At 38.5% G+C, this 286,213-nt stretch overlaps 5 protein-coding genes and 1 long non-coding RNA gene across 28 annotated transcripts; 3 read left to right on the top strand and 3 right to left on the bottom strand.

Moving 5' to 3' along the window:
• The first annotated feature begins 870 nt into the window (after window positions 1–870).
• BRIX1 (biogenesis of ribosomes BRX1) lies at window positions 871–4,672 on the top strand. The gene is made up of 9 exons (XM_030005646.2): window positions 871–1,020; window positions 1,411–1,454; window positions 2,077–2,147; window positions 2,531–2,580; window positions 2,677–2,750; window positions 2,847–2,897; window positions 3,188–3,289; window positions 3,847–3,975; window positions 4,292–4,672. Exons 1-9 carry the CDS (start codon window positions 981–983, stop codon window positions 4,559–4,561), a joined length of 831 nt encoding a protein of 276 aa, XP_029861506.1. The 5' UTR covers window positions 871–980; the 3' UTR covers window positions 4,562–4,672.
• A 4,623-nt stretch (window positions 4,673–9,295) lies between these two features.
• Window positions 9,296–21,493, top strand: DNAJC21 (DnaJ heat shock protein family (Hsp40) member C21). 5 transcript variants are annotated; one of them, XM_030004765.1, is made up of 12 exons: window positions 9,296–9,489; window positions 9,850–9,943; window positions 10,981–11,104; window positions 12,055–12,177; window positions 14,109–14,413; window positions 15,738–15,880; window positions 16,250–16,337; window positions 16,581–16,739; window positions 17,394–17,454; window positions 19,384–19,574; window positions 19,983–20,049; window positions 20,749–21,493. In XM_030004765.1, exons 1-12 carry the CDS (start codon window positions 9,393–9,395, stop codon window positions 20,908–20,910), a joined length of 1,614 nt encoding a protein of 537 aa, XP_029860625.1. In that variant the 5' UTR covers window positions 9,296–9,392; the 3' UTR covers window positions 20,911–21,493. The 5 variants fall into 5 exon arrangements, with proteins under 5 accessions (XP_029860625.1, XP_029860623.1, XP_029860626.1 ...); XM_030004763.1 differs by having other exon boundaries at window positions 16,241–16,337; XM_030004766.2 differs by having other exon boundaries at window positions 15,738–15,889; window positions 17,394–17,436.
• Window positions 20,681–36,222, bottom strand: AGXT2 (alanine--glyoxylate aminotransferase 2). The gene is made up of 14 exons (XM_030004767.1): window positions 36,124–36,222; window positions 34,605–34,690; window positions 33,998–34,182; window positions 33,561–33,684; window positions 32,345–32,439; window positions 31,115–31,208; window positions 29,925–30,018; window positions 28,772–28,872; window positions 27,597–27,689; window positions 26,661–26,793; window positions 25,904–25,992; window positions 24,233–24,382; window positions 23,773–23,871; window positions 20,681–22,311 (listed from the first exon to the last, which is right to left on the bottom strand). Exons 1-14 carry the CDS (start codon window positions 36,176–36,178, stop codon window positions 22,201–22,203), a joined length of 1,509 nt encoding a protein of 502 aa, XP_029860627.1. The 5' UTR covers window positions 36,179–36,222; the 3' UTR covers window positions 20,681–22,200.
• A 9,837-nt stretch (window positions 36,223–46,059) lies between these two features.
• Window positions 46,060–170,957, bottom strand: PRLR (prolactin receptor). Of its 13 annotated transcripts, none has more exons than XM_030004294.1 (16): window positions 170,803–170,957; window positions 152,205–152,289; window positions 108,289–108,379; window positions 69,726–69,794; window positions 64,215–64,328; window positions 63,069–63,201; window positions 60,716–60,885; window positions 59,766–59,932; window positions 58,029–58,170; window positions 55,234–55,366; window positions 53,825–53,994; window positions 52,375–52,544; window positions 51,246–51,390; window positions 50,325–50,424; window positions 49,318–49,387; window positions 46,060–48,090 (listed from the first exon to the last, which is right to left on the bottom strand). In XM_030004294.1, the coding sequence occupies exons 5-16, from the start codon at window positions 64,282–64,284 to the stop codon at window positions 47,065–47,067; spliced, it is 2,496 nt and encodes an 831-aa protein (XP_029860154.1). In that variant the 5' UTR covers window positions 64,285–64,328; window positions 69,726–69,794; window positions 108,289–108,379; window positions 152,205–152,289; window positions 170,803–170,957; the 3' UTR covers window positions 46,060–47,064. The 13 variants fall into 13 exon arrangements, with proteins under 13 accessions (XP_029860154.1, XP_029860164.1, XP_029860158.1 ...); XM_030004304.1 differs by lacking the exon at window positions 108,289–108,379 and adding an exon at window positions 68,962–69,038; XM_030004298.1 differs by lacking the exon at window positions 152,205–152,289.
• Window positions 170,958–198,613: 27,656 nt separating this feature from the next.
• Window positions 198,614–201,835, bottom strand: LOC115336772. The gene is made up of 3 exons (XR_003921907.2): window positions 201,397–201,835; window positions 199,791–199,876; window positions 198,614–199,690 (listed from the first exon to the last, which is right to left on the bottom strand). It is a non-coding gene; the product is annotated as an uncharacterized LOC115336772 (long non-coding RNA).
• Window positions 201,836–202,132: 297 nt separating this feature from the next.
• SPEF2 (sperm flagellar 2) lies at window positions 202,133–284,681 on the top strand. Of its 7 annotated transcripts, XM_030004683.1 has the most exons (35): window positions 202,133–202,271; window positions 203,058–203,160; window positions 211,624–211,876; window positions 213,580–213,750; window positions 215,352–215,492; window positions 216,542–216,621; window positions 217,511–217,727; window positions 223,037–223,225; window positions 224,407–224,594; window positions 226,329–226,497; window positions 230,002–230,221; window positions 230,689–230,819; window positions 231,038–231,116; window positions 233,806–233,879; window positions 234,700–234,803; window positions 235,669–235,916; window positions 237,674–237,782; window positions 238,589–238,746; window positions 240,987–241,129; window positions 242,639–242,766; window positions 242,872–243,010; window positions 245,462–245,599; window positions 248,083–248,243; window positions 249,092–249,275; window positions 250,069–250,234; window positions 253,209–253,331; window positions 256,132–256,270; window positions 258,158–258,387; window positions 265,811–267,003; window positions 267,106–267,323; window positions 267,410–267,618; window positions 267,706–267,829; window positions 267,930–268,131; window positions 274,860–274,966; window positions 276,839–276,950. In XM_030004683.1, the coding sequence occupies exons 1-34, from the start codon at window positions 202,214–202,216 to the stop codon at window positions 274,902–274,904; spliced, it is 6,234 nt and encodes a 2,077-aa protein (XP_029860543.1). In that variant the 5' UTR covers window positions 202,133–202,213; the 3' UTR covers window positions 274,905–274,966; window positions 276,839–276,950. The 7 variants fall into 7 exon arrangements, with proteins under 7 accessions (XP_029860543.1, XP_029860545.1, XP_029860548.1 ...); XM_030004685.1 differs by lacking the exons at window positions 224,407–224,594; window positions 226,329–226,497; window positions 274,860–274,966; window positions 276,839–276,950 and having other exon boundaries at window positions 267,930–269,642; XM_030004688.1 differs by lacking the exons at window positions 265,811–267,003; window positions 267,106–267,323; window positions 267,410–267,618; ... (2 more) ...; window positions 274,860–274,966; window positions 276,839–276,950 and adding exons at window positions 260,776–262,309; window positions 272,767–272,777.
• Window positions 284,682–286,213: the final 1,532 nt, after the last annotated feature.

The raw sequence follows: 286,213 nt of genomic DNA, 5'->3' as shown, positions 1-286,213 counted from the left end.
GCAGTGCCGTGCCGTGCCGGGCCGGGCCGGGCCGTTGCTTGCCGTGCCATGCCGTGCCGGGTGTCCCGGGCCGGCCTTGAGCCATCGCAGCGCGGTGGTGCCGGGCAGCGCCGTTCCTGGGGACCGGCTTCTGCTGCCTTTATTGCTCGCAGGGCCGGGATGCCGGGACTCGGGGTGTCTGGGGGGGGGAACCCCGCTGCTAAGGGGGGGTCGAGAGGCGTATTCGTCTTTTTTTTTTTTTTTTTTTTCCAATAATCCCAGCACCAGTAAAAGTAACGTGGGAGGGCACGTTGTTTCTATGAAAACACGCGAAGAGTGCTTTTCTGGTCCGTATAAATAAGATGTATGACCTTAATCGCAAAAGTATTTTGGAAGAGTTGGATAATTCTGTTACATACAAAGGATATACGGAAATGATACCTGTTTCATTGAGGAGTCATCCTGAGAAGGCTTCAATAATTGCCTTGTAGTTTGCTGAAAAGAAAAACAAAAGTAGCACGTTGAAGTCTGAGATCTTGTCACGTGCTCGTGTGTAGGAAAAGCCAAAATGTGCTCCCAGACCGTGGCTCGGCTCGATTTGCGGGGAAGCAGGGGTGCTTTTTGCAAATAAGTAATGCCTACGGCTTTTTTAATGTTTACGTGCTTTGTACTGGTGAAAGGCTTTACGTAGGAACATACTGAAGCAGGATGGATGGCAGTTCTTCCTGTAAAAACTTACGCCCCCCTGTTCTGCAGGGAAGTCATCACTCCTGCTGAAAGAGTGAATCTGTGCACATAGGCAGATAATGTTAATAACAAATGTTCTTACTGCGTTTTTCTGTAATTACAGATCAAACTTTCGTTGTTGCTGTGTTGCAGTAGTTTCAAGGCTAGAAACTTCCTGCTTAACTTTTGTGTCTTTTTCCTAGGGCAAATGGAAAAACAAGGAGCGAGTGCTTATTTTCTCTTCTCGTGGAATTAATTTCAGAACAAGGCACCTAATGCAAGACTTAAGGACATTGATGCCTCACTCTAAAGCAGGTAGGGCTAGCCATCGTCCCTAACATATTTTCAGAATAGTTTTAAATGAAGAAATTCTAACAACCTGTTCCTTTTAAAAATGTGGTACCTAACTATTTTGATGAAACTTTTATCTTAAACACCAAATCTCTTTTGAGCCAACAAATACCGCAACTGTCATTGTGTCTTAATACTTTCTGGGAAATTATTCCTATGGCCTCAGTCCTGTAAGTGCACAGATGCTTTTGTTGCTATGTTTATTTATTGCCTAACATGACTGAAACATCTTGGTAGTTATTCTTAATCTTTCATTTATAACCAGTAAAATTTTTGCAAAAGGACTGACTGTTAAAAGAACTTCTTGTGTTAAATTGGTTTTCCAGCCTTCTAAATGTTGTTCTTGTCTTCCAGATACTAAAATGGACCGTAAAGACCAGTTATTTGTAATTAATGAGGTAATCCAGGATTTAACTAGCGTTTCTTTATTTTCTCTGGAAATGCAATGTGCAAGAGCAAAAGGCAGCCAAGTTCAAAGGATCTCATACTAGTTACAGGAGTTGTATAACTTCATAGATGAAAATTATTGATATTCAAAAAGTGCTCCTGTTTAAACAGGAAGTTGGCTTTTGATTAATAAAGCCAAAATTAAACCTTTAATTAAACATAGAGTTTTGTCATGAAGAAATAAAACAGAATGTGCCTTTCTATATAGGTGAAAGGTGTATTACAGTTTATACTTGAAGAAAGCAGGGAACAAATATGCAGCCAGGCCAAACAGTATAGTAGGGAATTGGTGGTTCTGAAACTAGAACCTAATGTCACAGCTCCTGCTCTAATGTTTATGTCCTGGAGCGCTTATCAGATTGCTTTTAGCTTTAGTGAAGTTTTTACTCCTGGTAATAAAATACGTAAGATTTTTCAACAAAACAAGTGCTTAAACTTAAGCTTGGGGATCATTAGGTCTAATTTATTAAGATGAGACCTTTGCTTTTGAACTTCTGTTTTGGAGGGGGGTGGAAAGTTTTTGAAAATTACTTCAGAGTTTTGTAAACAGCTAATTTGATGTGTCTTGTGTAGGTGTGTGAAATGAAAAACTGCAATAAGTGCATCTTTTTCGAAGCCAAAAAGAAACAGGATCTCTATATGTGGTAAGGAGTTGTTATGTTGTCTTACATTTCTATATATAGCTGGGGATGCTTCCATTCTATCTAAAGTTTCTTAGTGTCATAGTGGAGATGCATGAAGTATTGTTGCTTAGTTAAATCTGTACTAATCTTGCACTTCTGCACGTGATGCAAGTTTACAATGCACGACCAGTTTTTTGTAGACTGTTTACAGAAGCTTTTTACAAAATTGTTCAGAAAGCAAGTATTTATAAGTATGTTGAAGGAACGCAATAATGCTATAAAAGCAACTGAAATGACTTCAATACAAAAATAACTGGTTGGAGTGTACTGTTGAAATCCAGCATACCTTCTCGCTGCTGTTAACATTTTTCTTTTCTATCTTGCCTGCTACCTGTCCTCTGCAGGCTTTCGAATACACCACAGGGACCATCAGCTAAATTCTTAGTGCAGAACGGTAAGTTGGTTGACATTACTGTGTTTGGACTCTTGCTTTCTTGTCTGTACAGTTTTCTCTACGTACTAAAACGATCTTTTTAAAAAATTACTGTAGTTCACACACTGGCTGAATTGAAGATGACAGGAAACTGCCTGAGGGGCTCACGGCCCCTTTTGTCTTTTGATCCAGTAAGTATAGGTTTTATTTCATTGAGTATGCTTTTGTTTTCTTTGTGTGACTATTGCATTTAGTTTTGTATGTAAAATTATATTTTTTCTTTGTAGACATTTGACAAGGAGCCACACTATGCCCTCCTAAAAGAATTGTTTATTCAGGTCAGTCTGTAATTCTGCTGTCCAGTGTTTCTTCCTCAGTGGAAATGTTTTTTGGCAACATATTTAAAAATCTCAAGTGTTTTCTTAAGTAGTAGTTTTACACTTTCGAACTTGCAAAAAATCTTCAAAGGATTAGGGTCATGTGCTTAAAATCATTGGGACGCTTGTTCTTGAGTTTTGAAATGTAACCTGGGATCAGGATCTTAGTAAATTAAAATGAATTAAAAATGAGCCGTTTATGTTTGGCCTTTTAAATTACAGATATTTAGAAATACTGCCTTTTATTACAGATATTTAGTACACCACAGTATCACCCCAAAAGTCAGCCTTTTGTGGATCATGTTTTCACCTTCACCATTACGGACGAGAGGATCTGGTTTCGGAATTACCAGGTTAGTGGTCTCTTTTAGCTCATCAAGAGGAGCTCAGTGGAGTAATGTCATATCAAATCCATTAATTACAATAAAATGAGAAGAATCATTATTATCAGGATATGCCAACACCTAGTGCTTGCACAAGGTAATTCCAGTGTCCTAAAATGACTTACCTTCTCCCATGTATCTGGAAAGAGCTGGTTTAAGTTCTGTGTACTTCAGCTTGTGGTCTGTTGTGATTCTGTTGATGGTCGTCTTGGTAACAGGAAGTACTAGCCAAAGCCTAAGCTTTGCTTGCCTTTTAACCTTACTTGCTGCTTTGACCCAAAGTGTGCTGCAGCTTACTTTCTAAAGGAGGAATTCACAAATACCTAGTACTCCCAGAGTGCTTGCTTGAACCTAAAAGTACTGATTTATATACAGAATTGTGTTTATACAAGTCTAGCTTATTGGCTTCAGTGGCATTGTATCTCAGATTTAAGTTCAGTTGTACAGCACTGTATGCAAGGTGCCTACAAGGTCATACACTTTGATTCGATCCATGAGAAATGACTCAAGTATTCTTTTTATTGCAGATAATAGAAGAAGATGCATCTCTAGTAGAAATTGGGCCTCGCTTTGTCCTGAACCTCATAAAAATCTTCCAAGGTAGCTTTGGAGGACCAACTCTGTATGAAAATCCCCATTACCAGTCCCCAAATATGGTAAGCAGCTTTGTCTTTGTCTTCCCTTTCATTTAGCAACTAATTTGAAAACTGATTTTGCAGTCTGTGCAGGAGAATCATGCATGCCTTTCCCTGGGACCCTTTGTAGAAAAAAGTGCCCCAACTTATCACAATTTCAGAACAGAGTAATTTTGTAAAAATGGAACGAATGTAAAATTCATGTCACTGAAAATATGGCATTACACTGAGGATTTTGACAATTAGGCAGAGAAATTACCACCTGTTTCTTTAATACCTGATTTCTTCCATCTTGCTTATTTGAAATCTGATGTAATTTATATTCTAATTTTTGTAGCATCGACGGCTGATAAGATTGTCAGTGGCAGCTAAGTTTAGAGAGAAACAGCAAGTGAAGGAAGTACAAAAGATTAAGAAAAAAGGGAGCAAGGTGCTTATTGAAGAAGACCCCACCGAAGTGGTCTTTGAAACTCCAGCTGAAGAAAAGCCAGTGGAAATACAGCTTGTGAAACCAGAGTCAAAACCAATTGTTAAAGATAAAAAGAAGCCACGCAAAATTCAGAGGAAGAAGCAAAAAAAGCTTTTCAGAACTGAAGCATCAGCATAAATGTTACAAGTGATGAAACTAGCTATATTGACATAATATTGTAAATACTTCTTTTTACAGAAAAAACTAACTGGACTTCAGTTTTAAGTAAACAAAGTATCAATTTCTTTATTAGGATTGAGTTTGCACTCTTTTGTTGTCTTCCTCTCTTTGAGAGGATTCTTGGTTTTGAAAAACATGGGAACAGGGAAGGGGGAATAAGACACTCCAAATACCTCTGCTTTTGAGAATTGGCCTCTTACGCTTGAATACCTCTGGGAAACAACTCACTGTAACATGTACAAGGAATAAAAATAACTGGGTAGTCGTTGGTGCTCATCATGAACTGGAATTTAAAAGTCAGCTTTCCTAGTCTGACAGCAGTAGAAAGTAGTTTTAAAAGTTTTAACTTGGTAGGAATTCTGTCTTGGGGAGTGGTGTTAATTTTTTTCTCCTCATAATCCCTAGGGAATGAAAAGGGTTATAGCCTTTTAATTGCTTTTTTTTATCAATAGTAAAAAAGCTGCTACTTCTGCCTGTAGTAGCTCCTGTATCTAATCAGGTTCTTACAACCTGAAACATAGCTATGGGGGAGAAACAGGCTAACTTAGGATTCTAGCCCTTAATGCTGAGTTCATTGCAAGTTCCCTAAAGGCAAGAGGTACACGCTACCTGTGACTGGTGTGAGAGACTGAAAGAGTTAATGTCTCAAACATTGGGCCAGGGCAAGTTCTTCCTAACTACGAAGGGCAGGTGACAAGCCCATCAGCAGCTGGACAGGGAGGCTGTGCAGGAGGGTGCGCAGTTCCCTGTTCCAACGCGCTGAGCAGGGCAGCTCACTGTGCATGGCCAAAGATTGAACAAGGGTCATGTCTGCAGGGAAAGGGAAGTTACTCCCCAAACGACCCCCAAGCCCACCGACCCATTTCCCAAAGGTTCAGAAAACACAAACCACGCATGACACCTAATCAGCCTAATGAGTTTGAGTGCCTGCCTGAAGGAGGGGTAAGGAGATGATAAAAGGACACAAACTGAAGCCCCATGCGTGCCCGCCCCCCCCCCCCCCCCCCCCCGAACGGGACCCCTCGGCTGGAAACAACGCTGGACCCAGGACTGGTGAAATCTTTCTCTTTTCTTTTCCTCTCTCTCTCTTCTCTCTTTCCCTTTTCCATAATCCCTACACCTCATCCCTTTAGACATAAAACCGCTGACCAAGCCTGGGACTAGGACTGGATCCAGCTGCTCCTGGGGCCTTCTCTGAGAAGGAGTGTAGAAAGCAGGGGGGTCTGCTCTGAACCTTGTGACTCAACGGGAGGGATCTCCTTCTTCCCTGAATCGATGTATATGGTTACCGCAGGTTACACAGGTCACTGAGGTCACTCCATGCCAATTCCCTGCCACCTGCTGTTAACGCCTTCCAAGTTCAGTTTGCTTCTGCCGTGAATACAATGTTTAACTGATCATTTGGTGTCGTTTCACCTTAATCTAGCTGGAGGGAATTCCGAACTCACCACATCCCCTCGCTGGTCTGTCCAGCCTGGGTAGTGACAATTGGGTGTCAAAAGCGTACCCCTATAGTAGCCTGAAATGGAACTGCCCATGATTCACTGTTACAGCGACAGTGCTTAAAAACACAGAATTCTACGCGCTTATACGCTTACATGTGCAAGAAACTTTTTTTTTTTTTTTTTTTTTACAAAATTGCTGTCCTCTTGGTTCAATTATATGTGTTGTTGAGGTCTTGTTTTTCAAAGCAGAGTGAGTTCATATAGATTTTTCCATATAAAATTGGCAAATAAGCTTCCAATATTGCTTAAAAGTCTTTACAACGAAAAGCCTGTGTTTTGCTCATGGATAATGTCTGTACTTTAAATGCAGCAGTGTTCATTGCACACAGATGAGCAGCAGAAAGTCCAGAGTCTGGTTCACTGTAGTTCTTGCCCGCTGTCTGACAGTTGACATTGCCTCAGAGCTGCAGCATGAGGTCAGCTTTAATTTGGGGCTGTATTTTCATGAAACTTTTAGGAAATTATTGTCTGCAAGTCTGCCCTTTTGCCGGATGCAGTTAAATGAGTCACTATGTTCTTAAGTTACTAGCTGGGGAAAGGAGTGTACAACTATTCTCTCACAGAAAGTGAGAGGCATCAGCCTCCAACCACACCAAACAATTTAAACCATAATTTGCTGTGAGTTTCTCTATAGTGCTCAGCAAAACTCTGATTCCAAGAAACTTTTCTTGACTGATCTTAGCAAATAGTTTAAGACCTCTCTGGAACTCTTTCTTCATTACCTTTCTTAATCTGCTTTGCAGTTCCAGACCTCATGACCTGGTTCTTCCACCGATTCTATTCCTGTCTCCCTGTCCACTCCCTGAGCTTCCCTGTGTTTCAAGGTCTTGCTCGTGCCCTGTTCCTACTTGGTTCCTCTGTTCATTTCAGCTCTGGCATATTGGTGCTCAACAGCCACAGTGGCTTTGAGGTGCACCTGTCCCACCGTGGCCATGGGCCACGATGCTGTCAGAGATATACCTGCTCCACCGTGGTCTTACCCATGGCCGCAGTCCCTCCGGGGGTGTACCTGCTCTGTCGTGGGCCTAGCCACCACCACACGTTTTGAGTTACTCCCGCATGACCACACGCAGAGCCACCGATGCTTCAGGGTGGACCTGCCGCAGCATGGACTTGTCCACAGCCACAGATGCTTCGAGGTGTACCTTCTCCAGCATGGACTTATCCTTGGGCCACAGTCCCTTCAGAGGTATACCTGCTGTGGCACAGACATAACCACGGCCACAGATGCTTCGAGATGTACCTGCTCTGGCGTGGACTCATCCACAGCCACAGATGCTTCAGGGTGTCCTGCTCCCATGTGGACTCATCCACAGGTCACAGTCCCTTCGACTTGAGTTCACACTGGAGTTCCAGCCTGTCCAGTACAGCAGCACAGGAACAGCTGGCCATCTGCCACCCTAGGTGCATCACCATTGCTGTCACCGAAATGTTCCCAGGCACAGTAAAGATGACAAGCAGCACAGCGGTACGGCAGTACAGCAAGCAGCGAAGGCAAAAAGCAGCCACTAACGAGCACTAGACTCTAATATACAGTAAGGCAAGCAAGCCCCATGGCAAGCACAGAGGCCTGCCAATTAATAGCTAAACAGCAGTAACGGCTATAAATTCCACCTGGCATGTCCCAGTCAAATCTGTTGTTATCTCGAACACTTCGAGCCCCATGCTGGGCACCAAAAAGGACTGTTGTGGTTTAAACCTGGCCAGCAACTAAGCACCACGCAGCTGCTCGCTCACTGCCCCCACATTGGGATGGGGGAGAGGATCAGAAGGGTAAAAACAAGAAAACTCGTGGGCTGAGATAAAGACAGTTTAATAGGTAAAGCAAAAGCCGAGCACGCAAGCAAAGTAAAACATGGAATTCGTCCACTGCTTATCTTGGGCAGGCAGGCATTCAGCCATCTCCAGGAAAGCAGGGCTCCATCACATGTAACAGTGACTTGGAAAGACAAACGCCATCCCTCCGATCATCCCCCCAGCTTTGTATGCTGAATATGTTGTCCTATGGTCTGGAATACCCGTCTGGTCAGTCGGCATCAGCTGTCCCAGCTGTGTCGCCTCCCAACTTCTTGTGCCCCCCCAGCCTGCTCGCTGGTGGGGAGGGGTGAGGAGCAGAAAAGGCCTTGACTCAGTGTAAGCACGGCTCAGCCATAACAAAAACATCCCTGTGTTATCAACACTGTTCTCAGCAAGAATCCAAAACAGCGCCATACCGGGTACTACAAAGAAAATTAACTCTGTCCCAGCCAAAACAAGCACATGGAGCTGCATTCCACGTCCTCGTGTCCTGTTGCTGGTCACCAGAGAGAGGAGATCAGCACCTCCCGCTCCGCTGCCCACCACCCCCCCAACCCGCGGGGAACGCGCAGGCAGCCGTGAGGGCACCCCTCAGCCTTCTCTTCTCCAAGCCGAGCAAGACAAGCGACCTCGGCCGCTTGAGTCTTGCCCTCGAGGCCTTTCACCACCTTGGCTGCCCTCCTCTGGGCACACTCGAACAGTCTGATGTCCTCCTTACACTGAGGCGCCCAAAACGGCACACAGGGCTCGAGGTGGGGCCGCACCAGTGCGGTGTAGAGTGGGACAATCACCTCCCTCGAACAGCCAGCTGTGCTGGGCTTGGTGCACCCCGGGACACGGCGGGCCCTTGTGGGGGCCGGGGCACGCTGTTGAGTCAACCCAACTTGCCATCAACCCGAACCCCCGGGCCTCATCGTCTAATCCAAAGCTCAGTTCACGCAGCGCCAACCGATAACACATCTCGCCTAGAGGAAAAGGTGCCTTGGGCCAGACCTGAGCTCTCTGAAGAGCACGGGGGTCAAACCCCCCCCCCCAAAAGTTAAGACTGATAACCTGAGAGGCGGGAGCTGTACCTCCCCGCTGCCGAGCTTTCACAGAAATTCTAGCTCGAGGCATTTGGGTTATCTGACATCGGGTGACGGTAAGACCAAAACCCGGCGGTAGGGTCGGGGGCAGCAGCCTGCCCCGTGCTTCCCCTGCAGCTCCGCTCGGGCACGGCCTGAAGGGGTGCCTGGGGAGGGGGCGCTCCGCCATCCTCCGCCGCGGCCCTGCCCCCCCCCCCCCGCCGCGGCCTGCACCCGGCGGGGCCCGCCCCGCCCAGCCGCCCGCCCAGCTCCTCCCGGCGGGAGGCGGTCTCGGCGGCGGCCCGGTCTCCGGATGGCTGTGCCGCCGCCGACCCCGCCTCCGCCGGTCCCGCCTCCGCCCGCTACCTTCATAGCGCCGGCCGGCCGGCCGGCCGGCACTTCTCCCCACGCGGAACCGTCGCCATGAGGTGTTACTACGAGGTGCTGGGGGTGAAACGCGACGCCGCCGAGGAGGAACTGAAGCGGGCGTACCGTCGGCTGGCGCTGCGCTGGCACCCAGGTAGGATCGCGACGCTCGGTCTCCGCGGGCCAGGCCCGGCCGCAGGCCGGAGGAGGGGGGCCCGGCCTGCCTCCGCCTCGCTTGGCCCCCTGGGCTGCGGGGGAAGAAGCCGCTTCTCCCCGCGGGCGGCTGCGGGCGGTGCTCCGCCGGTGCCGCTCGGGCTGAGCCGCTCCGGGTCCGTCGCGGGCGGGTGGGCGGGTGCGGCCGCGGGGAGCGGGCAGCGGGGCCGGAGGCAGCGCCCGGTCAGCGCCGCGGCAGCGCCGGGCGCTTGCTGTGCCTCGCTGGGGTCTCGGAGGGCGGCGTGGGGGGTGCTGCCGTCGTGCCTCGGGTCGCTCACGGTTCCACCAACTCGCCCTCCAGATAAAAACCCGGAGAACGCGGAGGAGGCGGCGGAGCAGTTCAAGTTAATCCAGGCAGCCTACGACGTTCTCAGTGACCCGCAGGAAAGAGCCTGGTGAGTGGTCTTTACCTGCTGGCGGCCTGGAGCAGACTTTATTAGTGCTGCCTCAGCCAGGACTTAGAATTGGCTTCTGGCTGGGCCTCGCCGCCAGTCGGCACGGGCCTCTGCGGCGGGAGCGGCCGCTCCGCTTCGGGCTTGGAGGGGCTTGGGAGCCGTGCGGCCGCCCCGGGGAGGCACGGCCGGGCGCCCGCGGCTCCCGCGCCGTGTCCCGGGGGTGGTGGTGGGCTGGGCGCGGAGTTGTGGGGCTCGGGGGACACGCCGGTGTCGGCCTCTGTGCCTTCCTTCCCCCCCGCCCCGGAGCGGGAGGCGGCGCGGCCGTTCGCGTGGGTATTCCCTCCGGCCGCGGCGCTCCTGGCCCCGCGGGGAAGGGCCGGGAGCACACGGGGCGCCTGCGGGGCTTCCGTGCGCTGCTGGTTGTTGCGGGGGGCGAGCCGTAAGGACGGGCACAGTGCCTGTAAGGTAGCGTCTGTAACAGTCCGGATTCGAAAGGCACGCGTCTCCCAAACTGCTACGTTAAGTGTTCTGCGTAGCTTGTTTTTCAAATGGGCCGAAGCATCTACCGGGTTATGCAGCCGAAACTACCTGCACTAAGTTTGTCCTCCTTGAGAGGGACAGACCGTTTTTCAGTTCTTACGTGCTTCTCCGGGGGGAGTGGGGGGGGGGGGGAGGGGGGGGCTTCGGATCATTTCGGATCCGAAACGATCATCCGATTTTTGGATGATTGAAATAATGTCCTACCCGTTTCTGAAAGCTTATTGAAGCGCATTGCTGAAATGTGTTTGCTGGCTGCCCCTTAAGAAATTGCTGCTATAGATATTGCAGATAAAGTAATAGGGAGTAAACTGAAGGTCTGGCGGGAAGATTTACTGATCCTGTCTTTTTTTTCCCTCTCTGAAGACTTTGTCTGTGAGACACAAATTCCAGACACTAGGCTAAGGTATACACTGAGGTGATACGTGTACTGTGGTAGCTTACCAGCACTGGGGAATGTTCTGTGTCTCTACATCACTGATACCGTGAATTTTTGCTAGGTATGATAGTCACAGGGAGGCTCTGCTGAAAGGAGGACTTGATGGAGACTGTAAAGATGATACGTTAGATCTGCTGCAGTACTTCACTGTTAGCTGTTACTCGGGATATGGAGATGATGAAAAGGTAATGAACGAACTCATCTTTAATGAATCCATTTAAATTTCGTGAAAAGTGTTGGCATTCTTTTCGTGTTGAAAAGCTATGTGTGGAATTGTTGGGCATAGGTAGTAATAATGCTTACCCAAATCTTTTTCAGACAAAACTTATGCTGGATGCTTAGGGAAGCTTCCACTCCTGCTTATTTATTGTCCAACAATTACTTAGTCATGATTTCCAACTATACGATACAGCTACAGAGCCTGTGTATATTACTTATTTACGTTATATAGTGAAGCATTCCAGTGCTTTGCAATGCCATCTGTTTATTCAGAAATACCTTTAACAAGCCAGAACGCTTCAAACTGAAAAAAAAAAAAAAAAAAAAAAACCCAAAAAAACCAAACAATAAAAAACAAGCAATATAACAACAGTCCTTCAGGAAACTGTACTTCCTATAATTGAATTCCCTGTTGGATTTTAAGATACTCATCATAACTTAAAAAGCTCCAGGTGATTAGAAAAACCTCTTCCAGAGAAAATCCGTATTTGTCTTTGTGTTACTATACTAGGAGTCAATTAGTAACATCTTAATTTAAAAAGAGATAGGGTACTCAATAGTGAATTTTGTATTTGGAACTTTCTTAAATCTTGATCCTGTGTAACCCAAAACTTATCAACATCTCCAGCATGCTGAAACTTTTTTTTTGGTTTAGATCTGAATACAGGTGCTTGATGTGTGAGAGGGACAGATTACACGAAGGAGATTGAAATAAAAGGAGTGTGAGAGAATGGGAACTTTGTTAAACTGAAGGGTCTTGCTGTTGAGAGCAAGTGCTTACAAGGCCTTTACCCTGGTTTTGAGATGGTGTTGCAGAATTGTAATATTTCTCTAAAATACACTACTGTAGCTGAACATTTGTACATCTATTATTGAGCCATGCAAAATAAGTCAGGTTGTTTTGTTTTTATTTCAGGGATTCTTCACAGTCTTTCGACAAGTTTTTGAGAAGATTGCAAAAGAAGAGATGGAATATATGACCCAGGAAGGTACTGCAGAATTCCCTATGTTTGGACATTCCCAAAGTGACTACGATACGGTAAGACCAAGTGTAAATCTGAACTGAAAGTAACACAGTTAAGTCATTACTTTGTCCCACACTGAAATCAAAGGAAAGGCTCCTGCTGATCTCTGAGGTGAATGCAAAACCACATCTGCTGTCTTTTCTGCTACTGTAGAATATTACTATAAAGGAAGCGCTTGTGTTCTGATTCATAATATTTAAGTGAATTAAAATTGGTATTTCCTGTTGTACTATATTATTAGCCAGGCTTTTAGGGTAAGTTGTCAGACAAACGCTTCACAGTGCTAACCATCAATTATGCCAATGAAACTTAAGTGTAGTGCAAGACCTGTAAAACAAAAGAACAAATATTTTCTTTGCTTCCTGATGAGAACAGTTTACCAGTGTTTTAATGCAACTCACATTACAGAAAGGGACATTGAGGTTTGGGGTTTTTTTTAAATAACATGTAGTGTCCTGCCTCATTTAGGAAAACTGTATAGCACTTACTGCCTAACACAGCCTTTAGAAAATGGGAGGTGTGGTGGTTGACCTGCAACATGATACTCTTGTCATCTACAATTATTCTGTAGTAAGATTTAATTTCCAAAACATTGCATGCTTTCCTTTGGGAAGCAAGAAAAGAAAATGTGTGGGGGACACTTGGATTCTTGCCAACTATTTGTTGTATTCTATCAGACTTAGAATTTTTTTTTTAAGGTTACCAGTATTCTTGTGTTGAAATAAATAGTAAAGTAATAGCAGTTTCCCCATTGAATAACTGCACAGTATCAGTGTACTCAAATGTTGCTCCCAGTCTGCTACTTCTCCCTGTGACTTTTAGTAAATTGTACTGTATGACTAATTATTTATGAAATTTAAATTGATACATACCTTAAAAATGAGTAACTTCAATGCTACAAAACTTGGCTGGAGCTGGAAACAAAGTTACAAATCAAACTAAGAAGTGTCAGAATGGGTGTTTGAATGTCAGGTAAAATTACAGGATGGCTTAACAGATGGAAATCTTTCCCAGGGAGAGAATATGTAGTGTCTCTGAAACTGCCAACATCTGTCTTTTAATGGAGTTATCTTGAAACATCTTTTGGAAACTGCTTGGTCTCAGACCATGGGATAGCCATGATTATAGACACAAAATAGCTTTTATGTTGTCAATTAGTAACTGCAAAAATGGCTGGGATTCTAGCACCAGCATGCTTTGACATCTGCCCTGTTCACACTGCTCTGGAAGCAGAATGCTTGTTTTGTGTTTGGTTTTTTTTTTAATTTTTTTTTTTTTTTTTAGAGGGATTCATAGGGGTATTTTATGGGAAATAGCCTCAGTTAAATGGGAAAGTAATTATCCCTGTTATCTTATATTCAGACAAAGAGATTACACTGTCAGGATTCCAGCACTGCGGTAGGAGTGTCATGGGAAAAGGGAAAAGAGTTTTAGAAGGGAGCTACGAAAACTCTACAGAGGCTTCAAAATCTGTGATGTGAGTGGTCTGTGGCTCAGTCTGCTGAGTTAATTCACAAGAAGCTTGAGAGGCAGCTTGACCAATGCCAGGCAGGCAGGGAATACGTTTTTAAGTCTGTGACTTCACAAGACTTCAGGGGAAGAGACTTGTGGATCAATTAGGTGCAGAAACAAAAGTGATGAGCTCCAAGTATAAGTAGTAGGCAAAACAAAGTTCACCTGGGAGTTCAGCAAGAGCTGCTGTACAGTCTTCTGGAGAATGTCAGAGATGTGCTTGGATTTCAGGTAGCTGCTGAGGAGAAGAAAGTCTTAGCTCATACAGCTGATGAAGGGTTTCTGTAAACCTTTATGTGATTTATTTATACTCTGAGGGAAAACTGTGGCCTGTATAGAAGACACAAAACTGCTACAAAAGTCCTGTATTATTTGGTATGGTTTTTGTCCCCTCACAAACAAATGACTTGTTTAAATTTTGTTTTTCTTACAGGTAGTCCACCCTTTCTATGCATATTGGCAGAGTTTCTGTACTCAGAAAAACTTTGCTTGGAAAGAAGAATATGACACACGACAAGCTTCAAACCGCTGGGAGAAACGAGCTATGGAAAAAGAGAACAAGAAAGTGAGAGATAAAGCAAGGAAAGAGAGGAATGAAGTGGTCCGTCAGCTAGTAGCCTTTGTTCGTAAAAGGGATAAAAGACTACAGGCTCACAGAAAACTTGTAGAACAACAAAATGCAGAAAAAACTAAGAAAGCAGAGGAATTTCGGAGGCAGCAGAAGCTCAGACAAGCCAAGTATGTAAATGTGGAACAAATACTTTAAACTTGGAGAAACTATCCATGAGTTAGATTCTAATAGTAGCTCCACTTGCTTTTTTTAAACATCCTTGAAAGTTTTATGTATTAGTTTTGGTCTCAAGCCTGAGCTTTTTAAAACTTGAGTGTCTCTGCATTGTACTGACATGTAGCGATTTAAGATAACCAGGGAATAGTTATCTGTGTGCTGCAGGTAACTGGCTGTAGTAGCACAGAATCCAGTGTGCTTTTACTTACCTGGGGAGGTAAGATTTAATAGTTATCATTGTTCCTTTAAAGAAAAAAGAATTTGTGTTTTGGAATGAGGGGGAACAGGGCTAGGACAACATGTTCTTAGATCAGCTTCATCTGCCTTGGAACTGTACCCACTAAAAAGAAAGTGGGAAAAATGAAAATAGTTTTGCTTTTCCTTTTAACTCTTCAGAAAGGACACTTTCATTGGACTAAATGCATTTTTTGGATGCTTTTATTTTTCCCAAAATTAAGTAGAAGGAAGAGCCTCTCTCCCAAGTGTAAGCACAATTTATTCTTCTAATTAGAAGAGTTTTTTGCCTGCAAATGGGAGGAAGGAGCTTAAATTCTTGTAAGAGTGCACTTGCAAAATAATTGTGTATTGATTAAAATAATATAATAATAATTAAAATATATATGGAATAGATTATATACAATTTATTTATTTTTATTTATATATATATGTGTGTGTGTGTGTATATATACACATTTATATATGTTTTTTCCAAAAGGGATAATGAAGCCGAGTTATGCATTTACTGACAAATGGCTTGGTAATTCTGAGTCCAGGATCCAGCTAGAGCAAAATTTGTCTGTATTGTGGTGCACTGATTGATAACCCGGGCCACACTTAGATTTGGAAAACTGAGCTGGTACATTCCCATAGCGCAGAGTCAAGGAATGATGTGCTTGTGGCTTTAGTGGTCCTGTTCTGTTCGTGGGTTTGGATCTTGCAGCAGGTAAAAGCAGCTGTACTGCTTTGAGGATTGAGCTACTTTACTGCTGCCAGCTTGACATTGGCCATGCTGCATAGCATTTCCTGCCTGAAATTCAAGGAGGACCTACCTATGTTAACGCCTCTTTACTTGCAGCGTAGATGTGCCTGTTGACATCACAAATTAACTGCTCAGATTTCCAGGCCCTACAGACAATTGTTTGCTCCATCATAATATGTTCAGGACTTTTCTCCTAAAATACCAGAGAAGACCAAGTTATCCTTTAAATAATACTGCTTCTGTAATTCCTATTTCATGGATGCAGTGTAGAAGTTATTGTATTATTCTACTTAAAGGCTTACTGAACAGTACAAGGAACAGAGCTGGATGACTCTGTCGGATATGGAGAAAGAGTTGCAAGAGATTGAGGCACAATATGAAAAGGAATTTGAAGATGGACCAGATGCTGAAGATAAACTACAACAACAGGAGACAAAAGGCATCAAAGGTATGGGGTGTGGGAGGGTGATCTATATTGAGTCGTTATAGCCCGAGTATTGGCTCACTGCACTTAAAGCCACGGATTCACAGTTCTGACGGTGGTGCAACTCCGTGCCTCCAGCTGAGGTGTGCCAGCCAGGCTAGAGTCTGGCCCTCTTTGGGGTTTTCCAGTGAGCATGAGAAGACATCAAGCTACAGCTGTTGGTTTAGGCTAATGTATGATTTGGCGAGACGATCTTGATGACTGCGTGTCAATAATACTAAGGAAGTTGAATGTCAATGTGACTATTTTCTGGGGCTTTAAGAGCAGCTTACTGAAAAATCACTTATCTGACTTTGTCTCTCTGATCCCTACTGATCTCTTCAGACAAACAGAAGGATGAGACTGAAGAAGCTGAGTTTGGTGGTGATCTGTACTGCCCTGCTTGTGAGAAATTTTTGAAAACTGAGAAAGCGTAAGTGCTTGTGGTTGGGGATTTGGGGGTTGGGGGTGTTGGGTTTTAACTTTTTAAAAAATGCATTTTAAAGATGTTTTAACTCCACATAATGGTCAGTGTTGTCTTTGCAGTAGAGACATTGTCAGGGCAGAATTTTCCATACTTAGTAGTGATGGAAAATGGGCCTGTTATTAATTTATCTGTAAGTATAACAATGTTTGCTCAGAGCTACCTGCAGTAATGATCTGCTGTTCTTCACAGCATGAAGAATCACGAAAAATCAAAGAAGCATCGAGAGATGGTAGCACTGTTACGACAGCAACTGGAAGAAGAAGAAGGGAAATTTCCTGTGTCTTTGGATGAGGCAAATGAAATAAATACCAAAGAGAAGAAAGAAGGAGAACACATGCCCAAGCAGAAGTACTTTAAATTGGCTTTAATTTTATCGTGACTAATGATTTAGCAAGTCTTGGAGGCCCTCAGAGGGAGCTTCTGGTGATTTATAGTTGTGTTGGAACTCGCAGTTTTATGCCATTTAAAATATTGCTTAGCATCAAAGTCCTAGTAAAATGCATACATTAGTGTGACTGGATTCAAATGTTGTAGGATAATAGTCTCATATTTTCTCTGCTTCTTAAAGTTACATGTTAAGGAAAAGTGATTGTTACTTTTCAAACAGGGGAACTTGCACAGGGCCAGTGTTTATTCATTCAGTACTTTTTTGGTACTTTTTGTCAGTTGGATGCTGGCACGCATAGAAAATGAGTGTGCTTAAAAATCAGAACTGATGAAGTAAATTGCACAACTTCATTTTTTGAATGGCCAAAGCATAATACCAACTCTCACTAGTATCTTCAAGTTCAGTCTAAGCAGAATAAATGTTTTACTAAATGCAATGAGTAGTTTAGGAGAACTGTTGTTTTCATTTCAGGCATGAGTAGTTTTCTGTTTGTGGCTACCGTCTCCCTATTACGTTAAGAGGATAAGCAAGAATATAACTTGGTACCTTTTTAGAAATTGTACTCATTCGTCTTTTCCTCGAAAAGAGGTAATTCTAAATTCTTATCTTTACAGACTCTCGAAGAAGCAGAGGAAGAAACAGAAAACAAGGATGATGGCATGTAGTCATACCATGGTATTCTGGGAACTTTACAATCCAGTTTTGTTATCTCCTAATTTAACTTTTTTTTTTTGTCCTGAAAAATAAGAGAGACTTGGAAATTCTACAGAACTTGAAGACTGTTTTCAGATAGTTTTAGTTCTTCTTTGACTGCAAAATAATTTTTATACACTTATTATGATCATATTTTATGATAATAGTCTCATAGACCTCACTTTGTTCTGTTTGTGCAGATCCTAATAAATGTGGTGCTGGTTCTAAAGAGGCTACAGTCTGAAGTGTAAGGAAGACAGATGGAAACAGGCAGATAGGCAGAGTGCAAGGAATTGATCAGAAAGACCACCAATGGCCTTAGTACATTAGCAGCTCAATTGTTTGGTCGTTTTCTGCTTTGGTTGCTAGAGTTGATATAACGTATTGTTCGTTAATCTCTAGCTTAGGGAAAAAAAAACCCTAACACATTATTGGCATCCTAATGACACTGTAGTTGTTGGAAACACATCCATTCCACCTTTCGCTTGAATTGTAAACATGAGTAACACCAACCTGTTGTACTCTAGGCTCTGAGTCTGTGCATGATATGACAGATCTGTGCTTACAGCAGCAGGTAAAATTCAAGAACTGCAAGCTGTTTCAGGTTTGAGTGGCAGCAGTGCCACAGTGAGCAAACTTTTCTGCCTGTCTTCCTCAACCTTGATCCTTTTCAAGTCTTACTTCTTCTCTACTTACTACCTCAATCCTAGCCTTTTCCCAGTGAGCTTTCAGTACCAGGTCCTGCCTCTTCCACCCTTTCCCAAGATGGTCTTCTGTCTTCTCCCAACCTAACCCCTCTAGTCTCCTATTGTATGTTCACCTTCTCTGCCCTCTCCCACACCATCATTATCTCTTATCCTCAAGAAACTTCCCTGAGACTTGCAAGAAACTGAATTTTTCTTGCTTCACTTTGGCTGGTATTGCATACTCCAAGTCAGTATTGGCTTGACCTTGTTGTTTCCATGCAGGCCATCAGGCTCCTGTTCAACTCTTGCCTTCTCAGTTTGAAATCAGAAGGTCTTGGTCTCACTGTACAGATTGCATATAGGCACTGCGTCTCTCTTCTATCAGCTTGTTCACGAGCTCTTCTGCTGCCCAGACAGTAGGTGCCACTCTTGCGTAGCATGAGCTGGAATCTTCCACAGACAGATTTTTCTGGGAACATAACCTCCATCCTCTACCAAGCTTTACAAAGTGCAGGGAATTGCTATGATTTTTGTTTTCTTCTCCTGAAAGTAGATAGATTAGCCAAGTTTTTTCAGGTAGCTGAGACTCTGCAAAAGATACTAAAGGTGATAGAGTTGCATTAATGCAGTGTTAGGTCAAATTTGTTACCCTGCTTTTGGGAGCTGAGCTGTATTGCTTCAGACATGATCAGGGGTTGATCTTTTGACAGAGTGCATGTGTTGAGTCTACTCTTGTCTTCTGGTACGTGGAAAAGGCTGCCAGTGTTTCTGTTAGGGAGGGAAAATACAGTGTGTTTATCTAGCTTCATTCAGCTCAGTTACTTTGACTTGTCTCCTAATGCAGGTGTCTGGCACAGAAAACTTTAGTCTAAATAACATTTTGCAAAGTTACAAGGAAGGCCACTGTTTTATAATGTGAAATGGTAGCCAGAAGAGAATGAGCCCTGCGTATAATTAAAAGCTACCTTCATTCTCCTCTTCTGTAGTTTTAGAGGCTGTTTTATTGGTGTTTCTTCCTTTTATCACAGGTGGCCTCATCTTTCAAAACAGGAGAACTACGGTTTTGCCTGTTACAATTTCACTGAAAACAAACAGTAAAATTAAGGTGGTCCATGGCTTTCTGTTCTCCCTGCCCACCCGTGTCTGAGATAAATAAGTATAATACTATAAACATAATCACTAATGAACTTAAAGTAGTTAACTTGCATGTCTTCTGTTTGGACAGACTGACAAGGACTGTTCTGATAAAAGTGCTGATGCAGGAACAGTTGAACAAGAGGAGGTGCCCGGAGTGGACAAGCAGAGTGGCTCAGCAGAGGAGGTGGTAAATGATGGCCAAAGATGTGCTGTGTCAGGGGACACAAGCACGACAGAGGATGTCAGCCAAGTGAAGGAAGCAGAAAGTGAAGTGACAAGGTGTGCTGACTTGCAATATTGCACTGTGTCATTCTGTGTCATGTTTGATACTGTCAGGCAAGTCTAGATTTACTAGCCAATGTGAACTGGGGGCTACTCCACTAAATCAGAGTTGAGTAAATAGGATACTAAGCAAGGACTGTTAGGATCTACTTTGGAATTGGTCTTTGACTGCAGATCCCCGCCACATCACTTACCAGTAGCTGATTCACCATCTAGCTGAATCTTGATCTCAACAATTGATCATATAAATTAAACTGCTTTATTTTTTTGCTAGAAGCTCTTGCATTGTGTTGTTTGAAGGAAGAACAGGGGAAAGCAGTGGAGACACTGATGACTGAAAACCATCAGATGCTCTTAAATGTTGAATGTTGAATGCACTGATCTTGGTTTCTCTTTGTTTATCAGCAGTACTAAGCCTAAAGGGAAAAAAGCCAAGGATGCAAAAAAGTCTGCTTCAGAGCACCCAACAACAGTATGTCAAAGTACTTACACTATTTAAAAGCTGGTGGTCATAATACTACAAACAAGGTTGGTTGTTTGGTCACTTCCAGTCCACAAATTCTGTTTCAGTTTTTTTCTTATTTTCTAATAATACAGGTATTTCTATCCCTATGATTTTATTAGAAGCTGGGAGACTGGAACAGCAGCTTTTGTCCTCGCAGAGAAGAGCAACTTAAGAGAGTTGCTAAAGCTCTGTGTCCAAGGCAGTTCAAACCAAACAAATTAAACAACTGAAGACAGAGCTGTTGTCATCAGGCAGGTGACAGGCAGTACCATTTGCATCTTTCCCAATATTGATGCTTCCCAGAAAGAGCAAAATCTTGTAGTAACTACAGCTAAGACATAATAAATTCACTAAAGCTCAGAGCCTAAAGTGCTGTGTGTATAGTCAGGTGAAATCAAAAGTATTCTTTATCTTGAATTAGATTTGCAAGGCTTCTATTCTTGTTCTTGGTTTTACTTAGTACTCTTTGAAATTTCAAGAAGCTATACTTGTGATTTTTTTTTTTTTAATATATATATTTGTTCCTCAGTAATGGAATATCTGTGATAGAAACAAACAGCTTATTCACATTTCACTAAGAGAAACTGCACACAACAAATTGGTGTATTACATTTATTGCACATTACATATGATTGTGAAGCATTTTGGTTTTTTTCCTCATTGCAGAATGAAGTTCCCATCCAGTGTACAACCTGCAAATGTACATTTCCATCCCGAAATAAACTGTTTGAACACCTCAAAACCATGCGACATGCAAAACCAGCCCAAGCACCACCTGTAACTGGAGCTGTAAACACCAGAAACAAAAAAGAGAAACGTAAACACTAAGAGAGCTTTTTTAGAGTAACAGTCTTTAGAATAGTATGTGAAAACTCTCCCAAAACTGGAAGGTGCACATTGCCTGTGTTCAGAGTTAAAACAGAGAAGGGAAGTCCTAATTTTGGAAAAAAGGAAGATGTAGCAAAAGGAGTATTATCTTGTGAAGGAATGTGTGCTTTCTTTTGATCAGCTTTTAATAACTGGATTTGACCTATTAGCCATAGTTTGTATCTTTACTATATCACTAATGAGTGTGCTTTGCAATCCTAAAAGCAGCAGGAGGAGAAGAAAAGCATATTTTGGAAAGGAAGATGACTAGATTAGAGCCCCATGATAAAAAATAATTACTGTCATTAGAAACTTTTCAACTTTATGCAAACTTTTCTTTTTCATGCCCTAATTACAGTGTGTCATTTTAGTAGGTGTAGACAGTTTTACCTCTATTTGAAACCTCCAGTTATGTTCTGATCAGAGTGGCTCTCACCCAGAGATTTATTATGCTTATGTAAGTGAAATCTCACAGACTGAAGTCTGCAGTGTTGCTTTTTGACTTTAAATTCTTTTATTGAAATAAAAACAAATACTTCTATCATTTGTGTGTTTTACAAATGCTTGTATGTATTTGGTATAAATAGCAAGGTTTTGGTGGGGGTGCTGGGGGCAGCAGCAGTGGTGACCGCTGTGGAAGGCAGTCGGGGACTACCCTGCACTGGTCCCAGCCACCTCTGTAACACCACACACCAATGCTCAGCCATTGGGGAGCATGTGGTGCTTCTGTCAAAACATATTTAAGATGTGGCAGTAAATGCCATCATACAAAGCAACATGGCCAGGGCAGCAGGAGGCATGCCACTGCAGTGCTGGTACCACCCCCAAGGGCACTATGGATGCTACAACACCCAGTGTACTTCCCCAAAACAACTTTATTATTTTCCTCTCCCTCTTTCTAAAAATTACCAATTTTTATATGACTTTCATAGATGAAAGATGAATATACGTCTGCCTCTTCATCTGATACCCAGTTAATCCAATCAGGGTTTTTTATGCTAATGCTAGAATAGCTGTGTGTAGAATATACATAGAATACACACCACCACTGTAGAACTGAACTGTATGTTTACAAAACAGGTTACAGTGTATTCTTTATTAAACACTGGATCTGTCAGACCACTCTTATGATACTGAACAAGTACTTCTTCTTCCGACTATGATTTTCTTATCCAATGTAGAGTAGTACCAGGTCTGGGTGGCAAGTATTGGGGGTTCTGTGTGCGTCTCATGTAAGGGAACAAATCAAGTCTATTTTGCAGCTGCTTTCTCCATGTGTCTCTGTAAAGCAGTATGAAATACTTCCACAGCAAAGTCGACATCCTTTTTACTAATGCACATAGGAGGTTTAATTCTAAATGTCTGAGGAGGAAAAAAAAAAAAAAAAATCGTTAAACTTGTATGGAAAGAATACAGTTTCTAGCAGCCCATCTAGGTCAGCACTCACCTGCTCAAAAAAATCTAACAAAAAGTGTGAAAAATAATATTATAGCAGAACAGCAGAGCAGGGACTGAGGCTTCTGATAAATGCACTCTGAAGTGGGGCAATTTTGGACTTGACTGTATCCAACCCACCACTCCACTCTTGTGACAAAGCAACTGCCTTCAAAAGAGACCTGACCAGAGTAGGTCAGGTTTGCAGCTCTCTTATTCCAGACAGAACTAGTATAAAACTTTCAATGGGTTTGTACTAAGAACAGACATAGATGTATCTTCCTTTCTGGCAGCTCTGCCACAGGGAAAATTAGTATCTATTAAGAGTGGCAGCCTCTTGCATTGTGTCAGCTGATTTGCTGTTATATTATAGGCTTTTTTCAAGGGTTCTAAGAGAATGCGTTATGAAAGAATCACCAAATACTTACTTTCAGTTAGGGTACTATAGCTTGAATGCGTGTTGATCAGGAAGGGGTATATGCACAGTTTAACTTGTCAAGTTTCAGTTTAAATTTTTCTGTCATCATATCAAAGGACTTCATGCAGCGAGAGTGGAGTAACGGTCTTTCCCACCTGCAGCTCCATGTGAAGCTAACACTCACAGATAAACAGCACTCTCGTGAGACAGAATCAGATTTTAACTACACTCTGAGGTGCAGCCTGTTACCTGGGTTTCTGGTCTGTGACTTGTGAAATAACTGATGAGGTGACAGATGCTATGCCCCATTTATTTTAGCCATCCTGTGTTTATCGCGTACAGAAGATGCTTCCACTATGTCAGAGGGCTTCACCGACCTGACCAGCCCTGAGGCAACTCTCTGCTATTAACTCACATGTGGTAAGAAGCTGGTGATGCAGAGCCCTGGGTACAGCATGGTGCATCTTCAATTGCTGTGGGCTGATGCCCATTCACATGCAATTCTCACTTTTGTGCTGCATTGCTAAACATGCTGTTAACAACTCTCTGTTTTTTTTTTATTACCATACAGGTAGAATGTTACCAGCTCTCCGGACTGAAAGAACTAGCAAAACCAAACTTGTTCTGTACCAATAGGTCAGGCGATAACCTGAACATTAGCAAAGACTTAGCAGGCCTGAATATTGCTGATTTCTTGTAAGTTACATAGACTATAGTACATTGCTTTTCTAGGGGAAGTTGTCCCTCTAAAGGAAAACTCCAAGCTTACAGGTAGCTCAGCATACTTGAAAAGAATCAGATAGCTCCTGCCCAATTTATAAAATAAGCAAAATTAAACAGAGAGAGCTCCTAAGAGTATATGTTTTCTAGTTTGTTTATTTACTAAACTAAAGTTAATTTAGCTTGAGGGAAACGGGATGTAGTTCATGAGGACAGAAAATAAGCTTTATGTATAACCAGAGGTTCAGTACCTGACTGTAGAGTCCTCCTCTGCCAATTAGAACCCCCATGTCTTTACAGTCCTCCCAGATCTGATTGATTTCTTCAGCTGGAAGAGGGTGGCAACTATCCTAAGGAAAGCAAACATTAAACTTCACTTAGATACTCCAAATTAGTCTTATGAAAAAAAAAATATATTCCAGTCTGTCCAATAAAGCCCACCCCCATCTCTGGCTGAAAACATTAGCTGTGTAATTTATCTGCTTTCCAAGACGAGTTTATGCAATTAAGGTACACAAGTCACTGCTTACTCAAAGCTTGTGAAATATCTGAAAAGCTGGAACGTTCTGGCTCGTTTTTGGCCCGAGCAATGTTTTCTCACTTCACTAGCTTTTTTTAAATAGGAAATCATCCTATTATTTCAACTGAAATAAGATGTGATAAAATTTTCAGTGGCACTGTAAATTGAAAGGAATAAAGTAAATCACTAACCTTATCTGTCACCATTTCTACTCCAATCATAAGTCCCTTGCCACGGACATCTCCAACAACCTCGAATTTATCCCGTAGTTTAGCCAACTCCAGTAGCATATATGTTCCCACATCCTCACTGTTTTTTTGTAGACCATCTTCTTCAATAGCCTGGTTAAAATGATGTACTGTGACAGTATTGCAGGCAAAGCTTCCAATACAGTCAGTTAATCCCCATTTAGCTTGATGACACACTATGTTTATCTCACTTCCTTGCAGACTATGTTCCTTCACTACTACAGTTCTTACATTTTTGTTCTTTTACAACCCTCTAGTGGCATCAGAGTACAACTGAACATAATATTTTGATGTTGCTGTGGCGTTTTTCACATTTTACTTATTATTCCATAAACATAATCCAGTAATTCATGCTCACATGTAGTCAGAACTGAAAAATATCTGACCAGCAGCATTATTTTCAAAATCTAACCAGAAATATTTTAATTCTTTGTCAGTATCATGGGAAGAATGTAATTTGACAAGGCATACCTATGTGTACTAGGCAGCTTTTTAGGGAACAACTTGAGTGTTTTAGATTGATCAATACCATGCTTTTTAAACACAATCTTTTTTTTGTTCCTTACTCCACTCTCCTTAATCAAAGTTCTGAAATGCAGTCAGCTATCAGCACTGACATGCACAACCCATTTTATGAACTTAATATGTGCATTAAAAAAATTCATATGAAAAAACAAAAAAATACAATTAAAGAAGTTGAAGTGGCTGTTTCTCCTTTTTTCTTTTTTTTTTTTTCCCCTTTTCTTTCAACTCCATTTTATTCTTTCAGACTCTGACAATCTCCTTGGATTTATTTCAGATCCAGGCTCCAAGTTACTTCAGAGCCAAAAAACCCCAAAACATGGGTTCGGACTTTCTTATTTGTAAACTGTTTTTTCAAAATCTTTTTATTGATATGATCAACCATCTTATAAAATAGCTTAACCCCCTCCCCCTCCAAACATTCAGGAAAGTAACATGAACAGAAACAGTGTCTGCTGTAATGCAGTGAGATTTAAGGACAAATGGTTTGCACATGATCAAGACAAATTAAATAGCGACCTACTGCCCACTGACTGATTTTCTGCTGGATAGTAAGTGAAATATATTGCAAATTTTTCGATTGTCTTTTTCATGAGGCATTTTTTTTTTCAAAAGGAATTCTGACCTTCCATATTTTTAACTATCTGGTTGTTGAGGCTTTTTAGGCATAAGGGAAAAGCTGTGGAGTTAAAAAAAATTTGTTAAGCATTTGTGAGAGAATAAATTTGGTTTAGCTAAGGATTTGCATAGTCCTATGAAAGGGGCTTTTGAGAAAGTGCTGTCCTACATTTTTATTAACAAAGTAAAGAATGTAAGGAAGACACAGAAAGATGATTCTGAAAACATAATCACAAGACTCCTATTCTTGCTAGAGGAATGAAAATTTTGCAATGGAATGAAACACGAATTTTTCCTACATATACGGCACATTGGCCATGTATGCATAATACATGCATATGTTTGTGCATTTTATACAGTTATTTAAAAAATAGCCCACCTGTAACTTTATAGTAAGAATAAATGTAAACATTTTTCATCTTTTGCTACAAGAAAAACTGTGGAATATATAAATATATATAATGTTCTCCCTACATCAAGAACTGCAGCTCCAACTACGCAGGCCAAAGGGCTTCCTCCAAATGTATTAAAGTGAAGGTTTTGAGCCAAGGAACTTGCAATCTCTAAGAGAAAAAGAACAACACTGATTACTCTTACAGTTGCCTTATGTTTGGTAACGGTACTTACCTGCTTTAACTTAACTGTTAAGTTTGCTGTGCTTCAACCCTGATTCTACTGGAGACAACGCAATAGGAAGATTTTATTTTTTCTGCAAGCAGTCTGTGCAAAATATGACTATCCCCCAAAACTATAGTGTCTAGCAGATGCTAAAAACAGGCTTTTTAAAAAAGAAGTCACATTTCTAACATGCTATCAGTTGTCCCCTTGAACTGACACCTACAGATTTTCTTCACTAGATTCAGCCAGTCATTTGTATGAATCAAGTAGCTGGCTAGCATGCTGCCTTACATACTTGCAGTACCTTGGTTAGTAGAACAGTGAATTCAGTTAGGATTTCCAGGATCTATTACCAGCTATACCAATACTTGCAAGGTCATCCCCACTTCAGTTACACAACTAACCCCATTCAAATAAAGCTTTGCATTGGTATAGCACAGCGCTTGGTAAAATGAGTAATGAGAATCCAATTCATTTCTCAAAAGATAGATTGAGAAAAAGATTATTAATAAAGCTCAGCTATTTGAACACACATCTCTCCAGTAAGTAATTATTGTATAGTTTATTTTGTAATTGCTCTATTTTAAATCTTAGCAAAACAGAACACTTATACCTTTTGTTGTAACAACAGCTGCCATTGGAAAGCCATTACCAATTCCTTTTGCCAAAGTAACAATGTCAGGGACTACATCATGTGTTTGAAATCCCCAGAAATGGCTGCCTGCCCGTCCAAATCCTGTCTGTACCTTTCAAAAGAAAAATTCAGAGAAATCCCCATCACTTTCTCACATTTTACAATATGGTTTCTTTTTCTTGTCTTTCTGTTGTTACTGATTTGCATTAAACTGCAACTATATCTGGAGTCGAGTTGTATTAGGATCCTTATTCAGATGGCTTTGCACAGAATTCTGTTTATTGTAATTGGGTTTTTCTTTCACATATGAAAGAGATACCATGTCACCACATCTTGGCATGGTGAGATGCACAAATAAGCTGCAGCTTCCATTTCATAATTGAGAGGAAATGTAGTTGCTTATCACATTTCAAAAGCAACCCCATGATTGCTGATTTCTACTACTGTAATGCTTGAGGTATGTATCACCACCACTTTGAAGTGTTTGCTACTGTTTCAAAACAGCTTTAGCTAAGCAAATTCTATTTATAAAATGTATTTGCAGAGGTACAGCAATCAACTCCCTTCAACAACACTCATAAGAGGAAGTGTTATTGTGACAAACTTCACATCACAGCTGGCATTTATTAGCTGCCTATTTGTGTAAATTTACTGCTCCCAAAAGGTAGGGATTGAAGTCTGCTACTAACATTACCTATGTCTAAAATTGGAATACCACATAGCAGAATAAAGGCAGTAAAAACTGGGAGGCTCCTATGCTTGGAGAGATGTGCTGTGTTAAGCTTAAGCTATGAAGTGTATAGCATTGTATTTAGATTATTTCCAGGCTTCCAGTTTGCCTTCACTTGGATTCTTTTAAGATGACTTTCAGAGGTACCCCAAACTCTAGAGCTCTTATGTCCAAAAAGAACTCACTTCATCTGAAATACAAATGCCCCCTCTTTCCCGTACTAGCTGATAAGCTTCCTTTAAGAAACTTCTTGGGTACTGAACAGCGCCGTTAACACCCTGTCAAGACAAAAAAGACAACGTCTTCGCACAAAGAAACAGGAATTCCACTGTGTGACTATCCTACAATAAGAAAAAAATACCAGCAGCCCTCAGGTAATAGCAAGACTGTTGTCTCAAGTTTCTGGCTTCAGCAGTGAAACTGCTTCAAAAAGTGCCTGCTCAGGTCATTCATTCCCATTCCACAGGGCAGTTTGCTGTTCCATTTGTGAGGCCACACTGTAAACTGGATTGCTGTAAGACAGAGTCGATTAAAGATAAACTGCCAAAACAAGTTTCTTGAAAACCTACACACTGAGAAACCCAGAAACTGTGTTTGATGACAAAGTTAACCAGAGAATTCACATCCCTTCTTTGGTTAATTTGTTTAAAACATTGTTTCCTCGACTTCTGTTCACCTTGCCAGTTTTTCTTTGGATCAGAAATTCCACTCTACACCTGGACTGCAACGGCTTCTCAGACTCAAGTATGTGAAGGCATAGAAGACAGCAAAAACAGAGAACAGCTCCTATCTTCTCTGTGGACACAATTCTCACATTTTTTTCTTGCCTTTCCTGTTCCAGAATATATTCTCCATTCTTCCTATTCAAGAACCACACATACAGCAGTTCTGAAACTAGGGTGAAGCACCAAGAGAATGAATCCTGTGGCCACCACTTGCTGGAAATCTGCTAAAAATATAGTGGACAACATGGCTGGGAAGAGGTGGAAGGGGAATTGAGTTAAAGTTTACAGAAATAGTAAAGAGAAAAGCAGTACGAAATTTGGAAGAAGGTATTAGAAACTAAACAATAGCATGCATCATACTTGCTATTTAAATGCAGAAAAAATGTGTATGTTCAATCATGGTTCTCTGTTTAATTTAACTTCATGAGCAAAATTCTAGCTCCACTGAAATCAGTGACAGAAGCTGAAATTTTAACACAGTGCATCCATTCTTTCAAGTATTTAAGGTGTTCAAGGCATTAAAAAAATAATAAGAATCTAAAGAAGTCTATGTTTAGGATGTAGCTAAAGAATATCAGATCTGAGTTTTTCACACTATTTGTGCCATCACAATTGAGAAATGGCAAACTACCTACTTGAATTGGTTCAGCGATAAATCCAGCTATCGTCTTTGGCACTGAGGTATTCAGAGTGTCTTTGAACTGTTCAATGTACTGGTCATTTGCATGACATACACCTGTTTACAGGGGAAATAGATTGAAGGGAATTTACTTAAAATGACACAAAACTAGCTTCAAAATATGAAATTACACATGTAAGCAACAAGTATTATCTGACTGGATGGTAAATGTCACCTCTCAGATACACAATAAAAGGCTAAACATTAAAGGAGAGAGTCCCTTATTTTCTCTTAAACCATATATACTCTAAGGAATGCCAGTTCCAAAACAGCAGGGCAAGGCTGCCAGACAATAAGGTGTTACACATTATACAAGTCAGTAAGGTGTAGGTTAGAGAAAGTGTTTGTGAATCACCTGCATCAGCAGAAGGAATAAGCACACACTTTCTCAGGGGTTAATAAACATCACCATAAGACATAAGGAATCGTTGGGTTAGTGCAGGTATGAGGATTCTGGAGAATACAGCTGTGTATCAGTCTACACTGAAATAAAGAACAGAGCAATTAGTATAGCTAATGCTTGCATTCACTAGGGAGGGCAAAGCTAAAAAGAAAACATTCTGTTACGTATGCACGTGAATTAAAATACTAAAGAGTGCCTGTTGAAACAGTGGAAAAAAATTACTATAATAGTTGTTAACAGGAGAGCAGTAGAGGAGCTTCCACACTGTGCTGTATATGGAATGTTTTGCCCCATATTAGACTTTTTGCCTATCACTGGCCTCAGGTTGTCCTTACTATTCATATTATTCCAAAAGAAAAGCTTGAGAGCTGTCAAAACTTCAGAAACAGCAGAAAACACCAATGAACATTTCCATTCTTCCAGATGTGCTAAACTGAGTTCCACAGCTCCCAGAGTTGGATCATGACAAATGCTGGAAACAAAGGCTGGGATTTTAAGAGGAAATCTGAGAATATGAGGTGTCACTTGCCCAAAATTTTTCTCAGTGGAAAGCAGGTGCCTGAGGTTGTCTGCAATATTTTCTTTGGTTGCCCTTGCAAATCCTAACCAGAGGTCTACCTTTCTTGAGGACGCAAATACAACTTATTTCCACAGCCCTCTAGTATTCTCTAATCTAAAAGCCAAATACTTTTTGTCATTGACCAACCTTCAGAACAGCTGCATTTTCGAACAGTTTGTACTGGAGAATCTCTACAATGGCTGCCTCCCCATGGACCACGAAAAACATCCGGTAACATTGTCTGTCAAGCATAAGAGAAATAGCTACAGATTTGATGACACCTTTCTAAGAGATGCTTTGATCATACTGAGTGATCACTAATGACAAAAACTAAAGAAAGGCTGTTAGAGTCAAAGGGCATACCTCATTCAAGCAACTTGTCTGAACAACACTTGTGGAATAACACCAAACTTCCCCCTCAAGAAATGGTAAAACAGAGACAGTTTTGGAACTAACAAGTTTAAACTATTCCAGCAATAATCACTCAGTTGATTATTTCCTTTGTTTTGTTCTTTAAGTTAATCAGCAGTTTTGGTTATCTAAGATTAATAGCAACATTTTCAGAGCTGCTGGTAGTACTTCAATAATCCAAAGTATGATAAAATTCTGCAAAACACAGGGAGGTAGGCAGATCTAGTAGAGTAATTACAGGCTGGAAATTGGGAACTCCAGCCTTCTAATCCTGACTGCTGATGAAACACCACATGACTTCAGGCAACTCATTTATTGACCCAGGTTGGGAGGCTGCTATAAAGGAGCCTTCCTACAGCCAGTGCTGTGGGTGAGCTATCACCAGTACAGATCGGAGTAGCCAATGCCAGCTTCTAGTAGATAGAAAGTCATTCCCATCTGCTCAAGGGCAGGGAGATAACGTATTGCCATTTATCTCCAATGGATCTCCTTAACAGGTATGTCTCCTGTCTTGCTGAAATGAGGGACATCATAGGGTTTTTTCTTCATTCCAGGGGAGGATCTACTTCAGACCAGCTGAAAGCAGCTTTGCACAGGTATGCCAAAACAAACTTGGGAAAAGGGGTTCTGAGCTTTATTATTTTGCACCTTACACAGACTTACATGCAGGCACTAAGCATGACTAAAGAGCTGTAAATCATGCCCACTCGTGTTATGGCTGTCCCGATTCCAAAGTAGCATAAGTAACTACACAGAGAAGGAAAGGGGACTCTGGCTCGTGTGCTTACACAGGAGGAACAGGTACACTGCAGTTTAGTTAGTGACTGTAACACACTTAGAGGATAGAAAATGTGCTAACTGTTTAAATATTCAAATAAAAATGTTAGTTACCCAGATTATTTAAAAAAAATAAATAAAAATCTCACTGTTGAACAGCCAAAGCCATTGGCGACACCATGCTTATAAAGACCAATAGATGTCAATCCCAGCGTGTAAGGGCTGCCTCCATGGTATGCTCCTCTGTGCAAACAAAGCAAGCACATGAACACTGCTCATTTCCAAGAAGAGACTGTAGCAAAATCAGCTCTGAGAAGGCATGCTTCTGAGCTACAAATTATTGGGGAAAGTGTGCACTGTTAAACTCAAAACAAGAAGATTCCTGCTGCCATTTTTTGCTCTGGTTTTGGAAGATCCATGACTGCCCATCTGCATTTGTTTCCTAAATTTCAAATGTTAAAAATTGTGAGGTGATGTTTGCAAGGAGAAGAGAACAATGATTGGAACCAACAGCAATTCAGACAATGCCTCACAAAGTTCTGCTGTAGCACCTGAGCCCTACATAGCAAACATCTCTCTTCTTTAAATCTTGGGAACTGCTGCTCTCTCCAACAGATGCTGCCAATCATTAAACTACATGGTAGTTTGCTGCCAGTTTTATACACAAATCAGAAGTTCATTAATGAGAACATACGAGCAAGGTGGGTACCCAATGTTCTGCTGAACAGAATAACAGAAAAATACAGCTCTTCATAACAAGGCCTTTTATTCTAATATTTGAAGCCGCTTGGGAAGCACAGTAAAAAGGACTGCTTACACTGGTGCTTACATAGCACTCACCCCTGCACCACCTTGTTGCTAAGCCAGAAGAGCTGTTTGTGTACCTGTGCAGTGAACTATGGTTCAGGGATCTGGCAGAAAAATAAGGCAGCAAAACAAACAAAACAAAAAAAATCCTTCTGCCAGGTTAGCTTTCAGCCAGAGCAGTTCCCTGCTGCAGTTCACTGCACTGCTATTCCACCTTTGTATCCCCACAAACGAGGGCACTGCAGGGGTAGAATGAAGGAAGAAAGCAGCAGTTGCTGAAGCCTGCTCTGGCCCTGAACAACGGTCCACCAAAGCACACACTGAACACAGAGACTAGACCCTTTTCTAAGTAACAAAAGCAAAAATTGCAGGTTGTGTTTTGTATGCAAACTACTCTGAATATACTGTATCAAATCTTCAAATAAAATAATTTCTCTTTGTCAAATAAAATAATTTCATAGCATTCTCCTCAGCAGATCTGGGATTAAAGAGTTCTCTATCATTTCTTGGTTTAGGCATATAGAGACTGATCACATACACAAATGAGTTTTGTAAAGATCTATCGCCATTACCTGAAAGAGATGATGTCGAAGTTACGAGTATATAGCCTCGCCATGAACATAGCCAAATCATTGGCTTCTGACCCGCTGTTGGTTAGATAAACCACCTAAAGGATAATGCTTAGGATCAGTACAGCGCCCAACCACCACCTTCTTGTTCAGCATCAGACCATGTAACTTAGTAACATTATGAGCTATAACCTATCACTACCACAAGGTGACTTCACCGCAGTAAACTTAGTGTTGCCTACACACTATAGATGAGAACTAAGACCAAGCTGACATACTCAGGGAGAGTACAGAAAAATCTTTAAGAGCTGGGATCTTCGGGTTTTCCTAAGATGGAACAGTGATTCAAAGAAAAATGAAAGTGTCCAGGTCAAACTGAGTATGACTGACTGAATAGAAATAACCTTCACGCAGCTAAAAAGGGCAGTACAATGTCCTTGCATGTTAGTTACTAGGAGTGACACACACAGGCACAACTGTGGAACGGAAGGGGTAAGCAGAGTACGCTTATTGGGAGCAAATGAGGATTAAGGGGATATCCTGAATACTAGTTCTGAGATTTGAAAACAGCTCAAATTCTAGTGTCACTGGTTTTAAAGTTAATTTTCAAAAGTGATTGAGATTCTCCACTTCTTAAACTATGCAGATGGTTTACATTTTTTTTTTAACTCTCCTTCCATTTTAAAGATTGCGACAGCTTCACATTCTTCTGCTAGCCCAATTTCATTTTATCACCAGTTTATTCTACCTGAAAACAAACCCAGTGTTTTTCTTACTGTTTCTGGGCATATGAAACATGACATTTATGTGGTTTATTTAAATGTCAGTAAAGCTCACTACACAAAGTACTGTCAAATACTTTTCACTGTGAATTTTCATGAGATCAAGCAAATTAAGGCTGGCTACTGATAAGAATAGTTAACATCTTCTTAGCTCCTTCAATAATTTTTAAGCTGGCAATGCGCCTTCACAGTGACAACTGGAGGATGAGAACAAACAGAACAGGACCTTGGGATATTATGCTTGTCTACATCTGAGTCTAAAGACAAGGCCTTCAGGGTCATCATACTCTCCTTATCTGACAGCCTGTAGTCCCCATACAGGTCTTCTCTCCAAAGATATCATTTATGGCTCTCATTTATGTAATATTTTATATTAAACATTTCTTAAAAACAGACACCCCCTTCACCTGCCCCTGCTCCTGTCAGAAGCAAAGTACCTTAAGTGGATCTGGAAGAAGAGAAGTTAGCTTTTCAGCATACTCCTGGATTGATGGGTGCATGTAGATATTACTGGTATGCCACAGGCGAGCAAGCTGTTTCTGGGTAGCCGTAGTTACCTTTCTGCATGTAGCACAAGAAGAGACAACGGGCTTCAATTCTACACACATGTGCACTCATACATGCACACACCTACCCATTATTAATTCTGAAAATGCAGACACTGCACCATTTGCCAGATGAATGAACAAGTAGACAAAATTAACGAATTCTTCAAAGTGTAGTGGAAATTGACCTTAATGTAAGTGATACATGACAATTCAGTGAATCATACTCTAGTTTTAGGCTCACAGTGCCACAGATTAATGAAAAGCAAAGCCAACATAGGTATCTCTTCCTGTATTTTATAGCATAAATCAAATAGTAACATACTTACGGGTGACAGTGACCAACACTGACAGTGACAATTCCAGCAAAGAGATCAAGGTATCTTCGTCCTTCATAATCAAACAACCACTGCATATGTCCTTGATGCAGCAACAATGGCTTCTTGTAATACATTCGCAGTGACGGAGAAATATTTTGTTCACGAATCTTCTGCATACGTTCATACGGATAGGACTGAGTGGAATAAAAAAAGTCATTATCCATTTATGCTTTCTAAAGATCCAGACCAATGCACCTGTAGTGGATCACATAGATTACATAGCTGTCTACAGCGGTTGTTCACAGAACTAAGATTTTAACAAATTCTGGCACATAAAGGGTTCTACAAACCTCTGAAACAGCTTTTGAAATAAGGCTGCTATTCTGCACTTACCTCCTCCTTGAAGTTTTTCAAATCAACAATGTAGCCATAAGATACAGAACTGTCACACAGATACATCTGTAGATTATATCCTGCTTGTAACAGAATTGGGTTTTGCCCAAAAAGCAAATTTTATAATCATATTTAAAGCACTGACTATTTATAGCAGATGAGCCTATTGCTCAAATCCAGTAATGCAGCCATTCTTAAATTCAGCGTAGTATGTATGACTTACTTTGTATTTTTCAGGTACAAAATCGCAAGGAGGCATTTTTGGTTGTGTGGAGACAAAGCTTTTCCATTTCTGCTGCCTAAAGGCAACTACAAAACAGTAAGAGAATTATCAAACTCTTATCAAGGTGCACATCAGAAAGAGTTTCTCAATAAGCTTGTTCAAAGAACACACAAGCTACGGTCAAAGCAAGTTTGGGTTTTTTGGTTTTGTTTTGGTTTTTTTTTTGCCTGAGAAATTTTCTGGGGGGAAAAATATAATTAAGTAACATCTTTGTAAAGGCAAAATATAGATTAAAAAAGAAAAAAGTGCTTCTCTCTTATCTGCTAAAACGCGGTTTTCAGTTTCACATGGACTTTTGACAGAAAAGGACTTAACGCCCACCCCAATCCCCTCGCCCCCAGCAGTTTCTGATACAAATTCTTGTCTGGAAGCAGCAAGAGCAGGAATCCTCTACAAGAGTGCGAGCCAGGAGCCCGGGGTGACCGCAGCACAGGTCCAGGGTCCACCCAGAGAGTCCACTCAGGAGCAGCAGCAGATGGGGCCAGAGACAGGGCTGGAGACGAGGCTACAACCTAGGTCCAAGGTCCATCCAGGAGATGGGGCCAGAGGCTGGACTGGTGTCAAGGCTATACTCACGGCACAGCTGAGGCAGGGTCTGAAGGCTCAGGGCTGGGCTGAAACAGGGCTCCTGGGCAGCAGGCACAGGCAAGGGCCCTGGATGAGGCTGCCCAGGGCAGACAGGGACTGCTCAGGGCCCTGACAACTCTCAGTGCCATCTTCTGACCTCTCTCCAAAATCCTAAAAACATCACTGCCCTACCTTTCATTTAAGTGCAAGTGTAATTAAGCAGGTATCAGGAAAAGCTATCATTTAAATACATTCTCTTTCTGCATCCCTAACATCTTATGCTGAGAACTATGCATTCATTTTTAAATGTCTAAGGTTTTAAAGAATTTCTAAAACACATTAAAATGTACATGACTGAAGAGTAAAGTTTCCTGTGTATTACATACACCACCACTTCCCTTACAACCACTTACAGCACTAATGAATTAATCACCTGCAAGAGTCCAGTCTCAAAAACATGAATTAAAAGCCGTAAGTTAGACAAGTTCTGCCTTCGGGCCTCTTCCAAGGGGATCTACAGCTACATCGAAAGTGCTGCTTCCCCCCCCCCCCCCCCCCCCCCCGTGTACAAACATGGAGCTGCGATCAAAAATCCCCATGAGAGCGGGCTTTCAGGGAGGTACGCCGACCCCCCGCCAGGCCTGCCCCGTCCCCGTCCCACCCGGCCAGCCCAGGCCTGCGGGGCCTTTGGGCTCCGTCCACAGCCGCTGCTCCGGCAGACCCCGGCGGAGCGAGCCCCCACCGCGCGAAGAGCCACCTCAGCCCTTGACGCCCCCGCGGAGGGACCGCCCGGCCAACGGCGCCTGCCCCGTCCCGCCGGGAACGCGGACTGCCGCTCCGCCCGGCTCCGGCACGGCCGAGCCAACCTCCCCCTACCGCGCCGGTCCCTTACCGCTGCCGAGCCGGCGGCCACGACCCCACAGCAGCGGCCCGACTCCCCTCGCCATGTCGGCCGGTACCAGAGCAGCGCCGGGCCGGGGACGCGCGGCCCCGCCCCTCGCCCCGCCCGCGCGGGGCCCCTCAGCACCTGCCGGCGGGAGCGGCCTCGCGGGCCGCGGACGTTGGCTCCGGCGGCGGCGGTTGCCGGTTGTCGCTGTCGTGGGGCCGGCAGCTTCATTTTCATAGAATCATAGCATCATTTAGGTTGGAAAAGATCTTCAGGATCATCGAGTCCAACCATCAACCATGCCCACTAAACCATGTTCTGGAGTACCTTGTCTAGGCACTTTTTGAACACCTCCAGGGATGGTGACTCAACCACTTCCCTGGGCAGCCTGTTCCAATGCCTGACAACCCCTTCAGTAAAGAAATTGTTCCTAATATCCAATCTAAACCTCCCCTGGCACAACTTGAGGCCATTTCCTCTTGTCTTATTGAGACAAGGGGAGTCAAAAGAATCTCAGTAGACATAATAAAGGGGGATGAAAGATGATGTTTAGCGCTTACATCGTTGAAATTAGCTGAGGTAGAGACAGTCCTTGATAAGAGCTGGTCCCAAGAACCAGCCAATGAGGCAGAGACAGTTCCTGCTAAGAAGCAGGAGCTGGCCCCAAGAGCCAGCTAAGACTGGTCTTGCGGCTTGGGTGAATACCAAGAAACCACTGAGCCTGCGCAGGAAAAGAGGTTACTAGCGGTGACGAAGAGGAGTCATCTATCTTCATCTCTGCGACCACCAGACGACCACCATAAAGAGGCATTGCGCAAGTGCAGTTGAGAGGAGACTATGGAAATGACCTCTCGGAGCTAATTTTAATATGAAGCGGGGATAGGTCATGCATATGTATAGGTGTATTGTGAATATGTAACACTTGACTGTATAAACTTGAAGCGAACTGCAAAGTCCGGCGTGCACGACTTTGGTGGGACTACCCCCCGTGCTGCCCAGCGCTGAATGAACATACCTACTTTACAATCTCACTGATTGTGGACTCTGTTTTCTGCGCATCACTATTACTAGTTACTTGATAGAAGAGACCAGCACTCACTGCACTACAGCCTCCTTTCAGGCAGTTGTAGGGAGCGATAAGGTCTCCCCTCAGCCTCCTTTTCTCCAGACTAAACAGCCCCAGCTCCCTCAGCTGCTCCTCACAAGACCTGTGCTCCAGGCCCCTCACCAGCTTGGTTGCCCTTCTCTGGACACGCTCCAGCACCTCCATGTCTTTCCCGTAGTGAGGGGCCCAAAACTGAACACAGTACTCGAGGTGCGGCCTCACCAGTGCCGAGTACAGGGGAACAACCACCTCCCTGCTCCTGCTGGCCACACTATTTCTGATACGGGCCAGGATGCCGTTGGCCTTCTTGGCCACCTGGGCACACTGCTGGCTCATATTCATATTGGCGTAATCCAGTCCTATCCCATCCTGAGTCGCAAAACTTGAATGTGCGCTAATTAAAAAGGTGGTTGTGAGGGAGCGCGTTTTATCCTTACAGAGCAGCGGTAGTTTGTGTGAGCGCCGGCCCCCCTCACACAGCAGTGCTCGAGGGGACTCCCGAGGCTGGTCATGGCAGACTACCTGGGGCCGAAGCAACGGCGAGTGTGAGGCAGATCGGTAACACAAAGTCACACCAGGAAAAAAAAAGAAAGAAGGGGGTGTTATCTTGAAGGGCAGCTGGGTGGATAAGGACAAACTGAAAGATGTTGCAAGAGGGATACCTGATGACCTGTTTCTTCTTTTTTTTTCCCCCCACTTCCTCAGCAAAGAGTACTAGCACAACCTCCTACGGGGATGGGAAAAGCGGGAAGCTCTCTGTTGTTGGCTTCCTCCATTACCTTACAGTTCCCCGTAATACTAAAAGAAGTAAGATTTGTGATGACGTTCCCTACAGTGGTAATTGGCATACACTGTAACTAGGCACAATTGCCAGTGGAAGATACTTGACAATGATTTTGCTGACCCTATAGCCGTTCCTAAGGCAGAAGGCTGACTACATCACCTACCCTGAGAGGCAGCCCCAGTTTTGCAGGAAAACTGCCTGATCTTGCTCAATGGGTTAGAGATTTGTACTTTCTACTACTCAGGGCAGTGCTTAGATACCTTAGGACTCCAAAATGCTCAACCTTTCTCAATCAAACTTTACCCTTGCTAACTTGAAATCCCTGAATTTCAGTGATAAAGACAATTTTCATCAACACAAAGAGCCATAAAGAAGCATGAAAGTTGTGACCTGGTGCATGAGCCATCGGTGTTACGTGGTTCAATTGCTTGGTGCATGCAAAGTGGTTTAAACACATCTATCACAGGGCCTTCCACTTGCAGAACAGTGGAAGCCTGTCCTACAGACTGTGCTGGATGTCTGGCTTTTCCTTTCTTTATATATATTATATACTGGAATTGTTATATTTTATGAAGAAAGCTAGAATTTGTGAATTTTATTCAAGAACTTTTATTAAATTGAAATGCAAACACCATTGCAAAGAGATTTTACAATGACAAAAGATTGAAAAGTCCATCAGAAAGCTACAGACTTCAGAACAATATTGATCTTACAAGTGAAATCGCTAACAGATTTTATTAAAGCCAGTATTTTCAATATTAAGAACTTAAAAAATACATTTTAAAGCATTTTCCTTCAGATACACTTAGAAACAATGAAGAATTCCTGAGCAACTATTTTTATACCAGTATTCTCCAACCAATGTACATACTGCATATGAAATCTACTTCCTATAATTTCTTGAGTTTTAGAAATTTACAAAACATTTGGATCTGGTTCATAGAATAATTGTGCTTCAAATCACTCTGTTGCTACAGTAGTGACACTATGATAACTTGGACGTTCCAGATTGCATACAAATTCTGAAATTGTAATGGAAAAAATGCCTAGCTTGTATTGCAAGACTAGCAATGAAAGGGTTTACGCAAATGGAAATAGGTTTGCTTTAAATATTGGATCATCTCTTTCTCTGCTGGGAAGCATACTGTTTATTCTGCATATTATTCAGAACATGCAATTTAATTTATAAATATGTTTCTTTGAGAGACCTGCTGGCACAATTAAAGGCAAGGAAGTTCCAGAAACTTTTACCTGCACTTAACAGCATGGCAGAAATTTGAACAAATACCATTAGTTAATGACTGCTGACATGTTTTTTCTGGGCGATATTTTTTTGGACCAGCACCCTCAGTATTGCTATATTTTATACAATGACTAAAAAAAATATATGAAACACAATATAAAGATTTCAGAAGCCCAGATAGTGCTGAGTATCTCTGAGCAACATAATGGATATATGGAACTGATGGTTGTGTTAATCCAAATGATGAATGGTATTTGTAGTCAGAATAAAAAAATTACTTTCCAAGATGAAAAATAAACAACACTAGAGCAGCCTAGGAGCTCTTTCTGAGTATAGCTGAGCAGTAGTTTCCTCTTTCTTTTAGAATGAAGGACACAGGGATGAGAATTAAAAGTAGTCTACAGCATTATGAATATTAAAAAATATTATTTGACATCATTATATTTCTGCATGTATTCCGCATGTAGAAAGATCTGCCTCTTTCTAGACATGTATAATTTTCTGTCCTACTGAAGGGGTATTTTCTACAAGTTACTTCTACAAAGATTTCCAGCATCCTGTAAAAAATCTACTCAGTGCTACATGTCTGTGAAACTGACCATTGCAGTCTTTATAGGAACCGAAGTGAAATCTTTCTGGTTTTACTGATGTCAAAATGAGGTGAAGTTACTCAGCAGTGCACAAAAACAGACCAAAAAGCAGCATTGTCCAAAAAAAAAAGTTAAATAAAGACAAGGTCCAAGAGAAGCAGCATCACAAAGTAGAACAGGACATTAAACCTTCCAAAAATAAAAGAGGAAGATGTAAAAAAAGACTTCCTTACATCTAACTGCTCTATGCACCAACATCTTGAGCATAAGCGCAGATTTTAGCATATCAGCACTGCAAGAGGCCACACAACTACTTCAGGTATTTTGCTTACTTACTTTTGACAGATATAATAGTTTATCTTAAAAACTTAGCTTAAATGTGAGGGATGTATTTTAAGCCTGACTTGGTAATTTCCCAAATTTTTCACAAAGACAGGGACTTTCTGATTAAGGAAAATGTTAACAGATACGTTGCCACAGGTACAAACTAAACAATGCCCAGAAATGCCAAGAGACCATTTAGTAGTATCCACAAAGTCCTTTTTCTCTTGGAGCTTCTAGGTCATTACATTATCTTTAATAAATAAAAAATAGAAGAATGCTTAAGAATGATAGACATATGTGCGAGACAATGTAAATGTGTAAATGCACCTCATCTGTAGATCTGTCTGAAAAGTTGAAGGTTGCTTTTAAAAACAGTGTGGTACACTTAATTTCCCTTGATTTTTTTCCTTGGGAATATAGGAAATGCAACAGCAGATCAGATGAGGGGTCTAGCTCTTCAAGTATTCTGTTTGCCCAGGACCAGTATCAGGTACGTGGAAGAAAATCCTGTAACTGAAGGTGAATGACCACTTCTCATGCATAGGACTTCTTTTTCCTCTTGTATAAAATAGCTGATACACAGCAGTCGATTTCAGTGTTTTGCCAACTATTTAGCATTTAATAAGGCGTTACTACTTTAGTAGACTATTTCAGTTGTACATATTCCCACTTTTGATATAAAAGTATTTTCTTCTCTTCCTTTTTTTCTCACAAACTCATTTATTACTCCTCTCAGTTCTGCTAGTTCTAATTTTTCCCTATCTACTCTTACATTTGATTCTTTTGCTTCCATTTGCTGTTCTCCATCCCTCTCTTCTCAGCTGTAGTCAAAATGCATGTTTACCCCCTCTGATTTCTCTAATTATCTACCTATGTACCATCCTTTAGTGACTGTACTCCTCTTCCATTATGACATGTGCAGCAACCGTGTCCCTCTTCCCACCATTAAACTCTCTTTCTATCCCCATATATTATGTATTTCTGTATTCCATTTATCTTTCATCTCCTGCTTAACATACACAGGAAAGATGAAGAAATTCCCTTATTTGTTTGAAAATGGTTTTCAAGGCCGGGCCACAAGAGGGTTAATGTAATTCAGTCCATATTTCCACACCCACAGGAACTGGAGTCTGGATTTAGTATGAAGGTTTCAGATAGTTGAGAGCAGTGCCAGTCTCCATTTTCACTCATTTAGGGACAGAGTTTGAAGATTTACTTCTCAGGAAATTAGCTGAAAACAGGTCTTTCTAAATAGCAAGTATTGCTAAATGCTTAGTTCCTTTGCTGAGATCCAGAATTAGAGCATCTCTGACAACTCAGCTCATTCAGTCCTAGCGAGCTGGGCACACAGGCAGTGCCAAAAAACTTTTCAGCCCAGGAAAGGGACTGATGCTTGGCTGCCATACTTGGTCGGTATGGCTTTCTCTACAAAATGGAAAATTCTCTGGCATTTTCTCATATTAAAAACATTTCATTTTGCTACACATTTCAAATATCCCATCCTAGTACTACCAGAGCAACACAAGTGATGATTCCATGACAAGCTGTTAGTTAACAAAAGTAATTTGAACATTACCAATAAGATTTTTTTAATCTTGATAGAATGATTCACAATTCGACACACAAAGTAAAATGCTTTCATCTGCCTTTTTAAAGGGAGCAAAAAAAATAATCTGAGGTAGCAGTTCTTTGAGAATATGATGCTTGATCTTATGACACTTTTTCATTTAGTTTGTCTTTATGGCTTTGTAAAAGATGTCTAATATCTGTCAGCTGGCTTAGATGACTTTGGTTTCCTTGCACAACACCTTCAAATTGTTTACAGTTAGTGAAAAATTATGAAATACATTTACAGGCTTCATGATGTGAACCCCACATATACAATGCTTCAGAGATCACAAAAAAATTCCACCTCTTCATTTTGAACACCTGCTGTTACTACAATACTTAAATGACATTTAAAGCAACTGTATATTTTCCAGCCATTTAAACATAGTCACATAAACAGATATACCACAGAACTCACTGCTTTAACATAAATCAATTATTATTACATATTTGTTTTACAGTTTGTTCCATAAACACATATATCCTCTTACTAGTATTATGTAAGGTCAGTTTACTGCATTTTTATTAAATAATCTTTGTAGTTACATAGTATCATCAAGACCATTCTTCAAGCCTGCATTTTATGTGACAGTGAGTTTCGGGAGCACATGTCCCACTTCAATAAATCATATTTCTTTAAAAGTCAGGAATATTACACTGAAATACTAAAACTGTACATCAAATATGTCTTTGCTAATGAAAAAAGTCTAATTAGAAAACTTAAGATAATGGGTTGTATTTGTCAATACTGAAGAAAAACTGTTAATCAAATTAATCTGAGTCCAAAGGAAAGGTATTTTATTAAAATACATACTTTTTATTCTATGAATTTTATAAAATTAATTACTTCTGAGGAGCCTTTATGCTTCCTTTTAGGGCTTTTATGCTACTAAAAAGTAATTCACACTTCAAGTGACACATGCATAAAGTTGATACGAAAACATTCAAACTTTTCAAATAATTATTCCAAGTGAGAAATTTGACTAATGGTGCAAGAGCTAGATGGCTAATCCCTGTTCCTGGGGTAAATTCTGTTACGTACTTCATCCCTCTGTATATCAAAGGAAGTGTTAAGAGCCTGTTATTCCCCACTGGCATGTCATAATTTTACAACAATCAACTACGTAAAACTGCTGCAAAATCTCATCTATTTCCTAATAAATAGCTACTCCTTAAAGCGCTGCAAGCAAAAATGTTGTTGCAAACAGAAAGAATGAAGTATTTGAACATCCAAAGGCCCACACACTTAGCTGAAGGTTATTCTGATTTTACAGAACACTAGTTTATTCTCTTCTTAATGTACTTCCAGATGTTAAAGGCCACTTTCAGAAGGTGTTGCTGCCACCTTGAGAGTAACAAGGTGTTTTGGAAAATAAAAGCAAATCTAAGGGAAAAATAATCAACCTGCACCTTCGTTCAGCTTAAAGAATGAAACATATTTATGAAAATTGTGTTCAAGTTGTGTTTAGCTAGCAATTCCCTCAAAAAGCTTAGCTACCTCAGAGCAACAAGCAAATGCACCTTTTCCACTCTGGCTGAATTTCCCTTTTCACAGAAAGCCATGATGACCTGCATATTGAGACATTCATCAGCAAAGGTGGGAGAGAATCTACACCTCACGATGTAATCTAGGCTACAGCTATTTTGCAGCTTCAGTACCAATTTATGGTAAAGCATAGAAACTCCTCCACTCAGTTCTCTTTCTGTGTGGATTTCTGGAGGTACACCCATAGATACCTACAGTTAGGCAGGATGAACCATACACTTAAAATCTGCTAAAAGTTGTGTCTGTTTGCCTCAGGTCCAAAGTGACTGACATGACAGCAACAGCCTGCTGCTGACACTTTATCCCACACTTTCTTAGGTTTACAACGTCTGTGTAGTCACCTGGGTTTTACCCTATGAAATCCACTCCATAAGGAAAATCTTTAGGCTGTGGCTTGCTAAGATTCTATAGCCTCTATGCATCACCAGATGCATCATGGAAGGCCTGTAGCAGCATGTCTTTATGCATGGCATTTGGAATAGAAAACAACGGCTTGGCTCAGGTATGACTATCTGTGTAAAGAAAGAGAATGTGTCTGATCCGGATCAGCTCTGTCAGATTCAGTCAGAAAACTGAAGTGTAAATGAAGCAGAAATTCTGTCAGAAAGAGTGTATTATCAGCTTACATACATGCACACACACAAGTTGCTGCCCTGCAAAACGTTCCAGTTTTGACTGATAAGTTGATAGTTTCTTTGCAGTACTTTTAGCATCTCTAGAAAATTTGTAAGGTATACTACAAACGCTACAGTAAAATTGTGCTCTTAACTATAACTAAACAAAATTTTATGTTTGGCTGCTCTCTGGAGTAGCCACTTCATGTCTTCAAGCGTTAAATTCAAGGGGATCGAGTGCACCCTCAGCAAGTTCGCAGACGACACCAAGTTGGGAGGCAGGGTCAATCTGCTCGAGGGTAGGAAGGCTCTACAGAGGGATCCGGACAGGCTGGACCAATGGGCCGAGGCCAACTGTATGAGGTTCAACAAGGCCAAGTGCCGGGTCCTGCCCTTGGGTCACAACCACCCCATGCAGCGCTACAGGCTTGGGGAAGAGTGGCTGGAAAGCTGCCCGGCAGAGAAAGACCTGGGGGTGCTGGTCGACAGCCAGCTGAATATGAGCCAGCAGTGTGCCCAGGTGGCCAAGAAGGCCAACGGCATCCTGGCCCGTATCAGAAATAGTGTGGCCGGCAGGAGCAGGGAGGTGGTTGTTCCCCTGTACTCGGCACTGGTGAGGCTGCACCTTGAGTACTGTGTTCAGTTTTGGGCCCCTCGCTACGGGAAAGACATGGAGGTGCTGGAGCGTGTCCAGAGAAGGGCAACCAAGCTGGTGAGGGGCCTGGAGCACAAGTCTTGTGAGAAGCGGCTGAGGGAGCTGGGGCTGTTCAGTCTAGAAAAGAGAAGGCTGAGGGGAGACCTTATCGCTCTCTACAACTGCCTGAAAGGAGGTTGTAGTGAGGTGGGTGTTGGTCTCTTCTGTCAAGTGGCTGGAGATAGGACAAGAGGAAACGGCCTCAAGGTGAGGCAAGGGAGATTTAGGTTAGATATTAGGAAGAATTTCTTTACTGAGAGGGTTGTTAAACATTGGAATGGGCTACCCAGGGAAGTGGTTGAGTCACCATCCCTGGAGGTACTAAAAAAGCGAGTGGACAGGGTACTTAAGGACATGGTTTAGTGGGCATGGTTAATGGTTGGACTCGATGATCTTGAAGGTCTTTTCCAACCTAAATGATTCTATGATTCTATGATTCTAAATTTAAGTAGCTGAATTAAGAATCTAAGATACCTCCCTACACATTCAGCAGAGCATCCAGACTGCTCTCATCAGCCTCTGGAAGTGGACAATACATTGCCTGTATAGGGGACACAGGCTCTAAATTTAATGCTTAAAGTAAACGTTACAGTATACACTAACACATATGTTTACAGACACACAGATGGTTAGTTAAATCCTAAAGTCCTGCCAGTGGAAGGGCTAGACAGCTCGACTGATCTGTACTTGAGCAGTTCCATGGCATGAAGGTAAAAGGTAAGAATCTGATTTCCCAAACTGGATGTGGCTTTGTGGGATCTTCAAAATCTGAAAGCCTCTTTTGTCTGGCTCTGCAGTAGGTTACCTGATACTGCAGGAAGGCTGGCTCAGTGCGTAAAATCATGAAAAACTGGAGAAATATAAAGCTGTTCAGGAAGGACAAAAACAGAACAGAGCTCATCTATAGTAAATACACTTTCCTTCACATGTCCAGTACAATTTTCCTTACATTATGTTTCCGATTTCCCCTGAAGCTAGTGATACTAGCTGAATACTTGGCCCAGTTTTAATAAGTCATCACTTGGTCATACTTTCCTGGAGTAAATTAAACTTTTGTTTCAAAAACGAAGGACCACAGTAAATTCAGAGCCATTCCAGTATTATTTTGATTCTGCCTTTGGTTACATGGGGTATGACGAATCCTCACTGTTCCCACTGCTGTTCCGGAGACACTGGTCCAGCCCAACTACATGGACTCCTTTCCTCATTCCCACCGGTATTTCAGCAGAGCTCTGACTCAGACTTTATGCCTCATATCTTTGACTTTGGAGGCTGGATTCCAAAATTAAGGTTGATAACTTCATATGAAAAAATCTGACTTCAAACTTTCCTTCCAGGCTCAGAGAAAAGTGCAATGTCTGTGGATGCAGGAGAACACCATTCCATTCGTGATTGGCATCAGAGTACAAATTCAGTGGGAAAGAAGCTTTGCTCTCGAAACCTAGATTCTATTTTAGTTTTATAATTACAGGTGATAAAAACCATGTGAAATAAATAATTTAAAATTCAAATAGTAATACATCTGCAATATATTAGAAATATAGTTTAAAAATTAATTCATATTCTTAATTAGTATAAAGTTTAATTTTATGCTTTGTATAGAAATGGTAGCTTTACTTGCTACCGCTGTCTCAGCAGAAGGAAACAGAAAAGTTCCTAAGTAGCTAAATAGGATTGGGAAATTTAAAAATATTTTATTTTGCTTTTTTTGTGGTAATAGAAAAATAGCCTTTAAAAATAAGTTGTTAAATATATGGGCTTGTATTAAAGTAGAATTATGTATTATATACAGTAAGGGAGTACATCAAATATTGTTCTACTATTTTTTGTCATGTTTTGTTTGATTGGACTAGGATAGGAATGGGATGCAAAGTCTTCTGTCACATTGAAGTGAAGAAAAAATATATTTAGAAGAATTTGTTATTTTATTGTAATTTGTTGAATCTATTCTCTTTTATATATGATTTGTCATATAAGAGCTCATTTTTTCTTAAGGATTGAGAAAAAATATAAAGACTTAATCTAGTGTCAGAATGCATTCAGAAGAAAATACATTGTAGATCAGAATGCTGTTGTGCAATGATTTATCTGATTGAGGAACTTCTGAGATCACTGTGCTGTACTGACTGACCTGTAACAATTTTCAACTTTGTTGAATCTGCAGTATTCCCTCAGGTTTAATCAACTAATAGATTTGCAGAGCTGAATAACTAGTTTACAATATATTTTTCATGGCAGATAATATCCATTTCCTCATTTCCCTGTGTCAGAAATGTGTTAGTATCCAAGGTTTACTTTCATGATTATTACCTCAACCCACAGTTTAGTTTATTCTCTGTATAATACACACAGAAGGCTAGGCTTTTTTAAGGAACTATTTGCTATGTGGTTTTGCTTTACTGTACATAACTACTAAGTATGTACTGTACTAACTATTAGTTATTTAAAGGAGGGCATAAAAGAAGATGGGTCCATGTACTCTGATCCATTGTTCTCTCTTTTGCACTTGCTTGGAAGTGTCAGACAGTAGCTCATATTTTTCTCAGCTTGACTTTGCTGAAGGTTCTGAGACGTTTCCATTGCAGGTTCTTGAGACACAGATGTGTGCTGAATGCGTGAATCTGGCATTAATACTAGAATATTATGGTCCACAACTGTTGAGACCTTGGTATATTCTTTGCTGGTTCCTGGAACAGTGTATTTTTCGGTCTTTCTACTATTTTCTTTATGTTTCAGTAATACTGCTGGCTCCGCATCTTGTCTGACTTTGTGAACTTCTACATAATCCATTAGTTTAGGATTCAAAAATGGTGGCTTGTCATTAGGTCTGTTTTGTTTGACCTGCACTGTGGTTTGGTCAGTTTTGGAATACAAATTCTCCATCCCTCTTTGCTTTTCCATGTCATCGTGGCAAGTTTCAATGATAGGATATTGTGATTGATGCTTTTCTTCATTTCCCACCAAAACTCGTGCAACGTGGACATTTGTGGTACTCAGTGTTATCTTATGTGCATCTACAGGATTGTGGTAGGCAAACATAGGAGGCTGATTATCAGGTAACTGAGCTGTAGGCCATGTGGACAATTTTGTACTCTCATCATTAAAAAGGACTATTTTCTGTTCTGAGGCTATACACTGAGTTTCCCAGCTCCTTTTTCCTCCTTTATCTTCTTGAACATCTCTTACATTTTGTGTTTGAAGTGTTGATGGAAGGGCGCGGGACTCCCTGCACTTCTCTGAAAGGAGAGAAGGGCTATCACAGCTCCCTCGGCCTGAGTCACTGTCTGTTTCCTTGGGTATAATTTTTGCATTTTTACTGGGATGACCGTTGTCATGGCTTGGCATGAGTTGCTGATCCTCACTGTCCTCTACCTCCAGATACTCTATCAGTAGTTCCTCACAGTCTGACGTTGGAGGGAAACCATGGCAACCAAGAGCACTCAATAATTCTTCAGATTTTCCTGTCTAAGGGCATAATAAGTAAGATATTTTATTCACTGTTAACCTTAGGGTTTATCTGACTAGAACAATTGTGAACAATCTACATATTTAATATACAAATACTTTAATAGTTGTATCACTAGACCTAAACTGGATTTCTACTGCTGCAGAAAATAGTAGAAGAGAAGGAAATTTCTTGAGTTCCCTCAGTGGGGAGAGACAATCCCAGAATTCATGTGTCTAAAATGGGGGGACTAGGGAGATTTTGGCAGGTACAGGTCTCATGGGTTTAACAGGAAGGAAATGGAGGAGAATGATAGAGCAGTCATGTCCTGTCTCAGCATGGCAAGAGACTGTGGAGAGCAACTTCTGTAAGAACTACCAGGAAGATGACACAGGCATTGGCTCTTGTGGTGTCCCAAGGAACAGCTGCGGTCCCAAACCCTGTTCTCAAATGCCCACCTACTACTACTGCAAGGCAAGACTGTCGGTCCTAGTTTTGGCTGGGATAGAGTTAATTTTCTTTCTAGCAGCTGGTATAGTGTTATGTCTTGGATTTAGTATGAGAAGAACGTTGATAACACACTGATGTTTTCGGTTGTTGCTAAGTAGTGTTTATGCTAAGTGAAGGATTTTTCAGCTTCTCAAGCCCAGCCAGCAAGAAGGCCGGAGAGGCACAAGAAGTTGGGAGGGGACACAGCCAGAGCAGCTGACCCAAACTGGCCAAAGCGATATTCCATACCATGTGACGTCATGCCCAGTATATAAACTGGGGGGAGTTTGCCGAGGAGGGGGGCAGATCGCTGCTCAGGAACTAACTGGGCATCAGTCAGCAAGTGGTGAGCAATTGCATTGTGCATCACTTATTTTGTATATTCCAATTCTTTTATTATTATTGTCATTTCATTATTGTTATTACTATCATTATTAGTTTCTCCCTTTCTGTTCTATTAAACCGTTCTTATCTCAATCCACGGGTTTTACATTTTTCCTTCTGATTCTCTCCCCCATCCCACTGGGTGGGGGGAAGTGAGTGAGCGGCTGCTTGGTGCTTAGTTGCTAGCTGGGGTTAAACCACAACAGTCTCACACATACCCTCCACAGGATCAACCTGAAAGTGTCGCTTATTTTTAACATTGATTAAATTAATTGAAGGTGGTTTATACTTTATTACTGTAATTGTGTTTGCTAGTACATAATTTGGAAAAGTAACTAATGGTGAATTCTTTTGTTGTTATCAGGGGTACTCACCTCTAACAGATGTGTATCTATGCCTTTTATCTTCGGTCCCGGAACTGGCGGTAGGATAAAGGCTATCATTCTAAAAAAACAACGAAACACACAAGGTGTAAGTATGGGCCCTATCTCTCTATTTGTTCTCCCATTTCCTCGGACTGTGACTGACATTTTAAACACTTTTTTCATATCTGATACCTCCCTGTTGGACCTCTGTTTCCTGTCTACCTCTCAAGCCAGGTAATTTATAAATCCAGTCACAGTTTGTAAGTTACCCTCAGATGTATTTATAGGAAAAAGAACAGTTATTCAACTGGAAAAGTAACACTGCTAATGCCCTTTTATTGTCCTTTGTCCCTTAACCTCCAGTTCTCCAATATCACTGTAACTTCATCACTGGCTAAGAAACAGCTATGTGGGGCACAGTTCAGGAGGACTAGTGGTCCTGTATATATATACTTGACTGTCAGCTGACCAGGATTTACGGTCAATGACTTCTGATGGCTTTTCCATCAACAGTTTCTATCTCTTTCTTCTACTCAGCCAGTACTTTTTGCAAGATTTGTACAAAAGTGATAAGCTTTGTGACACCTTTCTCTTTCAGATTTGATTGAAATTAGCCAGTGTTCTAATAAATTATTTGGGGCATTGACAGACAGGTGGGCAGAAAGACAAGCTCATAATATAACCTTGTTTCCTTTAGGAAATTAGGGTAAAACCAAAAGTCATGTCTTCTACATGAGCAGGGATACTCCAAATTATGTGTGCTGAATACTTACATGGCTAACCAAGATGGTCAGATCTAATAGAGACATGTCTTTACCAACTGAGAATTTAGCTTGGTATCCCTAAAGAACAGAAATACCTCTCTATCAGCTGTGAATTTAAAGTCAAATACCTGTAATTTAGAGTTTATAAGAGAACACATAACCCATAGGAAATTGAATCAAATGTTAGAAGTCTATTTTTGAAAAGTTTGGTGAGATTTTCAACTCCATGTAATTGTGAAATTGGTGACTTACCTGTACCCTTTCAAAACCATTGTCCAGCTCATGATTAAACATATAAGAGATGACAAGACACCAACGACGATCCACACAACCATATCTTTTACTCTAAAGTCTAGGAAACAAACAGAATTATTTAAGAACACACATCTAGCGTATGCATAGTCGACATGCAAAAAAAGTCTCAGATTACTTTTTTTTAAAAATTGGTCTAACTTGCCATATTTGGTATTGAATCTAGAGGCCTTTATTAGCATAGATAGATCTCAACAATCATTGTAATATCTTATAATAAATATACTTCTTATTAATGGCACTGTGCAGGAAATACTCTCTTGAATGATACAAAAAATGTATGAAGAGGGAAATTTTGTCACAGCCAGTTATAGCAATTGTGTTCAAATTCAATTATGCCAATACTGTAGTCATTTTATTATGAAATACATATCACACAATTAATTAAATGGTGGGTTAAATTATCTAGGATTATATATTTTTAAGGATTTCTATTGTAACATGACACTTTTTACATTGAGGTGTTTATTTCAAATTCATTCCAGATAAAGAGTAATGAAGAGCTGTTAATGTCTGGAGGCAGTTGCTCTTTGTCGTCTACGTATCAGTTTTAATGCAGTTACTGGTATTCTTTTAATTAAAAACTACCATCATGAGAACAAATGAGGCAATAAACAGAAAGAATGTGGTTTAAATAAGTAAAGAAATTGATTCACCTTAACTCCAAAAAGTAATGAAGGGGAAAGCTAACTGGGTATGGTGCAGGGATGCTGAGAATTGTGTTACCTTAGAAATGATGTTCTTACCTGTCCTAAGGAAACTATGGGATGTCACTCTGCATGGATGCTACAAACAGCTAACAAAAGTATTACATGAACTTCCATGTAATAAGAATTACCAAAGGGATGCCTGGCCACTCACCAGTAGGGATCTGAATATACTCTTCTGAGCTCCATTCACTCCATGATCCATGGTGGTCAGGTTTGCAGTGAATCTGTACAATATACTTCTTTCCGGGATTTAAACTAAACATTTTATATTGTGTTTGCTGTCCCACAAAAATAGTCTGGAAATTAAATAAAAACCATAAAATGCATATAAAATTAAGACATTTTTCTATGAAAATCACAGCTAGGTTTCAGTCTTGAATAACCAAGTTGGGAATATAGAACGAATCTGGATAGCTTCCTAATAATTGTTATGCGGGCATGGAAAAATGGTACATTTAGTTTATTTCTATAGTTCAGCTTTCTAACATAATTCAGTGGGAATGAGATCTGGCTCTAGTATATTGTTCAAATTACTACAAAAACATATCACGAGCATATGGCAAATAGGGGTGAACTGTGGTAATGGTGGGAACTGCAATGGTGAGAGGAGAAGGAGGCAAAAAACAGAGATGAGGGAAGAAAATGCTGAGAGAAAAGGAGTGTGGAGTTGGTGGAACTGCACAGGGTAGTAAAAAGTGGATCTTGCAAGGGCCAGGGGGCTGGGAAGTGCAGTGGCAGGGGGAAGGAAGGAGGAGATACAGAGATGGCTGGGAAGTATTGCAGCAGACAAGAAGGGGATGCAGCCTAATACCAATAGCTGGAGTCTTTAATTTGCTGCCCAGTTGTTTGAATTGCAGATCCTGGCTATAGACAATTATTATTATGTGGCCATGACAACTATCACCTAATGACTATTTGTACAAATTTAAATGATTTTACATAATGTCACTGAGCTTTCTGTTACCAAAGAAGTGCTTTTGGTTAAGAACAAATTATCACAAAAGAAACCTGACTAAAAGAGAACAAACAACTTTACTGTAAAGCCAATATGATTAATATATAATGGCCACAATTAAAAATAAGTTCTCTATCACCTGCTATCACACAACAGCATCTGAGATACCAGGATTCTCAGTAGGAAATCATAGATCACACAAGCACTTTTGAAAAACGATGAACTATTCAGTGTGCCTGGTTCATTACATTCAGGCATGCGACCTAGCTGACAAAATCTAATTGATCAGGAAACATCATCTAGCAAAAACTTGCAACATCCTTACCTCCCATTCCTCTCCTTCTTCAGGCTTCAGCCGCAACTCATATTCAAGGGTAAGCCATCCAGATCTGACATCAGCCAGAGGGGGTGGAAACCATGTCAAGACCAGATACGGTTTTCTATTTATTGACTTTTTTAATTCCAGAGTTACATTCACAGGGGGATCTGGCTGTACTGTTAAAATAAAAGAACTGACAATAAGAGTCTAAAGGATTTTTTCCTTGCATCTTAGGAAGAAATATAAAACGGTGTGAGTCACAAGTTGCCACCTCCATTGTGTCTAGTAATTCAGAACTGGTGCTGGAATACAGGTATCAAGAGCTTCCTGATAAAGTAAGCATGGATTTATGAATTTGAAGAAAAAAACTGAAGAACAGTAAATATGTTAAGTTCACATTGAGATTTGCCTTAATAATTTATCACCGGAAATAATTTTTTCTTACATTACCATTTATTGTTGCTTTTCCCCACAACTGTGTTTCAAAGTTAACATCTTTAATGCTGTGTTATGAAAGTTGTGTTTTACCATAATCTTATCAAAGTTGGCATATATGGTTAGGAGTTCTGAAAACACAGATGTAGTTGATGAAACTTGCCCACCTGCCCCCCCCCCGCATCTCTTACCTTGAGAAAACACAACAGCATAATCCCTACATGCATTCGTAAGGATATTTAAAAATAAAACAAACCAGTAATATTAAAAACCTGTCTATATCTCAAAAATAAACAAAAATGGAACACGGGTTTCTGCTACAGTCAGGCTTGCAGCTTCCTCAGTTCAGAGGGAGAGCTTCTGCATATCGTGCATGTATTTTACCACTGTCTGATGCACAGTTTCATCAAGTAAGTAGTCAGGGCGTGGAGGTAAAATATAAAGCCTGGTCTCCAGCAGCCCTTTTCCAGCTGCAAGACTCCTGGCAGCCAGATCCTTGATAACAAAATGGTTATTGGTGGTAACGTTCTGTTGCCTTAGAAGAAAACCTAAATCCTTGTCCACAGTCACTCTGTGGAAAAAGTCTGAGAAAAGAGATTATCAGTACACTGCTATAAAAAAACCCTAATTCGGCTTCTCTTGGGTCTGGAAACTACTTTTAGGTAATCAAATTTAAGTATTATTAGTTACAAGATCAATTTGATTTCAGTTGCTGGTAGAGTGGAAAAAGATTTTAGCTGGATGATGTTTCTTAGGGCTTGACTGAAAGAAATATGGAAAACCAATAAATGGTCTGAATGCAATTTTAAAGCTTTTAGCATTTTTAGGTTTCCTTTGAAAATAAAATGGTAAAGGGATGAATATTGATTTATTATTACACCAGATAAGATCTTATTTGTTCTTGAAATTTTTTAACTTGGATATAATACTTTATATGAGAAGAGCTGGAATTAGAATTTTTGTGTCAAAACCCATAATTCTGAATTATTTGGTTTCACAGAAAATACTTGTCCTCTCTTACCTATGTAAGTCACATCCACATAATGAGGATCAGAGATGTTACTTCCCATTTCGTTAGTTGCCCTCACAGTAATATTGTATATGGTCCAGAAAGAGGTGTGCTTTTTATCGAAGTAGCAAGAATTGGGGCCCGCATTTCTGTAATCCGGACACTCGTAAACTTGTTCTTCTCTGAAATGAAAGAATCATAGTGATTAGTTTACACAGACTAAAACACCTGACTTTGATTACTAGTAGGTCAGCATTATTTAGTGCTGGATCAGATTTTTCATGCCTGGCAATGTGAAGAAAATCAGAAAACTGCTTTCAGACTAAAGAGTAATTGGACAATTCCAGAGATTGTAGTAAGCATTTTCCCCCCAAAATAAAGACTATAAAGGCTGAAGAATTTAGGCTGTTGTAGATGCAGCAGCAGACTAATAGATTGCAGCTCTTACTTTTCTGAATGCCATTGTCCACTCCATAGGCCCTACAGGTTCCAGAGAGCCAGTAGAAGTGATTGCTGAAGTCTTCCAACCCATCTATTAAAAACTGAGTATTTCCAATGTTCATTTCACACTTACACAGGTTCTGCATATTACATTAATATCCTTTCAGAATCTATTTTGGTCTTTCATTACCTGTTCCTTAAAAAAATCTACTTTGTACCTGTCCTCCAAATCCATTCCCAAGCTTCCCAAAGGGAGCAGGGATAGATAGGAGAGAAAGTTGAGTATGTAGTACTTGTTTCCAGGCTCCTCTGTGACGCACAATAACAAAAGAGAAAGTTGTGGTTGTGGACCTCATACTCTGCCCTGGCTGGCTGGACCAGTATCTGTCTTTTTCCACTAAGACCTGGCTCTCAGCTGACAAATACAGAGTTCAGCATCCAGTTAGGTCAGTGCAAGGCTGAGCAGTGCTGGGTGAATGAAAAATAGTTCACAGGACCCAAACGAAATATTGACTACTCCTTTAAAATGAATGTTTAGCACTTGATCTAAGTTCCAGGACCAAGATTACTGCAGAAGCCAGGAGGCATTCACAGCCTATGAATACTTGTGCAAAATAAGCATTATCATAAGATGAAAATTTTACTATCTGGTAATTTTGGAAAGCTTTATTTCTGGAGCTGCGTGGCTGAAGAGCTACAGGGCTGTGTGTTTGTATTGCATATGCAATTCCTGAGCCATGGCAATTTTCAAGGTAGTCTATCTTTCAAGGCAGAAGAATTCACAGAAATTTGAAAAACCTGACATTATAAAGAGATCCTATTTCAACCTTAAATATGTTGTTGCTAGTGCTGCTCCAGAATATTTCACTTGGACAAAATGACGTGCTATGGAAAATGACATCTCCTAAATGCAAAACTGATCAGCATTGATTTTCCAGGTCCTTCCAATAAAACACTGAATAATATACACAGCTTATTACCCTTCTTTGCTGTAAAGCAAAGTGTAGTTAGTAGAAAGTCCTCCATCTGAACCTGGTTTCCACCAACAAGTAAATGTTTCCTTTTCTGGAGAACGGCATTTTATTATTGTAGGCTTTTCAGGAGGTGACTTTCCTGTAAGGGATAAAGAAATGAACTAATTAGTAAGCTTACAGCATTAGGTCAACCCTGAACTCATAAAACAATGTCAAGCAGAGCACAGAAAAATACTTTTTTTTCTACATGGAAAGAAAAAGTTTTGCTTCATATTAGCACAGGAAAGGAAGGATGGTTTGGTGGTTAGGGCAGCAGCCTGCTACTTTGACCTGGATTCAAAATACTTTCCCACTGCAGCTATGCTGAGGAACTATGTTTTAGTTCCCTGGCTGTGGCTCTTCTCTGCCCCCAAATCTAACAAGCTGTGCTCAAGTACTGTCATAGCAGGTTCTATAAAATGGTTTAAAATACACTCTGCTATCCAATCTATTGTCTACATAAACAATTTCTTCTTTAAAAAATGTGTTTTAAGATGCTTCTGATTGTTTAAAAAAATGCTGTCATTCGTTTTGGCTTTTACAGGAAAAAAAATGAAGAATGTGTTTGCCCATTTATTTATGTCCTTGCCAGTAATTCTCTTCTGAAGCACCTATGCTGAGCTGACTCCAAAGATACAAAGAAGCAGCTCTCACATTTCCTTGTAAAGTGACGTTATGCTCCGTACTCAGGCTACTTGCCTGATTGCTGCCAAGCAATTTATACTTATTTGGATTCCTGATGAAGATTTTATAGTGTCAAGCAAAGCACTTAGAGTAGGGCAGAGCAAAATGCTTAAATTTTGAATAGGATGATGCTAGTCAAAACCCTGATGTGATTGGAACTTCTGCAGTTATGCATTTGTGGCAAAATATGGTCCTATTACATCAATAATATATATTTTTTACTATTTAGAGTAGGGACATTGATTTTCCAAATTTCTAATTGCCTAAGGCAGATCTGAAAATGGAACATTTTAAAAATATTTTTCTATTAACAGTACTTCAGCAATCTCCATGTCAACTAATGAATAATACAATTAGTGACAGAAGATATGAGACAACCTGGCGAAAGTGTCTGACAACAAGATATGATGTCATTCATATTTAATGTGTCCACTCAAACCCAACAAAACACAGATAACTATTTCCATGTGGTGGTAGCTGCAAGTGTTATGCTCTGTTAGACATGGCAGTGCTTTCAGTCCAGTTACTAATGAACAATGAATGATTCTTACACAAGTACCATTACTATGCAATATATATATATCAATCATATATATATATATATCATATCTATAGCTACAGATGAAATCAACATAATTTTTAAATAGAGGGACAGGAACAATAAATTATTTAGGCACACCTGTATCAGAAGTGACTTCCTAGTAAATCTCAGCCTGTTTGTCATAGCCAGTTTCAGCAGATGATCCTGAGTGGATCAACAAGACTAAATACGCAATTACATACCAAGTGTGGTAAGATGCATGTGGTGGCTTGAGCCTGGCTGGATGCCAGGTGCCCACCAGAGCCATTCTATCACTCCCCCCCCCCTCAGCTGGACAGGGGAGAGAAAATATAACAAAGTGCTCGTGCATCGAGATAAGGACAGGGAGATCACTCACCAATTACCGTCACGGGCAAACCAGACTCAACTTGGGGAAAATTAATTTACTGCCAATCAACCAGAGTAGGGTAATGAGAAATAAAATCAAATCTCAAAACACCTTCTCTCCTCCCCTCCCTTCTTCCCGGGCACAACTTCACTCCCAGATTCTCTACCTACCACCCACAGCGGTGCAGGGGGATGGGGAATGGGGTTTACAGTCAGTTCATCACACGTTATTTCTGCCACTTCATCCTCCTCAGGGGCAGGACTCATCACACTCTTCCCCTGCTCCGGCGTGGGGTCTCTCCCACGGGAGACAGTTCTCCATGAACTTCTCCAGCGTGGGTCCTTCCCACAGGCTGCAGTTCTTCATGAACTGCTCCAGCGTGGGTCCCTTCCACGGCGTGCAGTCCTTCAGGAGCACACTGCTCCAGCGTGGGTCCCCCTGCGGGGTCACAAGTCCTGCCAGAAAACCTGCTCCAGTGTTGGCTCCTCTCCCCACGGATCCACAGGTCCTGCCAGGAGCCTGCTCCAGCGTGGGCTTCCCACGGGCTCACAGCCTCCTTCGGGCACCCACTTGCTCCGGCGTGGGGTCCTCCACGGGCTGCAGGTGGATATCTGCTCCACCGTGGACCTCCATGGGCTGCAGGAGGACAGACTCACCATGGTCTTCCCCACGGGCTGCAGGGAAATCTCTGCTCTGGCACCTGGAGCACGTCCTCCCCCTCCTTCTTCAATCACCTTGGTGTCTGCAGGGTTGTTTCTCTTACACGTTCTCACTCCTCTCTCTGGCTGCCGTTTCTGTGTGCCCTGCAACTTTTTTTCCTTCTTAAATCTGTTATCACAGAGGCGCTACCATTATCGCTGATGGGCTTGTCCTTGGCTGGCAGTGGGTCCATCTTGGAGCCGGCTGGCATTGGCTCTGTTGGACACAGGGGAAGCTTCCAGCAGCTTCTCACAGAAGCCGCCCCTGTAGCCCCCCTGCTACCAAACCCTTGCCACGCAAACCCAATACAATGCACTAAGCTGTTTCTCCAGCACTATGAAGTATCTGTGTGAGGAACTGGGTTTTCAGGGCTGCTATTTAGACACCTTTCACAACACTGAACTGGCTAGAATTTAAAAGCAATTAACAGAACAGCAATCATCCACTCACCATCGGGGATCTGAATGCGCCTTTTGGAGCTCCACTCACTCCATTCTCCAAGGTCTAACATACAACGGACTTGGACAACATACTTCACCCCAGCTTGTAACCTATTCACTTTGTACCTTGTCTGAACTCCAACAGGTATTGTCTGGAAAAGAAAATGGACGGGAAAAGTTATAAAGAATTGGGCCACTTTAACAAATAAACCATAAAGGAGTAGGTTTGTGTCACTGACTTCTGAAAGGCAAGGGTTTCAGTTGGGTATTTTATAAGATGTGAATTACAAAGAGGAAAAGGTAGTGACTTAACAGAAAAACTCACTTCAGTGACACTGAGATTCTGATACATGTTCTCAAGAACATATTTAAGTATAGACTTCCTATAAGTTAGTACTCCATCAGATCCACAATGCAAGGAACACTACAGGTAGTCCAACTCACAGATAAACCCTCTGTGTAATGCTTCTTAGTGGCTAGTTTTAGTGCTTAGTATTAAGTGCCTTCCTCAGGCCCTTTGAATCTCTCTTCAGAAGTCTTTCAAGACCCACAGCTTTCTCCTTCATTAAGGCATCAACAATTTAGGTAGCATTAAGGCCATCTGACTATGACTTTAAGAATGATATTTTATCCTGGTATCTCAGCTGTAGGAGTACTGTGGCCCACTCCTAGCAAAATGGCAACAGCTGGGAACATCAATGGAAATAGTGTGTGTGAGTAGGACACCCGAAATTTTCTGAGAAGGGGGTTGCCCCCAAGTGATCATGTTGAAGAGGATGGTGGTAATGACTTTCAGCCCAATTAAATAGTAACTAGGGAATAACTGAGAGACTTCGGAAACAAAAAGCTTCAGCTTGAAAAGCAGTATTGAAGAAGTATGAAAATTTGTAATAGTAGGGAAAGATGGGAAATTTCAGCAGTCCTGAAGTTTAGTTTGATGCTATCACAAGCTGCTCTGCCAGCAGTCTGGGCCAGACAGAGCAGCCTCTCTCTCTGATGCCATGAGTAGCTGCACTCCAGACAGCGTGGGCTGCAGCAGGTAGGAACCCACACTTAGGTGTATGCATGTGACCGTGTGGGTCGTTTCTCACTGATGTGTGTCTTAGTAGACTGTAAGAAGGGACAGGGGTTCACATTAAGTTAAAGCATCCATGTCCCCTGCAGAAGCAGGCGTAAATAGGGGAGTTTGTACTCCCAGGAGGGTGGGGTGTGCTTGTAACCTACCCTTCCTGGGCAAGGGGAATTTCTGTATATAGCATATTTCTGGGACTAATTACAGAAGTGTGTTTATGAATTTGCAGGTGCCTATTAACGTTTTTAAGTGCTCAGTATTGTGATTTATCTGTGGTACTGCTGATACTGACCTTGACTGCATAGTTAACGGATAGCTTGTTAATTATATCTTAATGAATCAATAAACTGCTTTGATCCTGATTTGGGTTAAACTACATGATCTGAGCAGTTTTTTACTGTGACACTTGGGAACAGACACAGTGACAAAACTTAAATTAAATGTTGTGTCAGTGGACTAAATACGTTTTTTTAGTATATGACATTAGGATAATTATACAAATACCTTGAATTTCACTGTCTCTACAAACCACTACAGTATTTTTCTTTCTTTAATCAGATTTGGTTACATTAATTTTTCTATCCTTACAGAAACTAAAACTTTTAAAATATCAGTTAAATTCAGACAAGACTCACTGAAAAGTGCATTTATACAAGAAATATATTTTTCCATTACCTCCCACTCTTCCTTTTCCTCAGGTTTTAGTCGTAGCTCATAGTGATATACATGTGAATTAGAGCTGACATCAGCTAATGGAGGTGGAGACCATTTTGCCCAAAGGTGCATTATGCTAGCAGATGTTTTTGTTTCTAGAGAGAGGTTCATAGGAGCATCTGGCTGAACTGTATAAATGAAAAGTTTGCCATTAATGACTTAATTTTCTCTCAGAAAAGGCACCTCCTTTACAGTTTTGTATTTCACCACATTAATTTCAGATCATTCAGCACTTCTGTAAGGGAATAGTACAATAGCCTTTTTTTCCTTTCTCCCTAATAATGTTTAACTGGCTACTGATTTACCACAGTATCAGCAAATCTTAGACTTTACTCTGAATTTGTCAGGCTAAGGAAATACAAATCATAATTGCATTAGGCCACTCTTACAAAATTAAAATGTCAGATATTTCATAGCTTTTTTCATAAAAAGTACATTTAACATTACAATGTGTAGATTATGTATATGCAGAAAGCAGAATGGAGTTAGGAATACGAAATACTACAAAAAGCCCACAGAGTGCTTAGGCAGTTATTTTTACCCTCCCAAGACTGCAATGCCAGCAGCCAGAAAGATGTTTACATTTGGAAAATTTAGGTAGCTTAACCTAATCTGAAAGTTTTATCATCTGCAGTGCTAGGAACCTACAAAACTGTCATTGAGTCTAATTGAAATACTGGAGATAACTAGAAACTGGAGCCAATTTTTCAGCCAAAGTTAAAATGACAATAAAATATGTAGTTTCTTAATTTATAAGTAAAATGCATATTTTAGATCATCTGTAGATAAACGCTCCTCCATAGCAAGTTTCACATCATGAGGAGAAAAGTCTTCTACCACTACTTGTTCTGGGATCAAAAACCACATACATCTCCAACTAGTTTTTTTCCATTTCATTCTTCCCTTTTTACCTATGGAGGTCACATCCACATACTGAGGATCTGAGCTGTTACATCCAATCTCATTCCTTGCCATTACAGTGATATTATATGTTGTCCAGGGATTAGTGTGGTTTTTATCAAAGTAGCAGGAATTGGGACCTGATGTTCGGTAGTCTGGACATTCATAGATTTTTTCTTCACTGAAATAAAATGATTTAAAAAGTTAAAAGTTTAGGAAATGAAGCAAAGCAGATCATATTCTAGTAATGGCCTAGGTTCAGCAAAGAAATTTGAAATGTTTAACTTTAAACCTATATATAATCCCACCTCTGGGAAACATTTCAGTGAGTGTCAAATGCTACTACCATAAATGCTTCATTGCTATTTTTACTGCAGTTGTTCAGGATGAATGCTTTTATCCCCTTTTTTTATACATAGGAATGTCAACAAAAGAATGGAAAGACAAATTTCCAGAGACAGCATAAGGCAATTTTAAAAAATGTTTAAAAGCAAGTTAAAAGGCAAATTAAACACATTCACTTTGACTAAAGAAGAAAAGTTGCTAAATAGTTTCTTTACATATTTCCCCTGGGAAGTAACCTGATGGGCCCTATGGCAGAGGAGTGTTTTATTGACTATTTTGTTTTCAGAAAGACATTAATTTACCTGCTTTTTAACATGATCATCATCATCGCAACTGTCTCAACAAAAAATATTTGATTAATTCACGATTTCTTACCTATTACCTTTATATAAGTCTTCATTTTTTTAGGACAGGGATTGTTTTGTACTTAATTAAAGCTGAACTGGGTGATGTACTCAGAGTACAGACTACTACCCCAGATGTAAAGTACAGCACAAACCCTAAGCACCAGCTGAGAGGGTTCAAGGTTGCGCTTTAGTCCCACTGTTGGGCTCTATGCACTGCTAATAACAAGGTCTTTTAGTTGCCAGGCAGTTTTGTTCCAGTTCACAAAGAAAAGGTGGGAGTAAGGAAGGGGACTGTACTTGAGAGATAATGAGCTAGGAAAGGCAACTCTGGCCCAGATCTGGAGTGCTTGGCAGTGCCTGGTGTTCAGCAGATTTAATGAAACAGATAAGCACTCCTATCCATCCCCACGCAGGACTGTTCTAGGCTGTGATAGGTATGACTTAAAATGCTCATTAAAATTTCTGTTTTGACTGAGATTGGAACATCTGGACCTTCATAAAACAAAAGCTCTGAGGTCATTGTTGAGAGTGGTAACTTCAGTAAAGGCTGCATCTTTCCTGATCAATTAATACCAAATAATTTGGAGTTTGTTTAACTGAAGCCGGGAGGTCTGAGGCTTGACCTTATCTATTCTGAACCTCACTGGATTTATTCAAAGAAATTTAATCTCTGAGCCTCCCTGTTTACTTGGTCCAGTTCTGAGACCTCTTGTTTTCAGGAAGAAAGGACAGCTATACAAAAAAGCACAGGTTAAGCAAAGTTGCTAAACATATACAGATTGTATTCTTAAACAGGATGAGGGAGTCACAGACTCTACCAGACCAGTAACGTTTGAGATGCAGTACCCACATCTGATTTTACTCCATTTTGGGAACCACAAGGTTGGCTACAGATCCAGAAGGGGAAAGCGAAGACTCTCTAGAGACTTTCTCCGGACGGGGGGTTGCCGTGCACGGTAATGGACAAGCTCCTCGGCAGGGCCCCGAGGGCACCACCAGCCCTCGCTGCCCCTGCCCAGCCTCCCCGGGGCCTCCCCGTGCGCCGCCCGGGTCCCAGGCCCCCATTTCAGCCCACCGCAGCAGGGCTGGTCTCCAGCTCCCCACAGCCCTGCCCTTGCCAGCCGTGGGCCCCCCCCCAAGCCAGCCCCGTCCCATGGGCTGACGCCCTGGCCCGGCCCGGCCGCAGCCGGTCCCCGTCCCCGTCCCCGGGGAGGTGCCTGGCGCCCAGGGCTGGGTAGCCCCCAGCCTGCCCGGATCCCTGGCTGGGGCGGTGGGATGGGCCCTGGATGGAGGCCTTGCCCTGCCGCCCCAGAGGAGCCCCACGGCCCCCCCCGTCGTGCCTTGATGCTCCCCTCCTCAGAGAAGCACGCCATTCAGCTAAAAGCTGTGCGCCTCCTGATAAGATGGACAAAGTACACCTTTCCCAGCACGTCTTTCGACCAGTGGGATTTTAGGTCCGAGGAGTTTCGGTAGAGACAGGCTGAAGGTTTGGGACTGGTAGTGGTCATGTTTTCTTCCAACACGGGAAAGCCGTTAGTCTCATGTAGCCAACCCTTGTTGGCTATCTAACATGGATTCATAAAAACACCTTTATAAATTAATGTTATCATTCCCTCATTCTGCCCTAATCATCACTTGATCGCTTACAAAATACCTATGCACCGTTTGTTACCTGTCCTTGCTGTACAACAGGGTGTAATTGGTAGGAAGTCCTCCATCTGAGCCAGGCTTCCACCAGCAAGAAAAGGTTTCCTTTTCTAGAGAACGACATCTTATTATCTTAGGTCTTCCAGGGTATGACTGACCTAGGGAAGTACAGAAGTACAGCTAGTTATATTGGAGTTGGACAATGTTTTTTGTTGTTATTGTTGAACGATAAATTCAGCAAGGAATGTTTTTTCGAGGACAATAAAATTATTTGAAACTATGGACTCAATTTGGCAAATAAATCTGCCTGGAGAAAGCATCAAAACTTTCTGAAACATAAATATATTTTACCTCAAACTTCTAAAATAGCTACTCAAATTACTTTAGTTCTCTTTTTCAAATGAAAATTTCATTGTTACCTAAACTTAAAAAGTGTACAGTTATCTCCAAATTAAATTAAAAAGCTTGGAAGTAGATGTATGACCTTCTGTTTTTTCCTAAAATATCCAAAATTTTTATCTTAAGTTCATCTTAAAATTAAATTTCACTTTCAACTTTGCAACAGAACCAAAATTCCACTATCTGCACATATTTGGGGTAACTTAGGTAACTTACAGGTAAGACAAGTAATAAAAAGAAGGAATCCATGGGCTGTATGGAGTATTTTGTGTATTGGCAACCTGAATGTATTAATTAAGTACTTGAATATTTGCTAATAATCCCAATATATTTAAGAATATTTTCTGTTAAGACTACTTGTCCTTAACTTCTATCAAGAACATAGGACATAAGTTTACATACATTTTGTCATGAAAAGCATATGGCTTTTCAACCTAAGCTTACCTTTATTTTATGAAAGTTCCATATCATTATCTCTAATAGTGTTACCATTCATATGATGCTAATTCTCAAGAAGGTGACAAGCATGGAGTGAGTGTAGGGATGGAGTGAGTGCCTTTCATCATCACCACCACATAATCATTAAATTAATACTATAAAAAGAAGAGAGGACTCAAGCCATTTTCAAAATCTCCATACAAAACTTTAGAATAAAGTAATTTAAATATGTACAGGCTCCAGCGGTGGTCAGGATAGATCAGGTAAAGCCTCAGACTTCTCTAAAGAAAGTGTTTCAAGGAAAAACAAGTGTTCGAGAAAGTGTTGTACTTACCAGTCAGACCCACTGCGGTCAGAGCAAGTAGCAAAATAATTCGAGCTGATGATGTCAATTTCTGCTTCATGATGTCGGCTTGTCTTCAGGAGGAAATATCAGATCAAGGGCTCACTGAAAAATACACCATCATGCAATAGTCAATAACAATGCTTAACATGTAATATGTATCACTTGGCTTGATCAAAGTACTTTTTGAATTGCAGCTAACTGATTCTTGTTATTTCTCAAAAAGGTGCAGCAACACCTACTGTTCCACTTCAGAAGTAGAACACCTGAATCACAGAGTAGTAAGTAGGTCTTCCTGAAGGTCTTTGAACGGTTAGCAGTGCTGGGATTACAACTCCGTAGCATTAACAAATCTTGCATATTTATTTCGCATCTTGGGACACTGGGTGCTTTTCTTATAGCTCTAACTTTTAGACTTATTAATTTACCTGAGAAATCAGCCTTCTAGTAACAAAAAATACACTTTTATCTCTGTTGATATAAATAAGAGCTCAACATATTTGAACTTTGAAAGTCCTGAAAACAGCAGGCAAATAGAAAATATCCAAAATTTATTTAGAAGTTTATGATTTTTGAGCCAACCTCATGACTTCTGAACATTTGGGACTGGTAATGTCAGGATCACCTGAGCTGAAGAATGCTACTCTTTCTGTGCGTTCAACTCATTATTTTTACTGCGTCTGATTTTGCAGTAAAGTGGAAATGCCAAGATCAGAGAAAATAAACCAAGCAAAAAGTAGCGTAACTTCACAGTTAATTTATTAGGTGAAAAAGCAAGATGGGATGCAATTATCCCTCTTTTTTCAGCCTGCAAAGGCCAGAGGCAGTGTTGCAGAAGTCGGCTGAATTACAGAGGTGCAAGTGGGAAGCCACCAGCTGTGAAGGCCCGGTCCCTGTAGTGGGCTGACACCACTAGATGTCCTCAGAATTCAGGTTACAGCTCAGGGTGATCAGGAGTCCCTCTTGCTGCTAAATGTGTTTGCTTAGCCTGAAGAAAAGACAGAATGACTTAAATTAAACCTCCTGCTTCTCCCACCAATATGCTTCCTGCTTGGAGATGGTGACTGGAGTCGGCTATTAGATTCTCGGTAGCAAACCTCATTCTTTGAAACTAAAGAAGAACATTTTACTGTCTAAATAGGAAGCTCCTTACCTCAGCTTTCCACTCCTACCAAGCACATCTGACAGGTATTTGTATGCTTGAAACCCACTCAGTGTAGCACAGTGTGGGAACAAGCTGCCTCTTTGCTATGGAAAAATTCTTCGTGGTTTATCGGATGACTCAATTTTCATTATGCAATTCATTTTCTGTATCAAGAAACTATAATCCCTCAGCATACAAATGTTTTTCAAGCGCAAGGGCAAATGAAGTATCAGTTAATTTAACTGAATCTAAAACATGTTTACTGTGGACAATGAGGAGAACAACAACAGTTGGCTATGTTTCCATATGCAACTTCTGAATATCCAGGCATGTTTCACGCATGTAACTGAGCTACAGGCTGCAGAATTGCATCTGGGTTAGTTTTAAACTCACTTACAGCAATCTGTGCATATACAGTCAGTGGAGAGCAAACCATTTAAATAAAATTCCAGGTCTGTGTAAGCACATGCAAATTTTATGACTGTAAACAAACAGCAAGCACAAATGTTAGTGTTTAGCTTCAGAAATGAGCTGAAAACTTGGTGTTACATCATGTGGAGCACACCCCATTGAGCTCATGCAAGAACAAGGCACATTTTCTCAAGTGAAGGTGAAATAACGATCCATAAACAGTAACTATTTCATGTACATATGATACCACTTAAAATATTTTATTATTTCTAAAAATAGTTAGAACATTTGCAAAATACAGCTCTTTCAAACTGAGACTCATACTCTGCTTCCCTATAGGGAAGTGGTACCATGATTATTTTTTTTACTTTTACAGACATATCTTTTCTGTGTGAAGAACTGACAGATAAGAGAAACTGCCTGCAGTGAGTAAAAGAATGGAATTTGTCAATATGACAAAAGAGAGAGGCATCATTAAGAAAGAGCTGTATTAGAGCCCTCTGCAAGGAAAATGGGATAATTTTGGAAACCGCAGACCTAAAGAACCAAATTAATAGAAATAGGATGAAATTAATGCATTTGAAAACAAGTATTTTTCATTGGGACCATTTGTTTTTTAAAAATGAGATGATCATGAAGCACTTCTGTAATGTGGCTGTGAAGAAGAACAGGAGAGATACTGGGGAGGAATACGGACCTCTTAGTGTCACAGACTGAACTTTATGTACAGTTCTGGTCATCCGTACTTGGGAAAAAACCCTCCAGGTTAACCCATTTAGAACAGATTTAGAACACAGCTACAAAGATGAGCAGGGGACACAGAGGCTGTCTCATGATGACAACATAAAGAATTGGCTTTTTACTCCACAAAAGGATGGTTGTCTTCTATAAACATAGCAGGAGATTAGTATTAGAAGAGGGCAAAAAAGAATGGGTAAACTCTAGCAAATGCTGGAACAGGAATAGATGGCCATAATTAGCTCAAAAAATTAGAGAAAAATGTTACCATCACAACAGTGAGTTTCTGGAATAGTCTTCCAAACACAAAAATTCCATTTAGTTTTCACAGGTAGTCTGATGTATTATGAAATACATATAACATCATTGTTTGTGATAGCTGAGGACTGGACTTGGTGATCCAATATATGCTTTCCAGGCCAGTGTTTCAATTCAAGTTGAATACCTTGAATTATTACCAGTTAGAAAACTGTGCAGAAGTATGAGATGACTGGATGTCCTATTTTACATTCAGGATTTAATGCTTTCAAAATATTTTCTATTAAAGAATTGTCAGAACCTCTATTTATTTTAAGGTCATGCTTAAAAGCATCTTAGAAAGCTTCATTCTGATATTTGTATTGCTTTCTGAAGCAATGTAAGCAGCAGCAGAGCAGTGGTCAGGAGGCTCCAGGCATATTAACCTTATTCCATTTGTTCCAGTGCCTATGTTTCCATGGTTGCCTCGTGCCTGGTATTTGTGGTTCAAATAATGTTTATAAGGCTTCTGGAGAGATGTCTTGTTTTTTAAAAATACTTGCTTTAATAGAAAAAACAATGCACACTTTGTCATAGCTATATCAAAAGTGTGTCTCCCCTATCTAAGATTTGAAAAGGTTTTCATAAAAGAGTAACGAGCATTATTGAAGATGCTGTGAGGGAATGCCTTACTTTTAGGACTGAATGCATTCTTCTACAAGCGACACAGTGGATGTTGATTTGCCAGAATGTCATGCAAAATCAAGGGCTGAGTAACTGGTAATTAAAAGATCATACACCTTCTTTTTGAATGTTTTGATTTAATTCCAACTAAGTTGTTACATTCTGACATTATATTTGAATTTCCCCTTTCAACACAGCTGTTACATAGTATTCAACAGCTGCACATTGCACCCCAGAAAACAGTGTGCCTTGATGGAAATGGAAACCATTACTGGGGTTTTAGAATGCACAGAATTGCTAGATATTCCTGTAAAATAACCCTACTCTGCAATTAATAATATTATGAAATTGTAGGTTTGAAAACTGTGCTTGCAATGCTACTAGATGAAGCTGAAAGTTAAATACCAATACTGAAATCAGATGCTGTGGAGCAGGGTTGAGAGAAAAATGCCCTTGTCCTAATTGAGTTCTAGTTCTTGCATTCTTTTTTCTCTCTTTCTTGGCTATGCTGATGGATAAATTTCTTGAGATTGACAGAGAACTCTTCACTCAGTTCTGTACAGATGGAAAAATTTTCTATCTATCTGCAGTGTTTTCAGGCTTGCAGGTAGGGTAACAACTGTAGAGCACCTGCTGGCAATGACATTATGTGCATCACAAGCTTTACTTCTGCTGCTAAAGAAATCTAAAGCTGAAAGTATTTTACCAATCTGTACTGAACAAGATTCACATTCCCACTAGTTATGATGATAAACAATGTTTGTCTTTCAGGCCTGGGGGAAGGCAGTTTAAGGAGTCTCAAAACACTGCAGTTCATTACCATTTGAAAGGCTGAACTACAGCTGTATGAAACCAAGTACAAATAAAGAAGAGACTAAAGGAAGAATGTGGCAGTCTGTTAGACCATCCAGAATTCTACTGGCCATACATTCAACTATACTGTGGACATTGCATGAGCCTGCCTTCCCACACTGAGTTCTCAAATGCCAGCACTGATATATGTCCCTAGCCAAGACCTGGGCATCGCTATCACTGGATGTGTTTCTGAATGACAGTGATGGTTGGGATTATACTATGAATTAAAAACTGTGGATGTGCAGTGTGACCAGAGCTCTGCTTTCCCTCTCTGAATGAGCCCTAATTGGAAGTCTCCAAATTCTGAATCCCTAAGGCACCCAGTACAGCCTTCATGGAGATGTATAGGCTCCAGAGAAGACAGGGAGTTCAGACATGTCTCTGATCTGAATTTCTTGCGACTGATTCCAGATGGCTACTTTTAGCACATAGGTTTTGTGGAGCGCTTTGTGAGGATGCATAGTTCCTGCTGTTGGCTGTGTAAGGGAACCTAGGCATCCAGTTAATTTCTTGGGACCAAGCACTTCATATTTCTGTGTTGCATAAACTGGAATCACCTACAAGTTCTTTTAGATTTCACCTGAAAAGCCTATATAAAGGTTTCTAATATATTTTTCCTAAATTTCTCTCTTAAACAAACTTTCTCCTAATGACACTTTGTAGTCCTTCCTTGGATTAGCAGTCAACGTGATGATGAACGGAACAACTTCTCTCACCCATGGAGATGTGCTCCTCAGTCTGGAAGACTTAAGTCATTTTCTGAAAAGAAAAATAATGAAATCCCAGATTCTTGAAAGTAGGACACTTCTCCATCAAAATACTTATGCACTTAACTCCTATTGTTTTTACAGAACTGAACCTGAAACTCTTTTTAAAACTTTCAACATCTCAACTGACAAGAAAAGCCAAGACAACAAGAAGAAAGCACCATTATCCCTACTTTACAGATGGGGAACCAAGACAGAGAATGATCAAGTACTTTGCTCAGACTTATACTAGGAACATGACAAAAGCTAAAACCTGATCTTTTCCTACTAGTTCTTTTTTTTTTTCTTTTCTGAATACCACCTCTACTGCCTTTGTTTTTCCAATGAAACATGATTTAGCTAACAATAGCAATCTTCTTCTACCAGTCTCACGGCTCCTGAATATTCTATTTCTTCCCTGGTGGTTTGTACATTTAGCCATAATTTCAGGATTATTATTTTTTACAGCAGTCTTTTACAGACAAGAAAAGCATAAGCTGTAAAGAGTAAAATTTTAGAGTTTGAAAGTTAGAATTTACATTAGAACTTGAAAATTGCTCTTGAAATATGATGGAAGTTCATCTCTACCAGCTACCAAGGCCAACTCCACAGTCATTATCTTGCTATAATAATTTAATTATTATTTATACATAGCATAGTCATGAAATATGAAGTCCACTTTCCTACCTAAAGGATTCATGTGTGCGAGGAAGATTTTTGTTCCTCTCTTTCATGAATGTCAGATCACTTGATAATCTGTGAAAGAAGAGAATTCCAGGATTAGTATATTACTGGAAGTATCACTACTTTATTTCTAAAACATAAAGAGCAAAAAAAATCACCCTTTGTATTAGCTGACTCAGATAATGACACTCTAAGTCAATACATTTAAACACAGAACAATAGCAGCTATGGTAAAATACCGTGTTACTGCACACTCTTTCCTTTATCTGTTTCAATAAAATTTTGTAGCAATTTAGGATGCAGTTTAGATTTACCAGTAGACTGTGCTAGGCTATGCGATTACAGGCTAATCACCATCTACACAAAGGCCGGGATAGGATCAGATAAAAATTGAAGGGGTCGGGAGGAACCCTAGCAGCCTGATCAGTGAAAATGGGGTACAGGGAATCGGCTACGCCTATGACTATCAAAGCACAGTCAGATCATTGTCCCTTGTGTGGAATCAACCAGGAGGAGCCAACTAAACAAATCCCCTTCCCCATATGCCTCACAGACTGAAGGAGGTATAGCACTTGTTAAGGGATGCAGGCGGGAAAGAATTTGGGGAGGAAAGGAAAGGATCAAAGTGGAGTGGGAAGAAACAAGCATGGGAAAATAAGGTGAAAAGGGGAATAAAGGAGTCACTTAAGTGTAAACTGGTGGCTTGTCTGACTGAGATGTCTGCCTCATCACCCTAGTATACCCTATATTCTCATTAAGTCCTATTTCTAACTCTTCTGTCTGGATGTGCTCTGTTCTGAGTGGGTACGTTTGGATGCTAGTGAACCTGCAGCTGGCTTAGCCAGTGAGGAATGGGATTGCAAGCCTCCAGGCTCATATGCAACCCCCCCGCAACTGGGGAGACCAGAGGATCTGGGGCTAGCTATTGGGTTGACTGAGCACCTAAGACACGAATAAAGCAGTCCATTTTTTTTGTGCAATACACACATATACGTGTAAATGTATATGTTACATCTTTGTTGATATGTGTGGCCTCCGTGTGCGTTTATTTTGTCCGTGTGCCCACCCATTGGGAGCAGCTGCTCAGCTTCAGTACTGGCAGAACCTGAGGATATGGACCTATAGCAGTCTCATATCTATGGGGCTACCTGATTCAGCTGCCTCTAATAGACTGAAATGAAATGTTTTACCAAAAAAAGCCACTATGTTTACCTAACTGTTCTTTGTCATCCCATCTGAACACACTATGCTGTCAAGAAATAATTTAGATGAGCTTCAATAGACCACTTATCAGCCAGAGCAAGAAAAACTATTTATACATTAAAATACTAACTTTGAAATGACTAACTTCATCATACTTTTTCTTATAAAATCTTCTCTCTTTAAACAATTTGAAACAAAGTAGAATATATTTACCACTAACATTAAGAATGGTCTGTATTGCCTGGAGACCAGGTGGGAAGCCGCATTACTCAGATACCAGACACCCTTTTGTTTGGCTCCATTTCAGTAAAGCTAATGAGAACAATAAAAATACCATGAAATTATTTGGCATCTAGACATTATGCCATTACAAAGGATCAGATTTAATTGAGGGTGATAACCAGTTTCTTTTTTATGTGCATATATAAAATGGCATAGATAACATACAACTGAATATGGCAGAAATAATGTTTGCAGTGAAGTTACTCAACCATGACATAAGGTGAAATGTAGTTTAAAGATGGAGCTCCGTAAGCGCTCCCTGTTTTAGAGGCCAGAAATCTGGCTGTCAGTGTGCATGCTGGGAACACAGTTTAACTCAAGATTGGCTAAATAGAAGAATTCTCCCCAAATACAAGCTGCCTTGTAGCTCTAGATCACAGAGACATGTAAAAAATTCTGGAATTGTACCACACTCAAAAGGAAGCCTAATTCTAAGAGAAAATGTATGAATACCATCACTAAATAAAATAAACTGTCCTCTGCTGCTTCTGATTTCTACTACTTGGTACTACATCAAAACATAGAGTTCTATCCTACTGGCAAATTTCATTCTGCTTTCATGACTGCTTTCATCAGGAGTGATATAATGAACTGGTGATGCATGCCTTCATAATATGACTGACATAAAACGTGTTTTTTACAAAAGCTACAATAGTGTCATAAGCACTAGCTTGTTCATATCAGTGATCAGAAAGGATCATGATAGAATTGACCTTACCTCCTGCATTAACGAGGACAATGATTCTCACCCAAGTATTCCTACATCAAATAATCATTATTCAAATCATATTTATTATGATAACCCTGAGAACAAAGACAGAATCCACTGTCTTGGGTACTGTACAAAGAAGAGTTTCTGCTCTTAAGAACTGAAAATGTAAATAACCAATAATACAGAGTGGAAGAAAAGGATATAACAAGCAGGTCAAAACTTGAATATTTTTGGTTTGAAACTAAAGATTATTTTCAATGCAAAATATTTTCAAAATATCCCATAAAGTGGAAACTGCCTATGGAGAATCAGTTTTAGAAAATTCACTTCAGAATGTCACAAATTCTTTTTCAACCAAAGCCAATATATGCAAATTTTCAAAATTCCAAAATTAACAAATATCACCAAGTATCAACATAAAGCATTTTGTTTTGATTTTTTTCAGTAGAACATTTTCTGAAATCTAAGCAAATAATAGCAATTTTATTCTAACTTTTTTTTTCTAATGAAAACACGTGATGAAAAATTTCTATTAATCTTTAATTATACACAGACTTTCAATGAGCAATGCAATGGCATGAAATGTCTTGCTACTTTTGACATTTCTGGGGAAAGATGCTGGTGTAGAGGTGAAAGTTTATTGTGGAGAGACTAAAATGACTAAAACTTTACAGGAAGCAAAGGAACAGGACTTTGAAAGTAGCATAGGGAACATGGTAATGGAGGAAAGTGTGAAAAGTTTATGGATTAAATATGAGGGAAAGAGACGATGAGGAAGGACACAGAAGGGGGAAACAAATAATCTCTTGGCACTGGGCAGTAAAGGGTCAGATGAAGTTGCAATTTTGAATGTGTTCCATTATCCCCTTTGAGTTTCAAAGCTCCATCCATTGGATGCCATCCCCAAATAGCTTTTCTCGGTGAACACAGGCAATGGGGTTGGGTGGAGGAGAAGCATCTTCTGGATCCTAGTGCCTGCAAGCATCAGAAGGGTAATGATGAAGAAAGCTGCGACCTTAGCTCTAGGACAGTTTCTTTATTCCCTCTCACTAAGACAGGCCATTTTGGCTGAGTCTGTGTCTGGAGTCTCTCTTCAAAGCTTTATGACTGTGGTAAGACTAACAAAGAACCTGGCTGCAGGGGAATAAATGTTCAATCACAAATATGCTCAGTAATTAGCAATATCAGTGGGAGCAGAGAAAACTGTTGGACAAATAATTGTTTTCTGTTTCAGTGTTCTCTTTTTCAGGAAGTCCTCAGTATGAGATCGTAAAAGTAGTTGTTTCTTTGTCTTTTTCTGAGTACATGTTGTACCTTTACACTTGAATTGCTTAAGTGACTGTGGAGTTCCTCTGTAAAAGAACACAATTACCAAAAATTACTACTCCAATTAAACTGATATAAACACTCAATGTCCAATTATTTCTGAACATGAACATTTCTCAAACAGATTCCCCGAGCTTCAAACTTGTTGATAAAAACAAGATAAAAAAGCTTTGTGTTTGCATGCTAAAGGCTATTATTAATGCCACATGTACAGATCAAGTGGCACACTGGTTAGCTAAAGGAGTGAAACAATGTTATCCTGGTAATCTAAAACTGAGGGAAAAGTCTTTTCTTACAATTACTTGAGAGAAACTGCTGACAATATTAAATATATTTAACTTTCAACCTTCACTGTCCTGAGCTTAAAATAATTAATCTTTTGGGACTTCTAACCTAAAGCATTATACTCTCTTTAATACAGTAGTATGTGGATATGCAGAGAAGTACCTTTATCATGCCTAGCTCTAATCTTGGCGGCATTTTGTAGATCTCCTCTGGTACCTGACTCCTGAGTAGACTAGTGTTTAACACCTTTTATAAACAGATTTTCTGCTGGTATTTACATAGATGGCATTAATCTCTAACATCAGTAAAAACCACACAGCTTCCTTATGAGGAGTGTCTCATTACAGAAAGTCAAATGTTCAAACTACTCTGAACTTTCTACATGCCAAACCAGTAACAGTATCAATACTGCTGTATCACAACCCTGTTAAGTTCCACAAAGATGCTCATTTTCCAGGAAAAATGTCTTTATTTAATTAGTTTTGCAGTGGGAGAATATTGAAGCTCCTAAAAGCTGCAATATGCATTCTGAAGGAACTGAAATCACCCTCTGATCAGGAGTATGAATTTCCCTTCTAATTTCTTCATGATTAATATATAAACTGAATGAAGTACACCACTAACCTGATCTACCCCCCATCTTCATCCCAGGCTGCTATTCTTTGGAAATTCTCATTCATGGTGAATTGTGTTTTGGATATTTTCTTTGTTTTGCAGTCTAAGGAAAGGACCCTGAAGCTGCAGACTGTGAGACTTTTATGCACTTGTTTACAGAATAAAGACTTACACTGCAATCTCTGGAGGTTAAAGATAGATTTATTAATGTATTCATTCATTAACCCATTCATTCATTAACTCACTTGCTCTGTTCCTCTGTTCCTGTTACTGCACGGACAGTATTATGTCTCCTATTGATGAATGCATTTCTATAGGTGATATTTGAATCTCTGACAGATTAAATAAAATGTGCCAAGAAACTACTTGAAGAAACTCATTTTGCAAAGAGAGAGAAATCTTCATTGCACAGCAAAGGCAAACAAATGGCTTCACAAATAAAGATTAACTAAATATGTGATATTAGATTTCGGACTATGGATAGTGTTTAGTTTTAACAAACTAAGGACATAAGAATGCCTCTCCCTTACCTCTGCTGTAACACCACCTATGTCCAATTAGATTTAACATGAGTATTTCAGGTCGTCCTACTCTTCTGTGGAGTTTGCCTACTTCTTGGTTAAATAATGAAGAAATAGCTACTAAACAGAATTTGGAGAAGAAAAGATTTCAAGGAATAAAAAATATATTCCGTACTAGAGCAAAATCTATTTTAACAGTTTTCTTCAGTATGTTCCTGTTACTTGGTGATCCATCTGGCTACATCTGTTTTTTCAGTAAATGCTCTTGATTCACTGTTTATTGTATAGCTTCAGTAGCTGTGAAATTTCTTCCTTCTTTGCACTTAGTCTCAGGTTGGACCTATGGTGTGTATGATAATTATCAAGTTTTATAAGCCTTACTATACTGGGTAATGACTTCACCTTGGAATACTGGAGTCAACAATGGAGTCCTCTGCCTTTGAAATGGCAGGCTTCAAGATTATAAAACCACCACGCAGTTTAGGGGCCAAAGGGGAAGGTATGAAGGTGGGGTGTTGTAGTGGTCAATGCAGAACTTGCAAGCAAAACCATCTGATTTTCACCTAAAAGACAACTCTGACCAAAATTCAAAAGTTTCAGTTACTGCAGGTAGACAAAGATGACTTTTTATGCCTAAGCATCTGAAATGTCAGGTCTGTATATTTTAATTGGACAAAGGCTATGTCACACAAATGTCAAAAAAGAAAACGTGAAGGTAATAAATCTGAAATATCAATGACATTTCTTTTAGAAGTATTTGATATTTACAAGGAATCAAAGAAAAGGCATAAGCATCAGGAACCTTCATGCTTGCCTTCTGTATGGTGGAGTTAATGGTAAATTGCAGCAAATTAGTAAATTTTACTAACAGCTGAAATAATTTTAATCATGGTAATTTAGATCACCAGAAATCAACTATCAGCCGCTATAATTAACATAAACCCATTTTGGTTTATATCCCATTACAATCAACTTTAATTAGTAATTTTTTGCAGGCACCCAGTTACCCAATCATATTTCAAATGGTAAAAACATTCATTTTGCATTTAATCCACAATATTTCTTCCACAACCCCTGAAATAAAAACCTTATGCTGACATTTATGAAATGGCAGGAGGAAAAAATGCCGTAACTGTGGGTTTTACTTTAGGTAATAACAACACAGGCTTTTAAATCCTTGCTTACATAAAGCCTGACATTTTCACTCGATATAAAAGTCATTTTTATTAAAACTTGGATCCACACCTTCAGTCATTATTGTTACCTGCATCTTTTCAAGTTGCCTTTTCAATGACGCCTTTTATGGTAATATGCCTGCATCTTCTTGGCTGCATGCCCTAGGTAGCAGCATATTTTATACAATTTAAATGGAAAAATCACTGAAGAATAACACAACCATGTTTTAAATTACTCTTTTAATTTAATCCCTGGGTTGCTCCACTGACAGTATGTTGAATATATGATCTGACACTGTTTAACAGATACTGGCACCAGACTTTCAAATCCAATTCAGATTGATTAACTGGGGATGGTAGGAACTTTGAGCCAGAACAGAGAGATCTCTGACTCCCTTAAGGTCTTCTTCCACTTGAAATTTTTGCATCCTTCAGAGTGCATGAGAAAAGGATGGTTACACCCCTGACAAGGCTGCCAATAGAACAGTCTTGGGGGGCTATCACCAGCACAAGGAACAAAGCAGCTGTGAAGCAGCTCAAGCACACAGAAACTATGAGGGCTCCTTTCCTTCCTCCTCCCTGGAGTTTTGTCCCAGGTGCAGCTCAGAGTGTAGGGGACTCAGCTTGCAAAGTTGCTATCTGGATGAAGAACAGATTTTCAGGGTTGCCTCGAGGTGGTCTTTCAAGGCAGCACGAATAGCATTAGGACCTTAAGGGGACAAATTAGTTGCAGATGATATGGATGGGTAATTGAGGCATTTCAAAATCTTTAGATGTAAACATACATCTTAGAAATAAGTACACCAAGTGAGTCATAGAAGTCCATTCAGTTATAAATACTGGTTTTCTGCTTTTTTTGCTCAGATTTCTTCAAACTGATTTTTACCTCACTTTAAGAGCCCTAGCTACATTTAAACGTTTGCTGTCTTACTTTTCATTTACACAGCTACCTTCTATGAAGTATGCTGTCTGTTACCAAAATTACTAGCTGTTCAATAATACAGATAAATTCTTCTTCATAGCTAAATGCTGCTGAATAACATACATTAAGGACACACTCAGTTCAACAGCCATGTCTGCAATGTTCCTAAACTGTTTCAGATGCCTACTGTCAATGAAGAAGCATGCCAATGCAAACCTCATTTCTTAGTCCTGGACTACAGTGTGAACTCCTCAGGACAGGCATCCAGAATCACACAGATTGAGAGTCACAGGTGTACAGATCTGAACACACAACCACAAACCTCATGTTATGGATATGTTACTGCCCTTCGACAGAAGCTGTAAGTGCAGTCAGAATGCTGTGTTATCCTACACAGACAAGAGACAGGCAATGCCTCAGTTTTTGGAAGGTTAAGTAAACAAAGCAACATTTAGCCACTTCTCACAGCCCGTTTTGACTTTGATATGAAAACTATATCAAGAGGACAGTTTTTTTAACAGAGATTTCTGGTACATTCCTCCTCCAGTGGTGCAAAAGAACAGTGGTTCTGCAAGTTGTTGGTGCACACTGCATTTCAAAATCTACTCCACTATCTAAGTTTCCAACTCTAATTTAACTGCTTAAACAAAATTCATTATTTGAAAGGTGAAAATGGTACTTGAAAATACTGATGTATGCATAGAAACGTATGAAAGGAAAAGGTGACGGGCTCTTTTTCATGGCCCAAAAACTCTGATTTGAGCAAGAGTGCTTACTTTTTATATAATCTTAAACCAGTGGCATACTAAATGGATGTGAATTATTGAAAATTTTATCAAGTGATTCCTGATTTGACACAATTTTTGCTCAAATTTTTCAGGAAGCAAGCATTTTCCTACAGGAATCTGAAGGCTTAGTAGCAGCTTTTCAAGGTCAGTTTTGCTATGGAATTAAATTCACTAGTATACACTCCGATATGAAACCAATTTTATTTCACTGAATTCATGCATTTTTGCCACTCAGTGAATCAAATACTTATATACAATCAATCTATTACTAGAAACTAAAAAGGATAGGAAATAGTTTGTGCTTTTGGTACCATGACAGGGCAAATACTGCATGGGCTAAGTGCATCAACTGGGTATGTAAACAATCAGCAGGAAGCACTGCTAGCACCAATAATATCATTATCTTAAAAAACAGTGCAGAAATGCAGGGGGCAACTGTTAAAATCAGAGGCATTTCTGCTGGCTGTCTACAAATTACATGGGTAGGCTTTAAACCTAGGCTCTCAGTTTAGAGACTTGCTGCTGCTGTGTAAGACCTGATGCTATTTTTACTTTCCTCAGTGAAAGCATAGGTTCTGGAGCACAAATCTGTGGATAAGAGGAGGAAAAAATAAAATCAAGGGCAGAGAATCATGGAGGACACCAAACCTCCCAGGTACCATACAAGAAGTGGGGAAGACAGAAGTGAGTATCAGAAAGCAGGTATATGTTCTGCTGACGAAGAGGGAGAAATGGAACTCAGCTCCAGAATTCTGCTCCCATCCCTGCCAATAGGTTGGTCTCTGATATTTTGGACATCTCTTGCCCACCTGCAAAATGGGCAGACACTAAATCTCACTGAGATGTGTATCTTTTTAACTACACTTACAATTTCCATGTTGATTGAAATTAATGTTTCCAAGATACTTTAAGGACTTTAGACTGAAGGGATTATTCATAAGCAGAATTATTGCTAGTAGCGATTTAGTTGTAAAGAAATTAAAAAAAAAAATCCAAGTGGCAGGAATTTTGGTAAACATTTCAAAGAATCATAGGATGGATGAGGTTGGAAGACCTTTGGAGATTGTCTAGTCCCACCCCACTGCTCAAAGCAGGGTCAACTAGAGCAGGCTGCCAGGGTCATGTCCAGCTGGATTTTGAATATCTCCAAGGATAGCAATTCCACAACCTCTCTGGGCAACCCTTCCCACTGTTTGATTGCCCTCAGAGTAGATAAGGTTTTTCTTATGTTTAAGTGGATTTTCCTGTACTTCAGTTTGTGCTCATTGCTTTTTGTCCTTTCCCTGGATGCCACTGAGAAAAGCCTGGCTCCATCTTCTTTACTTTCCCCATCAGGTATTTACAGCCATTGATGAGCCTTCCCTGAGCCTTCTCTTCTCCTGGCTGAACAGTCCCACCTTTCTCAGCCTCTCCTCATGGGAGAGATGCTTCAGTCCCTTAATTATCTCAGCGGTCCTTTGCTGGAGTCACTCCGGAATGCCCATGTCTTTTTTCTACTAGGGAACTCCAAACTGGACACAGCACTCCAGGTGCTTTAAGCTTAAGACTGTCTAACCCTTCAGGACAACACTCAAAAAACAAAGCTAAAATATATAACTAATTCCATTCATTGAGAAAGGGAGAGATTATGAAGCCAGATCTGAGAAGAACTTTGCGTTACAGCTCCACTATGCTCATTTTCCACTGGTGAATATGTATAAGAACTGGCACTGAGGTTCAGGAAATTCTGGTTCTAATCCTGAATCTCTTTTTATTTTCTTTTATATGATATTTTTCCATTAGTCAAAATCTGATTCCTTTTTTAGAGGAACTGTGTTCATAACAAAAGCAGCAGCCAATGACCGAATTCCTTTACAAACCACTTTATTTTTGACTTTACAGCCAAACCATTAAATAAGTCATATAAATTCTCAACCTGGGAACAAACTGTCATTCTTCAGAAAGTTCATCTGTTTGTGTTTGGCTAACTGCATGGAAAATAAAAGCTTTGTCATTTCTTGATATTTTTTTCTCTCCTTCCCTTAGCATGTAGGTTGGTAACCCCTAACAAGAATTATATGCCTGGCATTTCTATCTGAGTGACATTTTCAGTATTTGCACTGAAATTACATCCCAGAATATTTTAATGATTATCATTTTACAAAAAGCTCAGAGGGACAGCACGCTTCTCATTACTGACGAACACGAGTCTTTGTTCTTTTTAGCATCTACAAAATGTGCAGGTCTGTGTTTTTCCAGGAGCTTTACTTATACAACTATGTTCGACATTAAAACCCAGCAAAGCCTCCTACTTATATGATGAAAGTAGTACTAGGTTATGAAGTCTGGGTGGAGTACCTGACTGTGGTGGGTTGACCCTGGCTGGCTGCCAGGTACCCACCAAAGGCATTCTATCAATCCCCTCCTCAGCTGGACAGGGGAGAGAAAATATAACAAAAGGCTCATAGATCAAGATAAGGACAGGGAGATCACTCAGCAGTTACTGTCACAGGGAAAACCAACTTAGCTTGGGGAAGTTAATTTAGGCTCAACTTAACTCCCAATTTCTCTGTGTTCTCCCCGCTGAGCGGTGCAGGGGGATGGGGAATGGGGGTTGTGGCCACTTCATCATGCATTGTCTCTGATGCTCCCTCCTCCTCACACTCTTCCCCTGCTCCAGCGTGGGGTCCCTCCCACGGGAGACAGTCCTCCATGAACTTCTCCAACCTGGGTCCTTCCCACAGGCTGCAGTTCTTCATTAACTACTCCAGCATGGGTCCTTCCCACGGGCTGCAGTCCTTCAGGCACAGACTGCTCCAGCGTGAGTCCCCTGCGGGGTCACAAGTCCTGCCAGAAAACCTGCTCCAGTGTGGGCTCTTCTCTCCACGGGGCCACAGGTCTTACCAAGAGATTGCTTCCAGCATGGGCTTCACAGCCTCCTTCAGGTGCATCCCCCTGCTCCAGTGTGGGGTCCTCCACAGGCTGCAGGTGGATTTCCGCTCCACCGTGGGCTGCAGGAGGACAGCCTGCCTCACCATGGTCTTCCCCCCGGGCTGCAGGGGAATCTCTGCTCCTGCACCTGGAGCATCTCCTCCCCTCCTTCTTCACTGACCTGGGGGCCTGCAGAGTTGTTTCTCTCGCATATTCTCCCTCCTCTCTCTGGCTGAAGTTGCTGTTGTGCAGGTTTCCCCCCCCCTTCTTAAATATGTTCTCCCAGAGGTGCTACCATTATCGCTGACTGGCTCGGCCTTGGCCAGCGGCGGGTCTGTCTTGGAGCTGGCTGGCATTGGCTCCATGGGACACAGGGGAAACTTCTAACAGCTTCTCACAGAAGCCACCCCTGTAGGCCCCCCTGCTACCAAAACCTTGCCATGCACACCCAGTACACCTACTAAGGACATTGTGAATTGAGGACATGGGCTCTGTACCAGCTATGACTATGGCAGCACAGAGGAAGAGAATACTCATCCCAGTTTTTGTAATGATTTATGTACTATCCTTCTTCTCAAGCCAGGACATGAGGTTTGAATCACAGACGGCTGGTATGAAACAAAATTATTTTCAAATAGTTCCATTCTACATGGTGGTATTGACCTATGCTGATGGTTCCAGGTTGTCATGAGTGGCTTAGAGACATTGCTCATCCCTTATACTCTCTGTTGCATCAAATATTTCTTGGCCACTGCTAACACTTTGTGCCCTTGAATATAGTAAGTCTGTAATTTTGTGAGAACAAAAGCTCTTTCAGGAAGAGTTTTGCAATACTGAGTCAACAGGAGTTAAGTTCTAAAACGTGGCAATAACACATGATTAAAGCTGAGACCAGCCTGGAAAAAAAACAAGTTTTTCCACGAACAGTGGAACTAATAAAGCCTGATTTTCTAAGAATTTGTTTCACCTTGCCACTGTAATACCAGCTTCCTCCTTCCTGACATCCTCTATGATTCTTCGTTGGCCAAGAGATTGAAAGGCTATGGCTGTGCTGGAGATCAACTTATGCCGATGGGGTGGCTTCTACACGAGTTGGCTTGAATGGCCAGCATGCATATGCTGATGGTCTAATGGGCTTTTGCCAAATGGAACACAATGTTAACTACATTCTGCAGAATTTTCCTTCCATATGAGGAGAAACACTAATTAGGGTCTCTCTTTTCCATTCCAATTTGGCTATTTTCAGAAAAATTGTATGTTTCTATTATCTTTGGGAATTCTACCCTCTTTTGATTATGATTTATACTGGGCAACAGGATAAAATAATATTGGAAAGAATGGAGCTTATAGATTGTGAGATCAGTTAGCCTCACTTCCTTAGTAAACCAAAAGCAGTTTCACATATCAAAATCTCCAATTATTATTTTGTAATTTTAGAGCAATTTTGATTTTATTTTTCTGGTAAGTCTGTAACAGTGTTTCTGTTCACTCTGAGCATGCAGTTTTCTTTTATGGGTTGCCACCTGAGCAAACAGGGCATAGGCTTTTAAAAAACATGTGGACTACAAATTAATGCCTCACTTGGATTAAAATAGACTTGTTTGGTCATTTGCCTAGAAACCAGGAGGCATAAGTTAAATTATCATCTCATCCTAGGGAAATTTGTTCCCAAATCTCTTATTTCTTATGGCATAGAGTAATCTGGGCTAGAATTGTTCTCCACCCCTCTTGTTTCCATTCTGGCTATGAATGCAAGAGTTACAGGGACAGAAAAAAGATAACCAGGACAGAATGTGACTATAGCTTAGTGTTTAGGGTACTTTGTTGGGAAAGAATGAGGTCTGCTTGCTCCTTGCCCAAATTTTCTGTTTATTGTACCGTGGCTGCTTAATGTAAAATACATGGAAGAGACCTGGTGAGCAGGAAACACAATATTTTAGAATAGCAATGCAAAGGAATGTGCAAGACAGCCTGGATCTGAATTCAGATGTGAAAAGTGATTTGCTGCTTAACTGGCAGGGTGGGTCAGTCTTCTACGGTAGTTAAGAAAGAACGTGAGAAACAAAGGATTTGGGTGACTGATCAGGAACTGTCCTCAAGCCCTGCCTAGCTTAGTCTGCTGGTGAGAAATTCACAAAGAAATGTCAGAGAGACAGGCCAATATTTTTGTTTGGACAAAAGGCAAAAGGAAAGGTTTGGAGATGTTGATTCATGGGTAATCACCACAGAGAAGATAGATGGAGTTGTTGATTCAGATGAGATTCAGAATAAGATGTGGAGGGAGAATGAAAGAGGATCAAGAGCAGACTACTGCAAAGAAAGAAGAGAGAAGACATGCTATAGTAGTCAGGAGAATTACGGAAGACAGAGATAAAAGGAAAACTTCTGTCTCCTGTTGTGTCTCAGTGTGGACACATGTGCGTGCAGAAGGGAGGGGAGGCTGAGGAAGAAGAGAAGACAGTTGTAGGGGAAAAGGGACAAAGCAACTTCTATTTTGCTATTTTTTTAGAGATAAATCAGCTACTCAGCAATTTAATTGATATATCACAAGCTGCGTACTAAATAGTGAAAGTTTACATAGGAGAGCTTGTGGAGTCACCATCCTTGGAGGCTAAAATTAGCCAATTATCTGTGCTTGTCGAATCAGACATGCAGAAGCATATATTTGTTTAACTTTCCATTCAAAAGAAATGTTCTAAAACCAGTCTTAAAGAAAAAATCATTGGTATTTGCCTGAACAGAAGTAAGAAAGCCAAAAAAGCTTGTTGACCTTAACTCTAGATGCACAGCAGCTGTTTAAGTTAGGAAAGTGGAAAACCAAATACAACATGTTTAGTTAGAACTCCATGAAATGCTGTGAACATTTGGAGCTACCTAGTATGTAGTAAACAAACCCACAAGATTTATGGTTAGGAAGCATGGTATCCACATATTCTCCTACATGTGTTAATTATACTGAGTAGATGTGGGAGGTAAACCTTATTGCGAAGACTTAACTAAAAAGACAAGTTAAGTACAAGCTACTGAAGTTTTACTTCTTATTGGGGGCACTGCTAGTGAAGAATTTGAAAAGCAGAGGTAACTGTGTGGGACACGCACAGAGGAATCATTAAATTCAGGAAATGCTGCACACAGAAAGAGACAATGTGTCTGTATGGAAACAGATTGTAAGAAATGCGCTAAAAATGGAAAACAAAAGCAGTAGAAAGACCCAGCAGGGTCACCTAAATTTCATGGGACCTATTAGGGTTAACTAGAACTGGAGGTTCAACAAATAATTCAGGTTGGAAGGAAGCTTGGGAGATCTCTAATCCATCCTCTGCTGAAAGCAGTCACCTATGAGACCAGACCAGGTTGCTCTGGGCTTATCCATTCATAGCCTGAAATCTCCAAGGATGGATACTGCACAACCTCTCTGGGGCAACATGTTCCACTGCTTGACTGTCCTTAGGGTGAACGAATACTACCCTATATTCAGTTAGAACCTCTCTTGTTTCAATATATGCCTGTCATCTTCTGTCCTCTTACCATGCACTGCAGCAAGAGCCTGCCCATACCTTCTCAATACCTTCTCTGCAGGTACTGGAAGACTGCCATCGGGAAAATGCAGGCCCATATTTTCCTTTCTGTTTATAGCTCTGCTGTCTTATTGTCACTCTCTGGTTGTAATCCAAAATTTTTACTCTCTTGGAGCACTTATCTGAATTTTAGGCTCATCTGCTGCTGCAGTAACTGCATATTCATTCTATGATGTCTGTGGCACTTTCTCCCTCTTAGAAGCAAATGAAAAGAGAGTAAAAAAAACCCCTGTAGTTCCTGCAGTCACATTGGATAAGTACCAACAATCAAGAAAAAAGAAAAATGCACTTGTCCTCCATAAAGAAGAGTATGTCAGCAGCAACTTAATATGAACATGTATATTTCTACAAAAGGAAACAAAATTCAAATAGATCATGAAAATGAACCCTAGTGAGCTACTGCTGTTTCCTCATGGCAGTCTCAACTTGAAACAATAATTTTGATTAATTTTTCTGGAATGAGTTTTATAAAATAAATCTCATCAACTCCCATAGCACTGTCAACTGTGACAGTGAACAGACCTAAAAACCTACTGAAATATTAAAAATAGCTATGTGTGAGATAATTACCAAGTTGTATTTTGACACTTAACTATTAGCCCTGTTACACTGTGCATTTTGATCATTCCTCTCTTCATATCTTGTGCGTATGGATGCAGTTAGAAACCTGCTTTGCTGCAAATAAACTAGGTGGTCTCAGGAGGGAGGTAGGGTAAACAGTACCACAACAGTTCAACAAAGAATTTGAACCAGCTTGTGGGCTCTCATACTCTCAGGAGAAATGGCTGATAATGAAACAGTCTTGAAATTAGGGATACCATTATAGGCTCAGAAAAGGACTTTACATTTTGGCTGGTATAATATTATCAGCCTTTCCTAGTCAGTTTGGGGTGAACACTCCAAAAATTACACGAGTAAGTGGGTACAAAAAAATGCCAACTCATTGCTAACACAAAACCTATTCAAACTTTGTGTGTGAAAGAAACAGTTCAAAAACATTTCATACTTATGGAAAAAGTACTTCTTGAAATTGGCAAGATTAGAAAGAGCTTAGCTTGATGCAGCTGCCTACTGTTTCAGATGAAAAAGATTAGTATAGGTGGGAATTCATTTTCCATTGTCATTTTCATAAGACCTGCATGTTCCCGGGTCTAGTCCATTCCTTTTAACACCACTGTCCCCTTCCCTGCAGACAGAGATACTCTGCAGGTTTTCATTTAAACCTACAGCTGCAGAATAAGAGACAATTTACTGGGTAGCATTAGCATTTCACTAAACTGACCTCCACTGGAAGAACGGAGCCTATTCGAGAAAGATTGTTTACCTGCTAAATAAGATCACTAGACAACAAATGTTTAGGTTTAAAACTGTTGAAATGAATGCAGTTATGTCAATAACTAATTATCAGTTCATTGTTCTTAGTCCCTAAGGCTCAAGATACCTACCTGTGGCCCTGGGAGAATATACACTATTCTCTTTACTGTGGCAAGAGACTGAAGCTACTCCTCAAGGAAGGATACAATAAAATTTTTTTGTGTAGAGAAAAGGCAGCATCCTGCCTTTACTCAGCAACAGAAAATACAATAAGGTTTTGAGATTCTTATATGCTTTCCCACTTGTATTTTTTTTTTTTTTTGGTTTGTGCTTATGTGGTATAAGCCTTACAAGTTTTGCTGATGTTGATAGATTCTTTTACTTGCAAGGGGAGTGCAATGCCCTTTTTCTCATGTAACATGTGTATATAAGTAGCTTGTCAATACTTGAGAAAAACTAAAAAAGTTGCATTCTGCCTCAGAACATATTCTAGATCACAGGAAGTGTAACATTTTTATTTTAAATAAACCCATGCTGTTTATGTGGAAACAGTCTGGTAAGGGGCTTAGAAAGATTCTAATATGATAATGCAGCAGGGCTCCAGTAGTTCCTTCAGTTATTAAACTGATTTGAAGATAAAAATAATAACCTCTGTCTTTTTGTGTAGAAGCAGCTGAAATGAAAACCCAAATGCAAATTCTTAGTGTTTCCCCATTGTCTTAACAAATAAATCATTAAGATCCCAGAGCTAATTTGAATGAAACAGAAAACTCTCCCAAAGCTAAAATTAGTGAGATTAGAATCTCACTTGAACAAAAAAGTCATCTAAATCTGACTTGAGTCCTTTCTGATTTGTCAGACACTGTTCAATGCAATGGAAAGATAATCCCTGGCACCTTGCACACTCACACAGCATTCCCTATATAACAGTTCAAAATATGCTGTACAAAGTGGGACCTTGGTGCTGGTTGAGTCCTCCCTTCACCTGACTGCTGAGCTGGGTCCCAGTATACTGGACAACTGCGTTCTTCACATCTGCACTGTGACATAGTCCCTGTGTACGGGGTGCTGGTGGGGCTCTGACAAAATGGAGCCTTCCAGCTGTGTGTTCCTGGGAACACTGTTGACCTCCAAGGCATCCCAACAAGTGGAACAGACCCTCTCTTTGGACAGATAGGCATGCAAAACTATTTCAGCTTCGCACAGGGAGTCTAAACACATCTTCTATATTCAGATGGCATGAAAAGAACAGAACTAGAGGAAAATACCAGACCTTTTGTTGTGCTTTCACCCCAACCAGCAACTAAAGCACCACACAGCTGCTCACTCACTCCCCCCCATCCAGTGGGATGGGGGAGAGAATCAGGGAAAAAAAAAGTAAAACTCGTGGGTTGAGATGAGAACAGTTTAATAGGACAGAAAGGAAGAAAATAATAATGATAATAACAATAATAATATTAAAATAATAATAATAATAAAAGAATTGGAATATACAAAATAAGTGATGCACAATGCAATTGCTCACCACTTGCTGACTGATGCCCAGTTAGTTCCTGAGCAGCGATCTGCCCCCCCTCGGCAAACTTCCACCAGTTTATATACTGGGCATGACGTCACATGGTATGGAATATCCCTCTGGCCAGTCTGGGTCAGCTGCTCTGGCTGTGTCCCCTCCCAACTTCTTGTGCTCCTCCAGCCTTCTTGCTGGCTGGGCTTGAGAAGCTGAAAAATCCTTCACTTAGCATAAACACTACTTAGCAACAACCGAAAACATCAGTGTGTTATCAATGTTCTTCTCATACTAAATCCAAGACATAACACTATACCAGCTGCTAGAAAGAAAATTAACTCTATCCCAGCCAAAACTAGGACCGACAGTCTTGCCTTGCAGTAGTAGTAGGTGGGCATTTGAGAACAGGGTTTGGGACCGCAGCTGTTCCTTGGGACACCACAAGAGCCACGAAAAATTAACTCTGTCCCAGCCAAAACCGGGACACCTTTTAATATAATTCACAAGTTATTGTCCCAGGACTGTTTCATCTTAGTTAGCTATGGGGTTCGTCCCACAGTGTAACAGCTCAAAGCTTAAACTTAATGTGAAACATTTCTTTTACTCCTTGTACGTCCTTGGGATTCCTTTCTTGACACATCTACCTGCTCCATTTTTGAATGGCAGTATCTACATATTTGTTCTTTCCATTCTCTGGTTGCATTTGTCTACTCTACATTTTCTGAAAAGACTCTAGAAGAACTTGTAGCATCAGCTGGTGTAATTTTTCAGATGCTCCCCCTTATCCAGGTAAATAAATAACTATTTATATAAATAAGCTGAAACATTGTATATCCCTTATAGTAAACATCTAATTTCAGCTCCACTGAGGTAATTCCAATACAAAAAAAATAGTCAGAACAACTTATAATTTACCCTGCCAAATTTCATACTAGCTTCGTAATTTCTTTCACACTTCATAAACTGTACAGAAATTACTGTTATCTCCATTTTCTGTGAGGGCACAGTGAGTGAAATACATTAAATACAGCTGAAAATAAAATTTGGAAGTTTATTTCACCATCAAAGCTTGTATGGCAAATAATGTATGTTGTTTCCTGCATAAAAAAAGAAAGATGAAGTAAAAACATAACATTTCCCTTAAAAAATATTTGCTTTACTACCTTTTTTCAGTCTATTTTTAAGATGATGTATAGTTAGATGATTTTTAAGGATTAAAATGAACTAATGCAAACTATTTTTGCACTACATAATATTCTTAAACAAGATACTGATAAAAATAATTTTTATAACATTACATTTTTACATGCTATGTTTCAAATTTCAGATTAAGATGCATTCCTATGGCTAATGCCTTACAAGCTAAGAAGGATCAAGCAGAAAATCACAAATGAGGACAGAGTTTGGAAGAACATCTAGAAGAAATAAGTGTTGATAAAAAGTATTCTTGGAAGCCAAGAAGGGGAAGACTGATCCTTCCATAAAAACCTCTGTGAAAGAATAAACCTGAATATCACAAGACTCAAATTATAAATTCAAGCCTTCACTACCTGTCCCAGCCAGATAAGTATTAATTTGTTCCTCAAATGCTTTTTATACTGAGGAAGGAAAGAGGAAAAACAAAGTTTATGTTGACCTAAATACATTTGATAGAAATAGGCGCAGAACAATAACCTTGACACATGATAGCACAAAAGAGGGGGAGAGTGGAGCCACAAGTTAGTGAGGGGTTGAGCAACTGGAGTGAGACTGTGTAGGCCTCAAGGGTAAGGACAAGCTGCTTAAACTGTCTTTAAGGAAATAAAGGGCCTGAGTGGATTGACTCCAGGAGAAGGGGGTGAAGCAGGAAAAGATTAGTTTAAGCAGATTCTATGCACGAGCTGCTTTTCAGTAGCTGGATTTGTCTATAAGTAAAAGGAGTATTTATATTTTGAACAATTACTGTACATATAAAATATAAAATTCCAGGTGTCATATTTGCAGCTAGACATGAGGTATTGCTGAATTTGAACCTTTACCAGTTTTATGCTTTGCTGTAACCACATGCCCTAGAGAAAAGTAAGCACTACTTCAAATGTAAGCTGACTGCTGGCCACACATACTGTTCTGTTAATGATTTACACATCCAGGAGAAGAAGCCCACAGATTTATGTACACCACCACTGTAAAGCACATTTACAATAAATTCTGCAGCCATGAGGTAACAAAGAAAGTGTTTTCTTTTACTGCTGTGACTCTACAAAAGCACCGAAACCCTGCTCAGTCACAAAACATTTGGCTGTCTGCTCTCACCAAACCGAGCTCCTTTAGAGTAAAGCAAGCACCTCTGCTCTGTCACAGGATAATGCAAATCAACAAGGTAAGAATGAGAAGAAGCTACCAGGTTGTCTTGGTTATTCTAATGCCCTATTGGCTAAGAAAGACCACACAGACAAACACAAAGCTGAAAGCAAAACAGCAGATCAAATTATGGAAGCTATGAGGCAAACTAACAGAAGAATAAGTTAGAAAATACTTCTAGAAAGTAGATGTAGATAAAAACATACTTGAAACTCAGAACTGAGACTGGGCATAGCATAAAAATGCCATGAAAAGGTGAATCTCAGTAGCAGAGAGTTCTGTGCAGTAAGTGCAAACCTTCAGCCCTTCCCACAACAGAAGACTGCTGCCTAAAGCACAGGGCTGAAAAATGTTCTGTCAAAAAAGTGCAATGTATTATTACAGGTAATTGTTGGTTTTTTAATTTCAGAAAGATTTCCTGTAAGTTTTATGCTACAATCTGTGACTTGGTCACAAACACATTGATTCATTCAGCTAAATCTATTTTTTTCTCAAAAAATCACTGAAGACCATTTTAATGCAGAGGAATACTGTTTTAATGCAGGAACTCTTTCAGCTCTGAATCTAGACATTTGCCAAACAGGTGAACATGATACCACATAAAATACCTCTAAAAGAACAAGCTTGCAATAATGTATTTCAGTTTTATTATCATGATATACCAACTTTCAACCATTTTCATTTTTTATACAGACAGCTGGCGTACAGAAAAGAAGAGCAAAAAACATGGGCAAGCTGCTAAGAGAAAAAAGACTACTTAAAAATAAAGGAGGCATTATTGAAGTCATTGGATGCCTTATCTTCCTAAAATCCTTGGAAAATCTCTATCAGTATCCTGTTAACCTTGGTTTTATTTAAAGAAGGTTATAAATATGAGATGAACTAGGACCTACTGATACAGAAAATGTAACTGAGCTTCAGTTGAAATAACAACCACTTCTTAAATACCAATGAAACAAAGCTCTTTTTTTGGCCGACAAAGCAAATCTCACACACTCTTGAAGAGGAAGAGACACTAATTAGGTTTGGGCCTGGATAACAAATTTCAGTTTCCACTTGGCCAAAAGTTTTGTCGACTTCAGATCCCAAGAGTTGATTTTATTCCACTGTATTACAGGTAGCGCATGATAGAGGAAGAGCTGCAGGAAAGGCAGGGCAACAGAGACTGAGCAGATGGATACAGATACAAATCAACCTCCTCCTGCAGCTCTTGCGGTTAATGCTGCCCCGAAAGATCTCCAGCGACGGGCTGGTGAGGCAGCTGGGGCTGGCACAGGAAGAGCCCAAGGAGTCTGGTATGTGAGGGAGAAGAATTGTGCTCTGTTGTTGTTACACTTTTGCATATAGGACCCAAGGTTTGATCTGCAAACTTTAAGGATATAATAACAAATTACTTTGGGTCAGGACCACTCCTAAATAAAGAATGTATTTGATAACTGGGAAAAGAGGAGCTACACTGTTTGGTATGAATTAGGCGTGTTTTCAGCATGCTGAATAGAACCAGTCTTTCTAGCTCCACCAAAGGCACACATGCAGAAGTCTAAGCTAAAATACCTAGGGAACTTTCAAAACCAAAATACAAGCACCTGATAGATTTTGCAAATGATGGATTTATATGCTTTGGTTTTGCCTGAGTGCCACACTAGGTACCTAGTAGTAGACATCTGGAAATCTCACAGGAGATAGTACAGAAGATTCTTCTATCTGAAGGTAACATACCCCACCAGACACATCCAGTGCTTTGCACTGTAACTTCTATCAGCTTCTTCCTGGTACCTTCCACAAGCTTGCAATCATCTCCAACTTGCTGGGTCTTATTTTTAATTTTACTAGCATATTAATTATGAAATCTAGAGGAAATTTTTTATTATCTTGCCTAAAGCCAATTAATTGGTCCCTGGTAACTCTCTGACATTCCAAATCATAATTTAAATAGTTATCCTCTTCTATTCTGCTTGATTATACTGATACCTAACAATAAGATTACCAGGAAAAATATGGATCCTATCAAAAATACTTACAATTAAGACCGGTGTGATGCAAGATCAGGATATCTGATCTTAGATGAAGATGAAGATTTGAAGGAGGAAAAGTTTAATTATGATATTGCTTGGCTGAAATGAACACCTTTAAAATGTCTTAGAGTTTGTCTAACATCCTTCCAAGAAAACAATTCTTATTTATTAATAGTACATTTAAACAGTGAATAATATTTATTTCCTAGTTCTGTATTAAGAATACATTCTCCTTCTTGCCCCCTCTCTTTCCAATTAAGCTAAATATTACAACTACTTCTAACAAAAGAAGTGTTGGCTTTGAAGTTCTCTTACACCAGAATAGTGGCTGCACCAAGTGGAGCTCAGACATACTCTAACAGTGACACAGCAAGAAGCCTGTTGCCTGTAAGACTACTTACATAACTTGCAAAACTGTCCACAGCAACTATTGCTGTCAAAATCAGTGTTACTGAGAATAAAAAATGGCAACTCAAGATGAAATTGGAAAAAAATTTACTGGGAATATACACAGTGAACATGTATATTCAATTTCTTCAGACCCAAGATGAAACTCTACTAATTACAGAATTATTCCTTCCATGACATTGCCAGGATCCACTTTTAATGCCAAACACCAAATTCAGTACTAAAATATTCCATGAATCCTGAAAAAGATCTCCAGCTTGAAACAGAAAATAAAACAAATTCCAAAACAAAAGACTTCGGTGTCTTCATTTTCCCCTTTTATAGTGCAAAGCATTGATTTGATTTATATCTCATTTTCAGTTCAATATTTTCAGTGTCTGTGAATGCTACCTCATGATTTTTCCATCGGGAGAAGTAGGACACAGAAATGACACCAGCAGTTGGTAAGCATAGGCAATTAAGTCAACTAAACTTTGTAACTAACGTGTAAAGAATCTCTAATACTGAACTTAGTCTGGTTTTAATCAGTCCCCTAAGACTACTACGTGGGAAAAAAATACTATTCACATACTTTTATCTTTTGTAAATCACTGCACTTTCTCTAACTGGTTAGAAAAAAGCTCATCTGAGTCATTATCTTATCTCTAACAATGACCAGTAATAAAAATACAGCAAGCAGTCCTCTAAGTTAAATACTGTGTTATTTTACCTACTGTACCAACCCCATGTACATTTTAATCACTTCTTTTGCTATGCATTGTCCACATTCAGACCAGTATATACTGGGAAATTTGACTGAATTTAGTGTTAGCTGAAGATACACATAGTACATCTAACTTCCGGCCATCTAGCTTTCTGCTTCTCTGGGCAAAATATAAAAACCCCACAAAACTCAAATTAAGAGCTTTTCCATGAAATGGAATGCATGGAAAGCTTGCATGATTAAAGAAAAACAAAATCAGTGTTTGACAGAAGACCAAGAATATCTCCCCGATCGCACTGCCACTTGTGCCAACTTTAATTGGAATAATTCTAGCATAGTAAGTAGGGATACATTTTCAAACAAGAGGAAAAATGTGATGCATGAAAAGAGAACAATTCCTCAGAAATTAGGAAACAAACCATGTGAAGGCTGCACCCATACCAACACATTCAGGATCATGCTTGAAAGTAAAACTGTAAGTGTTTGCTCATTAGAGTGGAATTCAAAGCAACTTTTTTAAGCTAACCAAGTTCTTTTCTATTTTATGGTCAAATCATCAAACTCTTTCTCAGTCTCATGAACTGTAATTCACAAAAGTTAACGATGGAGGGATTTTTAATGTAAAAGTTACCAAGTGAACAACAGCTTCAATCCTTTTCTTTCAAGAATGGCAACAATTTGAATACTTGCCATGGCTATCTTGCATTTACTTGACAAGCAAACTGAAAAATTCATGTCAGTTCAAATTATCAGTATTTGTTTTTCCAGGTATTGATTTAATGTGAGATTCCAATTTCTTTAATTGTGTTTACAGATACTTTAAATCACAGCACCTTGATACTTGTCATATTGTGGTCTAGGATCAAATTGTATCTCAAATTTAATTCCATTTTTCTCTAAAGGTATAGCTGTCTTCTATGGTAGCCCTGTGGCCCTGTAAACACACTATTGTCATTGCTAGTGATGAGCTGCAGACTGTACTGGCCTGCAAGTCCACAGGACTGAGGTCTGTCAGGCTTACTTTGAACTTTTCTTGGCCTGCCTGCACCTTTTTTGTGGGGCTTGTTTAGGCATAGTAATAATTTTTCTAATTTATTTTACTTCTCTTTTTTACATAGTATAACCATATTTTTTATATGTGGTAGTAATATATAGTTATTCTGATACAGTGAAATATTTAATAATGGCATAATGATACAATGTAGAGGAATACAAGCCTGGTCTGATAGCAGAAGCCTTGAAAATGAGGACACAAGATGCAGTGCAGAGGAGTTCAGGCATAGGTTGATAAGAAAAGGGGGACAAGCTGACACTAGAAATCCATGGGCTACAAAAAACTCACCAATGGCCAGTTAAAGAATGCCTACACTGAGCCGAGCAAAATCAAGGTAATGAAGAACTATATCCAAAATATGTAATACCCACCAAGTACAGTAAACTTGGATGTAATGTAAACTGGCAGACCAATGAATAAATAGCAAGGTGCAGAACATTAGCAAGCATACAAAACCAGCTCGAACTGTATCCTAAAGAAGGGGACGAAGAAACCATGAACACCAATATCATATTCCTCCTAGTGAAGAAGTGCAATAAACGCCAGCATCAACATTTCACTCCTCTCAGTGAAAGACTTGGAGCACTGATGGTTTGCTGCAATGCTCCCCCATCCTTTCCGCTCAAGGCAGACTAGCATTGTTGACCTCAGCAGGCAGAGGCAGCAAAAGGATAAGCACAGAAAAAGAGGTAGATACTAGGAATTGTGTCCCAATAATTTTCACTGTATTTTTGAGACTTTTTCTGAAATTGTATTCTTTATTTTCGTTTTCTGTAACAATTAGAACTGGACTAGTGTCCTGGGTTCAGCTGGGATAGAGTTAATTTTCACAGGAACCTGGGAGGGGGCACAGCCGAGACAGCTGACCTGAACTAGCCAAGGAGCTGTTCCATACCATGTGACATCATGCTCAGTATATACATGGGGAGCAGGCTGGGGGGAGGCTCTCTCTCTCTCAGTGTGGGAAGTGTCAGAGCGTTGGGTTCTGGGTGGTGAGCAGTGGCACTGTGCATCACTCATTTTGCATATTCTTTTATTAGTACTGTTGTTGTTGTTGTAACTTCTCTCCTTGTGTTCTGCCAGTAAACTGTCCTTATCTCAACCCACGAGGTTCCATATTTTTTTTTCTTTCTCCTTTCTGATTCTCCTCCCCATCCCACCGGAGTGGTGCGGGGAGGAGCGAGCAAGCAGCTGCATGGTGCTTTGCTGCCATCAGCGTTTAAACCACGACAGTCCTTTTTGGCACCCAAAGTGGGGCTAGAAGGGTTCGGATAATGACAGGTCTGGCCAGAGCGTGTTAAAACAAATTTGTTATATGCCTTTCTTATATTAGTTAAATAGTTGCTAGTCACAATGTTGGTTCATTTGTTCACATGGTGGCATTGTGTAAATTCTTATATGCACTGTGTATGCCCTGCAGTTATGTTTATCATGTCTGGTAGAGGGATCAGGATTATCATTTTGCTCTACTGGGTAATGTTGATTTATGAAATGATTCCATCACTGGTCATGAGGTTAAGCTGGTATTTGTATGCAGCGTTGATACCATTCCCGTACCTCGGGCGCCTTCTATCAGAATTTATTGGTAATCGCACCCAATCCATGGGGAAGTCAGGGGGGAATACTTCCTCCCATTCGTTCACCTCCCCTTTCTCCTTCCGGCTAACTACAACAGCTTTTGAGAATTTTGAATACCCTTGGGATGCGCAAGCCAGCATGCTGTTAGTGCTGTGTCTCCTGACTGTGTTTCAGGTCTTGTTTAGGGCTACAAAAAAGTTTCGTAATACCACCCAGAGATCTGCCCCAAGGCTGCATAACCATGAGTGGCACAGCATGTGGGAGAATATGGGCGGGTATCTAGATAACCATTGGAGGTGAGAAGTTTGGAGCTTCACTCCTGAACAACTACAGGACCCTAATAAAGTGATAGAATATTTGAAAGGAAAATGCTGTGGCTATTCCAGAGAGGCACAATTTACCACACCATGCTGGGCCCTGGCCAGAATCTACCAAACACTGCTTGATATTATGCAGCACCCTCAGGGGGAAAGGAGGGAAAACAGACCAATAGGCACTACAGCTACCCAAACCCCAGTGACAGGCACTGCAGCTGAACCAGAGAACCAACCCATGCCAGTATCAGTTGCCCCTATACAGAAGAAGAAATACACAAAGAAAACAGTTCTCTTAGTGAGGGATGAAGGTGAACCAGGGTCATCACGAGAACATGAGTAAGAGGCAGAACCCAAAATAATCACCCTATCTCTGTCCCTGAGTGAGCTGCACGACATGCGAAAAGATTTTGGCCACCATCCAAGTGAGCACACTGTTACCTGGCTGCTCCAATGCTGGAATAATGGGGCCTGTAGTTTGGGATTAGAGGGTAGGAAAGGCAAGCAATTGGGATCCCTGTCTAGGGAAGGGGGCATTGACAAGGCAATTGGGAGAAAGACACAAGTCCTCAGCCTCTGGAGGCGAGTTCTGTCAGGTCTGAAGGAAAGATACCCCTTCAAGGATGAAGTTACATGTCACCAAGGCAAGTGGACCACCATGGAGAGAGGTATCCAGTACCCGAGGGAATTAGCCATGCTGGAGGTGATTTATAATGAGCTGGAAAATGAGGAGTCACCCACAGATCCAGATGAAGTCCAATGCACACAACACATGTGGTGGAAGTTTCTACGAAGTGCACCACCAACCTATGCCAACTCATTGGCAGTAATATCCTGGAAAAATGGCTATAGACAAATGGTGGATGAAGTAGCTGTCCAACTCTGGCAATACAAAGTAAGCCTCTCTTCCTCCCTATGGGCCTGTGTCTTGGCTGTAGAGCAACTGTCCCAGGAGTTCCAGCAATTCAAAGTGGCTATGTCCTTCTCCCCACCTGTACAAGCCCACATCACAGCTATTAGGAGTAAGCGTTCCTCTGCTTAAGAGAGAGGAGACAGAAAGTACATACGACGGGGTACCCTGTGGTTTTACCTGCATGACCATGCAGCAGACATGAAAAGTGGGATGGAGAACCTACCCTAACCCTAGATGCAAGGGTATGTGAGTTGTGAGAAAAAGCAGGCAGAAAAGAGGATTCCTCCTGGAAAAATGCCACTCCAGTTTCCAGCAAGCAGCCCTCCCAGCCCCACCAGGTAGAGTAGAAGGGCTGATCTCATTTCTGATCCTCTTGAAGGGACTTCTGATTCACGTTTGTGGAAAGTGAGTAACGAATACTATGGCCAGGATTAGAGAGGCCCTGCCTCCATGCAGCTGGAGGAAAGGGGCAACCGAGTCTACTGGACAGTGTGGATTTGCTGGCCTGGCACATCAGACCCACAGGAACATAAGGCTCTAGTGGACACTGGTGCACAATGTACCCTAATGCCATCAAGCTATAAAGGGGCAGAACCCATCTGCATTTCTGGAGTGACGGGGATCCCAGCAGCTAACTATATTGGAAGCTGAAGTGAGTCTAACAGGGAATGACTGGCTTAAACACCCCATTGTGACTGGCCCAGAGGCCCCGTGCATCCTTGGCATAGACTATCTCAGGACAGGGTATTTCAAAGACCCAAAGAGGTACCGTTGGGCCTTCGGTATAGCTGCATGGGAGACGGAGGAAATTCAACAGCTGTCCACCTTGACCGGCCTTTCGATTGTGGGGTTGCTGAGGGATGAAGAACAACAGGTGCCAGTTGCTACCGCAACAGTGCACTGGTGGCAATATCACACCAACCAAGACTCCCTGATTCCCACCCATAAGCTGATTTGTCAACAGGAAAGCCAAGGAGTGATCAGCATCAGGTTCTGGGTGGTGAGCAGCTGCACTGTGCATCACTCATTTTGCATATTCTTTTAGTAGTACCATTGTTGTTGTTGTAACTTCTCTCCTTGTGTTGTCCCAGTAAACTGTCCTTATCTCAACCCACGAGGTTCCATTTTATCTTTTTCTTTCTCCTTTCTGATTCTTCTCCCCATCCCACCGGAGCAGGGCAGGGCAGAGTGAGTGAGTGGCTGTGTGGTCCTTTGTTGCTGTAAGGGTTTAAACCACGACAACTAGTAAGAATTCTTTGTTTAGATTCTTCTACTATAATAAAAATAAATTCACAGCTTTACATATAAGAAGTATTTGGTGTGCTTACACCAAAATGTGAAACACATTACTCCTTATCTACAACTTATTTAAACATTCAAATTTTATTTTCAATTTCCTGAGTAGTGCTCCTTAATATCTCATGTTATTTCTCATGGGAAGGTTGTTTTCACAGCAGTTTTTCAGATATAATCTCTCTACTTGATTTTCCTAAAATCTGTGTCATCATATTATATATAGAAACAAAAAGACCATGGCAAATACAGCAACATCATATGACCCAGTATCACAGATATAGGACAGAGACATATGGGTCATCATGAAAAACTTCTAGTTCTCAGTTTTTACCTACCTTTGAAGGATGCTTTTTTCCCCATTGCATGCATATAAAAAATGGTATATGTACATGCATGGACAAAGAGGAGGTGAGGGAAAATTGAAAGATTTATGTATGGAGCTTAATATACAGATTCAGTTCTAAACCCAATCAATGTAATTCTTTCTCATGCGCATTCTTCTGCTGGAACTGCTTATATAGTCAATTATCTGTTTTAGCATTTGTTTCTAACAGTCTTCATAATGTGTAAACCATGCTTTAGAAACAAGACAGTTGCTGGCTTGGACTATTGACTAATGCGTAGTTTAGTGTGACGTTGCTACAGCAACCAAAAAGATGGAATAGCATGTCATATATCATTTACACATTACTTGGAACATACAGCTTTCTAAAAGCCATTAACCAAGCAGAGGTGCTGTGATGGAGGAGACGAGGATGTCTTAAAGCATTCTAAAATAGTTTCCATTGTTCTGAAGGTCCAGGGAAGTAAATCAAAGTAATAGGCAGCACAAATAAGAGTTAAGTATTTAAAAATAAAAGAGCCTTCCTTTTTTAACACATGATATCAGCACTTCTCAGGGTCCAGTTGCCAGAATAACATGCTTCTAGATCATGGATGAATGACCTAGACTTTTTACTTCAGACTTCTGAGAAGTGAATGTTTGTGGCCCACATCATGGCATGCAGAAATCTTGTAGACCCCATGTTGTGCATAGCAAACCAACTACTGTCTGGATGAAAGCTTAAGAGGTTTTCAAAATGGGGGCTATGACCTTGCTCCAATGGACGTCCTCAGCAAATACATGTGCTTTCATTAAAAATAGTCTTGGTCCTCCAATACAAGCTAATTACCTCTTCTCCCTCCAGATACACAAACTAATATGAAAATACAACCAGTAAGTGTTTGTGTGGTGGTAGTGGTGGTGATGGACAAATTTAGCAGACAAATTTGGAAAATTCAAACTGGTAAATTTCATGATTTAGTGAAGCTATTTAAGCATTGAGTTTGCAAGTGATTTGGAAAACATGCAGTTTATTACGCATTGTGAAAAAAAGTACCCACTATTGGGTTAAAATTTTAGGTTCACCAACAGGGTGCACATTTTGGATAAGAAAGTGAACAAAACATCTGGGAACGAGTCTGGGGATGTTTTCCAGACCACAGCAGAAAGATTAATGACCTAACTCTGTCAGGCTGAAATGGAAGCTTACAGAGGGACTGGATAAGGTTTTGATTTGAGAAAAAAAGAAGAAGAAAGAGCAGTAAAACAATCTATAGAGTGAATAGGCCTGCTGCTCATTGTCAAAAAGGATATAATTCTTTGCTCATGTACAAACACAAGAGAGTTTCATAATTTGTAAAAAGGGAACATTTTGTACTGCCAGCAAGAGGAGAAACTCTGTAAGCAATGGAGGATGCCCAGTCTTTTTCTACATCTGAAGTACCAGAGGGTTTCTGGCAGTCACATTCAGAAGAGAGACAAGTTTCTGCGCGTTCAAGACACTCCCTGAGAGCACCAAACTGAAACCTCTTGAGTGCACAATACTTACTATACTTTCCACAGCATCCTCCTGCACAGTGGGGAACATGGTGCAATACGTCATTTCAGGGCTGGAGACAAAGGCAACATGAATCCAAGTGGAGCATAGCACCTTCCTTATTTTATTTAAGATGTTTGTACAAGTAGGATCAAGTTTTTGAAAATGCCACATACTACATGGACATCACTGCCTATATGCCATAAAAAATGGACTGGACACGAGGGTAAGAAAAAAGTAAAGAAACTATGACTATCACAAATCTGAGGACAGGGACAACTGGAAGAGGAGTGGGGAGGAAGAACTCTTGGTAGAGGTCCTCACTTTGGGGAAGAACTACAGAGCCTGTAACTGTGCATGAATTCATCACCATAATGTGATGGAGAAGAATAAAATGGGCCTTCAAGATATGCTGCAGATATCTCCTCAGAGGGTAGTGGCAAAACTTCTGTTCACACAGCTGTTTGTATCCTTTTACTATGGTACACCACTGTTCCAACAATATCTTCCCTAGTCATCAACTCATCTAGGTTTACAATTCAGAAACAATGAGATAGAATTACCAGCTAAATCCATCCAGCTGGGATGCCCCCTCCTTCTTCTTGCAAGGAGTATCAATGCTATGGAGCTTATTGGCCTCCATCCAGCCTGTTAGTTGGCCCACATACAAAGAAATACCCTTCCCTCTGGAAGGATCTGACTGACAAAATTTAGCCAACCACAAAAAGGAGCAGAGCTCCAGTGAGTCTGTTTCAGTATCACCTAATACAGAGGACAAAGATCCCAAGACAGTGCAATAGATCATGGCTTTGGAAGGAGTCCCTAAGGATGCCACAAAGGATGGGGCACAGTCCTGAATCAGGACAGAAGCTCAATGCCATAGCTAGTCATGCTCTTACAGCGAAATCTCCATTGCAATGCTTGCTGAATGTGCTTTGAGCTACTATGGAAAACCACATGTGCTAGCAAGTAGACACATGCAAGGCTGTCAGCAATGCTCTGGCCAAATGGAGGAGGCTGATTAGATCAACAAGGACTGGCAGCCTTGCCCCATGCTTTTTCCAGAGAATTATTTCAGATGGAGGCCAGGGACCCTATCATATCATGCCATCATTTCTTGTAAGGCATTCCAGGCTGCAGGCGTAATCTCTTCACTTGAACACTATTATCATATTGCCCGGCAAAGGGAGTCATGGCTTTGGGTGAGTGCATCATGAGCTGAATTAAAGGCAGGCCTGTAATGTCCTACAGAAGATAGGGCAGCACCAATTGTATATGCTAGAAATAGCGGAGGAAGAAGGTACAGGGCAGCAGAACTGGGTTACCCAACATAGAGACTGGAAAAGGGGAAATACAGGTATCATTCTTGGGTCTCTGCTGAGGCTTTTATCGAAGCTGCTTATCTGGTCTTGACAGGAGAACAGCATGTAAGCAGGAAAAGTCTGGGCAGCAAAAAGACTTACAGAAAAAAAAGAGGAAAAACCCTGCTGGCACAAGCTATTGGAGGCAAAATCTCATTCAGGTACAGCCAAACGTCCTGTGTGACCATGAGACTGGGCCTTGGGCAGAGCATTTTCTGATCTCATACACAAATTGAGGTTATTTAACCACGAATGTCAAATCCAAGCAAGTCCTCTTGCTTATCATAAAAAGGCTGAAATAAAACCCAGGAGAAAGCCTTTTTTATTTTACCATAGGGGGTTGACCTTGGTCAGCTGCCAGATGCCCACGCAGCCACTCTTACCCCTCTTCAACAAGACAGGAGGCAAAAATAAGATGAAAAAAACTTGTAGGTTGAGATAAAGACAGGGATATCACCTTCCAATCACCATCTCAGGCAAAACAGATTCAACCAGGGAAAAATTAATTTAATTTATTGCCAATTAAATAGATTTGGATGGCGAGAAGAAGCAAAGACAAAATTAAAACAACACCTTTTCCCCACACTCCTTTTTCCTAGGCTTAACTTCACTTCTTCATTTCCAACTCCTCTACTCCCCACCACCAAAGCGGTCCAGCGGGCACTGGGGAGTGGGGGATTATGGTCAGTACACACTAGTTCATGTCTGCCTCACACTTTTCCCCTGTACTACTCCCCTGCTCCAGCATGGGTCCTTCCCTTGGGCTGCAGTCCCTCAGGAACTGCTCCAGTGTGGGTCCTCTCCACAGGCTGCAGTCCTTCAGGAAACACCAACCTGCTCCAGCGTGGGGTTCTCCACTGGCTGCAGTGTGGGTATCTGCCCCACCATGGTTTCCTCCATAAGCTGCAAAGGAACACCTGGTCCAATGCCTGCCGCAGCTCCTCTTTTCTTCGCCCACCCTGGTGCTCACACTGTTGTTTCTCACACTTTTTTTCTCACTCCTAACATTGCCATGCAACATTTCACCCTTTCTTTAAATATGCTCTCACAGAGGTGCCACCAGCTTCGCTGATGGGCTCAGTTGTGTCCTAGGGTGGGTCCATTGTGAAGCCAGCTGGAACCAGCTGTGCCCAGCATAGGGCAGACCCTGACCTCTTCTCATAGTGGCCACCTCTGCAGCCCCCTGATGCCAACACCTTGACACTTACACCGAGTACGTCCACTAACATTTCTGATGTGAAGGCAGCAAAGTCTGGTCCGGCTGGCTGGCTCAACCTCTTTGCTGTCTGTAGCTATGAAAATATGGGGATGAGGAAGAAGATGAAAGAAGAAGAGTTTGCAAGGGGTGAAGGGAGCAGACTTAGAGTCTCAAGACTAGGTAAAAGAAAAGGCAAGAACAGTCATGGCGCTGTGAAACTTAAGCAAGATCTTTTCCTCATAGACTGCTGGCTTTGTAACCAAAGTCAGTCTCAGGCTTGGCAACAGCTTAGATGTGGGCCTAAAGACAAAAACAAAGGGCCGTTGCTCTTTACTGTCCTTTCATGGACTGTAAAGTATTCAGCTGCCTTCCAATAATTTTATCCAGGATTGTATTAAGTTGATTTTATGGACAATACTAACAGGCCTTAAACCACCTGATAGTACACACAGTACATATCTGATAAGAAGCTGTCATCAGAATAGGGGAACATACCATATGACAGCAGAGCTAAGTATTAGCAGTAAGAATCTAGGTCAGAACATTCATTTCTTGACTGTAAATCTCTGCATGGGAACAAGTTAACATCACAGCCTACAGGGAGACTCTGAAGTCCTAAAATACGTGAATCACAGTGTGTCACAAAGCATATAATAAAGCTGAACATGAATTGTTTAGAGTAGCTTGTAAGTTACCAGAGTATGAGGCAGTGTTGTCAGGACTTCTCCAGAGAACTGCTATAGTTATATATTTCTGAACAAAACCTCTGGCCCAGCTGGTCACGTTGCTTCTGTGGAAAGCAGCAGTGATGTCAGGACAGCAGTGACCAAAGCAATGAACACTTAGTGGATGGCCTTGAGCATGTTTGCTACAGGAACAGTTACAGGAACAGAGCTTGCCAACTATAAGATAGCTCCAAAACTTTAATGAGTACGTTGTGGCTAAATGATGCCTACCCATTTCTGGATCCATAAGGACACCGAGGAACAGCTCTGAAAAGGCAGAATAGCTAATTCTGAATTAATGAAATAAGGCCCAGAAGGGCCTTCCACATCCTGAAATTGGTATCCCATTACTAATAGACCAACAACTGAAGGATGATGTGGTCTATCCGCAGATGCTAGTGTGACCTCAGTGTTGCCATCATTCTACAGTTCTGGTGTGTTCTCTGTGAAATGGACAGGGAACAATTTTTGCATTGCTGAGCGATACTGTCTCAGAGCCACAGAAATATGGAAACTGCCTGCCCTTGCATTCAGCCAGCCTGCATCTCGTCCTTTTTCAGTTTCACATGTATCAGCTTGTTGACAGCACGCTGACACAACAAAATCAAATGTGGACATTGAAGGCAGTAAGTAGGGTACCCTATACAACAGGCTTACCTGCTGAGATTATGAAGCACATCTAGTACAAGGGAGGCTAGTACAGATTTCTAGGACAGCTTTTGCTTTAGCTATTAAACCATCTACATCTCAACTCACAAGTTTTGTCACTTTTACTCTTCTGATTCTCTCCCCCATCCTACCAGGGGGGGAGTGAGCAGCTGCGTGGTGCTTAGCTGCTGGCTGGGGTTAAACCACGACATGCCTAAAGGCCCCCAACCTGTTTGGACAGAGCTGATGAACTCTGGAGGTGCCTAAGCACCTCTAAACAGCTTAGATCCCAAATGATGAAGCAGTTGTCTCAATAACCATTAACCACCAGCATCAGCACTGGCAGGTCAGGCAGCAGAGAGAGGCATACATAAGCCCTGACCTGGGGAGTTTGGAACCAGCATATTTGTTACCAAATACAAGGAGCAGGTTCTAGCCCCGGCGGAATGATGATCTCCTTAGGGAAATTGGTACCTAATTTACTTTCTGGAGTACGCAACCTGGGCACAGCATTTGCAAAGTTGTGCAGTAGTGATTACTAAAGAGATTTTGATAGAGAAGGATTTAATCAACAAATTCAAGTACTGAGCTACTGGCATAGCAAATAGCAAGTGTAATTATCAAGGCATTCCTCCAAAATGAGCATGTATCAAAACTAAGCAAATATATAAAAACTGGTAAACAGTAGTCTGGGTTAACAAAAACAAAACAGTGTTAACAAAACAAGAACAAAACCAGTGTTATCGGTTTAACATAAACAGTGTGCTGAAGTACAGGAGGAGACTTTGATTTCAAGGAAAAGGTAAGTAAGTCTTTCCATGGCTTCAGCTTTTCCTCTTCGGCATTGAGACAGCATCTGCATCCTCTAAATGCAATGGTTTTGGTGAGCCATGAGACTGCTTCTTTACAGCAATGCATTATCTCTGGGATTGCCCCATCCTAAAAAGTCCATTTACACACTTGTTTTCTCTAAATCTCATCATTCCCTGAGAGCCAGGGAAGATCTCAACTGCTGTCAGATACCTCCCCAGGACACTTTTCTTTATTGAAGAAAATTATCACACAAGGGGTCCAAGAGGTCTATGGGAAGTGCATAAACATCAGAAGTGTTTATGTAATTACTACTACCACTCAAGTGCACGTTGCAGATTTCCACAGTGTTGGACACAGTCAGGAATGTTACTGGATGCCTGATAAAAAAATGGGGTAAGAAACTAAGAGTACAATGTGGAAAGCTTATCTCTATTGTACAGAGCTGGGCTACAGAAACACATATAGCACTTCTCCTTCATAGTCCTCTATTTAGTTTGGCAGTTTAACATGCACGTTCCCTAAGCAAAGCTCTCAAAACCTTTAGCAGGGCTTATACACGTGGAAGAGAAGCAATAGTGCATAGAAAGAAAAGCGCAAGTTCAAGGCATTTGCTCCACTTACCAATGTGGTGATCTGTACTAATCTAAGCACGAGGTCAACAAAACAGGGCTTTATAAACTCAGTAACAGTTACCACTAACATGGGCAACAGTGACTCTGAAGAGGTGTCTGAAAGGTGGGATTATAGCCCTTTGTCTTTTCCCTTTCCTCCCGTTTTTTCCAAGGAACTCCCTTCACTTGTACAGGTTGGGAAAGACAGTCAGGAGAGCTGCGGGAACACCGGCCAGACCTGTCCTACCGGTGCTGCCCAACCACCGTAATCGCGGTGCTTGAGGGGATCACGGCCTCGCCAGCTGTCATAAAGCACTTTCTTCCCACCACAGGCAGCACCTTAGCTTCACAAAAGCATAATTAAGCCTTTCATATTCTTCACTGATATGTCAAAATCTCAAGAGTGAGAATATCTAATACCCCTGCACACATGAACCAGCTCTGACCACTGCCTAGACCTGCAATGAAAATATGTGCTGCAGGCAACTGAAATAGTAGCTGAATCAGACAATTCCAGAGCTGACACTAGTGTCATAGTTTAGTCTTCAAAAAATAGTTTTTGAGTTAAGGTAGATCTGTAATATATCAGCGACCTGCCATCCACAGAATTCTCTACAGATCCACCCACACAGAGGCAACAACTGGGAGCAGAGGCTGGAAGAAACCACCTGATTCAGCCAAGCCACCTGCTCTTATGAATAACCATATTGCATAAGCCTGTTAATGAACTAATCAAGATACATTTTAAAAGTAGCTACTTCTTTGGCTCTTGACTTTTCTCATTGGGAGGTGATCCAGCCTTTAATTGCTTTAACGGAAAAGAATAATCTTTGAATCTCCCACTGAAGTTTATTCTCTATTTTACATCTACTTGTTCTTGTGGCTCAGATAGTTCAAAGAGTTTTGCATTTTCTTTTCCTCTCTGTCCTTAGTGTTACAGCCTCCCCTTGGCATTCTTCCTCCACTGTACAACATGTTACAGAGAGACACAATATCCCCTCTCAGACAGCAGACAGTTGGGTGGAGCTTTGATGTCCCTGCCCATGGTAGGGGGGTTGGAACTTGGTGATCTTTAAAGATCTGCCCCTTCCAACCCAAACCTTTCTATGATTCCATGATTTTATTCCTTCTTGGACTTTTTGCTAGGGTAAACAGATTATTTTTGAGGTATCTCATAAGAAAGGCTACTAGAATAGTAGGACTAGAGCCTTTCTTTTCATCTGCTCCAATTTTCATTCATGTTTCTTGAATATGAATGAGTAGAACTTCACAAATTATTTTGATGTGTTCACTAGAACTTTGCATAACATCATCAACACTCTTCTAATTCTGCTGGAAGTAATTCAGCTAAGGCAGACCAAAGCTCCTAGGACTGTACGTGCCAAAGTAATTTGCCTGTGTTTCCAACTAACGAGCTTCTGGCTGAAACAGTAATTTTTGTTACTAGTCCACTCCCAGTCTTTGTATTCCATTCCATTGGATTTGCATTTTGCACTACTGGATTTCATCCTGTTTATGTTACTGTAGTTCTCAAGTTCACCTAGTTCTTCCCGTATAGCACTTTGATACTGAGAGTGCACTTTGCATAACAGGGAAATTTCATTCCTAGGTTTTATGTCCAAGTGATTAAAACAAGTAATGGAGATTCAGATCCAACACTTAGGCTGAGGAATTTCAAAGCTAACCCTCTTCTACACAAGAGCTTTCCTTTCATTGCTAGTGTTATTATCTATTGAGGTACAGCCCTACAAATCCTTTTCTAAATCCCATTTTCAATCCCATAGTTTCCTACGTGTTAACATAAAATATGCTTTACTGAAGTTAGATGAGATTTACTGCACTTCTACATAGACAGGTATCAGATTAGTCTAGCTCAAACTACTTCAACATTTCATTCTACTCTCCCTTTATTTCTGTATTTGTCTTTACCTTAAAAGAACTGTTCTAAAGTTCTGCATATTTTCTAAATTACTCTGACCAGTGCATAGGTGCCTGCATCTTTTTCTCCCAACCTCCCCTTTAATATAGATTATATATACACAACATTCTTGAGTCATTTTGTAATATCCGAGAATGAACGGACTTTATAATTACATGCTCTGCTTTCTTATACCACTTCTACACAGCTACGTGATGGAGATTCCCTATTCCCCAACATTAGCAGATGACTTGGGAACTCAACAAATCATTTGTAAAAAGAAATCTTGTGTGAAACCTTGAAAAAACCAAAAATACCAAATGATATATAACTGTAGAAATCAATGCTGGAGAAAAGTTAAACATCTACTGAAATCTGTATGAATTTATGAAATGAAGAACAATATTGAAACTGGACTCTATGTGTTGCTGTGTGTCAGCAATTTGGGCCACTGTTCTCAGATCCATAGGCAGTATGTTTTTTATTAGCAGCCTGGCTTTCTGTCACTGTGTCTAAAACACCCTTGGTTTTGTGGTTCTCAGATCTTTAAAATTATCATTCTGGTATTGTCTTAAACAGATTGGCTTTAGCCCAGATGTTTGTCAATTCATCATTTCAGCTGCTTCAAAAAGGTTCTGCAATTTTAAAAGCAAATGCTTTTCTTTTTACTGAAATATCTTATTTCTCACATATACAGTTTCAAGTTATAAACTCAGGTTTGTTTCTTCTGTTCAAGGAATAAAATTCTTACAAAACCCACAAAGGTATACATATTCACATCAAAATGAAAATGCCAAGCAAACACACACAGCTCTTTTGAGAACAAATTACTGTAAAAAAAGAACTTTTTTTTTTTCTGGTGATACTAGTTTCTAATGAAATATGAAGTTTTCAGATGGCCTTTCAGGGTTTGCCTGTCCAAATTCATTCTATAAACCTGAGGAAAATACTTGAAAATAAATTACCTACATATATAGATGTAGCACTATGTCTAGATGAAAGAAAAAACCACAAATAGTGAAATAACAGATCTAGTTCAAAGCCACAGGGTTTTTCATTGTATTAAATAAAACTGACTTGCAAATATTCTTTTTAAGTGGACTTGATCCTAAATCTGCTTCTTAACAAACTCTGAAGTGTTTTTACAAGTGTTTTCTCTGAAGTCTTTTCTTTCAACTCTGTGTCTCTCTTCATTAAACACAAAGCCTCGTGGATATTTACTAACATGTAGGTTGTTTATTCCAATACTTAAACTGTGGGGCAGGTACATTATTTAATTTCAAACACTAGGAATTACTTTTCTTGGAGTAATGTTGCATTTAAAACTCAAACTCAAAGATTATATATGTTTTTGGTAATAACATGATACAGAAATATTCTATAACCCTAGGCTAATAGGAATTTTACGTCAGCAGTAGTTTGCCCATGGCTTAAATTTCTAACGGGATACTCGCAGCAGGGCTCTATCCCAGTACCCCAGATACCCGACTTCTTATTACTTAAATCATTCCCAAGTTATTTGCAGACACTGAGTTCAAGGACAAAAGGAACAATCTTAACTTCTAGTACCATTTGCACATCTGAGACTAATACATTTCATCCATTTAGCCAAACAATTTGAGATAATATGTTTCATCCATAAAAAGGGCAGAAGTAACAGTGTGATCTTACCAGGCTCTGTTCTCAAGCAGCCTCCACTGATTTCAGAAACCTTCTTTGTCTCCAAATCTCCTGGCTGAAGTGCAGTGTTGTGGCTTTTCCCCTGTCAATTGACACAAAAAAAATGTTGTGTCACTTTTCAGCTTATGCCTCGCTTCTCCATATGGATGCCTACCATAAAGTCCTTATTTAGACATTATCCCTGATAACTTATCTTGGGGGGGGGGGGGGGGGGGGGGGGGGGGGGGAAATCACGCTCAGAACTGAAGGGGCATCCTTAACTTTTAAGTTTTCAGCTTTTAGCTTCTCTTGATGTGTTCCTATGGCTTTAACCCCAGATGAAAAGGCTTTTAATAATTTTTCTCTTTATAAAATGACCTAAAAATTAAGTCACCTATTCTTTCTGAAAAACCAGATGGAGTCCCTGATTCTCCCCACATGAAGACACCGACTTCAGCTCCCCCACAAATACTGCAGATCTCTGCATCCTTCTATTTCTTCAGCATTCGTAAAATGCAGGAACATACTGAATACATGAGAATGCATTTTGTAATGGTGTACAGAAAGATTGTAAACAAAATTACCCTGTTATGGAGGCAAGCTTGTTGAGATCTCACGTTAGCCTATAGTGTCAAACTAACAGTACCTGAGTTGCTCGCCCTCCGTGAAGCCTCAGTAGTTCTCAGAATCAGTGATAGTCTCGACTCTGTAAAAATTACCTTCATTACTCACTGCTTGCTATCTACCATTTTGCACCTAACTATGCTTTATGCACTATACAAATGACTCTAAGCTACCGTGTGACCCACATTGCCATATATGATTACCTGCTTCTCGTCCTTATTTACCTCCATGACAATTGCTGGCCACCACTTTACTAAGGAGTGATTTCATAATTTCTTTCATCATCAAGAATTAATCAAGCAGAAGCAAATGCAGTATTGTTCCCTCCAGAGATATTCTGGCAACAGCTCTAAAGAAACACTACTACCTTTTGAGATTTAGTGTGTATTTTCATCCATTTTTTAAGCCCTTACTGTTTTAAACAGAACTCTGAAGAGAAAATTAAGATGTTTTTCAAAGAAAATATATTTTCCTGAACATTACATCATTAATGGAACTCAGAACTTCAAGAACCCTTACAAAGAAATCTTGCTTTGGGATTTAAAGTGGTCCCTATAGCTCAAGAAGAGCTTTAGGATTCTTTTCCATTTTGGATTTGCTGTGGTTAACGAAATCAAATTCAGAACCAACTGATGTAATCTACATTTCAGCTATTCTGTGTCAGATCCTGTGACCTATTCTGATCCAGCAAAGCCTGATTCTGCCAAAAAAAAATATTTGGCCTGTCTGTGTTCTTACACTGAACTCAACAGAACTATATCTACACCTAATGCCTTCTGCCGGCTAGATCATGTCCATTTTCTGTGGGAGCTTAGAGGATTAGAGGATATAATTCTCATACAGAAACATCAACGTATATCTGAAACAAAGAAATACGCTCAGTGACATGGACAAGATGAAACTGTACTAGTACTGGGCCCTTTTAAAAAGCTTGTGAAAAACCCTTTGTCTGTTAAAAAATCTGAAATATATCTACACTGAGAAGAAAAGCAGTCTTTTCTTGTGGAAATATTTGGTGGAAAATTGTAAGACCAAATAAAAATCTTCAGGATACAATGATTTCTCATTTTGTTTTTCTAAAGAACTAGCACAAGAAGATCAACCCTCAGAGCTGGCCTTTAGGAGTCACCATGATATACTTTTTTAAGGAAGAATGTAGTTGTTCAAATATACATTCTTCTGATTAAATTTATCCTTGTTGACTTCTGGTCAGTTGTAACAGGGTCAGGCTATTTTTAAGTTTTAGAGATCAGCTGAAGATTACATTAGTTAATAGTTTTCTAGCAGAAAGCATACCTGTAAATCAGTATTATTTTGGTATGCCTCTAGGGGATCTCTGTGTTCAGTTCTAACTGGACTTTTGAACAAACTGCACTTTCTGTGCACCTGTAATCTTCATTGTTTGGTGCTATGCCATGGGTTACTGTATCATGTGCCTTGCCCGTGGAATTCTCCAACTAGCTACACAAAGAAACAGAGTCTTTGCTTGACTATAAAATGAACACAGTCTTGCCTATGTATTTTTAACTTCAGTGGTGTATTTAAGGCAACACAAAAGACAGCTTCAGTGCAAGTCACGTCATTTGATTTCAGTTTATGTTTTTCATGGTAAGATACCTGTAAAACGCACCAGAATGTTTGCATTAATAGATTCTCTAAAGAAAAATGTGACCGACTTCTTGAGGCAAATCTCTTCAGCACAGCTGGGGACCAAGGCAATGGGGAAACAAAAGGTGGAGAGGGGCACGCACAGCATCTGCCCCAGGTGGAACGCTGTGCTTGGCAGGCCAGTGGCTGCAGTGACACGCATGTTGCTGGTCTGCACTGTGTTCGTGTCCCAAGTACTGGGAAATGCTCACACAGCCTTTGGGCTAGGACAGTAGCCAAGAGCGGACTCCTAAGCTACTCCATAGCTTAGCAGGATTGCACTGCCTGATTAACCACCCATTCTGCAGACAAGGGCACCTGGACCTGAGTTTCAGGGCGGATAGAAAATTAGCCTCCCACCAAGGTAAACGTGGGAGGTTCCCCATAGGGAAAGCAGCAGAACCACGGAGACTGGAGGCAGTTTTTAATCTACCATTGCTATATCAAACCTGACTAAACTGTTTTTAGCATGGCATTGATTTACAAATAGGTTTTCTGCTTCAGCTTAACCCTCACTAGTGCCTACACTAGCAGGCTGTGGATTGGATTAGTAAATAAAAGCAAGTAAGTTTAACTAACTCTAATAAAATTATGTAGCTGAAATAAAAAATGAATAAACAGTAAGAAACTCATTAATTCATTGATTTAATCTCTTTAATTTTTCCCATGAGGTAGTTTATATGGGAGTTAATGAGCTGCTAGTCATCAGTCATTGGACACTGACTCCTCAACATTCAAGAGGCTGATTAAACAATAGAGGTGTTTATTTCATTCTGGCAGCACAACAGGATTGAGATTATTAGTTAGGAAAGAGACTGGACATTTTGAACAAGGGAGAGGCAATCATTCTAGTTGTACCAGTCTGAAGTTATTCTCATAAAACTCACTATAACATTAGCTTTTTCCTTATACGGATTAGAACAGAGGAAAGCACCTAAAGCAGGGTATGATACATAAAACAAAATAGGGCATAGGTTTTTAACATGCAGAGTTACTCCAACTGTAAAATAGAAAAGGGGGTCACCATGGCTAATGGACATCTACTATCTTCAAAAGAAATCTCTCTCTCTATATAGAGATTGTTAGAACAGCCTCCACCCTACTTATAAATTATAGATGTCAACCTATGAAAAAAAAAGCTCACATTTTGTAGTAGGGGATGATTTTCTTCTAGTCTTTTTTGGTGATGCTGAGCAGTTAAGCCAGTTTATGTGGTACAGTTCTATCACTTGAACTAATTTCAGCAGTCTTGCCCAATAAACTCCAGATATTCCTACCTTCTCTGTAGCCTCATTTCCAGCACTCACCTGAACCTGTAACGAATCAGTTCAAGGAACTAAAATCAATCACTTTTCTTTTTGTAGAGCTATTTCTTTGTTATCTTAGCTCCTTGAACAAATCAGATGAATATCAGTCAAAGAACAAGGGAGGAGGTGGAAATGGTTTAACCTCTTATGTGTTCACACTTAAACCCAATTTTTAAAGTACCCTTGCTTCAGGCAAACACTAAGAATAATCCCTGTGGAGTTTTGATTCAAGTATGAGGATGTAGCTGAAAGTTAACATCGAGGTGACAATGTAAAAGCCAATGAAAAACTAGCTCTTTACTGACTGCTATCAAAGTATTATTAAAATATGTCTAGCTGTTCTTTGTAGCCATTAAAGCTGGCCCTACATAGTCACTGACCTGCTGAACCTAGTAACCTGTCTGTTAACAGCAGTTAGCTGAAAAGCAAAACACAAGACTGGAAATACAGTAAAGGCATTTTTCAGGTACTCATGAGTATTGCTTATTACCTGCAACAAGTTTCCCTCGTGTCTGTTTGAATGAAGACCGCTCATGCTACAAATCCTAGTACAGCTGTGAAGACATACCAGGACTTTCAGAGTTACTAGGCAAGAGTTGTAAAAAGAGTCCGTCACACAACTGAAGAGGAGCTTCCAAGCCCAGGTGACCTGTGGCTCAGCTACCTGTCTACAGAATCACAGAAAACAGCACCCCACCCCCTCCGTGAGCTGGGAAAAGCTAGTTGTTATCTGTGGGAACCAAGGAGAGATTTTCCTGAGGATTAAAATCAGCTAAATACACAAACAGCAATTTTCTCAAGTATGTTTGTTACAATTAAGTAGCAGTAGGATCCCCATGCAATGGGACAGCATGAGCAAAGTCTGAGAGGTAAAAAATATGGAACATGATGTTGGTCCTTAAGCTGTGGCTACCAGTCTTCCCACAGTCAGCAAAAGAAAGCTTCAAGGTCTGGTGGAAAAATTGGTAATGGGTGTGTGGGGGGGGACAAAGTCCTACAGATCCAGTGAAAATTATCTCCTATTCAAGGCATCTAGTCCATACACTCTAGACCGTATCCACCTGGCTTTGGATGCACAGTACATACAAAATTGTGATTTCTTCTATAAAGAAACTTGAAATTTCATGTTTGTGTCAAGCACCATCCTTTACCAGTGGTCAGAACAAAGGCAGCAGTTTCCCAGCTAATAGGGTTAAAGTCCTCAGCTCAGACACCATTCACACCAGTGTAGGTTACACTAACGTCTCTTCCAAATGCTAGGGGTGTAATTCTACAGCACACTGATGTACATCAGTACAGCTATCTATCTCGCAAATCTTTCCTAAATAAACTTACTGCCCTTCCCATACTGCAGGTTCCTGCTTATTCAGTTGTGTTGATATAGCTGCTTATGGGTCTGTGAGGCAATCATGGAAAGGGTTTGTAGTAAAAAATAACATACATTTTTTCTTAAAGCCTGAGTCATCTCAGTGATTCAGTTCATACTATTGCTAAACAAACAGCTGTATTGTCACGACAGAGTGATAGTGAATTGGAGGACCAGGGGTAGGCAATAACAGCTTAAGGCTGGAATTTCTTTAGCTTTGCTATTACAAGTAATGTATAAAGGAAATACTCTTTAGTTGACACCTATTCAAGGTTAATATTCTTCCTTACTTCACAACAAATGTCAGACCAAACCCCAACAAAGAAAGTGGTGGGTGCCTTAAAGTCACTTATCCTGAAGTCATTATGCTTGTGATCACACTGTATCAAATTTCCAATACTAGGCATTGACATTGAATCAACTCAACTCTATCTCTTGCATTCACAAGAAACAATACTTTTCAGCTGAAAGGGGACAGACAACTCTTCCACTTGAGATCAGTGCCTACGCTCCAGAATAATTGTTTCCTGCACTATTCCTAGTTTCTGGCATGAGCTGGTAACTCAGTTCAGGGGGCTGCTGCTCAGCTGACCCTATACTGCAGGAACAGGAAAAGGAGGAGAAAAGCAGCTTTTCTCTTCCTTCTGGAGCATTCCTGAGTTCTGGTCTGAACTTGCTAATAAATTTTTACTGGAGCAGGCAACAGCAATCAGGTGTTCACCACTCCTTTGTTTCCAGGATCTGCTCAGGAATGGTGTATTTTGTTGCACATCAACCTGCCAGTTTGTATACTGCAAAGGACCATATTTCAAGACTTTGGGGCTGGAGCATTCAGGCTTGGATTTTGGGATACTGGCGAATGCAACTCAAACCTGAGTTCTGACACAGGATTAACAGATGTTAACAGATGTAGAGAAGTGAGATTCTTTGGCAGGGCTGCAGCTTGAAACAGGGCTTTCATTGCTTTTCGATAGATACAGTTTTGAAGGACAAGGAAAACAAAGATGATTACAAGTTTGTCCCATTAAAAAAACCGTATTTTCCCAAATATTCAAGTAGCACAATAGTAGATTATAGCAAATACAGGCTCAAGACTTTCTGTTCCTTGATTCAGATTAAGAACTTGAATGCAAGTCTTCCTTGCTACAGTGAATGCCTCAACTACAGAGCTCCTGGCTTTGGTACAACAGTTGTCTCTGTGTTTTTATTAGTAATTCCATCTTGTTCTGACGATGCCTTACTTTACCTATATGAAGACTTGAATGTGAGGTGCCCTGGAATGCCTTGTCCCTGTTTCTTTGGGCACAATCCAGGCACATTTCTCCCTCAAAGAACTGCCTTCAACAATGCTGTATTGCCTTGACACAATCCTTTTGTACTACCCCTTCCTTCCACAACAATAAGAAAAATGAAAACACTTCTTGCTATGCATTAGCAATCTTTTCCCAGAATAAGGACTTCCAGAAACCTCTCCTGGGGTGCCTCTTAGCTTCCATACTCCAAGGCTTAGACCGCCCTGTTTCTATCAGGCATAAAATCTCCCAGCCATGTCCATTTCTATGTCCCAGGCTTTCTGGACTGCCTTCTTTTGTAGCAATTCCTAAATCCCACTTGAATGCAATTTTAAAAAGCATCTTTTCCTATTTTCTTCTCTGTTCCTCCCAAATGTTCACAACAGTGCTTGTCCTATTCTGTAATACTCCATGATTTTAACGCATCTCCAGGCCCCATCAGTAGCTTACCTCATTTCTAGCAACCTTACACAAGGATATAGCCCTTCTTCAGATTTACAGAGCCCATCACAGTTCATCTTCTACAATACACCAGCAAACCAACGTTCCCTCACTAAATTAGTTAAATTTTCCTCCTTACACCACTCCCTGCCTGTCACAGGATATACCTGCAGAAATTAAGTCAGACACAGCTAATTTAGTGTGTGTCTGTTCTTTAGCTCTCTTTACAACACCCCCTCACGGCCTCCATCAGGAGTACGCATGATTAGATCAGGACTGGCCCTTAAAAAGTCCAGGGACCCTCAGATAATCTCTCAAACCCCAACCAATGCCATTATTACTGAGTTATAGACAAGTCTCAACTGCTGTATCTCAACTCAGCCTGCCTGAACTGTTCCCCTTTGTATAGTTATTAAATATTAATTGAACCAGAGAGCAAAAGGCAAAACATAATCTGGCAGCAAAAACATTTCATCTACAATGCCAGACAGCCAGGATCTGTGCTACAGTTAATACTGTATTATTTATGAAGAGTGGAACTACTGACAAAAGAAATTAAACTATTTCATTTTTCATAAATATTAGATATTAACACTAGTTAACTACTTGGTGACATGAGGTGAAATAATTCTGTAGTAGCTATTCTGACTCCTTTTGAACTGGAAAAAAAAAAGGTGTCACAGTACTTTTATCCTAGTGGGTAAGATAAATCAACTGGGGCATACATTACTACAGTTAAAGGCTCTGCTCAAGTTGAAAGAAAGCAAGAACCTGGAGTGGATTCTGTAGAAACCTGTAAGAATGGATGCCTTAGCCTCTCAACTATTTTAACTAGAATTTCTGTTTAAAAAGTATAATGAGAAACATTTCCCTTCCAAATTAAAAAAAAAAAAAGACATTTTTTCCAATATTCTCATAGAACATTTGTGCCTCAGCAAATAGAACTTCCTAACATTTTACACCAATACTTATTCATATATGTCATGAATTTATATGTTCCATTATGCATCAGGAGGTTGGAAAGGGGGACTGAAAGAAGTTATACTGAAAGAATCTAGATAATACTGTGGAAGGGACAAAGAAACATGCAAGTTTGTTTTAGAAAGAAAACAGTTTAATCTTAAAAGAATTATAAAATCATTTAAAGAAGTTACTATGCAATTTTTAAATTAAAATCTTCTGTAACTGAGCTCAGATTTTGTTTGCAAAAATGGATACTAAAACACACTATTCAATAGCTGCACTATCTCTTCACACTTGTTATAGAGTCAGGTGATGGACTGCTTCAAGGAGCGTGTCTTTCTAAAGACCTGCATCTTATAAAACTCACCCTGCTTTAAACCATAAAGCACCTTTTTACCTCAGCAAGTTCACCCCTCATTTATACTGTTGTTGTGAAATCATATTCAGGTTTCTTGCATCTGAAACAGAAAATTAAGGGTCTGTCTACCTGTCAGTGCCATCCACAGATATTCAAGCTAGTTCTGAGTCAATTAGCCTGAGCATTGAAATTAGTATCACTGCCTTAATGCAACCCTCCACAGGGGCGAATATATTCTGCTTTTTAGCATTGTGTAATGTAGACAATTTGCCTTACAGTTTTAGTTAATGAAAGACTCTTTTCCACATTTTCTTCCAAAAACTGTTGTGTAACTTCACTGTGTGCTGTAAATAGCTTCCCACTTCCATCTGCTGCCTGAAGCGTCTTCTCTAACCTGCTTTGGTTTGTAAAGTGTTTGATTAGTAGTTTTTCAGGATAAAGCATTTGTTAGCCTTGTCGCAGCATATCATCTCTTCTAGACTACAGCTGCCAATAAACACCAGGCAGTGTTATAGCACACATAAATGCTATACTGTTAATACAAATACATTCTTACTAGTTAAACAGAGTCTAAAAGAGTAAAAAAAAAAATAATTTTAACGAAGACATTTCACAACAGATTGGACATCATTCATTTAGGGATTATTCCCCTTTATCAAGGGGCTGAACAATATGGCTGTATTAATCTGCTTTTTATGATTGTATGGCAATTGATGAATAGAGAAAAACAGTAAGAAATCCAAGACCTCCCTGAGTTCAATGGCACGCAGTATTATTAACCATCTGATCTGAGTACCTCTTGCTTAGTGCTCTGGGACAAAACAAACTCTAAAGGCCCCGCAAATATGATACAGATAACAATCATTCTTGACTTAAATTGTGTTTATGACTATATTGAAAAAAACATATTAAAATAGTAAATTAGAGTTTATCATGGCTGATTTCTGTTGCAGATCATATCAAAACATGATTTTTACCTATATCAGTCACTGCCACAGTTTCCAATAAAGTTCAAATTAGCCAAGACAATTTTAATGATGCCAGGTAATTCTGAAATATGGTTGTATTGGGTTTGTGTGGCAAGGTTTTGGTAGCCGGGGGGTTACTACGGGGTTACCGCCTGGTAGTTACAGGGGCGGCTTTTGTGAGAAGCTGCTGGAAGCTTCCCCTGTGTCCCATGGAGCCAATGCCAGCCGGCTCCAAGACGGACCCGCCGCTGGCCAAGGCCGAGCCCATCAGGGACGGTGGTAGTGCCTCTGGGAGAACGGATTTGGAAGGTGAAAAAAACCTGCACGGTTGCAGCCAGAGAGAGGAGTGAGAACATGTGAGAGAAACAACCCTGCAGACCACAAGGTCACTGAAGAAGAAGGAGAAGGAGGTGCTCCAGGTGCCGGAGCAGAGATTCCCCTGCAGCCCGTGGTGAAGACCATGGTGAGGCAGGCTGTCCCCCTGCAGCCCAGGGAGGTCCACGGTGGAGCAGATCTCCACATGCAGCCCGGGAAGGACCCCATGCCAGAGCAGATGGACACGCCTGAAGGAGGCCATGACCCCATGGAAGGGACCCACACTGGAGCAGTTCGTGAAGAACTGCAGCCTGTGGGAAGGACCCAGGTTGGAGAAGTTCATGGAGGACTGTCTCCCGTGGGAGGGACCCCACGCTGGAGCAGGGGAAGAGTGTGAGGAGGAGGGAGCATCAGAGACAATGCATGATGAAGTGGCCACAACCCCCGTTCCCCATCCCCCTGCACCGCTCAGGGGGGAGAAAACAGAGAAACTGGGAGTTAAGTTGAGCCTAAACTAACTTCCCCAAGCTGAGTTGGTTTTCCCTGTGACAGTAACTGCTGAGTGATCTCCCTGTCCTCATCTCGACCCATGAGCCTTTTGTTGTATTTTCTCTCCCCTGTCCAGCTGAGGAGGGGATTGATAGAATGCCTTTGGTGGGCACCTGGCAGCCAGCCAGGGTCAACCCAATGCATGACTGATAGCACAGTGACTCACAGTTTTACAGTTATGTTCCAACACAATGATTAGATACCATTACTACTATACAGTTTCTATAAACGCTACAATCTCTAGCCTTGGGTTGCTTTGCTGTGTGCTGTACAAATACAAAAGATATGGTTCCTGTTTCAACGAATGTGAAACCTATATAATTTAATGCATAAAAGTTTCTCAATAAATCATAGGCTAGAAAAGGTCTCAGGAGGTCATCTAGACCATCTAAGTGCCCCAAGGAGTGATTAACAGCGCCAATCTCATTCCTGAGATTTGCTTAATCTGTTCTTAAAAATTTCCAGTTGGGGGAATTTCACAATCTCCTTAGGCAATGTAGGCTGCTGCTTTATTATCTTTATTATTAAAATGTTCTTAATATCTGATCTGTATCTTCCTTGCTGCAACTTAATCCAAGTACTTCTCTTGCAGTCTAAAAGCAAGAAAACAACAGACTACTCCTGCCTCTCTGCAGAGCTAAGAAACACTACTTTGATCACTTCGTCTTCTCTTATTTAGGTTTATTAGTCTTGATTAATTTTCTCATATGCCACATTCTCCAGACCTCTAAATCTTGTTACTCTCCTGCAGACCCCCTGCCTATCTTTCCTGAAGCACCGTGCCTCAGAACGACAAAATATTTTAGTTGAGGCCTTGAAAATACTCAAGGGAATAAAAGAATCACTTTGCACACCTCAAACCAGACCACTGTTTATAAATCCTGGCATGGTATTTACTTTTTGCACAGCAGGATGACATTAGTGACTCCTGTTCCTCTTGTGTACCATTACAACCCCTATTTATGCAAAAAACCTTACTGAATCCTTGTTACCTCTTTCCTGTATTTGTGCAATTGAGTATCTGTGTTTCAGAGCAGCACCTTGCTCTTGTTTCTACTGAGTAACTTTTCATCAGAAACAATACAGCAACATATCAAAATAACTGCTCTTTCTCTTTTTATCTTTCTCTTCTCTTTCTCTTTCTCTCTTTCTCTTTCTTTCTCTTTTTCTTCCTCTTATCTTCCTCTTCCTCTTCTCCAGTAAACTGGAAGCATCTCTCCTTTCACTGTTGTCTAGTAAATACACTAGGTATAATGTTAGCCATGTCACTAATGAAATACTGATGTTGCCACACGAAGGAGTTAGTCTTGTGAAGCCGCTTTCAGTCTGTCCTTTTGTTTTGACAGTGACCCACTGATACCTGCTTGTAAATGGTTTTCCAACGACCTGCACAACGAGCACAGTAGTTTGATCTAGACTATGCGTTTCTAGCTAATTTATTAAAATTTCATGAAACTGTATTGACAGCCTGACCACAGTGCAGACATATGACATCACTGCTGCCCTTCTGTCCCCGAGACTTGTTGGCCTTCTTTAGAAGGAAACTGGAGTGCTTTGAGAAGATTCTTTTTGGCCGGAACCTATGTTGCTGTTACTTATATCCATGTTCTCTCATATATTCATTTCAGCGTCTTCCAGCAGTTTATGATGAAGTGATCTACACGCAGAGGGTACGGGTGTCTCAGTTTTAACTGCCTAAGAATGGATGATTAACTGAAATGTGCACAATGATCATAAAAGCTACTCTTCACTCTGCTGCCCCTAAGTCACATCTGTTAAATTTAAATTATCTTTGTTACAATTTTCTTCCTTCTTGTGACTAAGCAGATCCAACAGTTAAAAACCTTCACCCAACAGAAGCGCAGAGGTACTAACCGTGAACAGACTACAGAAACTGCAGACTGGCTATTCTGTTGCCTGAAGAAAAGGTTTTGTCTCCCTTTTCCCCTGTCCTCTTTCAGATTCTGGGAAAGGTCGGGACAATTTCACACAAGCCAAGACAGGGCAAGTGCCCCGCGCCTGCTGCAAGTCCAGCCCCTTGTGGTCACATGACCCCTCTGCCCCAGAAGCCCCCCCGTTTTCCGGTCATGTGACTGGCTTATCTCCCCAGCTAGGTCAGGCCTCCCCAGACTACATCGCTGTGCCCATGTGCGGCCACCATTTTGACACCGCTGTAACGCATGTGATATCACCACTTCCTGGGATTGGCTGACAGATGAGGCCACGCCTTGGTCAACCCAGAAGTATAGCGAGAGCAGAATGTCCTCCCTCTGCCCAGCATGCGGCTGCCATTTTGTCACAGCTGCCATTTTGTTAATGGTATAAACCCTGTGATCTCAGTGCACCTTGTGATCATTTGGCAGCTGAAATCCTGCCTTCCCGGTCACCTGGAAGCTTCTCAAGGGCCCCCATATATTCTTGATACATGTGATGTATAGCCTTGTAAATATTTCTAGAAATATATATAGAAAGGAGTATATAAATATGTATAAATGCATACATACACTTTATCTCCCTCTCTCTCTCTCTCAATGAACTTATATTTCCAAAAGTTTACCTATAAAAGTTTATAAAGAGGTACTGAAATTAACAAGGTTTATATATGAATAGGAAAAAATATATAAGAAGAAAATACAGTTATGGGACCACCAGTTAACAAGGCTGCTGAAAAACTAACCAGATCACCATACAGTATTACTTGGGCAGTCTTTGGACTGTGTGCTGTGCTACAAGATACAGGTAACATTGCCTACGAAAATGGAAAACTAGAACAAAAATTCAACTTTACAGGAACATGTGTAGGGGCACTAAGAAAAGTTCCCAGTGGGTTTTCCCCAAAAGACCACATCCATCGGATAAATGATAATTGGGTTGGGATTTCTGAAACAAAACCAAATTGTGCAGCATGACAAGGGCAGGGGATTACACTTACCAATTGGCCTCCTGAACCTCTCCTGAACCTGATGCAGCAGTAACCATGTCTCCTGTTAGGACAGAAGATAAACTCCTGAAGGCAACTTCCAGGTCACCTACACCTTACATAGCAGACTGTGGCTTACAAACTCAGAACGAGGATGCCTCTCAATGTAACATCCAGGTGGCTGAAAGTAGGCGCCAACAAGTAATTCATCAGACTCACTCTTTTCTTCAGCGATTTTGCAGCAGAGATCCAGCACAGTTGTTCAGACCATCACAATCTTTCCCATTCAAGTCCAGGGGGGCAAACTGTGTTACAGCTGAAAGTAATGGCATCTCAATGAACAAGATCTTCTTGATGCTTGTCTGCATTGGGGCCACTTCAAATGAGTCCAGTTTGTGTTTGGTATGTTATTCTGAGCAGCCATGAAGAAAAATCAGACTTGTTAAAATAGATCTCCTTTTCTAGTGGAAGAATGGCCCTTCTTCCTTGGGATTTCTTGTTTCTTTTCCATTGTGCAGTAGGGTTTGTTATTCTTTTACTTTTTGTGGCTGGAATGCAGCCTGGCATTACCCATTCATTTCCTTTTAAGGGTCTGAGGAAGGCCGTCCCTTCAGGGCTGTGACGTGTCTCTCAACAACCCCCAAGACCTCCTGCTTTGCCAATGTTTGCAACTTGGCCACAACATCCTGGGATACACATCCGATCACATCTTTGGCCATGTTTTCAGCCATGCTTTAACGTGTGGCTTAAAAATTTCCAAACTCCTTTAGAAAAATGATAGAGCTTTTGAAAAGAGGCTGTAGAATATACCTTCTATTCCACCTGGGCTCTTTAATAATTCATGTACAAGGAGGGGTCCTTTTAATTCGTTTACTACTCCCTTTACTACTTATTCTTTGCTACGTGATGGTGTCCTTTCTTAAAATACCACAACCTTCCAGGGCAGCAGATGCGATTTCACAATCTCCTTTCCACTGTGAAATAAGATGTGGTTGTTTTCATTTATATTTATTTCAGTGCTGCCTGTATCGATAGGAGGTTGGTTCACTGGCACATAATGCAGTTTGTACTGTGTCACTGTAATGATCTCACTGCTATTACCATTTGCCAGAACACAGCATGATAATGGGACCAATAAATCTCCAACCTGCTGGTGCTCAACAAGTTTTTGTGTAGAGGTAGATCGAGATAAACCTTCCAGGCATGTCAGCTGAAAAGGGAAACTGCCACTGGCAACCACAAGAGAAGCTTCCCAAAAAATCACTAGCTTCCCAGCTGCACGAAAAGTATATGAATTTTCATCTGGTTTAAGCTTTGTTTTCCTAATTGCAGGACTGAAGACCAGGCCTGTGGCTGGTTAACAGACCAGTTAAAGGTCTGTTGTTGGAACTAAGAAGTGTTTATATATTCCAGCAATATGCATATGGATGGATAATGGACTTGCCACAAAGAATAATGCCATGTCTTACCCAGCAGCACTATTAATATTATTCCAGCTGTCTGGGTATTGTATTTCTGCAAAGCCCACCTCCCACTGGCCTGACAGCTCCCAGGGGCTTTGAATAGCTGTTTGGTAAAGTTCAAACTGGTGTTTTGTGGGGAAATTCTGGTGCAAGCATTGTTGGGGAGCATGATGTAAAAACCGCAGTTTGCTATCCTTCTTTTTCTCCCACTCTGGCTCCAACTGCTAAACATCATGGACTTGAGAAGGCTTTTATCCAGCTGTTAAATTTCTAGGGCCAGCAACACCACTTTACAAACAGCTGTTTCTTCCTTCCTTGCCTTTTTACTCCTAGAAGCTTTTCAATTTTGCAGATTCTGTCCTCAACAGTGTTCACTTCTTAAAGTTCATCGGAATAAAACGTCCCCTTGACAGCTTGATGACTGTTGTCTATTAAGCAGTATATGGGTATCTGACCCTTTCTCACAGTTTCAGCTACTGTCTGTGAACATCTGCTCATAACTGTTGTCAAATCTTTCTTTTGTTGTAGACATCCTCACATGATCTTCGTATCTGAGTGGAGGAATATTTACTCTAATTTTACCACAATTTCCAGACATGGTTTTCCAAATCCTTGCAGAGCTTGGAGGTTTCACATCCACAGGTCTGAGTATGACAGTACTGTGGGAGCTGTGGTTACAGCTCTTTATTATAAACACCAGTAACACATTGATGTAGCAAATGGTAACCGCATGCTGTAAAACATCCCCACGTCTTGGTTTCTAGCATCCTGTTAAAGCAATCTGTGACAGAGGCCTCTACTTCATTATTAGTAACAAAGTAGTGAAAATTATTCTACTTTAACAGTTTGTCTAAAGGCTGGTTTAAAAACATGCATTCCCTGCTTGGTCTGTAACTACTGAGGCAGCAAAAAAGCCTCAGCTATTTCAGAACCCCTTCTGCCTTTTAGACACACAGTCCAGGCACTTTTAGATCATACGTTCATCATCATTAAAATAAGCCAAACACTGTTACTGTGTTTAGAATATACCACAAATACCTGCTACTTCTAAAGTGCTCTCACTGTCTTATGTATGTTGTAAGCGTTTTGGTTTACAAGCCATGTGGCCACCTGGTTTCTGTTCAGATCAACAGGACTCCTGGCTGTTTCACAAAGGGGATTTACATCCCCAAGGCTTCCCACTTCTCCAGGAGCATAGTAAATATCTTTCAACAGATACTGCAATCTAGCAACATGCTGCTACTACATACACATAGGAAAACAAACATTAGACAATCAATTTAAGTCATGTTCAATGAAACTTTATTTATTAATTGATCATTGGAGTGATGGTGACCTGTCTCTCACTGTCACTGTTGCTTTTCTTTCAAAGCTGTTTTTCTTTTTTAAGCGTTGTCCTTTTTTTGAATCCTGCATCCTAGGCAGGAACAAAAACAGTTCACAGAATAATTCTGTCTTCTATGTAATCAGCCAGGATTATGTTTTCAAAAAGTGCTATAAAATCCACGTCAACATAAGGATAAGGGAACACATGCAGCCCAATCCCTGTCATGGTATTACAAGTAGTTGTGAGCACACTGAGTTGTAGGCAGAAGTTGCCTCCCACCCACTCCAACAAACTTTTGTTTCCAAAATCCCAGCCCAGTCTTCTTTCCAATACACATTTTAGGAAAACCCTTTGGGGTGTAGGTGTCCCTACACACATGTTCCTATGGAGCTGCTTTTTTGTTCTGGCTTTCTAGTTTAGTAAGCAATGTTACCTCTATTTTCTAGCACAGGTCAAAGTTGAAGGGCTGCCCCAGTAATACTGTATGTCAGATTCACAGGTCTGGTCTGTTCTTTGGATGAGCTGGGGCTGGGTGACAGTCTCTTGGTTAGCTTCACAGGCCTTTGCCCAGTGCATATTCAAATGTTTTCATGGGCCCCCACTCTCTCTGACACACTCCCACACCCTTCAACTGTACATTCCTTTTATTTAATTTTCTTTCTATTTACATTCAATTTTGACTTAATTTCATTATCTCTTATTAAACATTTTTATACACTTTATAAATACAGTCCTTACATATTTATTAAGAAGTGTAACTATGTATGAATATACATTTATATGCTTTGTACACTCTCAAATGTATCTTTATACACACACACATATATATGTGTATGTATATGTATACATACATATGTATGTATTTATGCAAACCCATACATATATACATATGAGGGCCTTTGACATACTTCTGGGGTAAAGAAAAAGGCAGGGTTTCAGCTGTCAGCAATTACAGGGGATTCTGAGATCACATGGGGTATGGCCATGACTATGTCAAAATGGTGAATCTTACGGACAAAGGGAGGACTTCCTGGGCCTGAAGGATCTGATACACTTCTGGGTGAAGTGGGTCATATGGCTGGAAAAGGGGGCAGGGCTTCTTGGGACTATGGTCATCAGACTTTTGAGGGGCAGGTCTTCCAGCAAAAGTCGGGGGAATGGGGCCTGCACCATGTTGTATCAAAGTTCTTCTTTAACTGGTACTAAAGACATTTCCCTTGGTTGTAGCCTTTCTTCACGCTCTCCTTATCTTTCTGAATCACAATAGACATCTATGTTGCTACCACTCAAACAAGGAATGAAGTGAGGTATTTGACATAAAATAATCTAGGAAACAGTAAATAATAATCACTGGAGAGAGGATTTACACATGAGTAGTATTTTAACATATATTAGTAATTATTACAGGCTGGTTTGGTTAATTTGGCATTACTTAGTCTAAGCAAATATATGATGATTAGGGTATAGTGATGATATAAGACACATGAGATAGGGCTTTCCCTGGAGAGAGAAGATTAGAATAAATATCTTGACTGCCAAATAGCCAACAAAGTATTTTTATCTTCCTTATATTAAGACAAAATGGTATGATCATAACAAATTAACTTATATAGATAAAGATACTTTATGTTATTACTTAAAACAAAGGGGCCATACGAGAATCCTACCTTCAGATGCCCAGACCTTGTCACTGAACCTCGTAGTTTAGTAGTTTAGTTAAACCTGGTAGTTTAGTTAAAACTTTCAGCTTAATACGTAATTTCTCTATTAATGTTTTTTAAACTAATCTTTACTCTTAACTTAAAGTATGTACCTTTTATTTTTTGTATTTTTAGATATTTTTGCTATTTTTATTCTTTACTCACACAATCATGATCTACCTACCTTTCATATCACCACAGCACATGACTTTCCCCTATCATAACTGAAGTGTATTGTTTATTTTCTCTTTGCATCATGATTAAGTAAAATCAATCTTTTTAAGGAAAAGCCTCCTCTCTTGGGATTGGCTTCCTTGAACTCTCATGATTTCCCAGCTAATGTTCAGGGGTGAAGAAGTAGCAACAGAAACAATCCAATTTTTGGATCAAGCTGTGAGCAGTTGTAGATTTGGCTACAAGTCATCTTTGCTTTTCCAAAGGCCATCTCTTGTCTCCTCCAAGGAAGAAGGGTCACACCATACAGAAGCATCCAAAATGTGCTATTCATCAAACAGATTATTCTGTCCTAAATTATAAAACTTCCATTTTCATGTCATGCTTGTTCCTGATTGTTCTTGCTCCAGTTAGAGGACTGAAAGTTTTGAGAAATTATCAGTGCTGAGTTTATTGAATGTTTTTATGAACCAGTACATACTTGCTCACAGGGAATGTTATGTATCACATGTTCACCGGAAGTGGAAATGTGACAATTTAAAAGTACTATTAATATGGAATGTTTTCACGCTGAGGGAACAATGAATGTGCTAAGAGATTTGCCATGCTAAAAAACTCTGGTTACCTCAGGTCATCAGGGTGTTGAAAATCAGGAGATAAGAAAATTTCTCAAGATAAGGAAAGCAAATTATAGCAGGTGCAACAATGTGCTGAAAGAGATCTTTTCAGATATCATTAACTGTAAAGCTAGAGGGATCATAATGATAATCTAACCCATTTACAAAGGTGATAGGACTCACCTAAGTGCAATCCTGAACAGCAGAGATCTTTCAGAAAACCGTATTTTTAACATTTATTTCAAATTTTCATTCTTTCACATTTTTAATTCAGCAGCCTAGAGCAGGGCAGGAAGAGACAGCAATAAAAATAAAGCAGAGTGCCCTTGGCTCTTTGAAAGACAAAAATAAAAAATAATCTAGTGGTCTCTTAGAAATGTAAAATAATCCCCTAGCTCCTTTTTGGTGCATTATGCCAGCCTGCCCTAAAAGGAGTCTAACCAGACTCCTCTGCTTGGTTGGTCATATGCTGCTGCAAGGTATGGGGGTATATGCGGTAGAGGAGAGGTCATCAGGCAGAGCCACAGCTGCGCTTGGCAGGTACATGCTGCAGGTAGGGCAATAATGGTTCCTGTGTTCAGGGGTAGTCTGGGTTCAAGCTGCCCCACAGAGCGTGTTGCAGAGTTCATCCAACGGCACCAGAGCACCTGACAGGCACCTCACGCATTCTCCACAGGTACCATATGTGGACATGTGAGCATACATATTCAAGAAGCTTCTAAGCACTATTCTGAAATGCTTATGTGTTGCAGATACTTCTGGAATACTCTGTCCCTCCCAATGCCCATGACATAAGACAAGAAGCCTGGACTATGGTGACGAGTAAGTGCTTTGAGATTTACACTTGTTTGTATCTTTGCAATGATTTTTCAGTTTGTTTTTTTTTTCTTATCTGCCAATTTCACAATTTTCAGTGAAATATGGAAAAATATGCATAATAAAGCAGGTTGCAAAAACCAACCTGCAGTCCTGCAGAAGATTTTCAAAGTTTGAACTACTGCAGATCTCAACTTGAACCGTTCCATGGCAGTGAGTTGTGTTTGTGAATACTATAATTTGAGACAAAATTGATTGTTTTGTCTCTCTTCTCTCCTTTTTCTAATCACTTTAATGTATATCCTAAGAAATGCTCTTACAATAAGTAGTTTGAGTTGAATGTTTGAATTTGATGGAAAAAAGGATATCTATTTTTAAGTGAAAGTAAACTTATCATATGTTTTCCCAGATTTAACCTCCAGATATATCTTTCAGTTGAATCATTGTAGTTACAACTAGAGTCCTTAGTCATACAGTCAAAAACTGATAAAAATTTCCTCACGGTTCAGTGCTTCCTGATTTCTCATTTTAAGAATTCTGATCCAAACTCTTCTGAATCCTCAAACTGAAACATCCTACATAGTTTATTTTGAAATAAAGATTAAACAAAACCTTTGTAAGGTCACCAGCTATCCTGTAACTCAAAATACAAAACTTTTTTACTGCAAGAGAAAATTCCAGAAGAATATAGCACATATAGAAATCATCACTATCAGTACAGAATTCTACCAAACATGGGCTGCTTGTGGGAATATGAAGTTACTTGCTATACACAATGAATTGAATTACTCCTTAAGAAAACTTCTGTTGATTAGCTGTAGAGAACTGTCATGGAATTTGACTTAAGTCCAAAGGACAGTAACAGTTTGCAATTCCTAACCCAAAAATAAGTAGGATGTGATGTCCCAAGTAAGGTGAGATGACTAGATCATTTTGGCGTTTATCAATATTCACACTCGAAAAAGTGGGAGAAAGATTTTGATGGTGGATGCAACAGCTGCAAGTCTCATGAAGTCCTTGCACTTGCGTGATGTCCTGGTTTCAGCTGGGATAGAGTTAACTGTCTTCCTAGTAGCTGGTACAGTGCTATGTTTTGAGTTCAGTATGAGAAGAATGTTGATAACACTGATGTTTTCAGTTGTTGCTAAGTAGTGTTTAGACTAAAGTCAAGGATTTTTCAGCTTCTCATGCCCAGCCAGCGAGAAAGCTGGAGGGGCACAAGAAGTTGGCACAGGACACAGCCAGGGCAGCTGACCCAAAGTGGCCAAATGGGTATCCCATACCATGGGACGTCACATCTAGTATATAAACTGGGGGCAGTGGGGGCAAGGGATCGCTGCTCGGGGATTAACTGGGCGTCAATCAGCGGGTAGTGAGCAATTGCACTGCGCATCATTTGTACATTCCAATCCTTTTATTATTACTGTTGTCATTTTATTAGTGTTATCATTATTAGTTTCTTCTTTTCTGTTCTATTAAACCATTCTTATCTCAACCAACGAGTTTTACTTCTTTTACCAATTTTCTCCCCCATCCCACTGGGTGGGGGGGGAGTGAGTAAGTGGCTGCGTGGTGCTTAGTTGGTGGCTGGGGTTAAACCACAACACGTGATTAGAAGGTATTCCTTCTTAATCGTAACAGACAAACAACAATTTGAAAGGTAGTCACAAGATTCTCAGAATAACAATTGTACTAGTCCAGACATACCAAAATTGATAGTAAATCTTAGAAAAGGAAAAGCAGAGATTTAAATTACACTGAGTGAAATTTTTGGTTAGAACTTTTATCCAGACACGCAGGCTAAAATGAGCTGAAACATTTAAATAAGCTGTATCAACATTAATAAAGTGTTTCAGAAGAGAAAGAAAACCTAGACAATATTCTGAAACACTGAAATCAGTCATCACAGATTTTTATGAAGAAAACTTTTACATTTTTAATATGACAGTTTCACAATTCACTTTATTTCTTAAAAAAAAAAAAAGCTTTAAAATGAAATGGGTTTCTTTCAGGTTAGACAGCATTAGCTGAATGCTTTGTTCAACCTGAAGTTTTGTCTTTTCAGTTTGCCAAAACACAGTTAAGAAAACCTGATAATTTTAATTTCTTCAAAAGCAGTTTTCAGTATTGCCAAGGAACTGAAAAATCAGTTATATAGAAGTCCAATTAGATTGTCTGCAAAGATATTCTTTCCAACAGAATCACCTGTGGCTCTACTGGAAGTTATGATAAAGTTTTAGAGCTAAAGAGTGACTGTAAAAAAAGTCCACTGGATATGAAAGTTTCTCAGCAAGTCAGTTTTTACAAGGATTAAAGGTCATGTTAAATAGAACCATTACCAACCAGTATCTACCAGAACTGTGAGATACTATTCTCTCAGAGCAATGTCATGACCTCTTTAGTAAGGCCAGGCAATAAAAAAGATAGGAAGGAGGAAGGGCGAGAAAGTGAGAAACCTTTCTTCTCTCATTATTTAGCTCATTAAAAAATCTGAATCCTTGATTTCATAATGTTTAATTAAAATGCTCCACAATGATAACTTGGGGTGGGGGGAGGACTGCAGAATAGGTACAGCTACAGCTGACCAATCAGTAAAAGGTATTAAAATAACATGAGCCAGTTCTTTTAAATGGTTAAGACCAGCCTCAAATGAACTAAGTTTAGCCTAGCTGCCCATGCAGCAGGAGTAAGTACAGCGTCATATGACAGGAGATTTCTAACTCAGAGCCAGGCTGAGGGGAAATGTGACAGCAATCAGAGCTAAAGAAGAATGGGGACTAAACCAGGGGGTAAAGGCATCCCCCCAGAAGTGTAGGGACCAGTCAGGAAAAGGTCAATGAGAAGGTCTTCATGAGTGAAGTTATTAGAGCAAAGTTATTAGAGCATTAGATTAGTCCAATTAATTAGTACAACAAAGAATTTACAGTACAGGCAGAGTTGCCCTTTGATCCTACCTTGTGAAGTCGTACAACCTCTCTGAAAGGCAGCTGTACTGGGGGAGTAAATGGGAACCAAAAGTGGTGCTGAAGCTGAAGCCACAGAAAACTAAGGTTTTCAAGGTGGCATAGATCTTTGAAAGAAGGGTACTGCATAGCAAGAGTTTGGGACAAAGCCCTAACAAAATCCTGCCTGAAGGATAAAAAGTGTATTGACATGCATATATGTATACGCAGGTACATAAATATATAGAAAACAAAGTTTGTGAATTTGGGTGTCGGGAAGTACCAGATTATTAGCTTCAAACAAGACAAAACCATGAGGTAGCAGGAATGAAATATTTCTATGGTTTTATGAGTCTGTAATTAACCTGCATCTAATTCTGGTGAAGAACACAAGCCTGGGAGACTAGAAGTTTGGACTGAAATCCTGATGAAGCTTGAAGGAAGTGGCTGAACTCCATTTTCTTCACTGCAGTAAGGAATGTGTAAAAGTCAGACTTCCACAATCTCTAAATGAAGGCCAGAGCTTTCAAAAGCCACCTTTGTTCCTGAGCTCCCTGTTTCTGATAGCAGAGCTTCATTTGCTATGGGTGTTAACTCAGCTGGAGCCAGGAAAGCTCGACACATTTAAAAAGGATCTTTACCTGGGCAACAAAAAAAGATGACAATCCAATGGAAATAGCTTAAAAGCATATAAAGCCCCTCTCAAAAATAAAGATGAAAATTCTTAGACCTGAACTATCCTCCTGAGCTCAGTCCACTGGAAAACATTGCCCTGCCAAAGCATCTTGTCTTTCACAGGAAAATTTAGTCTGGCAGATTTCCAGTTCAATTTTAACAACATGAAAAATGCTAGGATTACCTACCAGTTTTTGCTCCTCATTGCCTTTATACTAACTGCATTTCTCTACATTTTGTTTTCCTTCAAGACCTGCAAGCTCCATGCCAAATGAGGGTCTATGTTAATCCTTGTGTCAGACTTTAACTAGTCTGTACTTCATCACAGAAGACCGATGTGCACTCACCCCACAGACTTTCTATAGATACTCGGTGCCATGAAAAGTGCATGTGGTAAATGGCTGAATTAATTATGCGACATTTAAGCATTACTTTTTGCTTGAACTTGTTCACTGCCTGGGCAATCCATCTGCCTGCCTTGGGGAAGGGAGTGCCTAGTTCAGCTCAATAATAGCAAGCCAACTCTCAAAAGAAGAAAAGACTGATAGCTGCAGCATAGCATTTCTGCAGCAGAAAGCTTAAGCTGGCAATACGGACACCGAATCCATACACTGTCTTGCAGGCTGCTGCGCTCTCTAGAGGGAACTCACAGCAAAGGAAACTGTATTCATTCCCAGACTATTAATGAATTCCCAGGTGACTGCTGGAATAGTGAAAATATTACAGATGATGACAGTACAGTGTTTCAACAGAATGCAGGGAAAATTGGCTAAAAAGATGATCTCAGGATCAAATCACACCGTTTTCTTTACTCCTCGCCAGCTCAGTTACCAGCTTTTCTTTCCTTTCTCTCTGAGATCGGTTTCCCTTCAGCCTTTGACTGCCAGTCTCTGCCAATATCAAAGAATTCTGAAGATAATTACCCACAACAGGATCTGGTAACTAGTGAATGTATATGCAAATGTAGGAGAGGGTAGCACAGGAAGAATAAAATGATAGCTAGGGAACATGAGATAGTGGAAGATTTGATGGCAGTTACGGGAGCTCCAGGAGGTTTATTTCCCCAACCAGCATATTTTCATTAATGAATGACATAAATAAGGTATATTTAGTGAACATAAATCATATAAAGCCGTAATATCATGAGATTAGTACTACCAAGTGCATTAAGAATGCTTTAAAAAAATAAACACAATCCTGAATGTCATTTTACAAAAACATATAGAAGGAGTGGCATATCTGTGCCCAGCTTATTTCAGTATTTTAAAAGAGACCACTGACTGGCAAGTAGAAATGGTTTTTTTTCAGAATGTGAGCCATACAATATTTAGCATACCATATTAAGTTGAACTGATTTTACTTTTTTTGTAAGTTTTTAATTGCTGCTAATAGATCTACAGTCTACTCTGTCCTTTATACAACGACACAGAACCCTTTATAGTCAGAAAAACATACAGTAGGATCAGGTTTAACTGCTGTACTTACTTTTGCCTGGGAACGAAAATTATGTTGACCCATGTCAATGCATGAATGCTTCCTGAACAAGGACGTGAAAATCCAGCATGTGAAAGAGTTTCACATACATTAAAAGAAGAATCCAGAAAGAAAGGGGGGAAAAAAGACCCCAAAGTAGAAAGATAAACAAAGAAAAAGCCTGTGAGGTTTACAGCTCTGACTGCAAAATATTCAGCCTGGCAGCTCTAGGAGAAATACAACTCTGTGTACTTGTACATGCTCTCCCCATTAGAGGAGGAGTCAGTTTTGCAACACTTATGTTCCTTGCTCAAGGCAAAACAGTGATTCTCTTCAGTGCAAGCAATGTTTGGAGTGTGACAGCTTTAAAGGTGAGAGGTGTACTCTGGAGCATAGGAATGCATCAGCAGAAAAAGAATGTTTTTAAGCATCAGCTACGTACTCTACAGGTTGTTGTGGCTCCTTTTAAATGCTTATTGCCTAGGATTAATTTTTTTTTTAAGGGAAAACTAATACCCCTTCAACATAATTGCATCCATAATACTCTTTGTGCACCAGTAGTCCATGTTTTATATTCTAGAACAGCAGAAAAAATAAATTATTTTTACAACAGGATGAAAGGTGTTGGTTTTACATTAAAAAGCTGACTAAACAGAAGAAAAAAAGATCTTTTCTTGTAATTTTGTTAGCTTTTTCCTGTGATTTGAAAAGAGTTTCAGATTATGTGATAGGGCTTTGAATTTTACTGACATACTCATTTATTCTCTAGCCATCCACCTCTACTTAACTGAAAATAATTTTACATATTTTTATTAATGCTTTCACTGAATCACATTTTTAACTTCTCTGTATTCATGCCAATGAACTGAATAGAAAATAAAATGCATGCATGTATAGTGAAAATTCTTTTAAGCAAGAAGATTGAGCAAGAACATTCTTCTTCATAATGAAGCAGGATTTCTGTGGTGTGGATGTTAAGTTGTTATTAGAGTCAAGTCTCTCCAGTCAAGGTCAGAACTGTTCACATTTTTTGACCAAACAGACATTCTGCAGACTATTTCAAACAATCATATGAATCATATGAATCATATGAATCATATGAACAGTTTCTTGGCAAGACAGACAAACATTTTCAAACATACCTTGTGATCTACCCACAGAGATTGTAAAACTTCAGGTGTGTTTCTTCAGGATGGTTTGGGCTACACTAACTGCCAGCTGCTGCTGAGAGGAACAGTTTCACTCTGCACCTCCACCTGTGTTGCTCCATTCCATCCATCGTGTGTGCTGTGTTATCCATCTGACTCCAAGTTAAGATAGTTTAGGGAGCTACACTGGTGGAAGACAATTCTTTTTTTTTTTTTCCTCTTCTTGTAAAATTCTGAACAGGCTCGCTCTGAGGTCAAACAAATGCTGGCAATAGGGGAACGGAATGCATAGCTGGCAGTAAAGACTCCGTTGATTGTATCATAAAACTATGCCCTAAAATTGATCACATGCTTACAGCATTCAGCCAGCTCTGAGTAAATTCCACCAGTGACTCTCTGTATTGAAAGGGATGAAACTGCTCCTGGTAAATAGGAAATGTGTGCTTAAAAAGATGCTATCACCTCAGAAATGAGAAAAGGAACAGAAGGTAGAACCTAACAGGTACTTCACTAGCCAGAAAAGATGTAGCAGGCTGCAGCTGATTGTTTTATTTCTGCATCTGCTTGCCTCTGCTAAACACAGGGAGATCAAAACGGGGAAGGGGGGAAGAGAGAGATAAGATCCTGCCCAGGGAAGAGATTTTCAAAATGAAGGTGAATCAAGAAGTACTGTCCACACCATCGCCATCTTAATTTCTGTAAGAGGAGCGTATGATGTTAAGGTCTGCATGTACATTTTCCCCTAAAAAAAATAGGCTTTATACCCCTGGAATCTGGTTGATAGGAAAAAGAGAACAAAAACTAAATCACTAATGATTTAGTGAAAGATGAGGGATGAGAGTTAAGAACTATCACTGAGATCTGGTAACAAGAATAACTTTATACATTTATACCTGTTCTATCCAGTTTATAGCTAGCTGACATAATGCAACGTTGGTAACTGTGGCAGCCAGCAGTGCAGTGTGAGATAGTTCTTAATTATTTCCCCAGGATTTTGAGTTAGTTTTTTCAGCTTTTAACGAGCACTGTGTGCCTGTGGCTACACTACTAGCAGTATTCAAGCCAGTCAGGCAAGTCTCTGCAAGCACACTCAGCCTCTGGTGGAATACTGCCAAGAAAAGATAACTGTTATCTTAGGAGCACTGGATTAAGGAGAATATTTTAAGGTAGTAGTAAGATCTCATATGCACAGAACACAGGTCACCCACATTCAAGAAAGGTTCTTTCAAATTAGGACAGGAGAAAAGAAAGGTCACCAAGATGAGGTAAAGGCTCTAAAGCCTATCTGTTAAAAAGTGACTGAGAGTACTGGGCTGGTTTAATGTGGCAAAGTAAAGATTGAGGCAGAAAATGGAACAGGCACTTGCATGTCCCTATAAATGTAATTTACATCTATAAATACAAAAGAGAGGAAGCACTGGAAAAGTCCAGTAGCTATTTAGGCTAAGGAACAATGCTGGAGTAAAAACAACAGGTAGAAACAGAACACAAATATAATCAGGCAGTAAACTCAAAGGATAATAACCATCAGAGTATGAAAAATTGGAGCAGATTTTCAATAGGGTAAAAAAAAAGCATAGCTACTTGTAGAATAGAGCTTGGCCAGTCTCTGAAAGGGATTATCAACTTGACTAATCCCATGTCACGTAACTGGTGTATCCACTTTAGAAATCTGGTTTAGGTCAGGATCTTAAGCTGCCCCTATAGTCAGCACAGAAAGATTCCTCTTTGGCTGGTCTAGAAGCATAATAACTTCATTTCTGAAGACTGATTTTAGAAAAGTTTGTAGGCTTGGAATCTGTTACAATAAGCTATTAAATTCCAAACAGCAGTCCTTAACATCAACAGATCATTTATGGAAAGGAAGGTTTAGTAAATTAAGAGAGCAAGGGCCTAACTTTATTTTCAACATAACGACATTTGTATTGGTAAAACCTCATCAACCTCAGTGAAGTTATTCTACATTGGAGCTCCATCAGACTTCTGATATTTAGGCAGAACAGAATTTCACTGCTGTCAAAAAGAGCAAAATAGTGTCAGAGCAGGAAGCACGTAGCATTGGGAGAAAGGCAGGAAAGAAGATAGAAGTTGGAGGAATCAGTAAAAGGAAGCAGTAAGGTTTCAGGAAAGGGCTTTACAGGTGAGAAAAATCCTAAAAGGACCATGTCAGGCAGTGAGATAGAAGGGGCATATGAGGAGACTGCAACCTGTCTTTCCCTTCCCCCTGCTTTCCCATAGCTGTTATCTACCAAAAATCTCCAGCCTTCCTTGGACAGTAATACTTTGTATAGGAGTTGTGTCTGTTTGTCCCTACCCTTCCCACTCTGCTCGCCCGCCCCCCCGCTCCCTCTCCCCCCCCAAACAACCAAAAAATGGAGGAAAGCAAACAGGGCAAGCCTCTGTTTTTTAAATGTAGAGGAAAGAATGTAAGAAATAAAATAGGAATAAGAATGCATAGAACTACAGAGAGAATGATACTTTCTTCTGCTGCCTACTTTCCTTACCATGATCTCCTCGGAAGAAGCAGCAGCCAAAACCCTTTGATGTCTCTTTAGAGACAGACAAAATGTACTTACAGGACATTTGTCATACAAGAGAAGACATGGCAGGTGCCATGGCCACTCACTCACTCTCACGTCACCCATGTGCCACAAAAGTCCTGTCCCTTTCCTCGTCACACAGCAGGTTCACCCCAGAAGTACAGCAAGGAGCCCTAGGACCAGGATGTCCTTAGCCCATGGTGGCTACCATTTTGACAGAGCTGTAGCCCATGCTATCTGAGAATGGCCTGTGGTGGGCTGGCAGCTGAAGCCATGCCTTCTCATTTACCCAGAAGTAGCCGAGGCCAGCAAGTCCAGGACATTCTGCGTACACTCCATGTCATCAAAAATACATGGAGTATTTTCCCATGTATTCCCTCTTTCTGGATTTTTGGTCCTGGACAAAAAGCACTGAAGCTGGTTTATTTTCAAAATCTGTTCTTAACACATACCACATTTCCAGCCATTACATTTGTGAGTCTTTTCCACAGATCCTTTGCACCTCTCAAACAAAACCACAATCACTTTAATAGCCAGGGCCTTGTGCCGTTGTAACCATTCCCCAGACCTCCACAGCAGTCTGCACTTAGGGGACCCTATTCTTGCACTCCTGTTCTTGGGATATGTGAGACTGCCATTTGCCACAGAAATCCCCAGTCTTTTTTACCCTCAGACATGCTGATGATCTTTGTATTAACACGTAGCGGATGGTCACACAATGGAATCTCAGTCGGTGTGGCCTCTGTGTGCATGGACCACCACACTGGCAAGCAGGCACGGCTCCAGGAGCCAGGCAGTCACAGGGAGTCCGGAGATCGCGCGGGTGTGACTGACGGTGGCCAAGCGGCAGCTGACATGAGCGAAGGAAGGGATGACTGCCCGGTCGTGAGGGACCCGACACTTTTCTGGGGTAAGCCTGTGGCAGGCAGGACTTCTGCTAGAAGTGAGGTCACTTCTGATCTTGTGTGGAAGTTGTCCTTTAACCAGTGATGAAGTATTCCATCTACCACACTTGCTCATGCCTGCAGCCAGTGCAACTCATTATCTGTGTTGGTATAAGAGAGAAAACTGGGTTCCTACTAAGTGAGGTACAATGCAAAGACCTAAATAGCTCTAACCGTGCTGAAGAAAACTGAAAATCCTATAAAGCCTGAAAGAATTAAGGAACAAATGAATTAACCAGATACTCTAGTTTTACAGAAGTTGTTTCCACATGTTTATTTTTATTTTGAAATTATAAGCACATTTTTGGTATTTACATAACTATAAGGAATATGCCTGTCATCACTGAGAGCTGTTCTTCAGGAATCATCCTTGTCTCATGATGTCCAATATACATACAAAATCCTTTGATATATTTTTTAATACAGAATGAACATTAAATGTAATATTATCTAATTCAGCCTTGTATCACTTGCCCTATAAACCCCTGTGAATTCATATTCAGCTGTACAAGGCTGGGACAGTCAGCTGAGTTTATCTGTTGATACAGATAAAATAATTCTTTTTTCTTGGATGGGATTATTGTACAACGTGGCAGTCTCCTACTTCATTGAGCCATGTTTGATCAATTGACTACCTCCTAAAGAAATCTGTGAAATGTTCCTATCTCTTTTAATTGTGGACTTGTAACAAACCCATAGCTTTCATGGATGCCTTCACTGAGTATCTCATTCTCTCGCAGTTGGCACATAGTTTAATTATGGTTACTATTAAACCAGAATTGGAACATGGTGGAAGGAATGGTTACCACATCCACTATCTGTATTTCAATTCATTATTTTTCATATTTCTGTGTCACAAACTCTGTCCCTTCAATTTAATCATGCAGAGAAAGGGAAAAACAGTAAACTCTATCTATTGTCTAGAAATATGTTTTCTTCTCGTGGGAACATTCATGAAATAAAGATGATATTCATCCTGACTGAGATTTTTTTGCTTAAATTATAAACAACAACATTCCTGTATCACAACAGCTTGGTTGATGTGAGATGCACAAATACAAAACTGGGTTAACAACATTAGATCTAACTGATGAACAATGATGCCATGAACACAAAGTAGCATTTACACAGTAATATGGTCTCTCTGTACTGGAAATAAGTGACAGACCAGCCAACCCTTTCAGAGTTTAACAGTTTTAATCTCTTTGATCTATAACTGAAGTTACACTGTCACACAATAAGTAGTTTCTTATTGGATATTTTTACTGTTACAAAAAGCCCGCCTACATTTCTAAACCAGAATACATTTCCACAAAACTCCACATCTAATTAGCACAGTACATCCAACAGAATTTCATGTTGTCCGAAAAGACGAATAGAGGAAGAGGTGGTAATAAAAACAGGTTTTCAAAGGACTTGTCTTCTAGTTATTTACAATCTATCTTAAATTGATTCAGTCTCTTAAAATATTCTAAGAAATGGTCCCATCCATTATTTTAGGGCAGATAGATACAGCTTTTTAAAAGACAGTAAACAGAAATAATGCTTAATTTCTAACTTCCATGATTGTCTAAGGAGCAGTAGCTGTAAAAGTGTATTTTAAGTATTGCCCTCCTTATGTTCTTACTTTTTTAGCCTCATCATATGCAGAAGTGTTAGAACTGTGTCTTGAGTTGTTTGCTCCCTAAATCAATCAGAAATTGTTGAAGTAGATGAGGAGATGTATGTGAAATCAATAAAGTATGTAATATGTAGAAGGCAGAACTATGTAATGATGATGAGATTCCTTCTGATTCTGTAATCTGTTCAGTTATGAACTTGGCCTAATGTACTTCTCCATGGTATTCTACTGATGGCCATCAGTGCAAGCCCGATGCCCACGAGCAGTGCCTCCTGAGTGATGTTTAAGTTCAACCCTGACTGTAGTATAATGGCTACTCAAAGATCTTTTCTGAAGTGTGCCTGAATGTATTTGTGTTCCTTGCTCCAGAACAATCTCAGGTCTCTGCTCTAACTTCTGGGCCTGACAGCTGTGCTATCCAATAAAGTTGAAAAATCTTTGCCTTTTTAAATTGAGAGTTTTCCAAGTCATATCATCTATATCATATAATACGATATAATACATCATATTATGAGATGTATTAGAAGAAAACTCTCCCTTAAGAATTATTTCCATTAGGTGTATTAAATCCTTTATGAAATAGAAAATAATGCTCACTTCTGAAAAATATATTGCTATTCAAAATCATGTTACATCATCGTTAAGAGTCATACGGGATCCCAAATAGGAAATTTGGAAATAGTTCTCTCCTATCAAGGCTGTCCAATTTTCCACTTAATTATTTTCAACAAAAATACTTTAATTGTTATTCAGGATTATCTGGGGGGACTGATTCACCTCTTGACCAGAATCATACTTTTTAGTTAGAAGAAATCACACAAGGACCATCAGCATACTAAAAGCATTCTAGCTGATCAGTTTAATACTGACATAATTACTAATAATTAATTTTTACTTAGCTATCCTTTTCTCCATTTTTTCCCCCCCTTTTTCCCCCTTCTTTGTGCACTATCAGTGATAGGCATAATTTCAAGAAAAAACAACTTGTCCATAATGATGATAATTGTCTCTCTCGGTGGTAATTACTAACTTTTCTTCCTAAGAGTCAATCAAGTTTTGTATGTGATAGTTTGTTAACAAGAAACAAATAGTTACAATGCCTAATTCATGTTTTTAACTGATGCTGTTCTATTGTAGTAGTTCAAAACTGGAAGAATGTTTTATTAGTGGGGTATCCTTACTTCGATTTTGAGCTTTTTTTCTGCATATTAATACAAAGAACTGAATTCTGCAAAGAGACAAAGACAGCCACATGGTAGAAAACTAGCAATGATAATGGCTGTGACAATTTCTTACAAACCACACACTGAAAAGAAGGAATTAACACATGGAACTTTACAATTGTATGACCTGAAGAGACAGATTCTAGAGACTGGGAAAACAGTAGCTTCACATAATTTGCTCAAGAAAATAAACCACATGGCAAATAAACAATATAATGTACACTCAAAGCACTCTGACAAGTAGAACTTGGGTATGAAGTATGTTTGTTTTCTTGGTACTTGAGCTTTAATATCCCAGTAAGATTGCCTATCTGCAGGGACAGCAGCTCATTTTTATATTTTATTGTTTTCTTTAATCTAAAATAAGAATTTTTATTGAATGTACATGCCTTTCTCTTTATGCATAACAATAAATTTTTTTTTCAGTAGAACTACATATTTGAAAAAACCTCCATAAATACTTAAAAAATTCTGGGCAAAATCATTAAAAATACAAAGCCTAGTAAGATTATTTATGAATCACTCTCAGTTAGAAGCAAATAGAAAAAATAATGTTAATTTTGTCTGCTTGTGCTGTTTCTCATGGAATTATTCCTAGAAAAGAGTAAGGAACTACCATCACAAAATTACAGAAAACGTAGTACATAGAAAATAAAGTGTAAAGGGAGCAAAAGCAATTTCTTCAAATCAAATTATTGCTGTACTCCCCTAATGCCAAACATGCTCTGCTCAATTTAAGCATCCATTTAAGGTACTGCTTCTCTAATAAATAAAATCTAAAATCAACCTTCTGACCTTAGAAGAGAGGATAAGTCCCTAGTTTCTCATGAGTCAATGGAGAGAGGCGCCTTTGAGAATTGCAAAGATGCAGATAACAGCCCCTTTAGCTAAACCAATCCAGTGTTTAAGCACTCTCTCTCAGTATTTTTTCCTTATGTCCAATCCAAATCTCCCTTGTTGCAACTTCTGACCACAGCCTTCTCCCACTATACACTTTTTAGAAGAGTCAGGCCTCTTAGGTAATTGAAGAATATAACTAGATCCCCCATTAACCTTTTCTTCTTCAGGCTAAACAAACCCTCTTCCGTCAGGATCTCCCTGTGCATTATATGCTCCAATCCACTAACCATCCTAGGGACCCTCTGCTCCAGTTTGTTGACATTTCTCTTGTACTGGGGAACACAGCAGTACAGATGCAGTTATCCTCCCCCTCAAATAGCACAATGTTGCCTGTTTCACAGTAAGAGTGCACAGTTGGCTCATGTTCAACCTGGCATCCATTATAAATCCCAGGTCCTTTTCAACAGGGCTGCTACCCTGCCAGCTCATTCCCAGCCTGTACTGATCCATGAGGTTATTCCATCTTGGATGCAGAAGTCTTCTCTAAGAAGAAAGCCTTCTTTTGGTGCACTCCTTGAGTTTATTAAGTATCGTCTGGGTTGAAACTCTGCCACTTGTCCTCTCAGCCTGACCTCACCCCTAATTTACTACCTTTTGTAAATGTGCTAATGCTGAAGTGTCATCACCCAGTTCACTGATGGGAGTATTTACATTTGACCACTACTAGATGGTCAGAAAGTAAAACCAGCACTGGCAATAGGGGCAAGAACACTACTATGTCTACCAATGCTACCTGAGCTATAGATACTAGATGTTCCTAATGGAAGAAAAAGTCACCTCTGTAGAACAAATGGTCCTAAACATGTTTGGGTATGCACAGCTACATGCCAAGGGAACTTCTGGTGCAGAAGATAAGCACCGACACATTAGGATGATGGAGAGTACATGGCCACACTCCCTGCTGGCATTTAGATGAGCTTCAGGAGCTAGTGTCCTGGTTTAGGCAAGAATCCAGTTGACAGCATTTCATTCAATGGGTATAAGGAGCTAGAAAAATAATTCCCAGGTGCTCAGGAACAGTAAGCGGCAGCATATAAGACCAACCCAGATGAGCTGAAGAAGTTATAGGTGCTCAATACCTGATAGAATATACACACAAACTTTATGGAATTTCTGTGGTAATAGTTCAAAACAGTGTCTCATCATTATGCAGAAACTTTAGGTTTCTAGAATTGTAGATTATTGTTACAGAATCAGATTTTTTTTTTTAAATGATTCTTTTCTTGAGAATGTTTCTTGTTTCTTGTTTTAAAACTCTTTATAGCTTCTCACTTCAGGATGGTAAAGCTAACAGTCTAATAGCATGATCTCCATTTCAATAGGTCTGTTGCACAGAAAAGAGAAGAGATTTTCATCCTATGTATGTCAAAATGGCAGAGGAAAACAAACTATAATTACGTAGGCACACACTCTGGTTTTCAAATATAATTTGGCATCTCAAGTTTCACTTTTCAATGCTTGTCTATGGTAGGTTATGTTGCTTTTCCAGTTCTACATAATCTTTCATTATTGTGCAATCTGAAGCTTTCTTACAAAGATAAGCGAGATTCCTTGTGAAAAGCTTATCTGCTGCAGAAGGTGCTTTAGTTGTACAGAATCAAAATACTGGTTTCTTAGCAAAGCCCTTTGTTATTATTAGTTTGCTGATATGCACAGATAATTAAATGGAGACAAAGATATGAATGTGGTTTTGTGATAGGTTTACTCCTTTGTTACAAACCTCAGCTTTACGTTCATAGTCTTAACAGAATTTTGAAAGACTACAACATATTCTGTTCTCAGCACCCTTTACAACAGATGTGCAGTATTTGACATATGCACACCACTTCATTAGCAGAGAGATGATAATGAAGTTATTGATGTATGAAATTGGCTGCCTTCTCCTCTTATCCTCTTATACAAGAGACAGGAAATGCTTTTGAAATGGAAGATCTAAGGTATAGGCCAAATCACCTTGTGTGAGGAAATCAGGAGCAACCAAGCTTTTGGAGAATACTCAGTCTGTTTCTTGCTTTTAAAAGCAAAAATCCAACCTGTGGAATGGGGTAAAGTTTTCAATTTTACACAATTAAGCACAGAGCACAGTTGATATTCTGAGGTCCCTTTAAACCACTCTTCAGTTCAAAGGTATAAACAAGTGTACTAAAGTCATTTGCAAAAAATACTTTTCTAACCTGTTCTCAAAGACATCTAGTAACAGAGGGTCTACGTTTCCAAGCAATGTTGAAGAGTTTTTCCCATTGTTCTTGAAAAAGCTGGCCTTTTACTATGATTTTAAGGCACCTGATGCAGACAATTACAGCTGCAATTGTTTATCTTAAATTATTGCACGCAATACATAGACAGATAGTCTACATATCAGTACACCTGATTCATAGGCATAGGAAAGTATTTACCTGTCTATGTCAATTTGTAAGTCTGCCTTTACAAGTGTAATATGCAATTGAAGAACATTTTTATCTATACAAAACTGCCCTCATTCATCGTTTGTGGATTAAATATATGAATTAATTCTCTGGAGTCATCTATTTAAAATGCCTCACAGAAATAATGCTTTGGAAAATATCCTTATTATGAGTTCATTTTCCTGCTAATAGACTAGATTGAAGTATCTCTCAAGCGAAGTACCAGGAGGTACTTTGCTTTAGATATTTAAAAAAACAAAGACATACAGATTTTTTACTGGTCCTTCTCTGTTCTGTATATGCTTTTGAAAATACAATATTTTTTTTTTCTAACAGGAATGTAGAATGTCTATGGGAGATTTTGACAAAAGTTGTATTTTCACCCATAAATTCTGCTCATTGTTTTTTCATTTCCCACACAGGTTGGCTAAACTGACTACTTAATATACAGTTTTTCAGTCAATCATTTAGAATAATTTAGAAGGTTCCATGTAGAACCTTTGTTCTTCATGGATTCTGTTTGATACTGTTTATTACAATAAAAATATTTATTTGTGAAACATCAGATCATACTAACCGGAAAATACTTAAAAAACCCAAGAAGAACAATTTTCTCCCTCAGGATGTTAGTCTCACATTTTGACTTTCTTTGACATGTACTAGCTGAGAATTATTTTATGCATCCCATGCAATTTTCAAGAAAAAAGGCCATCTTTTAAAAATAGGATCTATGTTAATAGAAATAATTTGGTGAAATAACATTGCCTTTTTAGACAACGAAGCAGAGAAAATAAAGACTAGCTGTATATCATTCTGCAACTTGATGTGTTGGATTTGACCTCTACATGTATATGCTATTAATTTTCTATTCAGCCTTTGTAGTCTGACCTAGTTTCCACCTTTTATGTGACTCTCTCTTTCTCAGGTCAATCTTCATGTTCTTCAGTCAGTGAAGAACTCATGATTTAGCCAAATTGGTCTTTTATTGAACTGCCTCTTTCTTTTGTTCAAGAGTAATTTGTGTGGGTGCCCTTCACATTGTTCCTTTAAGAACCTGCCAACTTTCCTTAGTTGCAGTTATGAAAGAATGCTTCTGTCTAAATGTGAAAACAAACTAATAGCCTATCTGGTCCTTCAGCTCTCTGCAAGGAGAAAAATTGGTGGGAGCTCTCATTCAACTACTGCTAGCACTTGTCTATAATACTCCCTTGCCATACTTTGACAGTATATTGTGTGGGGTCTGAGATGATCTGCTTGTTTTTGTGTAACTGTTTGTGCACCACATTGGGATTAATTTCAAAGAATGTATGCACACTGATGTATGTTAGTAGCACATTGCTGGTACTACCTATGTCTATGGGAAATTCCTGATTGTGGGGTTCTATTTTATTAAGCTATCCTTGCACATATTTATCTTTTAGATATCCTTGTTTACTTAATAACAAACCTTGTTATTAACAAGATTATTAAAAGTGATCCAATTTTCACCTTCTTGCTCTGACCAGTATTAAGTAGTTTACAACTTCTGCATACCAATACAGCCATCATTGAACAAAAAAACCCCAGACACGCCCTAGGTAGAATTTGAATGAAACAATCTGAATACTGAGTAAACACAGAGAAAAAAAATTAGATCTTGGAAAAAAACAAGGCTAAAGAGTACTGAAATTCAAAAAAATACTAGAAAATGTGGTGCAAAAATAAAGACACACGGTATCTGTGCTCTTCTGTATACTAAGGTAACCAAAAATGTTCAGAATATTGAAAAAAAAAAAAGGTTTGGGACTCAAGTACTGGAGTGGTGTCACGACCCAGACTGGACAGTTCAGGGAATCCCGTTTAATTCGAAATTGCCTCGGGCTAAATTAAGGTGAAAGGACACCAAACGATCAGTTAAAGATTTTATTCATGACAGAAGCAAACTGAACTGGGGAGGCGTGGTAGTAGGTGGCGGGGTTTCTCACAACAGGAATTGGCATAAGACTACTTCTGTAAACCATGTAACCATATACATCAATTCAGGGAAGAAGGAGATCCCTCCCGTTGGGTCATGAGGTTCCGAGCAGACCCCCTTGCTTTCCAGACTCCTCCTCAGAGTAGGGCCCAGGGGCAGCTGGATACTGGAGAGACCATATGGGATCTGAAAGTTGAGTACTGGGGAGGCCAGAAGGTTCAAACCAGCTCATGGAGAAACCATGGAGTCTACTGGAGTTAGCTACCAGTAAGATCATAAGTTTGGACCAGCTTAGTGAAGAGAGCCGTTTGCATGTGTGTGTCAGTGTATGAGGCAACTGGGAGACCAGGGGATCCAGCAGCAACTACTGGCTAGACTAGTTGCCTAAGGCCAGTTACTGGAGGAATCCATAGTACATTTGTCTGTGCATGTCTATTTCCATGCCACTGGAAAACCTGTATGTACTACTGTATATTCAGGAAACAGTATTTATATCTCACACTTTACACTGAGTCGTGCAACTGTACAGTATCTTTCCACAAAACTATTACAGAAAATACCTATAAGGAAAACTAGGTTTTAAGACATGAAACTTTAAAGGTGTAAGAGAAAAGAGTTAACATCTAAGATAAGGTATATAACTGTATGTAACTGAGACTTCTTTCTGAAAAGCTTTAGCAGGGAAATGAAATTACAGAGATGTACTTTTCCTTTCTCTAAAGAGATGAGCTGCCAAAATTCTCATTTTTGTAAAGAAAAACAGTTTTAAGTGATTTCAAAGAAGATGCTGGTAAGTGACTTGGGCAGATGGCCTTTTTTATTTAAAGAACGCAAGTGAAGAAGAGAAACAGCGTAGAACCCAAGAGCAGAAGAGAAACAGTATCATTAAAGCAAAGTAGGTTTCTTTCATACAGTCAGATAGCCAAGCAGAGGGCATGTCTACAATACTAGATGCTGACCATCACATGTCCAGCTAACCTAGAAAGTGGATGGACCACACATGAGCAAAAAGTAGTGTAGTGACATTAGTGTGACATTGAGTTTGAGTTAATAGGCCCACTTCTCTGCATGGCCAATGTTAACTTGAGCTCAGGATGATGCCTGCAGTTTTGATGTTTGCTATCCTTTACCGGCCAGTTCCAGTGATGACTTCCCCTATTCCACCTAAATACCTTTGCTGGTGTCAAGTCTCATTCTACAGTATACTTAAGCAATATTATCTCATGGTGAAATTTCCAATTTCTGACCATTTCTTACCTGATCATTGTGCTCTGATATCTCCTTCTTTGGCAATATGGTTTTTTTACCTCTTTTCTCATACTAAAATCTCTATTCTTATCCCACTGCTTTTTAGGAGTCTTCTGTTCATTGTACTTTGTATGATTCTCCCCTTTCATTAATTTGTAATGATTCAGTTGTTCTAGCATCTCTTTCTACAAGTTCTGTCTCTCGAACATCATCTACAGCTAAATATTTGGCTATAACTTAATAAAAAAGAAAGTTGGAATTAACAAAATTTGCCATTTTAAAACAAAGCAATTTGCTACATAAAGGAGTTACATGTATTTCTGAAATTCTCTAATGAATATAACTGAACAAATTAATCTGCTACTGAAAGTGATTTTAAGAGGACAAATATTGTCTACTTATTAATTAGAATTACAAAAAGTAGCCATTGTACCACAGTACTTTGGGATTAAAAACATAGAAATATTGCAGCATCTGTGAGCAAGGTTTAAAAATATGATGCATCAATTTCTTTTATTACAAAATATTTAATTACAATAATAATATGCCATAAGTATAATACAAGATGTGAATCACACTGTACAACTTGTCACTCAAAATATGAAGGAATAAGATACAGATCTAGTCAATGTATCCAACTATGTAATTTCCTTATCTACTGTCAATATAATGTAGTACAGTCCTGTTTTACTAGGCCTAGTTTCATGCCAATTAAAACTTCAGTATGATTGACCACACTTGATCTGTTATATATCTGCATTGTCGTTACAGGCTATAGCTTGGAAATGGTAAAAATGGCCAATGTCTTCAATACTGTTTGGAGTGTTTTATCTCAAATATCTGAATGAAGATTGTATTTCTGTTAGAAAAATATGCTTTATATTCAGCAAGTATATGTTGTTTTTCTTTCCCCCATCCCCCATACGCATCAGTTACTGTTAGCAGATAAGTGTATTTTATCTTAGACAGATGACCATTTCTTGGTTGGTGTTTTAACAAAGTGAAGATTACTTGTAACAATATTCTAACACTTAAGGTGTATATAAAAATATATTCTTTCTATTTTTTTCAAACATAAAAAATTATTCTCATCCAGAGGAAGGACAGTTGAACTGAACTGCTGCTGAAGAAATTAGGAAGCAGAGATGCATTTCTTTGTAAAGACAGAGAAATCTAGATAGATTGGAGCATTGGGAAATCATCAAGGGAACTAAATTTATCAAGTCCAAATGCCAGATTCTGCACCTATGATGGAGTAACACTGGGCACAAGGATAGACTGGGAGAGGAGTGGCTGGAGACCAGCCCTGCAGAAAGGGATCTGGGGGTGCTGGTCGGCAGCAGGCTCGATGCGAGTCAGCAGTGTGCCCTGGCAGCCCAGAGGGCAAACCCCATCCTGGGGTGCATCAAACACGGTATCACCAGCCGGTCAAAAGAGGTGATTATCCTGCTGTATTCAGCATTGGTGCTGCCTCACCTTGAGTGCTGTGTGCAGTTCTGGGCCCCACAATTTAAGAAGGATGTTAAGGAACTTGAATGCGTCCAGAGGAGGGCAACAAGGCTGGTGAGAGGGCTGGAAGGAATGTCCTGTAAGGACCAGCTAAGGACTTCGGGTTCATCTAGTCTGGAGAAAAGGAGGCTGAGGGGTGACCTCATTGCTCCCTACAGCTTCCTGAGGAGGTGAAGCAGAGAGGGAGGTGCTGAGCTCTTCTCCCTGGCATCCAGTGCCAGGACGCATGGGAATGGTTCAAGCTGCGCCAGGGGAGGTTTAGACTGGACATGAGGAAGCATTTCTTTACCGAGAGGGTGGTCACACACTGGAACAGGCTTCCTAGAAAGGTAGTCAATGTCCCAAACCTATCACTGCTTAAGAGGCATTTCGACAATACCCTTAAGAACAATCTTTAACTTTTGGTAAGCCCTGAAGTGGTCAGGCAGTTGGACTAGATGATCATTGTAGGTCCCTTCCAACTGAACTATTCTATTCTATTCTATTCTATTCTATTCTATTCTATTCTATTCTATTCTATCCTATTCTATTCTATTCTGTTCTATTCTATTCAAAAAATACTAGCAGCTAATTCTCCAGAGTTGCCCACAGCTGGAATTTCAATCCCATTGTTATTGTGTGGCTCAAAGGTATTGATGTTTGCAACATCTTTAGGATAAAAATTTAACCTATACCTTCTCAGAATAGCAATGACAGATACTTGATAACTAGTATATGGAAATGTATAGACAGAATTTTTTAAATGGCTTGGGAGGACAGGGGTCTGACCCCACAGATCCATGTACATTTTGATGTTGACAGTGCTCATTTTAATGCCTTTGATCACAACCTGCATCTCATTGTTTCCTCCCCTCTCATGCCTCTTTAGTTACATCAGCTTATTTATTTTGTAGGATCTATTGTGAACTGGATCTAGGAACTGGTCCAGCTGAAAAAAACTTACACATTTGATCAGATCTTCCACAAAATAAGAGTTTGTTAGTTGCTCGATTCAGTTTACAGTCTTGCTTCACAGTCAATTGTGTCAAAACAAAAGAGAGGCAGTGCTCTGTGACTTGAAATCACCAGGAAAAAATGAGGAACAATCTACGAAGAGAAAGTAGAGAAAGACTAGAGAAAGTGCAATTTAATGTAGGGAAATGAAGACTGAATGAAAACATTATATACCTTCAAATATTGAAAAATAGAAAGGTCTTATGCCAGTGTTGCTGTTTAATTTTGAACTTTACCCTAAGAATCACTGCAAAATAGGGACAGAAACAGCCCTAAGACAGCATCTGGTGTATCTTCAATACTAAAGCGCTTTCTCATTCCTGAATGACATTTTTCTAACCTACTGTTAATGATTCAGTGATGGATTTCCATAATCTGCCAAGAAATCTACAAATCTTAAAAAAATTCTGCTTTCTCCATAACCTTTCCTAAACTCTTACATGAAAGTCTTCTTAATCTCTCACCTAAACAACCTGTTCTGTGATTTGGAACTATTACTGTTTGCTCTGTGCACCACAGACAGAGAACAAACAGATTAACCTGTTCCTTTTTGCAGTGGCTTTTAAGTATTTGAAAATTTATACCCCTCTACTATCATCCTCCTATCTTATCTTCTCAAAATCAAAGAATTCAAATTTTTCCCTTGTCATAGATTTCTCTGGATTTCTGACAAAGCTTGCTGCTTTCTCCTAGATTCTCTGAAATTACTCTTCTTGAAGGAAAACACTTAAAAAATGAATGAAATACTTCAATTTAGTCATTACCATTGTTGAAGAGTAGAAGGAAAAATACACATCTTATGAACTGTACTCCTTTTCATATCGAACATCATAGTTGCCCTTCTCACACATGATAGTTTTTCCTAGTAAACCAGGAAGTAGCCATATGTCTAACTCAGATAAAATATGTTTATCTGCAAAGAATAACTGAAACATATGGCAAAACAGAAAATCTTTCTTTTGCAAACAAATCATGGTTTCAATGTGCAAATAAATTTCATATTCAAACACTTAAAGTGAAACACACCAAACAGTAATTAACAGGCTTAACTCTCACTCAGCTTGTGATCTGCTACGGTCTATGGTTCCTTTTATTTTTGCAGAATTAGTATTTAGTTTTTCCCCATCCTATTGCTGCGTGGCTATTTTTTCCTACCTAAATTCTTGTTTCCATCCTTTCTTGTTATGTTGTCTCTTATTTTTTCATAACATGATTTAAATTTTTAAAGGCTATTTTGGATTATCTACCATTGCAGCTCCACCACACCAATTTTCTTTCATTTATTTACTTTCTAAGTTGATGTTTAAGCATGTTAATAAAAATCCTGAAAAGTACTGGATACAGGACAGATGCAGACAGAACTCCACTTGATACAGATTTTTGATGCTGAACCACTGATAATTACCTCTGGTTTGATTTTTCCAACTACTTTTGTTTTCACCCTAACATAAATTAATCTTGACCATGTTTCCCTGCTAGCTTATAAAAATGGCATGTGATACAGCATTGAAAGCTTTATTAAAATCAAGATATCTAATATTTACTGTTTCTCTATCTATAAGGTCTGCTGTCCTCTCAGAGAAAGAAATCAAACTGGTTTGACACCATTTGTTCATGACAGAGCTGTTAAGTCACTCGTCTCCTTGTTCCCCTCATGGTATTTTTAAGTAGTTTGATTGTATTGTTCTATTTCTCTCCTTCAGAATTAAACAGATACCATTAGCTCTCCCTTTTGGTATTAACAGCATTCAGCAACTCATTGAGACTGAGTTCTTTAATGAAAGCTAATTAAAATCTTTGGCCTTTTCACTTCTTAGAGAACTAAAATTCTCTTGGTCTTTCTCTTACTTCTCTTATTGTACCAGAGAGATATTTTACATTTTCCAAATTGTCCTTTTTAGTCACATCTCATTTCATGTCTTGTGCTTGGGAAAGGTGATAACCTTGATTTATAAGAAAACCAAGACCCTATGCTGTTAATAAGTCAGGGAAGATTCACTCCTATTCAAAGGTTTTAACCAGGGACTAAACCCAGGAAGATAAATGTGCTGTATTAAAATGGTCCCTTGAGGGAAAGGATAGGCAAGCCATGTAAAGATCTCCCTATGGAAAATAAATACATTCCACAGTAAAATGTGAAAAGGACTCACTAGCAATATTTACTACAGTAAACAAAATAAGGTCACGGCACAAGCTCAAGCACTAGTATGCACCTGTCCATGCTGTTTAACAGTTAGCACACTCCTGGTCCAGTTTTAGCCTGTTCAAATCAGCACTCTTCCAGCGGATGCACAGGAGCGTTTTGGAAGAAGCATGGACCAGTTAGTGTTCCCTACAGGCAGCAAGCATAGGACGAGGCCATACTGTTTTGGAGGATAGAGAGTTTAGCTATATGGATATGCCATGTGTAGCACCACATATTCTTGGGGCTACAGAATTGTCACTGGCTCATTTTATATACCAGTATAGACACAGCCACTAACTTCTGTCTAATTAATCAGTAGTTTCTTTTATTTTGATTGCTTCAAGTGTTCTGGATTTGACTGAGTTTTTCTGTTTTTTATATGATTCTCTTCTACTTATCTGTTGCCATTTGACCTAGCTTCTGCTTTCTTTGTGCTTACTTCTCATATTTGAGGTCAAACAAACACGAACTTAGGATTTATCTGGGCTGTTGGTTTTTACACTGTCTATCCTCTGCATTGTAGGAGTGTGTAGTTGGTGTAATAGTATACTGTATTTAAGGTGATACCAGTTTTCCCTTAGTCTTTTCTTAGACCTACCTCCTGTGAAATATTACATATTAATTTTCAGAGCTGAAGTCTGCTAATTTGGAATCTGATGGTTTTATTTTGCTGTATTCCTTTCATCAAAAGATATTTGAGTATTCAAAATACTTCACTATCACTAGCAATGGTAGATGATTCTACTAGTTGCTGATTAGAAGCTTTTTTTTCTTAATCTTTCTAGGTTAATTGTTTAGTAGGCCCCCACCATGATAATTGTCTATGTTCCTGTCCCCTTTAAAAACTATCCAGAAATTTCAATACGTTTATCTGCCACTGTATTACAGACACCAGACCAAGTGTCCAAGCAAACATCACTGAGCCTCTCCTATATCTATTCATATAGTCAGTACAGAAAGTACAATCAGCCTGTTATGAACTGATATAGCAGAGAATCAGTAAGATAATTAATATGTATTAGTATAAAACAGTGTAGCTTCTTTGTGAAGGACAAAAAGGGGTAAAAAGGAGGTGGTCGTTGCTTGGACACTGGAAACAATGCAATCATCAGCTATATACATTTGGAGGAAATGCTCTGACGTGTAAGTTGAAGGAGCATTCTTAGGAAACAGGAATTTTAGACACGAACAACTGTGAAACAGGATCACATTAGTTTGGAATGCACCAAAAGATATAAACACGCTTTCTGAAGAGACAGAAAGAAGGGCAGCCTGAGCATGCAAGAACTAATGAATTCTGTTCATTCAAAATCCAACTTACTGAAAGCTTCCAGCCACTTGTGATAGAACATCCTCATGCCCTGAAGCTCACTGTAATGGAAAGCTGTAAGACAGAGGTTGCAGTCCTGGATGAAAGAAAAATAAATCCAAATTAAAATGCAGTGCTGTAGGTGCTATAGAGAAATTGTCTAAACACAAAAGAACAAGGAAGGTGAGGATCACAGACAACTCAAGAAGTCTCCATTGTGGTAAAACTAGCAGGTCTAACTAAGTAATGCAGCAAAATCCATATGGTTTAAAAATATTTTTAGTATAAAAGAAACAGAAAAGCGCACTATATAGGTATAATGAAGTATACAGTTGGAAAAGAACTTCCCTAAATAAAAAATAATTTCAAAACCATAAGCAAAAAACAGCTAGAATAGAAAAAAACATGAAAAGGAAAAGAGTCTGATCCATATCGCTCAGTTAAGCTCTCAATTAACTGTATGCTGCCTGCTTGCAACATTAACTCTTCAGCACAGAGATCCCTGATTTTGCATGGCTAAAAAATTCATAAACTACATCAGTAAGTTACACTTCCATGTTTTTAAAGTGGTTGTCGATGCTGTGATGGAATCCTGCAGCTCTTGAACTGGAAAAATTACTATTTTTAAAGCTGTAGTTATTTTCCATTACAGATCTGCCAAAATGACTGGCCTAGAATTGAATTATTTTACAGGAATATTCCCTGTAAGCTGATAGGTATCCTTCACTAAATCCTGACTGGTATTAGTTATAACATTGCCTAATATTCACTTCGTTAATGTACAAATCTAAATAAGTACTGCCAAAACTCAGAGGTCTTATTTTGTTTCTCAGTCAAGATTCAGCAATGATTGCGATAAGATGCTCAACTACTGAGATGATGAAGAAAACAAAACATTTCACAATATATTTGCTAATATATTAGAAAGCATCATGGATAGGTAAAATCATTCATACCCATTGAAATGTAAAAGGACATACACAAAAAATTTAGCTGCTGATTTTTTTTCTAAATGTGCCAGTAAAGTAGCCAATCTGATTCTTTTTGAAGATAGCAAATGGAATATATTAATTTCTTTTTTCCTCAGAACCTGAAGTTATTGTAGAATTCAATAGAGATGTCAACAGCATTCAAAAAGTGCACGAGTGATTTACAACCACATCACACATTACTCAGATGCTAACAAGATCACCTTGAATTTTACAGTCTGAAACTACTATGTGTAAGTTGCAATGTCTACCTACATCCATGTTTGTAAATCTAGGAATATGTGTACCTAGGAACATTCCTGAGCATTGGAACCTCATTGTCTATACTGTTAAAATTTTTTAATGGTCCCTGACACAGATTTGGTCCAAGTCATCCATTAGCCTCCCAAAGAACTGCAGATCTGGATACAAATCTGGAGCTTGCACAAGGGACTGGTCCCAGTAGGTGGTCTGCATGCAACTACAGTGTTTTGGAGGGCAAGACAATTTAAAAGTATGGACACAGAGTATTTCATGTCAGTTGGCCTCCAAGCCATTATTCCTGGGCACATTTAGTTTACTTAAAAAGATGCAGCCATACTGACTGCCTGGCAGAAAAGAATGCTGAAACTTTTTAATACGCATAGGAAGCCTACTGATGTTGTACTTAAAGTACATATGAGAAAGAATAAACAGGTATTTTACTTTTATATGTTATGATCAGTAAGCTGTAAGTGGTGTTTTATACAACATCAAAGCTGCATATTCTAAGAAAGTATGATAATCTATAAGACATGATATGTACTGCCTGTGAGTTTACGTATTTCAGCAATGTAACCTTCCTAGCTGTCCAAATGGTTATTTGGAGCTGGTAAAATGGTATCAAACAGTAAAATGGAGCTAAATAATTAAGAGGACAGCAGAGAAAAGTGTGTGAATTTTAAGAATGTCAGTGTTTGGTTTTGGTTTCTTCCTCAAGCTCAAGCAAAGTCTCTTTAATTGTAAAGCTGGAGAGGTGGGGGTGGAGAGGAAGGGACTATTCCTTGAGCCTAATGTTCATTACTGGTATTTGCCATATTTTCTGCATGCTAAAGGAATGGGATTAAGGGAATACCCTCAGAGTATAAAGAACTCTAATACGATTGAACTAATACTCTGATTACAGAATAAACTACGCACTACTCAAGACACACACAGTGAATACTGTATGCATGCAAACATGCACATACATGCATATCATAGTCAGAAAAACCGTGTCACAGTAATTTTGGTATCATTTATTGACAGCCTAATCTTTTACTACTATATTCTTATAACCCCCTAAAAATTCTTTGGGTCTGACAAACATATCACACTGTCCTTTGGATAAAGAAAAATAAGATCCTGATTAATCCCATCTAATTTTAGCCATGTAACACAGACATACACATTATAAGCATACACTTTTCAACAGTGAAGTGGGCAAAATGTTAAAAGGAGCTGAGCCATCCTCAGCTTCCTTTGAAATCGTTCCAAGCACCAAAACAATGTTCTAGGAAAGACTTAATATTTATTTATATTTATGTAAGGAGAATCTGACTAATTTCTCTCAGAAGAAAAGCACACTTTCCTGAATAGCCTACTTATTAAGTATGCATCCTTTTAGGGTATTAAATAAAATAACAACAGGAATCTCTGTGGCAAATGCTAAATGTATAATCTATGCAAAAGTGTTGGTCAGCCTATTAACAGCTGAAATATTGATATCACTGGTATCTGGACTTCTTTACCTACATCATTGTGTCTCTAAGAGCTGAATTTTATGACATTTTGTAAGGGAAAAGATTTGTGATTGGATTTTATTTTGGCTCTTTATGATTTACTGAGGAATTCAGAAGTTCTTTTTTTCCAGCTTAATGTTAAAGGTAAAATCGCAGGCAGTCCCAAATGACACTTGGAAATGATGATATCACATGAGACAAGACAATGAAAGTCAGAGAATTGAAAGAAAATTTGTTTGCCTTTTGACATTAGGAAAGCTGGTGATTTTTAAAGAATCCCAACCTGACATACTAGCTGACATATGCTAGACAACGTGTCATTTAACATGTATTATCTAATTGAGATAAACACCAGGGAGCTTTGGCTTCAATAAGATTACTTAAAAGGTTAAAGTCTTTCTCAGTAGAGTCAAAACTTTCAACAAAGCCATCTTTGTTTAGATAAAAAACCCTCCCTCAATTCAAACTCTTACAGAATATAGATAGTTGCCTGAGACTGATTTACAGTTTTATTACAGTAACTTCTTATTTCAGCTGGAAAACATGGAAATAGAAAAATGCCTTTAAAATTACTCATGCAGAATCTAATCCAGATCGTGTATTAGAAATCTTAACCATTTCAGTTTGCTGAAATAGAAAAGCATGTAGAAAGATTATAAATCCAAGATCTTGAGAAATGTTCAACCCAAATGCCAAACAAAGAAATAAAAAGGGAAGTTTTGATTTTGGCTATTCATTGTACCCTCTTAATTTGTAGTCTATTTTTATACTTTTATTTGGGTGTTCAAGTGTTCATAAACTTCTGTTATCTTAATATAGCCAAAATAAGTATAACCATGCACATTGAATGTACAGCACTGTCAAAAGAAAAAGAATAACAAAACCAAGAAATGAGTTGTATATGAATATGGGAATTGGAGGAAGCTAGGTGACAGTTTCTACCTTAGTGAACAACTTGTCACTAAGAGACAATTAATCATAGATAATTCAGTCCAAAGGAAAAGCTGATTTTGCCACCTGGGCTCTTGTAGGTCAAGCACCTGGCAGTGAGAAGTAACCTAGACTGAACCCAAAATGTAACAAGACAATGAGCAGCTGCCACAGTGATTTATGACTTCTTAAACAAGACTGGAGGAGATAAAGAAAATAGCATAATAGCTCAAAGAAGTAAAAGAGCTGCTGAATTCAGTGAAAACACAACAAGCAAGAAACTGGGAAAATTACAGAAAGTGACCAGAACAGCCAACCTGTGAACTCTCAGAACGAAGAAAAGCTGAGTCTACTTAAGAGTTACATCTTTTCCAAGTTCTCCAGACTCCCAGGACATTTAGAGATCAGATGTAAGATCTCGTTAACAGGAATTATACATCACTGGTGAGTTTTGCATACTTATATATGCAGCCAGTAAACTTGTCTGTTATGTTACAGACAGTCCTTTGGTCACTGGGTGATCAACTACCCAATCCCCAGACTGACAGTTTGGACAATGGATTTGACATCCGTGGATGGGTTCAAAGGTTGAGTGAACCACAGTAAGCTTTTTGGATTGAAAGACTGAGACCTTCCAGCTCTCACTGATCTCACAACCACTGTTTAATGAGGCCTATAAAGCAATTCTGTGTGGTTAATATGCTACGTCTTTCAAAACAACTGACTTTGCCTAGGAGGGAATGACCCAGAAACACCAATTTACATTAATTCTTATTACAGAACTTTCTGGACCTTACAGTTTTCATTCACACTTGATTCTTAGGAGAAGATGAAATGCTCTTTTCAAAAAGAAAATTGAGTTATGATCTTGACACTTCAAAAAAAAGACAGCTACTACCATCCAACCTTTCTCAGACATAATTAGCTGTTAATAATTATTGACAATATCTCGAGAGCATTTACATTCAATCACCTTCTCATCAACATACACAGCAGCTTGGATTTTAATTCCAATCAATCATGAAATTATTTAATTAAAATTAAATGTTGAGCTCTGGAGTTTTGCTTAAACTCAAGTCCCTTCCTATCTACTTATCTTCCCATAAGTTTAGCTTACTTCTCTGAGCATTACTTTGCTTCTAAGAATATGTATACCCTCTATGTGCCAGACTGTGCACTGAAGACTTTTCAAGCTTGCTTCTTTTCCTTTCCTGCTGCTATTTACCTTCCCTTACAACTTCTGTTATTTGAGTCCACTAGGCAATCTCACTCCCTGTAAGCAGTATAAATGGGTCCAAATCACAGGAATTGCCGCCCAGCATAGCTGCTATTCACAAGAGACAGTCAGCAGATCTAACGGGTAAGATCTTCTGGCACTTTCATTTTTCTATCATGAAAGATAGAAAGATGCAGACAGGTCAGTGTTTTCTGTAAAGGCTGTTTTGCAAAGGAAGTGCTTTTGCAGGGGAAACCTTGTGGCAGAGGCCCCTGGGCTACTGTATACCAATGTCACTTTAAGTCTTGTCATATTTTTCTGTTTCAGCATTCCCATGCAGACAGGTAAGGTGCAGCTTGGCCACGTTTTCTAAAACCTCTGTCAAAACAGGAACTTTTGTTGAGTTCTCTTCAACTTTTGAGCAATATGGCTCAAATGACTGGTACAGCTAATAAGAGCATAACAGTATGTCCCTGTAATCAGTCGGAACATGAGTCTAAAGTATGAGAACATCAAAACTATGGGTATAGAAGAAAGCACTAAGAGCGAAAAAGCAGGCCCAGGGATGGACAAATCTCAGGGACAGAAAAGGCTGGGAGGATGTGATGTTCAAACACCTACTTCCACCAATCCTCATTTTAGCTGTTGGATATACAATAGCCCTGCAATTCAAGATGAGAAAAACAGAGTGCAAAAGCTCTTCTCTGCATTCATAACTATAGTCTGCACAACAACGACGTGAGAGCAGAAAATTGCCAGAAGGAATATATCCTGTCATAGCTGATTTCAACCACCTCTTTAATACTCTTGCATGTATTTCTGATTATGCAAAAGAATTAACACTGTATCCATGTATCTCTTTAAGTGTTTAATTTCTGCATGTTGTTTAATTCCAAAACCAAAGTGTACTACTTCTCAGAAAAAAAAAGAAATCCATCAAATGAGTTTGAAGCAGAAGGAACTGACACTTACATCTTGGAGCTTCTTTTGGAGTTTCCTTTTACCCCAGAAAGGGCTATACTCTTTCCTCCCTGCGCCCCATTGGTTTGGTTCTGGTTAACCAGTTCATCATGTTTCTCTCACAACTATAAGAAATATGTCTTCCATGAATTAAGTAACATGCATGCAGTTTCTGGATTGATAAGAAATGGAATCAGTTGGAACCAGCTCTAACTCACTAGCATCACTGCAGCCAAATTTCCTGTTTGAGTCACAGAGCAAGACCACTACTGAATCCAGCAATTACAGTGCAAAAGGCTACAGCAGATGAAAACTTTATCTTTTCTTTTCAGGCCAAACCCTCAGCTAGTCTAAAAATTTGTTACTGTAAAAACCACACTGCTCTTGTGCAATGTCTATGACCATCAATAGGGCCCAGAGATAGTACCAGCAATAAAAGACATACGTATATTCTTTGATAACATGAAGGTAATTGTGTAGACGTATTTCATTACATGTAGTCACTAACTTCACAGTACTCTCTATTTTGCTAGCACAGTGGTGAAAATGGAATTAGAAATTACAAATGTACAACTTTAAGCAAATCAGATGCACAAAAAAAACTTGGTCAATCAAAAGCCTATGCACAGACATAACACCAAATGCACATCTTATATTCTCCACTAAATGCAGAAAAAAAATATTTCTTTGCAATGGAAACAAACATTTCTGAATAACTGCTAACCTACTGAAGTCATGCCAAAGAAATAACAGCTGGACTAGTATATAAAATACCTGCACATTTAAGGATTCCATTAAGGAAGGAATTTTCCATGTCAACTGAGCAGTATGCGGGAAAGAACTATCCTTATATTACCATGGTTGTAATCAGAAATACTTATTTCTTTGTTGACATTTACAGAGTTTAACATGCAAACATAAAAATCCTCCAAAAAAGCAATGGAAGCAGTTTTACAATCATATCCTTTCAGAAACAAAATGCACTATAAGTCACCATAATCACAGGAAAAATATTTCCATTGAGTTTTAGTTATCTCTAAATTAAAATAATTTGCTCAACAAAATACAATAAGCTTATCTAGATGATGACTAAGCATAATAAAAGGTTCTTTTGTGTTTACTAATCTTTGCAATTTTGTAATGTTTCAATTAGAATTTTTAGAAATACTTCAGGAAGAGATTAAGAAATCCTTGTAACTGCAGCAACTTAAGACACAGTGATTTTATCTTAGAACTAAAAATTCTGTATGTAGAATAGTATCACCATATATCATGCTTTATTTAATAGGAAAAATTTATTTTTTTCTTGAACTCTTTTTAAGCCTACTAGGAATAGTTAGGTTTTGTGTGTAGTTCCACATCTATTAATCCATTTCTCATATGAGTCTTTAGCCAGTTTACAGCAGAATTTACTAAGGGATGAACAAAAGCAAATGCACGAGATAGCTCTTAATTATAGTTCATTTCTCACTATGTTCATATAACTGGAAACTTAGCACTGATAAAGCTCAATATTAACATGAATATTATTATCTTAGGTATACCTTGTCAGTGTCCTTTAATTATAAGACCTAATTAGTAGACCAATTAATTTAAATTACCTAAAAACAGGGGATGCAAATGTAGTTATTTAGAATGGATACAGAATCTCATAAATCACACCCAAAATAAGAACTCAGGTGGGCTAAGACACAGGTATGCATCCTGACAGCAGAATAAGGAACTGCAAATTACAGCAAAATGAACTTCAGTTATTCTATTTAGTGAAGAGCAGCTGTATTAAATCTGGAGATGACAGTTCACTTTATGAGTGGAACAAATCAGCAGTCTGACAATGCTGAAAGGGAAAGGTCTTGCTTCCTCATTTTCTCCCTGTTCCTCTTGCTTCCTCACTTTTTCCCTGTTCCTCTTGCTTTTGATTCAGATCCTTTCTTCCCACCCTCAGTAATGCAGTTTCCTCACCCTGTCTCACTGTCCAGGATCCATGTGAACTCAAGATTAAAGATTTAACGAGTTAAACAGCTTCTGGTTTTCCAAGCTAGTTTTCTGACATTTTAGTGAACTGGCCCTGCTCACGTGCAAGGTAAGCAACTCAACATTTGTGGCCAGAACTGGGGAAAGAGAAAAAAGACCGGGGATTTCCCATTCTACCCTAGAAAGTTGTTAGTGTATCTACATCTATTTCATGTACCACATCTTACTAACATATTTTAAAGAGGAAATATACTGTTCATTCATTAACTCGTAGCCTGTATCAAAGTTTCAGGGTTTATTAACATCTGTGGGGAAAGAGAAATGAAGGCAAAAGATTTTCTAAATGTAAAAACGGTGAATCTGAAGATTCAGATAAATCTGTAGTTGGAAGAAGAAATCCTGAAAGTACTATAGGCAGCTAGAGGACAGCAAAACACAGTCAACTCTGTCAAGTAAAATACATGCTAGAAAGATCACTGTTACTTGCCTATGTTGGAACAAGGAAGTAATATTCCCTCTTTAATGAGTTTGACCAAGCTGAACTTTCAGTCAATTGTGTGCTCCCTAAGAGATAATACTTTCAGAATGACAAATCAGGATTCACCTCACTTAACCAGATGTTGTAGCTAAACTATATAGGGTCCCTATATGGTCAATGAAGACAAACAGGCTCTCACAGAATGTGACTCATCTTACCTGTTTTAGATAAAGGGTAAGACAAATTTCTCTGAGAAGTGCCTATTTCTTCACTGACTATGAAGAAGGAGCCTACACAGCCTGTTGTAAGTATCCACACTTAGAAGAATTGCAGTCCCAGTAACAAGTGGGAAGGCATTGAGAGACAAACAGCAAAAAATCAGAAAAAAATATAGAGAGATAGTAACTAAGCTCATCATCACAGACAACTGCAAATACCCTCTAGGAGCGTATCATTCATGTCCGAGTATGATACCCAGCCTTTTTTCATGAGACCCTACTCTTCCCCCATGACCAGCATAAAATAATGGGAGAATCTTGTTCATCTTGATGAACTTAAGACTTGGACCTAAAGTCTGAATGAGACATGGGGTTACACTTTCTTTTAATAAAATAGTAAGGAAAGATTAAGGATGGATGAAAAGTATATATTGTAGTAGGAAATAAATACAACCTGTAAGGCCAACACACTTTTTATGGTTTATGTAGGAATCTTCAAAGAACACAGAAGATAGAAAGGGAAGTTCAAATGAAAATTAATCACTGCTAGGCAATATTGCCTGATAAAATAATTTAACTGCCCTTCAGCCTCCCTCTTACATCACATTTTATTCTTGATTATACTCACTAGGATCTCAGGATGAATATTAAGGTATCTAAGACAATAAAAATACTGTGAGTGCAATTACTGACAGAAAAAAATAATTTCATATTATTAAGTAAACTGTTTACTATAAAATGGCATACATGATACCTTTTATAAATTAAATGTTAGTTAAGCTATTGATCAATTTAGTGTTCCTAACATCATCTCACTGATGTGTGGAAAGAAATACTAAGAGCTTGCAGTTTAACTTCCCTTGTCAATCTGGACAAGGTCAGGGACAAATATACCTGTGAAAACAAACAGATGAGGGGGCTAGCGGGGAGAGAAACATTTACAATTTTAATTCCAAGGAGTGACTAGAACAATACTCTTTGTTTTGAGAAATTCTTACAACTATTTTGCTTTAGACAAGAACACCAATTTTCACTTTCTATTACAAAATCTGCATGGAGAAACTTAAAAAAAATCACAATTTCCTTAGGAAACATAGGGTACAATTTTATGTGAGAGATGGATGAATTGAATGTGCTGGCAGACTCTCTTAATTTTGTTTCCTGAAGTGCTTTAGAACAGAAATAATGGCTTTTTCATTATGGTAATGGCATACAGATTTTTTGAATGTGTGTAATCACATAAATTCTCATTTTGACACAAGCAAGTGCTATTGCATTGTAATTGGACATCTATTTATAATGAGAATTCATGTAATTTGATTTTTTCTATCTCTGTCAAGATCTACTGTCTTGTACTGATGTTTTCTTTTGTTATGAAACAGACCACAAAACACAACCAAAAATCCTTCTCTGAATGCCCTTACCTTTCCACTCAATAAAGAAAACAAAGCAAAAAAAATTTCCAGAAGGCTGTAATCAAGCCAAAGAGTGCTACATAAAAGGAAACTTTCTGCATTAATGTAATGGAAAGGGGGAGTTTCATGCATCCAGCACCAGGCTAAAATCTTGTCTTTTCCAGATACTCTGAGTTTAAAATTACAAAACAGTAACTGTGTGGTTCATCATTACTTCAGATCTAATGTACTGCTAAGCATGCTAAATAAGACTGAGCATGAAAATCACTGTACCATTTAATGCAAATAGTCTCAAACTCTCGGAGGAAATGGCTGCTACAGTATTTAGAAAATCAGAGGATGTTTAAAGTAGGAAATTAATAAATATTCAGCAAAAAAAAAAATTTCCTGCATTTCCCTCTAACTTTTTGTGCAGACCCTTCATTATTTAATATTGGAAATCCTATACTTTCATAGTCTTCTCAGTTTCTTGAAAGTATAGAACAGTGACTCAAGATACCAGAAAAAAAAAAGTAGAAACATGTATGATCTATTGCATAATTATGTTTCTTAGTGCACCTACAAAAATAATATTAATTTGTCCCTACTATGCATGATGAAAATTGCAGCCTCCTCCCACAAAACATATGTCAATCCATAAACATTTCATATTCATACATATGTGGCTCTCCACTCAGACTTTAGAATTCTGATCTAACTGCTTCCCTTTAATTTTTGTATTTGCTTTTCTTTTTAATCTTACAGCAACCAAATATGGGGTAATTTTGGCTTAGACATACTCAATTTTAAGACAGCAGTATCATACAGTTTATATTGTACTGGTGGAAGTGAAGGGCAAGTAAAGAAATTAAGAGTAAAAGAAAATATTTATCTGAATTGTTTTGTAGATATGAAAGAATTCAGTTTATTGGTTAGTTAACAATATAGTCCCATTTAAACAGGGCATGGTAACTCAAAATATACTACCAAATGTATGAAAACACATAAGTGCAAAAAAATTAAGAAGTAAAATGGCGAAAGCAGAATGAATGGTTTTAAATTAGTTTGATAACTTTGTACACATATAAAAACATGGTGGAAGAAAAATAGTAAGTGGAATGCTTATTGTGTTCAGTACACAAAACATAGGAAAAACGGTTGTTCACTCCAACAGAGGAGTAGTGTTAAATGCTAAAATACCTAAATCGAAACAGATAAACAAGTTCACTGTACTAATAAGGAAAATAGGATCAGTATGGATTGGGATTCCTCACCTAAGTAAGAAAGCACAGGATTTTTAAGACTGTAATACTGACGGTGGGACTAGGATGATGATAGAGACTGTGACATACTGTGGGAGACCAGGAAAGCTGAGAGCAAGCAGCAAACAATAACGTAAACCAGGTAAACTCCACAGGGGTGCATTGCTGAGGCAAAAATTTATAATACTATAATGGATTATTTCAGTGAATCCAGTCAGGAAACCCATAGGAGGAGAAATAACTCTTCAGTTAGTCCTCCACAAAGTACAGGACATGATTCAAAATTATATTCTTAAGGATTAAGAAGCTAACCTGTAACTGTGTCCACCACATTCTTCATCTCATGGGCAATGTAAGCAAAAAAAAAAAAACAAAACCAAAAAACCCCACCAAACCAATATAGGGTTTAATTTAAAAAAAAAGGAAATTATTTTTAAATGAGTGGCCTTGTTAAAAAGACATCAAAAAGGAAAGTTTAGATCTTATCTGCTTGTAAGTGCCATGAAGACTTTTCAGTGGCACCGTGAGAGGGTTTCAGAAAAAAATAGGAGTTTTCCTTACAGGGGATATACTGGAAAATCTGTTTGAAATGTATGTGACTGTAGAAGATCTGGAACAGAATAACAAAATGAACTGTCGCAAATTGCCAAAACTAAATGAAAAGTACTCACTAGTTTTGAAGGAACACACCTCCAAAGTAAATTATTAGTGTAAATTTACAACCTATCAATATCAAAAGCCAACAAAACAGACAATTTTATTAAAATAATGATTCTTGCAGTATCTTAGAAAAATAACAAATCATACAAAAAAGAAACACACAGAATGAATGGCATCTTGAGATTTAGTTACCCCATTCTCTCACAACTATTGCTTTTGCTGTTGGTTCAGACTGAATTAATGGACTCAATGATCTTAAAGGTCTTTTCCAATCTAAGGGATTCTATGATTCTAATAGTGTGCCTCTTACTTAACTATTAGAATCAATTTAATAGCATTGTATTTCCTTTTTGCATCAATACCAAGATTTGAATTGTATCACCCATCACTAGATTTTCGAGAGGGAGCTTAGACACCTTCACGAGTAACTTATACTTGTGAAGTAATCCATAGAATGGAACACAAGGAAGTGAAAAGAGATAAGGAAGATAAACAAGAATGAAAGAAAGTTGAAATAAGATTAGAAATAAGATACAGGTAGGAAAGAAAATGAACTGTCACAAAGATGATCATGTGTACTGTTACTGGATGCTCAAGAAAAGATCAAAAAAATGGAGTGCCACCTTTGGTCACTCAAAACTTCAAAACTGCACAATGGACATTATTCTAGGTCAAAAATGGAAAAGTTTAAAATAGAAATATTTTTCAATTGAGCAAAAGAATGGGAAAAATATGATAAATATACTTGGACAAAGAATCAGAATTATTCTTTCAAGAAGCCAACAAGAAGTCACAATAATAAGTATTACATTTGTAACAAATGATTACTTTATTAAATAGACCTGTTTTTCATACCTGAGGAAGCAGCATATATTCCATTTAAATATCTTCCAAAAATAGACATGCTTTTTGTAAGTTTTTTTTTTAAACCCAGTGGACACTGAAAGAAAAAATCTTCTTGTGCATATACTGGAGATGCAGTCAAATGCACCTACTAAGAAAGAAACCTAAGAAAGAACCCCCTCTTCTCAATACCTGAAGTTGCTCAAAAGCTTAAGCAAAAACAAGTCATAAGAATTAGAATGGAAGAGAATATGATCAGTGTTCATACAGACTACAGAAATCAAAGACATATCTATATTAGTTATACTGATTTCAGTTCTAAGAATGACATATCAAAAAAGAAGAAAACAGGAAGAATACAAAAATAGCAGAAGAAAGTTCAGACAGAAATTTGCAATATAATGTTAAAAATATAAGGAGAGGTGTAGAAAAAACTACCATACAAAAGGGAAAAAAAATCCTGGACGCTGTAAATTAGAAAGTGGGCTGATAAAACAACAAATGACACAATGAAAATAAACTAGGCTGCTACTACTCAGAAACCAAAAACCAGTAAATTCAAAATTGACAAGAAAAAATGTTTAAACCCCCCTTTTTCTCAGCCTTGTGATTCTTGTCTTGTTTACTGTCAGCGGCTGAACATGACGCTCTTCAGATATCCTATAGGTCTTGTATGGCTGTTACCTAACAAGCTGTGTATCAGCAAACATAATTAACATCAATCAATATCCCCAAAGCCTCTTCCTTCCCCTTACAATATATCCAAGGTTCTCATCACACTCATGACAGACACAATCATATCCCCTCCCTGAAACTGTATCCTGAATTTTACCCAATTTCTTCATTTTTGTCCAGGCAGCATCCATCAAATACTGACTATTCAGAAGAGACTGTCAGCTACTTGTGTCATTGTCAATCTATGGGTGTCCGTCTTTCCTTTTCCGTCTACCAATCTTAATGTTCTCCTTTGCCCAGCAGCACTAAGAAGTAACTTTTACCTTTTCTTCATTTTCTCCATCCAACTCAACAGAGCAGAGTCTTCGCATATAAATGAAGCCTCACAAGAAGTGACTGGGAGAACCTAACATGACATTTTCTTTATTAAGCTGATTATTCTGTAAATGCAACAGATTCTTGCCTTTTTCCTCTGAAGAATGGGTTATCAACTCCAATCATAGGCTCAATATCAGACAAATTAACAGCTTTGACCCAGTACAGCCATTTCTATGCTCTTGTTCTGAAAGGATTTAAATACCTCCTACGGAAGCACAACAGTTTTGTGTTAGCAACCATGTGCCTCAGTATAAATCCTAAGCAACAAGCACTGAAATAATCATCATCTTGGATGTGGGCCTCTTAATACCCTTAAAAAACAGAACCGGTAATCCAAATGATCCTCTGTGTGATTTTCCCAGCCAACCTGAAGGTCTGTTAACAGGACAAACATTATTACTTCCAAAAGGATACTGTATCTCTCGGTGGAAGCATCACCAGTTATTTACTCAGATTTTATCAAGATCAGACTGGAAATGGAGACACCAAAGACTGTTAGCAAATCAGTTGGTTCTACCACTTCTAAAATATTAAACTGAAACACTGGTGCTTTTAATAAAAGTAGTAATGGAAAACATGCACATTTTGCATTGTTTCCATAAATAATCTGAAAAAGTGCACAACACTTAACAAGAGATCAAAAAACCCAACAGGCATTGAAGCTTCCCTAAAGACCCCCTTTCTTAAAGTGTTTGACAATGAAATGATGAGGTAGTAAGCTGTGTATTACTGGCAAGTGTTACACAGCTTCCACAAGATACTAAGCCAAACTACCTTGATTCTGAAATGAAACACCTTCCCTATTTACAGAGAGAAGACCGCTGTGAGAACCACTCTTTCACTTTCCTCCAGTGCAGAGCTACAACTTCACAGTTTCGTACCTCTGCAGCAGCCTCCTTGCTCTCTGAGCTAAGACGTGAACAGGCACAGGAGAAGGCACTAAGCTACTATGCGGTATTTGAAAGCCATCTGCTGTCTCCTGGAAGACGCAGTGAGCCACAGGGGAGCAACCTTAAGCACAGTCCAGCTTGTATGAGGCTTGTTGGATCACAGTAAGCCTCAGTAAAATCATCTTAAATATGATTAACTACTGCTGCTGTCAAACAATTTGAATTTAGGAAGGACATGGATTCAAACATAGTGATAACAGTCTTACAATGAAGTTTTGGGTTGGTTGTCCATCTAAGTTTAACTGGGTTGTAAATTGAAAATCAGTATGTAAAACCATACACACTTATGCAAAAAACACACTCACAGTGAACTGATTTTTAATATCTGTAGATCTTAAAGCCTACTGCTGGTTATTTTTCTATTTGTTTTATTACTTCTGTATACAAAAGACACATAAATACTAAAGGAGCAAACAACAACAACAAAAAAAGTCAAGTATGCAGAGGAATAAAAAAAATATTGTTGTATGCATTTTGCATAATCTTCTATACAACAAATGTCAATTAGTTTCAGGAAAACAGGGCAAGCAATTTGCAAAAGCATGAGGTACTTCTGGCTGGTTGTTAAGAGTCATACCCTTGATTTCTGTTAGGATTATCTATTGCTACCTATCATTGCAGTGATACAAAGATACATACTACAAATGCCTTTAGTTACCTTGTTCACAGATAGCTACTGTGGCTGACAGTCTGACTTAAAACTGATGGGTGACAGCATATTGCCATGTTATTTTTTTTAAGAAACCACACATCTGTTGATTAATATACCCATCAAAAAATTGGATTTCATAACTGAAAAAGTGTGTTCACAACAAAAGTTTGAATGTTTCACTCATCAAAACCTCTTCAGAAAGTGGTTTATGGCTACTAAGTTACCCTTATGAGAAACTTACTTTTAAATGTGTAAATCAGATCAGAAGTCTAAAGGTAAACTAGAAAAAACAAAGCATCCAATGTACAGATTTGTATATATCTTATGAACAGTGCACCACATTCAAAGTATTACAATACAATGTAAAAATAATACAATACAGTTTATTCCTATAAAAAACATAGTCTCATAACAACAATGGAATTAATGCACCATAATCTAAGGGGATATAATTCACATGCAAAAGATCGAGAAGAACATAGGACTACAGTCTTCCATTCGGCCCTTTGACAATAGCAGCCTAAACACTTGAGGTCTTCCACAGCCTCATTTTTTTTCTGGGGTTTTGTTTTCAATGTTAAATATCTGCCAAATGTGAACATTTTGATTTGGTAAGACTGTTCTTCTATTTTACAGCACTGTAAATAGCTATATAAGATGAAAGATGAAGAAAAATTAGATGTAAGTAGAGTACTGTAGGTCTAGTTCTGGTGTCCTCCATACTGATATTACAGAATTAATCTGGCTTCACAGTAATATGTTTCCAATGACTACTCCTGAATTCATGTCTGAATTTGATCAAATAAATTAACTCTCCTTGGTACAAGGCATTTAGAATAGATGGACCAAAGTTACACCAGTAATTTAAAATGGAATGAGAAAATCATATTTACCAGCATTTCACATGGAAGAAAAGTGATACACTAGTTGGAACACCTGGACACATGGTTTTGGGCCATGCACAGATGGCCTGATGTAAATCTATAGCATCAGGAACATCTTAGACTTGTTATGCACACACATATCAGTTGCACAGCACATGTACAGGAGGGATGACATGTCCTGGCTGCATCTAACTCACTCCATAAGCGGGGAAGGCTCATCTGCCTATTTGTCCACAAATAACCCAACTAGAGAGACTGCTGCTGCTCTGCCTATTGTTCAGGATTGCAGATTATCCCAGAAAGTGGCAAGGTAGTAGATAACTTGCAGTAATTTACTGGCACACTGTTAAAGCAGTTAGTTGGTTTAAAGAAAAGAAGTTGGATTCTACTTGTTGCTCCCTAAATTGGTGATAACTGGTCAAGGTCATTCATATTAGTGAGCTCTAGATTAAATATTATATTTAATTCACATCAAACTCCTTACCGAATCCAGACTATTTAACAAAAGCATGGATTTGAGTGATTGAAAACCAAAGAAAAATGACCATAAAGCTACAGATAGAAGACAGACAAAGAAAGAATAAAGACAGATATATCTGTACAAAATTAGGAAAAATGCAAGGAGGGGAAAAAGGTCAAGATGCAGACAATAAATTAGGAAAAGTATCCAGCTCTGTACCTGACCTTCAAAATAACTATTAGACACATAAGGAATAAGCAGAAGCATGAGAAGATGAAATCACGGATACTAAAGTGACTAAATATGACAGTAGTACAAAACCACCTGAAAACTGAAAGTAAAAAATTAATAAGGAAAGAAGGAATGGGAAGGAGAAACTTTTGGGGAGGCACAGCACATTTATTAATCCTTTTATTTTGAATATTAATATTCTGTTTCTCTAAGCATATTTGGATCATAGTGGACTTCTCTGCAAGGTCTTAAGTCATAGTTTTTTAAGCTAAATGCTGCATGTATTCTAACAACTTTGATGTTGTTATGCTTTCATCTCTAACTTTTCTATTGTGTATTTAATATAGTTTAGGAGACTGATATCATATTCAGCTCACAGAAATAGCCAAGTCTTCCCTGTCCTCCTTGCTTCACTTCTTCCCCTCATGTTCTGATAGAAAATCTTATCAGGAGAGTGGCAACTCTCAGAAATGAAGCAATGAAATCAGGTCCATTTCAAGTTTTCTATAATGGCCTTAGATATGCTGCAAAATGTCTGAACTTTCTTTAGTAGGAAATATCTTATGCACAGAATTTTTCTGTAACTTAGATGATATGGTAAAAACAGTAATTCTGCAAAAAAAGATCAGGTATTTTAAATAAGTAGATATAAAAAAGAAAGAAATGCAGAAGCACTGAAAAAAAGGAGTGGGATCCATGAAAGAATAATCAAAATCTGACAAAATCCATTGGTTTTGGAAGGTTTAGATTAACCTCTGTAGTAAAAAAACACTAAGAAAATAAATCACAAGGTAATGTTGGAAGGAAAATCACTATGATAATCATGTGTCTCATTTCACAGTTTGCTTCAGTTCCTCCCTTCTCTGTACAAGACATGGGACAGTATCACTATTGAAAAAGGTTCATCTGGCATTATCTGCAGACAAACTAAGACTGAATTATTTTTTTTTAAATGGGCATGTAACACCACAAGAGATACTGAAACAATAAAAATAAATGGTTAATACATGCAAACTAATAATAGGGCTAATTAAGAAAGACATTTAATCACCTTTGATGTTACGTGACAATATAAAAAAGAAGAGCACAACAAACTCCAGAGATTCTGGCAAAGCACGTAAACTTTAGTTGCTCATTCATTCATTCTTATGTATTATGAAGCGTCAACTGAAGTGTAATGTTCTATTTTCCTTTAGAAACAAAAAGGAAAAATATTTTAAAGTTTTAGCAGAAAACAATTAACTTCTGAGAGCAATTTAATCAACTTTTTCAACTTCCTTCCCCACTCATCAAAAAACTATTAGCCATTTTCCTCTTGCACTTACTTATCTCAGTTCCATTTGGATTTTCATTCTTTCAGATACAAAAAACTGGTATGAAATAACATGTGTATGTGGAGTGTGGTTTTACTTCAGTGACACATGCATTAATTCTTTTTACTAAAGAAGAACACTGTGCTTGAAACTGTTGACAACTATTCTGCACCTCAGTGTTCTAAAAACTTTGTTTCTTATCATTGGGAAATTAACATTTTTTATAGCGGCATACTTGTGTGTGAATTTAAGCCTGATTGTAAAGCTACAACAAAGATCAAAAATACTTCCAGACTTCATCATACTTTAATTACGTCTTCCTCATTTCATAGCTTACAGAAAAACATGTCACATTAACTTCTTTTCTATTATTTAGTTCTATTTTAGATAAACATTTTACTTACACAAATGGAGTCTTTTAATCCATCTAACTGGGAAATGCATTCACTTGTTAGAATAATCCAGGTCTGGCATTTAAATCAGGTATATTGCATATATGTTTTTGCCTGTGTATATCTCCCTCACTCCTGAGGGACACCTGCACAGTGAAGAACAGGCAGATCTTGTTGATCCCTGATAAGGTCACAGAGGCTTAGCTATAATATAGCCTTGCTTAATCCTCATTGGTTTTGCCTACTGAGCACAAGGCTGTTTCCTTGACAACACAGCTGCAGTTTCCACAGCATCCAGAGCCACATGTGATGTCCAGGTTTAGGGTATGGCCCAGCTGAAAATCTATTCTTCAATGCTATTTTCTACAAGTCATTGTATGCTAAAATTAAACTCAGTGAAAATCTTCCATACATTCTATTTCTTCTGTTTAATATTAAGCCCTTTGCTATTACTTATTTACAAAGACATTCCTTATATGGGATGGACACTTCTGAAACTCAGGAGCCATGACAATTCTTGTCTTGGTGAGCACACAGTCTAAGGGTATTCTTTATTCAAGGCATGTCATTTACATGTGATATGGAAGTAAGAATTAATCATCAGCTTGTGATATAAGACGACTGGTGGAAGTTGGAAACATATTAAAAAATGCAGTAATAATCTGGAAAGTGGAAATACGACTAATGACATCACAACAGGGAGACAATTTTACTTTTTTTTTAACTTTTTGAAATGTTTTTTCAAAAAGTGACTGGCATACATTATACCCAGTGAACTAGTTTGGAAGTTGAGAATCATGCAGGACCTTGCAAAGCCTATCATATTTTGTAAGCCTCACCTCACATCTTAACCAAGGTAGTCAACTGTCTATCCTCTTCAGGCTAATCAGAGATTTGTCATCTAACATTGTCACTATAATGACTTAGTATTAAAATAATTCCTCGGCTTTCTCAGCTGAAATGGCCAATGCATTAGGAAAAGTGGCCCAGATAAGTTCTTCTGTTGTTTTATTATCACTGAATTAGAAAGAGGTTATCTGATTTGTAAATGCTCACAGTGTGTTGTCGTGGTTTAACCCCAGCCAGCAACTAAGCACCATGCAGCTGCTCACTCTGGATTTAAGTATTTCAGTATTTCCTGGAAATTTCAGGGATGGTTGAAACTGCTAAGTGTATATTTAAGTAACTGCTGAAAAACATCTTGATTATCCCATGGTAAGTGCATGATGGGCAATATACAAAGATTTCAAAAGCAGAAGTGCGATTAGGTCCTCTGGTTAGAAGTTGAACGTAGACAAATTCAGGACAGAAGTAAGGCGCAGAATTTCAACATTACTGACAATTAGGCATTGAAATAACTGCTGGAGGACCATGTGGAATATTCCATGAATTCTGGATGATTTTCTAGGTTGTACATTCTACTTTAAAAAACAATAAATGCATGGAAATTCTACAGTCCCACACTAGAGAGAAAAGCTGATTAGACAATGATAGCATTATAATCTGTAACTCATTACAGGGGAAAAGAAATGTTCAGAATAAATCAATATAGAGTAATCTGTGACACTGGCAATTTTAAAGATGCACATATTCTTGAGTTTCATAGAAATATAGCACACTAGCCCAAGAACTGTATATGCAATGTTCCAGTGCTCAGCTAATTAAATGTAGTTTGTTGCCGTGAAATGCAAGGACACCTAAAATCTGTCTTCCACTGAGTTCTGAGCTTGGCAAGACATACAAAACTTGGTACTCAGAGGCTACAGCTGTACTCATAACTTAACTGTGCCCAGTACCACTCTCTGGCACTCAGACTAACTGCCCTAGAATAGAACAAGTCCATATTACTAAATTCCATTATCTTCCAAACAGGTTGTCTGCAAGCAAACTGCCATCTGGGAATGACCCACAGCCTGTACAAACTCCCAAACTCTGGAAATTTTTAGCAATGACCTGGGCAAAACTCTACTCCTTTGTACAAATAATAAAACCATATGGATTGTGAGCACGACTTCCAGCGAGGGGCAGGGAAATTCCCTGGCACTATGTAACTTACTAACATTCACAGAACCAAGGAGGTGAGACTTCATGTGGAAAAAAACTTCTGACCTCAGAGCTTGGGAGGTTGTCATGATCCTGCATTTGCCTGTCAATGAAGCATTATCTTATTATTGTGAACAACGGGACCAACCAACTTCTACTGAATTTAGAACTAATATGAAATCTAGCCTCTTTCAAGCATTGGAAATAACCATAATAGTGGCCTATGGTGTTTACTTCTATCCAGAACCCCCAGAACAAAATGAGTCCAATGAAACTTAAAATTGAGAAACAAACCCAAAATTTTAACCCAGAAACACATGATTTGTTCAAGTAGAAGCCAGAAATCCTCCATTATTTCATAAGCCATATGTCCAAATTAGTGCTCTAAGTCATGATTGATCAGTTGAATCATCTCTGGTAAAACAAGCTGAGAATCCCAAATTAGCCTGGAATATGAAGATTTCACAGGAATTTTTTTTTTTTTTTCCTAAGGAGGAAAAGCATTACTGCTACTGTAAATCAATAGAGCTACTGAGCCTCTGATATTTGTCCTAAAAATATTTCAGAGTAAGCATGAAGTGAGGGTCAGCAAAAAGTAGCTGAGATTGTGACAGCTGGTCTATAAAGTTATTTGTACTTCCTGAAAATATATGGCTGGGAATAATAAATTAAATACATCAAATTAAGAACAACATGGAAAGATAAAAAAGGTAATGTTTAATGGCTGACAAGTCACAGCCATACAGCACTAACTGATAAGCACAAGATGTTACAGGCTGTAATTTCTAATGTTCTATCCATTTCGGTTGACTTAATAAATTTCAGAACTTCTCTGGGTACATAATTTATTCCAAATGGTTAGATTTAGATATTTGGATTAAGAGCAAAACTACCGTGAAAGAATAGAAATGGATACAGACAGGTGAGGAAGAAGGAAACAATGAATACAGTGATCAGTATTATAAACTGTAATCTCAGCAAAACCTTGATCAAACCATTATGAACTTTGTGCAGCTAGCAGAGCAAAAGTGATAGTAAGAAGCCATGGGATATAAGGGGATTCCTGAATGTTTACACAAATTCCTATCAAGTGGGAAAGACAACATGAGAGAAAGAAAAAAAAGTACCCTTTGAAAAATCAACAAGTGGGCAATAATGGCTGGCATAGAAAGGGAGGGAGGGAGGTGGCATTGGGGGTCCATAGTGAAAGGTTTAGGAACAAGTTTAAAAGTGGATACAGAAATGAAATGGTGACAAACTACAAACTGCAGCAATATTTTAGATAAATACACATGGAATAAGGCTATGTTTTTCAAACTTCAGAAAAAGTAATTAAGATAAATGGTGAAACAAGAGAAAACAAACATGTCAGTTCTGTAGCTGAATAAGGAAGGTGTTATTTTAGAAATATTCTTCAGTAAGTATAGGCAAAAAAAATTATACAGTAAATCTAGCCAGGTAATTCCTTGTACTACATCAAAGTTACGCAGTGCTACAATGCATAGAATAGATCCTACATAAAATTATTTTATTGGTTTAAATTTGTTCAAACAATGCTGACACGGTAACTTTCTAGTGGCAGATCTTTTATCTGTAATTTCTAATGTTCTATCAGTTTTGGCTGACTTAATAAATTTCAGATCTTCTCTGGGTACATAATTTGTTCCAAATGGTTAGAGTTAGATATTTGGATTAAACTTCTAGTTTCACATAAATCAAGAGCAAAACTACCGTGAAAGAATAGAAATGGATATAGACAGGTGAGGAAGAAGGAAACAATGAATACAGTGATCAGTATCACTGACCACATATCAACTACTCTAATATAAAAGCAAAAAGCTGTTAAAAGATCTTTTCCTGTGTGCAGTGGCTAATTTAACAGAAATGCACTATGTGCCCACATGTGTTCTAACCCAGCTTGCACTGGGCAAATTCAGTACCAATGACTGTGGAACAAGAATGGGCTGAAGGTGGCGTCCAGGCTCCAGTAGCATGTGACAGACACATTGCCAGCATCAAGGCAAGAAACAGGAGAGGGAGATAAGTCTGCAGCAAAAGGAAGGGTTTTGTTTTGTCCCGTTGAACTGGAACTTTATACTTGATGTTCATGGAGAGGTGTCTGAGTGATTTTAGATTAGATGGAGCAAGACTGAAGTAAAGAAGCAGATAATAGCTTGACCTCATGGTTAATGGATTTGAGATATCTGAGCCTGAATAAAGCACTGAAATGTACCTTGTGGTAAAAACACTTAGAAGAGGATTTAATCAATTGAGAACACAGCAGTTTGTTTCTTAGCAACACAGGTCACCAAGAACACATCATTCCACTCATATAATTATTCTCCTATTGAATATGGTTAAATTCAAGTATTCAATTTTTCCTTTCAAATATCTCAAGTGTACAAGCTTACATGACAAAAAAGATCAGGTTAGCACAAGTGCAAAAACAGTCTCATGACAATGACCTTCCACCTTCAAGAATAGTAGAGCTGAAAATGTGAAGAAAATTATTGTGGGGTTTGGGGTTTTGAGGGGGGGGCTTTTTGTTTTGTTTTGTTTAATTTAGTTTTGTTTTTAAACACCCAAAAAACCCAACAGAAAGTGTTCTCCATCTGTCTGGCCCATATTTGTCAATAGCCCTGGGAAGTCAGAAGAACTATGAATTCTATTGCTTTCAGACATATTAAATAACTAACTAGTAAAGAAAACTGGGACCTTTGAAAGAATGCAGTAAGAGAGACAATATCAATTTTCTAAGATACTAAGATAGTACAGTGATAAGCAAGATATAGTAGGCCTAGTAAAATAACCACAGTTAATCAAAGTAAGAGCATTTGGTGAATACTCTTTGTGCTTTAGTCTCCTCATGTTTCATAAGTTAGAAAAAGTCTAAACCCCAAACTTTTCTGTAAACTTGTGAAAACTTACTTTGAATAAAACATTGCCTATGAAAAACTATTAATTATTTGCTCATTTCAATTCTGAGAAAGCTATTATTTACATAGGTGATTGAACTGCACAGATTGCAGCTGTAAGACAGTGGAGAGAGACCAAGTGGCTTTTGGAAAATGACAGGCTATTTAAAGTAGTGCTAAAAAGAGTGTTCAGTCTGTAAAGACTATGAGCACCTTGCATTATGAATGCTCTGTGAAAACACTGTTATAAAATATTTTACACATTTAAAAAATAATTTAATACACAACCAAACCATTAATTAGCCATTTCAAAACTTAATGATGCAGAAGCAGACGTCTCATCTGGGAGTGAGACTTTTATAAGAAATACAACTACATTTAGAAAGACAGCTAATGTTACCAGACAAAGAAGGACCTACAGGAAAGCCCCAGAGTCAATTATCAGAAATTCTGAAACAGACGACAACTGCAAACACAGTTTTATTTGCATCATGTGTTTTACATCCATACCAGATAAAAGAAATTGATAGTTAGGAAAGCAACTTAATTTTCATAACTACCTTAAAAATCATCAGCTGAAAAACACAGAAAATAATCACTACAAATGTTTAAAAAAGAATAATGACTAATGTCATTAGTTTTTAAATTCTTTAAAAAGAATGACTGGTGAATAAACAACAAAGATTTCAAGTTCACTCCTTTTGGAGGCTAGCACATACTGGGCAAGATAAAAGCAAAAGCAAAGTTAAGTGGATATAAGGCTTTCTGCAACAGAAGAAGGAATAAGAAAGAGGAAAAGACACTAATTAATCAAAAAGAATACAAGCATACTCAGGGTTAGTTCATGTTTAAAAACAAGATTCTTACATGGTAGTTCATGTTTACACCCACTCTAGAAGAACCCCGAATCCCTAAGTTCTTACAATAATAGTCACATGAGAATGAAGATATAAATGATAAAATATATTTGTACTAAGGTTAAGATATCAAAACCAATGCCAAAACCCAAGTTACAAATAAAATAACATGTTGATCACAACTGCTATTTTATTACAGTCAGAACCTTAAGTGAATGGCTGTCCTAGTTTATATGGTGGTAATATGCATCTTGCCAGCTATCTGAAGGAGTCATTAGAGCTACGAACACCACTTTCAAATATGAGTTACTGAGGATTTCCAAGCTGTTATCCTATTCTTGTCTTTAAACAATGTATTTATGTCCTGTCTACTGCAGAGTGAGATCTACCATCTTAACTTGCCAAGAAATTCCGCTGAAAATTCTACTACCTATATCCTTAAGTTATTATGAATGTATGTTAATCAGATTCTAACACAGATCAGTTGGAAGATGCTGATATTCTACTTGAAAGGCAGATTCTCTGCTAATACTGTGTTAACATGGACACTGAACTGAAACTTGTCAGCCTTTTCTGATTCACACAGAGATTTAAAAGTTTCTTTTCTCCTAAGAACTTTCTATTTGATATTTCCCTTTATTCTCTATATCTTGTATCTCGGAACTTGTTGACTTCTCTTCTGTGAGATCACTTCTTTTGCTGGATCCACTAGTGAATAGAACGCTCCCAGATCATTGGGACTTAAACACTGAAATCATAATTCACAGCTCCAAAAGAATTAAATGATTTAAAACACAATCAAGCACATAACAAGATTATAAACTGCAGCCGATAACAACTTTTACTTGTTAAACAGGTATATATATTAAATGCTCAAAACATTGTAAAACCATAAAGTAACAATGTAAAAAAAGTAACAATAAGCAGTCTCACATACATCAGGCTCAGGTCAGCTGAAATTATTTGTGCAAGCATTACAAATCTAATTAATAGTTTTAGCTGGAAAAGTAATGAATTAAAGTTTCATTTTATAATTTTTTCAAAACAGCTTCTCTGTACTAAATTAACTTCAATTTTAAAATAAAATTTTCATCAGCATGCCTAAAAATACAGAAAACAGTAAATTTTCATCATCTACAAAGGAAAATGGTTAAATGACTTACACCATGTCACACAGTCAGGAGGTTTGGGCAGGAGGACTTGTTTCACATTGCTTGTTTCAAAAACTCTAGGGATTCTTTCAGCCTCCAGTATCTGAAAGGAGAGTTAAGCACAGATTAAAAAGGGAGCAGTAGTACAGGCACTAAAATCAGACAGAAAATTTTCCATTTCCTAAAAACCAGTGTAGCTTTCAGCATTACATAATGTATTTTTTAATGTGATGGTGATAGATTTTTCTTTTTGTCCTACTTAATGATGCCTTGTCAAGTGTGTTCAGGTAATTACCGTAAGTCTAACAGCAAAATGAAACAACCCAAATTGCCAGCATCTCTGCGTATGAAAATACAAGTTTTCAATCACTGCAGCTCCAATTTTGATTTCTATATAATTACCCTTCATTACAGCAACAATGTTAAGACACACAAGTAAGTTCCGCCAATCCTAATTGTCTTACAGTAGTAATCATGTTTTACTACCTGCATGTCTCTATATTCCTTGTTTATACTTTTCCTACATGACGATATTTTTTGGATTGCATAGTTATAAAGACATTGCATAATTTGTCCTGTTTCATTAAAAGAATGAAGTTTTAAGACGTGGCCAGCACATCATACAAGGAAACACAGACATCTAGTGATATCTTTTGACCTCACCTTTCTCCCAGTAGAGTAAGTCTTCTAAAAACAGTGCTAGCAGAGTCTCAAACTCTTCAGTGATGGGATATGCCATTTAAAATTTGTAAAATTTCAGCATCCTTCTAGATGCAAATGGAGAAATAAAATCTACACGAAGTCTTACATAGTCTGTAAAGTGTGACAGATGCAGTGATTGTCTCTGGTTGATGGAATTAATCATTTTAGAAAACATTAGTAACTTAGAATAATTCAACTGATTTAAACCAAAATATTCTTTATACAATGAACACATTTCAACACAGTGCAGCAAAGCTATTACAATTTCCTATTAAGAAATGAGAAAGTGTCAACAGAATTAAACATCTTGTATCTTTTTTCTTTTTCAGAATTAAAAGACACAACAAAATTCCATGTGAGAAAACTTATCCTTACAAGTGTTGTTAACTTAAAACCCAAATAGGTTATCTTGAGATTATTAGTTAAGCAGTATCTGATGTTTGGAAAGCCCAGGAATGTAGTGTTACATGCATCAACCAACTCTCTTTACTAGGCAGTATATTATTACTTGAATACACTCAAAGAATTATTAGTCATAATAAATTTGAGGGCAAAGTCTGCCAAAATGATCAATACTGAGAGAAATAAAGAACGAAAGAAAAGAATATAGTTTTTTTTCTTTTTTAATTCTAGCAGTGTTAAGCAAAAATAGCTAGTAGCTTGATAATTATTTGATAATCCCTGAATATGAGTTTGCTGGTCAGAAGCTTTCACATTAGTTGCAATGAGAAATAAGATATATCACCAAGAATGAAAAATACTTTAAAAGAACTAAAAGAACTATTTTAGATTCTATCTTGCTCATTCTCTAGAATTCTTAGACTCTGGTAAACCAGTGTATTAACTACATACCACTTTATACAGTGTGGCTTTTCAACATGCAGTGACAGCTGATGCAACTCAGTGGTCATTCACTTCCATCTACTAACCAACAACCAACAACTTTTTATCTGTTTTTTTGTATATTTCTATTTTCCTTTTTATTATTGCCTTCCAGGCTAATAGTTTCTACGTTACTTCCCTTTCAGTTTTTCAGAAATATCAGAGTTTTCATTAACAGATGACAGTCATAGTTCAATAACCTCATATTATATAAAAGACCCTCTAGTGAAAAATATCAGCCCATATGAATGATTTAAAAAAACCAAACCAAACCACAAACAGTTTTTTTCTATTTTGCTGAATGTGTAGCAACTAGATGTTTTGTAATCTTGATGTTCTTACTACCTGTAAAACTCCAGTAGCGACAGGATCAGAAAGACTGGAGCTAATGTATCTTCCAACAATACATTTGTTTTCTACTTCAGTCTTCTGAATGTTATTAGATAGAGAAGATCGCCCCTTCCGAAGCAGAGGGATAAAAATGTTTACAGTTGGTCAGTAACCATCTGATCTGTAGGAAGTTGGGTGGGCGTAAAGGCAAGACACACAGTGATAAAGTATACAATGTAATAAGAAATTACAGTATTCTCAACATGAGGAAAAAATTTAATTTTAAGGATATTTAGGAAAAACAAAATCTTATTACTCCCCTGAGATAATCACAATAGGCATCATAAGGAAATACATTATTTTCATGGTCTCTTTGCCTAGGCTGTTCTATTTCAATCTCCACAAATCTGTCTCTTATCCCCCTTCCTCTGTTCCTCCACCTCAGTTATTGTTGTCTACATCCTTTCACTCTGTCCAGCAAACCCTAGCTTCTCCATTCTTCCAACCCCCATCAGTGCTGCCACTCTCAAACCAAGTGACTCTCTACCATCCTCTGGCTTCCTCATTGTTTCCTGTCTCCTGCATGACTCTCAATACTACCGTCCTCATTCACTCTGTTCTTGACTTACAAAATCATCTTGCCAGTTGCATGGAACCTTTTTTTTTGCAGACAGAAATGTTATGCTTTTAATGGAAAGTGGCTTAACTTTCACTTTTTTAATATAAAGTGGCAGGATACCTTCTGCCTTGTACATTAACTTTAGTATGTGCAATACATATACCGTACTGTCTCAGTACAGGTCCTTTTCATATTTTTTCTTCTTCATTTAATAGTGAGAAGTGAAGAAGTTAAGTTTTTAGCAGGCCTGAATTTTGCAAAGGTTTGCAGCAATGTCCAAGTCAACAAAATGGCACTTCCAGAAGCATGCAAAGAGGTGGCTTCCTTGTCATGGGGATCATTTTACTGGAATTTGGGCTGACTATCTTGGAGGAGGGATGGAAAACATTAATGGAAAAGGATACATTAATGGAAAAACCACAGAAGGAGGAAGAAAGGAACAAGCTGCTCCTCAGATCTCTTCTTTGTGAAGGATACAAATAGCCTATTTGACATTCCTGGTTGCTGCAAAAAGTGTTTAATAATAATAATGTAATAATAATACTCATATCAACTGGCTAGAACATATCTTGTGGCCTCTGTTCCCCTGAGAAAGAAAATTTTGACTCAGTCTGCTTCAAGATTGATCACATTAGTTAAGCCATGTCATTCTGATGGCTAACAGCCAAATTTCTATCCCAGTTATACACCTGGAACTGTAAAGATGACAGATATGCTGTGTAATTCACCCACAAACTTTCACTATTTGGTTTATATATAGTGATATAATTATGAATGCAAATCATACTGTCTGCAAAGACAAAGATGCACAGTTTTTCTCATTCCTGTCTCAAAGACAGTACAAGCTTAAGCAACCCAGAATTCAATGCACAACAAATAATCAAAGATTTTGTGATGACATGTGCAAAACTTTTGGTTACTCTGGCTGGTGCAGAAAACCTTTGCTGCATCTCAAGACTCAGTTGCTAACACAGTTAAAGTAGCCTCCCTTCCTTGAACCATACACCAGTATCATCAGTCCTCTGGGGAAATGATACAGGGATTTGAAGCATATCCACCCAGCCATACTTCCGAGTAATTGCACTTTCCATATTTATGATGTTATCGTCCAAACAACCACGTTCACTAATCTGGTAGGTGTACAACTCATCTGCGTTCATGGCAAAACAACAACAAAAGTTTAAGCAATTCTGCTGCCTTGCAGTTCAGCCCTCAATAACTTCTCCACAAAAAAAGAGGATGTAAATGTAAATTTCCATGAAATCTATCTCTCAAGCTTCCTTTTTAGCTTCCTATGCTTGGGCCCATACTTATAGTCAATTTCATAAGCTCTCAAAAGCTGATGTTGCATATTGTCAATAAATACTCTTGCAAAATATTGTCCAGATTGTATTTATCAGCAACTGGTTAGAGAAGTTTCAGTTGTACTCAACTTCATTTAACTTATTTGTTACAACATTTTTAAGAATGCTGCTTGCAACTATATGTGTTGTTTTGTTTGAGAAGTTAAAATTAATTTCTACCATCTTGAGCCAAGATAGGCAAGCCAACTGGGTTACTGCAAAAAGTAATGAAAAGAGTAATGTCATTAATGTGGTTAGATAAAAAGCTGCACTAGATCAATAAAGAGCTCTGGAAAAATTAGGCCAGGTGCAAGGTAAGATATAAAATACAGCCAAGATAAACTAAATTGAAAAATACTTTGTGGTGATGCAGAGAAGCTTAATGCTTTCAAATGCCAGAATAACAGAGCTGATGGAAAAGGTGCAGCTGTTTGTTTCATAAGCAAATCTATAATTAAATGCAATTAAGGATTTAAACTAATATGAATCAGTTCTAATACTAACTGCCACAAAAGTTTTAGCCCAATTAATATCTGAAAAGTAATTGGCATTATCTACAGATCACTACTGATATGATTAGCATATCAATAATTTGTACTAAAACTGCTGGAGAGGATTAGTTACATTATACAATTGCTCCATGCTCCCTTTTTGGTTCTGTTGTTACTCCAAGCAGTCTTAAAGATGGCAAAAGGAAGGAGTTGAATTCAGGAAGAAAGCTATGGTCATACAAAGTAAACCATATGTGTTACATAGAATATGCACCATATATACCAAAATCATTGTTGGTTTTACACACACCTATTCAGGCTTTCATTGGTTGTAAAATAACTCTTTCTTGGTACATTCAGTTCATCATCTAGATGATACTCATAATGCTTTGTAAGTCTCCAGAGGAAACTGGTTGAGACATACTGTACCCATATTTTGATACGTCTCTTTAAAATCCAGATAAATACTTCAGGGATTGAGATCATCATCACGATGCTTTCCTATTTTCAAGTTTGTTTTTGACTTTGCAACTGCAAAGATAATTTCTTCAGCAAACTGAATCTCAGCTGATTCCAAGAACAGATTCTGACTCATCACATACATTGAACAGTTTGAAGTGCATCAGCAAAACTCCTCTTAATGGTCTATACTTTATTCACACACCCAGACCTGGCTATTGATGCTCTATTATCAGTTACGAAAAAGCCAGTCTTAATCCTGACTAGAATTTGCACTTTAACTCACATCACAGGCCACCAAGTGCTCTATAAACAAAAGAGCACTCAAAGCCATTCAGACCTGACTATAGAGTATCAGATCACCACCTAGTTTGTTCATGTGGATAAGGAGTGAGGGGAGTCAATATAAATTCCTTGTAGTGACTTACATTTCTGTATCCAATTATTCATCTTTCCATTCTGGGACTGCATGGCTTTGTATGTCTAACAGGAATTTTACTTCCAATGGTTGGGGGAGGGTGGGCATGGAGGGTAGAAAACATACACTTTGCTTAGTGTGGAAGAAGTACTAATTCTGCCTTTCAGGCTCACAGGAGGGCAAGCCAATAGTCTTACAGGTATACTATTTCTTATGAATTTAGAAAAGGCTCATTTTTTATGGCTGTGTCTGCAGCAAGGTTTCCCTTCATTTCAAAATCACGTACCTGTCTTCAGAAAAAACCCAAATCAACAGACAGCATTAATTATCATAAAGTTCACATTGTGTCTTAGAGCAGGTTACTGTTCCTCATATACCAATTCATTAACCATACCAGCTTACTAACTTAAGTGAAAATATTTAAAAGACAGTATAGGACATTATTTCTTTCCTAATATCAATACAATATTATTAAAAAGAAAGTTGGAAAATAAACAAGCAGACTTTTATGCGAGTTCAAAATGAGTTTTCCCTCTCCAATATTATTGCTCTTTCCTCTTTTTACAATGACTACTGTTAAAGTGAAGATAAAGATTTTCCCCCCATGGCCATGAAAAGTAACTGCAAGTTTCAGTCAATCCCATTTTCATTTTTTTAAATGTGTTTTTTGAAGTGTGTCTTTCTTATGCACAAAGCAAAAGCCATTAAGTAAGCTAGCAATGATGAATATTTTCTCACAGCTCTAGGGTAAAGATTTATAAAGAGATAGCCTCATATACAAGGGGTAATACTATGTATGTATATACATGAGTTATAGATGTTTACATAAATATATATACATATACACATAAAAAAAGATATATTCATTAAACTTTATTCTGAAATGTAAGAAAAAAATTATATACATGATCTATCAATGTTTAAAAAAACCCCATCAAAACACAAATACACATTTGCCTTTATAATCATATCACCTGCTTCCGAAATTTAAAGTTATGTGTGCAATGAAGCCCATATTCTTGAAGAAACCAGACAGTTCATGTGCTTTCCATTATAGAAAACCAAACAAAAAAAGAAACAGAAAAACCCATACAAAGAATACATAAAAACATGTCCATTCATAATAACATTTAATTTAGCACCTCATCTAAAAATATTCAAAGGAAATTCAGAAACTTAAGGTATATACAATAACTAATTTAACAGCAAAAATACAGGTAATATGTTAAAAGCTGTATAATGAAGAAATCTTCTTTCAGACTGACTGCTCTGGGATCAAAGTGAGAAATAGATAATAAACAAGAAGGGACAGAACAGGAGAGCACTAGACTGATAATTTCTCTTTTAATTTCTTTTAAGAAAACTTCATACAGTCTAACACAGAATTATAGAATATTGCTTTAAAAGACTGTAACACCAGATCCAGTTTCAATGCTGTAAGCCAATTTAATATCAAATATTCAGAAGACATGCCTGAATTAAGAAAAACTTGGCATTCACTGTATCTAGCAAAAAGGACACAGAATTTTGATGAAAGCCTAACAAACATATTAAAGTTAAGACTAAAGAAAATGTTGTTGGGCAAGACCAGCAAAGCAGCACAGTTTAGGTAGCAACAAATATGGTCTACATCTGCTAGTTTAAGCTGTGGTGATTTCCAGAGATTGTCCCTCAGTTAAATGATAGACTACACCATATTTTCATAGGGACAATAAAACAAGTGGATAGCTCAGTATCCAGCTGTGGATAGCACACTGAGAATTAGTCCCAAGTCATATTAACTGATGAGCTGCTACAAATGAAACATATTTAAAGCCAAATGTTAAACTAAGAAACAAAGAAAATTAAAAAAAACCAGACTAGAAAATACATTTTTAATCTTCACCTCAAACATGTTCTCAGGCATCATCATCTCTTGTGTTTAAATCCTATCATAAATGGATTTCTGAGTCACGGCAAGGCAATAAACAGTAATTACTGGCAATAACTATAAATTACAATGTATAATTTTCTACTGCATTTAAACATATAGTCTGCCTATACAAGCCATCAAAGGACCACAACTGTCACAAATGAGATCCAGTATATCGATCATAATGTCAAGTCAGACTGGTTCCTAATGATTTAGCTGCTGGCATTTTGTTGTGAGGACCAGTGTTTTGAGTCCCAGAATTTTATTTTATTTTCTTTAAAAAATAAGCATTAAATGGATCTACCATAAAGTGGATTAAATAACAAACAACACCCCAAATTAGAAAAAAATTAGAATTTCATACTATACCTAATTTGAAATTGCAAATAAAAAATACTAAATTGTGTAAGAAACAAAACTGCTTACATATATGGAAAAGATTTTCCAAGTTTACAACTTGATTGAAAGTAAATCTTCAACTAAAAACATCAGTGGTACAGTACTCTAGCCAAAACATTAAAGATAATCCTAAATACTTTAAGTTGATTGCATTGTATCTCAACAATAAATTACTACATACCTGTTCTGGCCAGGATAGTATAAACAGATGTCTTACTGGGGCATGAAAAACATAGCCAAGTTAAGACTCTAAGTGTGTGTGATTGGGATATATAAAAGGTAAACTTAGTCATCTTTCCATCAAAAATTACTCATCATCAAATCCTTTCTTAGATTTTTAGATTGTCAACATTTTAAGGATTCAGCAAGAAAATATATCAACATTTTCCAGCTAAGCAAACAGCCCCCACTTTCTTTAATTCTCTTTTCTCTTGCGAAATTACTGCTTATGAATGGACTCTGAATTAAAAGGCCTGTGCTTCATCTGTTTTATTAGTCTACTGATTTGTTTGTTCTACAGTTTCACACTTAAGATTCTAGTCAAAACAGTGATTTTTGGTTTTTTTTTTTAAATTAACCAGATCCTCTTCCTCTAATTTTTTGCATGTTCAACTTCAGTAGTCATTGCTTGTATTCTTTGGGAAAGTGGCATTCATATTCTATAATGCACGTCCTATTCAGAAAAACTGCTTTAATGAGAATTGGTTCAATAATGGTTGTGTAATCCCTATCCAGAACCTGATTATTAATGATATTATCTTACTGCTTTACACACTTGCTAGCTTGAAGGTGTTGAAATATTTCCAGGCTTTCAATGTACTAGTAATATAGCATGCATATGTTTCATACTATGTAAAGAAAGTGTTTATCACACATCAGTAGTTTATGAGAACACTGTGATAAATCCAGGTTCAGTAAGCCGTTTGCTGGCAAATTTCTGTTTATCTCAACAAAATTATATGTTAGCAAAGAATGTGATCAGCAGTTATTTACTGTGATATACATGCATTTTTAAGCTTTAAATTATATCTTGCTCAGTAATGACAATACTTCACAAAATCACCTATGATAAGGATGACAGTTTAGGGCCTTAAGCTTAACTTCTTTGATCACAAAGTTAAATCTTACATATTTTTTCTATGTAAATATATTAATTTCTTCTGGCTGCCGTAAATGAGCAGATTGTTAAGGAGCTGCTGACAGGACTTGCTAGACTTTATAATGCTAGGACAAAATGATTTCCCATAAACTCACACATTCTCTTCTTTCTTTTGTGGAGGTATCCGATATATTTAGATTAGGAGTTTTACTTTCATTGCCAAGACCTGATGTAAAACTCATTATAATATGAAACCTTTGTGGAAAAAGAATGAGTTTTACAGACTGGTTAAAATGTAGAAGAATTTTAGGCCTTCCAGTATGTCTGAAATATGAAATAAATATGAAAAGAAATGGAATCTGAACTAAGTAAAGCAGAAAAAGAATCCTCTCTTCAGTGAGGAAATATGACAACATAGGAAGAAGAGGGGTAGCAGAAAGAAGTGTGAAGGACAATGAGCAGGGCTTGCATAGGAGAAAACAAAAGCTGATAGAATTAAAGATAGGATGCTTCCTGAGTACTCACAAACTCGCACAAACAGCCATCACTAAAAATGATAGTAATATCAGTTGAATTAGGAGGAGGAAGTAAGCAACCTACCAGAAAGCAGAGGTTGGAGAAATATTAATAAGATTCAGCTAGGGTCTGAAATGGAACTTCTCTACAGAAGTACAGGGTGGGTTAAATTATTTTTATTTTTAGGAATTTTGCCCTTTCACACAACTGGGTTTGAACTGTTACTACATTTTTTTCCCAAACACTATTCCAGAGAAATACAATTACAACATTAAGAATGTAAACAGAATAGATACGGAATACATACTACACCTGAATATCTAGAATATTAGGATAAATAAGGTTTGCAATAGGAATATTATGGCATAGTATCTACAGTTCTCTTAAGAAGTTCTTGATACATAGAAGGACAATATATGCAAAAGAATAAATGAAATAATTTAGAATTTTGCCCTGTCTCAATTCTCCATTTTTATGCTTCAACTCTGAATAGACCTTAGAAACTGAGACAGGTCTTTCAACTACATGAAACTAGTGCAGAGACAATTACGTGATCCGATGCCAGTAAGACAGGTTCAGTGTAACATTGGGATAAAGAGGGTAACTGTAACTTTTACATCAGGGTAACTCGTAAGCAGCAATGCCTGGTGATGGGATTCATTTCTGAAAAAGTCAAAGATGGATCACCATTACAGTCAGCATAAATTTCTGAATTGTATGCTTAAGAGTTATGGCCAGTGTACCTAAACTGCCTCCCCAGTTAACCCAGGCTGTTATGTAGGTAGTGGGCAAGTGAACTCTCAACAGATTTACAGAATTCTATGAGAATTTCTGTTAAGCATTATTATTGTCTCTTGTTTTTCTACCACATTTATTTTACCAATTATGGTTGAAGACACATTTGGATTAAAACCAAAATGCCCCTCATCTCTGAAGAGATTTTCCTTGAAGTGACATTCATACCACCAAATATCTCTTGCTAAGGTAAGTTGTAATTACAAACTCTTTATAGAGATTTTACATCTCCATTATTTAGTAATTATATGATTTATGCTTCCATTATTTCTCCTGAATTTCTTGTAGTCTATCACCTTGCAAAGCATGCATTTTTTTCTGTTTGTTGAATTTCCACATTACAGACTGGTCTCATAAACCATGGCAGAACCACACTTGTGTACTCTGAACACTCTAAGGGATCCTCCCTGAAAATGAATGATCAACAATTAAGTCCTCTTCACTAGTGAGGATATCTTCATCCTAAACAAAACACAAGCTATAAAATAAAAACGGATCATCATATTCAGCTCAAAGATGAAGGGAAAAAACTAACCATATTTAAAAGTTTCTGTTGAAAAGGGTATAACAAATTACAAACCTCAACAAAACAAAACCTTATAATTATTGAAAAACTACACCTCTGTAGCAGCTGCTGTTCTATATGCTGACCTGTTATACACAGGATGGAAATACCTACTTTTAATCTTACAAAAAGGTTGTAAATAGTGGCTCACAAATACAGAAGTGATGGGGACAATAAAAGCTAATTATCTAATTATCAAAAACTATCATAAGGAAAGCAATGTTACTTCTTCTATTTCACAAATAGAAAAAGTGAGCCAGACATATGTATAAAAACCTGCTATACTCATTTTATTCTCTTTGCACAAACAAGCTGATGGATGATAAATTCAAAAGACCGATAGGATAGAATAGGATAGGATAGGATAAGATAGAATAGAAAAGAATATTTCAGGTGGACTGGACCTACACAATGTTTGAAGAAGTTGTATTTATATAATTATTCAAATTTCAAAAATATGTCATGAAGGAAAAAAATATTAAATCAGTGAATTACATTTAGAATTCAGAAAAAAAAAAGGTAATGCTTTTATTTTCATTCAAATAAGTAACTTCATGGGGAAGAAACTACATTGCAGCAGTAAGAAAGCAATCACTATTTTTTGTTTATCAATGATTTGAAACACTGAACTTTGTGTTTGCAAAAGAGCTTTCAAAATCATTGGATGTTTTAAAAAAATATTTAAAAGCATAGACACACATGCTTGCATGCCCACACACAATCTATACATAGTTTTTCTTATGAATCTTACAGGTTTCTGTAAAGGTGGGTGTCATGAGGCAGATGGGGTAGAGTTTGACTTCCCAAAATGTCCTTTAATTTTCTGCCTGAATTGCTTTGCGGTGGTTGCAACCACCAAGATCCATTCCCACTAGTAAAAGAGTTTTCCATGTTAATACACCAAAGCAAAGCAAACCTAATTCCTTAGCTCTAGACACAAATTACAAGATGACCAAATCTTGAAACTATTGAACCAAAATTCATATGAATTTAACTGCTGCATCATCTGATTTTATTTGTACGAATGTCTGTGTCTTTAAGAAAAAAATTACAATGTCGCAGTTTCCTTTATTTGCCTTTTGGTTATGTTTACCATTCCTGGGCTTTCCATATCTGGCTCCTCTTTCACCATGGAAGAGGAACTGTTAAAAACATTCCTTAAAAGGGATTGTTGAACAGAGGTTCCCAAGGCAGCTAATCACAGGAAGCAGCTGCATAATTCCAGAAACAGAATTATATAAATCTTAGGTTCCATATATCGTATTACACAGTAGATTATTAAATTTTATTTGCATGGCCTATACATATAAACGAGATTAATTTGATGCTGTATAAGCAGAAAAGTCTGTCAGGTACACTTATTTCTTGTTTTAAAATTAAAACTATTATTCACCTGGCCTATTCAAGTAACCATGCATTAATCTGTTAAAAAAAAAAAAAAAATTCAAACCAAAGGATAGAATTTATTTTATTTAAAATAATTTCATAAACAGTGTGCTGCACTTGCCTTTTATAGGCTCGCTTCTTTTCTTATTCCAAATATGACAAAAAAGAATTATACCCTCATAGAATCCCAAACCGTACACCTAAACCTTTAGAAAGGCACATTTCTCTAAATGGAGGATAAGGACTACTCTGTTTCTGTAAGATTCTTCTGATGTGTGCAGAATATATGGACTATGTGTCTGCAGCAGGTATGCACTTTAGTAAAAGAATTTTCTGTTGCCATCCAACGGTAAACTGACCAAAAGATAGAATAAGTCGACTTCATTTACATATTTTATTATCTACCATGCAGAAGAATTCTTGTCACAGAAAATGTGATAATTTTCATTTTTAAAATAGAAATGAAAGAATTTATTAAATTGCTATGAGCAGCAAGAATTCTATTCAAGGTTATACTAAATCTTCAAATCTTCTACTGATTATAATTTCACAAACGAAGAAATTCTACCAGCAACTTACTAGTACTTGTATAAGAAAACATTTAATATCAGCAAGTACCCACTCTTGCAACTGCAGTTGAAATAGCTGTTTTGAATAGTGCCACCTGAGCACCTGTATTTGGTATTCTAAAAGAGAAGTAACAGTATGGTGAGAGGTAAAACAAGAGAAAAGGCAGAATAAGCTTTACTGTCAGAAATCATCAGTGAGAAGAAAAAAGAGAAACAGTGATGTGGCGTATCACCTCTTTACTGACTCTGAAGACAGGTCTACCTGACTATATATCTAGACTAATGCTAATTCAAACTCAGTGAGGTTTTCAAAAAGGGCAGGAAGAAAATGGTGCATTCTGGATATTGTTAATGATTTAGTCTGACAAATGCTGCTACTGTGCTGCTAAAAAGGAACTTGTCATTGGTATAATTTCTTTGGGAGCATTCATTCTGCATAAAAAGCTGAACACACTGACAACTAGCTGATCCTAGGGGGAGCAATCAGCTTTCGAAACCCAAGGGTGGAAAAAGATGTGCCAGACTTCAAACATAAATTGTGTAAGATAAATTAGAACTTATATCATAGGTTCAGAATAAGGCACAATATACATATGAACACAGGCATAATTATGCAAATTTGAGGATACATGATCAGTGTTTTCCCAAGATACTTGGGAAACGGATATTCTGTCTAGTCTTAGGGGTTTTTTAAAGCTGGCATAGTCACCAGCTGGTTTTCTGCATACCTGACAGTCAACTATGATTTTGCTTGGTTTTAATTTTATATCTCATTCATACATTTCTCTGGGATGGAGGAGGACATCTACCATCCCTCTGGGGAAGAAATTTCAAAACTATAATTTACAAAAACACTAAGCTGTCTAGGTAGGCATGTGCCAAACATCCATATGCCAAATAGCTTACAAAGTACTTGTACAAAAGGAACAGCTGAAGAGTTTTTGGCCTACCACTCTCCACATGACTCAAATGGCCAAAAGGGACAAACTCTTGCCATTGAACCTAAAAAGCAATTCTAACAGTTTCTACCATCACTCTGGAGAAAGAGGAGAAAAAAGAATGATCAGAGTTACAATAAAAATTTGACATAACGCATGGTTCAGAATGTGTATAAACTACTGGTAGGAAAGATTGATTAGGGCAGTAGATTAAAATGAGAAGAAAGACACATCATCAGATGTGAACACCTGAGGAATATGAAGAAGGAAATAAATGGAAATATATGGGTAAGAATAATTCTGATTGCGGGAGAGAATAAGAATCAATGGAGCAAAAGGAGTTGGAAATGGGAATGAATGGTAGGACAGCTGGAGAAAATCAGAGGCAGAGTAGCACAATATTTTAGAGTCTTACTACTGACTTGAACATAGAGCATTCTACATTGTTATATGATTTGAAGTAATCTGTCAGTATAGTAAGGCAGTCATTGCTCCACCACACAAGTTCCTAACAGTTATAATTTCTGTCATTTCTTTAAAATACTTATTATGCCACAACTTATAAGCATGAACAGTTGGATGGCTTTTTTGCATCTTTAACCAGTGCCTGTGTTTAGTCATTCTGTATTAAATTAAACTTTTTTACAGAATTTCACTTGTGTTAAAGCAGACCCTTTATTCCCATTTAAATCTTCTAGTCAGATTGCATGTAGTCGAAAAAGAAACTGTTTATGAATAAGATATTGTTAAACAAAATTGTATTTCAGTAGCCATTAAGCACAAGCACAACAATATCCCTGTCATTATCAGCAACTCTTACATCCAAGAAGAAAATAAAACTTTTATTGGAATCACTCTGAGAACAAATTTATTCTGGCATAAGATGAAAGGAAAGTGCAACTTGAGAGATAAATCATTACTATAGAAAATAAAGTCTACACATATCTTCTCCTTATAAAATTAAATTCTGTGTACTAGCATTATCATGCCATGATTTATAATTAATTTATTGCTAAAAGGAGCAATGGGCATGCTACCCCATGGTCTCTCCTTTGCCTAGCTACATCAACATCGCTTTAGTTTTTTTAACCATTTACATCATCATTTTACCCTAATTAGCTAACAACTGTGGATTAAAGAACAACTGTGAAAGCCTGATGTTCTACCAAGAACATTTCCAATGTACAGTATGACTGACCAATGTTCTCATTCAACATAGTGAGAAAGAACAATTATCCAAGGCTTTTAGGTGCTGGCATTAGTTGCAAGGGTGCTAGCCAAATTCCAGATCAGTTAGTTACATTATGCTTACTTGCATTCCCTCTCCACTCCAGAACCGACACACTATTCTTCATTTTATACCTTAGAAATATAATTGAACAGAATTGTTAGTGCATAATAGCTGTCCTATTTCTAAATGAAAAATCAGTTGCATTTCAGTAACAGCTAAAAGGATTCCAGTTACATTACATACATTCTTTAATAGCGCTAAACAAAAGCTACAGTGAAAGAATGTAAGACAAATGGTGCACAGTTGATAAGCATTTATTGAATGATAAAATACTAACTGATGAGGCCTTGTGAGTATTCCAAATACTATTCCAAATACTATTCCAAATATATCACGCCATTGTATATAAAGTAATGCATCCATAAAATGACGAACTCACATTTTGTAACTGTCTGGAAAAGTCTGGTTTTATTAACTTTATTTGTATCTCACAGAAACACTATGCCAGAGACTGAAATCAACTGTGCATGACAAAAATGAATGATCTGAACTTTACTTACTACTTAGCTGCCTTTTTTTTTTTAACGACTGGAGAGAACATTCATCCACACCAAGCACACAACCATTCTGTCCATAAAAGAATGACTACAAGAAAAATGTTCACATAATTTAAGTTCTAACTGTATTATGACACAGATGTATGTGTGGATGTGGGTAATTATTGGGACTGATGGAAAACATCCTTTGCCAGTATGTTTTACATACAATTTCCTAAGGCAGAGAAATAGTGAGTCAGAATTTCAAGGCTCTGTTCAAGCCATAGAACTAAGCCAACTTGTGGCGCCTTGATCCTCTTTGTTCCACCCCTAATGGAACCCTCTTCTTGGCTAGCTATCGGTACCAGTCACATTCCTTGATGAATCTTTATACATTTCCAGTCTCTAATTTTCAACTTTTTTTACCCCTTGCCTACTGCCTTTCCCAACTACTCCTAGCGTCCCACTAAGGGATCACAGTCTGCATCCCAGAATCTCCACCTTTCTAATGGAAAAAATTTACCATACAGGTATTAAAAGGAAAGAAATCAGTAATAAAAATGAAAATAAACTATTAAGAAGAATGAGGTGCTCCAAAATGGGTAATCAATTCAGTGGCACCACAGTGACCTCTTTAAAATAAAAATGTCCTTAATTTCCCATTCCTTTGTTTTACACACTTGCTTAAAGCTGTATCTGCAAGCCAGTCTCCAATTGCCCCGTAATTTACTGTGTCCTTAAGACATGTATGTACTCATTATTCAGATAAGTTCTAATGAGCTTTCTACTTCTTTTGATTTTGCTTATGTGAATTTTCATTCTGTCAGGCAGTTTGGTTCTTCATTTCCATCACTTACTGTTTTGATGCTTTCTGTATGAAGTGTTCTTTTGCTGTTGAAATGGTTAAGAAACACTGTCTACCTTAAGGCCACAGAATCTCTTCAAGAACATTCAATGAAAGTCAGTAATTGTATAAAACTAAAAAAAAAAAATCTGCTTTATTAAGTCTCTAAGTATTCTTACAAATGAAACCAAACAGCAACAATATTTCAGATATTATTCACAGAATCATAGAACAGTTTAGGTTGGAAGCGACCTTAAAGATCATCTAGTTCCAACCCCCCTGCCATGGGCAGGGACACCTTCCACTAGACCAGGTTGCTCAAAGCCCATCCAGCCTGGCATTGAACACTTCCAAGGATGGGGCATCCACAAATTCGCTGGGCAACCTGTTCCAGTGTCTCACCAACCTCACAGTAAAGAATTTCTTCCTTACATGTAATCTAAATCTACCTTTTTCTAATTTAAAGCCATTACCCCTTATCCTATCACTACACGCCCTGGGCAAAAGTCCCTCTCCGGCTTTCTTGTAGGTCCCCTTTAGGCGCTGGAAGGCTGCTCTATGGTCTCCCTGGGGCCTTCTCTTCTCCAGGCTGAACAACCCCAACTCTCACAGCTTGTCTTCACAGGAGAGGTGCTCCAGCCCTCTGATCATCTTCATGGCCCTCCTCTGGACTTGCTCCAACACGTCCATGTCCTTCTTATGGTGGGGGCCCCAGAGCTGAACACAGTACTTCAGGTGGGGTCTCAAGAGAGCGGAGCAGAGGGGCAGAATCACCTCCCTCGACCTGCTGGTCATGCTTCTTTTGACACAGCCCAGGATTTGGCTGGCTTTCTGAGCTGCGAGCACACACTGTCGGGTCACGTTGAGCTTCTTGTCAACCAACACCCCCAAGTCCGTCTCTGCAGGGCTGCTCTCAATTCACTCCTCACCCAGACTGCATTTGTGCTTGGGACTGCCCCAACCCAGGTGCAGGACCTTGCACTTGGCCTTGTTGAACTTCATGAGGTGCACAAGGGCCCACTTCTCAAGCCTGTCAAGGTCCCTCTGGATGGCAGCCCTTCCCTCCAGTGTGTCTACTGCATCACACAGCCTGGTGTTGTTGGCAAACTTGCTGAGGGTGCACTCAATCCCACTGCCTGTGTCGCCAACAAAGATGTTAAACAGCACCAGCCCCAATACCGACCCCTGAGGAACACCACTTGTCACTGATCTCCACTCGGACATCGAGCCGTTGACCACGACTCTTTGAGTGCCACCACCCAGCCAACTCCTTATCCACTGAGTGGTCCATCCATCAGATCCATGTCTCTTCAATTTAGAGACAAGGATGTCAGGTGGGATAGTGTCAAATGCTTTGCACAAGTCCAGGTAGATGATGTCAGTTGCTCCTCCCTTATCCACCAACACTGTAACCCCATTGTAGAAGACCACCAAATTTGTCAGACAAAATTTTCCCCAAGTGAAACCATGTTGGCTGTCACCAACCACCTCCTTATTTTCCATGTGCCCTGGCATAGTTTCCAGGAGGATCTGCTCCATGATCTTGCTGGGCGCAGAGGTGAGACTGACTAGGCTATAGTTCCCCAGGACTTCCTTTTTTCCCTTTTTAAAAATGGGGGTTATGTTTCCCCTTTTCCAGTCAGTGGGAACTTCCCTGGACTGCCACCACTTTTCAAATATGAGGGACAGTGGCTTAGCCACTTCATCCGCCAGTTCCCTCATGGCTCGTGGATACATCTCATCCGGTCCCACGGACTTGTGCACCTTCAGGTTCCTTAGATGGTCTTGAACCTGATCTTCTCCTATGGTGGGCAGTTCTTTGTTCTCCTAGTCCCTGCCTTTGCTTTCTGTACCTTGGGCGGTGTGGCTGGAGCACTTGCTGGTGAAGACTGAGGCAAAAAGGTCATTGAGAACCTTGGCCTTCTCCATGTCCCAGGTAACCAGGTCTCCTTTTTCCTTCTAGAGAGGGCTGACATTTTCCCTAGTCTTCCTTTTATCACTGACATACCTATAGAAGCTTTTCTTGTTGCCCTTGAGGACCCTGGCAGATTTAATTCTATCAGGGCTTTAGCTTTCCTAACCTGATCCCTAGCTGCTCGGACAATATCTCTGTATTCCTCCCAGGCTACCTGTCTTTGCTTCCACCCTCTGCAGGCTTCCTTTTTGTGTTTGACTTTGTCCAGGAGTTCTTTGTTCATCCACACAGGCCTCCTGGCATTTTTGCCTGACTTCCTCTTTATTGGGATGCATCGCTTCTGAGCTTGGAGGAGGTGATCCTTGAATATTAACCAGCTTGCTTGGGCCCCTCTTCCCTCCAGAGCTTTATCCCATGGTACTCTACCAAGCAGATCCCTGAAGAGGCCAAAGTCTGCTCTCCTGAAGTCCAGGTAGCAAGCTTGCTGTGCACCCTCCTCACTGCCCTAAGGATCTTGAACGCCACCATTTCACAGTCATTGCAGCCAAGGCTGCCCTTGAGTTTCACATTCCCCACCAGCCCCTCCTTGTTGGTGAGAACAAGGTCCAGCCTAGCACCTCTCCTTGTTGGGTCCTCCATCACTTGGAGAATGAAGAATTCAATATTATGTGCCAATATCCACTGTAGTGGGTAGTCATTCCTGAGAAACACATCACACTGGAGACACTAAATTCTCATTTGAAGCTAAAGAATTCTTCAGACCTTGGCTTAAATTTGGAAGTGCTATAACTGAACTAATCAGAACCGTATTGTCTTAGGTACAACAAGCAAGTTATGCTTCTGTGCGATAGATTAAATTATCTTCTTCCTTACTTGGTTACTAGTATGGAAAACAATCAAAACATCAGTCAGCCATAACTTGTTCCTCATACTGGAAGCATTTTGCCCTGTTTCTTCTTCATGGTGTCAGAACTTCTCTGCAGTTCTCTTGCCTTAATGTTGCCCAGTTAATTTATTGAGATTTATTCAAGTTGAACCTACATACTAATAATCCACTTTGCAGTAAAGAAAACAATGCACCCAGTTACAATATTTTCCTGCACACAGTGTAGCTGTAATTTTCCAGACTGCATCATACATTCTCATCAGTATTTGACCACAGGTGACACACTTGTTTAAAATATAAAGAGGCTACTTAAGCAGTAACTGCAGTTCTTGGATATATATTGTATGTATCCACATTAGCATTGCCAAGTGTTTGTTCTACAACTACTTAAAGTGGGGGACTTTTTTTTACAGTACTTGTACAGCACACTCACACCCTAGCATTGTTCATGCAGATAATAAAAAGAGCAGAATATGCCATAGAAACCACAGTTTCTCTCCAGAGGCACAACACCCACAACCCCAAATTAGGGAAGGAGAGAGAATAAAGATGGACAGTAAATGTACATATAAAACACATCCATTATACAGTTCTTGGAAGCAAGATAGCACTTGAAACATCAGTTCAACCTGCAAACCAGATGCCTAGTATTCTTGTTTAAAAATAAGAGAACTACTTGAGTGCTGAAAGCAATGAGCAGAGAATGCAGCCTCAAAATACACAAAACAGTGTACTTTTTCACATAATGAAGGGTGATATAATTTGTTCATATAAAGCCAGGTTAAGCTATGGAACTCCTACCACAGACCACTGTCAATGTTAAACATTTACAGAGATTCAAAACTGTCTGCATGTGTTCATGGAAGGAAAAGTTAATTGTACTAGTGTACGTGAATGCAGAAATTCCTTCACCACAATGAACGGTGGCTGGGACAACGTTCTGTAGGGAGTCTTAGTACATGCCAACAGGTTTTAGTATATGTTTTCCCTTAATTTCTTCCCCAGAATTTGTTATTGATCATTGTCAGAGACAAAGAGACTGGACTAGAGAAACACGTGGTTGTGAGAGACTGAAAGAGTTACTGTCTCAAACTTTGTGGTGGGGAAAGTTCTGCTTAAAGATGAACTCTGCATAACAACAAACCCTGCACAGCAAAGAACCACAGGTGAAAAGCCCATCAGCACAGACATCAGCAACAGCTTGGGGAGTGTGTGCTGGAGGGTGCACAGCTCCCTGTTCTGATAAGCTGTTCTGATACAAAGATCAAACAATGCCCATGTCTGCAGGGAAGGAGAAGTTACTCCCCAAACGACCCCCAAGCCCACCGACCCATTTCCCAAAGGTTCTGAAAGCACAAACCACGCATGACACTTGATCAGCCTAATGAGTTCAAGTGCGTGCCCAAAGGAGAGGCAAGGAGATGATAAAAGGACACAAACGGAAGCTCCATGCACGTCCCCCCCTCCAGAACTGGACCCCTCGGCTGGTGGGACCAGCGCTGGACCCAGGACTGGTGAAATCTTTCTCTTTTCTCTTCCTTTTTCTCTCTCTGTCTCGGTCTCTCTTTCTCTCTCCTTTCCCACAATCCATCTACACCTCATCCCTTTAAGACATAAACTGCTGGCCAAGCCTGGGACTAAGAGTGGATCCAGTGGCCCCTGGGCTCTTCTCTAAGAAGGACTGTAGAAAGCAAGGGGGTCTGCTCTGAACCTCGTGACCCAACGGGAGGGATCTCCTTCTTCCCTGAATTGATATATATGGTTACCACGGGTTACATGGGTCACTGAGGTAGTTCCATGCCAATTCCTGTTGTGAGAAACCCCGCCACCTACTATCACACCTCCCAAGTTCAGTTTGCTTCTGTCATGAATAAAATCTTTAACTGATCATTTGGTGTCCTTTCACCTTAATTTAGCCCGGGGAAATTCCGAACTCAACACTACTCCCTGGTCTGTCCAGCCCGGGTCATGACAGTGGTCTGAATCAATATTGCTGTTGTCTTGTGGCAACAGAGAAAACCAAGGTAAGAGTCAGGACAGGGTTCCAGAATCGTGGTGTTCTAAAAGTCAGTACAGGCGCTGGAACTAAGAGATGTAGCTAGCAAACAGCTGTGGAAACGTGCGGTGAGCATAAACCTTAAGATCATGGGGTTTTGTTTAGTTTCTAAGAGGACATGATCATTTGATCATGCCAGAGGGAATAAATAACATTAAGTAAATGAATAATCAAACTAGAGAGGGAAAAGAAGCCCTACAAAGTGGAAGCTATTTAGCTTCTTTGTAACTTCCCAGGAAAGAGACAAGGCAACCAAACAATAAAGAATATAAAGTTACAAAAAATCATACTTAAGTATGTTTATAAACAATCTTAATGATGTAGCAACAAATTCTGGTACAAAAAAAAGAAAACTCTTGAACCCACACATTCTTTAATTACTCTGTATCAGTTTAGCGCTACTACTGTCTGCATGGCTTCAATCTAAATGCAATTTAAGAATTCAAGAACATCTCCATTTGACTTTTCTTCATCTTGGTTGTATTAAGATGAAATCATTCCTCCTAATTAACTCCCCCTTCAGTTTAGTATCTTGAACATTTTAGCGTATTTTGATTGTCCTTTTGTGGTAAAAGCTGAAGTTTATTGATAAGAACTTTAAAAACTGGATTTTGCCCTTTTATTCTTTATGCATACCACTTTACATCCATGTTATTCAAAACTAATACCCACAAAAGCTGTAGGCTTGATTTTATGTCATAAGCTATTTTTTTGTTCTTCATACATGCAGTTTCTTTCAGGAGGGCAAAAGGAATGAAATGTAACAGATAATCCCTGGCACTTCAATTTCTGTGCTCAACAGATTGCTGTTTGATGTTTTCTATTCCTTTGAACATTACAAATACAACCTATAGACAATTCTCTCCTCTTTCAAAGCAAGTCCATAGGAGGATGCATGAAGTTTAAAATAAACACAGAGTTTTGGGTGAAAAATTCAGATGCATTCCACAGCCCAGTGTTAGTGTTTAAAAGCTACATTATATGAAGTACAGTGTCCTGTGGAAAATCAGCTTGGAATTTCCAGGACATTTCCACTGGCATTCCTAGCAGAGGAGTAAGAAATTAACAGAACACAGAATAAATAACCTTATTATTTAAAAATATTGGTGTTTTCAGCAAGGGTAGAATTAGGGAAACAGTTACCTTACTTGTTGTCTGCAAGCATTTTCCTTTAAACACTCTCTGGACTCAAGCTTTCACAGTGCAGAACACAGACATCTTTCCAAGTTCTTAAATTCAGGGAAAGAATGAAGTAAAAATTGATTACTACATTATTCCATCACTACTCAGAATCCTGTAAGAAAGTGACATTAATTTGTTAAGAGCTAAGACAGACTTAGATGAAACAGCAAATCACTACTGAATTAAAATACGAGAGAAATTCCACACCTTTCTCACAATTCTAGCTTATCTGAGTAAGATTTTTTTAGGTCTCAGCTGATTGAACAACCAATGTTATTTTTAAACAAAATTAGCTGTTTAGAAATCAACTGAATATGACAATGAACTTGAAGGAATACATTCCATAAAAAATTGTAAAGATATAGGAAGTACCAGCTTTTCAGAGTCACAGGCAATATGGAAAGAAGTTCTAGACTTAATATAAATCGGTTCAGGTTTGCATGTTTTAAATCAACATAGACTTCTGTTAATGACTTCTTGCAGCAACATGTAACTATATATAAGCATAAATACATATATATTGATTTCTGGAGCTGAGGAAAAAAATTCCATGCAGAAGCTAAAATAGATTTGTTCTTTGCACTCTGACATACCAGAAACACACTTTGATGGTAGAAACTCCCACTGCAAACATTATCGTTAAAAAAAAAATCAAATTTTTTTCTTCCCCTAAAGTGTGGGTATTTTTATAACTTAACATATAAGCAAAACTTTAAATCTTTAAAAGGATATAAATATTAAACATCTGCCCTGAAAGTACTCCCCCTCTCTTGAAGTCTCCTGTTACTGATTCATTCATGTGCCACTAATTTGACAATGACCTTGTCAAGATATAAATGACTGGCCAGTTATACATTTACTCTTACAAAACTCAGTCATTTATTTTGATTTAAAGTACACTGCCTGTAAAAGCACAGAGATTTAATCTGAAGACTTCTAGAGGTACAGAACCATAATATTCCAAGTTGTTTATGTCAACTGTTAATCCTTGTCACTTTTGAAAATTATGGTTGGTTTGTTGTCATTAACCACTATATCCTCTTGTTCCTGTCTTTTTTGGATTAAATAGTCCTTTAAGACTCTGTATTGCACTGAAAGGTACTTGAAAACTTAATTAAATCAACTATAGATCTTTTCCAGAAGAAGAATTCCCATGGTGTACACTGTATTTTCCAGATGTAGTTCTCTTCTCTATGGTCTACATTTTTGTAACACACTCTTCAAAATGGGGGCAACAAAACTCTTCATGATTCTTTCAGTGTGATTCTAAACCAAAGATGACCTACTACAATCGAAAGCTGAGTAAGAAAGAGTATCAGTGAGGCTTCTTTCAAACCAAGCTCGGATTCCCAAATTGGCCTACCGCAGAGCCACACGCAGCTGAATTGGCACACAAATGCTTCTGAGACTTCTTACACAAACACTACTGTTGAAAAACATCCTTGTAAATGTGTAGCACGCATTCAGACCAGCAGTGCTTTTTTCAGCAGTTTTTGCTCTCCCTCCCCGTTATACAGTGCCAAGACAGTAATTTGTGCTGTTCTGCAAACTGATTTGGGAAGGTTACCCTGGATTAATTTTTCCTCATTTTTCTTCTTCCTGCCAGGTCGTTTGTCAGCCCAAGAGTCCTCTGCTCCACACCATCCGTGCTAGCGCAAGAGCAAATGCAGGAATGAGCCGCCTAAAGCCGTGTGGAAGGGGGAAGCACTGGTTTAAACACCTATTAAACAGGCAGCTAGACACGCAGCCACGCAGCCATGAGGAGGTGGGTGGGGCGGGCAAGACGGCTGACAAGGCAGCCCCCGCACCGCCCGCCGGCGACAGGCCTCACAGAAAACGGCAGAGGATCGCCGAATGACAGGGGCTACCGAGCACCTGTGACTAAGGAGAAGGCTCCTGTTCGCCCCCCCTCCCCGCCCGCCAGCCCTCAGCCCCCAGCGCCCTTCTGCTCAGCCGCCCCCTCCTCAGCCCAACGGGCAGCCCCGCGCTCGCCCGCCCAACGCCGAACGGCCCCGCCGCAGGGGGGCGCTGGGACCGGACCGGGCCGGGCCGGGCCGGGCCGTGGCCCGGCGCGCGCCACTCGGCCGGCGGAGGCGGGCACGCGCTCCTGCTCGCAGCGCGCTCACCTTCCTCCTCGTCTCCCCGCCCCGGCCACCCACGCGAACCCGCCCCCTCCCCTCCCCTCCCCTCCCCCGCCCGCTGCGGCGCATGCGCAGCCTTCGCTGCGGCGCGCGCGCTCGTGGGGATCGGCCTCAGCAGCCGGCGGGGGCGCCTTCCCCCCTTCCATCGCGCATGCGCCGGGCCCGGTCGTCGTGGCAACGGGACGCGGTGCCGGGCGGTCGTGAGGGCCGCAGCCGCCGCCGCCGCCGTCGTCGTCGTCAGTCATGTCGGAGATCTTGTGCGAGTGGCTGAACGAGGAGGTGAAGCTCTCCCGGAGCGTGGGTGAGTGGGGGGGGGCCCGCTGTGTTGTGAAGGGGCAGGGGCTCGGGGGGGCAGCAGGCTTGCCCGTCAGGGCGGGGGGCTGCCGCCGGGTCAGGCCGTGGTGCCGCCGGGGGATCCAAGGGGTCCCCCGGGGCCAACTCCCGCTGACCTACCGACGAACCCTCCCGCTTCCTCGCGTCCAGATACCTCCTCAGGTACGTTTTTAATGTGCAAGACAGTGATTTTCCAGGCGAAGTTAGTTTTCCTCAAGGTGCAAGTGCTCTCAGGAGATACGAAGAGCTCAAGCTTCATCTGCTAATAAGGACTCCAGAGGATAAAAGTATTTTAATATGTTTACAAAGCAGTCCTTTGTTTTGAATGTCAGCTGTTGTGCTGGCTTTGGAGAAGCATTTGTTCTGCAAGGAGGGAGCAACTTCCCGTGGAAGAGAAGCACATTAGATCTAGCTTTGTTTTCATTTGCATTTTTTATGGAAAATTTAGTAATTATCATTTATAGATATTGCCATGATCTTAATGCCAATTATGACAACGTTTACTTTTTAACACTGAAAATGAGAATTAAATGGCTACCTAAAACTTATGTTGCAAAATAACTGCAGTGAAAGCAGATTTATTTGTGACTTGAAGACTAGTTACTGCTAGATCAATCTCCTAAAATTCCTTTGGATTATTTAGTAAAGTTTGGACTTAATTTTGTTATAAAAGCAATAACATTAAGATTAATATATTAATTCTTTTAATTATCTTAATTTTTTTTAAAAACAAACAACCAAAACCTGAACTTAGTTCCAGGATCATTTTCAGAAGAATTTTCTACTGGCTACCTCCTAGGAGAACTTCTACACAAATACGGTCTTCAGGATGACTTTAATCAATTTTCACAGAGCAGGTTAGTACATATGGATAACATGTCTCTTAAAGAAATTAGAAAAAGTATTTATTTTTCAGTTAGGATTTGCTAATGCAGAGTGGGAAAGACATCTAGAACTTATCAAGATTTGATATGTTTATCAGTAAGTCAAAAGCTACTTGTATTTGACACATGGATTAGCTTCGTATTTCCAGAGAGATTGATCATACTACTTCAAGAAAATTATGCATTTTGATTGTAACTACGATAGTAGCAGGTTAGACCAAAAGTTCAACAAGCCCTTCAAGGATGTCTCTAAGATTAGAGATACTGACACTGTCCCCATGAACTGTGTAGAGCCAGGAATCCAGAGGTGAGGTGTGGTGTGGTGGTGACCATTACATCTTCATTAAAATGAAAATGGTGGAGATGCGTTGTGAGGCTCTGAGTGAAGTCCTAGTGAAAGATCATATAAGAATTTATAAATTTACAAGTAAACTGGTGTAATATCCATAATGAGGAAGAACAGAAAAACAAGAAGTTGAAAAATTTTGTGCAGATCTGTGAGCCTTGGTACATTGATGATGCAGTTTGTGGGGTTCCTTGGCTTATGCTCCATTTTGGCAGACCTTGGTGCACATGCATATCAAACGTGCCAGGCTGTACATCCACTTCCTGTTTCTTCTGAACCTCTTCTTTATGTTCTTTGCACTTCTTATTTATTTATACCCTTTTCTATCCAAGCCCTGCCAACTTATAGGAGAGCAGTTTGAGCACAGCTAACAAAGGCAGCCAACAAACACAGCGGTTTTGCACAGCAGTTTTTGGGCTCTGCTTCTAGAACATCTAGATCTCTCAGGAACTTCTGGGATCATTGGAGAACTCCTGGTAACTCTTCGAGGAACTTTAGAGTGCCTGCTGCTGCTGGGAAAGGGTAGCGTCAGGAGGCTTTTACTTCTAGCAAGCTCTAGCAGCTTCTGACAACTTCTGTCAACCCTTACTGATAAAAGGAAGAGCCCTTGTCTCCACCTGACTTCTGATTAGGGAGGTGCAATTGGTAAAGATGCACTTCAGCAGGTGCAAGAAGAGGTTAGAAACTCTGCTGAGACAGTGTATGCGTGCTCAGCAAAGACAGTGATGCATGACAGGGCATGATCCCCAGTACCTACTGGGGCAACTACTCAGAATGTCAGAGGCCTCAACTCAGATTGCTCTCTGGAGAAAGAAGGCAATTCTTCATGTCTCAGCCTGTAGGGAATGCCCACTTAGCCTTGGGCAGGCGGAGGTAGTGGCTTTGCCTGCAGAGGTGTGCTTGTGGAGGGTTTGTGTCACCAAGTCAAGCTGCTGCAGAAGGAGGTCAGTAGACTGTTCAGCATCACAGATGACGAAAAGGAGATTGACTGGATCTTCTCTGAGACACTGCAGATACAGGAACCTGAACCCGCAGCTGTGCTGAGGGAGAGGCAGGCAGAGTCTGTGCTTGTCGGGTTGGGAAAAGGAGATGACTGGCAGCTTGTGATGTCTGGCAAGAGAAGGAAGGTTCCTGCTCCACCTGCTGATCCACAGCTGCAGAACAGGTTCATTGCCTTGGTAGCAGATGAGATGCTGGTGGCTCTGTGCAGCAAAGCATCTGAGCTGGCAAAGTCTGAACCACGCAGGAGCACCAGGAGGAAAAGGTGAGTGATAGCAGTGGGAGACTTCCTCCTGCAGGAGATGGAGGCGCCCATTTGCTGACCTCCCATGCTAGCCAGGGAGGTTTGCTGCTTGCTGGGGATTGGGTCCAGGACTGCAGAGGCTTGGCCAGCCCTTGCACTGTTACCCCTGCTACTCTTCTATGTGGGCACCAAGGATACTGCCGGAGAGACTTGGAGCATATCAAGAGTGGCTCTGGAGGCAAAAGTCAAGGGCATGGGGGCCCAAGTGTTTTTCTCCTCAATTCTGCTGGTGAGGTGAAAGGGCTTGATGAGAAGTGGATAGATTCAACAGGTCAACAAGTGGTTGTGCGCCTGCTGTCAACAGCAGGGATTTGTTTTTTGCAGTTGTGGGATCATCTTTGAAGATACAGGACTGCTAGGAAGAGATGGGATCCACCTGACCAAGTTGGGCAAAAGCATCTTTGCCAACAGGCTGGCAAACCTGGTGAGGATAGCTTTAAACGAGTAGTGAGGGGGGCAGGAGATGATTACTCTCAAACAAGTAAGGAAATGATGGCCTAGACTGGCAAGCAAGAGGAGGAGGGTGATGTGAATAAGAGGGGCAAAACGGTGCAGAAGGCTGCCCACCCCAAATGTATGTATGCAATTAAAGAAGTGCTGAGAAGACAGCACTATGGGAGAAGCATTCACACTTTTTTTGGTAAATCAACACAACTGGCTGCCTCTCTGAAGTGCCTGTATACTAATGCATGCAGCATGGGGAACAAACAGGAGCAATTAGAGGCCTGTGTGCAGTTGCAGGACTACGGTATCATTGGAATCACAAGGAAGCGGTAGGATAGCTCACACAACTGGCATGCTGCCATGGCTGGATATAGGCTCCTTAGGATGGACAGGCTGGGAAGGTGAGGAGGAGGAGTTGCCCTTTATGTGAGAGAGCAGAGAAAATGCACGGAGCTCTGCCTTGGGATGGGTGATGACCAGTCAAGGTCTTATGGGTTAGGATTAGAGGAAAGACCAAGCTGGGTGATGCTGTGGTGACTGTTTGCCACAGATCACTTGAGCAGGAAGAAGTACATAAGGTTTTCTTGAGACAACTGGAAGCATTCTCATTTTTACAGATCTCAGTCTGAATGGGAAACTTTAACCAAGTTGGTATCTGCTGGAAGAGAAACACCACCAGGCACCACCAATCCAGGAGGTTAGTCGAATGTGTTGATGATAACTTCATGAGAAACGTGACTGAGGAGCTAAGGAGGGGAGACATTCTACTAAACCTAGTATGTACAAACAAGGGAGGTAGGGCACAGCATTGACTGCAGTGACCATGAGATGGTGGAGTTCATGATCTTGAGAGGAGTGAACAATAGCAGCATCACAACCCTAGACTTCAGGACAGAAGAATTTGGCTTGTTTAGGGATTTGCTTGGAAGAAACATATGTAAAAGGGTCCTGGAGAGAAGAGGAATCCAAGACAGCTGATTGATCAGGGTTTTTTTTAAATAATTTTTTTTTTTTTCTGGATCATCTCCTCTGAGAATAATCCATCTCAATGTGAATAAAACTGAACAAAGGCAGCAGGAGGCATGAATGGAAGAATAAAGTGCTACTGACAAAACTCAAACATAAAAAAGAATACAAGATGTGGAAGCAGGCAGGTGACCCAGGAGGATCACAGAGATACTGTCTGAGTATGCAGGGGTGGCTTTAGGAAAGTTGACGCCCATTAGGAATCAAAACTGATGAGGGACATGGAGGGCAATCACAAGGGCTTTTACAGGTATCTCCACAGCAAAAGGAAGGCTAGAGAACACATGAGCCTACTGCTGACTGGGGCACAGGACCCAGTGAAAAAAGCCATCAGTGCTTACATTGAGGAAAACACTACTTGTGCTCCTGAATTTTTAGCATTCTCCCTAGGGTTCTGAACTATCTTTTGATTGACTTCAGACTTTTTGTTCTGACATAATTTGTACCCACGTGAAAGAGCAGGAATGGGTAGTAGTCTGAAGGTTGTACTAGGCTGTTCAGTCTTGTGGTGACGTCCCTAATTCAGGACCCAGGGAAGAATAAAACTTCCCTGAAAGAAGAGTCAGGTCTGCAAATGGGTGCTTCCATTCTGCACAGGAGGAAATCACCAATGACCATAACTCAGCGTTGTTTCTTCTTGGTGCTGGTCTTAATGCAGGTTTTGTTGTGAGGGGTTGGTCTCTCTGCCCTTGGGAAGACTGCTTGTGCAGGTTCCTCCTCTGTCTCATCATGCACTTCATCCACCGTACCCAGGGCCCTGTACCTATTCTGTAAGGGTATCTTAGAGGCTAAGGAGGGATTTCTCCTACCACTCCATGCTGTAATCTTCTTCTACCCCTCTTTATCCCTGGTGATGCTGCCTTCCTCCTGGCACAAAGCAGTTCCAGGACCTGCCTCTGTAGTGGCCATGCAGAGTTGGCTTCCATGCATCACAGATGGCAGAAAACAGCTCTATTGATCAATTCCCCTATCAGATTCTCGAATACTCCTCCATCTGACATGCAAAATGTTGAGGTACTTAATGCCTTCTCTGTCTTGGTCTACTCTACTGGTAAAACTCACACTTGGAAATCCCAAACCCTTGAGACTAGGAGGTGATTGGTGACAGCCAACATGGCTTCACTGAGGGCAAATTTTGTCTGACAAATTTGGTGCTCTTCTACAATGGCATTACAGTGTTGGTGGATAAGGGAAGAGCAACTGATGTCATCTACCTGGACTCGTGCAAAGCATTTGACACTGTCCTACATGGCATCCTTGTCTCTAAATTGGAGAGACATGGATTTGACAGATGGACCACTCGGTGGATAAGGAATTGGCTGTTGTGGTCAACGGCTTGATGTCCGAGTGGAGATCAGTGACAAGTGGTGTTCCTCAGGGGTCGGTATTGGGGCTGGTGCTGTTTAACATCTTTGTTGGCGACACAGGCAGTGGGATTGAGTGCACCCTCAGCAAGTTTGCCAACAACACCAGGCTGTGTGATGCAGTAGACACACTGGAGGGAAGGGCTGCCATCCAGAGGGACCTTGACAGGCTTGAGAAGTGGGCCCTTGTGCACCTCATGAAGTTCAACAAGGCCAAGTGCAAGGTCCTGCACCTGGGTTGGGGCAGTCCCAAGCACAAATGCAGTCTGGGTGAGGAGTGAATTGAGAGCAGCCCTGCAGAGACGGACTTGGGGGTGTTGGTTGACAAGAAGCTCAACGTGACCCGACAGTGTGTGCTCGCAGCTCAGAAAGCCAGCCAAATCCTGGGCTGTGTCAAAAGAAGCATGACCAGCAGGTCGAGGGAGGTGATTCTGCCCCTCTGCTCCGCTCTCTTGAGACCCCACCTGAAGTACTGTGTTCAGCTCTGGGGCCCCCACCATAAGAAGGACATGGACGTGTTGGAGCAAGTCCAGAGGAGGGCCATGAAGATGATCAGAGGGCTGGAGCACCTCTCCTGTGAAGACAAGCTGTGAGAGTTGGGGTTGTTCAGCCTGGAGAAGAGAAGGCCCCAGGGAGACCATAGAGCAGCCTTCCAGCGCCTAAAGGGGACCTACAAGAAAGCCGGAGAGGGACTTTTGCCCAGGGCGTGTAGTGATAGGATAAGGGGTAATGGCTTTAAATTAGAAAAAGGTAGATTTAGATTACATGTAAGGAAGAAATTCTTTACTGTGAGGTTGGTGAGACACTGGAACAGGTTGCCCAGCGAATTTGTGGATGCCCCATCCTTGGAAGTGTTCAATGCCAGGCTGGATGGGCTTTGAGCAACCTGGTCTAGTGGAAGGTGTCCCTGCCCATGGCAGGGGGGTTGGAATTAGATGATCTTTAAGGTCCCTTCCAACCCAAACCAGTCTCTGATTCTATCAGAAAGATATACCCTTGGTGGAGGGGGATCAGCTTAAGGAACACTTAAATAAACTGGAAGTACACAAGACCATGGGACCTGATGACATATACCCACACATGCTGAGGGACCTGGCCAATGTCACTGATAGGCCAATCTCAATAATCTTTGAAAGGTCCTGGTGATTGGGGGAGATTCCTAGGACTAGAAGAATGCAACTGCCACTCCTCTCTTCAAGGAAAGCAAGAAGGGGGAATTGAGGTTGTACAAGCCAGCCAGCCTCCCTTTAGTCCCTACGAACTGATGGAGCAAATAAGCATGGAAGCCATTCCCAAGTATATTAAGGACAAGAAGATGACTGGGAGTTGTCAGCGTGGGTTTATGAAGGGGAAGTCATGCCTGACTAACCTGACAACCTTCTACAATGAGGTGGTGGGCTCAGTGGTTGAGAGAAGGTCAGCGTATGCTGTTTACATTGACTTTTGACACTGTCTTCCTTAACATCTTCATAGACAACCTGATGAAGTATGGACTAGTTAAGAGAGCAGTGAGGTGGACTAAAAACTGGCTGAACTGCCAGGCTGAAGGGGTTGTGATCAGCAGTGTGAAGTGCAGCTGACAGTCAGCAATTAGCGGTGTAGCCCAAGCGCTGATTCCGAGACTAATGCTGTTTAACATCTTCATTAATGACCTGCATGATTGAGACAGAGTGCAGTCTCAGCAAGTGTGCAGATGATACAAAACTGGAAGGGGGTGGTTGATACACCAGATGGTTGTGCTGCTCTTCAGAGAGACCTTGATGGGATGGAGAAAAGGGCTGACAGGAATCTCATAAAGTTCAGCAAAGGGAAATGCAAAGTCCTGCATCTGGTGAGGAAACCCCCATGCCTTCAGTACCAGCTGGGGGGCCAACTGTCTTGAAAGCAGCTTTGCAGAGAAGGGCCTGGAGGCCCTGGAGGAGAACTAGTTGACTATGAGCCAGCAATGTGCCCTTGCAGCAAAGGCAGCCAACAGCATCCTGGACCACATTAAGAAGATATGGCACTAGTGAGACCACATCCGGAGTGCTGTGTCCTGTTTGGGACTCCCCGGTGTAAGAAAGGCATGGATGTATTGGACCAGGCCCAGAGAAAGGCCCTGAGAGTTATTAAGTTCTGAGAGTATCTGGTGTATGATAGGGAGGAGGACTGTATGTGGTGTTCTTTACCACAGTACTCCACAACTTTGTGATGTTTTCACCTTTTTTCATTATTTTCTTCTCTAGTAGTTACTGACATTGATCGTTTGACAACTATCAAGAATTGAAGCCATGTTGTCTCAATTCCAAGTTTTTTCTTCTGCATAGTAAATCAGTTATTAATGTATAATAGTCATTGTAAGGTCCTGAAAGCCTGCAAGAACCAGTACCTGCCTTATCCTACTTAATATCTATAAAATAATACTTTTAAAATTTGGAGTATGCTGTTAAGGAAAAGGATATTGTTCATGGATCATTTGGTAAGCTGGTGTCACTTTAATATATTTTAGCACAGCCCAAGGCAAGATCATACCTTTTGGGGTGGTGGTGGGAGAAATGTAGATTCCTTTTTTATGATAGGCAACTGTAATATAGAAGGCACTAAAAGAAAAGAATGTGGGGTCATTGTAACTAACTAGTCAAAGTCTACTTAACTATATTAGCTGCTTATGTTGCACAGTTCTTGGACATACAAGCAAGGGAATAATAATTGGGAAAGTGATACTACTTTTTTTAAAAGGAATACTACTGGAAAACTTTTTCCAATTTGGCTGTCCATATTTGAAATATAAAATATTGTAGTTTTCCATGAACTCTTACAATGATTTTGAAGTAAGATTTACAACATTTTTGTATTATAAGGCAAGGTTAAGAAATTCCATCTGATCTGATTACAGAACAGAAAGATAAGAGGTGATATCACCACAGCTTCTCAATGCATGTGAGGTATTTTCTGACAACAGGGCTCACCTTAACCTTGATTCAATGGCAGAAAAGTGTTCAAGAGTTGTAAGTTGCAGTTGTATATAATTGTATAATAAATAAGGCACGGACTATTATAGTGACAATAATGAACTCCTGGACTATTTTGTCAAGGAATAAGGTGAATACTGTGTTACCAGAAGGTTTTAAGTTAAAATTGGACATTTTTGTAGAATTATGCTGTAGCTTGGCTCACCTCAATAGTATGTTGGTTCATGTGAAGGAACTATTGTGAACTCAAGTGATAGAGCAGTATAGAAAGCATGATGTTCTGACTCAGGTTGAAGTTATGGATCTGTTGGATGAAATTTGATGTGTTAATTGTGATACAGTGATAATTTATTGTTACTGGTTTTTGGCCTGTATATCTATTGATCTTGAGTGCTTCCGCAGGAATCTACATATCAAGAGCAAATGTTGATGTGCAAGCCACTGTTTCAGTTTTGAATGTATATTGCTCATTGAGACCATAGCCTTTGTTTTCAACACTACTCCAACCCATGTGTCCATTTCTTTTTGTTGGAGAAGAAATATGGCTATGTGTTGGGAGAGTTAATAGATTATATGGATTTTTAAAAATAATTTCCTATATTTTGGCTGGTTGGAGCTCAAGTGGATTGATACAGTTAATACAGAAACTTCATTCTAACTCTGTACTTTTTGTGGATGGTATACGATTAGCTGCAATTGGGGGTAAACTTTTGCTGTCAGATACACTTTGTGTGTGCATGTTTCAAGATTCATATAACCCAATGTGTTCTCTATTTTTTCCAAAAGTTATGCCTAGTAGACCAATGCAGTTACATGTACTGCAGTATAAAACCTAAGCCAAAGTGTATATCACATTATTTTAAGGAAGTCCTCTGTGGGGTTTTTTCCCCCCTCTTATCTTGGTGTGAGATAAATGTCACCACCATGCTTACTGCAACAAGTTGGAATTGAAAATAAGTTTATGTTCTGATTCTGTTGTTGTTGTTGTTTTTAATCATATAGGGTTGCAAATGCAAAACTTAACAATTTTTCTCGCCTGGAGCCCACGCTTCACCTCCTTGGTGTACAGTTTAATGAGAACGTGGCCCAAGACATCATGACAGGACAGCATGGGGCTGCAACAAAGCTTTTATATGAATTGTATATTGCTTTAGAAAAAAAGAGAAAGGAAAAGCTCACTGGAGTAGCCATGGAAGCAATGAGACCTGCAGCAACTGCAAAGCTTAAGTCTATTGAAAGTGTTTTGTATCGAGAGGTAACTAACTCTGCCTATTTTGTATAAATATATAGGAAAAAAGGTAGCATATTTACATGTACCTCTCAAGCATGTTACATGCTTCCCCTCCCCACTTTTAAAATCTCCTATTCGAAACCCAATACTTATATGGAAAAGAAGCGGTCCTTTTCTATGTCTTATACATAGAGAGTGGGATTACACAGTTTATCTATGACTCATGAGGATATTGATCATGTGTGTTTTCTCTTCCTTTGTTTTGGCTCATTCAGTGTTACCCGCTGTGTTTTTAAGCTTTCTCCAGACTTAAAATATGCATAGCAATAAAAGCTAATAGTTGTGGAGCAGCTGCCGTTTTGCTTATTTGATCAGTACAGATTGCAGACTGCATTGCGGTCTAGGTATCAGCTTAGACTAATTTCACCTCCAGGAAACCTGTTTATAATTGTGTTGAGCTTTGTGCCACAGTGGTTTGGTTCCTTCTGTTGTTCCTTCTCTATATATTTATACTACACTCCAGTCTGCAATAACCATATGCTGAGTAATACGAAGAGGAAAAAACAAAGGGGAATGAGTATCTAAGAGGAAGTCAGTATCAGTGCAGTAGATTCTGTTAAGGACGTTCTTCTTGTCTTCAACAGTAATGTTCAGCATGTGCAGAGCATACTTTGTTATCGGGATGAGCAATCATTAAGAAGCTATATATCATGAATCAAATTCAGCTGGGTGAAATTTCACATTTTTTTCTAGCACACTTCCTGAAAAATAGTCTCCAGGCAGAAAGTTTAACAAGAAGTGCAAGAATAGTACCAAACAGTCGAAACATCCCTTCATCTGTAGAGGGATAGCTTAAAGAAGATATAGCAACTGAGAGTAGCTCCTGTCAATAGATAGGTTCAGAATGCCATTTGAATTGTAGAATAGTTGAGGTTGGAAGGGGCCTCTGCAGGTCACTTAATCCGCCCCCCCTGCTCTAAGAAAAGTCAACTAGAGCAGGTTGCTCAGGACCTTGTTCAGTTGGGTTTTGAATATCTCCAAAGATGGAGACTTCACAGCCTGTCTGGGCAAATTGTTTATTGCCCTTTCAGTAATTCTTTTTTTCTTATCATTAAGTTGAATTTTCTATATTTCAGTTTGAATAGAATACAGTAGTTCCAGTTGCAAGCGACCTACAATGATCATCTAGTCCAACTGCCTGACCACTTCAGGGCTGATCAAAAGTTAAAGCATGTTGTTAAGGGCATTGTCCAGATGCCTCTTAAACACTGACAGGCTTGGGGCATCGACCACCTCTCTAGGAAGCCTCTTCCAGTGCTTGACCACCCTCTTGGTAAAGAAATGCTTCCTCATGTCCAGTCTAAATCTTCCCCCGGTGCAGCTTTGACCCATTCCCATGCATCCTGCCACTGGATCCCAGGGAGAAGAGCTCAGCACCTCACTCTCCACTTCCCCTTCTCAGGAAGCTGTAGAGAGCAATGAGATTGCCCCTCAGCCTCCTTTTCTCCAAACTAAACAAAGTTTGACATTGTTCAAGTTCAAATCTGCATGTTGTTTTCCATGGAGCTAGTCCTGTTTTTCTGAAAAAATATTTGACCATATTTAGATGTTGTTCTGTGTACATTAACACAGGAAAACACAGTTTGAAATTACTATTGCAAAAATTATCATACCTAAATAAGTTTTTTACTGTTTCTGAGTCTTCATTGCTCGATGTTTAATTTTAGCGTTTGAAAACTTTAACGCCACGTCAGGCTGATTTACAACTACAGCAGATTTCAGACCATTTTGAAATAAAATCTAAGGCAGTAGAAGATAAAATAGCTCGTATACATATTGCAGAGCAACAGAAAGTTCAGAAGCTCCAAGAGGAACAAAAAGCCCAAGACATTGAAAAGGTGACTACTTACTTTTTAGACTTCCGAAGAAGTATTTTCTTAAGGTCGTGTACATAATGAGTTAGTTAAAGCCAGTGTGAATGCTTGTTAATTCTGTGCTACGCAGTAATGTTTATACAAAAACAAAGAAAAGGAGTATGCATGGCAATCATTAATATGCAGATATAAAGCCAATATGGTGTTATAAGACCCATAAAAACATTAATATTTAAAAATCACTTAATGTTAAATTGAGAGTATTTGCATATTGGCATGCATGGCAAATACTGATAGATTTGAAGACAAAGCGTGAATTTCACAACTGTATGAGTCCAAGGTGTCCTTGTAAAAGAGGTTTGTGGCATTCTTCATTTGTGAAGAAAAGATGAAGCATTGTTAAAAAGCAGAAAAAAGACAGGGAAGGGGACCTATAGTGTGTATGGCCTCAGAACATCTTGTAGCTCTGTGTAGCTACAAGCTACTTCTGATAAAGTAAAAAAGAGAAACTAATTTCTTAAGATATGGGAACACTCATCCAAAGTACAGCCTGTAGTTTATATAGATGAACTGGCCAGCTATCCAAGGGGTGTTGAACCAAAATGAAAATGAAGTTGACTAATTTGAGATGCATTTTGTATGGCTAATTAAGGGGAGGAGTCTTGCTGTGGTTATTTAGCTGTTCTATTGCCACTGCATGAATAAGAATGAAAAAAAAATTCCCTTCATGTATCTAGAAAAGAAAATACAAGCAATACGCAAAATATTCAAAATAAAATTTTAAAAGAAAATTTATTATCTTATTTGATATATTACATATTTATTTTTAACTTTCTTTGACACTTTGTAAAAAAACTTCTTTTCCACTCAATTCCACCTTTAACTTCATGTATTTGTAGTGCACTTTTAACTAGTGTAATCGAAATGTTTGTTACTTCTTGATCACCTGAGACTCATTGTTCAGTGGTAATATTACCTTATGGTATTCTCAGTTTCTGTAGCAGGAAGCTGGTATTCTCAGTTTCTGTGCTGAATTCTGACCTGAAACGGGAACCATACTAGAGCTAGAATTTAATCCAAGCTCTTAACTGCCTATAAGGCACTGAGCACAAACTTTTTTTTTACAGGTATGCTTCTATTGCACCACACTATTAGTTAATGAAGACAGAGCTTCTACAGATGTACCATTTTCTGATAATGGTACTTAAAAAATATATTTTCATCCTCAAAATGTTGACAACGTATATTAGCATATTGTTAAACTGTCAGATTATTCAGAAAGTAGAACGATACTTTAATTTAAAATGTATTTTACAACTTCTACTTCTTGATATAAAAATGGTGATTTATGAGTACAGTGGCTGAGAATATTCTTAAGGTTTAACGGTGGACAAAAGATAAAGTATTTTTTGCTTTCATGGCATTTTAGTGATCCACTTTTAAAAAAAAGAGAAAGAAAGAAAGAAAAGTCATTTGCTCAAGCCTGGAGTCTGATAAGCTTTTCTACTTTCTTCCTGGAAGATTTTTTTCCTTATAGCTTAATTACATTTACTTCATAGACATATAGGTAGCGTATTAGGGCTCTATGGTGTATTTTGTTTAAACACAAGATGTTGAATATTCAGCATCGCATAGGAAGAAGGAGACAAAATGAAATAATGGCCAGGATTCAAGCAGCCATTATACAAATTCCAAAGCCACCGCCAAGCCACACCATGAAAGCTATTGAAGCCAAACAACTCTTAAAGAAGAAAAGAGAAGCAGAGGTAATTATCATCTATATTCTTTCAATATTAATTGTATGAACTTGCAAAACATATGATTTCTGGGAGCATTTACACTTACAAATACTCTACTTGCACCATCTGAAAGCTGCAGGTATAACAGTTAAAAAGATATAGTAGACTCACCAGTGAAAATGGGGCTAAATATTAATATGATTACTATTCTGCATTAGTTACTGAGTAAAAATTTGTTTTGATGTAAGAGGAAGTTCTTATTGAATAAATACCATAGGTAGGTACTAATTTAATTGTTGACAGTATTTTAGCTTCTAGTCTACTGAGTAGAATATGTGAAATAAAAGCTTTAATGTTTCCTTCTCAGTTGTGCATGTTGAAATTTTGCACCATAACATATGAACTCTTCTGTAACAGAGTATAAAACTGCCTGCTCTATCAAAAATGTTAGTAACAGCTGAAATTGACAATAGTCTTAGATTAAATCAAGAGATGATGGCAATGCAGTAATAAAAAAAAAATTCTGTATTACTTAGTGCTGAAGAGTACTTGGATTGTAATCACAGTTCATGGATTGTATTTTCATTAGGACTGCAAATATTACCAGTTTTTGCAACTGCACAACCGCAACAGATGCATTTAAATGTAGAATGTAGGAACATATTTGCTTGAGTAACTATCGGGGATAAATTCAAGATACTCAATCTAAAGCAGATCATAGCCCAGAATATCTTGTTTCAAATCCCAGAATCGTGGGAATTATATAAACTGCTAGACTCGTACATAAAATCAGAATTATCCTGCAGAATGAACAGCTGCAAAATCTTAGGATTTTCTGGCTGGTGAACATAGGTATAACTAGGAAAAGAGGAGGGGGGAAGGAAATGGAAGGTAGAAGAAGGAAATAGTCTTGCCTTTTTTCTTTATCTAGCTGATGCTTAAAATATTTTCAGTGTAAACATGTCTGTTGTACTAACATGACATAAAAATAATTCCCTAATGCTTAGTCTGTTGAACCTTCCTTATGATGCTTTGTGAAGAGAAAAGAAATATTAAATTTTGTGTTATTTCTTCAGGACACATACAAGAATATTAAAAAATTTGAGAAGTCTTTGGCAGGAAATGCTTCTGCAGTACACAGCCAAGTCACTGGCAGGTAATATTTGGATATTAGATTGTTAAGATTAGACAGGATCCTATGTCAGGTGCCTACTATCTGTGTAGACAGCTACTTGAGGAAAATGTAGTGGCTTGTTTAGTTTAAGCTGTGGTTGTCCTTTGAGTGATTGTCCCACCAGCACTGCAAATATTCCAGCTCCAGCACCATTAGTGTTTTTACCTTATCTTTAGTTGTGGTAGGGATGGCTCAAGGTTCCGTCTCTCCTTTTTGCCATATATGCAGCAACAAAGGACACAAAGTGCATCTCTTCTTCTCTGTTCATTTCAGTCATTGAGTCTGTAAGGTCAGTTAGACTTGCAGAGAGGCAAGAATGGTTGTGGATGTACATACACAGTAACACATTTCAAAGATAATAGAGAGAAATATCCTTTCTCCTTAGACTTATCTGGATGTTGATTTATTTGTGAATAATTTTAATAGTCATTCTGTTACCTTTAGTGATATGTATACCATACTCGGAAGAGGTGGCACTCATACATACTGCTGTCGATACTTCTGCGTGTGAACAACCTGTGATTAATAACTCTGCAAAACTGCAAGAGTGCATGGATATATTGAAGAGTAACCCATCTTTCTTTGATATTCTGTGAGCCATCCTAATCTCCTGTTTCTGCAGAATTTGGCTCCATATTAGCAAATCAACTAATTGGCAGTTGGCTCAAGTCAGTGCTGGAGCCCTCCTCTGGACTTACTGGTCATTGTGGGGCACAAGAGCACGAATAAGTAGCCACAGTGCCCACAAAGAGCGCTGTTGTGCATTTGTCAGACTTGCACATAACTGTACAGGGATCTGTATGAAAACACCTCTAAGAACCATAATTCCTATAAACTCAGTGATCTTTTTCTTTTTAATCTTTTCAATCAGCAATATAAAAGAATCATTGCAAACACAGAAGTTGCAAGAAACAACTCGAGAAATTACAACACAGACAGCAACTGAGCTGTTAGGTATTTATTCAGATGATGATTATATAAGAAAAATTCAAAAACGTTTAGAGGAAGATACGTTTGCTAGAGAACAACGAGAAAAGAGACGACGAAAAATGCTAATGGCACAGTTAATAGCACATGAAGCTGAAGAGGTGAGAAAATGTATGCTGAAGTATATAACCCATGCACAATTACAAATCTAAAAATTTGCTTACAAATGTAAAAGAACAGGATTTCTGGAGGGTTGAATAAAATTTGCAGGGGATAAAGGGAGCTATATACACTTATCTCTGAAAATAACTTTCATGCCAACTATTGTCTTTCCTTGAAAAATATGGAAGGTTGTCTGTTCTCTCTCACCACCGTTATGTCATACTTAACCCTTATAAATCATAAAGATCAAATGAAGGCAGCAGAGCTAAGATTATTAAAAATCAGTTGAAAACCTGCCTTCTATTTCCTCCACCCCTTCCAAAGTTGAACTTCAAATTATCAAAATATATACTGGTTCTGAAGAAGACACTTATTAAAAAGCAACAAACATGGCATTCCTTGGTTGAAAACCTGTATTTACAAATGTGTCATGTAAAGTTTTTGATCTGGACTGGATGAATTCTGCAGTGGTTGTGATGGGTCGTATGAAGAAGCAAAACACTTGTTTTGCAGATCAGAGCTTTGATTTTTGATGTGTTATGGAATAGAAGATGTGTCTCTAGAGGATGTCTAAAAATGGATGTTGCAGGGTATTCCATTTGAATCCTGTCCTGTAAAGCACAAACTTTTCAGATTCTTCCTCAGACACTCCTCATTCAAAAAGCAGCTCTTAGATTACTGACTTCACAGATCTTCTCTTTCGTAATGATTGTATCAAAACAGAACCTGGTAACTTCCTGGGTCTCTGTGATTTCTAGTTAGTTTTATATTAGTATGCACTGTGAGTCCTTAGCTTAGATCACGTGTTGAACCCAGTATAGCCGAGCTTGATTCCACTGCTGTTGCATAATAATAGCACTTCAGATGCGTGGCATTTCTGAAAAGGAAGTGTGTGACATTATAAATATATTTAAGCATTGGCATGTAATATCTGGAGATGTTTTTGAAGTCGTTAAGAAAAAATTAAATTTGTTGGGGTAGGCATCTAGAAATTAGATGACTTGTCATTAACTATCCCAGCCCTATATTCTATGAAAACCACCTGTAGTGGCTTAGACCAAGAATCCGTCTATCCATGTATGCTGTCTCCAAGCCCTTCTTCAAAGAAATTCTATACCATGTTCGTGTTGATATGCATAGGCCATGAAGAAGTTTTGCAACACAGTTGTCCGAAATCACTGTAGTGCCAAAACTTGTTCTTCACCTGCTATCACCTGTTGCAGCCCCAGCACAACCCCAGCAGCCTGGACTAGTGGTTCCGAAAGCCATGGCTATCAGCTGATGGGCATGTGGCCAGCAGCAATCACTGGGGCATTTGGTGGATACAGCAGCTCTAAGCCAGCAAAGCCAGCCAGTGCTGTCAAGGAGGTCAGACAGCTGGTCCACCTGTGGTTGTAGAACAAGCCTTGTCAGTTTGAGATGGATGAATTGTTGCAATGTGTTGCCAATCAGGCTGGCTCCAGTGAGGCTCCAAAGCAAGGCAAAAGTAACAGTAGTGTTCCTAACGTACCAGCAAGAAAAATCAGCATTGATATAGGAACAATATAAGTCACAGACTGCAGGAATTAGAAGGAAAGACAAGTGAGCGGTTGACTGGAACAGTAGTATGACAGATCAGAGAATCTATTTAGTGGTAATTTGATTCTAAATTAGCAGAGGAAGAGGTGTCTGGCTGGAACTCTGTGAGGTTTCAGAAATTAGATGTTGCTTGACTTGAGAGAAGTGTGAAGCAAACTGAGATATTTTCTTTTAAAAATTAAGAAATATACAAAATAGTTCAAAGTTACTTTCCCCCTCCATTAGACATCAAACTAGAAAGGATTTGCAGACTGAAATTGTAGCTTTCTTGTAGACATTAGGGTCAGATTTTTACCTATACTGCATAAAACTTGAACACAGGGCACGGAATCATTTAGAGTCAAATGAATTTCCTCTCTTCAGAGTGCTTCAGTATGTTTCGTGTCTGTACGTACAAACCTCTACTAAAAGAATCTTGTTCAAATTCTTGAGTTTTGGCACACTACAAGATGGAGCCTGGGAGAAAATATACTTTACAATTACATGACATTCCTCTATGCAGAGCACAGGGTGATGCCAGTCAGATTTTCATAGACAGGAGTTGAAAGTGTTTGACAGTAACATGGCTTCATCATAATTGAATCTTTGATCTCTACCATTTCAACAAAGTATTTTTTCTAAGTACTCGTTGTTTTTAAAAGCTCTGTTCAGATTTTATCTCTCTGAATTTAAAAAGTTATCCGGAAGAAGTTCCTGTCAGCAATAAATTGAGAAGATAAAAATGGGAGGGGAAATGAATTGTTACTAGATTATTGCTTGTCAGCCAAATAGATTTATGTATGCTAAGCTATAAGTTTTGGTCATAAATTTTATGACTACACAACAGGACAGAATTGTTTCATTTGTATGTAAATTAAACAAGGAAATAGAAAAATAGAAAAACATGATATAGTAATTATGTATGAATAACATGAAACATAAACACATTAATGTTTGGCCACTGGATGCCACTGTTGTCTCAAGTAGGTAAACTGAAAACAAGTGTGTATTATGCATTCTTAGTAATTTTTCAAATGATTACTAAGATGTCCCATTTACGATATTTATGATTTCTTCAGACACTTCACAGTCCTCTGTGAAGAAGTTGGTGTAAAATCTTAAATCAAATAATTGTACTACCATTTTTATTTTGCCTCTTAGTATCTCCAGAAGTTTCAAAACTTTTCAAACTTAGGTGATAGTACTTTGTCCATTGCTGCTTGTATGAAAGACAGCTACCAATGTTTCACTCCCCTATCCAATAAGCACCCTTTTTGAAATCAGGAGTTTGGTGTTCTGAATCATAATTTAGCCATTGTGTAGCTCTGAGTTAATTGCCTTTTCATATATTCTTGTTCCTCAGAAATTTCCTGCTGACTCTTTTTAGGCCTACTCAGCATGTCAAAATATTTGATCACTTAGAATATTGAAGTTCTCTACCCTTCAGTTAACAAATAAAAAGTCTCTTTTGGCTGCTCTGAAGTGTTCTAAAGGAGCGCCCATTTCCTTTATAAAGAGTGCATTCACCTAGATGAGGGGCTTTGATTTCTTGCTGGGCCAACTACTTGCACCATACAGTTGATGGTTTGAGTATGACAAATGACTAGTCTGTTAGGGTGGCTCCTTCAGTTCCCTGTGAATTAGGATTTAAAGATCCATTTTCCTCTGGTGGAGTACTTACTGCTTTACTAATCCATGGCTGAAGATAAGCAGTTACAACTGAAGAAAACAATAAAGATATTTACTTGTAAAAGGAAGCAAAGTCTGTGCATTGTCTACTCTTCTTTGAAATCTTAATGAAGTACTAAGTCCAAAGAAACAGCGGATAGAACTGAGGCAGCAAAGGGCATCATGTGTCCTTTTATTGTCTTGACCTCATGAATGTAAGAGACAAACAGACAAATTAACTCTTCAGTAGGCAGTGCTGTTGGAAAATTTTATCACCTGAACTATATCAAATGACATATTGCATGAATATGAAAATATAAAGTGTATATAAAGTTGCTACAATTGCATTGTTTTCCATTTCAGTGGCATGCATGATGATAATTCTGTGCATAGAAAAATAGTGTACAAACAGTACACTACAAATAGACTACAAAACAAAACACATTCAAAATTAGATCCTCATTTTGTGATAAGCTTTGTAAAGGACAATATCATGTGCAGGTGGAGCACTCTGGGATTAAAGCCTGAGATGACCATATCTTGCCATTAGAACTATCATGCAGTGTCATGAGATTCAGTGCTAGGAAAGGGGAGTGCAAAGTTCACGTTTTGGCTAAAATAAGCAAAATATTGAGGGATTTTTATATCAGCTTAGTCTTTTCAAGTCACCAGTATTTAACTGGAATGTACTTTATTCCCAGCAATTGTAAAGGGAAAGGAACTTAAAAATATGGAAGCAGTTTTGTTTGAAAAATATTGGCTTCCCCCTAACATCAACATTAAAGATGTAAATTAATTGGAAAGTTCTTGCATTTAATTCTTATTGTTGCAATTAAAATAGCCATGTTTTGCAGCTTTGTGTTAGAAATCTATTACAGATGTCCTGGTTGCATTGTGTAGCACAGATCTAGACCTTTTTGTAGAGTTCTTTCATAAGTAGTATGATAATATGTAACAAAGTTTGATTTTTCATTTTTAGGGAATTTATGTAAAGTGTTCTGCCCTCTCTGTCACAGACAGCTGATGGAAAATAAACCAGCTTAAAAGAAAATAGAAGTGATACTTTATTTTGGTTGGCTTTTCATACTACTACTAACTGGCTTTACCTGTTCCTCTGTTCTTAGGAAAATGAATTTGAAATCTTCAGATCAGTTCCAAATTTAGGTCCTTAAATTTGAACACATTTCATAGCAGTTTTGCTGCATCTGAAACAAATGTCCAGGGAATCAGGAATTTCCTCTAAAATTCTGCTGTAGGAGTGATATTTGGCAATGGCACTTGAAAGGCAAGCTGTCTGGACTGTGGAAGAACTTTAGGTTAGGATAAGCATTAGTTTAGATACCAAGAACAGGCTAGAGAAGTGCAGTAGTAAGATACTATTATGGTTTGACAAGTACTTTGAAAAGTAACAGTCTGCAGCTTTCAAAGTGTTTGTGCACACCAACCATGCTTCAAGCAATGATTCAGAATGATTTTCTTATAGTACTGAATACGGGATGCTACTCATGTCCCAGTGAGAACACTGAAACTGTTACCAGAAGTCTTGTATTTTCCTCTGTTCTGAATGCTTCTTCATATTCCCAGTCTCCTGAATGGAGGAGAGCGGCAACATAATTACCCACATCCCAAGAAAGAAGGAAAAACTTCAAACCTGTAGAAGAATAGACTGATCAAGGATCCAGCAGAGTATGGCTGAGAATGGGGACTGGTGAAGAGCAGGGATAAGTTAAGGATCTAGGGAAAGGGTCTTTACAAACAGAAGCAATTATTTGAAATATGCTGCAGTTTCTTTGCACACAGGAAATATCAAAGTTAAATTTGAGTCAATCTGAACAAATGTATTTTTACTGAGTATCTCAGTTAAGACATATTTAGAATTGACTTCTATGGCTCTACAATTCTTACATAGTTTACAAAAATAGTACTTATAAATAGATACATATGTTGTTCCAGATTTATGTATCAAATGAGCAGGTAGATGCTGTTATATGAGTCCATTCATATTTCTCATATGAGACACTGATGAATTGTCTATGAAATAGTTTATAAGCTGTGCTTAATACTGTTATTTTTTATCTTTTAGGAGGCTTACCGGGAGGAGCAACTTATTTATAGACTAATGAGACAGTCTCAGCAGGAACGGAGGATTGCTGTTCAACTCATGCATGTTCGACATGAAAAAGAGGTGTTAAGGCAAAACAGAATTTTCAGGGAAAAACAATATGAAGAAAGACGACTGAAAGAGTTCCAGGAAGCTCTTGATAGAGAAGCGGTAAAAGATTATTTGCTCCCTGAATTGCTGCAGGGTTGTTGCTGTACCTTCCTGTTATGAAATGGAATTCATATTGTCAACTGTTAGAATTTAGTAGTTTTCTAGGGACAAGGTGATTTAGTGATGAATATATTCTTTTATCTAGGTTCAAAGTTACAGCTAAGTTAATAAGGGATAAAGCTGAGCAACTGAAAGTCTTATTTTGATCTTTTCTTCCAAACTAATTTTAACTTTGTAGGAAAACATCTCTGTATGATGAGTTTAAAAGGCACAGTCTTGCAGAGACAAAATGACAAAAGGCAATAACATAAGATCTTGTTTCAAGAATCATGTTTTTCATTTCCTTTAGATGCAATCTGTTAATATCCATTTTTGACAAATGCTGGAGGAGTTCCGCCTGTGAGTGCTAATCTCTACCTTGGAGCTTGGAGTTGATTAATAAGTTAAAAGGACTCATAATCCCGTGGCAAACTGCCAAGTGCTACGCTCATAGTAGGCCATAATGTATGGTAGAAATCTTATTTTGCTCCTGCCAAAAACGATTAGAAGCTCCAAATCCTCCAACACAGCAGGAGTCCTATTTTATCAGCAGCTATAGCTATTGATTACAACATCTCTTTAAGTACGCTGTTTGCCAAAAGGAACACACCATCACAGGAACTACTGATAATTTTCTACCATGACCAGAAATCTTTCTCAAAGATTGAACAGTATCAATAATATCAAATTATTTTCAGATCAGAATCTTGTAAGTTAAATTGCTTGTCATATATTCTAAATGAGTATTCTATTGTGGGTTTCAGTGGAACTAAGCCTTTACCAATGCATCTGCATAGTTGTTCGTTACGAAGAGTAGACAGCATCATTTAATGTTTCCCTGCCCTCTAAGAACTGAAGGTGTTCTTAATCTGTTTGTCATGAAAGAAGTAATATATTTCTCATTTATTTCATTATATTTTAGCATTTAGAAAGCAAACAAACTGGAATTTATATAACGAATAAAAAATTTTAGATTTGTCTATGTGTTAATCTGCTTGCTGGCTATCCAAGTCTCATGAGAATACAGCTTTTTTCATTTCTTGACTTAAATAAGCACGTTCATTTTCATTTCCAGCGCTGTGCACTTCTGTACTTTCATTTTCTTTGCAATCTCAAATTTACTCTTTAAAAAAAAATTCTAGGCTCTTGCAAAACAAGAAAAAATTGATTATGAAGAACAAATTATCAAAGAAAGAGAATGTCATGAGAAAATTGCCATTGAAAGAGCTCAGGCACGTTATAAAAAGCATTATTCTGTATGTTGGGAAGTGATGAACCAAATCATTGATTTGTCAACAAAAGTAGGAGAATATCGTCTACTGACAAACAAGTAAGTATGGTAGCTGTTAGGCAAAAATAACAGCTGTTAGGTAGCTGTTAGGCTTCATTATTCAGACTGGTTTAAGCACCATAACATCTGATGTAGATTCTAAGATGTCTTACAGGACAGCTCCAATTAGTGTGTGTGGGAAAATGATGACATTACTTTTGTGTGAGGATTCACTGAGGTGTAACACAGGATGAACTAATGCTAAAGCCTTAGCATAATTTCTTGAAAACTCAGCTAACTTGAATCCTTAGGAGGCCAAGATCCACTAGTTCTACAGCTTGTGGAACTACTGATTTCCTTTTTATGAACAAATTCCTTAGTTCAAAAGTTAAAAACTGAGTGGTGCTCATGTCATTCTAGATTGTGCTGCTAGTTGAACACTTCCTCAGTGTAACATAAACAGAATCAATTTCCTAATATATATCAACGTGTCTGGACTGTCCAAAGAGTAGGTCAGTCCGAAATCTTCCAAGTCCTACATGCTGTGATTCCCTTTTCTGACATGCCCTAATTGCACAGGGTTTCTGAGAAGATGCTAAAAAGGCAGTAACCTCCAAGTGCCTGTGCTGTACGAGTGTTTCCAAAACCACGGAGTGGGGTATTGTTGCTGTTGTTCTTTCATTAGTATTCAGTGATTAGACTATGGGGTAAGGCTTACAGCATTAGAAAGTATGCCAAAATCTTCATTGCCTTTTAGTGTAATTGTATGTTAAAATAATAAAGCTGTAACGATATGAAATACATATGATTATATTTTATGGAAATTATATAAATTTAGGCCCAGTGAGTACATGATAAAATAGTCAGCCTAGACACAGTTTAGTGATGATTTGATGATTTCCCTGTCTGACACACTCATGGTTCCAGCGTAGGCCAGTGTCACATTTGCTTGTACTGAGTGGTGCACAATATGTACAGATATTTGAAATATCTTTCCAAAGTATGCATATCAAGGTTGCATCTGCATTTACTGTGACTATAGATATGCTTTGTCTGTCCTTCCATGCACTTCATTGTGCAGGATACATACAGTAGGTATTAAATTATTTTTGAACAGCACATGCAGAGTATATTTAAAGCTGTAACATTCAACTATCTACAATAATTTCTAAAAAAAAAAAAAGTCAGTCCAAATTGATGTAATCTTAAGAAATAGTAGAAACTTTCATTTTGACCATTTGTTAAATTTAAGCTGTTATTTATATTGTTTATTTAGCAGCCATAGAATTCTAATGTGACATGTGAGCATCCTGTTTGCATTTAGCTTGCTACTATATGCAGTTTGTCTTGTTGTTTCATATGAATATTTTTCCTTTCTAAAAGAAAAAAAAATAGTTTAATTACTCATGTAATTCTAAAGTAATTTTAGCTGCCAGGAAAAAATTCTATGGATTTTTGGTGAGAGGAAGCTTTACCCCACAAAAGGGAAGAATATTTTGGAGCAGGGAAAAACAGCTATGGCAATACTGTTGCTACAGAGGTCTGCCAGCCAAATACTGTGTGATGACACGTTTATGAAAATACTGAGGCCTATAAGTGCCTATGGCTGTCATATAAATAACCAAGCACTTATAAAAAGCTGTAATAATTATAGAAAGCATTATAAACTACATCTAGTTTAGCATATGCTTGTTTCATGATTGTGATTCTTGTAAATTTGGGTCCACTATTCTCAAATTTCTAACCCCTTTAATTTTTGGTTTGGAACTCTTTTTTTTTTTCCCCCCTCTGCAGCAGAATTCCATTAAAATTGATGCTTGATTGGAAGGAATTTTTTTTTAATGGAAAACCAATGTATGAACAAGCCTCAATTCAACCTTTGCCAAATGAACCAAACCCAGAACAACTTGTAGAGCTGAATAAACTGAATCTGTTAGATGAAAAAGATTATGGTGAATACAAGGTACATCAAACTGATAAGACATAATGGAAGATAATACACATTGATTTTTCATAATCATAAACATTTTGTTGTGATGTTTCATTTTGTTCTTTTACTAGTTTCTGAAACCAGATTTTGACATGCATTTTCTTTTAATTTTCTGAGGTAATATATGAAATATATGGCTATATTTTATGTTAGTAGCACTGGAGAACTGCTGCAATTTTAAGACACTGTTACAATTTCATTCTTGTATATAACATTGATTATGTTTCTTTCCTGAGTTCATAGAACCAACATGTTAATTGCAATGCAATTAATTTTTAGCTAATAGGAATTTGAAAGTGTGCTTAATGCTACAGTGTTTCAAAATGCAACAGAAAGTAGCCAGCAAAAGCAAGTAAAATTAAATACTCTATCTGTTGCAAAACCTGATAGTCTTAATTTCAGCAATTTTGAGTGAAAGCTTTCTAGCAAGATTTATTGGTTTGAGTGATCCATTTATTTTAAGATGGTAATGTTTGTGAAAATTATTAAAAATGGCTGACAGTTTTTCTTAACCATCTATTAGAATACAAGTAACTATTTTTCAGGGTACCTTAAAACTTTTCTTCAACTTAACAATACATTAATGTAATTTCGCAAGTGAAAGATGAATTTTGTTGATGTTTCCCTGTTAAAATGTATTATACAATTTTTTTCCAAATTACATCAATAATGCTTTTCTTTGGAAAAAAAATAATCCTGCTATGTATTTAGTCTTTTCAAATAATCTGTTTAACTAGCATATGGCTATCATGGCAAATAACCTGTCTTTGACTTGTTGGGAAATAATAACTACAATACATATGTGCTTTTATCCACATCCTGAATCAATTGGTACGTTTTCTTTTGCAATGAGTATAAATGTTTGTTACAAGTTTTGTGATGAATGCCTGACAGCTCAATTTACTTTCGTTTCAATCTTAACATGTATTTACCTGATTTATCTATTTATAAGGTCCTTGTGCAGACCATATCAACTCATGTAATGGATTTCATGATCAGTTTCTTTAGGTGAAAAAAGGCATATGTACAAGACTAACAGGGAGGACATACAGGCAGGGAACAGTTATTGGGGAACACTAATGAAAATTTTTTTCAGTCATATTGTTGTTTATATTACAAAGTCTTGTAGTCTTCCCTAGATGTAAGGGCACTGAAGGTCACAAACATTTAATGACATTTAAAGCCTCTTTTTTGCTACCAGTCTGTTTCAAGTGCACATTCACATAATTTTTTTTTCCAGATGTCGCTAGTCTTATGTCTTTCTGAATCAGTATTAATCGAAAGCTGGTATCATATGACATGTCTAAAATTGTTGGCACCACTTCATACTTATGTATTTTAAAAATCTAAGTAAACAGCAATACCTTCAAAGTATTGCTTCTAGAAAAAAGTGTGTTGCAGGGCATTCTGGCAAAGTTTATGCTGATTTTCTTAACCCTTGAGAAAAATGCCCAGCACAGGCAATTTGGCATCTCTCAAGAATACTAAGTTTGCATTAGGAATACTGACTGAAAGCATCAAATATATTTGATAAAATACAAGAACAAAATACAGTGCTATCAGTGAGTTGCACATTCCACATTAGATTGAGCCTGAAAATATTTGGAAACTACCACATCATCAGTTGTGGAAATAAATTAATGGAATCACTCAAAACAAGCATAACAGTAGGCACTGCTCAAAATATCAAATAATTTCCAGTTTTGATCAAGAGTCTTGACCAGGAGTTAAATAACTCTCACCTGGATACCTGAAAACTTGTTTCTGACAGGTAAGCTACTTTAGCTCAAGACAGATACAGTCTAGCAATCTTCTGGTTAAAATGGCAAGAAATCTGAAAGGTGAGTGCTTCAAATGGGGAGCCCATTCCATTTGGAATTCATTTTTCCTACAAGTCTGATAGAATTTAAAATAACTAATCCATCTCTGCTTCCATGTTTAAGGAAGTAAGGAAGAATGGTTCAGATGGGACAAGGTTTTGGTTTTTTAAAGCATGTCTTTTTCAATTACATATTAAGAAGGACATTTTCTGAGATATATTAGAGAGGGTATATCGTGCAACTCAAAGATTTTTTTTTTGTTTTTACTGATTAAAAATAGGTGATATTTTCATTTGAGTGATACTAAGTTACATTGTGTTATTCTCTCTAATGCATATATGTTCAAAGTCAACACTGATCAAGTTCCATTAGTAGAATGTGTGCTGTGGCAATATATCATTCATGATAGTAAGTTCAGGAAAAGGTTGCATATTGTACGTGAAACATGAATTCAAAACATTATATTTCAATAGAACTTTGAAATTGGTTGCTTTTTCTGATGGTGATTAAATATTTAATGTATAGAATGATACAATTATTTAGGTTGAAAAGGATATGGAGGTCATTTAGTTCAACGTCTTTGCTCAAAGCAGGGCCAACTTCTGAGTCAGATAAGGTTGCTCAGTACCTTGTCTGGTCAGCTTTCAAGTATTTCCAAGGATAGAGGTTCCACAGACTCTCTGTCCAACCTGTTGCTGTGCTTAACCACTCTCATTGTGAACATTTTTTTTCTTCATTTTTTTTTTTCCTAGTTGGAATTTCTCTTGCTGAAACATTTGACTTTGCCACTAAAGAATAATTAATACAGGACTAGTATTATCCTGCATACTAAAATGTTCTCTTTTAGTTTCTCATAGCATAAAGTGCACATCAGGACTTTCCTAGTGTTATAAGATCCAATACTGGTAGAGTGTATATTAGAGTGGCAAAAGTACAGTTCTCTGTTCAGTTCTTCTGACTACATCCTTCCATTCTCATCTTTCTTCCAATGTGATTGTCAGTAAAAGTATCTTTACTGCCAAACCTCATTAAGCTGTATGCTAGTAACTTATACCAATGATAAATTTATATTGGTCTCAGAGTAGGTGAACTGGAAGATTCTACTCAGTATTTCCTTCCCTTAAAATTGTTTGAATTATATGGTGGTTTGTTTGGTTTGGGTTGGTTTTGGGTTGTTGGGCTCTGGGTTTTTTTCTCTCTATTGAATGTGTGTTAGGCAAATATATATATTAGAAACCTTTGTCTGTAAAAATTTTCAAAAATTTATGTGTGATACTGGGCAATAATGTTGCCCAGTTTTTAGAATGCTGAATATTAGGCTACTAGGCTTCTATTCCAAAAATCTGTTACTGATTCATTCTGTGGTATTGGTGAAATGATTTTTCATGTTTATGGAATTAAAAAAAATGATTCTCAGACTCTATGAAAGAAGTTGTAGGAGTACTTGTCTCTCTCAACTAGGTATTAGTGAATATCAATAAATGCTTAATGATTATGACTTAATTATAGCTTTTAACAAGGGCCTATTCTAACACATATTTAGTACTATTCAGATTTGGTTATTTTATGTATTGTGTTTGTGTATAAATACATATATCTAGAAAGATGAAAGACAAGACATATTGACAAATTATTTGGTAATTTGTCATTTATACAGAGTATGACAGGGGAATGGTGCCCAACTGAAGAGAACAGTGAAAACAAACCTCCTCTTAATAATAACATACTGGGTCATGTGCTTCGTAGACTGATGGAGATTTTCTATCCTCCAAAACCCAAATCTTCACCACCTTTATTTCCTCCATTTCCTATCAAGGGATGTATTTTGGGAAAACTTTTTAGTGGAAAAACTACCTGTGCAAAGTTTATTGAAAAAGGTAGAGATTTTTCTTTTTTTTCCCTAAAATTCTTAAAAATGTTTATTTGCATTAAAATCCCACTCTTACAATGAAAATTGTTTGGGCAAATCCTTGCATTGCTAATCCTCGAACCTCAGATGCATCGGTATTTTGCAGGGATTGGTTGCAAGTCATTCATTCATTATCTTCCAAAATAAGATTAAAAACACCTGAACTTGGATATAGTGTTCATATAGTATTACTTCTGCATTAAGAATTTGAAAATGCTTTTGGCAGATTCTCTGGGGATATTTGTTATAGAAGAGACTAGCAAGATAGCTAGGTGATTGTGGGGACACACTGTGCAGTGATTACAGAGAAGAGACAGTGGAAGCAACTTACATCAACAGCCCAAATGAAATCATTCACTTAATTGCCAGTAATAGTCTCTCTGTATGTATGCTCAACTCAAACTGTGTAAGCTACCTAATTTTTTTGTGTATTAGTTTGCAATATTCAGGTACTATCTGTTGATACTCTGGTTCAGGAGGCCATCCAAGCTTTTCTTAAAAATGAAATGAAAAGTGAGCACAATGTGATTCCACAAGAAGCAGAGAGTTCCAGGGAAAAAAATGAGGTAAGCATTTTTTGTTGATTTTGGGTTTGGCTCCCACAGGAAGTGAGAATGAAATATATAAGGAAGAAAGCATATTGTTTCAATTTTTTACTCAATTTCAAACTTAATTCTAAGTTTTGACTTACAAGTCTTCAAGAGTCAGCTTGAATTGACAGGCTTGTTTTTCCTGTAATATGTAGTTTCCTTTCTAATCCATTTCTTTTCATAATTGATACAAGGTCCAGAAGAACTTATCAAAATCACCACCGAAAGTTCTAAATAAACTCCAAACAGAAACACCTACCAATGGAGCCAAAGGTGTGTGTATATTTTATTTATATATGTATATATAGTTTATACAATTTAGTTTTAATTCTTATCTTAGTAGATTTACATAGCAATTCCCCTTTCTCTTGTAGTACCCATGGTAGTATCCATGACATCTGCCTTTTCACAGTAGTTTCCATTACGAATTTCCTGTTCCCACACATTCCTAGTGTCTGGGAGCAGCAAGTGCAGGCTGCTCCATGAAGGAAGGTGAGCTAGGTGACGAGGGCAATAGCAAAGCAGGAAGCACCAACATTGACCAACAATGAGTGAGGATATTGTCTGAAGTCAGGGTCACTATCAGTTCCAGAGACATTGATCAGTGTGAACCTCAGTCTGGTGATAACCCAGAAATTCTGCCAGCGAAGCAAGTCTGAAGTCAAGCCAAGCACTCAAGTCAGCAGGTGTGGATCAGGGTCAGATCAAGGAGACAGGATACAGGATGCAGACATGGCTGCTACACAGCTGTGAAGTACCACAGGCAGGGTCCAGGATGAGAACTTCAGCTTAAAAGCAGCTTCCAAAGGAAGAAAGGGCAAGCCTTCATCTCCCCTCACTTTCCTCACTTTCTCCCCTCACCTTTCTTTGCAACAGATCTTGCCAACAAAGGAACTGACACTGGGCTCAGCCACCTAAGCTTAGAATTACAGAATGATTGAGGGTGGAAGGGACATCTGGAGATCATCTAGTCCAATCCTCCTCCTCAAAGCAGGGTCACTACTGCAGGTTGTTCAGGACTATGTTCACTTGGATGCTGAACATCTCCAAGGATAGAGACTCCACAACCTCAGTGAGCAACATGTTCCAATAGTCCATAACCCTTACAGTTAGTATTTTTATGTTTATATGCGATTTCCTGTGTTTCAGTTTATGTCTGTTGCCTTTTGTAATTTTAATTGGCACTACTAAGAAGAGTCTGTCTCTGGTTTTTTTACTCCCTTCCGCAGCCCAGATATTTCTACAAATTCATAAGATTCCCCTCAGGCCTTCTCTTCTCCAGGCTGAACAGTCCCAGCTCTCAGCTTCTCCTCATATGTCAGATACTCCCAGACCTTAGTAATCATCAGGGCCTTTCTCTGGGCCTGGTCCAATACATCCATGCCTTTCTTACACCGGGGAGTCCCAAACAGGACACAGCACTCCGGATGTGGTCTCACTAGTGCCATATCTTCTTAATGTGGTCCAGGATGCTGTTGGCTGCCTTTGCTGCAAGGGCACATTGCTGGCTCATAGTCAACTAGTTCTCCTCCAGGGCCTCCAGGCCCTTCTCTGCAAAGCTGCTTTCAAGACAGTTGGCCCCCCAGCTGGTACTGAAGGCATGGGGGTTTCCTCACCAGATGCAGGACTTTGCATTTCCCTTTGCTGAACTTTATGAGATTCCTGTCAGCCCTTTTCTCCATCCCATCAAGGTCTCTCTGAAGAGCAGCACAACCATCTGGTGTATCAACCACCCCTTCCAGTTTTGTATCATCTGCACACTTGCTGAGACTGCACTCTGTCTCAATCATGCAGGTCATTAATGAAGATGTTAAACAGCATTAGTCTCGGAATCAGCGCTTGGGCTACACCGCTAATTGCTGACTGTCAGCTGCACTTCACACTGCTGATCACAACCCCTTCAGCCTGGCAGTTCAGCCAGTTTTTAGTCCACCTCACTGCTCTCTTAACTAGTCCATACTTCATCAGGTTGTCTATGAAGATGTTAAGGAAGACAGTGTCAAAAGTCAATGTAAACAGCATACGCTGACCTTCTCTCAACCACTGAGCCCACCACCTCATTGTAGAAGGTTGTCAGGTTAGTCAGGCATGACTTCCCCTTCATAAACCCACGCTGACAACTCCCAGTCATCTTCTTGTCCTTAATATACTTGGGAATGGCTTCCATGCTTATTTGCTCCATCAGTTCGTAGGGACTAAAGGGAGGCTGGCTGGCTTGTACAACCTCAATTCCCCCTTCTTGCTTTCCTTGAAGAGAGGAGTGGCAGTTGCATTCTTCTAGTCCTAGGAATCTCCCCCAATCACCAGGACCTTTCAAAGATTATTGAGATTGGCCTATCAGTGACATTGGCCAGGTCCCTCAGCATGTGTGGGTATATGTCGTCAGGTTCCATTTTTTTGTGTATTTCCAGTTTATTTAACTGGAAATGTTCCTTAAGCTGATCCCCCTCCACCAAGGGTAAATCTTTCTTGCTGCAGACTTTCCTGCTAGTCTCAGGGGCTTGGGATACCTCAGTCTTTTGCATGTCTCTTTCAGCAGGCCCACATTTTCCCTAGCTTTCCTTTTGCTATGGAGATACCTGTAAAAGTCCTTCTTGTTGCATTTCTGACTAGACATAAGACAAGGCCTTTTCCGCATGAGAACCATCAAGCATTGGAACAAATTGCCTGAGAGGTAGTGTAGTCTCCATCCTTGGAGGTTGTAAACATCAGACTGGGTAGACAACTGAGCAACCTGGTCTGACCTTTTAACTGATGCCACTTTAAGCAGAAGATTGCTTGAACCTCCAGAAGTTTCTTCTAACCTGAATTAATCAATGATCTTATGATTCTAACAATTGTATAAACCTTCTGTATTGATTTGTTCAAAGAACAATAATGAGGCATATACTTTTATTATTCATCTATAGTAATAAATATTATAGTAATAGAATTGTAAAACTTTATAATATACCTATTTTAGGCAATTGTCCTGTCAAAAAGGATCCATCTGGGCAAGAGTTTCTATCAGATAGCAGTCAGGATGGCCTATCCAAGGTTTGTAATCCAATTTTAGCTTCTACTTTATGAAGATGCATTAGTTAAAAAGGTTAAATGACTTAAATAGTGACAGCCTTTCATCATTCTGAATTAATTTGTTGTCCTTACTGCAAGCATTTTCTGTATGAAATACAAAAAGGGTTTATTGTGAAAATCTATTCCTGTATATGTTGGTTAGAGTTGTACATATTGTTAAAGTTCTATATCTTCTTGTTAAATGTCCCATTAACGTAAGATACGGTACTTCCCATTTAATTTTGAGTTAGCAAAAATATATTCCTGATCTTGCTGCTGTCAAGCAGATCATTCATTCCATGATAAGGTTTCTTCTTTTTATGTTAAAAAAAATTTAATTCTACAATGATCTCTTTGACTTTATTGCTCACTGGAAAATACTTTGAAAGCTAAGATATAAAAGAATCCCTATAGAACTAATGAAGTTAAATGCTGCTGTAGGAAACTGTCAGTGGATTTATGGTACTGAAAATCAGAATAAGCTTAGAACCAGGACACTTAATTTTTTCTTTCTTGGCCTTCATATCCTTTGTTTCTCAACCTTGTTTCTGTCTGGCATTTCCATGGGTGTAATGATGGAAATCAGTTGGAGATTTCAATTAGGCCTTTTTCATATCAGTTGAAACTATTTCTCCGTAATAGATAACAATAAATATTAAATATAAATAAATCACACAATAAACATTAAATTTAAATAAAGAAATAAATAATATATAATATATAAAGTAGACTCATACTCTTTTTAACAGTGACTGTTGTGAACGTTCTGAGCATATTAGTCTTACTCTGCGCTCTTCCACAGCTATCTGTACGTGCCCAGCTTGGTGCCGCATCACAGAAATTGTTGAAGAAAGGAAAAAGTATTCCTGATGAATTACTAATTGACATCCTATTGGAAGCCATTAAGTATGAAACTGTATAGCTTTTTTTCCTCACTTACTTACAACGTAATTATCCAGATGTAGTCCAAATTTAGCCATTTCTCTTTATTAAGATATTTTTTGAACACTGGAGTCTTCGACTTGGAAAGTGGAGCTAATTAGTGAAGTTAGTTAATGCTCATTTTATGCTAGCAGTAGAATGCTAGCAGTAGAGTCTAGCCCTAAATTATGGAGACATTATTGTACACTACTGAAGGTAAGTAAAAATATACACATGACTATCACATAGTCACTAAATATAACTAATGTCTCTATTTTGTTTCTTAGTTGGAAGCTATTCAGCACATGCTAGTATTTTTTCTTTTAGATTTTGTGAAATGCATAGTCCAAGTATTCATACTTCTGCAGTTAGGTTACTCTTTTTTGTCTACTTGTTTGACAGAAAATTGTCTCAACTACCCTGATGTGCAATTAGCACTTAAGTTCCCACATGAATACCATTTAAGTTATATTACTCCCATTAGTATGTTTTAAAGTTACAGAACAGATTTTTCTATTTGTTACATCAGTGGAAAAGTTAGTAGACAAAATAGGGAAATTACATCTCTGATCATAGTCTGTATAGAGAGTGGTTTTGAAAACTTTTTTTATCAAGACAGCAAAAATTGTTTTGGTTTTGATGATTTTTTTCACTTTTAGTTAGGCTTAAGGTTATTTTTCTGATTTAAAATCCATTGCTTTACAGTTTAATTATGTCTGTCATTCTGTATTCATCAGGATATTTCATATACTAAATTCAGAATGAAAGACTGCTAGGACAAGCTCTTCTTTAGGTGTTATTATTATGCTATCAATTCACTGTATAATTCTGGTTCTTCATTTACTTTTAGCCAAACACCACCAGAGAAGGGGTGGATTGTGGATGGGTTTCCAATGACAATTAATCAGGCAAAACTATTTGAAAAAGCCTATACAGGGATTGATCCAGAAACAAAAGATGAAAATTCTGGAAAGCTTTCACTTGTTACAGATCCCAGAGCCCCTAACAAGCCTCCTGTTACCTCACCTGCATTTGATGTTTCTGTATTATTGGATATTTCAGACACTGCGGTACTGAAACGTCTGGCTAATTTGAAGTGTAAGTTTTCAACTACTTTTAACAAAGTAAAATGGCAAGCAGATTCTGATGTATGGGGAATGTAAAGATTGTTATAATACTGAAATGGCTAAATTGTGAGAACTTTGCAACATAATAGCAAGTTGCATATTTTAATTAAAAATACTAAATTATATAATCTCTATATTTTCCTCTGACAATTATGAAATTAGAAATTGTTTAGATTTCTTGACAGCTTTGTTCTCCATTTCTAAGGCCCCTTTTAACTTCAGCTGTCTAAAAGTACATGACTAGGTATAAGTAACACATTAATCGCAAGCATTATTAACCAGTTATAACTCTAAGTTGTACTTATTGGAGTAAAATAGCATTACTGTACAATTTCTCTACATCTCACAGTATCACTTTCATTGTGTATTATCACCTTGAATGCTTCCATATTATTTCAATAACTTTTATTTGTTTCAGAGGCAGATCAGAAGTGTGCAAGTGCATGTGTATATACTTGCTTATATTTGTACTGAATTCTCACTGGACCTGAGATAGCACAGTGGCTGGTGTTAGACATCACATAAAACAGCAGCTGGAAAAAACACAAGTTAACAACAGATGCAGAAATATGCCTCATTACAAATGAGTGTGTGTAAATAGTATTTTTCTCTAGGAGACACATTTGGAAAGGGATGAAGGAAATTATAAACAAAGTGATGTGCCAACGTTCATTCCCTGGGAGTGCCAACATTCATTCCCTATTGATTACTGCCTTTGTCTTGTCTTCAGTTAGTCAGTGAACAACCAGAAATTGTCAGTTTTGGCCAAAAAGGCAAAGGCATCAAAGGCTTTTAGAGGGCTGTTTCACTTCCAGACCACACATTTTTAATTGCTCTTACTCACCTTGGCAAAACCAAAGTTCTTTTCTTTAATATGTCCCATATTGTCCAAATTATAAGGAAATTCCTCTTCATTGTTTTCACTGCAGCATTTACATGGCACATGGCTTGAACTAAAGCACCATCTACTCTTAACTTTTATGTACAGGTAGGAGTGCCGATGAGGTAAAATCATTAGAGCTTCTGCTAACAATGCGGTACAGATAAATCTATAGACACTGGAAATTCTTGTTAATTTAAAGAACTTGTGTTGCCAAAAAACTTTGAAAATGTGATAATACCTGATGTAATCTCAGAAATTCAAACTATTTTGTAAGATGTCATGTGGTGATAGAAAGAGTCAAAAGAACAATAAAAAAATGAGAAATCTATAAAAATTGGCTTATTTCTGATCAATAAAAGTGTTTTTTAACTTTAGAGAAGACTCAGAGAGAGAGAATACCTTGTCTTCTGATGCAGTGGAATATGTGCCCATTGTTGTGAAAAGGACTAGTTACTTCAAGGAAGATTCAGATTAGGCTGGGAAAACACCTTCTAACTGTTACAATAGATAAACCTGAAACAGTCCACCTACAGGAATGCTCCATCTCTACAACTGGAGATTTCTATGACTGCAAAGCATCCATCAGGATATGTTAGTGTTATAATTGGCTATGCATTTAAACAGAGGAAGAGGCAGACACTGTCTTCAGGTCCTTTCCAGTTTAATTTTATATTTCTCTGACTTTGCTTTCTTTTAGGAAGTTTGGTACCCAATTTTTAAATGGAGAAATGTAATATCAAGGAACACTGAAATTTTTCTTTTAATAATTACCTTGCTTTGGGTGAATAACTACCTGCATAATTGCCTTTTTCAATATATGCTCATATATACTGTTTTCTACACAGCAAATAAATTGAAGTCATCTCAAACTGAACAGGAGAACAACAATAAAAATTCAGACGCTGAAATCCTAGAAGAGAAGATAAACTTAGCCAGGGACCAAGTGCTACATAGGTATGTTATATGAAGTACAAAAAAGTTGCTTCAGCCAGGTGTTTAGGCATGTAATTTATCTGAATCTCATATGTGATCCATGATAGTACTGACATGCCTGATGTTAAGAATTTACTTAGGAGTTCCTCTAACATGGACCCTAAAGAGTACTTTCATTTTTGGCACAATATAAATAATCCTAATAGTTAAGAATTCTTGTGTTTTGCATTTCCATGGTATTCTTCCAAGGAGAATTTCTTTTTCAGATATATATTGCATGAACCATGAACCATATGTATACATATATGTATATATATGTATCTATGCATACTTATATCTGACATATGTCATACATCATGTGAATGCCCTTGAGTGAAATGCACTTGATTTCAATTGCAGATTTTCTAAGATGGTATCTTCCACTTTTATGTTTATAAAAAACAATTAGTTTTCTATTTTTTACTGAATCAGTTGATGTTTAACTTTACATAAAGAGCAAAATCAAGAACAAGTTTTATTAACTATTTCAGACTAATATATTATTGATTATTATTGTTTTAGTTGTGATATAAGAAAGTAGGTTTAGCTTGTGACAAGAAAGAGTAAGAAATATATAAGACTAGTTAACAGTAGGATTTTGAAAGTTTTCCTGTGTTGAAAATTAAGGGTTTGATGTGGATGGAGTATTATTTTGCAAAGAATATTACCTGGATTTGTTTTGCTATTAAATTAGATGGTTTGCTTTTTCTTTTGTTTATTAATTTGGGAAAATGTTTGATTTTCCATTAGTTAGATTTTAATTTTATGCATTAATATGATTTTTGTAGAATTTCAAGCTTTCTAGACACATGGCCAAAATTAGAGAAATGGTTTTCAGTCCATCAAAGTACTCTAGTTAAAGTCAATGCAGAGACAGAAGAAAGTCTTGTGTGCGAAACAGTGAAGGAAATTATAATGGAAGAAATTGCCAAAAACCAGAATAGAAGTAAGTTTTCCTGTTCTTACTTTTTACAGTTCAGTAAGAAAAGACTTTTTCTTTATAATTAACACTAATAATTAATATATAAAACTATATGGAAACATCAGTTGTCACTGGCCCTGCAAGACTTTGGGGATGTGTAAGTTAATGATAACTGCACCAGAACTCTGAACTTTTCTGTTGTGTTTTTACCTCTTCAGAGGATATGGACCAATTTCACGTAATTGTAAAGATCATTTGAGAAAAAGTTTTAAAATATTTAAAAGAAAGTGTCAGTTGGATTTATTTAAATTCCATAAAGTAAAGACTTACTAAATTCAGTCCTTTCTTCCTGGTTTAAATATTGCAGCTAGCATCTTCACCATGTGGGATAGCATCATGGTATAAGAAAGACTAACTTGCCATTATTAACATATATTCATTTATCAGCAGCAGCTTAAAAACTTGGATAACTTGGAGTGGTTTTGGCATGTGTTTTGGTGCATGCTTATTCCATTTTTCTTCTTAATTACCCAAAAGGAAAGAATCATTTAAAAATTAAAAAGCAAAAAAGATGAAGTATCCAGGGGAAAAGATGCATCAAGTAAACCAGGACTTCTGAATAACTAGGGTTTTTCTTCACAATTATTACAAGAAAGTCTTGATGTGTCTTCTATGCCCCCCCCCCCCCCCAAAAAAGTTATTGTCTTGAAAAGCACTCTTAACAGTAAAAGTTTAGACCTCTACTCCTACACAAGGTTTCCAGTTCATGAAAAATTCTTGGAAATATCACACCTGACAGAAAACTGGATGGAACATTTTCAAAGAAGCACCTGGTTGGAATTGGGTTTTTTTTATGTCCTTGATACAATTCATAGCCCTGCTGGAGTTGATGGCAAAATTCCTATTGATGCAAATGGAGTTGAGATTTTCTGGTTGGAATCTAACTATCTTGTAGAAGTACTGTAAGGACTATTTACTCCCTGTGGAGAAATAATCCCTGTGGTCAGTTAATAATGACTAATTTCATATTTATGTTGATAGATACCAAGCTGTCCTTGACTATTAGGTTTATATAAGTAGAACAGAGGTATGAGAATATATATTAATGAGTCAGACATCAGTAGCATTCTGGGAGTGACATGGTAAAGCTAAATACAGTTTCTCGTTCTCAAAATATTTAGCAGAAGCTGAAGTAGTTGCAATATTTTCTGTGGCCAAGAGTTTTGTTCTTTTTATAAATTTAAATCAGGAGAATGATAGCAGTTTTTCCACTGACGCACCCAGCAAGACAGTGTTTTTCAGAGGCAGATTTGTCACACTTAAAGTAAAACAGAACACATCTATTCTTTAAATGTTAAGCTTCTTTCAAACAAAAAGACAAGACTGTTACAACAGTGGTTTAATGCAAGCTTATTTATTTTCTTTGAATATTTTCAAATCCACAGCAAAACTGGCCAGAATTCACACACATGATTCTGAGCAGTTAATTAATGTTAACTTAAAGATTTAGTTGTTGTAGGATCCTTCTGTGGTCACTGAGGAGATGCTGATATCTTTCCAGACGACAGTTCAGATCCTAGGGTTGAATCATGCTCTGAAGCTGCTAACTACATGCAGAATTATTTTGCTATACTATAGGTTAGCAGGGTTAGTTTTTCACTTGTTTCTTTTTCTACACATGATCTTTTCTGTCTCTTTCTTTTTTCCTATCCATCATCTTTCATACTTCTCAGCTTCTCCTCAGAGTAAGGTGTATTTCCCAAATTAGGCCAAATTTAGCTCAATTTATCTGTTTGTTCCATCTTCAGTGTTTGTTTTTCTTGATTCACTCTTTCCTAAGTCTAACATGGAAGCTGTAAGTGTTTACAACTGTTATTTAATAAAGCAGGGAGTCCTTGAAATCATGATAGTTGTAATGAATCTCAGAATTGTATCAACACCACTGGCCTTGGTTTACCTGGTAAAGAATTTGTTTCATATGCATACATACTAATTCATTATCTTCCTGTTTTTCTCAGTGATGGTTTTAGAAAAGTATCAGTCCTGCAAAATATAAGCTTAACTGGAAAGTGGTTTTAGAACTATGGCATCACTGATTTGGTTAGTGTGGTTTTTGATGAACAACGCCTGAGTAATGAAATATTGAATCAGTTCCATTACTCTGAACTCCAAGTACTCTGAACTTGCAGAGTAGCATAGAAGTTTTAATTCTGTTTATTGATACTTAAAATATGTTTGAAGGTACTAATCGTATGTTCATATAGAAGGGTCTGCTCAAGAAATATCACCAGGAAAAAAGCTTTTACCAGTTACACGTCAAGATCTGCTTCCTCCCATTCCTGTGTCACCACTGCCAATTGATCCAGGATCAGATGAATGGATTTATGTAGATGAACCACTTCCCAAGGTACATTCATTCATGATTAAAACTCCTAGATATCAAAGTACATATTTTTCTTAGTATTTTATGCATATTCTACCTAAACCTTTTGTCTTGTTGCATGTTGTTTTCTTCAGTATTTTTCAATGAAAGATGCACTGGTACTGTATTACAAATATCTAAAAATTTAAATAACAGTTGCTACTAAAATATATAAATCAAAGACACACACTTTAAAATTTTGATCATTGTTTTTTCCTAAATTCTTCACAATGATGATGAACAATAGCACATGGATTCCAAAATAATAATACTTTTTAATATTATGAAATGCTAGCATAGACTTAATAGGTCAGTTTCCTGTCTCTGACAACGGCCAGTTGTGGATCTCGTAGAAAGAATGTAAGAATGGGGAGAGTGTGCATTGATCTTTCTCCTGGGATACTTTTTTCTAACATGTTTTCCCTGAGGACATCTTCCTAGTTTCCAATGATCTGAAAATTAGGGGTTTCCTGAGATGGCTTTATATCTGCATCTTTGTGTTTAGTAGCTCTCAATAGACTTTTCTTCTGTGATTATGTCTAGTTCCTCTTTTTGAAGCAATTTACTTTTTGGACTCCATGATATAGCCTGTATTATTACGCTCATTCCGAAAAAATATTTCTGCCTCTGCTTTAAACCTGTTGTTTGCTTGGGTGATTTGATGACCCTTGTTCTTTATTGTGAGATATGATGAATAATAATTCTATAATCATCCTCTGAAGGTATTTAAGATGTGACAGGTGTCTGTTACATCTTCATTTTGCTCAGTGTTGCTTTGCTTCTCCAATCCAGTCATAATCTGTTTAACTCTCCTCCTGTGGAGCAGTTCATATATTCAGTCATGATTCTTGCCCTTTTGTATGTCTGCTCTAGTTCTACTGTAAATTTTTTGAGATCAGGAGCTGGGACTGCGTAGAGTATTTGAGATGTAGATTTGAAGGGTGCATAATGATACTTTGTATTTTGTTCTGAATTCTTTTCCTAATATTTACCAGTTTTGCCTTCATGACTGCAATTAGCTCGCATATGCTGGATTTCCTCTGGCCATGGGCCTTATTTTGCTCTTCATGACAGTCAGTCAGTCAAATATCACTTTTGCAATACTATACAATCATCTTAGATTTTTACCAGCTTGAACAGTTGTGTACCACCAAATTTTGATACTTTAGAACTTACTTAGTACTTATCTTCACTAAAGTAATCTTCACTTAGTTAATGAGTATATCCAAACCCACAGATATTGGAGGAATTGCTGGAATTTCCCATTCATTTTGAGTACTGCCACTTTTTTCCAAATAAATGCACAGGATAAACTATATGTTGGTGCAGTGTCTATGATCAGTTGTAAATAGCTGTAAAGCAAAAGAAATATACATTTAAAAAAATCAGTAATATGATTTAATGACATAATCTTTCTTATATTTGCTAATGCTACAGCTAAATGGGTTCCCAAGAAATATATCAATTAATTTTGATGTTTTGAAAAATTCACAGGAAATACCTGATTTTTTAGTACCTTACTGGGAAATGGTAGAACATGCATATATGAATACCATCAAAACTATACTTAGATGTCTAAGGGATGAACAGCACTCTGTGATTTATTACTTAGCAGACATTAGGTGAGTAGAAACAGCAGCTTATTACATTAATATTAGTATTTTGTATTTTTTATGTGGCATTCTAAATGCCTTTAACACCAAAATTATTTTTACCGTAATTTACAGAAAAAAATTCCAAGATTATTTGAAGCATCCAGACCTTAAGCAGGAGTTTGTATCTCAGTGGCAATCAGATTATAATTCAATTGCTGACGACCTGCGAGAAGATGAGGAAACAAAAGCAGAACTACACCAAAGAGTTACTGTAAGTAAATGGCAAATGTTATACCCTGAAGTGTTATTTCATTGTATACAAGCTCGATGTAACATGAATGATATTATTTACATCTTTTTCCTTTTTACCACTCGTCTTAAACTAATTCACTTCCTCTTGCACATAAAGTATTCTTCACAGTTATTTCTCTGGGTTTTGGCCATATCTTTCTTATGTTTTGCTTCTTTTTTTAGGTTATACTGTGGTATTCTGGCACATTGTAAAATAAATATTTCTCTGCATTCTTTTTCTTTATGTTTTATGGTTATCAGAGATTTTACTCACAAGTTTGGGCATTTCTATCACATTCTAACAAATCTTGGCAGTCAGTTTTTCCATAAATTATATATGGTAATATATGTTTTCTAAAACTGATTCATACAAAGTACAGAGAATTTCTTTGAAATGTTTTGATTCAGGTAGAGCTTTGCTAGGTCATACATGTCCTGAGAGTTCTTTTTCACAAAAATCCATAGGACTAAAGGTCCTAACAAGTTCAGAGCCAGACTTAACATAGGCAGGAAGTAGAGCTGTCTTTGAATTTATCAGATTCCTATTTCAGAACAGACTTTTAGTTGAAAACAGATTTTTAGTTGAAATCATATCAGGAAATGCTCCAAGAAAAGGGCAAAAAAAAGTGCTGGCAACATTGTTAGTTGAAGGGAACATTGGTGGAATCATGGATGAATTCACTGAGATGGAAAAAGCATTGGACCTCCTTTTCTATAGCATTATTTCAATAGAATGAAGTAGAGGACTTAAAAATCATCATCATGCAGGCGCAGGTGTTCTGGCAGGACCTGTGGCCCATGGGGGACCCATGCTGGAGCAGTACGATCCTGGAGTACTGCACACAGACAAAGGGACCAATGCTGGAGCAGTTCTTGAAGAACTGCAGCCCATGGGAAAGACCCACATTAGAGAAGTTCATGAAGGATTGTGTCCATGAGAGGGACCCCACACTGGAGCAGGGGAAGAGTATGAGGAGGAAGGAGTGGCAGAGACAATGCATAATGAACTCACCACAACCCCCTCATTCCCCTCCTCCATGCACCACTTGGGGGCAGGAGGCAGAAGAGTCAGGAATGAAGTGGGGCCCAGGAAGAAGAAGGGGTGGGGGAAGTGTGTTTTTAGTTTTGTTCTATTTCTCACTGTTCTGTTCTGTGACTAATTGGCAATAAACTAAATCCATTCCCCGAAGTCAAGTCTGTTTTGCACATGACTGTAATGGGGAAGTGATCTCTCCCTCATCATCTTGACCCACGAACTTTTCGATCATATTTTTTCCCCCTGTCCTGTGAGGAGGGGGAGTGATAGAGCAGCTTGGTGGACACCTGTCAGCCAGCCAAGGTTGACACACCACTGCAAAACAGATAAGTTGTATGCTTATATCTGTTTTATTCATAGCGTATCCTTACGTGTATATCCTACAATGTGGACAGCCATGAATATCCGATAGCCTTCACCTTGGCTACCTTCTATCTATGTCATCACTGATGTGTTATTTAGCCCAAGGACTACTCATTTGTCAGCTTCCCTGTGGCTTTTGTCTAACAGAGGACAAATGGATTTGTCTGAAGTCTTTGGACAGGGGAGAGAAATAAGATCTGACATATTAGGCTGAGACCAAGACCTGGTGAATACAGAATCACTTACCACCTGAAGTCTAAACTCATTGCAGGGCTAGTAGTCTGGAACACGTTTTCTCTTGACCCCAAAACAGGTCAGGTGGTGTAGAACTGCTTGGAGCCCAAAAGACAGCTCATCTTAGCCTACCTTAGCACTGCATTTAACAGCACTCTTCTCTTCCCATCACCTCTTATTATTAGAGGTCTGTCTCACTATTTCCATGCAGAGATGGCAATGGAGAGCAGAGGGTTTGGATGCATGTTGTATGCTTAGTATGTCTTCAGTGCTGTCAGTGAGCCACATAGTGCTGTTATTAGATATAGTAACTAGTTGAAGAGCACTTAGTTATAAAGAACGTTAAAGAAAAATGTCATGGAGCTGTCCAAATTGGAAGAATACTTGAGCGTTGGCACAATTTTCTCAGAATTTTTCATATTGCACATCCCCTTATTCTTCTTGTAAGTGTATTAGCAAACCATTCAAGTGGAAAGCTATTGGTGCAGTTGGGAGCTTAGCTATTCATATTTTCACATCTTTAGATAGGTCTTCTCTGCCTGAGGAAAGCAAGGCAGCCTACACATTCATCTCACACCTTTGTATTCTTTTCTCTGGCATATTTTTAAAGCTAATTTCTGTCAGCCGTCTGTAAGCATATGACTTCTTGACCAGGCTTTGACAACTATAACAATAAAGAAGAAGCCAAATGGGAAGATGCCCTATGCACAGGCAAAGCTCCACAAAGCTCCACAATTTTTAATAATGTATTTAAGTTTTCATTCATAGTTATTTCTCATATTTGATTTTGTGTTTTAGGACTTAAGAGATCTTCTCTGGGATATCTGTGATAACAGAAGGGAAGAAGCAGAGCAGGAACGTACTGATATCATGAATGATGGCTGGCTACCAGATCGTAGGGGGATTGCTATGAACCATTTCTTTTCACTTATGCAGGTATGGATCCACTATGGAGTCTGCAATGAAAGGGGACAATGAGTTAGATTTGGAGGACAGTAAGCCTCAGAGGAATTTCATACAGTTGGCTCCAAATAAGTGAGTGATTGAGAATTAGATAAGCAAATGTTCATGTCTCTTCTTCATTTATCTAGAAAGTTAAGAGACAATAAGTAGGTGACATTCCATACATTTAACTGGCAGGCAGAAAAGGTTAAGAAAAATACCATTGTTATTGTCCAACCCCCCAAACTTTCAATCTGTAATGTATAGTGCTACTTTTTTGCAATTTTATCAGTCCAGTCAATCATCTGAGTTTTGTAACAGAAATGTTAGAGCTGTTTATCCTTCTGTGATCATATCAACATCTGCTCTTAATTTACAAATTACATAATTCACTGCTGTTGTAGACCAACTTGCTGTTAATGTTGTCCTGTATTTCCCATATCACAAAATTATTTCAGCTGTAGCTTCACCAGTGTGGCTTGAAATTTTATGTACAGACTGAAAAAAAAAAATTTGCAAGGAATGTTTGTGAGAATGTGATGTCATTGGTAGCTTTTGAGAAAATCCATTCAAATATAACCCACCTTTCACACATCTAACTTTAAAGTTTTCAAGAGACCATCTTCAGTTAGTTGGCTCTCCCCTCCCCCACATTAAGCCTTTCCTCTCATTTGGTCTGATTATTAATTACTTTAGTAAAGTAAGATTTCCCTGTGACTCCTGTTCTAGGTGCACAAATTTGGTTTAGGGCTGGACTGGACTGGGGTAGACTAGACTAGACAGGCTTTTGTGTAAACTGAGTGACCATTCTGTGAAAGTTTTGGCAACTTTAAAGAAGACAATGAGACCAGTGCTTTAAACATGTGCAGTGTGATGCTAATTTGGCCGAAAAATTGGGCCTAAGCAGCTTAGGGTGGGCTTCCTCCCCTTTAATTCTCTGTGTTATTTTTATACGTTTAATAAACAAGGGAACCACTCTTTTATTTCATATGAGTGTTGTGGTAATTTATGTAAGGTTTGTGAAGTAGTCAGTTGCTATAGTAAGGAAATTATTAACTCTGTTTTCAAAAAGTCTAAATAACGCCCTAAATAAAGACTTCAGGCCACTGACTAAAGAGAGAGGTTGAAATATTAAATAACTGCTGACTAACTGAACCACATTCATCCTGTAATTAGGATATTTATAGGACTGAGTATTTAAAAAATATATCTTGAATTATATGCATGAGAGCCAAATTAAAGTAATATTGCTGAGCTTAAATCTTTTATTTTTCTCCTTTATATTCATGTATAACTTTGCAATCCTAATTCTCTTCTAGCAGAATTTCATGGATATGTATGATGCAGTGCAGTAGAGATTCACTATGAATCTAATTTGATATGTCATGTGTGGATATGCAAAATAGCTATTTAAAATTACAAATGCATGTATTAACCATATATAAGCTTTTTTTTTCCTAAAGAAAAGTGCAAAGTAAACTATTTTTACTTTCTTTACTTAGTATATACTCCCCAAAATAAATGAATTATTAATGCTAGAACTACAGAACTATAAATATAATAACTATATCTTTATATTATGGCTTTGTTTGAGAAGCAGCCAAAAATAGGCTTCTTTGGTCTTGAGCTCTCCATCTGTGGGTTTTTCTGTGGGAAGTTACATGTATTCCCCAGGTGGCTCTGTTACTGTATAAACACATAGATTTGTATAAATGCCTTTTATCAGATTTCTTTTCACCTTTCTGGGTACATACTGTTATACAAGAATGTATTTTCTCCTTAACTTATGGATAAGTGCTGGTTTACACCACAAAGGTTTTATCCTTTGTTTTGCGAATGTGGTTTTGTGCATTTTCCCATGAATATTTTGTACTGTTTTGTCAGTTAGAAACTAAGACCATACTGTATCAATAAATCAAAACATGACAGGTGTTAAATGTTTTTTGAATCTTACTTGATTTCTTCCAAGATGATTCACACAAAAAGATCTTCAAGACACTTAGGTGTGTAAAGACTGTTGATTTCTTTGTTCCAGAAAAACTGTATGGCTTTTAATATTTTCTCCATCACTTAACCATTTTTATTTTATGCTATTAAGGATTTTTTTTCTTTTGAACAAAAAAGTCCCTATAATTTGTTGGTACTAGTATACTTGCTACTATAGAAATACATATATATCAAAATATATTGTAATTAAATTTAATGCATCAAACATTATTTATTGTAAATAATTTTTCCTTTTCTAACAACAAAGATTTTTATTAATCCTTAGAAATACCAGTGTGAAGACACTATAGATGCAAATAGAAGTATGCATTGAATACACTATAAATTTTCAAACAAATATGGTTATGTTTCTTGCTGTCCCTCGGACACTTAGGTTTTAGAATTGCTTCTGCAATCATGTATTTAAAAATGTATCAGAAATTTGTTCTGTCCTGTTTTGAATTGCTGTCTTTCTATCCTTTCTTCTTGAGGTTGAAGTGGATCGTTTCCAAGATACAAAGAGACTTCTTCATGACTATTATAGGGCAATGGAAGGAAAAATCCCAACAGAAGACATTCAAGATTTTACTAGAATCCCATTGTTAGATATTTTTTATGTAGAGCAGAAAGAAGATCAAAACAAATCAAGAAGGTAGAAATGCATTATTGAATTATACAAATATCAACAAATACAATGCACTGATAGCTTTGTGGATGTATGTGGAAATGGATGTGTGTATATTTCAAAGGATGGCGAAATAAGAATTTTTAACTAGGGATTATAGTCAAATTATGAATCTTGAATCATCTTATAGGTTTAATTTTTCCCTGATTCTTTACTGATTTACCTATATAATTTTCACTAATGCATCTCTGAATTATAAAACATTTTAAAATCTGCATTTGAAAGAAATCTGCTATAGAAATATTTCCTACTTCCCTCTGGATTGCTGACAGTTTCCAGCACAATCCTCACATAACTAACGTAAATATTATTATGGAACATTAACAGGTTTACAATTTGCACCAACAAACATAATTAAATCAGTTATCTAATGACAAATATAAATCAAGGTTGCCTACAAAGATGCACAAAACTGAATGCCATATTAAAAGGTAAGGGATACTACCAAATAATTCACAATATCTAAAATGCTGTCAATAATGACAGTTGCTCTTTTAAAATACTTACAGTTCATTTAGAAACTATCTGAGTAATGAGGCTGTGCTTCTAGCCCTTGTGGAATATATCAGCAGATCACTCAGTCATTTGATGTAGTTTTATCCATCTGTTATTATTCCTTAGCTTCCGTAGTTAAACTAGACAGTTTTCTTGTCTTACACCACTTTTGATCATAAAGAAAGTTCGTCCCTTTTCTGTTGCTATGGCAAATTTTGAAAATAGTATTCTCATTCTCTTAGCATATTCTCCAATGTAGTTACAAATTAACACTTTTTATAAAGGGGAGTGTGAATTATGCCTTATATTTTATTTTTAAGGATTCCTCTAGTTTCTTGGAAACTGCCTTCACCAGAAATAAATATTACCAAGTCGAAAAGCAAGGGAACTCTACAGAAGAGTGCTAAGGATGAGAATTCTGAAAATGGAGTGGCCACTTTTGGGAAGGATGAAAATCTTATTACTGATACATGGCAAACAGCAGTAACAGCAGTATCAAATATGGTAAGGAATGTTTTATTTACTTAAACATTTCTGGATCAGGCAGTCAAAGTTTCCCATTCAGTAGGCAGCCTAAACACACAGTCTACACACTGTGTATCTCAATTTCATGCCTCTTGCTCCACCACTGATATTTCCATTGAATAGGTTTGTGTTTCTATGAGGAAAATGTTGGAATCTCTGTATTATCGGCACCTCTGATATTTATAACTGACCCTTTCATTCCATTACTGAGAGAAATACTTTGAATGTTGACTCTATATATCTACTTCTTCCGTGATAAACTCTTCCCTTATCCCTCAATAGAAGCGTGAGAAGGGGGACAAGTTTTATCCTGTGATGCAATGTTTGCTCAAACCTTTCACAACTTAAAAAGTTATGATTACATTCTTTTTTATATATAGCTAAAAGTAAATTAGGCGGGCTTTTCAAATGGTTGGTTTCTAGGCTCACTTTTTCTTCTCTCTTTGTTAATTTTGAAATAAGTTAATTTCTGCACCCTTACAGTATAACTGTAGCCTTGCTTTCCATACTGTTGATTCTTATATTTCTCACTTTTTCCTAGAGTACAGGTAATGGGTTACAAGAATTAAAACCACTCTCTCTCTGTCTTCCATTTTTGCTGTAGAATTTTATTTTTGATAAATAATCAAAATGTAATAAATTTTATTAGTTAAAATATCTCCCTTGTTTTATTTATTTAAAGCAAGTACTTTCAGCAAGTATAGGCTATTTAAAACAGTAGTTGCACTGTGTTGATACTATGTACTTTACTATGTGTGACTGTGGTGTCAAGGTAACAGCTGAAATACAGTCTAAAGAAATGGAGGAAGAAAAAGAACGTCAGCAGCTAGAACTGAAAGAAGATCTGAAATCTTCACAGACACTGTCAGGCAAAGCTGCTGGGAAAGATGCCAAAGATACCAAAAAGTTTTCTCCCAAATCAGCTACTAAAAAGAAAGGTATTGAAATGCAGAATTTGTTTTAACGGTGCTTGAAATTAGTGAAACGTAAATATGTCAGTAATACAGAAAAGAGTAAGCCAAGACATTTAATTTGGATTTAATTTCTCTTTTGAGATGTCAAGTGTGACATATCAATGTGAAAAGCTGGTAGTGCAGAGGCTTTTGAATGGCAATTGCATTTATTTAATCATATGTGTTGTTGTTATTATTATGTAGTAATAAATATTCTAAATAGAACCTAGAAAGTAAGTATTAATTTTTCTCCATGTGCTGTTTTGGAATTGAACAGTTAGAACTAGTTTATCAGATTAAATAAAATTCCGTTAAATTCTGCCTACTTGCCAGCCATAATTAAAAATATTTCAAATATTAAAGTACTGGAATAGAATGGATAAATTATCCAATACCCCAAGATATTTTGGAATTAATTTATCAGCCATATAGTAGCATGCATCTATCAAGGTCCATCATTTTTATATATAACTGTAATGTGGTGTAAATAAAGAACATAAAATCTAATGGCATCTGTAGTCCTAAGAAAAAGCAGATTGCCACTGAGGTAGATCTTCTTCATAGGCCTGGCAAGAATCTGTCCAACCAGGTGAGAATACAAATTTTTTTTGCAAAAGAGAACCAGACCTAAAAACCTCTATCTTTTTAGCCTAGCAATTCAGGCAGTCTGTTGGAAGGAATTCTGCCATGCAATGCTGTTTATACATTTTTTCATAAATACTTCCTTGAGCAGGTAGTGGTTTAAGTAACTTCCACTTCTTTCTGCAAAATGTCATAGCTCCAGCAGGAAGCAAGGCTAGTAGCCTAAACCTTGTATCTTTTGTAAAGACATTCCACATAGCAAGAGAGGGACTTAAGCCCTGTGGGTGTGAGGGTAGCCTGAAATTCAGGTACTCCATTTCCAAGTGAGAAAGCTGTAACTGCAGATTTACTATGCATAAAGCAGCTGACTTTTTTTCTTTGACATGAAGGACATTTTATTTGCACTGTACTCAGTGCTCTCTCTCTGGTTGATTCTGCTCATAGTGCAGTGAACAAGTATAGCCCTGCAAATACTTAGCCACATGGATACCTAATTTGTGAGCCCCAGGGAGCCTTAGGTGTGTGCTTAGCATCTCAGTCCAGCCAAGAGAGTAGCAAGTTTTCAGATTTCTAGAAAAGCTTTGTGATAAAAAATCAGCAGCTGTCACCTATTGTATGCTAAGTGACTAGGTTGGGGTTTGTGGTTTGCTTCTTGGAACTAAATTTTTGTTCAGACCTGGTACTAGATGACTTACCTGAAGTCACAAAACTATAAAGTGACAGAACTGCAGCTAGAACTCAGCTGTGCATTCCTCATGGTAGAAGATGAAGTGTCAACTAATGTATCTGTAACTGAAGTATCAACCTTGATTTCATGCCAAATGCAGTATTGCTGTAGTGCTCCTGTAACAGAATAATTCCCTAGGATACAGCTATAGGCTAGTAACTGAGTGATACTACTTATCACATGTACTTTTATCACTTCTAGATTTGATCATTTGCTTTAAGTTGACCTTAGGTATCATGCAGATGTCATTATTTTTTTCTGTAACATCTCCATCTGCTCTTCTTCTTGGACAAAGCAGTTACAAATATTTTAATATTTTTGAGTTATAGTCAAAGTGTTGGGACCACAGAATTTCATGCAATCTTTAAAAACATGATAAAATATCTTTACAATGTCTGTTCATCGATATGTAAGTTAAAACAAGCTGCAAAAGCAGCTAACAGAATGGCTTAGAAAAGCATGAAATAATATACCTCTTTTTTTTTTCCTTCTGACATATTATGATTTTTTTTTTAAATAACTTCATTGTTCTTTTCACTGCTTTGATGGTAACTGATGATATTTACTAACATAGCATTTTTACTACAGTTTGCTAAACTTGAATTTGCCCCAGAAGGAATAACCATTATTCAAAAGAGGTTTATTTATGTACTGGTTGTGATAAACTGGTAGAGATTAGGGTCAAAGAGATCATTTTGGTCACCTAGGATCACAACAGAGGCACACCTACCAATAGCATCCTGGCCCGTATCAGAAATAGTGTGGCCAGCAGGAGCAGGGAGGTGGTTGTTCCCCTGTACTCGGCACTGGTGAGGCCGCACCTCGAGTACTGTGTTCAGTTTTGGGCCCCTCACTACGGGAAAGACATGGAGGTGCTGGAGTGTGTCCAGAGAAGGGCAACCAAGCTGGTGAGGGGCCTGGAGCACAAGTCTTATGAGGAGCGGCTGAGGGAGCTGGGGCTGTTTAGTCTGGAGAAAAGGAGGCTGAGGGGAGACCTTATCGCTCTCTACAACTGCCTGAAAGGAGGTTGTAGCGAGGCGGGTACTGGTCTCTTCTGTCAGATGGCTGGAGGTAGGACAAGAGGAAATGCCCTCAAGTTGCACCAGGGGAGGTTTAGATTGGATATTAGGAAAAATTTCCTTACTGAAAGAGTTGTCTGACATTGGAATAGGCTGCCCAGGGAAGTGGTGGAGTCACAATCCCTGGAGGTCTTCAAAAAATGTGTAGATGTGGCACTTCAGGACATGGTTTAGTGGGCATGGTGGTGTTGGGTTGACAGTGGGACTCGATGATCTTAAAGGTCTTTTCCAACCTACACGATTCTATGATTCATGATCTTCCATTTAGAAATACATTTTAGGGTGTTATTTAATCAATTTTAATAGAGTTGTATATGCTGAAGTAATTTTATGCAGTGTTAATCTTAGCATGTCTTGCAGATGTAAATCACATTTGAAGAAATCTAAATATGCTATGTGGACATAAGAACCTGAGTAACCCCGCTTTGTATTCTCATAAATGGTCACATCAAGTAAGGTGGAAAGTGCCATTTTTCATTTTAAAATATTTGGTGTCTTGTGAGTGCCTGTGTAGAGATACACAAACTTACCAGCAACGTCCAAAGACGGTGAAAGGTCTATTTTCCTGCAGGACCACCTTCCACTGCATCTGTGGTTGAAGTCAGTCCAGCTCCTATGACCCCAGAGGAATTAAAGAAACGAGAACTGACACTTAAGATAAAGCAAGAATATTTCAGTGCTTTGAAACATGAAGGTATGTTACTATTTTGTTACTTATGTTGGAGGCTGATTGTTATTCCTAATTTAGGTAGTGTAGTGGTCAAAACTAGCCAGAAACTCAAGGGCAAATGGATGGATAAGTAAGAAAAAGGAGGGGAGAGAAAGGAGTGTTTGGAGAAATCAGGAATTTTTTTAGGGTGGTAGTCATCAGTGATTTTGTGGTGAATATATTTAAACTAGAAATGTGTTTTTCATTCTTCTTTTTGTTCTCTTCTATTTCATTTCATTTCATTTCATTTTCCATGACTAAGCAAGTACTCATCATGAGAGAGTAGGTTTCATATAGGTGGTTAGCCACTCATCAGTATTCAATTAAATTCAATTCAGTATTTGAAATGTTTTGATCTGGGAAAGAATTTGTTGGCAATGATGTATTTCATTGATGCTCTTCTCTCTGATTCCCTCTTCCTTCAGCTGCATGGGATTCAAGCAGCAAGGCACAATTTTGTTTATTCTTACAAACTCGTTTCTAGACAAACCCTTGCAAAAGCTACGTATTGTTCAGTCAATCTGTCTCTTTTTCTGTCTTATCAAATAACTTCCAAGCCAACTGGACAATTTCAGCCAAAAGTAGATGTCTGAAAAACAGAAGTCCCAAATCAATAATATATTGAAATTTTTTTTGAAGATGGGTTTAGACTAGATGGAAAAGACCTCTTTCTCACTAAAGAGAAGATAGAACCTAGCTGTTAGATACTCTGTTTGGCAACAGTTGGCAAGACCATCATCATGTATGTTACCTTCTCAGCAGGCTAACTTTTGCATAGTATTTACTATGAAAAGTAGAGGGCAAACATCAGTTAATGAACAAAACACAAATTCATAAGGCTTCTTTAGGTCCACACCAGACCAAATGCTTATGCACCTACCACTTTTAACATGGTTTAATCAAAAAAGAAGCATAGGAATAAATATTCTAAGATTTTGGGATAATGAGGAGAGGAATGGTAGTAACTTTGAACATCCTAATATATGAAGATTAATTTTAGTCATTCATTGACATGTTTTGTTTTCTTGAGGTTGCTTCATTTTCATTTTATACTTAACAAAAAAGCCAAAATAAGAATCTAAGGAAGACTAAACATGTTGAGCTATGTTTCATAATTGCACAGGCACGTAGCTGGTACATTTGAGGATCATAGCTTCACTTGCAGCAATGGTAACTGGATGCTTGTGCTTTTGGTTATACAGATATATAAAGACTAGCAAAGTCACTAGTTGTGGACAGTTGCTAAGTTTTTAAAGTTGATTTCATATTCCGTTTCTCTGTTGCATCAATGTGGCTTGCCTTTTACTCTGGTACTGTTAAGAGAGCAGCTTTATTAGCTGCCTGTGCAGTACCTGCTTCTGAAAAGGCAGGGAGACAAAAAATTGTCATACGCTTATCTTTGTAACATACTGATAGCAGCTACTCAATGCAGAGAAGTCACAAATAAGGCGGCCTTAAACTGTATTAAAGAAAGGTGACTAGACAGGCACAAATCATCCTCTAAGGTACTTTCAGTTACTTAGAACCTTTACTCTTATGTCTTTGCCATCAAATAAAATAACCCTCTGTGAGACCCAAATCCATTCTGCGTTTAAAATTTTGAATGTCAACTCTTTCTTGCTCAAAAGAGAAAGTGTGCAGAGTTGCATTCTGCTGTGACTGAGAAATAACCTGAAAAGGACATGCCTTATATTTCTCAGGGTCCATCTTTCTACATTGGTTGCCTAAAGAAAGTTTCAGCCCCAAACCTAAGTAGCAGGTAGAATAAGGATTATAATGTAAATAATTTTAGTTTTTAACTCTGAAGTCACTGTACCAATTACAATAAAATATTAATTATTTTAAAGATTCTGCAGTATAGAAGGTTAAATATGAAGAAAAATCAAGTAGAATATTGAATTTGCCTTCAGGATTGAAAATAATCTCTAGCTACTTGTCCTCTTTTCTTACTCTTCTTTTTAAATGCTTTGAATGTCTTTCAGTGCCTGTTCCATGTGTTTCTCAACACATTACCTTAGCTGTCTTTTCATCCAGGTGGCATCTGTTTTGGTTTGTACATTGCTGACTTGTTCCCATTTCTTGTCCTTTTAGCTTCTTTTTTTAAGTATTAGCCTCTCAGTGAGAGACTGAGTGGTTTTTTTTCTCAGTTCTTCCCATTCTGAAAACTAAAAATAATGACATTGTCAATTTTTTTTGAAGTTTCATGTAAATACTCTACGCATAATTTTGGTAAAGGTGCATTATTTTCTTAGTGCTCACTAACCAAACTCTTTTCCAATGCAGCCTGAGTTTTATGGTATAAAATACTCATATATAGGAAGCCTGGAGCAAAACCAGTGAGGTTAATTTTAAAGGGCTGGAGGTTAGAAACAGAAAAGCAAACTTTTGTTGTGATTAACATACGTAATGATTTAGATGTGTTTTCTTTAAAGTTTATCCATAACAGAGTACTCAAACTTGCATCATTAAGCTTCTAGGTCTGCTGCTGTATAGTGTTAATTTAGTTCAATGACACTGTTTACTTAAACATCCTCTGCACCTCTATATTAGTTTTATTAAGATATTTGTTACTGTGTGAATACTGATGCTTATAGAAGACACACTTGTAAAATACATGGTACAATAGGGGCGATTCTGAAAAATAATTTGTTCAAGAATATCAGAAATTAAATAAATATTTTACTGCCTAAAAAAAGGTTAACATGTTAAACTCTAGGTGCTTAAGACTGAGAATTTTCCTCAAATTTTATAAATATTAATTATGATGACATTACTGTTTAAACAGAGGTAGCCACAAAATCTCGACTAGAACTTATAAAAGAAAAAGCTTTAGCATTTGTTGAAGACCTAACAATGAAAGCAGAAGAGGCTTATAAAGATATGGAAAAGTGGCTTGGATCCAGGTTCTTAGCAGAAATGTCCAGGTAATGTATATTCAGTTGTAAACAAGGAACCTTTTCAAACTAGACTATGCTAGTAAAGATAGTTGTTTATATAGAAGCAAATAATTTGAAAAACATACGTAGAAAATAATAATTTCAATTCATGAACTGGAATTTAATTTTATGTTAAATACCCGAATGGTAATAACTCATTTTTTGGATGATTAGAAGGTATTGCTGGCAGCAGTAGGGGTAATTATCAGTTCTGCTGTTTTTCTAGACTACTGTCATGGTTTAACCCCAGCCAGCAACTAAACACCATGCAGCCGCTCACTCACTCCGCCCCCAGTGGGATGGGGGAGAAAATTGGGAAAAGAAGCAAAACCTGTGGGTTGAGATAAGAACGGTTTAATGGAACAGAAAAGAAGAAACTAATAATGATAATGCTAACACTAATAAAATGACAACAGCAATGATGAAAGGATGGGAATGTACAAATGACGCACAGTGCAATTGCTCACCACCCACCGACCGACACCCAGCTAGTCCCTGAGCGGCGATTCCCCCCCACACTTCCCAGTTCCTATACTAAATGGGACGTCCCATGGTATGGAATACCCCGTTGGCCAGTTTGCGTCAGGTGCCCTGGCTGTGTCCTGTGCCAACTTCTTGTGCCCCTCCAGCTTTCTCGCTGGCTGGGCATGAGAAGCTGAAAAATCCTTGACTTTAGTCTAAACGCTGCTTAGCAACAACTGAAAACATCAGTGTTATCAACATTCTTCGCATACTGAACCCAAAACATAGCACTGTACCAGCTACTAGGAAGACAGTTTATCTATCCCAGCTGATTTAGTAGATTTATGAGCATCAGCAGACAACCAGTTATTCCATTTAGCAGAATCTTCTATATAATTTCCGTGGCTCCTGTCACTTTGGATTGTGCTATTATTTTCTTCCCTGTGCTTTACATATGCTGGAAAATTCAACCTAGTGTTATTACCACCATGTATAACATTTCTCAAAATTTTTTCAAGGTCCATTAAAAAAAAGTTCTTCACAGTTTTTCTGTCCTAGTAAATAAAATGTGTTTGGGACCACTCTATGACACTTAGGTCATCTGGCATAGAATGGCCTATGTTCATATCATTAAAGGATTTTACTCTTCAAAAGAAAGGGGTCCCTTTGCCTTTTGGAAAATGTTTCTGGCCCGTACTAACTTTTGAAGTATACCTGGGACAGTGCTAGTTGATCCATGTCAGGGCAAGCCCAAGACGAGAGATGAATGTATGATGTGAAAGCTCTAACAGTCAATAGCTCAAAGAGGCTGAGCCTCTGTCTTCCAGCCAGTTTTATTTGCTCTCCTGACAACAAGCACTACCAAAGACACAATAGTTGCAGAACATCATGTTCTTTGACCTGATACCTCAGGCCAAACCTATGTCTAGTTGAACGTTATAGACAGCTGACATCTTTCCCTGTATAAATTGTACTCATTACACTTGAAACAGGAGTTCATATGCCCCTCCACAATGCTACTCTACAAAGTGCTTTGTACATCTAGGATTTAGGGGCAGAGCAGAAGATGAAGGCATTGGAATAGGGTAAAGGACGATTACAGATAGAACGTGTATGCTCCACCCCTATAAAATGTATGGAATAAAGAGTCATACTTCCATATTTTTCCATTTGGTTTCTTCTGTGGCTTAGATCTGCCTTTATATAAATTTCTTGCCACTTTCAAAAGATTTCTTGCTGCCAGAGGAGGGGTACGCTTCCTAATGATTTTGCTGAGTACAGAATTCACACACAGGATTTATAATTATTACTTCAGTAAAGCTCTCAAAGTATAAACACATTAAAATTTGAACCTAAGTTATTAACATTGTGTATTAAAAGTATTCATTTTTTTCTGCATTTACACTTTCACAGTGTTGAAAAGCTGATTGAGGTTGCACGACATCATATTGAGAGTTCTAGCAAAATCCAATATGAAATTACTTTAGAAGAAACAGATTTCTTCATCAGCAGTGATGTAAAAGTGATTCCTGACCCTGTTCTGTCACCGCATGTTCCACACATAGAGACGTCTGGAAGTGGTACTCTAACTATTTCACAACTTAATACACTTCATAAGCAGTTTCTACAGGTGGCACCTAAAGGTAAGAAAATTTTTTCCTTTTCACTCCTGAGGGACTGTTAGTTATCTACTTAAAATTTAAACTGCTGGGAGCTACTAAACATTACTTACCTATATTGTTAAAGATTGCACTACAGTTAAAGATCCTGCTACATATAAAAGTAAAGTCGTAGTGCAGAATATGGAAAATGTGAAATACCAGACCACTTGAAAGCTTTTAATGTCTTTGCTACGGGCTTTATATCCTCAAGACCACATAATTAATATTCCTCTAACAGGTGTCTCTGTAATATGTTTTTAAGAGTGGTATGTGTCATGCTTACTTTGCTTAAAGATGCAAATCTTTAACTTGTTTACAAATTCATAGCTCAGTGAACAGTGAAGCTATATTATTTTAAAACACATTTTAAAAGAAATCAGTATTTTCTTGAAACTATTACATAGGGTCTATTATAACTATTAACCATTATATTCTTCAAGTCAATGTGTGCCAGTTGTTTTGGGTGATTTGCAAGTGTTAACTCAGATATGTATTTTTTTTTCCTTTGTATGTGCATTTATTGTGTGCCTACCCTCTGATTATGGGAACCTTAGGCTTAGGATGCTTGGAAAGATTCTCTTGCAAAACTAGTTCCTACTGCTGTATAAATGTTACAAAATAATTTAGGTAAGGCAGTTTTAAACTGAGGTGGAAAGTAGTTAAACACATATTTGAAGAGAGTTTCATTACTATCAGTGTTCCATATTATAATTATAATTTTAGTATGATTGCCACTAAGGTCATGAAATACCATGTGTAAACATGTACTTACAATCTTGGATCCAACTCTTCTATGTAATAAGGCCACAAAGGCACAAGGAAGATTAATTTAATTCTTTATTCAGAAATGCTTTTCATGCATATTTATGGAGGATTTCCAATTACCTTTGAAGCATGAACCCATTGTAGGCAGAAAGGCGTTTACAATTTTCCTTTAGAGAGATGCATATCATCTTACCTATAGTGTAGGAACGTGGGTGTGTATAAGCATTCCAAACTCTTCTATAGAGATTAATTGAGCAGATAGTATTGCATATATAATGCCATGTGAAACTAAAAGTCTCTACATTTGTAGTCATTAGATAGTGCCACAGAGGTGAAACGCAGATACCAGTTTGACTGGTCATTCCACTTAAAAGGTTTTGGGGTTTTTTTTGCTTTTAAATCATTTATTCATTAAGAAATTTTAAAAAAATTGTCTAATAGAAACTCTCATATTCTTGACATGTTTAAGACAGAACAACTATTTTCCTCATGCGTTTGTAATAATTAGCAAGAAGACAAATGAAATGTTTCTTTCTACAACATTGTCCTTCTGATAATATTGTATTCACTAAACTGACCCAACATTAATTGCACAGCTATCCAAAAAGGTAAATATCTTGACTTAATAGTCACCAGGCAGTAGAAGAACGCGGTTGCATGTTATCTGGGACAATGGTAAGGAATTATTGTTTAAAATAAGGTCCCAAAGAACATGCAACAGCATTCTTCTACTGTCTGGTGACTATTAAGTCAAGATATTTATCTTCTTGGGTGGCTGAATTAGGATGGGAAGCACAAGCTGTGCAAGTCATCTTTAAAATACTTTCATTCTGTTCCACACTTTAAGACCACATAAATCACATCCCAGATTTCCTAAGGCAACCACTCCCTTTCGTTATAGAGACTCCACAGGAACAGTTAAATCCTTCCTCTCCTAAAACATCAGGAAGATTTTTCACATCCTCTTGTTCAATAGAATGCTCAACAGAAAAACATGCCTCCTTCGTAGTTAGTGCCTCGCTGAACAGAAGAGGGAAAAACACTAAAGCACCCAACACACTGGCAGTGAAACTGTTAGACAGCAGCTCTAAAGGAGATACAAGAATGTAACAAACTAACCCCTGTCTTGGATAACCTGTAAACAGAACTAAATTTGCTGCCAAATATCTTAGTCTTCTAATTCTTACCTAAGCAGTCCTCTGAGCATTCATAATGGAAACCCACACAAACGAGCACATGAGGCATAGACTATAGGGCAAGTCTAAATTGAATAAATCTACCAATCTTCTGTACTATGTAAATAGCAAAATTCCTAAAGTTGTTCTGAAAATGGAATATTAGGCTTATTTTCTATACCATTATGGAGATTACATGAAGAAGAATTTTACCCAGAAATCCAAGTAAAACAAAGAATAACAAAGGAGAAATTATTATGTTGGAAGAAATAAATGTGTAAACAGTTTTCTCACAGGGTATTTGGTCAAAAGGATGTCTTTTCAAGATATGTTTAACAAATTGCCAAAATGAAAGCAAAAAGTGGGAATGCCAATATACTTAAAAATTGTTTGGTATTTACAAAAGAAATCTTATAAAAATTGTAAACAGTTTTGTGTTTCCTAGGAATTTAAAGTATTAAAGAACTGCCGACTCATCACAGACAACTTTGTTCTATCCTGCACACTTGGTTCTCCATTGAAGCACATTACTCACCATTCTAAACACCGATGGACAAAAAATACAGCCTATGCTGGACCTTCCTACCTACTGACCCAGTCTTTCATTTGATAAGAAAATACTTAAATTACTATTTTTTTTATTAATCCAAGTGCCATTGCCCAAACTCAAGGTGGCTCTGCAGTATTTGTTGATTTCAGTAACTTCTTTGATCAACTTGTTGACAGTGCTTTAAAGTATTGCCTCAGGAATGTGCTGCTTTTTTATAGGAAGAACTGTGGCAGGTCTTAAATGGAGCTACTAACACTTTTTTTTCTTTTCTCTTCTACAGTCTCTTTGGATGTGTCTGTTCTTATCAACAAAATTAAACTAACCATCTATTAGATCTCATCTCCTTTGATTCCCTTTAGGACTATATTCTTCCTATGACCACGTCTATTGTCAATTCAATTAGCACGCATCTGGAATGTCTCAATTTTCTTCTAAAGGTGCTTCAGAGAATGCAATTTTGGTAATGTTTTGTATTATCAAACAGATCAAAACAGATTCTATCCCAGACTTTTGTTCTCCGTCTTATGACTGAATTACACAAGGGAATTTTAAATTTTATTCATTTTTTCACAGTCATGATCCTCATGAACCATTCCAGTTTGAATTATAGAACTGATTATTCATCAGAAATAAAATTCCGTCAGGTTTAAAAAACTTGTATATCCAATATCCAGAAAATTTTTAAAATGCTGATTTATGAAACTATAAAATAGTCTGCTAAAATGTGAACCAGTAAAACCTAGAGGACAGGCTATGACCAAATTGTATTGCTATTTTATTTCAAATTCTAGATTTGTCAATTGAGTTTTAGTGTGTTGCTAGATTTGGAACAGATAGGCAGATTAAAGTGTACATCTAGCTTGGCTAAAATTTTACCTTTTTAATAGAATATTTTGTTGAGTGGAACAGTCAGAATTATATGCTGATCGTGAATAATGTCTGTAGATTATGCTTTCTCTTCCCAAGTGCTTTTGTAGAAACAATTCAAGAACTTAAAATGGTAACCCTCATGACCTGACTTGGATGTGAAGAGTGAAGTCCATATGTGAGCACAGAAAGTTCATAATCTCTAACTTCTCTTTTCTAAGACTATATTTCTTTTCAAACTTGAAAATAAGAAAGGTTTAGTTTGTAGACAGAGGAAGTACCTTTTACTAGACAAATGATATAGATAGAAAATGCCTAAACTTTGGGGATATAAAGCCCTTAATCAGAGATCCAGAATAGATAGAATATGTCTCCCTACAGATAATGGAAAATTTGGTAATTCTACTGACAGTTTCACTTACACGTCCTGTTATGTCTCTTACTAAATCATGTATGTTATTTCATTTCAGAAGTCTCTGACTGTTTGCCTATGGTGTTCAAAAATCTGTGTATCCAGTTACTTTTATGAAAGATATTTAATGTTTGTGTGCATTTGAATATATATATACACAAGTATTAAGACTTCAATCAGCATGATTGTGCAGCAGAGGCATATCTTACTCTGTGTGATTCTAAATTTAAAATCCCAATTCTTGCTAATTAGTGAAGATTGGACATACAACATAGCAGATTCAGTAATAATTAGTGAATAAATGAAGTAAATATTTACAGTGGAAATCACCTGCAGAGGGTGATGGGAATCTCAATATCTTGCAGGAAATTAATCATATTTTTGCGACTCCTGTCTTTTTCATCTAAGGACAGAAGTATCCCATATTACTAGCTTTTAGACTACGAAAGTTAGATGAATATGATTCAGCCTCAGGGTTTATTTCACTCATTCATCCCTTATAGCTTTGCTACAGACTCTGGTGCGTAACTTGCATAGATCATCATCCAAACTTCTAGTCAGAAATTGCTATGGAAACTTTTTTCTCAGTGAAAATGGAGAAGAACAGGAATCTTTTGAAATGTTTTGGTAAAATCTGATGAAAAGGGAGTAAAATGTTAACATAATTCTCATCACTATTATAGGTTTACAATTTCTTCGTATTTTGTTGCCTGTTTAAATTTGTAATCTGAATCTTTACTACAGATCCTCGATTTAGGGAAATACTTTCATATGTATGAAAATATTCTGCTGACTCGTGTATCATTAAGAAATAGTCTCATTTGTATATCTGTGCCTTATAAATGAGGCATGGTGGTTGCTCTTTATTTCTTATGTCCCTTTAAAATGTCAGTCCTGGTTCACAGGGTACACACCTAATGTACACTTATCCTGCTGTCATTCTTAACGCTCCTTTTTTAATGTTTATTTTTCTGTGTTCAGTTTCACTCCTGGTCATACTCTTGATTTCTTCACTAATTTTTTGCATTTGTTTATTATGTTTCTGCACTGGTTATTGAAACATGTAAATGCTTGTCAATGTCACCTTGTGTATCAGTGAATGATGCTGACTTTTTAAAAGATTTTCGTGAAAAACAATTCTACATTGTGTAGCTTTTTCTACATTAGTTTTCCTTTTGATTTCATTGATGACAAACATTTATGTGAAAAAGAGGTTGCTTCAGAAGTAGTAGACTGGCCTTCTTTTGTATCCTGTGTTCTTTCCATAGAACCACTGCAACAAGTCCCACCTTTTCCCATGTTCCCAGTTTCCTCCCACTAGTCCTCCTGTTCCTTTTCATGTCTGTTAGCCTCATTTAAAAAAAAAACAACTGTTGTCTTTCTTTCATGTCATCTTATCTATGTGTTTTGCTTGCACAGCTATGGCCAGGATGCACTGGATGCTGTGTGGTCTGGAACTGAGTTTAGGCTGACTTACGCCTCTTGGCCACAGAGTGGATAAAAGCTGGTCACCTCCCTGCTTTTTCCTCAGCAGGAGTGTTTTGAGGATCTTTCTCCTGTACCTCAGAACAGATCTGAAAGAAATTTATAGGACCTTCATAACTCTACCCTCCTGACAAACTTGTTTCAAATTGGCCAGTGAGGGAGAACTGGCAGGCAGACAAATTGATTTAAAGATATATAGGCAACATAACTGCATGACCTTATTTCCTTAGGTAAGCATGGTAAGAATATACTAGAGGGAGGATTTGTAATGAGTATAATCATAGTTTAGATTGGTTATAGAGCTAATGTGATGATTCATGCCTCTTAGCTATATATTTACGGCTCTCACACTCTGTAGGATATGCTGTCTTTCTAAAGACAAATACAACTGATCACTTATAAACACATGATGTCCCAAACATATTTTTCTAAGAGTTTAAACCCTTGTGTTTTGAAATAAAAAAATTCAAAACTTGAAAAATGTTGGTGACTGAAGGTCCATCTTACAGGGAATCTTATCCCTGACAGTGATTCACAGATTCTACTCTGATCCCCATTTTTCTAATCAACAGCAAATTTCTACAGGTGCCCATACACCTGAAAAAGCAGTAGGCACTACAAAGGTGTTACAACCATTTTGTACCTTCCACCCTCTGACTTCTGCAGTTTCAAATCCATTAATCCTGTCCCCCACCTCTTTTTCACCTTTTCTTGCAGTTTGTGGCTGCCTAATGTTAGGGAATATTTTTAATCTTTACTGTATTGTTAAGAAAGCTTCTCCCCCTCTCTTTTTGGTCCTGGGTATCGTACTTGGGCACATATCAGAAAAAACTTCTGTGGTCTGGTTGTTTTTGTTGTCCATTTGGACCACAGCTGCTACCTCAGATTTAAAGTCCTTTAAAAGAATCACTCATAATGGAAATGTATTTAAACTGCATGTTCCTAACATTTTTTAATGTTATGGCCTTTCTGGATGCTCAGAATAGAATGGAACAGACAAACTCTCATTTTTATGACAATGGGAACAAACAAACAGTTCTCACAAATTGTGTAATGCATATATGAAAATTTGGCCCTTCTTGTAAAATAGAGAAGAGTGGGGTACAGGGACTCTTTTTCTTAAGGCCTTTTAAAGCACCAGAAAAGGCATTTCTTTCTATGATTATTTTAATGCAATTGTTAATTTTGCCCCTTGATGTACACATCACAACAAGGAGGTTGGGGAGTCAGATTGTTCTTAGGTCATTTCCTCACTGCTTTACTTCTGCTATTTCCCAATGAATAGATTTTTAGTTTTATTGCCTCAGTTCTTTATGGAAATTGCCTTCATTATTTGACTGCTTTCTTTTCAAAGTCATGAACTTATGGCAACAGTGTACTAAAAGAATCATTAAATCACTTGCCAAAAGTAGGAGATTCATGAGCTCTAGAGAGAAAATTTTCAAAAACATCAGTTTATGGCATTCAGTCCTACAAAATATAAGAATTACCATCTTGAGAACAATTTGGGAAAATAATATTGAGAACAATCTCAATGCTTTAAGAATGTTTCCATTTTGAGAACAAAATGTGAAGCTTATACAGTTCCTCTTTCTCAAAACAGTAATAAAATCATTCTGCAGATAAATATATTTTAAGAAGATAAGATCAGCTACATATGCCATAGAACATCTTATGCATTCTGTGACAGGTATTTGATTATGTATTTACAGACTTGCTCCAAGTTAACTTTTCTGTTAATGTCAGGTGTAGTGGGCATCGTAATAGGTTTGTGACTTCAGTAGTATCTTTGGGAGACATTTTGCCTGAAAGACTGTTCTGAATTCCACTCCCTAACTCTGTTTTTCTGTGTTTCAAAAATGGTATTGATGCTTCTGCATTTTACTGATTGCATATTCTGACAAACTTCTGGTAGTCAAAAGGAAGTTGGAGTCAAAACTGACCATTTCTTACAAGGGTTCTGGGTAGCCTCCAAGTGACGTGAGAGTAGATCTCAGTTTTCCTTGTTCTCTTTTATGGCTGTTTATTTCAAGTCACATTCTAGTCTCAAATTAACAAAATAAATATGGACCAAAAAAAAAGAAAAAATACAATTGATAATTTATGAAATAAAAACTGTTTTATATTTAGTTGCTTCTTTTTAAATTATAGCCATAAGAGCACTGAAACAATTTAAAAGCAAGAGTAATTCTTCTAGCAAGAGAGAAGTTGGTGACAGAGGGAAAGAGAAGAAAGACTTGGAACATCAGAGAACAAAGAGGAATCGCCAGTTTCCAAAAATATGGCTAACAAAATACTCTTGGTTAAAATATGATGATGAAAGAGGAATAATGTTTTGTGCACCATGTCGTAAACATAATGTGGATTTGGGGGAAAACATTCATAATTTTTGTTCTGGCACTGACGACTTCAAACTTGAATTTATAAATACACACCAGAGTAGTGAAGCTCATGCCTGGGCTACCTGCATGGAAGCTGCCAGTACTGCTTCACCAGATACAGCTTCTGCTGAGCAGATGTTGAAGAGCATGAACTCCATAACATTAGGTAGAGTAGAAAATATTTTCAGAACATGTCATGCTATTGCTAAATCTGGTCGTCCCTTTACAGACCTTGACTGGATGTGCAAACTGGATGATATGAAAGGAGTGGATATTGGTTCTGTATTTAGAAATGACAAGTCAGCAAGAAAGTTTATACATTTTATTGCTGAAGTAGAAAGAAGAGCTTTGAAAGAGAAACTGGAGAAATGTAAATTCTTTTCTGTTCTTAGTGATGGGGTCACAGACAGCATACTCAAAGCAGCTGCAGTTGTGTATGTACGCTTTGCAAGTGAAGGAAAAGTTCATTGCCAGATTGTTGGGGTTCAACCTGTTCACAAAACTGACGCTTCAACTATAAAAAATGCAATTGAGCACACATTACAAATAAATCTTCAGGTCAGTCTGGCAAGCCAAGACTGGTCAAGAAAATTAGTTGGATTTGGAAGTGATGGTACAGATGTCACAGTAGGAGAAAACAGTGGGGTAGCTAAACTTCTGAGGGAAATTCAGCCTTGTGTACAGTCTGTGCATTGTTTTGCTCACCGCCTAAAGCTGGTTTACAAAGGAGCACTGAAGAATATTCAGCTATACAACATCTTAAGCAATGTCTTGAGAAATATCTATTACTTTTATCATAACTCACCTCTAAATAAGAATAATCTCAAAGCCACATATGAAGCCATTAAGTTACGCCCAGCTATTCCTTCTCGCGTTGGAGGCTCCCAGTGGCTTCCTCGTCTACAAACAGCTCTACAAATTCTCCTTAAAGGTTATCCTGCAATTGTTCTACATCTGAGTAAGGTAAATTATTTAAAATTTCAATGTAACTTCAGGAAAAATTAATTGCTATGGCTAATTTTGGTCCACACACCTGACACTTTATTTTTCTATATTGATTTCCAGATTGAAAGAGATTCAAGAGCCTCAAATCGGCAGAAAGTCAAAGGTCTTTTACACCTCCTTCTGAGAATGGAGATAGTCAAGTTTTCTCACTTTCTGTTGGATGTCATCAGTGTCCTCAACATTCTGTCACGTGTTACTCTGGATCACAACTCCTCCATTGCAGACATATTTGCAACTGTGCAGTCAACGCTGGAAACACTCCACATGTATCAAACAAGGTCTGGCATTGCTAACAACTGAACAATGATCTCTTAGAATATAATAAAAGAGTATTATATATTGTTTTGTATTCTGTATCTTTCAGACCTGGTCCAAAGGAACGGCTGATGGAGACCGTTCAGCACTTTCATGGTTACCAGCTTGTTGGAAATGGAAATATTTCCGCAATACGAACCAAAGTACTAACTAATTTGGTGAAGAGGCTACGTGATTGTTTTTGTGATGCAAGTCAAGATGTCTTGAGAGCAACGACTATTGGAAGTTTTAAACTATGGCCTCACAAAATGAAACAAGGTATAGAACTATGGTAGTGGCCATTTGAAGTGCACCTTCTAAATTTTTTAAAAGCATAAAAATATTTATTGTTTGCCTCTGTTATAGAATTTGGTGAAGAGGAAGTATCTGTCTTGACTAAACATTATGAAGTCATACTAGAAGCTGCTAGTGTGAAAATAGGTGAAGTAGAAACTGAATGGAGCATGTTGAAATTAGAGCTATATAACAGGTAATAAACTTCATTTGTGTCTGTTTATTGATTTACTCAAAAGGATTATGGAAATACATTTAGTGATAGTTATAATTATATTTCTTACCATGCTTTTTAGGTTTCAGAACATCCAGACCTTGACATGGGATTCAGTGAACTCAGATTATTCAAAGAAGTATCCCAACATCCTGGCATTAGTAGATTTGATCCTAACTCTGCCAGCAAGTTCAGCTGAAACAGAGCGAGGCTTCAGTCAAATGAAACTCACCATGATGCATTTGCACTCTAAACTAAGGTCTGAAAGTGTGACGGATCTTATGGTAATTCAGATGAACTCTCCAGATATCAAAAAATTTGACCCCCATAAAGCTATTCATTTGTGGAATGTGACTTGGCAGAGAAATAGAAGACTACAGGGTGGTGATATGATGACAAATGAAAGACCAGATTACTCTTCTGAATTTGATTTGGAGAGTCTCTGTGGAAGTGAATAGATCAAAATTGTTACTTTTTATTTTGCAATCTTCTTGTAACTTATATGGACACTTTAACAGAATTCCTTGCAGGGTTAATGAGTGTAAAATTTGTATTTTTTTCATAATTATTATAATGTTCAAATATGCCTTTTCGTTATGTTCACTGCTGAATCTTCTGTACCTGAATTCTGTAAATCTGAAGACAATGAACAAAAATAATGGAGTACATTGTTACCTTGGTGGACAGAGGGATGACTCGTAACTTCTATCTAATTGTTTATTGCTTTTAGCTGAGTCATAATATATTATAACCACTGGAGTTAACTGTCATCTTACTATCAGTCTTTAATAGTTCAAGAAGCTTCATTGATTCTGAAAACTTTGATTTTCTTTCCATAAATGTGTGGAAAATCAGTGCATTATTTCTGTCAAATGATTGCTTGACCTGTGTAGCCTATGAATTTTGGGTCATACCTTCTCTCCATATCTGTATGTGTTGCTACTTTTTATTCTCTTGTGGATAAGGTTTAATATGACCTTTCACAGGTTTTTGTCACACTTGTCCTTCAGAAGACTTTCCTACAGAGGCAGAGCAGATCCATTTTCCATTGCCGATTATTAATGCACAAATCAGTCTTCCCATAGCAAATAGTCTTACAGCTGGGATATGACTAATATACTTCACAGCTTGAACCACTTTTATTACCTGTAAAAATGTTTGTGAGGGTTGCAGTAAGAATGCTGTATCTTGATTTTTAATTTAGGAGCTGAGAATGAGAATTGTTCAGAGAAGTATCTGATTTCAGAACTTCATACTTCTACATGTTCTAAATGCAACTTTCTACTTGATAAAATTATCAATAATCAAGGTAAAGCATAGCAGCACAATATATTTCTACCATCAAGGAAAAAGCAATGTGTTATATCACAAGAGAGCTAAAAATGAAATCCTTCATGACCCTTCTTAGTTCTTCCAACAGTGATGAAGATGAACTAGAAATAATTGGGGAGAAATGAATGTGAGGTCATTCACCTTTAAATCAACCCTTTTCTAATCAGGATCAACTCTCTACTTTCAATATAAAACATGTCTAGTAATTGCAGAAGATATACTAGATGTATATATACACACACACATATAGTCTTATTTTGTGTGTCTTGCATATATTGCATATCTTGCATATATTCATGCTTCTTCTAGGTCTAAATACTATGTCAGAAATAGAGTAGGTTTTGAATGCATGCCTCATTAAGGGATGTTAGTCCACTCAAGTAGAGTTAATCTGTGGGGATCAGAAAAAGATATCAGTACTGTGCATTCTATGGTTGATTATAAAAGATCCATCACTGAAGTATCTTCATTTGTGATTTCTCAGATAACAAAAATGTTTAGTTATTCTTTATCTAATAAGCGACAGGATATATATTAGAAAGGGTACCTTATTAGATATGTGGCATTTCTAATTCTAAGGATTTTCTGTTAAGTCACTGTTACGACCAGGGCTAGACAGACCAGGGAGTCGTGTTTAATTCGGAATTCCGTCAGGCTAAATTAAGGTGAAACAGCACCAAATGATCAGTTAAAGATTTTATTCATGACAGAAGCAAACTGAACTGGGGAGGCGTGATAGTGGGTGGTGGGGTTTCTCACAACCGGAATTGGCATGGAACTACCTCAGTGACCCGTGTAACCCGTGGTAACCATGTACATCAATTCAGGGAGAGATCCCTCCCATTGAGTCATGAGGTTCAGAGCAGACCCCCTTGCTTTCTACACTCCTTCTTAGAGAAGAGCCCAGGGGCGGCTGGATCCACTCCTAGTCCCAGACTTAGTCAGCAGTTTATGTCTTAAAGGGATGAGGTGTAGGGATTGTGGAAAAGGAAAAAGAAAGAGAGAGCAAAACAGAGAGAGAAAAAGGAAGAGAGAAAGATTTCACTGGTCCTGGGTCCAGCATTGGTTCAGTCAGCCGAGGGGTCCAGTTCCACTGGGCGCGTGCACCTGAGGCTTAAGTTTGTGTCCTTTTATAATCTCCTTGCCCCTCCTTCGGGTGGGAACTCGAACTCATTAGGCTAATGAGCAGTTTGTGAGCCTTTGGGTTTGGGGGTTGTTTGGGGAGTAACTTCCCCTTCCCTGCAGACCATTGTTTGATCTTTGTATCAGAACAGCTTATCAGAACAGGGAGTTGTGCACCCTCCAGCACGCCCTACCCAAGCTGTTGCTGATGTCTGTGCTGATGGGCTTTTCACCTGTGGTTCCTTGCTGTACAGGGTTTGTTGTTATGCAGAGTTCATCTTTAAGCAGAACTTGCCCCACCACAATGTTTGAGACATTAATTCGTTAAGTCTCTCACAGTCACATAATACCAAGTTTTTCCCCTCAAAGTTTTCAAATGGGAAGATTTTAAATATGATAAGATTGGAAAAAGTTTGAAAATGTGTCCCCAGAATCCCAGAATGTCAACAACAGAAGACAAAAAACAAAATAAAGAACAAAAGTATATGTAGAATCTATAACACTGAAGTCACTTCCATGGTGCATGGTGGCAGCATCACATTTTTAGTATTTGGATTGAAGATAATGGATACATTGCCCTTGGAAAAATAATAGCAAAATCTTAGTATCATAACAAGTATTTGGAAAGGAATATCAGAAACTCATCCATGTCTAAAAATGGGATTAGTCAGACAATCTGTATCCAGTATTTCCCCCTTGTTCTTTTTTGATAAGCTTTTAAAATAGTCCACTGTAGAATGTGTGCTTTGTTTTCCTTAGTGCTTTGGTGTCCTTCTGATTATATGTTTTATTACTACTATCTGAAATATTTTTGCTGAAAATAAATTTTATCTCCTACCATTCTTCCTAACTGCAGCTATGGAGAGGGTGTTATCCCTATCCTCTTTGTAACATTTGGTTTTAACTGCAAAACTACTGCTATGTCTTCTCATCATCTTCCTTTCATAGATGAAACTAGCAGAATTCCTTCAGCCTTGCCTCTCAGGACATGTTTTCTAAGCCTGTGATGATTCTTGCTGCCTTCTTCAGGGCACTCTTTAGTTTCCATACATCCTTCTAGATCTGCAAATTCCAAGTTGTATGCCAGCAGAAGATTTAACAGCTGAAAAGAATGCACTGGATTATTTCCAGTGTCTTACCATGTACTTTCTGGCAATATTGTAATCTGCCATAATGCCCAGAGCCTTTTCTACAGAAATTTTACTTTGCCAGTAAGATTTCCATTGTGACATTTATGCAGTTCATTATTTCAGCCCAGTATGGCACTTGACATTTATTCTTATTGGATAGTGTCCTTCTTAGCCTAGACTATACCTCAAATTTGTAAAGTTCACTTTGAATTCTAATCCTGTGCAGTCTGTTTCCTCAAAGCGCTTTGATCTGTTTCCAGTGAAACTTACTGATCTTGACCATCTCTCTAGTTTTTCAAAATCTTTTTGAATTCTGATGCTTTTTCCAAAATGCTTGCTATCCCTTCTCATTAAAAGTGTTTCCACAGATTTAATAAGTTAATTTTCTAGTCAGTCTTCTACATCATTCAACAAAAACCTGTTAGGTTTGGTTTCTTCTTTTTTGGACTTAAAAAGATTTTCTGAAGAGCATACTTTTTTTTTTAACCAGTCTTGTTAGTAGACAAAGTTGATTCTGGGAACTATTTTCCCCTTCTTTCCCAGAAGACATTAATTCATTTTACCACTTGCAGGGTACCATTTGCAGATACCAGTATTCTTTTCTCAGCACCACCTGTGTAGTTGCCCAGTCATAGCATCTCTCCATGATTATAAAACATTGGCAACCCCTGAGTTAAATTGATGAATCGCCTTTTCTTTTGTAATATAATCAGATATTCAAAACCAGTTCCATGCTCTATGATATAAAAACAATACATTAAATCTAGACAAAATATTTAAAAATACATTGAGGAAAGTTATTTGATATCTTTTTTATATGCCTATGAGGGGTTTCCTCTCTCTCTGAGACTTCCTCATTCCTCCTAGTTATGTCACAAGGAGGAATTAGGTCACACTCCATTTGAAATTTTTGAACTATTACAACTTTCTGAAGACACTTTGGAATTGTCCCACCTTGGATGTTTCAGGAGAAGGTAGTAAAGTAAAAGAAATTACCCTACAGCACATCAGCAATTCTATAATTAATAGATAGAAAGTAGCTTAGCTCTGAATGAAAGAGAGGGTTGTTTCTTCACATTTACCACAGAGGAATAAAAATGGGTAGACACTGCAGATCACCTGACAGTGCTTAAATGTCTCACAATAATTCATGTTTGCCATAGGCTTGCATCAACTAACATCAAATTTACCTGAAAACTATGTTCTAGCATGTTCGACAATCCAAAGTTCTATAAATTGTGCTTAATTTTTTAGACTCTGAGCCTTTAAGCCCATTTCTGACATTATCTCTTGGTTCAAGCTCTTTAATTTCCTCACCCCTCAAATATTTTTTAGGTATGTTTCTGAAGTCATGTAACCTCACAAAAAGTGACATGAGGATATTAGTATCCTTTTAGAATTTCATGCAGAAAACCAGAATTCAATTTTGTTTTAGGAAGCCAGAAACTCATAGGAAATACAGGAACAGCATTTTTTATTGTCATGTAGGGAAATCATAGTAGGAATTGAACAGTTTAAACCCTAAAATAATGCGAGAGAAACAAGTTAGATTGCCAGAGTACTGGGGATGAGATGTGGAAAGGGAAATGTTTAGTAAACATGAAATAAAAATTATCGTAGCTGGACTTTCCATGGTAAAGCACTAGACAATTTGAGACTGCAAATAAGATGTAAAATTTTTTTCCTGTTATTTTAATATAAAGTTTTCACTGGCTCCTTGGTGGACCATAGCCTATTCTTCTCATGAACCACTAAAAAGTTACCAGGTTTATTGAATCTTCTATGAAGTCTCACAATAATGATATTTCTGTGATGTAGGCTTTATTGTGCTGTATGGAAATCATCTGATTCTTGTGGCTTGAAGTTCTCATCAAAATAAAAGTTTCTGGTTACCTTAACATTATGAAATCAGCAATCCAAGGCGCTTCAGTAAACAGCCTAACTCACATGATTTTTAAAAGATGTTCTGTCTCAAAGTTGATAAGTCAAAAACCTTCAAGAGCTGACATCAGAGCACTGTTACCAGTCTGCCAGTATTTTTTCCCAGCTTTTGCTTTCATGCTGAAATCTATTGTAGGACATAAGGCTTCAAGTCCAGGTCTTTCTCACTTCCTTCTTGTCCCAATGGACTTTCAACTTTGCAGATCTATTTTTTTCTGTTCTCTCCAAGCTTATATATGTATAGGATTTCTCTGCTGTATTAAGACGTGCTGAGGGCATTACTCCTGGTTTTCCTGATTGGAGGCAAACAGGTCTACAGATATAGTAGACAATTAATTCAAATTGGCAACTTGATTTTGAATACTGACATTATAAAATTAATGTTCATTCACATTCTTAATATTCCTACCACTTAAATATTTCTTCATAAACTTAACAAACTTCACTTCACTGTTCCATTTCAAAGAAAAAAAATTGTTAGCCATAAAATGTGCACAGCTGTGCCTTTTCAAAAGGAGAAGATGTTTGGCTGTAAAACAGAAAAAAATTAAGTAAGTCCTTCCAGTATTTCACTGATTGTGTTTGCCTTTAAAGGTAATCTGAAAACTTATTGTTTTGACACTATGGAAGTGATCATAACCTGACCAAATCAGCTTTGTGTCTCAAAATTTAGATTATTTGAAACTTTAATTTTACATTTTTTGTCAATAACTGTAGAGGTTTTGCAGTGAATCCTCACTTAGCCAGCAAAGTCCATTTCTGAAAGAAAAGACTCATATCTGTCTGTTAAATTTTAGTATACATAATTTTGTGGTTTAATCCTGTGCATGAAGTTTGAAGTTTCTATTTGTTTATAAGCAAATCCATGCCTATTTTAAAAAACAAGCAGGATTTTTTGCACTTACTTATTTTTATCTTATGATTTCTTTAAAATAAAATTGATGGATCTATTTATAACTTTATTATAAGTATTTAAAGCTTTTTAAGCAATTCAATTTTGTTTCAAAGTTTAACAGACAGTCATGTGCGTTTTCCATTCTATTCTCTAACACATGCTTGCTTTCAAGAGTAGAGATAGATTTATGGTTGATTAAAATAGAGCGCACCAAAAGAAAAGATAGGTAGGTATTCGTTACATAGAATATGTGTGTGATTGGTATTTGTGAATTCAATAACTCATAAATTGTCAGTGTGGATTGCATGAGGATGGGTTAGTGATCACAGGGCAGATCAGAAGTATTGAAAGAATTGCAGTGTATTGGAATATTTTACATTTTGCTATTAGACAGACCACACATGATTTATTTTAAATGAGAAAAATTTATGTTTGGCTTGAAAGGTATTACAACTATCAATAGTACATAATAGCAAAATAAATAATTTTCCCATATGGCCATTTAAATAAAAAAATAGAATTCCTTTAACAAAAGAAGTCTATTTAAAATGGTAAATATAATTTTTTATATATATTATCTTTCTTTTCTTAGGTTTTATACAAAAGAAAGTATTTATTGACATTTTTATTGACTTGATTAATTTGAATCTTGGAACAAATTGCCTTCCCGATGCATGGATGAACTTAACACTTCCAGATGTAAGTTAACCCCTATTTTCATTTCAACTGAAGTATTGGTTAGTGTAGAAGATGCAGCATTGTCCTTACTATGATAAAGTCAAGAGTATAACTATTATAGGGCATTAACACTTTTTCCTTAAAATTCTTCTGTTTCACTAGAGAAAGAGTCTGGAAGCCACTGTGCCAGAAATAAAATGTTTGTGTCAGCACTATGTTTATTTACGATTTTCAGATTATATCAGTTCCTTAGACACCATTGAAAATTCCATTTCCAGGAGTTAAAATAAGACTGTTTATGTTCTTCATTTCAACACAGGAGAATAAAATCTGGAGCTGTATGACCTTAAATTTATTTATCCAAGATTTTCAGATTTAGGAACATGAAAAATTGTAATTTAGTCTTTCCAAATTATCCATCACTGAATTCTCTGATTAATTTTACTTTCAGATGTTGCTGGTAAGCCTATGGAATGAAAAGATTTACTTGTTTTAGCATTTTTTGATAATTATTTCTGATAGTGAGCCATGATTCACTGCAAGATTTTAATTGGATTTTACATGAGAGAAACAGCCTTATTCAAATATTTTTCACACGGATGAACTGCATGAGTAAACCATTTTAAAGTTTCTGAATGATGGATTTCCACTGAGTTTAGTGAAAACTAGGCACCACTGTCATCATCAGTACATAAAAATCTAATCTTAGCACAGGAAATTAATTATATGAGTAAAAAATTGTTTATTAATAGATGATGTGCATGTATGCCATGTTCTTTATGCTTTGAGAACTTTTAGTGCTTCTAAGTACTATTTTTATTTTAATAACAGAATTTCCTTTCCTTAAAAGCACCATTTTTAGATGAGACTTTTAAATTTATAGTGAAGGCAAGAACTTACATACAAAAGGAGATGCATGAAGCATAATATAAGGTAGACATTTATTCTGCACAAGCTATTCTGAACTGAACTCGCCATTTCATCATTGTGTGACTTAATAGAATTTCAAATAAGTTTTCAAAATCTAATAAGTGGTACTGTACCTGCCAACGTTAGGGCAGATAACATCTACAACATTATCAAATTGTCTCACTCTGTGTTGCCCCAGGCCCTTATTCCTGTAAACACATTGCTTCCTTCTCAAACTCCAGTCTGGAACAAACCAGACACTTCCCTTGACAAGGAATTCTGGAAGTGGGGCAGAAGATAGCGTAGAGGTACATAGTAGGGTCTCACCACACCATTAGTGCAGAAATGAACTGTGCCAATTTTGTTCCCTCTATCAGATACAGCCTTCACAATGCTGTGTCAGGAGATTTTACATGTATTCTCCTATTTGTGTTCTGTACCCCACTCTGCTGTCCACATACAGCGTCTTCAGTGGTAAAAAGGCACATGCGGCAAGCTGCAAAGCAGCTTTTCTACAACTACTTTTTTCTAACTGAAAATAATGCTGGAGCAGAGAAAAGCCATGTGGTGGACACCCATAAGAGTTAGCAAAATAGGGCCAAGGCACAGGCCCAAGCATTTACTAGATTTGGTACTCATGCTGCTAAATTGTCCGTTCAATGCTTAGCGCTCTCCCAGATGGAGGACGGTTCAGGGTTTAGCATGTACTAAGAGCCGTTATCTCATAGGCAGTTTAGATAGATACAACTGTTTGAGGAGTCCGAGTATTTATTTAGAGGGCTGCACAGGCCAACTGGCCTCATTGACAGACAGTGGTCTGTGGCCTGTTTTGTTTAGTGATACATGTCCTTCTATACATCTTTGAAATCTCACTGCAGAACCATGTCCATCCTAACCAGGAAAAAGACCTAAGGAGACGTAATACATAGAAAGGGTATTTTTATGCACACATATTTGACAGTATTTATTATTTTGTTTTTATAGTTACAAAATCTGGCATCTGCATTCACAGTGAACTCAGAACTTACCGACTGGCGCAGATTCTTGCTAGCAGCAGCACAGCCTTGGCCAATGCCATCTGTGACACAACTTCTCAAAACGCTGCATAGCTTCAAATCTGTTGATGTAGCTGGATCAGGCTTTGTTACACAGGAATACTATATGCAGGTTATAATTCTTTTCTCTTTTGAATAATATTCTTTTGTTAAACTCTCTTAATTGAACGATATATTGTTTGGTTTATTCACATTCAGAAATTCAGTCTGAATTTTAAATGTTTTGGGTTTTGAGGGTTCTTTCTAGTGAAAATTTTCTTCAGAAAATTGAAGGCCTGATATCTATCTTATCCATAGTTCCACAAATCAGACTAATTAAGCTTACTTTTTACTTCCATTTCCTACTTTCCCCATAAATTAATTTCAAGTGAAAATCCTTCCTGTTCTAAAGAAACTATTCTGTGCTATTAACTTGTTTGACAATGTATCTATAAGACAAAAAATTTGCTCCAAACAGAAATAAGTATTTTAGTTTGGGCTCACCAGCTCTACTTTAATTAAATATTTCTAGAATATTTCTAATAAGGAATTTTTGTAAATGAAAATTGTTTTTCAGACCTTGAATATGCGGAAAATTATAAAATTCTTTGATTTATTCTTTTCTCTAAAGACACTTCTCTTTGAACTTTCGCATAGTTCAGCGAGGTTTTTCAGGAAGCAAGCTTCATGAAAGAGTATTAAGAATACATTTTTCTTCTTTTAGCAAAATTCTGCTCATTAAATTTTCACTTACTTTTACTTTGGATTCTTAATCATACTTAAGATGACTGCTGGTTCATTCTTCTAATGCATACTAGCCCTATATATAATATATATTTATGTATCTACATATATATATATGCAGATATATATGCGTGTGCATGTATACACAAAAGTTCTACAGTTCTGTCAGTTTTTATTTGTTTGGTGATACTAAAATAATTTTCAAACTGTTTTAAATAAATTTCACAGAGTCTTTATTGTGGTTTGTTTTCCAGTCACCTAGTATTAGTTTTCTTCAAAAATTAAATAGAAGCTGTGTTATTCCAGAAGCCTGTTAGTTTCAGAACTACTTTGATTAATTTAAAACTTCCAGGAGTGCCTGCCAACCCCTACTCACACCAGACTTGCAAAGAAACAAATTTTGCAAAGCCAGAAAACCCACGAAATGTGCAGGACTATCTGCATCTATTTGTCTATTGATGTGGTAATTTTTACTGAAGTGTGAGTTTAAAAATATGATGCAGTAACAAGACATGCAGACTGAGAATGTACATTTTTAACACAGGATTCTAGTTCAAATATTAATGGAGCAATTCTTTTACTCACTTCAGGATTGGAATTTGCTCATATTCAGTCACTGATAGTAAATATGCAATGGTGTATACGCATTTGTTTATAGACCTACCCCCATTAGTTCTTCCAAACTTCCATGAGACTAATGATGCTGAACCTACAGTCTCATACAGTTCCTTAATGACTAAAAACTACCAAAAAGTTCATGCACTTACATGCATTCAAAATGTCATGAAACTTTATTTATTTTATTTTACTGTCTTAATGAGAAACAATGACAAGCAATGTTCATTGAGAATAACAGGAAGAATCTTCCACTGGGAATTTGAGGTGCCCCAGCTGGCCCTTCTATCTGTACCTGTACTAGTAAACTACACAGTGCTAGGGAACATCCCCAGGTAGTGGTACTCAATTGTCCATGCTGTGACATTGTTTGCACAACCTGGCATGGTTTAACATGGGCCATTTCCAAGCAAGTGAATTTTTCTGTAGGCAGTCTGTTCCTGGCTATCCTGTTTTAGAAGATAAGATCTAGCTGATATTTCCTGTGTGGTGGGTCTAGTATTGGAGAATTGGTTCTGGACACTTAATTTACAGTTGTAGGTACAGCTCTGTAGGCATTACGGGACACTTGGTCTTGTTGTTCAGAGCAGGCAATCATGGGAAGAGCCATGCCCCTGTCCTTCATTATACCGCAGTGTATGGACAGTTTCTTCCCAAAGTACAGTTAGGACAAAAGCTATGGGGTAGCAAAGGATACCCTAAAAGGAAGAAACCAGAACACACATAGAAACTCTGTGACATATTTGCTTCTTGGGCAGTGTAGGTTTACAGCTACCTAGTTAATTTTCAATTTTTTCAAGAGCATAGACTCACTTCTATCCTACTCTACTTTCAGTAATTCCTGAAGAATCTGTTACAAAGTACAAACAGCTACTTAATTATTCTGATGTCATTGTATATTAATAACAAATTCAGCTTGATTAAGTCCAGGAATTAAGCTTTTAGTAATCTGTCTGTTGAACAATGATAGAGCATAAAGACCACTTTATTTTAATGTGTGAAAATAAATGCCTTTTTTTTTTAATCAGGTTGGCTTATGGTTTAATGGAAATGAAGATCTAAGCATAACAAAAAGTTGCACAGAACCCTTGCCTTTAGATAGGCTAAGACATCTCATAAAGGTAACTTTAAAAAAATAGGTATTTTGAAGAGACCACTCACTATTCTAACCTGAGAGGTCTCATTCAAAAGTTTCTTGGATCTCTTTTTTCCCATAACTGCTGCAGTATTTCGGTGGTTTTTGAGGTCAGGTGGTGCTTCAGAATATGATTTCCATGTATAAAAAACTCAAAGTTAGAAATAATGTAGCAAGGAGTCTAGGAATTGTCCTTCAGTATTCTAAATCATGGTCTACTCAGAAAGACTTAATTATTCCTGTTCTTCTTTGAACTGCATTAATTTTGCTACACAGTAACCAACTTTGTAAAGAATGGGAGGCAAATGATCCCCGCATCTAAGCTCATGGAAGTCTCCATAAAAGAGGGAGGTAATAGTGTGATCTGAATACAAAAAAAATATTTTGGACCTATTTGTCATGACACAAGATTTTATTAATTTCTCCTTGTTCCATGAAAGTCCGCAGCCTAGAAAAGAAAATACTACAATTTCTGTTTCCCTGAATGACAGACACACTTCTGATTTTTCTTGATTTACATAGCGTCAACACATTTTTAAAGATAATACCACTTATCAGCAGTCATTACTTTATTTCATCCTTTTCTCTACATACTTTGATTTGTATTTGATTAAATTCCACTTGTAGAAATTAATTTACATATTTTTGTCTATTTATAGTTTTTCTTTAGTTTATTTGCTGATAACAGACAAGATCCTGCTCTGCTCAACTATACGCAGATGCTCCTTTATTTTGCCTCCCACTCTGATCCAGTTGAAGGTGTTTACAGAGCACTTAGTATTGCTACTGGAACATATATTCATAGCAAAGAAGAAGCTTCTCCTCCATGTGTGGTAAAATATTACAGTACAATATTAGGGAACAGTAGTGCTGCTTGCAAATTATAAATTACCTAGATTTCTGTATATTTTCTTATCCTGTGTAGCTCCAGTCCTTACAAGTAGTCCCACTGACTTCATGGGAATTCTGCAAATAGTTCCACTGACTTTGGTAATAATACTCAGAAGTATTCTTCCAAAAGTCTGAAAATTTGCATGCCAAATAACAATGAAAGGTTAAGATATTTACTGGTAACTACTCCTTGTAGAGATGAACAGAGGACATTCTTTGACCTAATCTTAGTCAATTGAGTCCAGCTATCGATCCTCAGGAATTAGACTGTAGTGTGATTTATGGTATTGTTATCTAAAAATATAAACCCTGGTATTATTGCTGGTCTTACTTTATTTTCTATTATGTTTCTTTGGGCTATGTAGAAGTATATACACTTTTGTTGTTATTTTCAAGTGTTTTGGTTTACCTGTAAATCAGAAGGATTAATAATTAATAATTAGTTTCATATGAAATAATTTTAAAAATTATTTTTAGAGCCATGATGACTGTACTGTCACATCAAATGAAGCTAGGGTTTTGAACATTGTTAGTATTTCTGGGCAATGCTGTTATTTTTAAAGTCTCAAATTTGCCATTAGTGCATTGCATGCATCAGTTACTTATTATTGAAGTATAAGGCATTTTTTGAGACATAAAATATGTATCTGTACACACCTTGGAAAGACCTCTCTCTTCTAGATAATGAAATGTTTCACTATGCTTTCACAACCACAGTGACTCTGGCATTTGCCTAATACTTAAAATACAGTTGTACTCTCCAGAAACAGTGCAGAAAGGGCATTGTTTTACCACACAGTGTAGTGTACCTATACATATTCCTAATTACATTTTATCACTTCAAATGACAAAATATATTATTGTACTCCCTTATGTCTGCTTTTATTTGGCACAACAGAGTTTTTGTCCATGGGAGAGATTGAATAAGGCAATTTCCTTTTCACATTTCATAGAAAGAAGCATGCTGCCAATTGGATACAGTAGGTCTGAACTTAGTTTCCCATTTCCCGCATTTCAGTGGAAAGTTCTAACTCTGACGTCACTAGATATAAAGCAACACAACCTGTTCTCCTCCTTACTGTCTTCTGCTTGGTTTGATCTGTTTGCTTGGGACTTTTGTAAGATTGTAAGCAACTGCACTGGCATTATCAGCTATGTGTCAACGACTTGTCTACCTGGACTTCAGTAAGGCCTTTGACACTGTCTCTCATGGCATACTCCTTGAGAAGCTGGTGGCTCATGGCTTAGACAAGTGTACTCTTCGCTGGGTAAAAAACTGGCTGGCTGGATGAGCCCAGAGGGTTGTGGTGAATGGAGTTAAATACAGTTGGCGGCCGGTCACAAGTGGTGTTCCCCAGGGCTCAGCATTGGGAGGGATCTGGACAGACTGGATCGATGGGCCGAGGCCAACTGTATGAGGTTCAACAAGGCCAAGTGCCGGGTCCTGCCCTTGGGTCACAACCACCCCATGCAGCGCTACGGGCTTGGGGAAGAGTGGCTGGAAAGCTGCCCGGCAGAAAAGGACCTGGGGAGTGCTGGTCGACAGCCGGCTGAATATGAGCCAGCAGTGTGCCCAGGTGGCCAAGAAGGCCAACAGCATCCTGGCCCGTATCAGAAATAGTGTGGCCAGCAGGAGCAGGGAGGTGGTTGTTCCCCTGTACTCGGCACTGGTGAGGCGGCACCTCGAGTACTGTGTTCAGTTTTGGGACCCTCACTACCGCAAAGACATGGAGGTGCTGGAGCGTGTCCAGAGAAGGGCAACCAAGCTGGTGAGGGGTCTAGTGAGCAAGTGTTATGAGGAGCGGCTGAGGGAGCTGGGCTGTTTAGTCTGGAGAAAAGGAGGCTGAGGGGAGACCTTATCGCTCCCTACAACTGCCTGAAAGGAGGTTGTAGCGAGGTGAGTACTGGTCTCTTCTGTCAGATGGCTGGAGGTAGGACAAGAGGAAATGGCCTCAAGTTGCACCAGGGGAGGTTTAGATTGGATATTAGGAAAAATTTCCTTACTGAAAGAGTTGTCTGACATTGGAATAGGCTGCCCAGGGAAGTGGTTGCATCACCATCCCTGGAGGTATTCAAAAAGCGCCTAGAAAAGGCATTTCAGGGCATGGTTTAGTGGGCATGTTGACAGTTGGACTTGATGATCTTAAAGGTCTTTTCCAACCTAAACCATTCTATGATTCTATGACTTCTTAAGGCTGTGAGTCACAGGTGAAGGGAAACATTTCCATTCAATCTTGAGTTAACAACGTATCTCTGAGGAGCAAGTGTTATACCCCCCATCCAACCTGAGAATTTCCTCATGCTTAGTTTCCCACTCAATGTATTGGCTCTGAATCTGTGCTATGTCTGATGTCTCACAATGTATTATACAGACAGTTAGTGCACCTAATTCATCTTGGAGAGTCCCTCAGAAACCTAGAAATATTAAGGATTAGATGCTAAATGAACATCTTGCATGTGTGGATTCTCTTTGACTTTATAGTTGTCTTTCATAGGTTGGTGCTCAGAATTGCAGGGCTCATAGAACATAATTTTAATCTTTTCTTTCTTCTTATGCCTTGTGTTCCATATGTGTACACTTTAACAATAAAGTTGAATACAGAAAAAAGAGAACAAATAAAATCTTGTTCCACTGAAATGAATGAGTTTTCACGATTGGCTTCAGTAGGGCCAGCATTTCATGCAGGATATTCAACAACCGCAAGGGGGCAAAGAGTAAATTATGAGTTGGTATTGTGTCATGTTTGAGTCAAGCTCCATCAGATAGAATGACATAGATCCCTGAAGACCTCCAAAGTGGTTTTCAGCACTAAATTAAGAACCTAAACCTTTTTATGTCTCTGGCTGTTTACATGTGATCTAAATATCCCAGTTCTCGCTACAGGTACTGGAAATATAGGAAATAATATTAGTGGAGTGTTAATCAGTGGAACATAAAGCTCTATCCAGCTCATCTCAAAGAACGTTGGTAATACACTTTAGATAGCCAGCTTATAAGTAGGCACTTAACACAGCAGCACCTAATTTGTCTCTTCTCTTTTTCTTGTTCTGGGCTGATAATTGTAATGACTTCTCATTACTAGATGCCTACAGAAATAAGTCTGAAACTTAATGATGTTAATAGGAGAAGATCAGACAAGCATATTCTAGAGACTTTTGTTACTTTTACTAACTTCATAGCAAAGACCCTTTTACTTAAAATACTTAGCTTTTAAGTCTCAATAGTTTTGTTATTGGTTGTGTAGATCTTATAGCTAAATATAAACAGTAGTGGGAGGTAGAAAAACCTAAGTGCTGATATTTGTGTAAACTCCACTGTTGAATGTTAAAAATTTTAAAAGGACTGTATCAATGACTCTGCTCCTCGTGTATTGAAAAAGACATGTATTAAGGCCACACGTAGCACAAGTGTGACTGAATCTCAGCAGTCTCTCCTTCCTAATGAGGAAACAAATGGTATGTTCAATTACATGCACTTTCCTGTTGTTGTTACTGGTTAGTCCACACAGTGGCCTAATTGATGAAATGCAGTTTCCTGTTGTTGTTAATGGTTGTTAATGGTTAGTCTACACAGTCGTCTAATCTAGTCAAAGCATTGTTCATCTGTGTGAGGTCCTTTCTCATCTTTGTGCTCACAAATCTCTACAGCAGGTTTTTTTTCTCTCTTTGGCCATCTCCAATAGCACCACAAAGATTCCTCATTGCTTGTTTATAGTAAACTTCTAATTTTTCTGCATAAAGCCTTTCGCACTTTTTCTATGGAGAGCTGGTGAGCCTATGTTAACTGTTAGCCAAAATAAAGTTCTTGCAGTGACTCCTTGTCCTTTCTAGGACAAGGAGAAAATTCATGCTGTTTTTTTCATATGAACATCCAGAATTACCAAGTTTACTCCTTATACAAACACAAAGTTCCTGGTAGGGTATCGTAATTTGTAACTATTAAGTATTTTTATGTTTTGTTGCTCTGAAGAATATTAATTTCTCAGTGGAATGTTGGCCACGTTCCTGAAAAAAGCTGTTTATTAAATTTCTACTAACACCAACATTACGGATATTTCTGGACTCTTGGGATCTATTCCTTCATCTTATAGTTCAGCAGATAATTTTGTGTGAGTTGATGATTTTTGTTTTGTAAGAACTGAAGTTTGGAAGTATAATCCACTTGATCCTTAATGAATGTCTAACTAAAACAGATAACCTACTGACAGACCATTTATCACCAAGTATTATACCTATGCTTTATTTTCTTAGGGTTTTCCTTATACCAACATAGTGCCAAATGAGAAAACTTTAATAGAAGATGAAAAAGAAGTCTTGAATTACATGGGTGAAGGAATAATTTCAATGGCAACTCTACTCAAAGTGTTTCATACTGGAGGAAGTAAAGATGAAGATAATCATAGGTTTAGTAATCTGGACAGGGAAGGGAGCTATGATAAGGTAGGCTGGTTGATTTAAAGAAGCTTTTGTACCTTGCACTAGGTGTTAAATAAATACCTGCTGCAATCTTTGCTTTTCCCCAAATTTTTTAAACACTTAATAAATTGACCACATATTATTTTTCTTAAAGCATTTCATCAAAATATACAAAGAATTAGGCACTGAAGACCTGACACCCATCCCAGTTGCACTCCTTTTGAAGCATCCTTTCATTCAAGACTTAATCAACAGATACCAAGAATACAAGCTTCCTGTAAGTATTGCTTTCTGGGACCAAGAACTTCATAAGTACACATATTGAAATTGACATTATCTCAGACACATAAATATAATTAATTTAGATACTGCCAATTTGCAGTGTAGACCAGATATATAGCATAGCAGGTTGTAGAGTAGATCGGTTGTTTTGTTTTCCATGAAAACTCCATCCATCAAAGACTGCACTGCTTTCTGACCTATGTTTTTATACCTGTCTTGCTGGCCTATAGCTGCCTACAGGTTTTCTACTGTGTTGTCGCATGTGGCATTGCCTTTCCCCCCACCCATAGGAAGGAGCCTGGTTGAATTATCTTCCCAACAGGATCTTACTGCAAGACACTGTAGGATATGGGATAGAACACATTCTGTCCTAGGCCAACCAGGCTGCAGAAAAGGGTATGTAGAGGGAGTACATGTTCAAATATTGTTCCCTGCCCTAGTCTAGAGCATCCCTGTTACCTGCACCTATGTTTAAATGTGCATTAAAACAGTTACACATAAGGCAAGTTTGGGCCAGTGTATCAACCTATTAAATGTGTCGAACTATGGCAAAAATATGTGATATACAGGGTGTAAGAAAATAGTGTGAGGCAAGATGAAAGGATGTTTGCATTTGCATGCCTGAAGATCAAACATAAACAGTCTTCACAAGTTTGAGATGATCACCACCAGGGACATATAGTGTCCCACAAACTGTAAATCTGAATAAGATACATGATACTCCAGGAGTAACTTGCTATTTCTTAATCATATTCATCACTTGTAAGAAGTGAAGTGCCCAGCATTTATTATATTACTTATAATCATTGTTAGTAAAAGACAAGATATAAGAATTAAAAAAATATATTCACTCTGTCTAAGGGTTAAAAATTTATTTGCTATAGCAGGAAGAGATACAAAAGGAAAATGTAAGACAAAGACAACGCAACTGAAGATTATAACTATCAATGAGTATCTATCCTGCCTATGTTAATGTCTCAGCCAATTTGGGAGGATAGACACCGTGGAATGTTAGGTCATTCCTCACTTCCTGTCCCCATTCTTTCTTCCTGACCCTTTTTATTTGAGTACTGCATTTCCTAATTTGAGCATTTTTTCCAGCTTCACTGAACTTCTTGTAGACCAAAGCATTTCTTAAACTAGCTCTCTGTTCTGTGCCTGATCCATCTCAAGAACTGTTCTTTTCACAAACACCTCACTGAGTACAACATTTAACATAATGCAAGCTCCTCACAAAGACCA

This window comes from Aquila chrysaetos, chromosome Z (genome assembly GCF_900496995.4).
Source record: "Aquila chrysaetos chrysaetos chromosome Z, bAquChr1.4, whole genome shotgun sequence".
Classification (NCBI taxonomy): domain Eukaryota; kingdom Metazoa; phylum Chordata; class Aves; order Accipitriformes; family Accipitridae; genus Aquila; species Aquila chrysaetos.
Note: the sequence above shows the minus strand (reverse complement) of the source record. Positions and strands in the feature narration are given on the sequence as shown.

What these genes read in the sequence shown, in the direction of transcription:
- DNAJC21 (XM_030004763.1), top strand. Translation starts at nt 9,393, where the DNA reads ATGAGGTGTTACTACGAGGTGCTGGGGGTGAAACGCGACGCCGCCGAG. An exon ending in GGCGCTGCGCTGGCACCCAG is followed by an intron (nt 9,490 to 9,849) that starts GTAGGATCGCGA and finishes CTCGCCCTCCAG; the next exon opens with ATAAAAACCCGGAGAACGCG. An exon ending in GACCCGCAGGAAAGAGCCTG is followed by an intron (nt 9,944 to 10,980) that starts GTGAGTGGTCTT and finishes AATTTTTGCTAG; the next exon opens with GTATGATAGTCACAGGGAGG.
- SPEF2 (XM_030004683.1), top strand. Translation starts at nt 202,214, where the DNA reads ATGTCGGAGATCTTGTGCGAGTGGCTGAACGAGGAGGTGAAGCTCTCC. An exon ending in GAAGCTCTCCCGGAGCGTGG is followed by an intron (nt 202,272 to 203,057) that starts GTGAGTGGGGGG and finishes ACCTGAACTTAG; the next exon opens with TTCCAGGATCATTTTCAGAA. An exon ending in TATCGTCTACTGACAAACAA is followed by an intron (nt 224,595 to 226,328) that starts GTAAGTATGGTA and finishes CCCCCTCTGCAG; the next exon opens with CAGAATTCCATTAAAATTGA.
- PRLR (XM_030004294.1), bottom strand. Translation starts at nt 64,284, where the DNA reads ATGAAGCAGAAATTGACATCATCAGCTCGAATTATTTTGCTACTTGCT. An exon ending in TTGCTTTACAGCAAAGAAGG is followed by an intron (nt 53,995 to 55,233) that starts GTAATAAGCTGT and finishes CTTTCATTTCAG; the next exon opens with AGAAGAACAAGTTTACGAGT. An exon ending in TAGATACACATCTGTTAGAG is followed by an intron (nt 48,091 to 49,317) that starts GTGAGTACCCCT and finishes TTATGCCCTTAG; the next exon opens with ACAGGAAAATCTGAAGAATT.
- AGXT2 (XM_030004767.1), bottom strand. Translation starts at nt 36,178, where the DNA reads ATGGCGAGGGGAGTCGGGCCGCTGCTGTGGGGTCGTGGCCGCCGGCTC. An exon ending in TGGCCGCCGGCTCGGCAGCG is followed by an intron (nt 34,691 to 36,123) that starts GTAAGGGACCGG and finishes ACTGTTTTGTAG; the next exon opens with TTGCCTTTAGGCAGCAGAAA. An exon ending in GCATTTGTATTTCAGATGAA is followed by an intron (nt 26,794 to 27,596) that starts GTGAGTTCTTTT and finishes TTCTTTTGAAAG; the next exon opens with GTACAGACAGGATTTGGACG.
- BRIX1 (XM_030005646.2), top strand. Translation starts at nt 981, where the DNA reads ATGCAAGACTTAAGGACATTGATGCCTCACTCTAAAGCAG. An exon ending in TAAATTCTTAGTGCAGAACG is followed by an intron (nt 2,581 to 2,676) that starts GTAAGTTGGTTG and finishes AAATTACTGTAG; the next exon opens with TTCACACACTGGCTGAATTG. An exon ending in TAAAAGAATTGTTTATTCAG is followed by an intron (nt 2,898 to 3,187) that starts GTCAGTCTGTAA and finishes CTTTTATTACAG; the next exon opens with ATATTTAGTACACCACAGTA.